At 52.0% G+C, this 283,275-nt stretch overlaps 5 protein-coding genes and 1 pseudogene across 8 annotated transcripts in view; 5 read left to right on the forward strand and 1 right to left on the reverse strand.

Moving 5' to 3' along the window:
- The first annotated feature begins 9,484 nt into the window (after nucleotides 1–9,484).
- Nucleotides 9,485–69,665, forward strand: LOC116627718 (sodium/glucose cotransporter 1-like). The gene is given in 15 exon segments (XM_032397602.1): nucleotides 9,485–9,645; nucleotides 13,922–13,993; nucleotides 19,165–19,269; nucleotides 20,551–20,610; nucleotides 28,895–28,999; nucleotides 30,637–30,742; nucleotides 31,777–31,857; nucleotides 42,757–42,977; nucleotides 49,158–49,293; nucleotides 51,767–51,874; nucleotides 53,349–53,499; nucleotides 61,114–61,282; nucleotides 64,115–64,330; nucleotides 66,840–66,939; nucleotides 69,292–69,665. Coding segments are annotated over 15 exon segments (2,112 nt in total). The 5' UTR covers nucleotides 9,485–9,537.
- Nucleotides 69,666–74,107: 4,442 nt separating this feature from the next.
- On the reverse strand, nucleotides 74,108–151,010 carry RSPH14 (radial spoke head 14 homolog). Its single transcript, XM_032397576.1, has 7 exons — nucleotides 150,980–151,010; nucleotides 149,136–149,393; nucleotides 147,972–148,074; nucleotides 144,954–145,072; nucleotides 77,694–77,919; nucleotides 75,736–75,872; nucleotides 74,108–74,346 (listed from the first exon to the last, which is right to left on the reverse strand). Exons 2-7 carry the CDS (start codon nucleotides 149,332–149,334, stop codon nucleotides 74,108–74,110), a joined length of 1,023 nt encoding a protein of 340 aa, XP_032253467.1. The 5' UTR covers nucleotides 149,335–149,393; nucleotides 150,980–151,010.
- Nucleotides 84,332–136,829, forward strand: GNAZ (G protein subunit alpha z). The gene is made up of 3 exons (XM_032397575.1): nucleotides 84,332–84,442; nucleotides 106,588–107,769; nucleotides 134,932–136,829. The coding sequence occupies exons 2-3, from the start codon at nucleotides 107,047–107,049 to the stop codon at nucleotides 135,274–135,276; spliced, it is 1,068 nt and encodes a 355-aa protein (XP_032253466.1). The 5' UTR covers nucleotides 84,332–84,442; nucleotides 106,588–107,046; the 3' UTR covers nucleotides 135,277–136,829.
- A 3,570-nt stretch (nucleotides 151,011–154,580) lies between the features above and the next one.
- RAB36 (RAB36, member RAS oncogene family) lies at nucleotides 154,581–170,614 on the forward strand. 4 transcript variants are annotated; one of them, XM_032397626.1, is made up of 11 exons: nucleotides 154,581–154,818; nucleotides 155,584–155,666; nucleotides 158,712–158,803; nucleotides 160,772–160,837; nucleotides 161,269–161,370; nucleotides 163,594–163,658; nucleotides 165,225–165,276; nucleotides 166,094–166,175; nucleotides 166,468–166,558; nucleotides 168,131–168,250; nucleotides 168,739–170,603. In XM_032397626.1, exons 2-11 carry the CDS (start codon nucleotides 155,598–155,600, stop codon nucleotides 168,801–168,803), a joined length of 804 nt encoding a protein of 267 aa, XP_032253517.1. In that variant the 5' UTR covers nucleotides 154,581–154,818; nucleotides 155,584–155,597; the 3' UTR covers nucleotides 168,804–170,603. The 4 variants fall into 4 exon arrangements, with proteins under 4 accessions (XP_032253517.1, XP_032253520.1, XP_032253518.1 ...); XM_032397629.1 differs by having other exon boundaries at nucleotides 154,679–154,818; nucleotides 168,131–168,228; nucleotides 168,739–170,606; XM_032397627.1 differs by lacking the exon at nucleotides 154,581–154,818 and having other exon boundaries at nucleotides 158,712–158,762; nucleotides 168,131–168,228; nucleotides 168,739–170,611.
- A 9,325-nt stretch (nucleotides 170,615–179,939) lies between these two features.
- The window catches only part of BCR (BCR activator of RhoGEF and GTPase), a 118,769-nt gene continuing 15,433 nt past the window's right edge, over nucleotides 179,940–283,275 (forward strand). The window contains exons 1-16 of the mRNA XM_032397547.1: nucleotides 179,940–181,331; nucleotides 242,617–242,798; nucleotides 246,925–247,029; nucleotides 247,361–247,546; nucleotides 252,606–252,713; nucleotides 256,083–256,143; nucleotides 257,371–257,423; nucleotides 259,424–259,564; nucleotides 268,966–269,087; nucleotides 270,105–270,273; nucleotides 270,829–270,948; nucleotides 271,915–271,990; nucleotides 273,415–273,519; nucleotides 274,172–274,246; nucleotides 277,540–277,637; nucleotides 279,514–279,645. Coding sequence (XP_032253438.1) covers nucleotides 180,020–181,331; nucleotides 242,617–242,798; nucleotides 246,925–247,029; nucleotides 247,361–247,546; nucleotides 252,606–252,713; nucleotides 256,083–256,143; nucleotides 257,371–257,423; nucleotides 259,424–259,564; nucleotides 268,966–269,087; nucleotides 270,105–270,273; nucleotides 270,829–270,948; nucleotides 271,915–271,990; nucleotides 273,415–273,519; nucleotides 274,172–274,246; nucleotides 277,540–277,637; nucleotides 279,514–279,645 — 3,045 coding nt within the window. The 5' untranslated portion in view covers nucleotides 179,940–180,019. The remainder of the gene's footprint in view (nucleotides 181,332–242,616; nucleotides 242,799–246,924; nucleotides 247,030–247,360; nucleotides 247,547–252,605; nucleotides 252,714–256,082; nucleotides 256,144–257,370; nucleotides 257,424–259,423; nucleotides 259,565–268,965; nucleotides 269,088–270,104; nucleotides 270,274–270,828; nucleotides 270,949–271,914; nucleotides 271,991–273,414; nucleotides 273,520–274,171; nucleotides 274,247–277,539; nucleotides 277,638–279,513; nucleotides 279,646–283,275) is intronic.
- On the forward strand, nucleotides 225,572–227,245 carry LOC116627680 (annotated as a pseudogene).

Consider the following 283,275-nt stretch of genomic DNA (forward strand, 5'->3'; position numbering starts at 1 on the left):
TCTCACCAGCGAGCAGGAAAAATCTCATAATTACAAAGCTTGGATGGAGTATTCAGAAGATTTGCCTGAGGAGTAGGGAAAATTAACCTTAACTTTAATGCTCCTGTGGTCTCACCTAAAAAAAATATCTCAAGAGCAAGTCTGGAATTGATTAAGCTATTTCCAAGTAATTTAACCACATACCAGAACAAAACTCAAGAATGTTTATAGGAATACAAAAATACCTAGCACCCAACAAGATAAAATTCACAATGTCTGGCATTCAACCACAAATGACCAGGCATGCAAAGAAGTAGGAAAACATGATCTGTAATAAGGAGAAAATCAACTAATCAAAACTGACCCAGATTGACACTGAAAATAAATGAATAAACAAGGACATTAGAGCAGTTGTTATAATGTTATTTCATATGTGCAAGAAGCTTGAGGAAAGATCAAATATGTTAGGTAAATACATGGAACTTTTTTTTTAAACAAACTTCAAGAACTACAATATCTGTGGTGAAAAATATACTAGATGAGGGGCGCCTGGGTGGCTCAGTCGTTACGTGTCTGCCTTCGGCTCAGGTCATGATTCCAGGTCCTGGGATCGAGCCCCGCATCGGGCTCCCTGCTCAGCGGGAAGCCTGCTTCTCCCTCTCCCACGCCCCCTGCTTGTATTCCCTCTCTCGCTGTGTCTCTCTCTGTCAAATAAATAAATAAAATCTTTAAAAAAAAGAAAAAAATACTAGATGAGATTGATTACAGATTAGAAATCGCAGAAGAAAAGAATTGAAATTTGTAATTGAATTGAATTTAGATTGAAAAATAAATAAACAGAACATCAGTAACCTGGGGGATAACTTCAAGTGATCTAATATGCACATATTTGGTATCTCTGAAAGAGGGGAGGGGGAGCATTTAAAAAAAAAAGGCAGAAAATTTTCTTAATTTGATAAAAATTATATACTAACACATGTAAGAAATTCAACAAACATAATCACAAAAACACGAAGAAAACCCTATCAAGGCACATCATAATCATCACATTTCTTAAACCAACTCATTTAAGAGAAAATCTTAAAAGTGACCAGAGGAAAAAATACATATTATGTACAGAGAAACAAAGATAAGGATGACAGCAAATTTCTCATCAGAATTAATAAATCTAGAAAACAGTGGGGCAAGATCTTAAACATATTGAAAGACAAAAGTGTCTTCCTGGAATTCACCTAGTAAAAATGTCTTTCAAAAAGAAAGCTAAGTAAAGATTTTTCAGACATATGAAAGCTTAAAGAATGTATCACCAGCAGACTGCACACAAGAAATGTTACAGGAAGTCACTCAAGCAGAAGAAAAATGACACAAGCTGGAAGTCTGGATCTACACAAAGGAATGAAGAGTGTGAGAAACGGTAACTTTGAGAGTAAAGATTTTTTAATTATTATTTAAATCTCTTCCAAGGATAATAAACTGTTTTTAAATGAAATAAGATGTATAAATTAAATTTTAAAATTTATAACAAATATAAAGTACAAAGTATGACAATATCACAAAGACTGGGGAGGAGAAATAGAAGCATACAATTATAAAGTTCTTATACCATATATGAAGTGAAATAATATCACTTCAAGGTAAACTGGGTTGAGTTAAAAATGTATATTATAAGCTCTGAAGCAACCACTGAAATAACACAACTAAGAGTTATAGCCAATAAACCAACAAAGGAGATAAGTGTGCACACGCACACACGCGCGCGCACACACACACACACATTAATCCAAAAGAAGAAGAGAAAAAAGAACATATGAGATCCAGGCGCCTGGGTGGCTCAGTCGGTTAAGTGTCTGCCTTCGGCTCAGGTCATGATCCCAGGGTCCTGGGATCGAGTCCCACGTCGGGCTCCCTGCTCCACAGGGAGTCTGCTTCTCCCTGTGCCCCTCCCCCAACTTGTTCTCTCAATCTCTCTCTCTCTCAAATAAAAAAAAAGAATATATGAGATAAATAGAAAACAAATAGCATGATGGTATATTTAAACACAACCACATCAATGTTCACATTAAATGTAAGTGGCTTAAACATGCTAAGTAAAAGTAGAAATTATCTGATTAAATAAAAAAGCAGGACCCAATATATACTAGCTATAAGAAATCCACTTTGGGGCACGTGGGTGGCTCAGCCATTAAGCATCTGCCTTTGGCTCAGGTCATGATCCCAGGGTCCTGGGATCGAGCCCCGCATGGGGCTCCCTGCTCAGCAGGAAGCCTGCTTCTCCCTCTCCCACTCCCCCTGCTTCTGTTCCCTCTCTCGCTATATCTCTCTGTCAAATAAATAAATAAAATCTTTTAAAAAAGAAAAGAAATCCACTTTAAATATAGACACAAATATACTAAAAGTAAAAATGATAGAAAAAGATATACCATGCTAACACTAATCAAAAGAACTTGAAGTGGTTATATTAACATAAAAATAGATTTCAGGGCAAATAATATTACCTGGCACAAAAGAGGTCATTGCATAACAACAAAGGGATCAATTCACCTCAAGGATATAATGTTTATGCATCATGCTATGGCAGAGCTATTTGTTGGGTATGTAAAAAATTTAAATAGAGTAAACAATATTAAGAGGAATTTTCAATAACTACACAGTGAATTTTATTTTTTTTAAAGTTTGCTTTCAATGGTTAAAACAAAAGTTATAACATTAGTTACCTGAAATCAGAAACAAATGTCCCAAAAAACTGCAATGGTTTTTAACAAACTTCGAGTTTGCAATTTTTGCCAACTTTGAAACAGCTTAGATTCTTGCCCTAGAAAGAAAAACATTTTAGATGGAAAGATGACAAAAGGAATTATTACTTTAGCTGTGGTAATTTGTTATAAAATTATGAAAAAAATGTTTTAAAAATATATATTACAAAAAGTGAAAGATTTTTAGGGCGCCTGGGTGGCTCAGTTGGTTAAGCAGCTGCCTTCGGCTCAGGTCATGATCCCAGGGTCCTGGGATCAAGCCCCACGTCGGGCTCCCCGCTCGGCGGGAAGCCTGCTTCTCTCTCTCCCTCTGACTGCCACTCTGCCTACTTGTGCTCTCTCTCTCTCTGTCAAATAAATAAAAACCTTTAAAAAAAAAAAAAGTGAAAGATTTTTCAATTAAGCCCTGAAACAATTGCCCATAGAAGGTCTTTCTAACAATGCCAAAAATGAATAGATTCAAATTCTGAAAATTTGCAAGTACCTTTCCTTAAGTCTAGTTGACCCATGTGATATGAGACCATGCTCAATTAATATTTTGCATTTTGGGGTTTTTGTTTTGTTTTGTTTTGTTTTTTAAGTAGGCTCCACACCCAGCATGGAGCCCAATGCAGGTCTTGAATTCATGACTCCAAGATCAAGACCTGAGCTGAAATCAAGAGTCAGACGCCTAACCAACTGAGCCACCAAGGCACCCCTCAATTAATATTTTGAATACATTCTGTCTCAAAGGATATCCAAACCTATAAGAAATGTTGCTGGTTCATGACCCAAAAGATCAAACTTGAGACATAGATATTTTTAACTTTTTACATTTATCAAAGAAGAATTTCAGCTAAATATGAAAAAAAAAGTTGTTATTGTAACAGACAGTGCTCCAGCTATGTTAGTTAGGTCAAAACTCCAGATTTAATGGGATTTTTAAACAAGAGATTGATGTTTCCCTTATTGCTTTATTTCACGCTATGATACATATTAAAAATACTTGTGCTTAGTTTTTATAGCAGACTCTGGAAAGTATTGTGGTTGGATACAGTTGTTAAAATCATTCAATTTATATGTGCAAATAATATGAATAATCATTTTATAGAACTGTTGGAAGAAATAGAAAGAAATGAATTTAATGATGTGCTTTTGCCAATGCTCATTGGTTGAGTCTTGGAAATTTTACAAGAATTACTGTAATGTCAACTATAATTCAAGATTTTCTTGAAACAAAAGGAATGCTTATAGTCAATATTCGGTAATCGAAGACCAAAAAAATGGCTATCTGAACTTATACTTTTCACTAATATGTACAATGCATGAATTAGCTAAATTTGAATACTCAAAGAAAGGAAAAGCTTATTTGTAACCTAGCTAGCCAAATATTAGAATTTATGTTGAAATAGGAACTTTATGATACAAATCAGTAATAATGATCTTGGGGTGCCTGGGTGGCTAAGTCAGTTGAGCATCCAACTCTTGGTTTTGGCTCAGGTCATGATCTTGGGGTTGTGAGATCGAGCCCTGTAGTGGGCTCCATGCTCAGCGGGGAGTCTGCTTGAGATTCTCTCTCCCTCTCCCTCTGCCCTCCCCCATCTAAAATAAATAAATCTTTAAAAATAATAATAATGATGATGATCTTAAGCATTCTCCTAACATGAGTCAATATGTCAAAGATTTTAATTGTAAATTGGCTATGTTATGTAATTGGCAGGCAAATCTACAAAAAATTTGAAGAATGCTTTGTGCTATTCATCAATTTAGAAATGTTTATCAAACTATGTAATGCCTCTTTGAATTCAATGTTAATAATACTGAGTTGACAACAGAGTTAGTGAATTACTTAACTTGGACAGATATAATTTTGAAAATGATATGCTTTTGCTTCCAAGTCAAATAAATTCTTCTAAAAAGATGAACCACTTTTGTCATTAACTTAAAGGAAAATGAAATTTTGTACTTTAATTCAGTTACTGTAAAAATTTTAAGTAGGTTTAGAACAACTTGTTACATGAATCTACTTTTTCAACTGTAAATTTTATTAAATCTAAATACAGATCAAGTACTTCTGGTGAAAAGTTAACGTGTGAACTGAGATGTGCTGTAAGTGTAAAATATATATCAGATGTTGAAGACTTAATGTGGAGAAAAAGAATATATAATATCTCAACAATTTTGACATTGATTACATATTGAAATGGTAATATTTTAGACATAATGGGTTAAACAAAATATATTATTTAAGTTAATTTCATCTGTTTACTTTTTTTAATGTGGCAAATGGAATATTTAAAATTATATCTGGGATACACAGCAAAGGAAACAACAAAATGAAAAAGCAGCCTACAGAACGGCAGAAAATATTTGCAAATCTTATACAGGCAGACCTCATTTTATTGCACTCCACTTTATTGCACTTCATAGACCCTGCATTTTTTGCATATTGAAGGTTTGTGGCAATCCTGAGTTGAACAGGTCTATCAACACCATTTTTCCAACAGTATTTGTGCACTTCATATCTCTCTGCCACATTTTGGTAATTCTCACAGTATTTCAAATTTTTTGTTATTATTATATTTGTTATGGTGATGTGTGATTAGTAATTACGTTTTTGAATCTGAAAACTCAGATGATGGTTAGCATTATTTAGCAATAAAATATGTTTCGATTAGGTTATTTGCATCTTTTTTAGATTTAATGCTATTGCACACTTAATAGACTATGGTATGTTGCAAACATAACTTTCATATGCACTGGGGAACCAAACAATTCATTTGATTTGCTTCATTGCAATTTTCACTTTATTGCAGTGGTCTGGGGCTAAACCCTCAGTACCTCCAAAGGTATGCCTATATCTGATAAGGGGTTAATATCCAAAATATATAAGGAATTCATCCAATTCAATATCACAAAAACAAATAACCCAATTAAATATTGGGCAAAGGCCCTGAATAGAGATTTTTCCAAAGAAGACGTACAAATGGCCAAGAGGCACATGAAAAGATGCTCAACATCACTAATCACCTAGGAAATATAAATCTTCTTCAATATTCCCTTGGCGATTTGGGGTCTTTTCTGGTTCCATACAAAGCTGGGGGCATCACGTTGCCTGACTTCATGCTATATTACAAAGCTGTGATCACCAAGACAGCATGGTATTGGCACAAAAACAGACACATAGATCAGTGGAACAGAATAGAGACTCCAGAAGTGGACCCTCAACTCTATGGTCAACTAATCTTTGACAAATCAGAAAAAAATATTGGAAAAAAAGACAGTCTCTTCAATAAATGGTGCTGGGAAAATTGGACAGCTACACACAGAAGAATGAAACTGGACCATTCTCTTACACCATACCCAAAGATAAACTTTAAATGGATGAAAGACCTCAGTGTCAGACAGGAATCCATCAAAATCCTAGCGGAGAACATAGGCAGTAACCTCTTTGACAGCAGCTTCTTTCAAGACACGTCTCCAAAGGCAAGGGAAACAAAAGCAAAAATGAACTTTTGGGACTTCATCAAGATAAAAAGCTTTTGCACAGCAAAGGAAACAGTCAACAAAACTAAGAGGCAACCCACTGAATGGGAGGAGATATTTGCAAATGACACTACAGATAAAGGGCTGGTATCCAAGATCTATAAAGAACTTCTCAAACTCAACCCCCAAAAAAAACAAATAATCCAGTCAAAAAATGGGCAGAAGACATGAACAGACACTTCTCCGAAGAAGACATACAAATGGCTAACAGACACATGAAAAATGTTCAACATCACTAGCCATCAGGGAAATTCAAATCAAAACCACAATGAGATACCACCTTACACCAGTTAGAATGGCAAAAATTAACAAGGCAGGAAACAACAAATGTTGGCGAGGATGTGGAGAAAGGGGAACCCTCTTACACTGTTGGTGGGAATGCAAGCTGGTACAGCCACTCTGGAAAACAGTATGGAGGTTCCTCAAAAAGTTAAAAACAGAGCTACCCTATGACCCACGAATTGCACTACTAGGTATCTACCCTAAAGATACAGATGTAGTGAAAAGAAGGGGCACATGCACCCCAATGTTCATAGCAGCAATGTCCACAATAGCCAAACTGTGGAAGGAGCCGAGATGCCCTTCAACAAATGAATGGATAAAGAAGATGTGATCCATATATACAATGGAATATTATTCAGCCATCAGAAAGGATGAATACCCACCATTCTCATTGACATGGATGGAACCGGAGGGGATCATGCTAAGTGAAATCAGTCAAGCAGAAAAAGGCAATTATCATATGGTTTCACTCATATATGGAACATAAGGAATAGCACAGAAGACCATAGGGGAAGGGAGAGAAAACTGAAGGGGGGAAATCAGTGAGGGAGACAAACCATGAGAGACTATGGACTCCAGGAAACAAACTGAGGGTTCCAGAGGGGAGGCGGTGGGGAGATGGGGTAGCTGGGTGATGGGTATTAAGGAGGGCACGTGTGTGAGCACTGGGTGTTATATGCAACTAATGAATCATTGAACACTACATTGAAAACTAATGATGTACTATATGGTGGCTAACTGAACATAATAAAAAATAACAATAATAAAATAAATAAAACAAATAAAATGTTAGAAGCTTAAAAAAAAGAATATAGATCCCAAAATAAAAAAATAAAATGAAATAAAATAAAATTAATGTAAACAAAAATACATAAAGTATATATGTAAAATAAAAATTAAAAATAATAAAAGATAAAAAGGAATTGGAAAATATAAGAAAATTAATGAAAAAATCATTAAAAATATAGAATAAAAGTGAAAAAAATAAAATGTCTTTTAAAAAAGGAAATATAAATCAAAACCACAATGAAATATTACTTCAAACTTGGTAGGATGGCTATTATCAAAAATACAGGAGATAACACGTATTGGCTAGGATGTAGAGAAAAGGGAAAACACTACTGGTGAGAATGTAAATTGGCACAGCCTCTGTGGAAAACAGCATAGAGATTTTTCAAAACGTTAAAAATAGAACAATTACCTGATCTAGCAATTCCACTTCTGGGTATATATCCAAAGGAAATAAAGTCACTATCTCAAAGAGAAATCTGCACTCCCATGTTCATTGCAGCATTATACAGTAGCCAAGATATGGAAGCAACCTAAGTGTCCATGGACAGATGCATGGATAAAGAAAATGTGGTATACATGTACACAATAGAAGATTATTCAGCCTTACAACAGAAGGAAACCCTGCTATTTGCAACAACATGGATAAACCTGGAGGACATCATGCTAAGTGAAAAATACCGGGCACAAAAAGACATTATATGATCTCACTTATATGTGAAATCTAAAAAAAAAAAAAGAGAGAGAGAGAGCGAGAGAAAGAAAAGGAAAAAAGTCAAACTCATAGTAACAGAAAGTAGAACAGAATGGTGATTACCAGATTACCAGAAGCTAGGGCAGGCCTGGGGGGGGGGGGGGGGGCGGCGGCGGGGAGGAGAGATATTGATCAAAAGGTACAAACTTTCAGTTATAAGATGAATAAATTCTAGAGACCTAGCATACAGCATGGTGGACTATAGTTCATTACAATGTACTGCATACTTGAAATTTACTAACAGAGTAGATCTCAAGTGTTCTTAATACACACACACAAAGTGGTAATGGTGATTAATATGTTAATTAGATCATGGTAATTACTTCAAATATATACATTTATCAAAATCATCTACACCTTAAGTATCACTTACATCTTAAATATGTACAATTTTTGTCAATCGTACCTCAATAAAGCTGGAATAAAATAAAATAACATCTGTGATTCGTAGTACATTTCTTTTGGATAGCACTGAACTTAAACTAGAACTATACACTATATACGCTGTGATCACAGACCTGTGACTGGCTACCGGTAGGTACAAGCCTCCCCCTCCTTGTGTTCATAAATTCAATGTACTAATTGCAAGAATCAAATGGGTTAACATGTGCAAAGTGCATAGAAGGGGGTATGGTACCTAGCAAGAACTATTAAGTTAGCTATTATTGTTACAAGCATTTTTTGGTGTTATTAGTATTATTAACCAAAATTTCTAAAAAAACAGTTTAGCAGAAAAACACCTTTCGCAGAGAAATCAAGTAGAGTAATGCTTGGCCCAGATTAAATAATGCTCACAGCACCAGTAAAAGATCAAATTGCAAAAGGCGGGGGCCCTCTGGAATCGGTCCAAGCAGGACCCTGACTAGGGTGAGGCGAGTGAGGCATTTCCCGTGGTGCAAAATTTAAGGGGGCACTGAAAAACTCAGGACTCAGGAGGAATAGTATTCCAATGTACTTGTTTTACTAAATCCAAATTAACACAGGTCCACAATGAACCAAATATGAAAATCGTAAATAAAGACAGAGGCAGGACCACTGGCTTCTCACTTTGCCCCAGGCTTCCAAGTGGCTCAGAGAGATACACTGTGAACTGATCCCGCCTCTGTAGCCTCACGCTTGGCCCCACCTCAGCCCAACTCACAGTCTCCGCATAAAGGGAGTGCAGTCCACACAGCGGGGGCGTTGTGCCTGGAACAGCAGTGACGAAAGGCTTTTCGTTTTCTCACTCAATAGACCAACCACTACGGAAGCATCCGCAGCCCGGGGGGATCTGGGCGCGTGCTGGGACCCCGGGGCCTGCCGGGAACTCCCAGGCTGCCCTGCAGCCCTTCCCGGCATGCTCTGCGGCGGCGGCGGAGGCCCAGCCAAAGCCAAGCCAAAGTCAAGGCGTTGCCAACTCCTCTGACAGCCCGCAGTGCGCGTCTGGCAGAAGCGCCACCATGGGCTTTTCGTGCAATGACAACATCTCAAGCTGGAGTGCCTTTGGGCTCCGGTGTCAGCAGCGCCCTAGACATCCTGGTGATGGTTTCGTACTTCCTGTTGGTCCTGGGCATCGGGCTGTGGGTACGTCGGGGCCGGGAGGGGAGGGCAGGGCCCTGGACACCAGGCTGGGTGTGACCCGCTCCGTGCCAGTCACCTGGTCCCCACCTCGCGTCCCGCCCCACCCCAGTACCCTCCCATCCCTGTCCTGGCCTGTGCATAGCCCACCGAGGACACCTCTCCCCGCTCCCTCTGCCCAGCTCCTCCCCTCCCTTCCAGCCAAGAGTAAATAAAGGCAGGTCCTCAGAAACGGAGCCATCCTCTACTAACCGCACGTTTCCTCACCACCTCCCGAATAAACAAGCAGGCCCAAATCCCCCTGTGCCTGCTGCCTGGAACCTAAGCGGTGTTTGGCAAGCAGTCACTGTTAGGGTGGTAATAATGACAGCTAATGCTGATTAGGCCCTTAAGTGCCAGGTCTGTCCTGAGTGCTTTAAGTTCATCGCATCCTCACAGCCGTGCTGTGAATAATATACTGTCATTCCCTCCAGTTTCACAGTTGAAGAATCTGAGGCTCAAAGAGGTTCAGGAGCAACCAAGGAATGATTGTGTTCAGGTTCAACCCTAGAGTTGCCTGATCTGACTCATGAGCTTAACCCCTTTGCCTTGCTAGCAAAATCTCAAAGGTCACATGTAACTTAGGGCTCTAAGCATTCCCTCTAAATTTGAATGAAAAGTTGTTGTTTTTTTTTTCCTCCTACAGGGTTCTCTTAAGAGGGCGGAGAGCATGTCTCCTTTACTGCCATATGCCCACTAGAACTTAGCATATAAGCACTCAGGTCTTTTAACCATACTACCCAGAGACAGGCCCTGCCTAGGAGGAGCCTGCCTGTGTTCCAGTTAAAGATTGGATGGATATGAAAGCTTTGGCTGGTGTCATGATGTCACCCCTCGGGTAAGCTGTTAACGGTCAGAAGCTTCTGCCTGGCCTGCTTCACCAAGCAGGAGTGTCTGGTGACTGCCACCATTCACTAACCAGTGGGAAAGTCCTCATTCTGGGTGGCCCCCACCCAGCTGAAGCTTTTCATGCCCATGTGACCTTCACTTTGAGACATTTCACCAGATCATGAACAGGATCTTACTGTGCGGAGTCTGGCCTTTCAAAGTGCAATCATTGGACCCTCCTTTTGAGGGCTTACAGTAAGTCATTATGCTGCTAGTAAGCAGATAGAGGAATGAAGGTCTCCATCCTATTAAGAGAATTTTATACCAGAAGAGAAAATATAGGCCCTTTATTCCAAACATAAAGGAGAAATCCGGGGTATTTATCCAGATCATTCGAACAAAAGATTTTTTAAAAATTGGCCTCAATTATGAGAAACATACTTCTAAGTGGCCTATGGACACAGGGGCTCTGAGTAATGAGTACTTGTTTTGGGATCCTTCCCCTAGTGCTCGTATTGAATGAGGAAGCCCCCACCCAGCTTTCTTCCAGGCCTAGTTGGGGCCTAAGTCTGGTCAAGGTCAGAGGACTAGTAAGCCATCTGGTCATTTCCAAAAGAAACCTGCTGTTCCTTCTGTTCTTCTGGGAGCCATAAAACATGCACAGTTATCCAGAATGCTTCAGTCTTTTTCCTTCTTTATATTAGTATCTTTCCATTTGTTCTTTTTGAAAATCATATATTGTTTTTAATTAGGAAAGTATTACATGCTTACGGTAAGACGTAAAAAGATGCATAAATAAGGAATGTTACTATTCTTCCCCCATCCATGCCCATCCTTCTGAGGTAACCATGGGTCGTGTGTCCTTCCTCCCCTTTCTTGGTGCGTATGCAAGCATGCGGATACATATGTAGAGTTTTTGTCTTTTGTCTTTACAGAAGATGTGATCATATCATACACATCACACTGCAGCTCACTTTTCTCCCCACTTACTATATATGGAGAGAGTCCTATAGGTCAACAGATAGAGATTCAGCTTATGTTTTTATTAGCTGCCTAGCAGTCCTACAATCATGTGTACTCTTCACCTCTTCCCTACTGAGACTTAGATTGTCGCCGGGTGTTGTTTCTGATGTATTGGTGCTTTTAATCTGTGTAGCGTGGGTTCCCAAAATTAGAACTGCTGGGTCAAAAGTATACGTTTACCTGAAATTTAGTAGATATTACTAAATGCCAACCCCCGAAGCTTATTGAGATTTACTTTACTTTTCTCACAAGCAGGATATGATCATGCTCTTTTCCCCAAGATTTGCTTGTTACTGCTTGTGTGTGTGTGTGTGTGTGTGTGTGTGTGTTGCCAGCCTGATGGGTGAATAGTGGTTTGTCGTTGTAGCTTTGATTTGCACTTCCTAGACTCCTGTTGAGGTTGAGCATCTTTTTATGAGTTTATTGTCCATGGATTTTCTTCTCCTGTGAGTAGCCAGTTTATTTGTCATTTTGTATTTGGGTTGTTTGACTTTGCTTTTATCAACTTCTCTGTCATTTGACTTGCTCATATGTTTTCCCCAAGCTATCATTTGTCTGGACCAGTGTCTACCACTGATATTTGGGACCAGATAATTCATTGTGGGCATCTGTCCTATATGTTACAGGATGCTTGGAAGTATCCTCGACCCCTACCCATTCGCAACCAAAAATGTCTCCAAACATTGCCAAACATTCCCTGGGTGGATGGGGCAAAAATCACCTCTGATTGAGAACAGTGGTCTGAACTGTTAATGGTGTCTTTCTGTCATTTGAGGTTTTGTTAACTTTGAGGAAGCCAACTATCTCTCTTTTCCTTTGTATCTTGTAGATTTCCTGCCCTGCCTAGGAAATTTTTCTCCCATTCCAAGGTCATACAAATATTATCCTAAATTTTCTTCTAATATTTTATAGTTTTTTCATATTTAAATCTCTGGGACATCTGAAATTTATTTTTATGTATGATGTGATGGATGAATCTAGCTTTCTTTTCTTCCAGTTATTAAACCACCCTTTTCTCACTGAACTGATTGCCCACATTCGCACAGATGGGACTCCTTTCTGAAAGCATTCATCAATTCCTGTCTGCTGAGGCCCCAGGGAACTGGGAAATCTTAGTCTTTGCTGCTGGTGCCTTGGCTCTTACAGGATGGTCAAGGGGGAAAAACTTACACTTTTTTTGGTTTGTTTTCTGTTTTATCAGTGTCAGCCCAGAGATCTTTGAGAAAGTGTTGGCAGTATCTTCTTCCCCACCAACCTGGCTACTGTGGTTATGTTATTTTTTTTTTAAGATTTTTATTTATTTATTTGACAGAGAGATAGAGAGAGAGCACAAGTAGGCAGAGTGGCAGGCAGAGGGAGAGGGAGAAGCAGGCTCTCCGCCGAGCAGGGAGCCGGACATGGGGCTCGATCCTAGGACCCTGGGATCATGACCTGAGCCAGAGGCAGCCGCTTAATCGACTGAGCCACCCAGGTGCCCCTGTGGTTGTGTTATTATTCCAGAAAGAGAGCACGGAGGAAGGAGGAGGCAGGGACAGATGCCTAAGCCACCTTCTTCCCAGGATCTCCTTTTCTTACTGTCTGGTCCTCTCTTTCCATAAAGAGAGGATGCTTTTATTCATGGAAACTCCTTTTAAAAGTTTTACTGCTGATACCTTCCTTAGAGAAGTTCAGCTCTGCACATAACAAGCCTTTGATAAATATTTAGTGAATAGATGAAGTGAGACTAACTTAAAGCGTCTGATTTGGAGAGTTGTTTCTGTGGCTTAAGGCTTTATGATGCAAGGGGACCCCACTATAACGCAGATACCTCAGATGGCAGTTTTTAAGTTCACTCTTCCCACGGAAACACTGTCAACTAGCTGTCATCCTTAGGTCGTGCTGGTTCTACCCAATCCAGGAAATCCGCAGGATTGTCTTTTGACCACATCGGAGTCTGGGAATCAGAGCTGGGAGCCTGAGTAAAGAGGACGTGGATGTGTTGGAAGGACACCGTAGTGATGGCGGAGTGACTCCTGTCCTGGGAGAAGCTAGGCACATGTTCAGATTTGCCATTCCTGACTGATCCAGACATTTGCTAACCACTTATCTCCCAGACTCTGCTGGAAACTATGGCACTGGTTAACTAGTTGGGAAAGACTAAAGCAATATTATTTTCCCAAGAGTGTAGAGAAATGGAAACGTCCATGCAATCAGACCTGAAAGAGACTGTAACCTCCAGCTAGGCAGCCATGAGCCTTCGTTTTAACTCAGTGGGTAGGGGCTTCTATTCCTAAAAAGGAAGAAGGGGAGAATGGATTTGGGGATCTCTGCTAAAGAGAAGTGAAAGTGATGGTTTGAGAGATCAGTGTCTTTGGAGCAGTTTGTTTCTTGTATTCCTTTGTTTGTTTTTAAGGCTATCCTGTCAAGCAATCACAGGACAGTAGAAAACTTCTTCCTGGCTGGCCGCAATCTAGCATGGTGGCCGGTGAGTAAGCCTCGAGTGTGGCAATCCACGTGGGGGGGCCGCACGTGAATTTGTCTGTTCCTTTAATGTAGATGTCTCATACCCAAAATAATTTGAAGTTGCTCAATCGGGAAAGTCATTCCATTAGAGTTTGCATAACTCTGAAGAAGTTTCTTACCAACCTGTTTCCATTCGATTCAGTTTAATTTACTAACCATTTATGAGGTACCTCATATGTACAAAGCATTGTTCTAGGTTCCAGGATACAGGTTGGAAATAGACAGTCTTGCCCTCTGGAAACAAACACTCTGGAATGGGAGTTGGGTGTGTATCCAGCAAATCATAGCAGGTTACAGTGCAGTACAGTGAGTCTGGTGGGAAGTGCGCAGGCCAGGTACGGATGACAGGTAAACTGAGGCTTGCTGGGCGGCAATGGTGCAAGACAGGAAAGGCCTCACAGAGGTCGGGTTGTTCGAGCAGGATGTGGAGGTGGAGTGGGTGTTTGGCAGGTAGAGTGTGAGGGTATTCCAGGCAGAGGGAACAGCATATGCCAAAGCTTGGAGGTGTGGAACTGCATGATGCTGGATGGAGGGACGTGGAGTAGAAACATTTTTTGTCTTTTATGTATTAAATAATGTATTCATTATTCTGAGTGATTCCATCCAAGAGGAGTGCCTCGGAACTCCCCCAGCAGCAGAGGCAGCTGCCTGTCCATGACCCTGTGCCCATGATGGAGTGGGTAGGGGTGCCCCAGGGAGGAGGAGGATGTGGGTAACTAGCCGGGCCCAGAGTTGAGGACCCTAGTCAAGCCTGAGCCAGGGCTGTTTTATAGCTTATTATGTAAAAAATGTGCATGCATTTCCTACACAGGAGTGTAAGCTACATTTAGAGCATTGTGTAAGAAGTGGGCCCTTACTCACTAATATTCTTTGCCCCCAAATGTTAACCAGTCTTATGGCAAAGATTTGGTTTTTCACACTGGGGTAATGCTTCAAAGAGAGAAGTCTTGTCTCAGGAGGAGAAGGTGCCTTTATTCAAAGGGACGAGGAAAGTACACTTATTAACTCTGATGGATCCAACAACCTAGCAGAAATGGCTTTGCCTCTTAGCTGGGAGATTTGGGGAAAAGTGGTTTCCTGGTGTCAACTCTCTGAATTATACTTGAATTTTCTTTTTATATATATAAACCTGGCTTAGAAAGAGATTGAATGCAGCAAAGAAATATTTGCAATGGGCCTCCTGCCTTAGTTTATTTTTCTGTGGAGGATTCTAGCAACACAGTCTCTTCCTGGGCTGTAAGGCCCCCAGTCTTTTGCCTGAGCCTCCCTTAGACCTGAAATCATGTTTTCTGTACCCAGAGAAACGGCAGTCTGCTTCCCACATTATCTTGTGTAACTGACGCTTGTAATGGTTTTCAGGAGACGCTAACATGCTTTGGCCTCCTGATGTTTATGTATGTTATGATTTATTAATTTCTTTGCTGTGGGTTCTCTTTTCATTGTGAGGATTATTGCTTAATGAGCAAAATATATGACGGTATTATTAAAGGAAATTGAATTAGAAGAATGATTTTTGCCACTCTGGCTTTCTTTTTTGTTTTATATTCTCCTTCAATTAGCAGGTATCTGATGGGTATCAATTGCTCTTGTCAAGGCCCGCCACATGACTTTTCTTTTCTTTCTTTCCTTTTTTTTTTTTTTCAACTGTACATGGCTTATTCTTGTGCCCAGTTCCCAGTCCTCATCTCAGCTGGTTTGGCAGTGGTGAAACTCTGAGACTCTCCGTCCTCCCTCCCTCCCTATTTTGTCGCCTTACTCTCCTCTTTTCCAGCTGCCTCCCCAGCTGCTCATGGTCAGTCTCCCTGGCTGGCTCTCCCCCATCTCTCTTGCTTCTTAACGCTGGAGGTCCCCAGGGTTCACGCCTGACCACTTCTCTCCAATTACACTCACACACTTAGCAACTCGTCTAGCTCATGGCATTGAATACCAGTTACATGCTAACAAATCCCAGGTCCCTCCCATGAACTCCAGACTTGCTTGTGACTCCTGCACTATTCAGGACCTGCACTCAAGAAGTCTATCAGGTATCCCAAACTGAACAAGCCCCAAAGGGAGCTTTGGACCTTCCTCCACAAATCTGCTCCTGCCACCATCTTCCCTGTCTCCTGAATAGCAAGTCCATCCTTCTGGTTGCTTGGGTTGACAAACATGGAGTCTTGTTAGACGCGTTAGTCTCTCTTATACCCGATATCCCATCCATCAGGAAATCCTATGACTCAGTCTAAAAGATAAATTTCAAATCTGACCACTTCCCATCAGCTCTGCCTCCAGGTCTGTGCTGCTATGGCCTCTCACCTGGATTCATTATAACAGCCTCTTGGACCCCCTCTTTCTACCTCGGCTCTTGTATATCCAATCTCAGCAGAGCAGCTAAAGGGAGCCCATTAAAACTCAAGCCAAACCATATCACTTCTCTGCTTAAAACCGTCTTGGGGCTCCCATGTCACCCAGAAAGAAAGCCCCACTGCTTACAATGGCACATAGGGCACAGATGATCTGCACCTCGTTAACTCTCTGAGCTTGCCTCTCAGGATGCCTGTCCCCAGCTCTATCCAGTGTCCTTGAACAACCCAGCTGTGCTTCTGCCTCAGGGCCTTTGCCCCTGCTGCTCTATTCAGCTGGTGCGCTCTCCCCAGAATCCCCATGGCTTGCTCCCCACCTCTTCTGATCTTCCTCAGCTCTTCTCTCAGACAGTCTACCCTGACCACCCAATTTCCCAGTACTTCCTATCCACTTCCCCACCTTTTTTTTTTTTTTTTTTAACTCTGTAGTACTTATCACTGTCTATCATGCTATAAAATAATCCTTGGAGTTCTTGGGTGGTTCATTCAGTTAAGTGTCCGATTCTTGGTTTCAGCTCAGGTCATGCATGATCTCAGGGTTCTGGGATTGAGCCCTAAGTTGGGCTCCGTACTCAGCGTGGAGTCTGCTTGAGATTCTTTTCTTTCCTCTCTCTCCTCTTCCCTCTCCCTTCCCCCTCTCCCTCCTCCTCTCCTCCTCCCCGCCCCCCACTCAGGTGCATGTGCATGCTCTCTCTCTAAAATAAATTAATAAATTAATTAATTAATAGCTTTAAAATAATCCTCTAATTTATTTTGTTTATTCTCTTTTTCCCAAAAGAATGTTAGCTTCATGAGGGCAGGGACGTTTTTTTAATTTTATTTATTTTTGAGAGAGAGAATGACAGAGAGAGAGAATGAGAGGGGTGAGGGTCAGAGGGAGAAGCAGACTCCCTGCTAAGCAGGGAGCCCGACGCGGTACTCGATCGCGGGACCCCAGGATCATGACCTGAGCCGAAGGCAGTCGCTTAACCAACTGAGCCACCCAGGTGCCCCGAGGGCAGGGATTTTTGTCTACTTTACTCACTAGTGTATCCCTAATATCTAGAAAAGTGCCTGGACATAGTTGGCAATGAACATTTATTAGTAGTTATTGAATTAATGAATGGTGCCTTTTAAACCTACCTTTTAATTTAATCATGTGCTAGTATCTTCCAACATCTATAAAGCATAGATAGGTGGATTTATTTTATATTTATATGCAGTGGCATAGTGTTACATCATATGAACATTCCATCATTTATACACTATCTTGTTGGGCAATTTAGATTGTATATAACTTTTCACTGTTATGGTAAACGTAGTGAACATTTTTTTTTTAGATTTTATTTATTTATTTGAGAGAGAGAGAGAGAGATAGCAAGAGAGAGCACAAGCAGGGCGAAGAGGGAGAAGCAGGCGCCCCGCTGAGCAGAGAGCCCAATGTGGGGCTCAATCCCAGGACCCCAGGATCATGACCCAAGCCGAAGGCAGATGCTTAACCAACTGAGCCATCCAGGCACCCCTGTAGTGAACATTCTTAATAACAAAATAACTAGTATTACTTGAGTACTTATATGTGCCACTTCTAAGACTTTTTTTTTCCTTACAATTGTCGCTGTTAAGGTATTTGGTGTCTGTATGTTCTCAACTATGTCTTATTAGTGCATTTTACCTTTTATAGTTATAAAAAAAAAAAACCCTCTTTGTCTGTTTAATGCTTTTGGTCTTGAATGTTACTTTTTCTTATATCAATATTGTCAATGCTGGGGTGTCTGTTTGTTTTTACCTAAAAGGTTTTGTTATTTGCAGCCTCTCTTGATAATTTGGTTTTAAATCTATCTCATGTCAACAGCATAATAGTTGGATTTTGGTTTTGAACAGAGTGGCTATCTCTACTCAACTAAAAAGCTGTTATTGTTTAGGAGAGATTTTGCTCATTTAAATACCTCTAGGATTTTTTCTTTTGAAAGTAACAGATGTTGATTGTAAAAAACCCAAAAGTTACAGTCTAAGTATAGAACTTGAAATTTTCTTCTCATTCCATCTCTATAACCATAATTCCAGAAATATTTTGTTATATGTCTATATATATATATATATAGCCAGAATCACTCCCATGCATATTTTGCACACGTGTAAGATGCACACATAAAATTTTAATGAGATTATATTATACATACTGCTTACCTTATTGTTTAATGAAAATTCCTTTATTCTTTCCATATGCTACATTGTATTTCTTTTTTTTTTTTTTAAGATTTTATTTATTTATTTGTCAGAGAGAGAGAGAGAGAGAGCACAAGCGGGGGGGTGGCAGGCAGAGGGAGAAGCAGGCTCCACACTGAGCAGGGAGCCCGATGCGGGACTCGATCCCAGGACCCTGGGATCATGACCTGAGCCAAGCCACCCAGGCATCCCGCTACATTGTATTTCATCATATTAATGTACCTTAGTATTTTAACCAGTCTCTTACAGCTAATCAGTTAAATTGTTGATATTTTTAAATTATTTGAAACAATGATGAAATCACACTCTGCTAATATTTCTGCAGTAGGGAACCGCAAGGAAGCCGTTGGGGCAGGTGAAGGGTGATTCCATAAGAATGGCCATCCTTCTCTTTTCACCTTCTCCCTCCTCACTGGGCTTCTAATTTATGGTTAGGGTTTGAGTAGAAGAAACACAAAGGGGAATTCTGCCCAGGGAATAGTCCCTCTTGAGAAAGTGGAAAATTCAGTTTGAGTTTACATTTGTGAAAATGATTTCTTGGAGTTGGACTGAGAGTTCTGATAGGTGATCGCCTTTTGATTTTCAGATAGGTGCTTCTCTTTTTGCCCTGAATATTGGCAGCAGCCACTTTATGGGCCTGGCTGGAATAGGAGCAACTTCAGGGATTGCTACTGGGGCCTTTGAGTGGAACGTAAGTAATACCTTGTACAGCCACTAACCTCCCTCTTTACCGTTGTCCAAATAAAACTCACATGCTTTCAACCTCCAGTAAATATTGAAGACTTCTGGAGAAGACATGGAAGAAAGGAACCAAGTCTTTGATTTCTCCAAAAGACTGTGTCAGTTTTTGTTCTTCTTAATTATTAAAGTTAATGAAGAGACAGAGAATGTTTACATTCCAAGGGTCATAGCAACACAGTGAACAAAGAGCTATTAGGAGACTAATCAAGTATGGAAAAGGAAAAGATCATATTAACATTTAAGTATATGTGTACATATACATTTGTGCTTAGATATACATACAGATATATATGTGTATATGTGTGTGGATCCAGACACAGCTCTATGTAATGTATGTGTGTATGCATATGCGTGTGTACATATATGTATGTATATATTTGCAGTATGTATTGAGAACAGGCTTAACTGAGCTCTTCGAGATATTCAACTAATTATGGCGAAACTCCTAACTGACCTCCTAAGAATACCAGGTTTCAACTATAAAACTTATGAATGGATTAGTTATTTAATCTGTGGGATATGTTTGTTGTAGGACATAGAATTTGTTCACTATATAAGTTCAATATAAGTGAATTTATAAGTCTTGGGCTTATTGATTTATCTCTATATAAGTCATCTGACTTTTCTGGATAAATCAGAAATTTCCCTACTTTCTGAGTCTCGTCTTTCTACAAAAATAAAGGATACTTCTAGCAGAGTCGATTTCAAACCTAGCAAGAAGCCCTGATTTTTACCACAATTTACCTCTCAGAATTTACTAGCATCTGCTTTATATATTCAGCTTACCTTACCCCTTCTTTGTAAGAAAGCCAGAGCCAAATTTATCACTTAATTTCAGTAACTTGTATGAAATTTTGGTAGAGCTTCTCCCCCATTTCTCTGAATGGTTTCTGATTTTTTTTCTTTTCTTTTTTTTTTTTTTAACTATCCTTATATATATAAGCCACCTTTAGTCCGATTTGGAAGTAGGCAAGCAATAAATTAAAAATAAATCCACTGAAAACTGGTTCAGTTAACCCCCCAAAATTAAGAATGCACTCTTTCATAGGCAAAGATCAAGTGCCTGTAAGTAGTTTGTTATACTGGAAGGTGTGCACTTCGGCTTTTGTTTGTAAGTTTCCCCAGTACTGATACATTTGTTAGTCTCAAAACAGATAGTCACTGAGATTGCATCTCATTTAAGAGCTTGGCCTAGATGAGACCCTGATGTAATTCTTCTTCTTGGTTTCAGGCTCCGTTTCTGCTCTGTGTTCTCGGTTGGGTATTTTCTCCTATTTACATTAAAGCTGGGGTAAGTGTCCATTATCAGTTAATCTGTTCTCTATAATATTTTTTCTTACAAATACTGCACGTGTACATAAAAACATCCTGGAGGACAAGTTAAATTTCTCAGTCTTTTGATCCTTGTACTGACTTCCCTAAATCCTGAGAAATGCCTGAAATAACATCATTCTGCCTTGGGTACACAGATACCAGTAATTGTCCACTGCTTCACTCCGGGCCTTATTCAAGGGTCCACTTTTTAGGGCTTTTATAGAAAACGTTTTAAAACTTTATCTAAAAATAAGACCCAAATAAATGAAGAGAACAAATATGTTAATGACTGGAAGACAATATCCTAAAAATGTTAGTTCTTTCCAAATTGGTCTGTACTTGGAATGAAATTCCAAACAAAATCCAAACAGAATTTTTTAGGAACTTGACATGATTCTAAAATGTATGTAGGAAATAAGGGGATAAAGACATGTCAGTGTCCAGCTGAGAGAGACAGAGACCATCTAGGCTGCACATCTGTGAAGACATGTGGACTGACATCATCAACATGGTGGAATAAGAGCTTTCTACTGTCTTCCCTCAAAGAACACCAATTTAGACAATCACCCATAGATAAGAGGGCCTTTGTAGAAGTCCAGAAGTCCACTGGAGAAGTTCTAGCACACTGCTGGAGAAAAAGAAAATCCAAGATTAGACGTATTAAAGAAAGTGAGAGGAACAATTTCAGTGTGCCTATGTCACCCCTCCCCCAAGGTGGCACAGCTTACTGCAAGAGAGACCTTCTCAGCCTGAGATTTCTCCCACAGGGGAAATTGAGAGCATGGGAGTAAATGTCCAGCTATCCAGTTGTGCAGGAGTCTGCCAAGAAGACCCACTTCTTTCTCACCCCATCCAGAATATAGAGGTGTGCTACACATCTGGGGGAGTAGAGTAGGGAGTGGCTGAGAGAACAGCAGCCAGGGCTCTCAGATGGCATCAGAGGAACACAGATCCTACTAACCACTTTGCAGACTTATCAGGAAGCCTGCCAGTAAGCTACTGGGGTCTCCTCACCTACAGATGCCCCCAGTTGGCCCAAGGGCACCCCGACATGCCACGCACCTCACCCACATACACCTCCATCCTGTGGCCAGCTCCTTTTGTGCACCCCTGATGGTGGAAAGAACAAGTCTTTTTTTGCAGAAAGTTAGCATTCACAGAAAACCAGACTGTGTGGAATTGGGAGAAAGCACACAAACTTGAGCATTCAGCATTGCCCTAGGGAAAGCAAGCAAAGGAGAGGCTGTCAGAACTTGGCCTGGCTTTGCAGGATCAAGAGAAGATATATAATCTTAAAAATTCCCCCACCCCCCACAAAAAAAGAAGCAAGAAGTGTGGAGCTGGTGTATCCATAGAAAAGGTCTGAGAAACCTTCAGAATTTCTAGCAAGGCTTACAGACGGTATTTCTCTCCAAAACCAGTCAGTAAAGACAAGGAGGTGACTGCTTCCTCAAATGCAAAGACAGTAATACAAAATTTGAGGAACATGAAAAATCAAGGAAACATGACACCACCAGAGGAATAGTTTTCCAGTAACCAACTCCAAAGAAACAGAGATCTGAAATCTGTTTGACAAATAATACAAAATAGTTGTTTGAAGGAAGCTTGGTGACTACAAGAAAACACAGAAAGACAATAAAATAAGGAAAACAATATGTGACGGAAATGAGTAGTTTAACAGAGAGATAGAAATCATGAAAATAAACAAATTCTGGGGTGGGAGAATACAATGGATAAAATGAAAAGTGCAATACAGAGCATAAGTAGCAGACTGGATCAAGCAGAAGAATCTATGAAGTAGAAGACAGGTCATTTGAAATTATTCAGTCAAGGGGACAATGAAAGAGTTATGAAAGCCTATGAGACTATGGGATACCATTAAGAGAAACAACCCACACATTATAGGGCTCCCAGAAGAAGAAGAGGAGAAAGGGACAGAAAGTTTATTTAAAGAAATAACTTCTAAAATCAGGGGAGAGATTTGGATATCCAAGATCATAAAGATCATAAGTCCCCCAATTTCAACCCAAAACTATATTCTCCAAAACACATGATAATAAAATTGTCTAAAATCAAAGAGAAAAAATTAAAAACAACAAGAGAAAAAAATCCTCACATACAAGGGAACCCCCCATAATGCTATTAGCAGATTTCTTAGCAGGAGCCTTGCAGACCAGGAGAGAGTGGGATGATATATTCAAAGTGATAAAAAAAAAAAAAAAACTACCAACCAGGTATACCTTATGTGATAAAGTTGTCCTTCAGAAATGAAGGAGAAATAAAGACCTTCCCAAACACACAGTAGCTGACGGAGTTCATCACCACTAAAGCTGTCTTACAAAAAGTGCTGAAAGGAGTTCTTCAAGCTGAAATGGAAGGGTGCTAATTAGTAACATGAAAATAAACCTGATACCTGATACATGAAAATACCCTGATAAAGGTAAGTATATAGTCAATTTCAGAGTAGTAAATATTATAAAATGATGGTATGTTAATCACTTAACTCCAGCTTAAAGGTTAAAATACAAAAGTATTAAAAATAACTATAGCTACAATTATTTGTTAATAGATACATAATATAAAAAGAAGTAAATGGTGACATCAAAAACATGAACTGTTGGGGCGGGGAGTAAAAGGGTACAGGTTTTGTATGTGATCAAAGTTATCACCTTAAAATAGACTGTTATATCTATGAGAAGTTTTATGTAAACCCCATGGTAACCAAAAAGCAAAAAGTTACAAAAGATAAATAGGAGGAAATGAAAGCATACTGCTAAGGAAAATCATCAGTTCACAAAGGAAAACAGCAAGAGAGGAAGAAAATAAGGGAATTACAAAACTACCAGAAAACAATAAGATGGCATTAGTAAGCCCTTATGTGTCAATAATTACTTTAAATATAAATGAATTAAATTCTTCAATCAAAAGTCACAGAGTGGCTAAATGGAACTGAAAATTAACATGGTGACTATCATTGACAATACTGTATTATATACTTAAAAGTTGCTAAGAGAGTAAATCTTGAAAGTTCTCAGTATTAAAAAAAAAAAAGATAATTACATGAGGTGTTGGATATATTAACTAACCTTACTGTGATAATCATTTCACGAGTATATGTATATCAAATCGTGTTGTACACCTTAAATTTACACAGTGTTATATGTCATTATATATCCATAAAGCTGGAAAAAAGAAATAAAATGTATGCAAAAGTGCAAAAGCATAAGAATAGCAAAGATACTCCTATCAAAGAAAAATAAGGATTGCCTTACCAAATATCAAGACTTACTATAAAGCTGTAGTAATTAAGACAGTATGATATTGATAAAAGGATAAAAACATTAACAAGTGAAAGAGGAAAATAACCCAGGAAGACTCATATATATGGACATTTGATTTATGATATCAGTGGTACTGCAGATCACTGAGGAAAGGAGGGTCAATTGACTATCATATGAAAAAGATCAAACTGGATGCCTATTCACACAAAAATAATTTTAGATTGATTAAAGACTTAAATAGGAAAGGTAAAAGATTTTAAACTTCATAAGGAACTATAGGATGTCTTTATGTCTTTGAGATAAAGAAAGATTTTAAAGTGAGATGGAAAAAGCTTAAATCTCTGGCTGACCACCAATGTATTCATGCATGCATGAGAACCCAGGGAACCAAAAAAGACAGAAACTAGAGGGAGCTCTACCCTGCAGAGACAGAGCTGCACCTGTGAGATCTGTGACTTTATAGTGCCTAGGACTGAGTACATTCCCCAGCCCACACAATGTAGGCAGTGAATAGCAGAAGTCTTGCTCATAACAGAGGACTGACAAAACAACATGAAATTTATGTGGGAGCTCTAAAAACAAAGGTACCAAAGAGAGGATTAACCTCCAAATCTGCATATAAATTCTGCACAAAACCCTGACTGACTGCCAGACTACTCAAGTGCAGGGAAAACCTCTAGACCAGGCTAAATTAGCAGCAGCTAAAAGCTTAAAAAAAAAAAAAAAAAACCAGAGACATCAGCTGCTACACACTGCAGGATGGGGGTGGGAGGTGGGATGGCATGAAAGATGTTGCAGTTTGAATCCAGGCGGATTAATTGCCTACAAAAACAAGAAACAGCAATCCTCAGAACAAAACAGATTCTAGAATGCAATATCATATGATTGATGATGGCCAGTCTGCAACCAAGAATAATTAGACATATAAAGAAATGGAATTATAAATGTGACCCAGATTTCAAGAGAAAAAGCAATAAATAGAAACTGACTCTGACCAGGCCCAGATGTTGATTTAACAGACTTCAAACCTACAATTATAAATACGTTCAAAGAAGTAAAAGAAAGTGTGATACCAATGAATAAGCAAATAGGGCCTCTCAACAGAGAAACTGAAACTATAGAAAAGAACCAAATGGAAATTCTAGAGTTGAAAAGCACAGTAGCTGAAATGAAAAATTCACAAGAGAAGCTCAACAGCACAAACAAGATGGCAAATGAGAGAAATCAGTGAACTTGAGGATAATAGGAATTACCCAGGAGAAAGAACAGAAGGGAAAATATTTAAAGAAAAAGGAAGAAAACCACAGAGACCGATGATAAAATATCAAACAGTCCAACATGCATGTACTTGGTATCCCAGGAAGAAAAGAGAGAAAGAGGCAGGAAAAAAATTTTTTGAAGAAATAATAACTGAAAATATTCCAAGTTTGGAATTTACTGATATAAAAAGCTTAACAAACACCAATAAACACACAAAAAGCTACACTTAGGTTTACATCATAGTCAAACTGCTAAAAGCAAAGATAAAGAAGAAATTTTGAAAGAAGTAAAAGAAAAAGAACACATTACATGCAGGGGAGAAATGGTACAGTTAATGGATAAGACATAGATGGAAGATATAATGGATATCAGGTATAATGGAAGCCAGGAAATATTTGAATGACATATTCAAATGCTGAAAGGAAGAAAAATCTGTCAACCAAGAATTCCATTTCCAGCAAAAGTACTCTTCAAAAATGTAGATGAAATGTATATAAATAGCAAATCATTATTTGTACACCTGAAACTAATATTTGTATGTCAATTTTACCTTAATTTTTAAAAACTTAGTGCAAAAAAAAAAAAGAGGGTGACTAAGTAGGGAAAGATTTCTCAACTAGGACACAAAAAGCATAAACCACACACAGAGGAAGAAATTGATGTGTAGGACTTCAAAATAAAATTTTAAACTTTAACTCTTTGAAAGATCTTTTTAAGAAAATGAAAAGTCAAGCTAGAGATTGGGGGGAAATATTTTTAGAACATATTTACAATAAAAGACTTACATCCACAATATGTATTTTGTCTATAAAAAAAAACTCTTAAAACTCAGTAAAAAAAAAAATTTTGAATAGCTGTTTCACCAAAGAAAATAGACAAATGGCAAATAATCACATGAAAAGATGCTCACTACAACTGATCATTAGGAAAACACTACATAAGATAAGATACCACTGTACCAGAATGGCTAACAGGAGAAAGACTGACACTAGCAAGAGCTGGAAAGGGTGTGGGGCAACTGGGACTCATACATTTCTCGAGGAAATGCAGAATGGCACAGCCACGTCTGGGAGGACAGTTTGGCAGTTTGCTCACAAATTAAACCTGACCATCCAGCCAATATTTCCCTAGATCTAGAGCTTTACATACCCCAGAGAAATGAAAACGCATGTCCACACACAAATTTGTACGTGAAGCTTCATAGCAGTCATGTTCCTACTAGCCAAATCTAGAAATAATCTAGAGCTGCAGGAGAGTGGACAAACAGCACACAACGTGGTATACCAAGCAACACTAGAAAGGCATTCTGCAACCATGTGGCTGAGTCTCAAGAACATCAGGCCAGTGAAAGAAGCAGGACATTAAAAAGTACATAGTATATGATTTTGTTTATTTAAAATTCTAGAAAAAGCAAATCAGTGGGGACAGCTGATACTGGTTGTCTGGGACCAAGGGTGGGGTGGAGGCCTTGATTGCAAATCCTAGGGGGCTCTGGGGGGGCTGTTAAGAATGCTTAATATTTCGAGTATGGTGGTGATTACATAACTGTGTACGTTTTCCCAAACGCATCAAACTTTACGCTTGAAATGGGAGAATTTTACTGAATAGAGCTATCCTGAGACCCAGCAATTGCACTACTAGGTATTTACCCAAAGGATACAAACATGATCTGAAGGGGCACCTACATCCCAATGTTTATAGCAGCAATGTTCACAATAGCCAAACTATGGAAAGAGCCCAGATGTCCATCGACAGATGAATGGATGAAGAAGATGTGGCATATATACACAAAGGAATATTACTCAGCCATCAAAAAGGATGAAGTCTTACCATTTACATCGACGTGGATGGAACTGGAGGGTATTACGCTGAGTGAAATAAGTTAATCAGAGAAAGACAATTATCATATGGTTTCATTCATATGTGGAATTTAAGGAACAAAACAGAGAATCATAGGGGAAGGGAGGAAAAAATAAAATAAGATGAAATCAGAGAGGGAAACAAACCATGGGAGACTCTTAACTATAAGAAACAAACTGAGGGTTGTTGGAGGGGAGAGGGGGGAAGGACGGGGATAATTGGGTCATGGGCATTAAGAAGGGCATGTGATGTAATGAGGACTGGGTGTTAAATGCAACTGATGAATTACTGAGCCCTACATCTGAAGCTAAAGATACACTAAAAGTTAACTAATTTAAATAAAATAAGTTAAAATAAGTTGAAAAAAAAATTTTTGTTAAAGATTTTATTTACTTATTTGAGAGAGAGAGAATGAGGGAGAGAAAGTGCACGAGAAGGGGTAGGGTCAGAGGGAGAAGCAGACTCCCCACTGAGCAGGGAGCCTGATGTGGGACTCGATCCTGGGACTCCAGGATCATGACCTGAGCCGAAGGCAGTTGCTTAACCAACTGAGCCACCCAGGCGCCCCAAGTTGAAAATTTTTAAATATTTGTAGAGAGGCATTAAAAATGTGGAAGGCTTACTTGCCCTACAGCCTAGCATCTGCAGTGGTGAAACCATAAGCCCAGGAAAATTACCTCAGATTGGGACTGCATATGGGGATAAGGTCTTTAAAGAAGTAATTAAGTTAAAATCAGATCATTAGGGTGGGCCCTAATCTAGTAAGACCTTATAAGAAGAGAAAATTTGGACAGAGACATATACAGAGGAAAGAGGGAAGGAAGACACAGGAGATGACAGCCATCAACAAGCCAAGGACAGAGGCCTGGAATGGCCCCTTCCCTCATGGGCCCCAGAAGGAAACAAGCCTGCTGACACCTTGAACTTCCAGCCTCCAGAACTGTGAGACAGTAACATTTCTATTGCTTAAGCCCTCGGTCTGTCACACTCTGGGACGGCAGCTCTAGCAAATGAATTCAAGCCGCAAGTGTAAAACAGCTTAGAACATCACTGAAAAAGAGCCATATTTGGCAGTATATGATTAAGAACCGAACAGAAGGTGAAAATATTAAAGTCCTAGGTGTTTAGGAGAGGACACGTGGTCCCTGTGAAGCCCACAGGTAAGTTTTCATAAAGCAGATGGAATTTGAGGTAGAACTTAAAATAGACACATGTGAGCAGGTGGATGTGAGGATACTCAGGACAGGCGGTGGAACAGTATACATTTAATTATTATTCATTCACCTACCACGAGCCAGGCACTGTACCTGGGTCCAGGAACCTAATGAACAAAGAGGCACACTCCCTGCCATGGGGTGCCCACAGCCCGAGACAATGGAAGTCAAAGTGAACAGGATTGTTGGGGACAGCTAGCACGTGCACGAGAGCATGGGCATAGAGGACCTGGTCCAAGAGCTGTTGAGTCAAGTTCTGTCTCTCCTGAGCACTTGTTACATTTGTAGTATGTGATAAGGCATTTGCTTTTGCTCTGCGGATTATTTCATAAAGGTGATTTGTCATCATTAGACCTGTTCAGTTAGCTGGATTTCCTTCTGCGTTCAGGAGATTACACAGAAAGCTAGATTCCAGGCTTCTTGAAGACAGTACTATTGCTTCTCCTTTCTTATTTCCCCCATCCTAACAAGTGCCATGCAGTGTGAAGCCAGAGTGGATGACCCTGCCCCATCTTCTATTCCTGGGCTGCTCCTACCATCAGCTGTGTCTCGGTGACGACCAGCATATTGTGAGCAAGGCACATCCTTGTGGGCCCGCCTCTTCTGGCACTCTGCCTGGTGGTGACTTCTCTTGGTGCTTGTACAGGTGATGACAATGCCAGAATATTTGAGGAAGAGGTTTGGTGGCTTTCGGATCCAGCTCCTCCTCGCTATTCTGTACTTATTCCTCTATATCTTCAATAAGATCTCGGTGAGTTGTGTAAAAGCCAGCCCAAGAAACGAAACAAAAGTAAACAAAAATTCAGTGGGCAGGACAGTACTAGATTGGTCTCAGCAGTTCACCCTGGGGCCCCATAAGTTACTTATGGCCTCTGCTGTGTAAGCAAGAGGAGAGAAAAAAAATAGCTTAATAATACTTGCAAAAAATAAAGGCAGAGGCGTCTTGTTTTGTCCCAAGCCTAGGTTATAGGTCCCTCCTTTGTATTTCTAGAGAACCTTGGGCTTACCTGTGTCATGTCATTAGGTGATGTCACTCCTCTGCTTAAAACAATCCAGGAGTTTTCCACCACCCTTACAAGAAAACCTAAACCCCTTGCTATGATCTGTAAAGATGTCCTGTTCTTGTCCCTGCTCTCGGCCTTGTCTCCTAGTCTCCTCCCTTGTTCTCACCAGGCTCTGGCCACACTGCCTGCCTTACTGTTTCTCAAACCCAGCAAGGTTATTCCCTTTTGAAGCCCTTAACACTTGCCCTACATTGTGTCTGGAATGTTCTTCTCCCAGATTTTTTAAATATCACTTCCTTGGAGAGGCCTTCCATGAGTGTGTCCAGTCAATCTCTACTCCATTACTGGGTTTTTATTTTCTTTGTAATACTTGTTACCATGTGAGAGTAATTTATCCATTTCCTTGCTTATTATCTGTCTCCTCCACTTCAGTGCAAGCTTCTCGAGGCCCAGGGCCTTGCCTGGCTTGTTCACTACATTACCCACTGTGCTGAGAAAATGATTAGCACTTAAGGTACTTGACACATGTTTTGGGGTTTTGTTTTGTTTTGTTTTGTTTGGTGACCGAATGAGTGTCACTTACCACACTCTGCATAGAAATTGCCTATTTAGTCTCTGTCACTAAATATAAGGTCCCTGAGGACAGCAGTTGAGTCTTAGTAACTCTTGTGTCTTCTGAACCCTATTGAGTATCTACTATGTTGGTGCTCAGTAAACATTTGGTGAATAAATGGATAGATGAATGTTGGAGGATCTCTGCCCATTATATCCCTAGTTTGTAGACCACAGTAGCAAAGTTAGAGATTAGCCAGTTAAATGATGTGCACATGCTTTAAAATCAGTGCCAGGTAAGCCAAGGATCAACAAATCTGTCCTGCAGGCCAATCAGCCTAGTGTTCTCCTTTGTACAGTCCTTGAGCTAAGAATGGTTTTTTACAGTTTTAAATGATTGTGGAAAACAGGGACAGTATGTGGCCTGCAAAGCCTACAGTATTTACCATCTGGTCTTTTAGAGAAAAAGCTTGCCAGCCCCTGATGCATGAGCTGTCCCCTTTGCCGTTTCCCAATGGCAGAACTGTAGGAACGGCTCTCTCTGGGCACACTCCCTGCTCCAAATCTCCAGGGACGAAGAGGCTAAGTTTCATCTGAACTGAATTAATTGGATTAACCCAAGCCCTAAAGGTGCTGACCTTGCTGAACTCATGGAGTACAAGCCTTTTTGCCCAACAGAACTTGGGTAGACCTCAGCCCATGTCCATTAGTGATGGAGTGGATGTGCTAACCATAGACCCCTTCCTGCAGATGGCTTCTAGGGTCTTTATGATATTGCTGTTGAATGAGCTGGAAATGAAAATGCAGCCTGTTGCCTTTGTACTCATTTCAGGTGGAGATCTGTACTGGTGCCATGTTCATGAGACTGGTTTTGGGGTTAGATGTCTACCTGGCCACCATAGTCTTGCTGACAATTACTGGCATTTATACCATCACAGGTGAGGTTACTGTAACCACACACATATTTATATTGACACAAAAGCTCTCCTTCTTATAGTGGACTGCTAGTAGACATTGAGGCAGGGGGTCTCCAGCTTTTGCATTTTCTCTAAGTCTGTAGATCACATTGCTAGGCCCCAGGGGGTGGAACAGTGAAAATAATTGTGGTGGGGTGCCTAAGTGGTATCCTACCTCTAGAAATCAGGTCAGGCCTGTGGGAGCTTTCCAAGAGCACTGGCAAGGATGGAAGTGATCATGTTTGGGGTGGGCCATGGCCTGACACTACAGGCTGCCAGGTAATGGAGTAGAAACAGAAAGGGAATGAGGGAGAGGCAGCAGCTAGAGGCCTCCTGGTAACCTGGTCAGGCCATCAGATGGGATCTTTTATGTAGGCGGTTCTGTCCCAGAGTCTCTGCCTAGGTTTTGAGAGTGGAGCTCTCATCAATTGTTTTTTCCAGCCACAATGCAAATCTTGGATGCTGGTGAGTGTCCCTGGTAGTTCACCACTGTCTGAGGGGGGAGAAACAGGATGGGGAATGGAATGCACTCAGTCAATGGCTGTCAGTGCACAGGGGAGTGGAAGCTGGGGGTCTCTTCCCAGGGGACATTTGGTAATGTCTGGAGACATTTTTAGTTTTCACAACTGGGGGGGGTTCTACTGGCATCTAGCAGGTAGAAGCCAGGGATGCTACTAACCGTGGCTTCCAAACGGAGATTTTATGATTAAAGATGTACTTTTTTCTTTAGGAAAACTACCAGCTTTTCATCCATCCAAAAAAGGGGAAGTAAAGGGAAATTGGGACATAGAAGGGCAAGATAAGAATCCAACAAAAGGTCGTGAGGGATATTAAAGAGAGAAAACAGGACGTACAAAGATTAAACATTGTATTGTAAGACCTATAGACTTAAAGGTACAAAAGGTGTGAATGGAGCAATCTGGGAGGAAGCAAGGATGTAGAATAGGGACACAGAAGTAACTTTCAGCAGAGAGTCTCAAATGTGGCTTTTGTTTCTTTTTCTCCTACCTATTCAGGTGGTTTTGCAGCTGTGGTTTATACTGATACCTTCCATGCTGTTGTTATGGTTCTGGGATCACTCTTGTTAATGGGCTTTGGTAAGTCAATCTTGGAAGACTGGGCACCATGAGTGGAACCTTTGAATCTGATTGTTGCTGAGGGCCACTCCAGCACCTTTGTCTCACAGATGACGAGGCTGAAGCCCTCAGAACCCAAGAGCATTGTCTCAGATCACCCAAAAAGTTGGGGATGGGCAGTGGGGGGGAACTTCTGCTCACTTCAGAAGACAGAAGAGTCGAGAAATAGGAGTGACAATGAAAAACTCTAGTGCTTTGGGACAGTGTCAAGTGGCCCACCCCACTCACCCCCACCTCTGTGCCTCTGTCCATGCTCTTCCTCTCTAGTTAGAAGCCCCTCTCCTCTTCATCCATGTGGTTAAATCCACCCATCAAGTCAACAGAAGATCCACCTCCCCCCCAAAGGTGTGATTCTATGATTATTCCATCTACATGTCTTTTTTCCTGTGGACTCACATCACTACCACATACCACTTAATATTTTTGTGATACATATCTTGATTGTTCATTGATTGTGTCACATAAGAAATTATACCTCCTAGCTCCAAAACTTCTTAAGAACCAAAACCATTGTATCCTGCACATAATGTGCAGTCTGAGGCACATGGTAGGTGCTTATTAAGTAGTAAGAATGAAAATTATAGGGGGGAAAGATGGCGGAGGAGTAGGGGACCCTATTTCAACTGGTCCCCGGAATTGAGCTGGATATCTACCAGACCACTCTGAGCACCCACGAAACCAGCCTGAGATGTAAGAAGATCTGGATCTCGACAAACAGAATATCGCAGGCGGTTGGTTTTGAGGTACGAAGCGGAGAGCCGTGATCCGGCGGGCAGATATCGGAGGATAAACGGCAGCGGGAGGGTGCCTGGACGTGGGGATCGTACACCGCCGGTGAGTGACAGCCTCGCGTGCTGCGGACGGGGCACAGACTCACAGACCAGTAGCGTCGGGAAAGGACTTTAGAGCAGCCCCCAGGGTGGAGGACCAAACCGGCGGGGTCGCGCACACGCGAACTGCAGCCCCCCGGACAGAAACCTGGAGCGACGGTCGCACACACACGAACTGCAGCCTCCGAGACAGAAACCCGGTGCACCGGGGTCCCGCCAGTGAACTGCAACCCCCGGGGTGGAAACCCCGAGCGGCGGAGTCGCGCACACGCAAACTGCAGTCCCTGGGACAGAACCCCAAGTGGCGGAGCCGGGGGCGCTCACGCGAACTGGGAGCAGCTGGTGGTTTTAGAAGCACAAAGGGCAGAGACGTGCCCCGACCTGGAGGCAGGACTGGGAGCGCTGCGGAGGGGCGCACAACCCAGGCCGCTGCAGTTTATAGCAGCACGGACAGAAACGGAGACAGTGTGGCCTGGAGAGCTCACTGAAGAACAGACTGCGGTCTCTCTGCTCTGAGGCAGAGGGTTGGAAACGGTCTCTTCTGCTCTGACTCGTGGAAGAGACGCGGAAAGCCACCAGGGAAAGGCGCCAGAGAACAAAAGCCCCAAAGACTGATTCCCACTGAGCCCATCCCCTGCTACAGGGGCGCAGGGCAACTCCGCCCAAACAGGGTTGTCTGACTAACAGCGGGGCAGGCCCCTCCCGCAGAAGACAGGCTGGGAAAACAAGAGGCCAGCAACCCTAAGGTCCCAAGAAAACAGGTGCATCATGCTTGGGTTCTGGTCAATAATTTCGACTCTATACATTCCCTCAAACACCCATCAACAGAATGACTAGGAGGAGGAGCCCCCAAAACAGAAAAGACTCAGAGATTATGACTTATGCTGCAGATTTACAAATGGATGCAGATATAACCAAGATGTCAGAGATGGAATTCAGGCTAGCAATTGTGAAGACAATGGCTAGAATGGAGAAATCAATTAATGGCAACATAGAGTCTCTAAGGGCAGAAATAAAAGATGAATTGGCAGAACTTAAAAATGCTATCAATGAGATCCAATCCAATCTAGATAATCTAACAGCTAGGGTAACTGAGACAGAAGAGAGAATAAGCGATCTGGAAGACAGTATAATAGATAAAAAGGAAAAAGAGGAGGCCAGGGAAAAACAACTCAGAGTCCATGAAAATAGAATCAGAGAAATAAGTGACACCATGAGGCGTTCCAATGTCAGAATCATTGGAATCCCAGAGGGAGTGGAGAGAGAGAGAGAGGGCTAGAAGATGTATTTGAGCAAATCGTAGCTGAGAACTTCCCTAATCTGGGGAATGAAACAAACATTCGAGTCCTAGAGGCAGAGAGGACCCCTCCTAAGATCAAGGAAAACAGGCCAACACCCCAGCATGTAATAGTAAAACTTACAAATCTTAGAACCAAGGAAACCATCTTAAGGGCAGTTAGGGGGAAGAGAGTCCTTACGTACAGAGGGAGGAACATCAGAATAACGTCAGACCTATCCACAGAGACCTGGCAAGCCAGAAAGGCCTGGCAAGACATATTCAGGGTACTAAATGAGAAGAACATGCAGCCAAGAATACTTTATCCGGCAAGGCTTTCATTTAGAATGGATGGAGAGATGCAGAGCTTCCACGACCAGCAGAAGTTGAAAGAATATGTGACCACTAAGCCGGCCCTGTAAGAAATATTAAGGGGGGTTCTATAAAAGGAGAAAGACCCCAAGAGTGATCTACAACAGAAATTTACAGGGACAATCTATAAAAACAATGTCTTCACAGGCAACATGATGACAATTAATTCATATCTTTCAATAATCACTCTCAACGTGAATGGCCTAAACGCTCCCATAAAATGGCACAGGGTTGCAGATTGGATAAAAAGACAGGACCCATCCATATGCTGTCTACAAGAGACTCATTTTGAACCTAAAGATACATCCAGACTGAAAGTGAAGGGATGGAGATCTATCTTCCATGCCAGCGGACCTCAAAAGAAAGCTGGGGTAGCAATTCTTATATCAGACAAATTAGATTTTAAACTGAAGTCTGTAATAAGAGACACAGAAGGACACTATATCATTCTTAAAGGGTCTATCCAACAAGAAGATCTAACAATTGTAAATATCTATGCCCCCAACATGGGAGCAGCCATCTACATAAGCCAACTGTTTACCAAAATAAAGAGTCATATTGATAACAATACGTTAATTGTAGGAGACCTCAATACTCCACTCGCAGCAATGGACAGATCATCTAAGCACAAAATCAACAAGGAAACAAGAGCTTTGAATGATACATTGGACCAAATGGACCTCATAGATATTTACAGAACATTCCACCCTAAAACAACAGAATACTCATTCTTCTTGAGCGCATATGGAACTTTCTCCAGAATAGACCATATACTGGGTCACAAATCAGGTCTCAACCGATACCAAATGATTGAGACTATTCCCTGCATATTCTCAGACCACAATGCTCTAAAGCTGGAACTCAATCACAAGAAAAAATTTGGAAGAAATTCAAACACTTGGAAGCTAAAGACCACTCTGCTCAAGAATGTTTGGGTCAACCAAGAAATCAAAGAAGAACTTAAACAATTCATGGAAATCAATGAGAACGAAAACACATCAGTCCAAAACCTATGGGATACTGCAAAGGCGGTCCTAAGGGGGAAATACATAGCCATCCAAGCCTCACTCAAAAAAATAGAAAAATCCCGAATTCACCAACTAACTCTACACCTTAAAGAACTAGAGAAAAAGCAACAAACGACGCCTAAGCCATGCATTAGAAGAGAAATAATTAAAATTAGAGCAGAAATCAATGAATTAGAAACCAGAAACACAGTAGATCAGATCAATGAAACTAGAAGCTGGTTCTTTGAAAGAATTAATAAGATCAATAAACCACTGGCCAGACTTATCCAAAAGAAGAGAGAGGACCCAAATTAATAAAATTGTGAATGAAAGAGGAGAGATCACGACTAACACCAAGGAAATAGAAACAATTATTAGAAGTTATTATCAACAACTATATGCCAATAAACTGAGCAATCTGGATGAAATGGGGGCCTTCCTGGAAACCTATAAGCTGCCAAGACTGAAACAGGAAGAAATTGACAACCTGAATAGGCCAATAACCAGTAACGAGATTGAAGCAGTGATCAAAAACCTCCCAAAAAACAAGAGTCCAGGGCCTGATGGATTCCCTGGGGAATTCTACCAAACATTCAAAGAAGAAATAATACCTATTCTACTGAAGCTGTTTCAAAAAATAGAAACAGAAGGAAAACTTCCAAACTCATTCTATGAGGCCAGCATTACCTTAATCCCCAAACGAGGCAAAGACCCTATCAAAAAGGAGAATTTCAGACCAATATCCCTGATGAACATGGATTCCAAAATCCTCAACAAAATCCTAGCTAATAGGATCCAACAATACATTAAAAGGATCATCCACCACGACCAAGTGGGATTTATCCCCGGGATGCAAGGGTGGTTCAACATTCGCAAATCAATCGATGTGATAGAACACATTAATAAGAGGAGGGAGAAGAACCATATGGTCCTCTCAGTTGATGCAGAAAAAGCATTTGACAAAATACAACATCCTTTCCTGATTAAAACTCTCCAGAGTATAGGGATAGAGGGAACATTCCTCAAGCTCATAAAATCCATCTATGAAAAACCCACAGCGAATATCATCCTCAATGGGGAAAAGCTGAGAGCCTTTCCCTTAAGATGAGGAACACGTCAAGGGTGCCCACTCTCACCACTGTTGTTCAACATAGTACTAGAAGTCCTAGCAACAGCAATCAGACAACAAAAAGAAATAAAAGGTATTCAAATTGGCAAAGAAGTCAAACTCTCTCTTTTCGCAGACAACATGATACTTTATGTGGAAAACCCAAAAGACTCCACGCCCAAATTACTAGCACTCATCCAGCAATTCAGTAATGTGGCAGGATACAAAATCAATGCACAGAAATCAGTTGCTTTCTTATACACTATAGAAGTTGCTTTCTTATACGCAACTGTAGAAAGAGATATTAAAGAAACGATTCCATTTACAATAGCACCAAAACCCATAAGATACCTCGGAATAAACCTAACCAAAGAGGTAAAGGATCTATACTCTAGGAACTACAAAACACTCATGAAAGAAATTGAAGAAGACACAAAAAGATGGAAAAATATTCCATGCTCATGGATCGGAAGAATAAACATTGTTAAAATGTCTATGCTACCCAGAGCAATCTATACCTTCAATGCCATCCCGATCAAAATTCCAATGACATTTTTCAAAGTGCTGGAACAAACAATCCTAAAATTTGTATGGAATCAGAAAAGACCCCGAATCGCCAAGGAGATGTTGAAAAAGAAAAACAAAGCTGGGGGCATCATGTTGCCTGATTTCAAGCTATATTACAAAGCAGTGATCACCAAGACAGCATGGTACTGGCACAAAAACAGACATACAGACCAATGGAACAGAATAGAGAACCCAGATATGGACCCTCAACTCTATGGTCAAATAATCTTTGACAAAGCAGGAAAAAACATGCAATGGAAAAAAGACAGTCTCTTCAATAAATGGTGCTGGGAAAATTGGACAGCCACATGCAGAAGAATGAAACTCGACCATTCTCTAACACCACTCACAAAGATAAACTCAAAGTGGATGAAAGACCTCAATGTGAGACAGGAATCCATCAAAATCCTAGAGGAGAACATAGGCAGTAACCTCTTTGACATCGGCCACAGCAACTTCTTTCAAGATACATCTCCAAAAGCTAGTGAACCAAAAGCAAAAATGAACTTTTGGGACTTCATCAAGATAAAAAGCTTCTGCACAGCAAAGGAAACAGTCAACAAAACAAAGAGGCAACCCACAGAATGGGAGAAGATATTTGCAAATGACACTACAGATAAAGGGCTGGTATCCAAAATCTATAAAGAACTTCTCAAACTCAACACCCAAAAAACAAATAATCAAGTCAAAAAGTGGGCAGAAGAGATGAACAGACACTTCTCCGAAGAAGACATACAAATGGCTAACAGACACATGAAAAAATGTTCATCGTCATTAGCCATCAGGGAAATCCAAATCAAAACCACACTGAGATACCACCTTACACCAGTTAGAATGGCCAAAATGGACAGGGAAAGAAACAACAAATGTTGGAGAGTTGTGGAGAAAGGGGAACCCTCTTACACTGTTGGTGGGAATGCAAGTTGGTACAGCCACTTTGGAAAACAGTGTGGAGGTTCCTCAAAAATTTAAAAATAGAGCTACCCTATGACCCAGCAATTGCACTACTGGGTATTTACCCCAAAGACACAGATGTAGTGAAAAGGAGGGCCATATGCACCCCAATGTTCATAGCAGCAATGTCCGCAATAGCCAAACTGTGGAAAGAGCCGAGATGCCCTTCAAGAGATGAATGGATAAAGAAGATGTGGTCCATATATACAATGGAATATTACTCAGCCATCAGAAAAGATGAATACCCAACTTTTACATCAACATGGATGGGACTGGAGGAGATTATGCTAAGTGAAATAAGTCAAGCAGAGAAAGTCAATTATCATATGGTTTCACTTATTTGTGGAACATAAGGAATAACATGGAGGACATTAGGAGAAGGAAGGGAAAAATGGGCGGGGGAAATTGGAGGGAGAGATGAACCATGAGAGACTATGGACCTGAGAAACAAACAGGGTTTTAGAGGAGAGGGGGGAGGGGGGATTGGTTAGCCCGGTGGTGGGTATTAAGGAGGGCACGTACTGCATGGAGCACTGGGTATTATACAAAAACAATGGATCGTGGATCACTACATCAAAAACTAATGATGTATTGTATGGTGACTAACATAACATAATAAAATTTAAAACTACCAAAAAAAAAAAATGAATGAAAATTATAGCTAATATGAATCAAGTATCAGGTACTACTAGATAGCCATTTATCCATATTGCCTCATTTAATCACCACAGCCACCATGATGCATAACTGCTATCGTTATCCCCATTTTACAGATGAGGAAACTAAGTTATTCAGTTAAGTAACTTGCTCATGAGACACACCAAGAGCAGAACTCATAGCTGGGTCTCTAAACACCAAAGCCCAGTATGTCAACTAATATATTACAGTATCTGTAATGGCAGGTGCACTTACCTTAAAATGGAAGTTTCCTTCCACTAGCTAAGATAATGACCTTAGTGAGGTTGGTGTTAGACACTGCTCCATGGGTCAGAGATTGGTCTTACATAAATCTAGAAGGAACAACTCTTGGCTCAGGTATTGAAAAATTATTGAAATGGTATGTGAATACAGTTGAAGGACTATGGCTCCATAGAGCATATTGTTGAACCCCATTAAATGAGAAATGATAGAATCAGAGTCTCATAATCCTCAGTTTAGTAAGCATTAGTGTGCAGTTACAGGGTAACTGGGGGGTTACTCAGGGGTACTCAATGCTTTATTGCTGGAACACAAAATACATGTCAGGCATGAGCCAAGGAATTTTTTAATAATCTGGGAAGCAACGACTAATTTGAGTGACAAAACTCTCTAAACTATAAAACACACTAAGCCATTGTGTTTAATTATGTACTATTATTAAATAGTAACATTTTTTAAACCTACCAAGTTCACCCCAATAGTTGAAAATGACATCCAATTAAACTTTAAGAGCAGGTGGAATATTCTATTTGATGTTAGCAATTATATCTCTAAATAATTATATATTCTTTACTGTTATAGACTGAATGTTTGTCTCCCCCCGCCAAAAATTCATATGTTGATATCCTAACTCTCAATTGTGATGGGAGGTGGGACCTTTGGGAAGTGATTAGGTCTTGAGGGCAGAGCACTCATGAATGGCATTAGTACTCTTATAAAAGAGGCCCCAGAGAACCCCTTCACTTTTTCCACCATTTGTGGACACATTAAGAAGATGGCCATCTGTGAGCAAAGAAGGAGATCCTCATTAGACACCCAATCAGCCAGCACTCGATCTCAGACTTCCTAGCCTCCAGAACTGTGGGAAGTAAATATTCATAGTTTATAAGTCATCCAATCTATGACATTTTGTTATAGCAGCCCAAACAGACTGACATTTTCTGAGAAATGTAATGGGATTTTTAAAATTGGGGCATTCATGTTAGTTCTTTTGGTAAGTAAGCAATTTTAAAGTAGTGGAATAATTGTTTTTCTTTTTAAAATATGTAAGAATTTATACATCCAAATGAGTGTTGTTCAAAATAGTCACCATAAAACTCCATGTATATACAATTGCAATTTTTAATTTTTAACTAATACACACAGAGGTAAACAAAACAAAAAGGTACCCGGTGAAATACTTGTTGCCCTCAGTTTCTCAGTTCAGCTCTCCAGAGACAACCAGTATTATAGTTTTGTGCATATCCTTCCAGAGATATCCTTCATATATACAATCATTGTTTTATCTATGAAATGGATACATAGGTAGAATCAAAACAAAATTTTGTGGCCTGCTTTTCCACCACTGGTACTATATCTGGGGCAAATTTCTATGTCTGTGAATAGAGATCTACTACATCTTTTTGGTTTTGTATTTGTAATAAACTTTATTGAAAAGAACCCAAGTCAAAGTTGTAGCTAGATGAAATATCACAAAGTGAACACACTCTGGTAACCAGCATCCAGGTCAAGAATTAACTTTTTGGTTCCTTGCTTTCCAAACTTAGTTTTTGTTTCTTTTTCTTGCCTTATTACACAGGCCTGTGTATTCAACACAGTGTTGAACAGAAGCAGAGACAACAGGCATCCTTGTCTCATTCCCAATTTAGAGGGAAAGCTTTGGATATTTTACCATTAAATAAATTATTTGCTGTCAATTTTTTGTAGATACTCTTTGCCAGACTAACAAGTTATCTTCTATTCCTAGTTTGCTACAATTGTTTATCATGAACAGGTTTTGAATTGTAGCAAGTGTTTTTTCCACTTCTACTGAGAAGATTATATTATTTTTCTCCTCTATTCTGTTAACACAGTGAATTGTTTTGAATGTTAACTCAATCTTGCATTCTTGGAATAAACCCAGCTTATTGAGGCATACCCCAAATTCCTCTCTAGAGTGGCTGTATTAACTTTTGTTCTCAGCAATATATGTGAGAATATGTGTTCCCTAGCCTTTCATGGTTGTTCATGGTGTTCAAGACTTTTTAAAAATTTGCCAAATAGGTGAAGAAGAAAAAGTATATCATTCTTGTTTTAATTGGAAGTTCCCAGATACTGGTGAGGTTGAACATCATTTCATATACTTAGTGGCCATTTGTAGTTCCTCTTTCATGAATTACCCATTCGTATTCTCTACCATATTTCTTCTGAGTAGTTTCCCTTGGCTGTCAGTGTATAGGAGTTCTTTATACATGACACAAATTTCTTCTTTAAGTCTAATTTTTAACTTGATTTCAGTCATATAAATTTTAAATTTTGAGGTCAAATTTATCAACCTTCCTTTTCTTTTTTGTATCTTGTCTAAGAATATACTCCCTAACTCATAAAGATACTCTGGTTTTTTTCTAATAACTTTGTACTTTTGTATTTTACCTTTTTTTAATCCACATGGAATTCATTTGTAGAAGTGCCATGAGGTATCTTATTGATTTTATGGTCAGTCAGTATTCTTTCATTGACTAGTTTTGACTCCAAATGATTCTGAACACATTTCAAAACTCAAGTTTGTATCAAAGGAGCATGGTTTAATATGCCAAAATAAAAGGGTTTTTTTAGTTAAGTAAATGGAATTATGGGTGTTTTTGTGCCTTTTAAAAAATATTTTTCTGGGCGCCTGGGTGGCTCAGACGGTTGAGCGTCTGCCTTCGGCTCAGGTCATGATCCCAGGGTCCTGGGATCGAGTCCCGCATCGGGCTCCCTGCTCCTTGGGAGCCTGCTTCTCCCTCTGCTTCTCTCTCTCTCTCTCTCTGTCTCTCATGAATAAATAAATAAACTCTTTAAAAAAAAATATTTTTCTTTAGGGCACCTGGGTGGCTCAGTCGGTTGAATGGCCAACTCTTGATTTCAGCTCAGGTCATGATCGCAGGGTCCTGGGATCGAGCCCTGTGTCAGGCTCTGGCACTCAGCAGGAAGTCTGCTTAAGGATTCTCTCTCTCCTTCTGACTCCCCCACTCACTCTTTCTCTCTCTCTCTAAAACAAGTAAATCTTTAAAAAAATTTTTTTTCTTTAATGTTAAGCTTGTATAACACTTAGGATATTGAGAGATAAATGCCATAGACTATGAAGAAATTTTCAAGTATGACATTTTATAAATATTTTGTTGGCATTGTAGGAAAGTGAATATTAATTTGTTTTAATCAAGATTCTTAAGAGAGCTTGTGATAGAACTTTAGTTCAAAACTAGTATAAGCAAATAAGTACCTTCATGGCTCATGTAAGTAAAAATTCCAGGGGCACACTACCTTCAGTGATGGCTAGATCCAGGGTTCTGAATGAACCAGGTAGACAAGAGAGCTTCAAACTGTTAAACTAGCTTAGAACCCTAAAGAACAGAAGCAGGCAATTCTGGTTCCTTAAGCAGAGGACTCCTGGGACAGATTCCAGTAAGCCCAGTTTGGGTCTCATATCTATTCCTGACACATCAGTTGTTGCCCATGGGACAGAAAGCATTGGCCAGGCCTGGGGTATGTGCCAGATTGGAATGGTGGACAGTTTGATGAGGCCCACCTAAGCCACACAGGATGGAATGCAACTGGGAAGAGGGGTTCTGCTACCAGAAGTGGGAGGTGGGGTGTGGGCACACAACCATGATTGTCCACTATACTCATTTCTCTTTGGAAGAGGTGATGTCTTTTCTTAGGCACATATAGTCTTGACTATTTTTCAGTCCATTGTGCTTTTTATACTAGGTACATTCAATGAAACTAGGTCTCACTTTGTAATCTTGGGTCTTCAAACATGCATTACTGTATAGTTTAAGGTACTGATAAATTTTATGGTGTTTTAAGCCTTTCAGAAAGTGGGAGGATACCAGGAGCTATTGCATAAATACCCAGACAGTAAGGCAAACCTAATCCATGAAGGAAATTGGACTGCCAAGCCGGAATGTTTTATTCCTCGCCTGGATTTTTTCCATATCTTCCGAGATCCCATCACTGGAGACCTCCCATGGCCTGGAATCGTCTTTGGTGTCTCCACCCTCTCCTTATACTACTGGTGCACTGATCAGGTAACTACACATGGTGCGGCTAAAGTGACTGCATTGGAGGCTGGTGGTCCTCAGTGCATTCCAGGCTTTCCCAGTCTCTACAACAGGCAACAGTTGGCCTGTCTGCACTCAGTGATCAGGGGTCCCTTCCAGTCTTTATTTATTGCCTAAAGAACTTGATAAGAAATTCTGTTTGAAAGGAATTTCACAGCCCCATCTATAACACATCAACTATTTTCATTTTTTTTTCTTCTTCACTATCATTATCTAAAAAGCACAGTCTTTTTGGAATGAAAAATATGTCAGTTCTCCCCAACTGCATCCATAAATTAAATGCAACCAATCAGTATTTCAGTTGGATTTTTTAAGGACTCAAACTTGTTCTAAAAAAAATATGGCTCACTATCAATGGTAGATCATTAAATATAATGTGAAATATTCATATAGTGCAAAGGCAATAAAGAAAGAAAAAGGAAGTACAGCTACACACAATAATATGGATGATCTTCAAGCTTGATGCCAAATAAAAGAAGCTAGACACAGATGCCTAGGCACTGCATGATTACATTTTTATAAAGTTTACCACAGGCAGTGCTAACTTATGTCATTTAGGAATACACAGTAAGTGGCAAAAAAAAATTATAAAGAAAAGCCAGGAAGAAATAAAGTCATGAAAGCAGTCATTTCTGGAGCAAGGGAAGGGGTTGAGATGAAAAAATAAGTCACATGTGGCAGCATTATTTATAATTACCACAAGGTGGGAAACAACCCAGATGTTCACTCATGAATGAATGAATAAATAGAATGTGTATCCATTCATTGGAATATTATTCAGCCATAAAAAGGAATGAAGTACTACACATGCTATAGCTTGAATGGATCTTGAAAACATTATTCTAAGTGGAAGAAGCCAGACACAAATGATCATCTATTGTATGATTCCCTTTATACAAAATGTCCAGAGTAGGCAAATCCATAGAGACAGAAATCCAATTAGTGTTTGCCAGGGGCTGGGAGAGGAGAAATGGAGGGGGGCAGCTTAATGAATATGGGTGTTCTTCCGAGGTGATGAAAAGTTTTGAAACTAGAGAGAAGTGGTGATTGCATAAGATTGGGAATGCAATGAAGGCTACTGAATTCTTTAAAATGGTGATTTATATAGTACATGAATTTCACCTCAATTTTTACAAAAAAAAAAAAAAGAACCACAGAAAGGCTTCTGGGGTACCTGCAATGTTCCATCTGAATGTGGATAGTTGTTATAGTATATGCTCTTAATGTGCTACAGTGTGCTTTCATGTGTTATATAATGATTTAAAAAAAAAGATTTAAACATTTTATGGAAGAAGAAAATGCCACAAATCGCTAGCTCAAGTTTGAAACTGAAGAACAAAGGGGGAGAACTTGCCAAACCAGATTTTAAACATCTACAAAGTAGCAGCAATAAAAACAGTTTGAAACATCCAAGAATAGACACACAGACTCGTGGAACAGAATAAAGAGGTCAGGCAGATTCTTGTACTTATAGGAATTTAATATGTATCCAAGGAGGCTTTAGAAATCAATGGGGAGATACATACTCTTTGATGTTGTTAGAAGACCTGACTGACTATTAGGAGTAACAACACTTCACCCCCACCTAACACTTAGTACAAAGGTGGACTTTGGGTGGGTTAAAGACTTAAATGTGGAAAGTAAAGCTAGATATTTAAGGGAGGATAACAGAATATTTTTGAGACAGAGTGGGGGGAGTACAAATCATATTGATTTGATCACATTACATATAAGTACTTTTTAATAAAGTACTATAGACAAAATTGACAGATGACAGATTAGAGAAGATTATTAGAAATGTTTATTATGAACAAGAGACTAATAGCAAATCCACAAAAAAAGGGAGCTCCAGTAGATATGTGGACAAAAGATAATGACAGGCAATTTATAAAAAAGGAAATCCAAACAAGCATAAAACAAGCATATAACCCAGTTATGAGGGAAGTGCAACTTAAAACCACAAGAAGACTGACAAAAATTAGAAAGATTGATAATGCCAAGTTTGGAGAGATTGTGGATGTTTAAGAACCCTCGTGTACTCCTGGTGGAAGTATAGACTGGTGCAATCTATTCTGGAAGGTAATCCAGCAGTATTTGATAAAAGTAAGTATATTGTATTCTAAGCTAGTAGTGGTGTTCCTTGGAAGCTACCTAAAATATCCTCATGCAAGTTCATGATGGACTATATATGAGGCATTGATCACAGTGTTGATTGTGCTTGTTACTCCAAAGTGGGTAGATAAAATGGTGGGGTCGGGGGGGCAGTAATACTGTGGAATACTATGCAGTCATAGGAGCAATGGACTAGATGATACATAGCAACACTGATAGGTCTTTAAAATGTAGTGAATGGATGGACAAGAAACAAGATGATATCCAGAGCAGTAGCTCTGGGTTTTTTTAATTTGTATTCCTGCCCATCTATTTATTATATGTTTAATGATGCTACTTTACCTAGAAGATAAGAAAAATTTTCTATATTTTTCTTTTCAATTTCTTCTACAACTTTAAAAGTTGCCCCTGGCCTTCCACATCTGACAGTGGGTAAACTAGATTTCCTGAACTACCTCCCAAAACAAAATTTTCTAGTTATACTGGGTAAAATGTAACAAACATCTTTTTATAGTCATAGCAAAGCTCATAAGAAATGAAGAAAATCTCCGGAGACTGAAAAAAACAAAGAACTGAACTCAAGAGAGTTAAGCTGGTGGGGACACTGATGGTGCCCTGACAGCATTTACCAAGCCGGGATTTCCAAAGCTTAGATTTAACTGGCCAGGTGAGAACAGGAGAAAGGCCTTGAGTTCATGAGTATTGAATAGTGAAGGCTGTAACCTCAGTGAAAAGATAGACCAGGAAAATATCTGCCCACTAGCAAGGAGAAACAAAATGCCCCAACCTGAGTCCCAGGAGGAGGAAAGAAGTCTCCCTTGAAGATTCACAAGGTCAGGTTGGCCTTCCTATACATTTGGGGTTTTAATTTAAAGTTTTAACTTAACTTAATTCCCTGTATGGTCAGGGAAACCCCATGGGAAGAAATGAACATAAACTCATCCAAAATTTTTATATACCAACCTGGCTAGAGTAATGGTGGAATTTCCCTGGAGGGATGCACCCTCAACCAAGGTCTTGCAGGATTCCCATAAATAAATGCCTGCTCAACATGAGCCTCTAAACCAAAATTAGAAAATATAGAAGAATCAAACCACCTTGAGCAAGAAACAGCTGAATTAGTACCCCCAAATTTCAGAAAATCAAGGTATTAGATACCAAAAACAAACAAACAAACAAAAAAGCATGTTTAAAGAAATAGAAGGAATGCCTTGGTGGCTCAGTCGGTGAAACATCTGCCTTTGGCTCAGGTCATGATCCCAGGGTCCTGGGATCAAGCCCCACATTGGGCTCCTTGCTCAGCGGGGATCCTCCTTCTCCCTCTGCCTGCTGTTCTCTCTCCCTCTCTCTCTGTCTCTCTCTATCTCTCTGAAAAATAAATAAATAAAATCTTTTTAAAAATAAAGAAATAAAAATGGAACTGAAAACCTTAACGCCATTCTATCAAAAACAGATATGAAAACTCAAACTTCTAAAAATGAAAACTATGCTCATTGAAATGTGAAACTTAGTAACTGTTAAAATAGCAGATTAAAGGGACGCCTGACTGGCTCGGTGGGAGGAGCACACGACTCTTGATCTCCATCATGAGTCTGAACCCCACATTGGGTGTAGAGATTACTTAAATAAATAAATAAACTTTTAAAAAATAACAGATTAAACACACTGAAGGGAAAAAATAGTCATCTGAAAGCAAGAACTGAAGAAATAGAAAGCACAAAACTGGAAAGTGTGAAAGAGAAACAAAGTGACATGGAAGAGAGAATCAGGATTAAAATACACCTCATTGGAGTTCCAGAAGAAAAGGAGAGAGAAGCAATATTTTAAGAGAAAGTGGCGGAGAATTTTTACAATTGCTGAAAGAGCAGGAAGCATCAGATTCCAGAATCACAGTGAATCAAGCAGAAATAATTTACAAATCCACACAAAGAAATGGAATGAAACCATAATGAAAGTTCAGAACATCAAAGACAAGGAGAAGACTTTGAAAGGCACCTGAGAGGAAAGATTACTGATAAAAAGAAGACAGTTATGCCAGCAATAAACTTCTCAGCTTCAACAATGTAACCCAAAGGTAGAGGAGTAAAATTTTCAAAGTCATTGAGGAAAATGTCACCTCTAAAGTACATGCCCAGCTGAGGTCTTATTCATGACCAAGGGCAAAATCAAGACACAACCTTCCCTAAAGAAGGACTGAAAGATGTAAATAAAGAAAAAGGTAATACTCATGAGCAAGAAAGAATAGTTAGCAAAAATATTAACAGGAACATGAGCAAATGGGCTGAAAAATAATAATTACAAATACAAGAAGTGAAAAACAGGACAAAACTAAAATATTGTACCACTGTTTGGAGTTAAATCTGTCTGTGGACTCTAAATTGTTCAGAAGGTGGGGATGTTGATTTACTTTAGACTCGAAATTGTATCTATGTGAAAATTTTAAGGATCATTATTAAAAACACAGAAGTAGTCGGGTGCCTGGGTGGCTCAGTCGGTTAAGCGTCCAACTCTTGATATCGGCTCAGGTCATGATGTCAGGGTCATGAGATCGAGGCCCGTGTTGAGCTCCACATTCAGCGTGGAGTCTGCTTGAGATTCTCTCTCTCCCTCCCCCCTCTGCCCTCCCCCACCTCAACTAAATAAATAAATAAATCTTTAAAAAAAAACACAGAAATGGAATATATAACTTCTAACTAGTACAGAAAATGACTTAAGAAAAATTGTTAATTAAAAGAGAGGCAAACAAACTAATGGAAGGAAAATTGTTAACTTTCCCCACTACCATTTTAAACAATAATCCTCTCCTTGCCCCACTTTGTAATATATGACAATATACAACAGTGCTTAGAGCTTTCTACATGGGATTTCTACATTGCCTTTATAATCACCCTTCCCTCAGAACAAGAGTCACATTTCTGCCCTTGCCCTACTCCTTCATCCCCTCCCTTGAGAGACCATCTCTTATGTGCATGGGACTAAACAAAGACCAGGAAGTGCAGCCTGGCTGCCCACCCCTACCTGCTCTGCAGAAGCCCAAGTACACTGAGCCATTAGCAACAGGATGCCAGTGGACCTCTCAAGAAGCAGTACCTAGTGCTTGAGGAGAACCACTTTGGGGTTCTTCCTCCTGATATTAAAATGATGCATTTGAAAAATAAAGAAAACCTAAAGAGGAAAATAACAGTCCTGCCTGTTAATTTCACCATGCCAGCGTGAATCCCTATTATGTCAGTTTATTCCTGTGCACTTTTTTCTCAGTGTAGAGTCTCGGTGTATATGCTGCTGTTGTATCCTGTATGCCTCTTAGTTACTATCACACTGTGAGCACTTTTCCCATTATCTAAATTTTCTTCAGAAACATACTTTTAGTACATATATAATATTGCATTGTTGTGATGCACTGGACCATGTCTTTATGCACTTTCTTAAATGCTTCTCCACCTGCCAGCTATACCGTTCTCTTCGGCCTGAGCGCACACTGCTTATGGTAGGAGCACCATGAAATGGGTTGTGAAACATCTCCTAGGAGATTTTGCATTTGAAATGTCTATGCTAGTTCATTTCAATTTAGATGAATGAAGTCAGTCCCAGTTCTAAAAACTCTTTATGGGCCAGGGACCCACCTTTGCTTTGATTGATGTCACAAGGACCCTCTTCCTTCTGCCTGGCAGGGGCAGTCTCTGGCCTCTAGGAGGGAGTCTTGTCCTTGCCAGGGGACAGCTTGTAAGCACTGTGCCTCCATAATTGGTGTGCAGTGCTAACGAGGCCAAGGTCACGCACGCCATTCCCGTCCCCTCAGGCAACTGTGCACTGAGCAAAACATGCTCATTGGTCACATGCGCCTCCCCTGGCCCTGGATGCCCTGGAGATGCCTGGATGATTGGGGTGAGCAGCTCAGCAAAAACCCACCAGAGGGCACATCCTGCTGCCGCGGCAGGTCACAACTGTCCTGTCGCTGTGCTGAGGTGGCCCAGGCTTGATGCACTCTGCTAGAGCCATCACCCCCTCCCTCACCCATCTGTGTTTCCTTGGCAGATTTTTGTCCAGCGATGCCTGGCAGGGAAGAACATGTCTCACGTGAAAGGCGGCTGTGTCCTTTGTGGGTGCCTGAAGCTGCTGCCCATGTTCAGCATAGTGATGCCGGGAATGATCAGCCATGTCTTGTTCCCGGGTAAATCCTTAATTCTGATGTGTTCACACTGATCAACTTCTCTTTTCTTAAGAGAGACCTTAGAGAGTATTTGGGGTCATCAGGCCTCCCACAGTATGGGGATTGAGATGCCCCAGATTGCTTTCAAGGGAGCTAAAGGGTTCAGATTAAGAGGGCAGCCAAACAGAAGTCTGGCAGAGACCATGGATGTAGGTGGCAAGAGAGAAATTCCATGAGAGAAGTTCAGATAGGGAAGAGCCGACCAATGTTCCATGCAGCCGGAGCCCAGTCTCTGCCAGGGCTTGGAGGCACGGTCTGCAGGAAGGTTACTTGCTCCCCTTGAATTGTGTGCATCAGCATGGCACACGTGCCAGGCACTGTGCTGGGGACCTGACAGATGCTGTCACTGCTCACTCAGACCTTGAGGTGGGCTTTTGTAGCCTCATTGAACAGATGAGGAATGTCAGAGGGGGAGCTCAAGGTAAACCCCCAAAGTGGGTCTGACTCAGGCCCATGTTCTTTCCATTAAATGCTAGCAAAATATCTGTTTCCCTTAATGAGCTATCATAACTCTGTGGATATATCTCATTCCCATTTCAACCTAGTTTTACTAGCTGTACTGTCTCTCAGGGTATCTGGTTTGTTTATTCATTAAACCTACATGGAGCACTTTTTCTGATAGGTGCAGCCACTGGGTCAAAGCAGGTGGCTTCCATGGGAGTCTTCTGCTGCTGAACTTTGACAAGGCCAAACAGAATGTAAAACACTGGTTACTGCTAAGTAATATGTGTAGGAGACATCTCTAAGCCTAATTCATCCTTCAGTCTGCCCCAAGACATGCCTCTTTTTTTTAATCCTAACTCCCTTCCAGCTTTAACAGAGAGAAAGGCTTTGTTTCAACATTCCCAGATTTGGTCTTTGGCTGCCAGGTGGCATTTTGGGATTTCATAGGTGGTACCTCCTCATAGGTTAGGAAATATGCTATTGTGCTCTCTAGGACCCCCAGAGTGCCCTGGGCTTTGCAGACCTGCCTCCCCACCCCACCCTACCGCACTCCACAGCACGGATCGCCCTACTCACTGAGGAAGGAGCCCCGACAGAATCACATGTATCTTGGACTCTAGAGAGGAAGCTGCTAAGGGAGGGGGGAAAGAAAGAGTGGGTTTCAAGAACCCAGACTCTCTCCAGCCTTCTGACCACGGGGTGAACAGAGTTGATGGAATGCACTGATGGGGAGCCCTTAGGGTGAGAAGAACCTGGAACCACTTGTCTCTAACCCTCAGAAATGGCCAGACTCACATATCCATTTGCACATGCCAGGTGTATAAAGCCAGAAAGCCATTTATCACGGAAGGTTGGCACCTGTCCATGTTCCTGGAAGAGTATGCTTTTCCAATAACCAAAATGCTCTTGGCCCTAGATTCTGGGTCTCTCCCCTGGCCAGAGCTGGGGGCCAGACACTGCCAACTGCCAACGTGTGATTCTCAAAATCTGGTTTTCCATGTAGGCCACTGTATTATTTGGGGTTCTTGGTTGAACATGATGTGTACCTTTTTAGCTCCTCTTCCTTCAGAGCTAGTGTTACCCTCAGGCCATCTGGTGGCAAGGTGGTTGCCAGCAGCACCAGGCCTCTATCCCACAAGCTCAACAACTCCCACCAAGTGTTTCCTTCCCCAGCTGTTCCAGCAAAAATCCCAGATGAGTCTTAGTGAACTCACTTGAGTGATAGGGACCGGTCATTGTGGCCAAGGAGAAGGAATTTCCAGAATGGCCAGGCCTGGTTCCTGGGCCCTTCTTACACTACCCCAAGTGTCACGGAGGTTCTGTTACCCAAAGTAGGAGGCAAGGAGAGTGGGCAGATGTAAATGGATGCAGCTGCCCCTGAGTTTTTAGTCTTCCTCAAAATGTTTGGTAACCAGTGCTTAAGCTGGAGAACTGTCCCCAGTCAAATAGCTTGCTCTACCCATAAACCAGGGCAATATCCTGCTTCTTCGTCATCTAGGTTGATTTGTCGTTTTGGGTTTTTTTTCTCAGATGGTAACTTTATATCCCTAATTTAAGCTCCTGAAGGACATATCACATTCACTCCCTTTACATCCCTTTGTCCAGAATTTCTTCCCAAATACTCTGAAGTAACACCCCTATGAAGGCTAAGCAAGTAAGGTTATGGGTTGCTCACACATTAATAGGGGATGAATAATCTGTCTGCTTTCCTGATACCCAGTGGCGGTCCCTGAAAGGCTTGTCTAGGTCACATTGACATGCTTGGGATCAAGCAGTAAATTGGTAGAAGCACTGATTCATCTGGCTCCTAGGCACCTAACTCCCAGCCCCAAGCTCTTGAGGAGTGTGTAGGATCATGAATTGGAGCAGTCACCAGTAGATCAAGAATCTGACATCCACACAGGATTGCCTACTTTGCTTTCCTTTCCCTCCACTCAGATTTTAGAGCTCTAAGGCTGACACATTGGTATGACTGTGATCTCTCTTACAGATAAAGTGGCATGTGTTGTACCTTCAATATGTGAGAAGTACTGTGGCATCAGAACTGGGTGCAGCTCCATCGCCTACCCAGTGCTAGTGGTAGAGCTGCTGCCTGAAGGTAAGAGATGGACCCCCCACGATCTGTGTCCCCATTGGAGCCTGTGCCCTCAGTCTTTAAGTGGATGGTTAGGAGCAAAGGAGCTGAGGGTGGCTTATCTACCAGGCAGCTCATCTTTCTGGGTAGAAATGTTGGCTGTGCAGTAGGGGGGATATCAGTGATGTAAAGGGAGTCTCGCTTGCCCTAAGGGAAGGAGCCGGGCCTCCTCCCTCTTCATTTCTCACACACTCACACAAGGTGCACATGCTCTCACACAGCCTGTGCCCACGATTTGCATTGTTCACTTCCCCGGCTTAGCTCGTGCCTTTGCGCATTCATTCCACAGGAGGGCTCCACTCTGTGCTAGACATGGTCCTAAGCCATGAGAATGCATTGATGAGCAAGACGTAGCCCCGCTCTCACAGAGCTCATGTCCAGTGGCGGCCTAGAGAGATGGGTAGCTCACCACCAGGGAGATGGCTTTCACTGCAGATCGACAGTGAGCCCATGCATTCATCTCAGCTGTTTCCCCAAATCCCAGAGAAAAGGCCAAACAAATAGTATCATTTTTTTTAATCCCGCATTAACTCTGAAGATCAATAGGAGCTCTAGAGATCAAAGTTGAGACATCTCCATAAAAATCCAGTAGAGATGGGAATCTGACCCAAGGAAATCCCCACGGTTCAGAAAGGAAGTTGTCCACGTTCTGCAGCTAAGCCTGTCCTCGAGCACCCTGGACTTTGAGTGAGGGTAGGCTGCAGGGCACCTGAAAGGAAGTAGATGCAAGGACACCAGCCTTTGCCTGGCCAAGTAGCCCACCAAATACAGTGGGGGGTCTTGCTGCTGTGGGCCTCCAGCTCGGGCCCCAGTTACCCTCTACCCTTAGGCTCAACCATCAATACATAGAAATCTCTCTGTGGAGCAAAGTCTCTGCAGTATGGCAGCCTTTCAGGTGAAAACACTAGATTGTTATGTTTATAGTTCACACTTCGCGAGTGCTTGCTCTCTGTTAAGCATTATGTTAACCCATCTGCTTAATTTATCTTAATCTTAATAACAGCCCTGTGTGGGAGGTACCTTTATGCCCACTTTACAGATGAGGACCTGAGGCACAAGGAGTCACATCCCTTGCCTCCATTCCAAACCTTCTCTGAACCTCTGACTTCTCGTGTGTACAAGTGGGGGCAGCAATGGTGCCCATCTCACAGGGCTGTAGGGAGGATCCTACAGGCTAATGCCTAAGGAAATAATCTGGCACAAAGTAACCACTCAAGAGATATCAGCTCTCCTTATTACATAAAGACACAGCAGGAAACTAGCAAGTCTCATCAAGAAGCAAGGACAAATGTAATGCTTTAATCTATCTTAGATGGAATGCCACTCCAAATAAAATATGAATGTTTTGTAGTATGTAGAAAAGTGCCTTAGGAGGCCTAAGGCATCTCCTGGCATAGCCAGAGAGCTGGAGGTCCAGAAAATGTCCCTTCTCTTCCAGACATACGAGGCTTGATGCTGTCCGCACTGTGGGCCTCTCTCACGTCCTCCTTGACTTCTATTTTCAACTGTGCCAGAGCCCTGTTCACAACGGACATCTATAACCAGATTTGGCCTATGGCCACTGAACAGGAGCTCATGGTAACAGGAAGGTGAAGGACTCCTCTAACCGCACTAGTTACTGCTGTCAATGAAAACAATGCCCACCAGAAGGGATTATGTGAAAAATTTAGGCTATCATACTGTATGTAGAATTATCTTGTTTAAATACGGTATGGTTGTACTTTTTTCCCACAGTTCTGCAATGAAGATGTGTTGTTTTTATAATCACAAAGAAACATGTTTCCATTTGGGAAAAAAATAAGTAATAATCACAATGATTTAAAAAATGCTAGCATTTTTTAATATACCCCCCAAAATAGTCCTGTGGGGAAATTTACATAATTATCTCATTGTCTCATTTAGTCCTCATGACAACCTTTAAAGGTAAGTTTCACTGTTCTTATTCTCATTGTACCAATGTGGGGGAAGTTGCTCAGAGGAGGAAATTGGTCTACCTGAGATCACATAGTAGAAGTAGGAGAACGTGTCCATGTCAGGGCCATGCTGTTAACCATGATGCCACATGGCACCATGCTAGCATGGAGTGGGGGTGTATATGTATAAAACATGGTTCCTGGCTTTATTCCGTAGGGTTTCACATTGGCTGCCCACAGACCACATCTGGCACACACACATTTAACTTGGCCTACATTATATCTGAGATACTTCTTTTATCTCACATCAGGGTGCATATTGTTCATTTATTTAATCTGTCTAACCCCTGCATTTGAGTTTGTTTTTACATGTGATTAGCACTCCATAGTTTAAAATCACTTTTCTGAGAAATTTTAAGAAACAGATACCAATTTTATTTAAATTGTTATAACATGGGGAGAAAAAAAGAAGACTTAAATTCATTTTATGAGACTCAAGAAATGTATGCAGGCAAGCCTAACAAAAATAGCACCAAAAATTACAACTAAAGATTAATCTCACTTTTATATACCAATGCAAAAATTGTAAATAAGATATTAGACACAGATCTAACAATAAATTAGAAGAATGTTAAAAGAATGATATCACATTACCAATTGGGACTTTCTTCCAGAAATACAAGATTGTTCAATATTAGGAAATGTAGTAATATAACTCACCATATTAATAATCAAAAGAGTAAAATCATGTGTATCTATTCCCAGATGATGAAAAAGTATTTGGTAAAATAGGTAACTTTCAACATGATAAAACATGTCTAGATCACCCTAAAACCCAATATCATGCCTAATGAAGGAACTAGAAAGGAAGAGGCAAGAATGCCCTCCCTTACCACTATGTTTATACTAATAATATGTATACGAAAATCAACAGGTGAAGTTAGCTGACTAAGACTTTAAAATAACCATGACTGGGTGCCTGGGTGGCTCAGTTGGTTAAGCGACTGCCTTCGGCTCAGGTCATGATCCCAGAATCCCGGGATTGAGTCCCACGTCAGGCTCCCTGCTCAGCAGGGAGTCTGCTTCTCCCTCTGACCCTACCCCCTCTTGGGCTCTCTCTCTCACTCTCTCTCTCTCTCAAATAAATAAATAAAATATTTTTAAAAAATAAATAAAAATAAATAAAATAACCATGACTAACATATACAAGAAAATAGAGGGGAAAGTGTACAAAACAGATGAAAAACTTGAGAATTTTGCCAGATAATTAAAATTTATAAAAATGAACAGGTTTTTCTAGAGTTGAAAAGTAAATAATCTGAAATTAAGAACTCAATGGATGGGTTAACAACTGATTGGATATAGCAGACGACATGATTAATGGATTGGCACTGGATCGAATGACAATATCAAAACCGAAACACACACACAGAAAGAAGATATATGTGGAATGCAATCAGAATAATAATATATACGACATTGGAATCACAGAAAGAGAGGAACAGTTTGGGTAGAAGCAATTTTGAAAAGATAATGGCCAAGAATTTTCCAAAACTGATGGATAGTTATTCAGAGATTCAACAAGTTCCACAAATTATGAGTAGGATAAGTAAAAAGGAAACCATACCTGAACTACATTATAGTGAAACTGCTGAAAATTGAAAATAAAGAGAAAATCTGTAGAGCAGTGAGAGGAAAATAAATCACACTACCTTCAAGAGAGCACTGAAGAGACTGATAGCAGAATTTCCAACAGAAACTATAAAAGCCAGAAGACAATGGAATGACACATTCAAGTGCTAGGGGGAAGAAAACCTGCCGATGTAGAATCCAATACCCATCAAAAATATTCTCCAAAATGAAAATGAAGTAATATATTTTCAGATAAACACAAGTTGTGAGAATTTATTACATTAGATTTTCAGTGTAAGAAATACCAAAGGGAGTTCTTCCAGCTGAAGGAAGATAATCCAGATAAAAGAATTGAACTTCAGAGAAAAATGAAGAGCACCAGAAAGAGTAAATATGTGGGAAATATAAATGCATATTAGCTGTTGAAAACATCAAAAGGAAAAAAAATGTCTATGGAATTTATAACATATGGAAGCAAAATGTAGTAATAAGAATAGCAGAGAAAATGAGCAGAGGCTAAATGGAACTTAAATATTCTCAGGTTCTAGAATTATTTGGGATGTGGTAAAAAATAAAACTTGTACCAGACTATGATATAACAAGGGTGCATGTAATCTAATCTCTAGACTGAGCAATAAAAGAATAGTTCAAAAATGTTTAACTGACAACTTGTTTAAAGAAAAATATGAAATAACTCATAAAATATTTGATTAGCCCTCAAGAAATCAAAAGGATTAAAAGAATAAAAGAACATAAAAGGTAGGTCAAATTAAAAAAAAACAAATAAGAAGATGGCATATATAAACCCAATTATATCAGTAATTTCATGAAAAGTAAGTAGACTAAACACCTGAGTTAAAATGTTGAGATTATCAGACTATTAAAAAAAAAAAAAAAACTATATCCTGCTTAGAAGAGACACCTTTTCTCCAGTTTTATTGAGATATAATTGACATATAATATTGTATTAAGTTTAAGCTGTATAACATAATACTTTGGTATATACATATATTGTGAAATGATCACCACAATACGTTTAGTTAATATGCATCACCACACATAGTTACAAACTTTTTTCTGGTGATGAGAATTTTTTAAATCCACCGTCTTAGCAACTTCCAAATATACAATATAGTGTTGCTAACTATAATCACCATTCTGTACATTACATCCCCAGAAGTTATTTTTCTTAAAATTGGAAGCTTGTACCTTTTAACCTCCTTTATCCATATCCTCTCCACCTCTGCAGTGTCCAATCTGCTGTCTGTTTCTAGGAGTTTGTTTTTTTTTTATTCCACATATAAGTGAGATCATACAGTATTTGTCTTCCTCTGTCTGATTGATTTTACTTAGCATAACGCCCTCAAGGTCCATCCACGTTTCTTTCTTTTTTGTGGTTGAATAATATTCCACTGTATATACATATCACAGTTTATTTATCCAGACATCCGCCAATGGACACTTAGATTGTTTCCATGGTTTGGCTATTGTAAATAATGCTGCAGTGAGCCTGGGGGTACAAATATCTTTTCATACCAGTGATTCTGTTTCCTTTGCATATATACCCAAAGGCAGTATTGCTATATTATATGGTAATTCTATTTGTAATTTTTTGAGGAACCTCCATACTGTTTGGCAGAATGACTGCAACAATTTACATTCCCACCAACAGTATATCCTGTTCCTCTACATTCTCATCAGTACTCAATATTTGTTATCTCTTGCCTTTTTGGTAATAGCTATCAAGTATGAGATGATAGCCCCCTGTGGTATTGATTTGCATTTCCCTGACGATTAGTGAGGTTGAGCACTGTTTCATGTACCTATGGGCCATTTGAATAACTTCTGTGGAAAAATGTCTATTCAAATCTTTGCCCAGTTTTTAATTGGATTATTTGGTATTTTGTTTTGTTTTGCTCTTAAGTTGTATATTAGTTCCTTATATATTTTGGATATAAACCCCTTATCAGACGTATGGTTTGCAAATGTTTTCTCCCATTCTGTGGTTGCCTTTTGATTTTGTTGTTTCTTTTGTTGCACAGAAGCTTTTTAGTTTGATGTAATCCCACTTGTTTATTTTTGCTTTTGTTGCTTGAGACTTTGGAGACATATCCAAAAACCCATTGCCAAGACCCACATCAAAGAGCTTATCCCCTATGTTTTCTTCTAAGAGTTTTATGGTTTCAGGTCTCGTATTTAAGTCTTTAATCCATTTTGAGTTAATTTTTGTGAGTGGTGTAAGATAGGAGTCTAGTTTCATTCTTTTGCATGTGAATATCCTATTTTCCCAGGACCGTTTATTGAAGAGACTGTCTTTTCTTCATTGAGTATTCTTGGCTCCTTTGTCTGATATTAGTTAACCATATATGCATAGGTTTATTTCTGGGCTTTAAATTCTGTTCTATTGGTTTATGCATCTGTTTTTATGCCAGTGCCAAACTGTTTTGATTACTATAGCTTTGTGATAGAGTTTGAAATCAAAAAATGTGATACCTCCAGCTTTGTTCTTCTTTCTTAGGACTGCTTTGGCTACTTAGGGTCTTTTGTCATTCCAAACAAATTTTAGGATTTTTTTTTTTAGATTTTATTTATTTATTTATTTATTTATTTATTTGAGAGAGAGAAACAGCATGAGAGGGGAGAGGGTCAGAGGGAGAAGCAGGCTCCCCGCTGAGCTGGGAGCCTGACATGGGACTCGATCCCAGGACTCTGGGATCATGACCTGAGCCGAAGGCAGCCGCTTAACCAACTGAGCCACCCAGGTGCCCTAGGATTATTTATTCTAAGTCTGAAAAATGCCATTGGAATCTTGATAAGGAGTGCATTGAATCCATAAATGGCTTTGGGTAGTATAGACATTTTCACAATATTGATTTGTCTAGTCCATGAACACAAGATATCCTTCTGTTTATTTGTGTCTTTTTCAATTTCTTTCATCAATGCCTTACAGTTTTCTGTGTAGAAATCTTTCACCTTCTTCCTTAAATTTATTCCTAAGTATTTTATTGTTTTTGATGCTATTGTAAATGGGATTATTTTCTTTATTTCTTTTTCAGGTAACTTACTGTTAGTGTATAGAAACACTACTGATTTTTTTCACTACTGTATGTTGATTTTGTATCCTGAAACTTCATTGAAGAGAGACATCTTTAAAATAAGATTGAGGAAAGCATAAAGAAAACATGGTAAAATACATACCATGCCAATAGAAACATAGATGCAGAAATTTTAAACAAAATATTAGCAGGTCCAGCAACATATAAAAAGAAAAATACACCTTGACCATCTGGGGCTTATTCCAGGAATGCAAGAATAGATTTTTTTTATTCAAAAGTCATCAATGTACTTGACTACATTAACTGAAAGCAGGAGAAAATCATATAGTCGTGCAATAGATGAATTTAGAATTTAGAATGTTTAATACCTATTTATTTTTTTAAATCTTAGAAAATTTAAAAGAATTTCTTTACACTGGCTTTTAAATATATATACATATTTAAAAACTTATAGCATGTGTCATACTTAATGTTTACATTTTCCCCTGAGATTGGGAACTAGACACATATGTCCACTATAAGTGCTTTTATTCAACATTGTGCTGGAGGTGCTATTCTGCACAAAAAGGTACAAAAAGGAGACAAATGGCATGAGGATAGAAATAAAATTATCATAAAAGACTTTATAGACAAATCATCAATATGATTGGAAATAGTTTTTAATATTCCATTTTAATTTCTTTTGGTTGCTCTAGGCATTATAATAGGCATGATTAACCTATCTTTGTCTACTTAGAGTTAATACTGTATCATTTTATGTAAAACATAAATACCTTAGAACAGTATTATTTTCCCCTTCCATCTTTTGTGTTATGGCTGTCATCTACTTTATACCTATGTGCGAATAAACCCCATAATACAGTGATAGCAATATAATTTTTGCTGTAAGAAGTCAATTGCCTTTATTTTATTTTTTTTTTTTAAGATTTTATTTATTTGACAGGGAGAGACACAGCGAGAGAGGGAACACAAGCAGGGGGAGTGGGAGAGGGAGAAGCAGGCTTCCCGCAGAGCAGGGAGCCTGATGTGGGGCTCGATCCCAGGACCCTGGGATCATGACCTGAGCTAAAGGCAGATGCTTAAAGACCAAGCCACCCAGGCGCCCCAGAAGTCAATTGCCCTTAAAATAAATTTATATATATATGTAGCATTTTATATTTACCCATATATTTTATTTTTTGGTGCTCATCATTCCAACTTTTAGGTTCGAGTTTCCAATATGTGTCATTTCCCCTCACTCTGAAGAATTTTCTTCAGCATGTCTTATAATGCAGGTCTGCTGGTGACAGATTCTCTCCGTTTTTGGTTATTGGAAAATGTTTTTATTTTGCCTTTATTTTTTTGAAGGATATTTTTGCTGGGTATAGAATTCTGGGTTGACAGTATTTTTTCCTACCATGTTAAAGATGCTCTTTCATTCTCTCTTCTGTCCTCTTATTTCTTTTTTTTTTTTTTAACTCAGTGAGATTCAAACTCCCAATTTCTGTCTCTCCCACTGTAGGCAGCCACTGAAGTCTTTGCTCAACTTTTTCTACCTTCCAACAGTTGCTTGTTGGTAGATTATTTGGAGATTTTCCCACACATGCATAGTTCAGGGATCAGCCAAGGGCATAAGGGAAGTTCATGTACAGATTGGATCTCCTTGCTCTGTGGCTCCCTCCTTTCTAGAATTTTTCCCCCAACATTTTCAACCACTCTGAATACTCAACCTCCATCTTCTGACACCTCAGCCTAGTAAGAGTGAGGCTCTCTGCCTAACTTCTAGTCACCCACATCATGCAGACGAGGGAGGGCCCTCAGAAGAAAAGCCGGGTAATGTAGATAGCACCCAGTATGATTTTATTCTTTTCAAGGATTAAAACCTCTCCTATTTCTGCCTGCTTTTGGCTCCCTTCAGTGTTGTTGCTTTATATTTGGCCCTCAATTTATCATTGTTATCTGTAGGAGGGTTAGTCCCTGGCAAAATATCCCATCATTACTAAGGTGGGAATTCACATCCTATGTTTTCTTTGACCATCAAGGAATAGTTTATAGCTTAGAGTCATTCACTCTACATAATAATTTTTAAGCCCTGTTGACACAGAACTAAGATTTATTCATCTTTGGGATGACATTTGATCCAGTGTAATTTTATATATGAACACATATTTTTAAATCTTTTACTGAGAAAAAGCAATGAACATTTGGAGCCTCTACTCAGTTTTGTAAAATTTTCAGCAAAATTTAAATAAGTTTCTGAACTTGTTGAAATCTTCAAAATCATGTGCTGTACTAATCGGTCTAAAAGTTCTTAAAATGTGTTACCCTCAAGAAATTAATATTTTTCCATGTAATTTTAAGCATGACTGCCCAAACACACCCTCCAAATGTGAAAATCTATCCATGATCCAGTAACATGCAAATGGACACTTGGTTTTATTTATTCAGAAGTTAAAGGATTTTTATCTGCAGCCCTATGTGGCTGTCTCCTCTGTCCAACTTATGAATGGGCATCTGAATTTAACCTAAGGAATAATTGAGCTAATAGCATGGCTTGTAATATTTTATTGGCGGGGGGGGGGGAGCTCATCAAATTTCTATTGACTATTGGTTTAATTTACAGGTTTTTTGTTATAATATTACTTGCTGTCATCATCATCTGGGTCCCTTTTATACAAACAGAATACAGTGAGCGACTGTTTGAATATACACATGCAGTTATGAGTTACCTGACCCCACCCATTGCTGCCATCTTCGGGCTTGCCGTATTTTGCAAGAGAGTCACTGAACAGGTAAGTAGGTGTTGGCATGCCCACTGCATGACACAGTGTGAGGGCTTGCCTTCACATCATAGTTGTCTTTGCAAGAGCTGCCCTAGAAGGGTCTCTTGTGCTTCAAGAGTTCACACCATTGTATCATTTGCTTTCTGCCCCTCCTGGGCAGATTTGGTCTGAGCTCCCTCATGCATGCGGGGAAAAGGCAAGCTCTGATTTGTTTTCCTCCCTTTGAAATGTAATCCACTCAACTATGCCATAGATGATGCAGTGTGCATGCTCTTCCCTCACACATATCTGGGTGTAAGAAAATATTATTCTGTTGCCTCTGTACGTGGATGTGTCATACTCAGAGATTTCATACTCACAAGGAGACGTACAGTCATGAATTCCTTTTGCCTTTCCTGCAGTGAAGACCATCTCTCCAACCACACTTAATACTAAAGATCCCAGAGCACCTGGGTGGCTCAGTCAGTTAAGCGTCTGCCTTTGGCTTGGGTCATGATCTCGGTTTCCTGGGATGGAGCCCCGTGTTGGGCTCCCTGCTCAGTGGGGAATCTGCTTGAGATTCTCTCTCTCCCTCTGCCCCTCCCACCCCACTCGTGCTTTCTGCTCTGTATGTCTCTCAAATAAATAAATGAATGAATAAATAAATATTTTTTAAAAACAAACTAAAGATCCCAATTAATGATTCAATCATTTTATCCATAAGACTTTTTTTTTTAGAGAGAGGGAGGTGTATGGGGAGGGGGCACAGAGAGAGGGAGAGAGAGAATCTTAATCAGGCTCCATACTCAGTGCAGTGGCCTACATGGGGTTCAGTCTCACAATCCTAAGATCATGACCTGAGCCGAAATCAAGAGTTGGACACTTAACCAACTGAGCCACCCAGGTGCCCCTCTCTGTAAGACTTTGAAAGCATAATTTGCCAGAATATTTTCATTTGTTATTTGAATCATATCTTAACTTGTTTCCCCAAACAGCACTGAGTAACTGGGCCTTGTACAAGTTCCTGAGCACAGTGTATGAGGTGCTGTGTGATTTGTCCCCTGCCTAACTCTTGGCCCTTGCCCTCTCCATGCACAGGCCCTGGGCCCCAGCCATTCCTAACCATTTGCAGTGTTAATTGCCTTACTGCCCTGTGCCTTCTCTGGCCTCCCTTCACTTGCATAGACTGTTCACTTTGCCAAGAATATCTTTTTCCCCTTCCACCTGGCTGGTGCTTCCTATAGGCCCATCTCAGGTATCCAGTCCTCTAGACCAACCTGCTAGTGCTGCCTGCTCTGCTCAGGTCACCAAGACTCAATTTAGCACCAAGAATGTGGGAGGAGGGTGGCTGGGCTCTGCAGATGCCAAAGCTGCTTCCCTCTGCTCTGCTGGGAAGGGCAGGGGCAAGAGAGGCAGGCTGTCATGAGACTCTGCTTCCCATCAATGATATCAACATTAAGGTATTGGAGCCTACTGCCAAGGAGACCTGGGGATCTGGTCAGTGATTCCCTGCTACCCCTGGTCCAAGGTTACAAGGACATTGCAGGTACCCTCTTTGACCTAGAGAGTTTCTCTAGGCCCTCTCTCCCACTCTGCTTCAGATTGCATGCTCATCTGGCTTCTGCTGCCCATCTGTTTCTAAATCTTCCCGTTCTGCACATCTCCTTCAATAAATGGTTCCTGTGGATCATCCACATGACTTTTGGTTTCAGGTCTTTCTCCAAGATGCTTGCCCATATACCATATCTTCTGTCTCCTCTGACATCCATCCACATCTAAGTCAGGCTCCAGACACAGCTCCAGAGCCAAGGTGAAGTTCTTACTCTTTAAGAGTGGACAGTCTGGTTGGAGGAGACAGATGATATCCAATAAGCAGATAAAGATTTCTGATAGTGATGCAGTGTTGTTTAAAAGGTAAAAAAGGGTTGTGGAGGGTGTCAAGGCAGGCTCTGGGGGCAGGTTATATACAAGGACCTTAGCCAAGGTAGTAGAAGACTTCTAAGAAAATGACCTTGAATCTGAACTCTGCAGGATGATCCAGAAGTACCAAGATCTAGGCAGAGACCCAAGCAGAGAGAAGGGCAAGCACAAAGGCCTGAGCCAAGAGAAAAATGGGCAGATTCAACATGCAGGAGGAAGGTTGCACACAGGCTGAAGTGGAATGACCAAGGAGAGAGTGGCAGAGCCAGATGAGGTCAACTGAGGGGCAGGATTGAGATTTGACTCTGATGGTGGGCCATGAGAAGCCATTGGAGAGTTTAAGCAGAGGCATGGCATTCTCTAATGCATGCTTTGAAGAGCTCACTCTGGCTTCTGTGGAGACAGTGGGCAAGCAGGAGGCCAGGTGGGAAGGCCACCTATGTGAGAGAAAATGGCGGTTCAGGTGGTAGCCATAGGGTAGTGGGATGCTGACACACATTGGAGGCAGAGCCAACAGGATTTGCTGATGGGTTGGTGGAAGGGCAAGATGGAAGGAAGGAGGGGAGGGATGACTCCTGGGGTTTCAACCTGAGCAATCAGGGAGATAGAGGTGTCACCCACAGCCATGGGGAAGACTGGGGTCCTTTTGGACATATGACATTTGAGATACCTATTTATTATCTTACATAAAAGTGTTTCTAATGTTTCTTAAGTTCTCTGATTGACCTAAGAGAGAGTGCAGGTGTCTCAGGTCTTTGTTCAGCACAAGAAGGTATGGCCTCCTCACTGGTGCTTACATTCTGCTTCCTTCCACAAGGTATTTAAAGCCTTTGTTGTGACGAGTTTAACTTCAGAACTCAACTAGTGGGGAGGTGAGGCTGAAGGTTTGTCTCACCGCCCATCTCCCTCCAGGTGACTCTCTTGGGGCTCCTCCTTTGGCAGGGTGCCTTCTGGGGGCTGACTGGAGGACTTCTGATTGGCTTCTCTTGAATGTTGTCTGAGTTTGCCTATGGACCCTGGAGCTGTGAGGCAAACAGCAAGTGCCCCCTGATCATCTGCAGCGTGCACTACCTCTACTTTGGGGTAATTCTCTTCATAATCAGTCTTTTCACCATCCTGGGGATCTCCCTATTCACAGACCCAATTCCGGATAAACATGTAAGTGCTGCCCTGAGGGTGTTCTGGGACCAACCTTCAGTCCTAGCATCCCGGGGAGCAGTAACTTGGCTCCGCTTGTTTTAGAGAGAGTGATTGAATTCCTGCATTCTTTTTGAAAGTGGGAGGGCTTGGGGCTGGGAGTGGGGGATGGGTCAGAAATAGGCAAATAACAGAGGAAGGGCCCTGCCTCAAAAACAAAACTAAACTGAAAAGCTTTTCAACAATCCACCATTTGGGTATTCACTTAGAATGAGAAGTTTGGCTTTTAAAATGCAAATTTTCCTTAGAAGTGTTAAGTTCCCTAACCTCAGTATGAATTAATGTAATCAGGGCAGTCCCAGCTGCCACCTACCCTCAGGGAATTAAGCCAGCAGGAGGGGGAGGGGACAGGAATATTGGCAGCTGTGGCCGGCTCAGGGCTGGGTGACTCTCAGCCTTCTCCTGGCGCGGCCATTCCCCCCTCCCAGGAGGCAGGGATCAGTCACCCCAGTTGGAATACAGGAAGTCTGGGCTCAGAGAAATTAAGTCACTTGTCCAAGGTACCAAGTGGCAGGCCTGGGCCCCAACCTGGCTCCACTACATCACCTCCATCAGCATGGCCAGCAGGCTTCGCACTACAGGGACTTGGCCAAGTCAGAAAGCCCCATAGCGTCCGAAGTTTAGGGGCAAGCTCAGAAGGGAGATGGGTCTGTGAGACCTACGTGCCTATCTTGCAGCTTTTCCTGGTGTCTAGGTAAAAGCCATAAACTTGGAAGACTGCCTCCAGATCCCCCCCCCCCCCCCACAACCTTGGGCTTTCCCTCTGGCGACGCTTCCTGCTCCGTAGTTGCTGTTTGATTCATTCCTCTCCTGTGCACAGAGCCCAGTTGGAAAAGGGATGGAGCACATGGGGAGGACAGCCAGGATTGTCTGGGATGTGCACGCCCACTGCATCAGTGACAGCAGGGAGACTTCCCTGCTCCCAGCACCTTGAGAAACTGGCAGTGGGTGGTGAACTTGATTTCCTGTTGCTTGGGGTCTTAATTGTTTAGCTTGTCTTCGTTCTTTTTCTGCTGTTCTCTTCCTCTCAACTTTTTGGTTGTGCCCACTTCTCAGGCAGCCAAGTACTTGTTGAGTGTTTCCCACCTGCCTCCCAGTATGCCAGGCGCTCTGGAGAACACAAAGCAGCTGCCAGTAGGAGAGGGAGAGATGAACAGGGAAATTGGAGCTTCTGGATCGGTGTCGGCGGGCCAGGCCCTCTGCTCACCACCTACCAGAGGAGGCAGAACAGCAGGGACAGCACACTAAGCCAGGCTCTTCCAGTGCACCCAGCACCTCTTCCATAGGGACCGATAGCGTTGTTGGGAAGGCAAATGCATACATATGGCATCATCAGGAAGCAATTAAAGGCTCTGTCATTAGCACAACAGAATTTTAGTTCTGACATTTTAGTCTGAGAGGTGGGGCTCCAGCAGGTCTTGAAGTGGGCTGGCTGGGGAGGGGCCAGCCCAGCCCATTCGCATCCCAGCCATATGTTGGGGGTGGGGGTGCTCGGATTCAACTATAATGAGGCTAGTATAATGGATCAAAATCTATTCCAGGATAGGTTTGGTGGAAATGTTCACTTGTTGACCCTTAAAAAACAAGCAACAACAGGGCGCCTGGGTGGCTCAGTTGGTTAAGCGACTGCCTTCGGCTCAGGTCATGATCCTGGAGTCCCTGGATTGAGTCCCGCGTCGGGCTCCCTGCTCGGCAGGGAGTCTGCTTCTCCCTCTGACCCTCCCCCCTCTCATGTGCTCTCTCTCATTCTCTCTCTCTCAAATAAATAAATAAAATCTTTAAAAAAAAAAAAAAGAAAAGAAACAAGCAACAACAATTGGCTGGATTTTGTTACTTCCCAAAGTTTCCATATGTGTTTTCAGAACGGGAACAAAATTACAGAGCAGAATGGAAGGGAGCTCCCTACTGCATCTGCAAATGCCTTGTTGAGTTTGAGCAACTCAGCTCAGTGGGGGGGCCGGGTAAACCAGGTAAAGCCTCTTCTGGCCTGGGTTAGTGCTCAACTCTGACAGCTAGGAGGGGATTCTGGAAGGAAAGCGGCTCCCCAGTCTGCCCTGTCCACTCCTCTGGTCAGAGGGCCTCCTCCTCCACCAGAAGAAGCAGACCAGGGGGGATGGGCAGCCGCTCCCACCCTGAAGGGCACGGTTCCTGGACACTCAGGACTGGAAGGCGCCCTGAGCACATTGCCTCCCACCCCTTACTATACGCTGAAGGACACTGAGGCCCAGGCAAGTTGCATCACCCTGTGCCAAAGCCACGCAAGCACATGGTACCAGAGCCAGAACTGAAATCCAGGGTTCCCAAGTGCCATGCTTTTCCCCACCCCACGTTCCTTCTGGCTCTTGTTGAAATTGAACCACCAGGACTGGTCTCCGTCCTTGGAGACCCTGGTGCCCAGCTGCTGGCCGTGGCTGGGTCCAGTCTGTGCGACAGGGCCCTGGGTGGTGATGTGCCCCTGCTCTTGCCACAGCTCCACTGGCTCTGTTGGAGTTTACGAGACAGCCAACAGGAAAGGGTAGATCTGGATGAAGAAATACAAGTGAAGAAACACACGACCCAAGAACAGCCAGGTGAGAAGGAAGATCCAAACCCTGCAGGGGATCCTGTTTAGAGTGTTCTAGGTGTGTGTGGCCTGTGCTGCCTCCCTGGCACCCCTGCCCCACAGTCTCCCCTCCCAGAAATGCTCTTCCAGGCAGAGGCCCCCTCTGGGGTGCCTGTGAGGTTGAGAGGTCTCTGGATATCTGTGTGCAGCCTTCTGGGCTGGGGAGAAGCAGCAGATGCAGTGAGACACCCTTAGAGGGGCAGGGTAGAGGGAGGAGACAAGGGGTCTGGCTTGGGGCTTGGGAACGGGCACAAAGTAAAAGGCACTCCAGGAGATGAGGAGGACCCAGCAGAGGGAAGACAAACACTGATGGGCAAAGAAAGATGAGGCCTTAGGACTGGCCACTGGATTAGCCACACAGAGATGATGCTGTACCTCAACAAGAGCAATCTGGGGGAGGAGAGGGAGAGAGGGCTCCGAGGAAAGAAGTCTGAGGACAGTAAGATTTGAGTCCCAACAAGCAGAGGGAGAATGTTCCTGGGAGGGGCTCCAGAAGGCCTAGAGGAAGGTTTTCAGCAGATGGGGTCAGAAAGGGAGTGTTGGGGCCACGGGGGTGGGGGGAGGGTGACCTGAGCTTCTTGCAACCCTGACGCAAACAGGGATAAAGGCCTAATGAGATTAGTCCTGAGTCTCAGGCAGAGAGTGCCTGGGGAGGCTGTGAGTTTAGGGGAGGAGGCAACAATCCAGGGACGCCCTCCACCCCTGCTAGGGAAGTTTAGAGCCCAAGGAGGCCCTGGGCTCCCTCCTGACATCTGCAGAGGAGGCCTTGGGCAGGTGCAGAGCAGGGGAGTAGCCTCTCCCAAGCATGGCAGCCCCACACCCCTGGCAGGTGCAGGGCTCCCTGGGAATTTCTCTTCTCTGAGTGGGGGAAACGAGCCCATGGGGGGCCCACAGTGTGCCAGGGGCTTGTTCTGGGTGCACCTCCCAGTTCATCTTCTCCCTCCACAGTCGTGGGGGGATGATGATGACGAAGATAATGACAGTGGCTAATATTTACTGCCCACCTGGGATGTGCCAGGCAGTGTCAAAATTATACCCCTGCGTGACAGGTACAATTAACATCCCCATTTAGAGATGGGAAAATTGAGGCACTGAACAGTTAACTAACTTGCCCCAGGCTCCACAGATAACCAGGTAGTGGTGGAGCTGGGACTTGAACACAGGCAAGTCTTAACTCTAAAATGTGTGCTCTTGGCCAACAGCCATCCCACCCCCCATCATACAGCCTGTGGGCTGTCGTCAAATCATCAGTTGCCTTTTACATACAGCAGCCTCTTTGGGTTTGGCAGCTGCATGATGATATAACATGGGTGTTCAGAGTGTGACATGCAGGACTTCTCAGCACTGGCAACAGAGATCTGTGTCCCTGGCTTTGGGGTCCTCTGGCTGCAGCCATCCCCCCCCCCCCCCCCCATGTAACAGAGGCTTCTCTGTCCCTGGCTGATGGGTTCCGTTATCGCTGGGGCCGCCTCAGCCTTGGGACACAGCTGGCATGGAGGCTGCCCAACAGAATGAGACAGAGAACAGGTCACAGCAAGCACTGCTGGGATGCCCGCTCTCGGACCGAAACTCGCTCATCTTATCAAGGAGGAAACTGTTCCCAGGCTGCGCGGGACCTACTTTGGTGTGCCGGAGCTGGCCGTGGTGCTGACCTGCGCCTGAGCGGGCCCAAGGAGCGGCCCACGGGAGCTGTACCGACGGACCCGGAGCAACATTTAAGCCCCAGAAGGCGTTTTCGCTAATTTGAATGGAAACATTCCTATAATTCCCAGACTTCCCTCCTTTGCCTCCTGGAAAACATCAGTGATTTCCCATTCAAGTGCCCAGAGTGTCTTATTTTGGGCCAGGCTGCTAGACTAATACCTGCCTGAGGGAGACATTCCCTGAGAACTTGCCGAGGACAGCAGTGTCTGATTCCAGAAATCAGGGGATTTCTTCCATCCTCTGGAGAGTAGTGACTGGGGAGGCAGATTCAGAGGAGCAGTCACTCGCTCTAGACATATCCAGCTGTGTTCGGCCATGTGCCTAAGAGAAGGGTGGTCACTCCAGGATCTGCACCCGGTTGAAGGCTCTGCCAGTGGAAGGCAAGCATGACCCCAGGTAGTTCCCACCCCCGCCCCCACTGCATTCCCTGAGCCCCTTATCCCACTCTCCCATGTCTCTGAGGATGGTGGTAGGTATTCTATAGCAGGGACTGAGGACTGATCTTCATTTCGGAGAGTCTTTTGGTCTTTCTGTGGGACTGACCGCTGAGATGCTACACCATAGAAGGTCCTCCTTCTTGTGTCCTCCTGATGTTTGCCTGTTCCCTCTGTTCCAGATGTATTCAAGGAGGCCCAGGGCTGCCTCTGGAAGGCCTGTGATGTGTTCTGTGGACTGGAGCCACAGCCGGGCCCCAAACTGGCCCCAGAAGGGGTAGCCAAGGAGAGTATGGGGCGTGCTGCCATATCTGAAAGGATAGAGTGCATGTTGGAAGGGACAAAGTGTCATGACATGTCTGAAGGGACAGAGCACAGTGCCACATTGGAAGAGACAGAGTGCCATGACACATCTAAAGGGACAGAGTGCAGTGACACCTGGGAATGGACAACGTATGCTGACATGTCAGAGATAACCTTCGGTAGAGAAATTGCCAATGCCAACGCGTTCCTCTTGATATTAACCATAGTCCTGTTGCACATCTACTACTACTAAGGCAGCTGGGGCCCAGGGGCGTCTGGGAAGAGCAGGCAAACCATAGCCTCTCCAGACTCCCTCATCATCCAGTGGAGAAAGTCTTTCCTACCAGGAGACCCATGGATATAGGACCAAGGATTACACTAATGTAAACACTCCCTCAATGTCACAAATCAAGTGCCACCAGCTGCAGGGCATGCGTGCTGAGGGGACAGGGTGAAGTCCATTTGCGACTCCAGAGACTATGCAAATGAGAACATCTGTTCCTTTACGAAATGAGTCATTTTCTCCAAATGGCTCTACTGCATAAACACTGACTTTCACTTTAAATTTAATTTTGGCTTTTTATTTCTAGATATATTTGGGATTTTTGCTTGTGTTTACTTCACTGTAACCATTTCTTCCCTATACCCTACCTCCATTTGCTTTGTTCTCTCCTCCTTTTTAAAGGTATGCCCTGCTGGTGAAGATGCCATGTAATGTAAGCCCCACCCCCACATGGGGTTCCCACCCACAGGTGCTGTGCCCACTGCTGATGACCTCACAGGCCAGCTGGAGCCAAGGCTGCCCATGGGTGGGACTTCAGCTCCTGCCTGGACCAGTGGTGGAGCTGAGGCAGTCTCTGCTCAGTGGAACAGGCCTCCCAACAATTCAGCACTGCCCAGCTACAGTCACACTGTACCCTTGAAGGGCAGGTGGAGAGGAAACCTTCCTCCTTCCTGAGCTCTTCCCAGTGCCTCCCAGTCTACCTGCAATTGGCGTGTTATTGGGCATTGGGCCCAGGAGCTAGACTCCCTTAGCTGTCAGGTATAGGCCACTCCCGGGCTGTATTTCTGCAAGGACTCCCTAAGCTGCTCCTTCCTCTTCCTTCTTCTCAAAAATAAATTGTGTCATTAGAAAAAGTTCCAGGTGCCTTGAAGTGATTTGGCAGAGGCCCATCCAGCATCACAAAAATCACACTCTGAAGGCACACTCACATGCAGGCTCTCCTCCCTAGTTTATCCTTTCAGCTGACATTTTTGAGTGCCCACTATGTGTCAGCCACAGCAAGGAAATAGCTGCTAACAGAGCATAGGCAGCAGACAGTGAAACACTAGCTGTGATGGCCAGCATTTAGTGCAGCCTGCTGTTTTGCTGCCTGGGGTAAGTGCATTATCACATTCAAGCCACAGAACCACCCTTTGTGGAAGTACTAGAGTTAATCACATTTCACAGGGAAGGAGACAGACTTAGCAAGGAAATTGAGTACACTAGGAATGGGCATAGGGCCTGGAACAGCCCTGCCTTACACCAAGGCCACACACTGGCCCACCACGTGGTGTGTATACAGCAGGGGGGCCCACCTAGTCTGAGTCAGGGAAGGCCTCCTATGACCAAGGAAGGAGGACAATTAGCTGGACAACAGAAGGGACAACATGCAGAAAGACATGAAGCAAGAGTGCAAAGCATGTTTGAGGATGCCAAGACATGGCTTATGCATAGGAGAACAGTGGGAGATGGGGAGGGCAAGGTGGGCAGGAGGCTGAATTGCCTTATATACTTTGGGATCCTAAGTCCCTGGGAGCTTCAGTGGGGAAGTGACAGGATCAGATTTGCTGGCTGCTGCTGGAACAATGAAAGGGAAGCAGGAACACCCACCAAGAGCGATCCAGGCAAGTTAGTGGCAGAGAGGAAAAGAGAAGGGAATGGCATCAAGAGAAACCAGTGATTAGAAGTAATAGAATTTGACTGATTAGACTTGTGGAAGGAGAGGCCAGAGTGACTCCCTGGGTTAAGCATGTGGGCAAAGTGTGCACCAGTTCTAAAGACAGGCCACCCTGGAAAAGGAACAGATGTGGGAGGAAAGTTGAGCACCACTTGGGACATGTTGAGTTTCAATTGCATGAAGATACTTACTGCCATCTTGACAATTGTACATCTTCTGATCCATGAATATGGTATGCCTTTCCATTTATTTAGATCTTCTTTCTTTCAACAATGTTTTGTTTTCAGTGCTCAAATTTTGTACTTCTTTTGTTAAATTTATTCCTAGGTATTTTATTCTTTTCAATGCTATTGTAAATGGAGTTGTTTTCTTTGTCAACTTTGCTAAACTTGTTGACTTGTTCTAATAGTTTTTAAGTGTATACCTTGGGATTTTCCATATATAAGATCACATCGTCTGCAAAAAGAGATAGCTTACTTTTTTCTTTCCAATCTGGGTGCCTTTTAGTTCATTTTCTTGCCTAATTGCTTTGGCTAGAACCTTCAGGACAATGTTGAATAGAAGTAGTGAGAGCAGACATTCTTGTCTCGTTCCTGATCTTCAGGGGAACACATCCAGTCTCTCACCATTGAGAATGATGTTAGCTATGACTTTTTGCAGATGTTCCCCTCTATTCCTAGTTTGGATTTTTTGGATTTTTTTTTTTTTAAAGAAATGGATATTGGATTTCATCAAATGCTTTTTCTGCATCTATTAAGATGATCATGTGATTTCTGTCCTTTATTGTATATATATGTTACATTGATTCATTTTCAAATGTTAGACTAACCTTGCATTCCTGGGATAAATTCCAGTTGGTCATGGTGTATAATGTTTTTTTTTTATGTGGCTAGATTTGGTTTGATGATATTTGGTTGAAATTTTATGTCTCTATTCATAAAGGATATTGGTCTATAGTTTTCTTATGATGTCTTTTTCTGGCTTGGGTATCAGCTAATTTGAGGTAAAATTAGCCTCAGAATGAGTTGGGAAGTGTCCCGACCCCTTCTATTTTTCAGAAGAGTTTGTGAAGGATTGGTATTAATTATTGCATGGAGACATTTAAGGGTAGATGTTAAATTGGATAGGAGGGTCCAGAACTCAGGAGAGAGGCTGGGGCTACAGACCCAGATTTGGGGGAGACAAAGCAGTGGGCAGGCCTAGCTAATAAAGGAACCTGGTAGAGGGGGACCCATAGCCAGGCAGGTGAGATTGTGTGGGAAAACAGGAGGAGAGAGGGCCTAGACAGAGCTGTGAGAAACACGAACACTACTGGTCATGTAGAGAAAGAGGGTTTTACAAAGGAGACCAAAGAGAGCACAGCCAGAACCTTGGAAGGAGGCCCAAGACAGCTGCTACAGGAAGGGAACATCCATACCTGGGCCATAGCATGGGTCAAGCACAAAGAGCACAGGGTCTTGGCAGCAAGATGGTCAGTAACCTTGGCCAGTGACCTTGGCCAGAGCCCTTTGGTGAGGCATTAGAGGTGGAACCAGCATGCTGTGGGTTGAGGTGAGATGGGGACATGAGGAAGTAGAGGTCTTCAAGCACCTGTTTTACTGAAGGAGAAAAGGTTTCCGCTTTGGGGGCCTGTTTTGAGAATGAGATTTACCCAAAATTCCAGCTGGACTCAACAGCCAGTCCCCTTGGGCTAATCCTCTAATTCCAGGGACACAAACTTCTCTGATTCTTCTAGAAAAGTGAAGGCCCCAGTCAATGAAAGAACTATAAGAAGGTGCTCACTTGAGGATTCTGGTTCTGCTGATGTTTATTCTGGAAGGACTGGGCATCCCATAAGCCTGGGAGGTTCTGTCCCATAGGAAATATGGCTGCTGGTTGGTGCTATAATGAGAAAAACCTTGTTTTAGGCAGGGAGCCTCAAAAAGCTCCCTTGAAGCTGAGCTCCTCTCCTGCAGCTTCTCCAACAGAAGTCAGAACTGGTTTAAGAACCATCATCCTGCCAGACCAGGCAGGGAAGGCTGGGGTGGTTAAAGGGTCCCAAGCCTCCTACCCTCCGCAGCCTGGCTTCTCCTCCAATGCCTTCAAGCTCTCCATCCTCCTTTGCTAGTTTCATTTGGGGGACGAGAGAAGCAGGTGGAAGCCCAGGTGGAAGGCTGGCCAGAGGGCTGCCCTGGGGCTGGGGTGTGGTTGGCCTCAGGCCAGCTGGGAGCTTACTCTTATGACTTCTTGGTTCTGGCGGGAAGATCCCTGTCCTGGGCACGCATCCCTAGGGGCCTCATACAACTCATACTCCTCCTGAAAGAGCCCACATGGGCTGGCATTTTGACCTTCCCTCCTGTGAGAGGGGGGGCAGAACTGGCTAAGAACAGTGCCCAGCCACACCCAAGGGCCAGGTCACTCAAGTGTCTAAAGCTTGGGTGGTGCTGGATCCAGTTGTGTTCCTTCTCCCAATATAACTCCTGGCCCCTCCTTGTACCTGGAAGGCCCAGCCCTGCTCTCCACCTTCTGAGGGGACTCTTGGCCCCAACAGAGAGCTGGGATGCCACCCTTCCCTCCCTGGGCCTTGGACTTAGCCCATGCTTCCTTGCCTGGCCACCTTGACCCAGTCCTTCAGGGCCAGGTGTTTCCCCTTTGTAGGAGAGAGGGGAGATGTGACCACACTCTAGGAGCATAAAGTGCCATTCAGACCCAAGATAAAGAGATTCAGCCCATTTATTTAGGCAAGCATTTTATCAGTTCTGGGCCAACAAGCAGCTCAGGGTTTCCATTCAATGACTTTGATGGCGATCTGGGCTGCCCGCCGCACTGCCTCACTGGGGTCTTCCTCGAGGGTGCGGAAGATGGGCACCTGAGACTGCAGAAACTTGCGGCCCTCAGGGGCCTCAGCCAGCATGGTGAGGGCCTTGGTGGCATTCAAGCGTGCCTTGGTCAAGGATGAGCACAGCAGGTTCAGGAGGGGGTGGATGGCTTCTATGTCCAGGGCAGCATACTTCCCTGTGGGTCACCAACACCAGGTGTTCCTCAGGGGGCCATCCTGTTCCACCTTCTCTCACCCCAGCCCAACCCTGGCCTCCGGCCTGTGCAGCCTCAGGGGAGGTGCCTCCCCTCTCTCCCGTGCAGGCCCTGGCACCTTCCTCTGCCTCCAGCCTTGGCCTCCTCATTCCTGCCCCTCCAGCCCCTCAGCTGGCTTCTCCCCACCCACCCTGACGCCTGTCCTGCAATCCAGTTCTCTCAAGGCAACAAAAATTAAAATCTAATTGTTCATTTATGTGGCAAGTATTTCTTGAGCACCTACTCTGTGCCAGGCACAAAAACTCACAGAGCTCTTTCCCTCCCAGTACTTATAGTCTAGTGGGGGACACAGACATTAATCTGTAAAGGAGACGCCCCTCCTTAACCTTCAGCACCTTCCTGCTGTCCTGGCCTGCTGAAAGGCCAGGTGGTTGTCCCCTGCCCCCCAGCTTCCTGCCATGCTCAATGAACTCTTCTCTGTGTGCTGGAAGCTGTGCAGTTACCCTCGGCCCTGCTGACTCCCATTGTCCCTTGGGTCAATACCTACGCCCCTCCCAGAGGAGGCTTGGCCCCTGCCCTCTGCCCACTGCATGACATGCTTCTCCTCTAGGTCATCAACCCTCTGCCACTCCCGCCAAACTCTGAGAATCAGAGACCCAGTCAGTCCTCCGTGGAACATCAAGAAAGCACAGGGCACGGGGCTGGTGCAGGCAATTGTGGGCATGTGCAAAGACAGAGAGCTTTCAGAGGTCGTGTGGGATGGCCAACCCCGGCCTCCAGGTGGGGAAACCAACCCGTCGCTCCTATGGCCCGGACTGGATGACTAAGCTGGAAGCCCGACTGGCTAGGGGGGTCCCCAGGTAGGAGAGGTAATCTCATGCTCTTATTTGCTCCCCATACCCACCCCCTGAAAAAAAAAGTAATTTCGATCAAAAAACAACATGGAAGCAAGGGCTCCAGTGTTTGTTTAGGCGTTAGGATAACCAAATCAAGGATGGCAAACTACATAATTCATCCCAGAATCGAGGCTTACAAGGGGCCTCGGTTGGAGACAGGAACTCCAGGCCCAGGGAATAGCCTGGCAGGAAGGGACAGAGGTCCTAATGGGAGTGACCAGGGAGGGCCACAGGTAGGTGACCCACTGTGGCCAGGAAGAGGAGGGAGGGTGGAGCCTTGGCCCAAACTTGAAAGGACTCCAACAACAGGCCAGGGAAAGTATTTTGGTAGGACAGGGAGGGGGCAGTGCTGGGATGCTGAGCACAGAATGAAAGTTCTGGAAAACAGCATGCCGGAGGCTGCAGTGACCCCCCCACACTGCCCAGTAAACTACCACCTGCGCAGGGGATGCAGGTGGCCAGCAGGCTGCCTCACCTTGGGTGGTGACCGCAGCATACATGAGGGCCCCGGCGGCGTTGGCCTGCACCTCCTCCACCTTGTCCTTGAGCAGGTGCACCAGGATGGGGATGACGTCATGCTGCCACACCTGGTTCTTGCCCTCCAGAGGGATGCTGGGCCAGAGAGGGGACAGCTGTGTGGCTTCGCTTGGCAAAGAGGACGGGGGCAGGGCCTAGGACCACCCCAGGGCACACCAGAAGGACTTGTGTTGGGACCCCCTGGTGGTTCGGGCCTGGCCAGGGGGTACCAGGGTGCAAGGGAGTGCTGGTGTAAGGTTTGGGTCTCACCCCCATGCTGGGACAACCTGGGAGCACAGCTGGGACCACTGAAGGCCAAACCACAGCGGAGCCAGGGGGTGATGGAGCCTGGCCCTAAGGTATCACATGAAGAAGAAACCAGACATGTTCCCCAGGCCCCAAAATGGGGAGCAGCAGGACCCAGGGACACTCATTTTGACTCCATGCAGGAGCCAGAGCTGCCAAAGATGGGCTAAGCCATGGGAGCGGGCGAGCTGCCAGGGAGATACCCGTGCAGAGCCACCCTCAGGGGAGAGGACACTGTAAGTCACTTCTAATCCTGGCACTGTATGAAGCTGTGAAAAGGAACGTGATGGACTCCCCACAAGCTCCCTTTGGGAACTTGATCAAAGATGCAGAGTCTTGGACCCCGCCTGCAGGGATTCCGTGCATTCGTTCATTCCCACGGCCGGGGCTGACTGAGCACCTTGGCGGGTCCTGGTCTGGACGCTGAGGCAAGAGCATGACTGGCCGTGGGGCTGGATGATTCTTTGTGGTGGCAGCTGTCCCATGTGTTGGCCCCTCGAGGGCTTCCCCCCCTTGAGGCCAGGAGCGCCCTTCTCCCTCAAGTTGGAACAATGAGAAATGTCTCCAGACAGTGCTGCCTGTCTCCCAGGGGACCAAAGCTCCCCCTGTTTTGAAGCCCTACTCTCAAGCAGCAAGCAGAGCAAAGCCCTGTCCTCAGGAACTCCCCTTGGGGGTGACACAAAAAAAGGAGGGCACGGTGAAAGGCACAGGCAGGCCTGGTGGAGGTCGCCATTTTCTAGAGCGGGCAGCGTCCTCAGAGGCTTCACTGGAAGGGGACCTCTGAGCAAAGACCAGAAGGTGATCGGTCTGAGGTAGGGCCCCGGAATCTCCACGTTCACAAGCTCCCCAGGGTCTGGATCGGGGGCCACACTCGCAGAAATGCTGGCCCAGGTCTCTAGAGAGAATCCCAGCTAGAGGGACAGCCAGAGCTAGGGGAGGCAAGAGGTGCCAGGATGTAGGCAGGTGGCCATATCTAAGGCATGGACTTGGGGGCACGAGGGACCACCGGTCCTTGGGAAGCGTCTCTGTCTGGGATCACACACCGCTTCCCTCCCTCCCTCCCTCCCTCCCTGCCCTGCGGCCTTGTGCTCCCTCAGGTTCCAGGCCAGGATTTAGACTGGAATTCCGTGTGACCCTGGGTCACCAGTGACTGGACACGTGTGCCCTCCGTTTCCTTACCTATAAAAGGTAATCGCCTTCCTTGGAGGAGTGCCACTTGTAGATAATACCCAGCACCCACGGAGCACTTAGTACTCAGTGACTGCCAGCTGCGCCACACTGTGTGCTTGCCTTCCTCACGGGGAGGGGGGACCAACCATCTCGTTTTGCCCAGGACTGGGGGCTTCCTGGGACACAGGACTGTGAGGGCTGAGCTCTCAGACCACTAGGACAGTGCCCCCCCCCAGGGGACAGGGTCCTCCTCCCCCAGGGCACAAGCAGTTGGGGGGGGGGTGCGGAAAGCAGGCCCTGAGGTGGATTCCCTGGAGCTCTGGGGCAGGCTGGCTTGCTGCGGGGCCGGGGGCAGCTCAGGTGCCTTCTCTGAGCCTCAGCAGAAGCCTCCAGGCTGGCCGCCCCTGCCCTCCCCGCTCTGTCCACGTGGGCCAGGCTCACCTGACCGCAATGAGCGTGCGGGCAGCTTTGCTGCGAATGTCATCGTCGGTGCTGAGGAGCTTCTGCTTTAGGAAGGGCACCACGCGGGTACTCAGCGCCTCAGTGGCATCCTCCATCAGGCAGGCCGCCAGCGTGTCCAGGAGGAGCCCTTGGATCTCTTCCTCCTCCCTCTGCAGCTTCCATACCAGGGAGGGGATCAGGCCGCTGTTGACAATGCCCTGGGCTCCTGCGGGACAGGAAAGGGCCCTGAGCGTGGGCCAGTCACCCCTACCCATTCTGGGCGGCACGTGGGGCGAGGCGAGGACTGCACAGCTGGTGGGGGAGGAGAGGTTTGCAAATGCCCCTGGCTGCCAGACCCCTGAGCAGCTAGCAGGAGGCTGGGGATGACACGCTAGGGTGGGAACCACACGGCCCTGGAGGACCCCCAAAGGGGCCAGCCTTTGGTCACCTGTAACTGGGGCGGGGGGGGCATAAGCCTTCAACAGGTGCCCAGGGGCCTGAGAAGCAGCACCTGCCCCTTGGAGAGCACAACAGCCACTCTGCAGGGCCCAGCGCAGAAGGAACTTCCCTCCTTTCCCCACCCTACACCAGAAGGAAGGTGGGGGGACCAGCCAACCCCCTCCTTCCCACCCACAACATCTTTAAGCCACTAGAAACCCCACACTAGTCTGGCCAGCCGTTGGGGAAAGGAAAAAGCTTGGAATCAAGGCTGAGGCAGAAGTGAGCAGGCCAGCATCTTATATCCAAAAAAGAGTTGTGCCTCCAACCAAAGGTGACAGGAAATCCATGGACTCTGGCCAAGGGGGTCTAAAAAACCCACAGGAATGGGGGCTCCACATGGCAGGGCGGCTGGGGCACCAGGGCTGGGAGAAGGCGGAGAGGTGAGCCCCCCAAGAATGGGTTCCACTTCCCTCCTTCCAGCCCCTTCATCCCTCCTGAGGGATGTCTGGGGGGAACCCAGAACCAGCCCAGGCAGCACTCCTGAGGGGCCCAGCTCCCCTGTGTCCAGAGCAGCCGTCACTGGGAAGTGAGCAGGGCGATGCTGCGGAGGGCAGCCCCCCTCTTCCCAGCCCTCCTCCCGACCCTCTTCCTGGCCTCCCCAGTGGCCCACACCACCCACCGAGAGGCCATATAGATAGCCCCCCTGGAGGGGGCCAGCAGCAACACCTCTCTCTTCCGCCTCCCCAGCTAAACCCTCTAATTTACTCCAGAGACAAATAAACAGGTTAATTAGCCTAAAGGTCTCTAAGTGCCAATTAGCACCAGGGATTTCCTCTTTGAAGACATCACCCCAGTCTTCCTCCCGCACTTCCTGAGCACATCAAATGGCAGGTGCCCCGGGATGAGGGAGGTGGAGAGGGACAGGCGCATGTCCAGTGGCTCCCTAGGCCCCTGGCCAGCTTCTCATTGGGGTATCATTGCCAAGCAACTAGCTCTGCCCCATTTGTTCTCAGGGCACTCGCGACACAGGGAGAGCAGTGGCCCGTTGCTTTAAGAGTACTGCACTTTTTAATGAAGGGGGCGAATCGGAGCGGGAGACGACCGTGAGAGGCGATGGACTCTGAAAAACTGAGAGTTCTAGAGGGGAGGGGGGTGGGAGGATGGGTTAGCCCGGTGATGGGTATTAAAGAGGACACGTTCTGCATGGAGCACTGGGTGTTATGCACAAACAATGAATCATGGAACACTACATCAAAAACTAATGATGTAATGTATGGTGATTAACATAATAAAAAAAATTCTCAAAAACAAAAAAGAGTACTGCACTTTTTAAAATTTAATACACACAGATTTCAAAAAATGCCTAGCTTGGACTTCTAAATGTATCCAGTTGTGTGATCTTTGACAAGTTACCTAACCTTTTCGAGCCCGGTTTCCTCATTATGGAAACCAGCCTAGGTGGCAGGGAGTTGTGCAATGCCAATGGGTAGTGGTTGGGTGGGAGCACGCTCTCTGGAAGGGACTCTCACATAGCCCAGAATGTCTGGACCTAGAATCATAAGGAATTCCGCCAACACTGAGACCCAGCTACAAGCAGTGGCCTGTGGGGGGAGGGGGGCGGCGAGAGGCGAGGAGTGGGATACAAAGAGAAAAGCTGCACAGTCCCTGCCCTGCAGGAACACAGCCCCTCTCTCCCCTTCAGCCTCAGCCTCCCCATCAGGCCACGGCCAGACCACACACCTGGCCTTCTGCTCTGGCTCCACCGCCCACTCAGGCACCTGCCCATGGGCTCCCTACCTGCCCCAGCCATGGGTCCAACTCAGCCACAACCTGACCCAGACAGCCCCTCCCAAGCTCACTGTAGGGAGGTGACAGTTGGACTTTCCAAGGATTTTGCTGACTGGAAAGATTTTGCATAGAGGGAGAAGGTTCCTAGCTGGGGGACACCTGAGCAAAGGCCTGGGGATGAGGAATTTGAGCATCATCAAATTGGGGCTTGATTGTGGCCTCACTTGCACCTGGGTCTGGGCTTTCCAGGGCCCCCCTCCTCCCAAAGGTGTTGCTGGGCACAGGCTGGGGGGGGGGGGCGGGGCAGAGGAAGAGAGTTGAAGTCAAACTGCTGGAGGTGATCACCTCCACTGCTCCCTCCTTAGGTGAGGAAACCAAGGCCCAGAGAGGCAATTCAAGTGCCTGAGGTCACACAGCAGACAGGGGCAAAGCCAGGGCCCTGGGCTACTTGGGTTTTGTTTCTCAGGCATTTGTCTTGGGCCTCTACTCCTAGAAATGCTGAGCGCCAGGACCTGGGTTCATTCTGAGACAGAGGGAGAAGATTAAAAATAAAACGCGTGCCGGGTGTGCCTCTCTGCTCGTTCACTTTGCTTTTCAGCTAAAAGGAGAGTTGCAGGCCTGGCTATTTATAACTAACCCAGATCTGCAATGGCTTGTTCAAGTTGGGGTTGGGGGGGTTGCACAGACCCCAAGGAAACAAACTGGAGAAACCCACTCAGCCCCGCTGTAGCCGGAGAATCGGCCGGCGGGGCTTGGGAGAGCAGGTCAAGCTGGGAGAAGAGCCAGACAGGACGGTGCTATGGCCAGCATCCAGAGACTAGCCATCCTTGGGTAGTGGGGACACCAGTGGCAGTCAGCCAGGACCCGTCATGACAACACAGGTTCATACTCAAGTAGAATTCCAGGGTTCTAGGGACTCTGAACATGCAGGAAGGGAGGCCCGGGGGCGCTGGGCCTCATGGGGCAGCAGGGCAAAGGCATGAGGCATGGGTGGTACTTGGGGAGGGCCCCGGGTCTGGCACGGCTGGTGTGCCAAGACAGATTCAGTGGTTGATGAGCCAGAAAGCTCCACCAATCCCTCCGGGATTGAGGGACATGATGCCCATGGCACGGAATGCCCTGTGGTTGAGGTTTGGTCATTTCCTGGAGGATGGCCTGATACCACCTACAGAGGCCACTCCTCAGCCATCTGTCCCTGCTGGATTGGTGAAGTACGAGGCTCAACCACCAGAGCCTTCCTCTTTCCATCACAGGGCCCCAGCTGTTGTCTCCTGGTCCTGTTTTCCTGGCTAGTAAGGACTGAGGACGGAGCGCCAGCCCCAGCCCCGGGCATCCGCACCTCATCAGAACCCACCTGTCCAGTGTTAGCCTAGTGCGGCCCCCATGCCCTGAACTGCTGGCATGCTGATCCCCCTCCCTGTGCCTGCCTATGTCGTGGGGACACATCCCTGTCCTTAGCTTACATGGCCTCTCTTAGCATAGATGTGGCTGACCCCGTCTTACCTCTCAAGATACTTTCTTCCCAAGGAGCCAGGACACTCTACTCCCTGGTTTCCCGGCCACCTCTCCTACTGGTCCTCCATCTGCTAGCAAGCACCGTCCTTCCTCCAGCATCTCCTATCATGTGGACCTCCCCCTTGTCCCCCCCCCCCCCCCCCCCTCCCCCCCCCTCTATCCTTCTGTCTTGGCTACAGCCACCACATGGCCCTCTCCTGACACTCTGTCGCTCAATGATCCTGCAGCCCTACGCTGAACTCAACTTCATGGAGAATCTCTGCTTTCTTATTTTCTGAGGGCTGACTAGCTGACATTTTTGTTATTTGATTCTGCCTATTAGGACAACATACATTAATGGGACCACACGTACTGCAAACAAATATGAAACAAAAACTTGCAATCCTCCTTCTCGAATTTAAAAAGCTAACCCTCAAACCCTCCAGTGCTTCTTAGGCTGACGTCCCCAATCTCACAGAAGGGCCACTAGCCCAGTGCAACTGTCCCCAGTCCAGCCTTGTTTTCTGGCACCCACACCTGCTTGCTGGCTCCAGCCACAGCCTGTCTTCCACGGGTTCCTGCAGGCATCATGGTTCCTTGATGCCCAGCACGTTCCCCACCTTGAAACATACTTCTCTCCTGCCCCAGGCCACCGGCTGCCTCTAGCCTGCTGTCTCCCAGTGCCCAGTTCTCCCCCTGCCACATGTCCCCAGGGCCCTGGTGGGTCTCCTCCGTGAGGCCTCACACAACTATAATGGTGGATTTTTGCCCCACAGACAGGAAGGTCTACCAGGCAGGGCAGGCCTGTCTAAATCCCAGAACTGTGTCTGTGCCAAGGAGGTCAGCAGTAAATGATTGCTGTCTGAAGAATTACGATCATTGGTGGCCACCAGGGTCAGGGGAGGGAGGCAGCAGGCAGCCCCTTGGGGCTTCTTCATGGGCTAGCTGCTGATCTCACCCTGGACTGTGGTAGCGGGTCACCCTACACTGACATCTAGGTTTGCCCCTGCAAACAGCTCCATTCTGACCCCGATCCTACAACAGAAACTGCCCTCACCCATCTCTAAACATGTGTCCACGTGCATTTCCCCTCAGAGTCACTCTCCAAGGACAGTCTACTAGTGTCCCCCTTGACAGAGAAGGACACTGAGGTTCATCCAGGTGAAATAACCTCCCCTCCCCCCAAGGGTGTATAGGCACAGAGCTGGGTCTGGCTTCCCTCCCACCCCCTCTCACCTCTGATCCACACCAGGGCAGGACCTGTGCCTGCCATCTTCCTGGTATCACCGCCATTGGCCTCTGAGTGGTCCTGTGGGCAGAGGCCCATCCTGACCCAGCCCAGGGGTTTGAAGGCATGCACCCAGAGGAGCCCCTCCATTGTTGGCCACCTCCCTTTGGTTCTCACTGGCCACCTCCAGCAAGCACTATGCCAGGTCTAGGTTCGCCTCAGGATGCCCATCACCAGCATCTGTCCTGTCCCTGACAGTTTAGGTAACTTCTTCACAAGTGGTCACGTCACGTCACAGGGTATGCAGTGCAACAGTCTCCGTCTCACAGCAGAGGAAACATTCCCAGAGAGGTTATGGAATAATGTTGCAATGCCACAGTGCCCAGCCTGCAGAACCAGACCCCCACCCCCGCCTTCTGACCACAACCCTGGACTGGGATGACCACCCAATCCACCGCTGTCAATGGCCAATTCCAGTGCTTCTGCCCAGTATGGGGTGATCCTTATAATGTGACCAAGAGGGTGTAAAGTGGTAAGGAAGGTGTTAACTGGGAGAATCTGCATTTTTACCAGGGATGCTCTGGAATACACAAAGATTCAAGTTACAATGATGGAAAAGACAGAGGCATTAATATCTTGGCTCTCTGGCCAAAGTCTTTTAAGCACAGGAGTGAGGGGCTCTCCTGTCTCTGAGGCCCACAGATGGGCTCCCCCTGAAATTGAAAGCAGAATTTGGCAGACTGGTTCAGGTGTATTTTGCTGAGCATCGGATGCCTTCTACCTTCTACCAGCTTCTCCAAGGCAGCGATGGGGGATCCTGGCCTTAACTGAGCTGGCTGCCTCCCGCCTCTCTGATCTGGGGGACAGATCCTGGGCCCTTCTTCCTCTCCTCCTTTTCAAGCAACCTTTGTAGCCAGGATTGCCAGGGACCCTGAAGAGCCCCTACACGCTGAGGGAGCGTGCAGCAAAGATGATTAATGTCCCTCCCATCGCTGCACCAACCTCACGGGTGTATACTTTAAGGGTTTGCATAGCCTTTTACATGTTCTAGCGGATTGTCGCGACAATTCAAGGAACCAGGTGCCACTAGCCCCACTTTGCAAAACAGGCTCAGAGAGGTCAGTTGGTTGCCCAAGGTCGCGGAGCTCAGAAAGTGCCCAGCTGGGTTCGAATTCAAACCGAGGGAGACGAGCCGGGCGGGGGGGGGGGGGGGGGGGCGGGGGGGGCGGCGGGGAGATGAGCCATCCGCCACTCTCAGGATCAGTCTCCGACTCTGCGAGAAGCGGTTCACTAGGTCGGCTCCGCGGCTTCGGCGCAGCCGGGTCCCGGAGACGCCGGTGCGGGCAGCGCGTGCGGGACTGCGGCGCGCGCGGAGCCGCGACCCCGCCCCTACCCGTTGCCATTGGACCGCACATTAATCCGTCAGCCGCTCCTGTCCAATGAGAAGAGAGCCGGCGCTCGTGGCGGGGCGGTGGCGCCCAGCGCGTGGTCACCCGCGGGTGCGCGGCACCCCCGCCCGCGGTTGGCCTGGCAACGCGCTGCGCTCGCGGCTCCGCCCCCTGCCGGCGGCAGCGCGGCGCGGGGCGGGCGGACCCGCGGGCGGGCGGCGGGCGGCGCGGGAGAGCTGGCGGAGGGAGCCAAGCCGGCCGGAGGGTGTGCGCCGCCCGCGGTCCGGTCACGTCCCCGCGCGGGTGCCGCCGCCCGCGTAGTGCGGAACGAGGGCGCCGCGGCCCGCGCTCGCCGCCCCGCCCCGCCCCACCCGGAGCAGCTCGCTGATGCACCGTGCGGCGGCCCGGAGGTGAGTGAGCGGACCCGCGGCCGGGGCGCGCGGCAGAACCTCGGGGGGCTGGGGGAGCGGCTGGGGCGTCCACCCCACCCCCACCCGGGGCCCCGCCCGGGCCTTTGTGCTAGGGATCCGCCCGGGCGGGGGGCGCCGGGGAGCAGCGAAAGGGATGCCCGGCCGGGGTGGGGGCGACCGGGGCGGAGATGCCCGCGAGGTGGGCAGGGGGCGACCGCGGGCCCGGCAGGTGCTGGGAAGGGGCGCCACTCGGCAGAGGAGCCGGCGGGAGGGGGCGGCTGCGGGCCCGGGAGGTAGGCAGGGGCTGCTGGGGATGCCGCGTCTGGGGGCCCCCAGAACAGCCGGCGGTGCGGAGCGAGGGCCAGACAACCTGCAGGAGAGGCGCTGAGGCGGGGTCTCCCTCCCAAGGGAGCGGGGAGGAGGCGACCCCGGGCGGCTGGAGCGCCGACGCGTGGCCTTGGCTGAAACGGAGGAGAGGGCCCCGGAGGCCTGGGCCCGGGGCCGAGTGGCTCGCAGTTTTCCGTCATCGGTCTTGCAGAGAACAGGTTCCTTGGACGCATTTAGAGCAAGAGATGAGTATCGACCTACTGCGATTGTGATATGTTCCTGGCTCAATATTTTTTTCCCTTAAAAGGCGGTGGGGGTGTTAGGGGGGTGTTGGGGGGGAGGGGTGTAAGGGCCTCGGGGCTGGGGCTCCGTATCCTACAGGAGATCCAAGGGGGCTCTGCCTGCAGGGCGGTGCTGAGCCTGTCTGGGTGGTGATGGCAGGAATCCGCCTAGGCCGAGAATTGGGGTTCTCTGTCACAAGAGAGAAGAGGGTGGGAAGGCAGTGCCGAGACCAGGGTTCCCTGGAGTCCCTTTCTCAGGATGAAAGGACCCGCCTGGTAGGCGAGGTCTGCCTGTTTTGGTGAGGCAGCCCAGTCCCTGATGGGCTCCCTTCTGCCCAAGTGATTTCCCTGCCCTGGGGACTGAGTCCTGCTGCCTTGGGTTCTGTCTGGAGGAGGCTCCTTGGCCAAATTCAATTAAACAAATATTTACTGAGCATTTGCTCCCCCAGAGCCTGGCGCTGAGGTGGGAGTGGACTGGGCCTGCCCTCCTGGGACTGACTCACCACCCAACAGGGGAGAAATGTCTCTGCTCAGATAACCCAACCCTGAGTGTGGGTGCCGGGGCCTCTGGAGGGACCTCAGAGATGACTTGGGCTGAGGTTAGATGGGCTTGTGGGCAAAGTGACATTTGAACTGGAGCTTGAAGGACGTGAACACAGCCGGGGTGGGCATTGTGGACAGAGAGGAGAAAATGGACCAAAGCACAGAGAGGGTACTCAGGCAGTTGGGTCCAGCCGGAGCATAGGATGTGCTTGGGAAAGCATAGGTGGTATGGCGGGAAGGGGGGTGGGGGGCGCACAGGGGCTGATGGAGCCGGGGAAACGGAACACCCCATTGCTTGTTAGCTGTGACTGTTCGATGGAGGCCACAGTTTCTTCATCTGTGACCTAGGAGCTGGGGTGGGCCTGGGGAAGAGCTTGAGAGACACCAGGGGGCTCCTTGCGGCCTAGCACTCCCCTTCCAGGCACCTTGTCTCGTGGGCAAGGCCAGGGTACTGGGTAACCGACAGCCCGCTTCCTAGCCAGGATGGAGAATATTTAGCTGGTGACTCTGCCCCTTTGGGGCGTGGACGTTTGTGAACCGTAATCAAGGAGGCTTGGGAGCCTCCATTTAGGGGCTGATCGCATGGGATGCTCAGATGAAGTGGTGTGCCTTCAGCATTCCTCATGCTCCGGGGACAAGACACTGGCATTTGGTTTAAAACTCCTGTGTGTTCCTCTAACAGACGTTGATTTTCTGCGACAGGAGGTGAATAAGACATAGTCCCTCCCCCTCGCAAGGCCAGTGTCACTTTCTGCCCTAGATCTGCTTGCTTGCTCGCTCCGAGGGATGTTTTCACTCTCCCTCTGAAGGGGCTGTTTGTTACTCCTCTGTGTAGCATACCCCCCCAACCCCCAAACACACACCCACTTTCGGCTTTTGGCCAAGGCCCATGGTGCTGCTGGGGGGCACAGACTATGCCAAGAGGGACAGAGCTGCTTCACTCTTGTGCCTGTCACCAGGCCACATTCTGGGGGCCTGCTGTGGGACTCTAGATTTGGGACATGGAGTGAATCCCTCCCTCTGCCCCCAACTTCTCAGCTCTTGTGTTTCCTGGAGTCTCAGGAGCTTCTAGGTGATTCCAGGAACTTCTGGGTAACCAGGTAGACTTGGCAAGGCTGCCCAGAGCCCCTGTAGGAGGCAGATAGGATGGAGAACTGCATGGTGGGAAGGCTGGCCTGACATTCAGGGTGTGGCCTCAGCAGCCTCAACCTGGCTGTGTGGTTTTCTCACGTGTACACGTGCCTTCCTTCCCTGGATGTGAGGATGAGGCAGCCCTGTACCGTCCCTTGCTGGCCCTCAGCAGACCTAAAATGCCGTGTGGCTCTAGGGCGTTTCGCTGCTGTTGGCCATGGCTGGGCTTGCAGGAACTCTGGAAGAGGTAGATTAGCACACTGCTCTCCCACAACCCCAGGAAGGAAACCTGGGGTAACTGAGCCTCCAGGCTCAGGCCAGTGGGTGCTGTGGTTGGCAGGAAAGAAGACGAAAGGAAATGGATAGGAGGCATCAGGGCAGATGCTGAGGACCAGCCCCAGAGTGGTGGCCTGACACAGCTTAGGCAGACCGGGGATTGACATGGGAAGGCCCAGACTCCCCCACGCAGGGTGGGGCGGGCCTCTCGTCGAGGCCTCCAAAGACCTGGGTCAGGCCCTGGCCCTGTCACCCCCAGCCCAGCCCCATCCTGACTGAGCTTCTTTGTCTTCATTCATAAACACAGCCAAGAGTTCCCTGCCCCGTCCCTGCACCAGTCCCTGCATGGGTCCTCCCTATGCATTTGGCCCCTTTACACATGTCCACACTGGCAGGGGAGACGCTTCACAGGAATGAACTGACAAGGACTAACCACAGGGACTGTCTGATGGCTCCGGGAGCACACAGGAGACACGGGAGATGTCAGCCCTCCGTACAGAGCCCGAGGAGATGGAAATGGTCCACGCATTCATTCATTCCTTTGGCTAATATTTACCAGCACCTGCCGGGTGCTGGGTGCTGTGCCAGCCACAGGGGTATATGGCAAGGAGCGGGACAGACGCGGTGTCTGCCCTCCTGGTGCTCCCAGCAGACCCGGGGCGGCTGGCACAACACCTGTGTGACTGACTGCCAGGTAAGGTAGGTGCCGTGAAGAGAACTAAAGAGAGTGCAGAGAGGGAGGGTCAGGGGGCCGCTCTGTGTGGAGGGGCCATTGGCACAGTGCCACGGAGAGCAATGGGTGAGTTGTGACTGATGGGGAAAAGCAGCCGGAGAGGGGGTGGCAGGTGCAAAGGCACTGAAGCTGCTGGGGGCCCCACCAGAAAGCCAGGTAGCCAGAGCCCCATAGGGTGGGGTGGTTTACAGAGTGGGTCAGGTCGGACTCTGCGGGCCGGGGGGAGGCGCAAAGCCGTGGGAAGGTTTGGAGCAGAGGAGAGACTCGAACTAATTCCACTGTGAAAAGACCTGTGCGGCTGATGGGCATGGGGGCAAGAGCAGAGGACTGTGAGGGGCCATTACAGCAGGGGAGGAGGCCGCTGACCGAGCCCAGTGGGAGCAGTAGGGGTCATGACGAGCGGTTGGTTGGGGATTTATTTTAAAGAGGACCTGCTGATGGAGAAGAGGCAAGGACGGCTCTGGAGAAACGGCGGTGGCACTGGTGGAGAAGGAAGACGCGGACTCCTTCATGAGAGGCGGGAAATTGGGAGTTGGCTTAGGCCCTGGTAGACATGGCCGTTATGTGGCGGTCAGAGGGGAGAGCGAGGCTGGAGGTAGAAACCTGGAGTCCTTGGCATCAGGTGTGTGGGAAGCCAGGGACTGGCCATGGTCACTTGAGGATCAAGGGTAGGTGGGTCCAGAGGGGCTGGGTCAGGCCTCAGGGCCCTCACCCTTCAGAGCATGAGCTGAGAAGGAGCTTCCAGAAAGAAGAGATTGAGAAGGATGGATGAGCAAGTGATGTGGGAGCACAATCATGATGGCAACATGGCAGGGGACTGGGGGGTGCGGGGGGACACTGTGGAAGAGGGTGTTCCCAAGAGGGCGGGTCTCCAGAGGCAAACATCGAGGTACGCATGGGGTGCATGCGGACTAAGCAAATGGGTAGGTCCTGCTACATAATTTGCAGGGCCCTTGTTAAGTTTTTAAAGCTTTCAAGACAACAGAGCATTCAACCAGGCCTGGGGCCCTGTTGGACTGCCCACGTGCTTGCCCCTGAAGCCCGGTTGTGGCACGGGGAGGGCAGTGCCATGGACCTGCCACCCAGGCTCCCCTTCACTTGCATCCCTTGGGCAGGTGGGCAGGTGGGCTGTGTTTGGCACTTGGGGCCACTGGGGTCAGTCAGAGCCAGCCTGCGAGCCTCACCTTGACCTCCTGTGAGTGTTACTTCCTCCCCCTCTGTCCCTTGACCCCCAGTGGCCTTAGGTAGGAGGCACAACTCGAGGGCCGAGGGCTGGGCAGTCCGTTGGCGGGACCCGGGTGAGCATGGCAGGTGGCTTCACACAACAATGGCTTCCTTGAGTTCATCTCTTTTCCAAAGGAACCTGCTACATCACAGAGTTTTGAGTTATTTGCTTCTAAATTAAGGTATAACTCTCTTTTAGAGACATCCCTGGAGAATCCAACAAAAAGTGCTAAGAAGCGAGACTGTTAAAAAACCACGGTGCAGGGAGAGGCCTTCCAACAGTGCCAAGCCCCGCGTTCCTTCCAGCAGCCGGTAACCAGAAGCACAGCCGTCCCTGAGGGCTTGTGCGGGCCGGCCATGGTCAGAGCAGACCTTTCAGAAAGAGCCCCTGCCCCCACTGGATGGCCCTCCCCAACCCCTGGGATGGGGAGTGTTGCGGACAGGGTTCCGGGACCTGAGCCCTGACACCCTCAGCAAGGCCCTGTGCCCCTGTGAGTCATGGAGGTCAAGGTTGTGGTATCGGAGCAGAGGACAGTGGGCTCAGTTGTGCACATCTCCCCGAGAGCGCAGACACAGGATTTCACTGGGACAGCGGTGGGATCCGCTCTGGGTTACAGCGGGCAGGTGCCTTCTGGGGCAGAGGCTCACTTTATCCTTCCACTACCAGCTCCTCCAAGAAGGGGCTGAATTTTACCTCAGTTTTGTCCTCACAGTTGAGGAGACGGAGACGTGGGGAGATGACTTTCCCAAGCGCGTGATTGCCTCTCTCTTTCCCTTTAGCACTCATCACGACATAACCTACTACCTGTTTTATTTATTTGTGTTTGTTTACCATCTCTCCTGGATCTGAATGTAAGCTCTGTAAGGTCAAGACCTTTGTCTGCTGTTTGCCACTGACAGTCCAGTCCCCAGAGCCTGGCCTGGCCCCAGTAGGGTCTCAGCACATCACTGTTGGAGGGGGAAATGGATATTGGCAAGTAGACGGGCCTAACATGAGCTTTTGAGCCACTTTCATGCAGAGGGCTGGGCCTCCTGCTGGCTCTAGCCCTCACACTGAACCACTGCTCTGCTCCCGGGACGCTGTGCTTTTGGGTCCCCAGAGGTGTGTCTTTGGCCTTTAGGTTTGGCGGACAAACACAAACTGCCTACAGGTGGGCGCCGCTGGCTGGCGCCCGTGAGGCCCGACTGTGGTTCACTCCCAAACCAAGGCAGGTAGCTGCCTGGCTCCTCATACCGCCATCACAGTCACCAGTCCCTGCCACTGGGAATCAGAGGCCTCGGGCTGACAGCTGGCCCCGCGGCGATGGGGTGTGCCTGGGTGACGCCTTGGTCACACATGGGGGTTTCACATGGTCGTGACATGAGGCATGTCCACAGGAAACTGTCGTAAGAGAGCAAGACAAGATCCCGGCGGTAGGAAAGGAGCACAGTGTCGGCAGTGACCATGTGATGGCTGGGTGGCCTTTCCAGATAACCCCCGTGCCCCCAAGATTAGCCCAGCAGAGCAGCTGGGTGCAGAGGAAAAAGTCCTGGGTGGGACATCAGGAGGCCTGGGTTCTAGGCCTGGCTCTGCCTGTAAAGCAGACGCTGGTAAATTCCCTGCACTCGCTGGGCCTCGGTGTCCTCACCTTACATTGGCCTTGGTCAAGGGTACAGATAGTTCTCCTCTCTTGTACCAACTCTGGTTGCTGCCCAAAGCACACAGTGTTGAGAAGGATCCCAAGGCTGTTACGGCTCGGAGGGCAAGTGGTCATGGTTAATGAGTGATGTCAACCATGGGTACCGGGGGAGGATTTAGACTTAGCTGTCTTCACCAGGGACTGGCTGACCCCGCCCCCCACACCCTCACTCTCGCCTAGAAGCTGCAGCCCAATCTTCTATCTCTCTTTATGTGCCCCTTCTTCCAGTCACCGACTCTGACCCCCAGATTAGGTGAGGACTCGCCTCCTCTTCGGTGCTTCCCCAGCCAACATTCTGAGTCTAACAGGCAGCTCAGGTCACTGTGGACCTCTTCTCATGGCAGCTTCTTTCTGTACCCCGAAGGAAGGAATGAGCAAGTGAATGAGCCTCAAGCTGTGCTCCAAGAAGGCTGCCTGGAATTAGAAGCCCAGGTGACCACAGAAACCATGTTGTAGCAGTGAGGACAGTGCAGACAGAGGGAGTGAGTGACAAGGGAGGGCTATGGGACCAGCCCGTGGGGCCCAGTGGTCCTGTCTGACCTCAGCCATGGAGCGGCTCACCAGGGTTCACCAGGGCAGACGTGCGAATTTGCTCCAAATGGCCCAGAGGGACTTCTGAAGACCCTCCTTGACCGAGGGTTGGAGGACTTGACACCGCCAGCCTTCCCCCTGGCTCCATCAGGTCCTGATGACCTGAGCTCGTAATGCCCCACCCCACGCCCGCTGGCCTCCATGGCAGCAGGCACCCCTACCCACCCCATCTCCTATGACCCAGGCCACCCCAGCTGTGTGCGGCCTCTGGCCTGCACCACGTGTCCCCCCTCGCTTCCTGTGGCCCTGTGAGCAACCACCAGGACCCCAACTGGCCAGCCCGCTGGCCTGCCCCCATCCGCACATGTGAGGTGCAATGGCCCTGGCTCCAAGCTGGGCTTCCCGCCAGCGTGGTCACCCTCCCTCACCCACTCCGTTACCTCTGATATGCTGTGCAAACATATTTCTCGATAAAATGCTGGGAAGAAAAATAATTAGAGTGTTGCTTCCATTATCCAATTTTTGATTAATCAAACTCTTTGTCCTCGGCCAAAATCTATTCATTTCCCTTAAACACTGGGCCAGTGCCAGGCATCGATTTCCTCTATGATAACACCACGCACGTACGCATGCACATCCCCAGCCCTGCCCCACCTCATGGCAGGAGGAGGGCGCGGAAGCACTGACAGGGCTGTCTGGTGCCCCAACACCGCCTGCCTACTCCAGGAAGCCCCACAGCCACGCTGCACCCATCATCCCTGCCCCAGCCCCTCGAGCTCCTCAACGGGGCTCAGCCCCTATGTGGCCTGGGTCCTTGGGTGTGTTAGTCCTATCTTGCCAGCTGTTCTGGGGCTCTCCTGGGGCAGCGAGGAATGGAGGACCCGTGTGGGTGGAGGGAGTGTGGGGGGCATGGCCGCTGTGGCTGCTGAGGACTGGGGCAGAGGGTGAGCTGCAGCCCCAGGCTGTCTCATCACTGGCACAGCAAGGCTGCGGCTGGGTGAGGAGGCCAAGTCTGAGGACCAGGGCTTGTGAGGGAACCTCAGGGCCTTGAGGTTGGGGTAGAGTCGGGATGGGGGCAAGCTTTCAGTGGCAGCAACGGAAGCCCAGTCCCGATGGGCTGACCAGATGAAGGGACGTCCTGGGCCAAGCGCTCAGAGGCAGAGCAGTGTCAGAGTTGGCCAAGGCTGGACGGGAGGCGGCCACACATCTGCGGTGTCCATCTGGGAGAAGGCCAAGGGCCTTTCTAGAAAACTTCCCAGAAGCCCCCCGCTGTCCCCTCCCTGTGATGAGTTGGCCCCTCCCTCATGCAGCACAAAGGGCTGAGATGGATTTATCAGCACCTGCTTCCTGTCAGGTACTTCGGGCCTGTGGGACACATTAGTGGCAGACCAACAGCCCCTGCCCTGTGAAGCTGGTGTTCTGTAAGCATATGGGAGGGGGCAGTAAACACGATAAGGGAGTTATGCACCCACCATGTTAGAAAACACAGCGAGACATTTGGGGAGTCATAGATAGGATGGGCAGGGTGGCCTCTCAAGGAGGGGACCTCTGAGCCATTTGGGGAAAGGATGGATTGGCTCTCCGGACAAAGAGTGTTCCGGCTGGAGGGAACAGCCAGTGCAGAGGTCCTGAATTGAGAGTGTGTTTGACACTTGAGAGGCAGCAGGGTGGAGAGTGGAGGGAGCACAGCAGGGGAGGGCAGGGGCACAGCACCCTGGGGCCCCAGACTCTGGCTCAGAACTGAGATGGCCAGCCTTGGGAAGGTTTTGAGCACAGGAGAGATGCTCTGCCTTATAATACGACAAGGACCCCCCTGGCTGCTGGGGGAGCAGGGTGCAGGGGCCGGGAGAGAGGAAGGGTGCCTGAGAGGTCACTGTAGCAGTCCCCACTGAGAGGCTGGGGGCTGGGAGGTAGGTGGCTGGATTGCAGACACAGCGCTCCCCTGAGGCCAGCCAGGCCTAGCCCTGACCTGAGGCGCTGGGTTCTGTCAGAAAGGAAGGGGGTGGTGGGCAGAGGGAAGGCGAGCGTGCAGTAGACGCCGCAGGTGCCCCCAGATCCCCTTTCCTGCCGGCACACTGTCTCCCACCACATCAGTGTTACCTGCTCACAGCTGCACCCCTTGCTGGAGAACTGCCCTGGGGCCTCGCAGGCCCTGTCCTATCCCTCGAGGTGGGGCAGCCTTGATTTCATTCAGGCTCCAGAACACCTGGGGATCAGGCCACAGCAAAAAGGCACCTGAAACCACACCTCCGCCTGGTTCCCTCCCTGGCCCTGTCCTGCCTCCCTCGCTCCTGAACTTGCTCCCTCGTCCAGTCATGTGCCCAAGAATCCCCATCTCAGGCTCTGCTTCTCGAGAACCCCATCAACAGGTCAGAGGCCGCTGCTGGCTTGGAGACTCCTAGGGGTGGCCCGGCATAGACAGGAGGGCAGGGGCCCCAGATTCGCAGCCTGCAGGCCCGCGTGACTTCAGGAGGCTGGGGAAGCAGGCAATGGGGCAGGGCCAGGTGAAAAAGGGAATAGATGGGAGGTGGTGCTCACCTTCCTGGTGGGAAAGACAAGAAGGGAGCTGCAGGGAGGCAGGAGGGGCTCAGGGAAGGAGCCGTGCACTTGCCTGGCCCATGGTGTCCTCAGAGGACTGGTCTGGACTGGGGGTAGCCAAGGTGGGGGATGGGATCTTGGGCCACCACACTCAGAGGCGGGAAAATGCAGGGCAAGAGACCCAGTGAGGTTAAATCAGAGTCTCCAGCCAGGTCCTTCGGGGCCTGACTAAAAGTCAGCAGTTACCTTCGCTACGGAAACGGGGAGCCAGGCCCCACCCCAGGCAGCAACCCCTTCCACTCGGCTTTTAGTAAAGGCCACGTGTCTTCCCTGCGCATCTGGGTCTTCTTCCCCCTTGTATGTGGAACCTTTCTGGTGTTTTTTTTTTTTATGTATTTACTCCTGGCTCAGAGAAATCTCTGGCCTGATTTCCTCCTGAGTCAGTGTTCCTCAGGCCATGCTGTCACATCTCGTCTGGTCAGCCTCCGCGCTGCGGGTCTCCCGAGCCACGGGACCGTCCGGGGCAGCAGGGGAGGGCCTCGCTGCTCATCTTCGGCAGCACCCTGAAGCCGAGAGGCTGCCCGGCTGGGGTAGAGCCATTGGTCAGCGCCTCTCTGCAGCTGGGGACACTGTGCACCCAACCTTGGTCCTTCTCCCGTCCGCCCGGCCTCTGGCTCTGAAATAAGCAGGGAGCTAGGAAGGGGCCAAGAAAGGGGGGCTGCTTTTAAGGGGAGCCCTGCTGTGGGTCTGCTGGTGCCAGGCCAGTCGGGCTGGCTGGGGGGGACGTGGATAAGCTACCCCAGTGGCCGGGGCCCTGGTGGCTGTGGGGTGGTGGCAGAGAGCCCGTCCGCACAGAGCCGTGTTTCCCCAGCTCCGAAGCATCTCGCGTGTGCATGTGCTCCCGTTTTTTCAAAGAAACTGTTGTGATAGATGAAATGCAGTGTCGTTTACGAACTTTATAGAAAGCTTGGTGCTCAGAAACCCTCTTACCCCTGTCACCAGCACTCACTGGATGAACGGGCGTGCTCTGTTCTCTCAGGAGAGCGTGCCCTGCACTTCGGCACCCACCCCTTGGAGTCAGTGGTGTCTGGCCCAAACCTGTGTGTGCCAGCCGTACTTGTCATGGTGACTGTGTCCTTGAGTGCCGCATAAGCTGATGAAATGCGACTATAAGGAGGACTGCTGTGGAAACTCAGTGGATGCTTTGGAAAGCCTCAGTAAAAGCTGTGGTTGGGTTCGGTGTGGGCAAGACAATGGTAAGGTGGGGACAGAGAGCCATGACAACCTAGGATTCGGGTCCCGGTGACTTTGCCATCACACGCCGCATGGAGAAAGTCAACCGGATATCACACGTAGTGTGCTGTGGTTTGAGAAGGAACAGTGACAGCAACTCCAGTAAGTGAGCCTGTCCTCTGAGAGAAGATGGCCCGCCCCCAAAACTGGTGAAGGAGTGTATGGTTATCTGTTTTAAGTTCAAATGTTTAAAGTTCATATTATCATTTCTCATGACTTCCTGCTTTACGTCATGTTTCAATATGCCAGCCAGCCAGCAGTCCCACCTTTGGTGGCAACCTCTGGTCATTAACAGATCTTAAATGTACCTGTAATAATGGTAGAATCTATAGGGTTGGTTTTGTTGTTGTTGCTGTTGTTGTTGTTTTAACAGAACAGGAAGGGATAGGTTCCTCTACTTGGAAAGGTTGTAAAGCGTGGGTCTGTGACAGACAAAGGGTGGGGAAGGGGCTGCTTGACCACACAGGGGAGCTCCCTCCTGGACAGGCCGGCGTGGAAGCCCCTTCCTCAGGACCACCCCAGGGGAGAGGCCAGGAGCAACTTGCAGGGAAGCGTGGGGTTTCTGAGCCTGAGGGGGACCAGGAGATGGCGGTACACAGGGCAGGAGGGTCAGGGTGCAGAGATGCACTGTCTCCCCCCACTCCCTTCCCCGGCTCCTGTCTTATTTTCAGCAGGATGAGAAATGACCAGGATAGGGTTTTGGGTGGGGCCCAAGCTGGCTGGGGCAGGAAGGGGCAGGGTGAATTGCCAAGGGTGGTAGGACGGAGAGGCAGGAGGGCTCAGGAGGATCTTGCCCACAGCTTGGGGAGGGGTGGGTAAGATGCCCTAGGGCATTTGGGGGAGGGTGGGCACAGGAAGAGGGGCCCAAGAAGTCCCCTGCTGGAGTCCTAGAGGCCCAGTGTGGACAGCAGTAGACCCTCCACGCAGGCCCCCAGGCGAGGTCATGTGAGGTAACGCACTCAGAAGGGAGTTCTGGGAAGCTTTGGAGCTGTGAACCAGTAATTTTTGGTGTTCGTCCATCTACCCATCCATCTGTTCTATACATCTTTACAGAGCTGGCGACGGAGAGGGAGAGGGAGGGTAAGGTGGGCCTCGAGCAGGAGGCCGGACCAACCCGAGGGCGTGGTGGGTGTGCTCAGGGCAGGTGCCTGCAGGGCAGCCAGCGGCCCAGAGGCCGAGGAAGGGCCAGTCGTGGGCGTCCCTGCTGGACTCTCCCTGGGTGAAGTCCAGCCCAGTGCTGAGCCGTGGCACAGACACTGAGCTCAAGATCTCACAGCGCCAGGCGGCGAGTCACCCCCGAGCCCTTCAGGCCCTAAGGGGGCTGCCCGGTGCTGCAGCTCAGGGTCCCCTCACAGGGAAGGAGGCTCTTGCTTGGCCTCAGAGGGGGACGTTTGCAGTGGGATGGGCTGGGGCAGCGCACTGTGGTGTGGGGAGTGGGAGACCCAGCCGGGGAGGCGGGAGCCGGGCTTCTGGCAGGGTCACAGGAAGAAAGAGGTGGGGTGGGGAGGCCGGCTTTCCCCAGGGGGCAGGAAGTGTTGCTGGCATCAAGGCAAGCAGGGGCTTTTATCTCCTCGGGAAGATACGGCTTTTTAGTCCACAAGTATGTGCTGTTCTGTCAAAAACCATCGAAGCATTTGGAATGGGCCGACCCAGATTCTGCTGTATGTGATGTCGGTCAGGCCCATGAGCTCTAATGTGTGAGGGAGAGATGGTGCATTCAGCCTCACTCCCTGGCCCTGCTTTGCCAGCCTTTCGGGGGAACCCACACATCCAGCATCCCACATAGGGGGTGGCAGCAGACTGCCCACAGGTCCTGGGTGTGGGTTGATGCACCCTCCATGCCCCACCAAAGGCACTTCCATGGGAGAAATAGGGTCTCAACTGGGACAGTTTCTGCCTTCTGGCCCCTGGGGGGTTGGTCCCTGCCATGGGCAGCCGTCACTGAGCCACTTCCCAGGGAACCGTGGGAAGGACATTGCTTGGGTGGGCCAGCTCTGAGCTGGGCCTAGGCCGGGCAGGGTCTTCTGCTGCCCAACCCAGCACTTGGGGCAATGTCCCCTCAGGTGTCCCCATCCTGCCTGCCTCCTGCTCTGGCCCCCCTCCCTCGCATGACAGCGGCGGCTTATAATTGTGTCTTTTCCAATGTCACGTCCCTGGACCTTCTGCCACATGCCTCCACACCCTCTCCTCCACAGTGCTGTCCTTTTATCAGAAATGGCCTCGCAGACTTAACGTGCTCACAGTCTCCCCGGCCAGAACACGGGCTCCTCGATGCAGACTCAGTGTCGTCCACCCCTCCCCCACCCATGTCGCCAAGTCCAGAGCAGAGCCTCCACACAACCAGGCTTGATTGCCAGAGGGCACGGCGATGCTCGTTTGGGGCCCAGTGGTTAATTGATTGACTGCCCGTTCAGATCTGAGCGTAGAGGGCCTTGGGCCTGGGCGCAGATGCCCACTGCGCCTCGTGCTGGGTCATTTAGTGACAGGAGGAACAGCAGAGGGTGCCCTGATGAATGGGCAAATGGAACCGAGCAGAAGGGGGGGCGGCAGGTCGGGATGGTGCCCCTTTCTGAGACGAGAGACAGCCTCTGAGCTGGGACAGAGGGTGCAGGGCTGACACGCCAGGCCCACTGCCCCCGCCCCACGGGTCCCAGCTAGAGGACCTCTGGGCTCAGGTTCCTTCATCCTTAGGTCGTACAAGGTGGCCTGAGGCCACAGCTGTGAGCGGCACCCAGCCTCCCCGGGAGGAGGGTAATCCTTTTTCATTTCTCTCTCAATCCCTTTGCTTCAAGGAGAAGATCTCCGTTTGGTGCCAGCATGACTGTCACACCCTCCGGTGCGCTAATCCCGGTTGTTTAACAAACAGCGAGCCCTCCGCTGGCCCTTCCGCGGGCAGCGTCCCGGACCCCAAGCAGCAGCGACACCAGCTCATAGTTTAGGTTACTTCTGCCTGTGGTGACTTCAGCTTTCCGTTTAAGTAGGAACATGAGTCCTTTCTAAAGTACATCCGTTTAAGTAAATAGTGCAAGTTAATTTAAAGAGCAATGTTGAGTAAGTCGCGGCAGGTGAGCAGGCTGTGCTGTGGGGACAGGGGTCGGAGGGCCCCGTGGAAGCTGAGCCCCGCAGGCTCCGTTCCCCCTCTCCTCACACCCTCGTTCCTCCCTCTGCATGGTCATGCCCATCTCCCGGGTACGCTATGAGGCCCACTCAACAGGACCCGTGTGTGTGAGGACAGGTAGGCATCCAGGGGGGCCGACCCACGCGTGACAGAGGTGCCAGCTGCGTCCCCCACCGTGGCTGTGGCGGCACCTTCTCCTGGTGGCCCCAGCAGCCCAAGGAAGCACAGCGTGGACTTGGAAAGTGAAGCCAAGCCCTGGCCCTGACCCCATTACACCCAGCTTCCCTGGGACAGACCTTCCCCGGCCTGCAGCTGTCCCTGGTGGTCCAAGGACACAAGGAAACGGCGCCATGAAGATTCTGTGGGGCGCTGGCGACCAGAGCATTAGGGTGATGCGTACGGACGGGGCCAGTGACACCGTAGGCTGCTGGCGGGTGGGTACCGCGGTGCTGGAAAGGCAGACGCACCAGCTCGGGCCTCACCGAGTTCAGACTGGGAAGAGGCAAGGAGCTGGAAGGGAAGGGAAGTCCGAAGCAGCAGAAGAACCGGGCGGGGAAGGACACTGGCTTATCCGAGACCACAGAGGAGCCACTAGGAAGACCCCTGCAGGTCCAGGTTGGGCTCTGAGAAGACCTAAAGAGGGGTGCCGACAAGGAACCTGGTGCACAACACTCAGGCAGGAAAGAGGGAGCACAAATGTCAACTGACAAGTAGAACACCAGATTCCAGGACTCCAGGCATGAAAGGGCAGTGGGAAACGCTTCCTTACTAAGAGGGGAGGGAAACCGATAATCAGTGACCGTGCAGGCAGAGGCTTTTCCGGACCTCATGTTTCTAAAATAGAGCCACGGTAGGAGCTGACGCAGGGACGGCGGTTCCGGAGGGCAAGGAGGGGGGTCCATTCTCTAGAAGAAGAAGATGGAAATGACATGGGTGGGTTTGGCCCCAGGAAGCCATGGGAACCCCTTCTGACCTGCCAGCCGAGGCCAGCCCAAGGCCAGCAGCAAAGGAGTGTGGACCCCAACATGCCTCTCCTGCCCGTGCCTGCAGACCCCGAGACATGGGCCTACTGGAACTTGGGAGCAGGGTCTTCCCTGCTCTGCCCAGAGGCCCCTACGTGAGGCAGGGCCTAAGGTCACAGACACCAGGGCTGGGCCTCCAGCCCCCTCCCGCGCCGGGTCACACAGAGCAGCTGCTGGGTGCCAAGGTACAGTTGGCAGGCGGGAGAGCCGCTGCTGCCAGAGCGGAAGGTGTCTGCGCAAGCTGGGGCAGGGTGTGGGGCCAGGGGACAGTAGTGCTGAGTCATAGCCCTGCCCAGGCAGGCTGACGCTTGGTCTCCATGGGGGGCGACGGGCAGGCAGCTCTGGGGGCGTGGAAGGGCCAGGACCGCAGACTGATGATCCTCACACTGAGGGGGGCTGAGCACTCTCTAGGGCGCATCAGGCTGGGGGCATGTGTGCGGGAAGACTCGGGACCCGCTGGTGCCCTGGGTATGTGGTCTCACCCTGCCTGCTGGCCCTGAAACCTGGGCTGCCCTCTGCCTCTGGGATTCTCCCTGTGCCCCCTCCGCCCCCGCCCCACAGCTGGCCGAACATGCCCATGCCCCTCTATCGGTTCAGTCTAGGTGTGGGCCTGCCTCCTCAGTGGGGCCACACTCTCCTCCCTGGCTCACCCCTTTCTGATGGTCCGGGACTCAGCATGGAGTGGGCTTTCCTTGGGGAGGGAGGAGTCCACAGAGTGAGGGGCTTGGCTTCTCATTTCCACCTCCGTCCAGGGAAGTGGGTGCCTGGTGATGAGCGAGCCCCGCCCGCCGAGGCCAGGCCTTCTCCAGCCCTGTAAGCTGATAAGCCGTCTGCTCTCCCTGGAGACCCTCTGGCTTAGCCCGGCTTGGGCAGCAACACCTTGGTGACCTTGGCTCCGGGCTCTCGTCCTCTGGGGGAGGGGCCCAGAAGGGGCTGGTGTCGCACAGCCTGGCTCTGCCCTGCTCTGCCCTGGCCCTTAGCTCCACCATGAGCGAGGACAGGAGTGGACGTGAGTGTTACATCGCTGGAGCTCCGTGCCAGGCCATGTGGGGCGTGCCTGGGGAGAGCCGTGGCCTGGCGGGGTGGGCATCCAGGGTCCAGAGCGCCAGAGTGTGGAAAGGCCGCAGAGAGGTGGCAGCACTGCACTCCCCACCCCCTGGCTCAGGGCTGTCACCCGGCATCTGTGACATGAATGGAGACTTGAGAGGGTCATGTCTGGGGGAAGGGGGCAGCTAGACGTGAGGACGGGCTGGACCTGTCAGACGGTGAGCAGGGACCAGGGTCGGGGGGGCTGGGGGCAGGGCAGGCAAGGGCTTCAAGGGAATACGTGGTGTGTGTGCTCAAGTATCTGGCTTGAGGCTGTGGGCGGGGGAGCAGCTTCAAGTCAAGGGGTCCCTGAATAGGCTCTGTGTTTGGGGATCACATCCTGCCAGCCTTTAGGTACCCAGGCAAGTGGGTAGGTGAGTCAGGGAGACCCATGAGGGGCCGTGATGGAGCAGAGCCCACCACGGCACACCTGCCACTTCCTCCCAGCGTCCCCTCTCCCAGCCTGCTGGCCGACCCTGGGGTGCCCTGACCCCTACCGCAGCGCTGTCGCCAGGCACTGTCCATCGCACAGCCCATGTGTCCCCCGCCCCTAGCCCTCGCCCACACTGCTGCCCTGTCACCTGCATGGCCGCGCACAGGCGCCCATCCCGCTCTGTTCACACATAGGGCACCCCTCGCTCAAGCCCTGGCTGGCATCCAGCTCTCTCAGAGGAAAAGCCGGAGCTCTTACGGTGACCCCTACTGCCGGCCCCTCACGTTCGACGCCATCTACCCACCTTCCTGCCTGTCCCTCAGACTGGCCAAGCACACTGGCAGTTCCAGTCCCCTCACCACCTGCTCTGTCACCCGTCAGGAAGCAGGCCCTGCCCACTTCATGGACCCGCAGCCTTTACCGCAGCACCCCTGACCCTACTCATGGGCAGCTTGGCAACCTTCTCCATCACAGATCATTTGCTGCCTTTGATCTGATGCTCACCTCCCTCCACCTGTGTGAACTCAGGCGTGGGTCTTTGCTTCATTCAGCAGTGCCTGCCCCCCACCCAGGTGCCAGGCTCAAAGCCCCAGCTCCGCTATGTGGTAGGGAACCCCTGACTCCTGCCCTTGGCCCTCTCACGCACCTCAGCCCGGCTCCACACAGTGCGCATACCTCCTGTTCCCCCCAGCACACCACAGGTAGCCACACGCAGGCGTGTGCACGCACTTGCACATTCCCACACACGTCCCCTGACCTGCACACAGGCGCACGTCTAGGCCGGTGCATGCACACATACACAGTCCTGCACACAGACACATACACATCTGCATGTGTGCAACCCCAGACACACACGCACACACTCAACCGCATGGTCACAACTATGCACCCACACAGTGGGGCGCCCCTGATCGACCCTGCCTCCTCTTCTCACCTGTGACTCTCTCCTATCTTTCTGTCCAGTCCCTCTGACCTTCCTTCAGCTCCCCATTCGCACCATGGTTCGTCTCTCCCCTCGCCCACAGGGCCTTTGCACATGCCCTTCCTCTGCCTGGTACAGTCTTTCCCTCACCCATTCCTCAGTAATTTCCTGCCAGACCCAGCAGCGCTGTGGTGGGGGGGATTGTGGGTATCAGGGCCTGGGGACCCGTGAGCAGTTACTGAACCAGGGAACAATGTAGTCATCCAACCCTTAGTCCTTTGTCTCTGGGCCGACTGGGGAGTCCTAGGAGGCCCAGTAAAGCCCAGATTAGACTGAGAGAGAGGTAGGACTGGTAGGAACCTCACATAAAGGCAAAGAAGCCGAGCCTCAGAATGGGACTGTGCTGAGGTCCCATTTGGACCTTGGCAAAAAGTCTTGTTCACAGGACTCCCCTCACTGTATCCATGCACAGCCCAGTCTCCACCACCAGTTCCAAGGCACTGAACACTGATACGCCCTGGGCCATGGCTGAGCCCTGCAGAGCTGCAGGGAGAATTCTGAGTGGGCCTTCTGCTTGTTTGGTTCTGGTGACCTGAAAGAAGAGGGTGCCTCTAAGGGAGGGACCCACCTCGGATGTGACTGTTTGTGGCGGCCCCATGCAGATGGCAGAAGCCTCCAGACTTGGCCCGATGCACACCATCGCCTCCTGGCTGTGTTTCCTTCCCCTTTACTCCCACATTGCCTTGTGGCTGCACTGGTCAAGGACCACATGGCCAGCCCCAGGCTGCCGGCCCACTTCCCCCCAACTGCTCTCCTGATTCTCAGAAGCCCAGCCCTCAGCCTTGGGGTCGTGGTGCACGTACTTCCCAAAACACAAGTCACACCTCCTTGGACAGGGCGGCTTTGGGCTGAAGGCTGGGTGGGCAAATCTTGGTACCAGCTGGGGGCCGTTAGTCAGGCGTTCCAATCCACAGAATGGATGATGGGGGCCCCAAGTGGCCCTCTGCTGGTGGGGGAAGCCAGGACCGGGCAGGGGGCCTGCCTCTTTCTCTGGTACCACGTGGCCTCCTCGCTATTTTTATTTTTGGGGTAGCTCACCCACAAGACATTTTTTTTTTGGTGTTAAAATAGACATGACATAAAACTTACTATTTTAACCATTTTTAAGTTTACAGTTCAGTGGTTTTAAATACATTAATAATGCTGTGCAACCATCTGTCTCTATGAATTTGACGACTCTAAGGACCTCATTTACGTGGAATCACATAGTATTTGTCCTTTTGTGACTGGCTTCTTTCACTGAGTGTAAAGTCCTCAAGGTTCATCCCTGTTGTAGCAGGTGTCCTTCCTTTTTAAGGCTGAATAATATTCCTGTGTGTGTGTATTTGACTTATCCATTCATCTGCCAGCGGATGCCGGGGTTGCTCACCTCTTCGCTATTGTGGATATAAGTGCTGTTCTGAACACGGGTGTACAAAAATCTCTCCAAGACCCTGATTTCCATTCTTTTGGGTGTCTACCCGAAGTGGAATTGCTGGTAATTCTATTTTTAATTTTTTGAGGAAGAACCACCCTACTGTTTTCCATAGCAGCTGTACCACTTTATATTTCTACCAACAGTGCACAAGGGAGCCAATTTCTGCTCATTCTTTTCTTGTTGTTTTTTTAAAACTATAGTACTCATCCTTCTCGGTGTGAGGTGGTGTCCTACTGGGGTTTTGACCTGCATTGCCCTCACGGTCAGTGACGTCAGTGACGTCGAGCATATTTTCATGTGCTTATTGGCCATGTGTTTACCTTCTTCGGAGAAATGTGCGTTCAAGTCCTTCACCCAATTTCCAGTCAGGTTGTTTGTTTTGCTGCTGAGGTTTACTTCTCTGTGTATTCCAGATATTAACCCCTTATCCAATATGTGGTTTGCAAGTATTTGTTTCCCACCTGTAGGTTGCCTTTTTACCTGTTGATAGTGCCTTTTTATGCACAAAATTGTGCAGTTTTTATGCAATCCAGTTTGTCTCTTTTTTTCTTTGGTTGCCTGTAGCCTTGGGTGTCACATCCAAGAGATCGTCATCGAATCCAGTGTCACTCAGCTCTTGACCTATGCTTTCTCCTAAGAGTGCTATAGTTTTAGGTCTTACATTTAAGGCTTTGATCCATTTTAAGTTAATTTTTGCGTTTGGTGTTTGGTAAGGGCATTGCCGTTTTTCTAAGAGAAGCCCAGCCTGGCAGGAGAGACTAGAGAAGGGAAGGACGCAGTGGAGAGAGGCGCAGGCCACAGGTGGGGACAGGGCGCCCCACTGGCAGGGAGGCAGCCACGCATGAGCTGGCCTGTGAAGGCCAGGCAGAGTTCCGGTACGGGAGCGAGGCGAGGGGCCACCGACGGGCAGCAGCCCCGGGTGACCGAGCCAGCCCTCCAGGGGACAGCCCTGTGCTCAGCTTGGCAGGCTCCCCAGGCCCAAGCTGCAAGGGGAGGGATTTGGGTTTGAGAAGGACCTGGCCGCAGGGCCATCACACGTGGCACTGAGAGGACATGGCCGATGTCTTGGTCCGTTTGGGTACAGCTCTGCACGGAGGCAGGCGACTGGCCTGCACGACCCCAGGCCGTGTCACCTCTCTGGGCTAGACCATGTCCCAAGAGTGGGGTCACTGCAGGGTGCTCGAGGCATGGAGACTTGGTGCCTGCTTGCTGCCTGTCCGGGTGGCAGTGAACGGTGGTGGGAACCTGCCATTCGGGTGATCTTTGTCCCTCTCACTGACCAGCCAAGGGAGAACTGGTCACTTGGGGCCTGAGTGTACCTCAGATTCTCAAACACAAGTTAAGGAAAACAATAATGACAACGTGGGGCACCGCTGGCGTGGCTGGCCTTGGCTTTAGGAGGGAGGGCACTGGCAGGGAGGGCCCCAGGTGCCCTGGGCGGCTGCTGGGGACCTTGGACTCCTTTCTACACCTGAGGGTCCGCCGGATCATCAGCAGGGCCCAGGGAGCAGCCACACGCTCACAGTCCAGGGTGGGGAGAGGCAAGCCTGGGTGGCACGAGAGACAGGGCCTTGTTAATGCCCTGACACTTGTTTACAAACCTCTCTTAAAACAAAAGTTCATTCAAGAAGGTACAGGAAATATGGTAAAATGCGAAGAAGGATAAAAAAACAAAACCTTGTTAATCCCACAACCTAGAACTCACTGCTGCTTGAATTCCTTCCCTGACCTCTGCTTGCACAGTGGGTACACGGCCTGTGTGTCCCCGACCCGTGGTCCAATGGGACTGTGGGGAAATGGCAAAGTTCCTCAGCCTCTTCATGCCCGAGTCTTTCCCTTCCTCTCTCCCACCAGCGCTCACTGAGTGCCCGTGGTGTGCAGGGTACAGCGCGGCTCCCAGGCCCCGAGGGACCGGGGCTTAGCACACAGGACGTGCTTGGCTCTAAGGGACACTCACAGGTGACAAGGACACTGGGGTACTGGCTGCCCCTGGCGGGCTTCCAGGCCCTGCACCGAACGCTCTACCTCTAACAGATGCTTGCGACCGGTGAGGGACAGGCTCTGTGACGTGGAGTCAAGTGCCCAGGCCACACAGCTGGGATGGGACTCATCATCCTGGAAGCACTGGGGGCACATGAAGGTTCAACCGAGGGGGAGAGGTGGCAGGAGAGGAGCTTGCAGGGCCCCTGGCTGCGGAGGCAGGTGGGTGCAGGGAGAGAACAGGCCTCAGGGCCTGCTCCAGAGCAGAACTGCTGGGCCTCGCAGGCACAGAGGCCAGGTGGGAGCATGGCTGGGGGGGGAGACGAGATGAGGCCCCTGGCTCCCGGGGTCTGTTGGCCTTGGGTCCTTCCCATCCAGGGCCTGCCATGAGGGGAGTGGGGGCATTAGAGGGGTGAACGCTGGCCGTAGCAGAATGAGGAGGCTGCCGGGGACGGCCAGGACAGAGGTTGGAGGAAGGAGGGCAAGAGTTGTGTGGGGCAGGCTGCCAGGTGGGGGCAGAGCCTGAGCTCTGGGTCTGCCCTCGTAGGGAGGGCCCTGGCTCAGCTGCTCATAGGTCATTGGGGGAGGCCTGGGAAGAGCTTGCAGGCATCCTGGGTCAGCAGGTGGCTGGCTGAGAGCTGGGCGCTGAGGTGCTGATGCCCTGCCCAGGGTGTGAGCACAGCTGTTCCTTACTGACCATCAAGGTGGGAGCAGGGCATGAAAGACATGGCCTGGGACCCCAGAGCCTGTGGACTGCCCCTTGCTTGCCTTGCCTTGGACTCAGCGACTCCCAGTGCCCTCAGATATACTCTGGCCTGGCTTGCCTCCCACACCTGGCTGCTGGCCTGCACCCCCCAGCCCCTGCTCCCCCAACTCAGCCCGCCCAGCCCGAGGCCCCCCCGCCCCCCGCCACCTCCCTTACCAGGAGCCAGGTTGCTGTCCACCCTGTGGTGCTCCAGCCTGAGGCCTCTGCCTTGCTCTGCTCCCTGCTTATCTGCTTACTGCCAGGCCTGGCCAGCCTCCTCCTGGTGAATGTCCTGCCCTGAGAGAGAGCAGGAGTGACCGAGTGCCCATGAGAGGTGGTGAGGGGGGATCACCCAGTTACCCTGGCATGGGACCCCACCGTAAACCAAGGAGGAGCCAAGCCCCCATTGATGCTGTGGCAGCTACAAGAGAGAGTGATGGAGGTGGGGGGAGGACATCACAGCAGGATCGTCGTATTGAATCCTAATGACCACCAGACCCAGAGACAGAGGCTCTGGGAGGGTGAGGTTGGCCGGGTCCAGTGGGCAGGGAGGGGCGGCAGGGCCCCGGGCTCACTCCCTCGCTCTGAAGTCCTAGTGTGGCTCTGGGCACCCTTTCCTCAAGCACCAGGCTTCAGGCACACTGGCTCGCAGGAGGGGTGGATTTGGGCACAATTCCGCAGGGTTCCGAGGAAGGGAGGGGGTTTGATTCCCTGTTCCCCAGGCTGCTTCCCAACGAGGTCCGAGGTCTCCCTTTCCCACCCGGCCTGCAGTGGGAGGAGGCTCACCCTCTTCTCTGTGTTGGCAGGTGAAGGGCGGATGCCCAAGGCAGGGGGGCCGCAGGGAGCGCCCGCGGCCCCGGGGGCTGGCCTTCCCGCCGCACTTAGCAGCACCACCCCGGCAACCGGCAGCCAGACGGCAGCGGCCTAGGCAGACGCTAGAGTGCAGCTGCCCACCGTCGGGAGGACAGGGGATGACTGCGGCATACCGGGCCCCACGGTGGCCTGCGCAGGTGGAGTGTCACTAGAGGGAGGGCCTGGCCACCTCCTCGCAACAGGCGATCGCCATGCCAGCTGGAGAAGAGGTGCTGGGGCAGGGGCTGCAGCGTGGCATGGCCTCGCCCCCGCACCCGCGCTGAGCGCTTCGAGGGCAGCAGGGCTCCTTCTGCCGGGCGCACCCGGCCCGCGTCTCAGTGTCCCCTGCTCGGTGGCGACAGGGAGAGGCGCCCCGTCCCGTGCTCTGCATCTGGGCCCGCCGCTGCCGGACCATGGGATGTCGGCAAAGCTCAGAGGAGAAAGAGGCGGCGCGGCGGTCCCGGAGAATTGACCGCCATCTGCGCTCAGAGAGCCAGCGGCAGCGCCGCGAGATCAAGCTGCTCCTGCTGGGCACCAGCAACTCAGGCAAGAGCACCATCGTGAAGCAGATGAAGATCATCCACAGCGGGGGCTTCAACCTGGAGGCCTGCAAGGAGTACAAGCCCCTCATCATCTACAACGCCATCGACTCGCTGACCCGCATCATCCGCGCTCTGGCCGCCCTCAAGATCGACTTCCACAACCCGGACCGCGCCTACGACGCCGTCCAGCTCTTCGCGCTCACGGGCCCTGCGGAGAGCAAGGGCGAGATCACACCCGAGCTGCTGGGCGTCATGCGGCGGCTGTGGGCCGACCCCGGGGCGCAGGCCTGCTTCGGCCGCTCCAGTGAGTACCACCTGGAGGACAACGCCGCCTACTACCTGAACGACCTGGAGCGCATCGCCGCGCCCGACTACATCCCCACCGTCGAGGACATTCTGCGCTCCCGGGACATGACCACGGGCATCGTGGAGAACAAGTTCACCTTCAAGGAGCTCACCTTCAAGATGGTGGATGTGGGCGGGCAGAGGTCAGAGCGCAAAAAATGGATCCACTGTTTCGAGGGCGTCACAGCCATCATCTTCTGTGTGGAGCTTAGTGGCTACGACCTGAAACTCTACGAGGACAACCAGACGGTGAGTGTGCCGGGCTTTTCCTCTGCTTGTTCCTGCCCCCGCTGGCTCCTTGGGAAGTGGGTGGGCTTGAGGGTATGGGCCGCCCAGGGCAGGAGAGGCTGTAGTCAGGAGGGGAGCCATGGTGGCTTCGGCGAGGTGCTGTCCTGGGAGCGCAGTGCGGACGGTGCTAGGTATCACGGGCACTCTAGGACCTTGGGGTAGCACCTGCTGTCAGCTCTCTCGGTGGCCACCCTAGCATGGACAGGTCCCACTCTGACCTCGGTGCCCTGACAGGCCCTCAGGGCTCTGAATACCCTCTGAGGAACCACCACACCCTCGGGCTCCACCAGGTAAGGGTGCCCTCACCCAGCTGCGACAAGGTGCTCTGAGACCCCAAGGTACCCAGGTGGCCCCCGCCTCAGTCCCATGAGCAGCCCACGCCCCGTGCCTGAAATACTCAGGGCACAGAGGGCCATCCCTCTGCTGTGTGGGGCCTGCTCCTCAGCCCCAAGAGCATGTTGCTTGGAGCCCAGGGGAGGGGCTTGGACACCTGGGTGTCAAGGAAGGCTCACTGAGGAGGAAGAAGGGGAAGCTGGGCCCTGTGAGGGGCTTTGTTTCAGGTGAGGTTGGGGTGCAGTCACGTGCATTGGGGAGTAACCTTGGAGGCTGGGAGGGAGGTTGACAGCTCTGCAGGACAAGAGTGGGGACAAGGCCCAGGCCAGGCATCCAGTTGTTGGTCTATGTAGCAATTTAGTAAATACACAAAACTTCTACCAATCCCAGGCACTGTGCTAGGTCCTGGGAACTGCAGCCACAGCCCCCCAGCCCAGGGATCTGGATCCTGGGAGTCTGGCAGCCACAGGGTTAAGAACTGTTTCTGAGGTTTAATCCCCAGGGGTTGGGTGGGTATGGGGATTCTTTCAGGCCCTCAGCCTTGGCTAAGAACCCGCTGTGTGGAGAAGGGGGCTCAAAGGCAGGTGGTGGGTGCAGGCCCCCGAGAGTGGATGCAGTGCGGGGAGGTGCCAAGGGGCAGCCAGGGTTGGTGCTGAGCCAGGGAGGGCTCCAGGAGGAGCTGCTGGGCAGGAAAGGGAGCCAGACCCCTGGCAAGGGGGGGGGGGGGCAACACGATGCAGGCTCAGCCAAGGCAAAAGGCCCAGGGCTCAAGGCACCGCAGAGTCCTTGGGTGCCCAGGAGTGGTGGTGGAGGCTGAGCAGCCAGACAGGGTGGGGGTGGCCCGGGCTGCCCCACCTGGGCTGTCCTGCAGAGGAGGTTTTGTGCCAGGCAGGAGCACTGAGCAGAGACCTGGAATCTGCCCTTAAGAGGTCTTTGATCCTAGGGGTGGGGGGCTTGGGGGCAAACAGGGGTACATAAGTAGCTGTAAGTGGTATGGGCCTGTGGGTGTCAGCGGCTTGGGGAGGCAGTGGGCTGGCAGGGGAGGGGGTGATGATGGCCAGGGGGGGGACCCACCATGCTGGGAAATGGGGGGGTCAGCCTCCAGGGTCCAAGGGACCAGGGCAATGGCAAGGAAGGGGCTTTGTCCTTCACTCAGTCTTTTTTAATGCAGGTGGTGGCTTTATTCTTTGGGTTCAGCTGGGAGTCTTAATTGAGCCTGCGGCCCCAAGAAAGGCTGTGGATGGCTGCAGGCTGTGGCCACCATGCTGGATGCCTGAGCGTTTTTCTGGATAGAGAGAGGGTCTGTGGCTTTCATCAGGTTTTCAAGGAAGTCCAGCCTCTTGGAGGAGGAGAAAGAAACAGCTGCAGGTGGTCATGGAGACAGGAAGCAGGGCTCCCCTCATCTGCCCTGTGTGCATCCAGGGGTCCCTCCAGAGCTGGGCCTGGGCTGAGGATGCTGCATGCACAGGGCAGGACAAGCCTGCAGCTCCCTGCGGGCAGGGCCTGCCTTGCTCCCAACACTGTGTGGTTTCTAGGGGTTCTAGCTCCTCTTATTCTTCTGCCTGTACCCACTTCAGTGCCATGTGTGGTTCTGGGCAGAGGGAACATCCCAGCCGACGGGCAAGGTCAGGCTCCTTGAAGAGGCATTGTTCCGAGCAGAGGGCTTGGGGCTGACCAGGCCATGATGCAAGGCCAGGGTCAGGTGTCCAGCTGAGGCCCCAGGACAGTGCCAGAGCAGATCCACCAGCCACACGGTGCTCCCGTGCTCAGCTCTCCGGGCTTCTGCCTGTTTGTCCGAAGGCTGGTGATAGCCTGGGCTCTGGGGCTTTCCTGGGGCCTAGATCGCAGGGCTGCTTCGTCTGTCATGTCCAGGGCAAGCATGGCAAGTTCCTTGAGCCCGGGGCCGGGCTCCCAGACCATCTGTTGGCAGGCTCTGCCGGCCAAGCCTGTGCCCACAGGTGCGGCAGGACGTGGGAGCGGGGGGCCCTGGGCCCTGGGATGGCCCCGTGTCTCATGGAGGGATTTGGCTATCATTTCTGCTCTCTGAACCTGTCAGCTAGGAGGCGGCCCAAGTGTCCTCAAAGATGGGCCCAAGGCCAGGCCTTCCGCCCGTGGCCCCACCGGCTCCGCCTGGCCCATCCCCCGCCTCCTCGCTGCCTCTCTCCTCTCTGCTCTGGCCTTCGTGGGCTTGTTTCACTCACACGCTCTGCTGTCTCTGGCCTTAAATGCGTGACTACCCTGTCTCTGCCTGTCCCTGTCCTTCAGGTCTCATCTCAGGTGTCCCCTCCTTGAAAGGCCTTCCCCGACCCAGCGCCAGCACACCCCTCCACTGCAGCCTGTCTGGACAGATGGGTCCCCACTCGTGTGCTAGTGAATGGCTGCCCAGGTGGGCTGGGTGGACAGACGGCTGGGCAGGCAGCCCCACGCAGGCCCTCACATCTCTAGCCTACTCCCGGCCCTGTCCCTGGGGGGGCACACAGCTGGCAGCCCTGGGCAGGGATGGCAACCCCTGGCCTGGCTGGGGTGGGGTGGGGTGGTTTCTGGAAGGCCTGTATTTGCCCCCTTGGAGGCAGCCAGGCTCTGGAGCTGCTCCGGGCATTTTCTAAAAGGAGGGGCTAGCAGCCAGGCCTGCACCCACCGCTGCCGCCACCCTGGACTCTGCAGGCCTGGGGAGGTGGTTGTTCCCCAGAAAAGGAAATTCTTCATGAGAAACTCAAGCGAGGCTGGAAATTCACTGGATTCCAAATAGTTGTGACCTTTCATGCTCTACCAGCAATATCTCAGGCTGGAAAACAAACAGGCTGCTGAGGAAAGACAATAGCCCCCGTGGTTCCTCCAGCCGGCTGGCCGCCGCGGTGGGCTGGCCGCCCAGGGGAGAGCCGGGCCAGGCGGAGAGCAGAGCCTGCCTCTGCTGGAGCCTGTAGGCTGCTCCCGCTGCCGCCGCCGCTGCCGGCCCGGCTCTTCTGTGCCCCTGCCCTCCTCCCGCCCGGCCAAGGCGAACGCACCCGTCGGGGACAGGACAGGGCTGCCCCCCATGCCTTCTTTTCAAGGGCCCTCCACTGTCCCTGGGTCCCAGCAGAGGCAAGACAGCCAAGACCCAGCCATGCTGATTTTTGCAGCAGCCAGGGGAGCCTGGGGGCCTGCCCGGTGCCGGGCTCTGGACGTGGCTCCTCAGAGCTCTTCTCTCCTGTTCGGCTCTTGAGGCCTCATCTTCTCTCTGACAGCGACTGGCTGAGCCCCCCCCCCGCCCCCCTGCCCGGCCAACAAGCCACAGCCACCACCCCCACCCCCCCCCCCCCCCCCGCCCGCTGGCATCTGCGTCAGCACGTTGCCAAGGGTAACGTCAGGATCTCTAGGCTCCTGGGCGTGGAGGGCTGTGGAGGGCTGTGGAGGGCTGTGGAGGGCTGCAGCGAGCGCAGGGCAGCACCTGGGCAGGGGGAGGCAGATTCCGGGGCGTCCGTGGGCCATGGCAACGAGCAGACGCGAGGAGCCACGCCCAGCCTTCATACTGATTCCCCGCCCTGATCCTGGAAGGATTGAATGGGTCCTCGGGCCTGCCTGGGGCCCCGTCCCCCTACACAGCCCTGGCAGGCACATGGGGGCTCCAGAGTCTGGTGGGGCCTCTACTGTCCCCGCATGGGGCCCCCTCAGAGAGCACAGGAGGCTAGAGCACAGCTCAGGGACGTGTCACCTGACCGATCCTGTGGGGCAGCGGCGGCAGCTGTGCCTGTTGTCCCAGTCATGGGTGGGGGGACAGGTGGGGGTGCCCAGGCTTAGGACAAGTCATGGTCCCTCCCTGAGCCACACCTGCTGCCTGGGGCCAAGCCAGGGCTCCCTGCCTCTGGCCCGCCTTTTGTGGGAGCGCCACTTCCTGGCAGCTCTGCCTTCCTTCTGGGCCTGTCCCGTGGCCTCTTCCAGGAGTAAAGAAAGATAGGGCTTTAAACTCAGAGACTCGGCCGCGGCCCCACTCAGGCACAGAGGCCGTGCTGGCTGGCCACCCGTCCCACCATGACAGCCCCGAGAGGCTGTGTGCCCAAGGCCCTGCCGCGGGTTCCTCGCTCAGCCGCCATCACAGGGGCTCTGCCCCCTCCCCTTTAGCGCCCCACCAGGTGGGTCCCCAACACCCTGCTGGGAACCCCCGGAAGGCACAGGGGGTGGACACTTGCCCCCCCCCCAACCTCTGCCCCCTGCAGATCTGCTAATGGATTCTGCGGCTGCTTAAGTGTAGAAGGATTCTTCAGAAAAGACATGAAAAGGCCCAGGTATAAAGCGTCAGTGTTCTCCGCGAAAACCCACAGGGAGCTCACCAGTTGCCCGTTTTCCGGCGGAGCCGTTGTGTTCCCGGCCCCGTAGAGGGCCTGTTGTGCCCCTGCTGGGTGCGTGCTCTGTGCCTGCGCTGCAGAGGCCGGATGCTGAGGTGAACCCAGCTTTCCCGACGACACAAGGAGCTCTTTGGGGGGGGGGCACACACCCAGCACGGTTGCGGTGTCATTTCTACAAACCTCATGCTGCCTGGGGACACCTGCCCCCTCCTTCAGAACCTGGCAGGGAGCAGTTCCCAGAGGTGTCCCCTGCTTTGCTTTCATGCAGGACAACTGTGGCCACAGCAAGGTGTGGTCTGGACCACAGCAAGGCTCACTGGGGGAGGCCTGGCGTCCCTGCTGCTTACCCAACAGATACCTGGCTGACATGTGTTGAGGAGCGTCCCTGGGATGATGGGTAGGACACGAGGACATGCCCTTTAGGGGGTCAAGTTCTGCAGGTGGCGGGTGCTACATAACCAGACTCCAGACTGGTTGTCACCTCTGCCCAGCCCTGGCCAGTGGCCCCTCCTCATCCTGGGAGCCTCAGCCTCCAGGGGAGCTGACCTCTGGACAGCTCCCACCACACCATGAGGCCAGGCCCAAAGCCCCGTCATCCACCCAGTCTCTATGGCATGTGCTGTGGGCACAGGACTGGCACACGGTGGTGCTTAGCAGACTAGACTGGGTGGGAAGCATGCAGGCTGGGGAAGAGCCAGAGGTCAGGGCCCTGTCTTCTGGGTGCACAGCCGCTGGGACACTCAACCCTTCTGGGGAGCCCCTGAAAGTACCAGGCCCTAAGCGGGGGGGGGCATGTGCAGTGTGCCCCAGAGGGAGGGGGCTGCTCAAAAGTGTCTTACAAACTGTGTACCCACATCCTAGCACTGCTTTGTCATTCAGCCCTAAAGGGAGCTTGCTATTTAGTGCTTTAAAAATGGCGTGGTGTCATGAAATGGCCTGTTGAAGGTGATGCATTGGATTCAGTAAGACAGGCTTTTACCTATGGTTAGCAGAGCTGGTGATCACAGAGCTGGGCCAAAGGAGGTGATCAGAACGGGCAATTGCCAGATGTGGGTGATACCCCAGCTTAGATTTGGAAGGGATCTCACATGTCCTTTAGTGTCCTAACCAGCCAGCTTTGCAAATGGGGACACTGGGGCCTAGAGATCATGTATCACGTGTCCCAGGGCTGAGTCTGGCTCTCAGGGGATGGGGAGCTGGGATCCTCCCTCGGGATTCCAGAGCATCCTGTAGGTACAGGGGTGCTCCAGGGACAGCCTTGGGGCGTGAACTGCTTTACCCCCTTGGGCTCAGGAGACGTGGGAGGCTGTCAGGGCTGGCACTGTCGGCCCTCACCCCATCAGTGGCAGGACCCCAGGCAGCCTGAGCAGAGCACCGCCCCACTCTGCCTCCTGCTTCTGACCTGGACGAGGACATAGATGCAGGAATTATGCCATCGGGACTTGGGACGGTGCGGAAAGGCGTGCCATCGACCTGGATGGAGGCCCCCGGCCTTCCCCACCCCCACCCCCACCCCCACCCCAGCACGGGTCTCCCTGAGCCTCTCCTTCCGATCTCATGATGTGCCAGGGCCACATCCAATTTGTTGCAACCTCCGCAAATCGTGGATGACCCTGAGACATCAGAGACACCCTGGACCAGAGCCAGGAGGCAGGGCCTGGCTGGCAGAGGGGCCTGGGTTCCTTGGAGCGGACAGTCCCAGGCACAGATCTGAGCTGCTCTGTAGAGGCGAAGGCACTAAGAGGGCCAGGCCATGACGTGCCTCCTGCAGCAGGTACAGCGGGCACAGGGCTCAGCTGGCCACACGCTCTCCCCAGCGGCATCCCCTTGACAGCTTAGACCAGCTCTTTCCCTCTGTGGTTGGCTGCAAGGGGGACGGTCGCACATGCACTCACAACTGGATTGCTGTCGGCCCAGACGTGCTGTCGGCACTGGTGAACGGTCCCCCCCACCACCACCTCCATATGGGCTCCAAGGTCCCTCGCTCTGTGGCCCAGCCCTTGTCCTAGCCCTAACAGGGCAAAGGCCACCTGGTCCCTACCTCAGCGGACCCTGGCCGTGAGCCCATGGCCACCACTCAGTGAGTGGCCAGTGGCGATGGGTATTCGCTCCCCCAGGGCCCTGGGCTTCATGTGAGTCCCCACGGGGTGTCTGCTCCGGTGGGTGATGGGCAAGGGCAGAGTGGAGGGAGGGTAGAGAAGGCAGCGGCCATCAGCCGTCACGCCCCCACAGCACAGCCTGATGCCTGTGTGTGGCCCCTGGCACTTGCCAACTGATACTTCAGTTCCTTGGGCTGAGACCTCCTTCCCTCTGTTCCCAGGGAGACATGCAGCCACTGAGATCATTGTCATAGCGCTTTCTTCCGTTCTGCCTTCTCTGTTGCTCTGGAAGCTTCCAAGGGCTCCCATTTCCTGTCTACCTCTGTGCTTCACTCCTTGCCCTGAGTAAGTCCTCCATCAGATGTCTGCCAAACAGAAGGACGAGGCTGGGCCCTGGCCTCGGGCCCACCTGCTGCTCAGTATGACCAGCTCCTCCGTCCCAGCTCCACACTGCATTCGGGATCCTAATTCTGCCTTTTCATTTATCCCCACCTCCTCATCCTTGTGGACCTAGCGCTGCATTGAGCACCTCAGCCACCCTTCCGTGGTGGTCACCTCCTGCTGTTTCACTAGAGGCCCCTTCCCCCCGCCCCCAGGCGCAGGCTGTCACTAAGCCCAGCTGGGACACCATCCCCATCCCTCGCCTCTTCCCCCATGACAGACTTTGCCATGTGCTTTGGCAGAATCTGCATGGGGACGTCCACAGTGTTCCTCGGATCTCTGAGCCTGGTGGTCAACCAGCTTGGGCTCAACCAGGAGGTCAACCAGCTTGGGCTCAACCAGGAGGTCAACCAGCTTGGGCTCCGGTGTGGGCCTTCCTCAGAGACAAGTTGGGGTCAGCCTCTTGCCTTAGTGCTGACAAGCCTTGAGGGAGAGGAGCAAGCAGGCACTCTCTGCACCATGCTGGCAGAGCTGGCCCCCCACCTGCCTCAGGGGGAGCCCAAAGCCAGGTGAGCCTCCCTCTCTGCACACCAGCCCGCTGGAGGGCTAGAGCTGGCTGGGACCAGCTCACAGGTGCCAGTTTTTCCATTTTTAGGAACTTTGTGAGCTGTTTGACATCATGTTGGCAGCTTAAAATCATCCAGGAGAGAGTATTCACACCGCAGAAATTGGCAGATGCTACAAATCAGCCCCCCTCCCCGCCAGCGGTTAAACAGTCAGCAACCTACTGCAGCCAGTGACCCCAAACCCTAGCCAGGAGGGCCTGCGCCAGGGCAGGCTCACTGAGAGGGGAATTACACGATTCGCCGTCTGCATCTTTTTGAAGAGCTGGGCAGTGTCCCTCTTTCTCAGACTCAGCAATTCCCCACTCTGGCCCTATGACTGCAGGTGTTATTTCTGTTCACGTTCATCCCGTTTGAGAACAGTAATTTGCCAGAGTGGCTCCACGCTCGTCCCGGGTCCCCCCCTCCCACTCTCCCCAGGCAGATTTACGAGAAGCCTTTCGGCGCAGAGAAGCCAACTCGGAGCTGGGTAGTTTTGCTTTCTCTCTGTCAGCACGTTAGCAGACTAACATGAGACCATCTGCTCAAGCTCGGGCCCGTCCTGTGTTCTTCTCCACCTGAGAGCCCTTGGGATACTCATTCAGGAAGCATTTCTTACACCCCTCCTGTGTGCAGCGAGCTCACCGTCTAGGCACAGAAATGATCATGCCCCTTCCTCCCGTGTGGTCAGATGAGATGGGCATCACGAAGCCCCTGAAGGGCTGGGGAGGCCGCGCCAGCACCCACTTGCACTGTGGCCGGCTTCAGGGCACCCCTGGGAAGCAGCTGTCGGGGTTTAGAGAAGCCGGGAGGGCCTGCTCTGCCCCAGAGACGAGCTTGCAGGAGAGAAGGGGGGCCCAGGCATCAGGGGCCTGGGTGGATTAGGGTGAAGGTGGGAGTAATGATCTGTACTCAACGTGACCTTGCAGAATCCAGCCTGGCTGGGGGGGCTGTGGGAGCAGCCAGCAAAGGCAGGACCGAGGGGCTCTTGGGGGGTGGGGTGTGAAGAGCTAGGGCCCTGGCTGCCCTACAGAAGGGGCAAGGCTCGGGGTACTGCATCCTGTCCTCAGCAGTCTGAGGTGGACATCGATGCCTGCACACCCTGGGGTGGTGGAACCGGGGTTCGCTGGGGCAGCTGCGTCTCCTGCCCTCTATGCGCTTCCCCCTGTGCCACCTGATCTGCTCTAGAGGATGCCCCTTCCGCTGACTCAGAACATCTCCATTCTGTGCTTACCAGGAGCTTCACGGTAGAACTTGCCAGCCTGCATCCCACTCGGCCACCCAGCCAGTGGGATAATTCATTTCCCCAGCACATTAGTTCTGTTCCTTGAGCACACATCAGAACAGCTCTGGGTTTTAAGACACGGATTATTATTTTAAGGGATTTCTATAATCCGGGAACTGAAAAACAACTTGTCCACTGACCAAGAACAGACTGCAGGGAGGAGACTAAGAGCAGTGGGGGCCAAGCTGACTTGGGGACCCTCAGTAACTGGCATAGATGGGGACGTTGGAGGTCTACCATCCAGGGGAGTCCCACAACGGCCCTGAACAACACCAGAAATGCTTCTGTGCTAACAGGTTGCGGGTGGGACGGCGCCTGAGAGCCCACTGGCTCTGACGGTCTAGAGTTTTTAGGGAGATTGGAGTAACAGCTGAGGGGAGGGACAGGGCTGTGGGCATCTGAGGGGGACACTGAGGATGAAGCGAAAGGCACCCCTACTCCCTGTGCATGGCTCCCGACTGGACACGTGTCCTCAGACCCAGAGAACAAGCTCTGGCTGGCCCGAGAGCCTGGGCTACAGCGCCGCCCCCCCAGTCCTGCCTTCCTCACCCCCAGTTGGCATCTCCCTGGCTCATGCACTTTCTCTAATTTCATTAATAAAACCACAGTCAGCCAAAGGCCCTGGGCTGACTGAGGCAACCTTTAGTTCTTGGATGGCTTCCCACCCCTGGGCCAGCAGGAAAGCACTGAGGGGAGCCTTCTCCTCCGTGGCTCTTTATTCAGTATTCAGTCGGGCTCCCAGGCACGCCCCCTGTGGCTCCTCTCTTAGCCTTGTCTGCCCAAGGACAGGACCCCAGGAGGCGAGAGGGAGCAGTACCTGGCCACATGTGGCCCCTGGTCCTGCGCAGCCTCCGCTTGGATGATCGGATCCAGTCTTGGCTTCCTCATCTGTAAAGTGGGACAGTCCCTCCGCTCAAGGACAAGACATAGTTTTGATGATCTCTGCCTTTACCTGTGCCTGTGCTTGGCACCCACAGGGCCTGGAACTGTGGGGCTCGTGTTCTGATGGAAGAGAGTACAGGTGTTAGGAGTTCAGCCCCGGGGCAGCTCAGCAGGACCGTGAACCTCTCCCAGCCCCCTTGGCCTCACCTATGACCCTGCCTGCTGTGGGTGACAGGGAAGGCGGTATGGGAATCAGCACAGGCCTGTAAGGAACATGGTACTCTCCTGCCATTTCATTTTCCTCTCATAAGAGATAGCCATGAGCTCCCCCTGGACTAGCACGTGGGCTGAGCCTGCACACAGCTGAGGTCCCCCAAGGCCAAGGTCAGCCCACCACAGAGCAGGCTGGGCCCCGGGGAGCTTACTGATAGCCATCCTGCCCACCTCCCCGCTTAGTCCCACACATGCCTCCCAGAGCCAGGCTGCAAGTGCCCCCCAGGATATGATATGACATCACAGAAGCATCAGGATGAGGGCGGTGCTGGACGGGCCTTTCATGGTCTGCTCTGACACTCAGACACTCTGGCTTTTTATAGCCCGGCTGACCAGGGGACCTGGCATAGGGCTCTCAGAGCAAAGGCACTGGGGCACTGCCAGGCCCGGGCCAGGACATGTTCCTCCCGGGGGCATCCCAGTCCCCCAGCTACAGTGGTACGGGGAAGGCAGGACGTCTCTTCTGGTGAGCAAGGAGCCGGTGGCGGGTGGAGGCCTGATGATCCCTCAGGGCTGTCCCACTGTGTGCGAGTCCAGCCTCTGGCACGCCCTTCTCCCAGATCTTGTCCCTGCTCCCGCCTGACACTCTGTCTGCAGGCAGAGCTCCTGGGGCTCTGTAGCCCCACAACCCAGACTGTCCTGCCTACCTGTGGCCTGGCCTGGGCATCACCCTGAGCCACCCCAAGCTCTGCCCCAACGCTGCCTATCTGGGACGATGCGCTGGCACGGGCCTACTGAAGCAGGTGCGGACAGGTAGAGGTGGTCACGGTGTTTGGGGGCCCTCGCAGGAGGCAGTGACTCCTGAGCTGCACGTCCTGAAGACCAAGGCTGTCTCCCAAGTAAAGACGAGGGCTTGAGGCCAGAAATGGGGCCCTTCCCACTTTGTCTCACCTCCCTGCCTTGCCTGTGAACAGGCTGAGAGGCTGGGGCAGAGCTGGCCAGGGCGAGCCCCAGGAGAGCACTGTCTGCTGCTGAGAACCTAGCAAGGTGTGGGGTGTGTCGATGACAGTAACCGCATCCCGGGCAGGATGAAGCCAGCCGCCACCGCCTTGGGCAAATGCAGTGACGGGCACTGGGCCAGCAACAGTCATTCCCAGGCTTGGAGATCCCTGTCCTGGCAGTGCCCGGGATCCATGGGGGTCCCACGGTCGGCAGAATTCCCTAAATCCCATCCCGACTGTGTGGCTGCACCAGCATACACGTGGGCAGTCCTTCTTGGGAGAGCCTCTGCTACGGATCAGAGTCTCCCAGGGCTGACACCCCAGAAGATTGCACTAGCCCTAGCCCCCTTCACCCCCCTGCAGATGGAGAAGCCAGGGTCAGAGCAGTAATAACCCACAGACAAAGGTTCCCCATGAAGATATCTGTTCCCCCCACCCCCGCCGCTGCCCTGTCCCCAGCTTCCCATGTCCCTGCAGGAACTGGCTGCCAGTGCTTTCAGCGGCCTTTGCTCCTGGAGGTGTGGCCCGGAGCTATGCCCAGGAGTACAGAAGCATGCTCCTTGCTGAACAGGGTCAGGCAAGGGTGTTAGGCTAGTGGGTTCCAGGGGGTCCCCCGGAGCTGAAAATACGGAGAGTTTTTTGCACTGCAGTTTCCTCCCTCGGTGACAGGGATGGTCTGCAAGCGCCGGGCCAGGCCTGTAATCTGTGTTGCCAGCTTCCAGTCTGCACGCACCTGCGTCCTGCTGTTTGCTAATTTCCCGTCAGTGACTGACAGCAGGGGGACTTGGATCAAGCTGACAAGATTTAACACAAAAACAAATAGGAAACAGTTCTCATTTCAGCCGAAGCAAAAATGGATTGAAAGAAGCCTTCCTCCCTGAGGCGGTGGGGGGAGGAGGCGGGCAGGGCCACAGCCTAGACTCCATCCAACACGGCCAGTGGCCTGCTGGGTGGCCCAGGGACCCCTGCCCTCTCTGGGCCTGCGCATGAGGCAGGGGAGCAGAACATGGGAGCTCTGGGCCCTTTCAGAGCAGATGCTTCCCACGTTGTCCTGAGAATTTGCTGCCCCGAACTAAGAGTCATTTCTCATACCTAAGCTAACTCCTCAAGTGACAGGACGCTCCCCACCCATGTCTCACTAACCCCGAGGCTCTGCTTCCCTAGGGCTGTGCCGATACTTGTGGGAGTGGGATCATTGATTCTGAGGTTCAGTGAGAGCAGAAAGCAAACCAAGCGATGTGTGTATTTGGGGTGCGGGTGTCCTGGTTGGCCCACTCAGAAACCCAGGGGGCAGCTCAGTCAGCTGGGGCCCCAGGGGTGTTGTGTGGCCTGGGCTGCCCAGGTCCAAGCCCCTTGTCCCTTGCACAGCTCCTGAGGAGTCCAGGCAGTCCACGGGGCTGGGGCACAGCATTGGCCCAGAGCTCGGATGGCTGTGTGGGCTGTGGTTGGCCACAGAAGAAATGGAAGGAGGTGAGCTGGAGTGACCACACTTGTATTGAGGTGCCCTGGTTCTCAGCCCTGTGCAAGGCACCGTGGGAGAGTCAGTGGTACGCAGGCCTCAGCCCTTCCTCCCCAGGGGTTGACATCCAGGTGGGAAGACGAGGGCAGAGGACAGAGACTAGACCCCCAGATGCAGTCATGGGGCGCTGCATGCAAACCTCTAAGCCCACGCAAACCTGAGACACCCACCACACAGACGAGGGAACTCAGGTTCTAAGAACAGGTTCCCCAGGTGGCCCAGCTCGTCCCTCTGTCACCTTCTAAGGAGGATCCTTGGCTCTCCCCTGCCGTGGGGGGGAGGGGGGTTGAGATGCTCCCACCCTTGCTATTACTTCGGGTCCCCCTAGTCCCCCTCCCTGTACACATGGGGAAGCCAGGGACCAGCAAACAGAATGGCCCACGGAGGGTGTGTGCCAAGCTGGGTGGAAGGCATCAGAGGCAGGTGGTCCAAAGCTAAACTGCTGGGTGAGGCAGGAAGTAGCTCTTCCCTGTTTCTGGCAGGTTCGGAGGGGTTTAGGCTGTTAGGACCCGAGTTTCAGCTTTACCAGCAGCCTGTTATCTTGTTTAAACAGACTTTGCTGTTTAAAGTGGCAGGCCTAGCCGGTGCTGTTACTACGAGCATTGCAATTGTCACTGGATTGGGGGGCAAGGGGATAGGCAAGCAGTGACTGACTTCTGCACAGGTTGGAACACACTCCCACCCCAGAGAAGCCCCATCTGTTGCTGGCCCAAGGCCTGCAGGGCTGAGCACTTTAAAATGGGCCTCTCCTGACCCTCCTGTCCCCTTCCCTCCTTGCCTAGGCGTGCAGCAAGCAGGACCCTGGGGCAGGAGGGACCTGGGAAAGAAAAGGAGAGGAGAAGGTGGTGGGAAGGTCAGAGGCCCCATGAAAACCCGGGACTGTCCAAGGGCACTCATGAGGTGTGCCGCCCTGAGTTGCTAATCTTTCTGTGCCACATGCTAATCTCCACTCTAGCAGGGAGTCCTGTGGCCTCAGGGCTGTTCGTCTGCAGGTGGCCCCAGAGGCTGGGGGTGGTAGAAGCAGGAACCAGGCAGGCCCACCCCACATGGCGTGGACAGGAACACACCCGTGGAGTCGGGGCCTGGGGCCTCTACACAAAACCCCCCGGGGGCTGGCCACGGGGGACGGAAATAGGAAAATAAAACCCGAGATTGCATCCACCAAGACACAGGATCAGGTAGTTCCTGATCGTTTTAAAGCCGGAAGAGCTCCCACTTATCAAACGCCTTTTCAGCTCGTTTTGCCAGATTGATCCACTGAGCGACGGAGCTGAAGTGAGAAAGGACACAGGCCAACTGTCAGCGAAAGACCAAGGAGGGAGGCCTGGTCCTGCTCTCCTCGATGGCCCCTGCTGGGAGCAGTGTGAGGCCCGCAGGCCATCTGTGGGCCAGGCCCAGGGCAGTGCACCTGTGCGGGAGGGCGGGGCAGGGGCCCTGGGCACCCGTGGCTCCTCCCACCCCACCCTGGCCCCGCACACACGGCTGCCACACCGAACGATCGCCCACAGCGTGCGCCATCTGGCCCTGCTGCCATCACCCCGCGATCGGCAGACCGCCGTGGCTGGGTGCTGGAGAGACCTGTGCCCCTGACAGACGGGGCACTGTGCTCACGGCAGATGATGAGCAATGGCAAGAACCGGGTCCGATGGTGCTTGAAGCTGTGTGGCAAATTAACAGACGGTTGAGGTCGTGCTTCAGGTGGGGGGTCAGGGAAGGCGTTGGAGAGCTGACCCTCTCTGTGGGGACCCCAGGGAAGGAACAGCACAGCGGTGGCCGCGGCCCTCAGGCAGGGAGGGGAAGGATGAGTCAGGGAGCTGGGGGAAAGCGCGGTATCATCTTCTGTGATAGAAATGACTGGAAAGGTTAGGTTTTGTTGTGGTTGGGTCTTGGGGAGAGAGCCCCAGAGCAGAAAGCCGGGAGATGGTCTGGCAAGAGATGAAGGGGGGAGCACTAGGAAGGAGAGGTGTGGACAGATTCCGGGTGCGTCTGGAGGTACCATCAATGGGACGGGATGCAGGCAGAGCCCACAGCCTGACACGGGGCCCTCTGCACGCCAGAGCCACCCGCCCCCCCAGCCTCAGCTAGGCTTGTGCCCACAGCCTGGGGCGCCTCTTCCTCTGGTGGCAGAAGTCAGCTCATTCATCAGTGCCCAGCCCAGACGTGGCCCCTCCCTCCGTGCCGCCTGCTCTCCAGCTTGGACAGTTAGTGGCATATGTGTCCTTCCCCTAGGGGGACTCCGTTCTCATAAGCCAGGACTGCTCCTTGCTCTTCTTTGTCTGTCCCTCGAGGCAGGAGTGCACACTACACTCAGTAGGAGCTTAAGATGTAGTCAAGTGACCAACTGGGGTCCAGAGAAAAGGGACTAGAAGGGCAGCCAAAGCAGCGGGCAGAGGTTGGGCCTGAATCTCAGTGCTGCACCCAGTGGTGCTCAGTGAGTGGGATGCTGGGCCTCCAGCTTCCTCACGTTATTGCCTATTGACCACATTTCTATTGTGACTCATTGCATGGTAGCCGAAAATAACTGCTGTCTCCTGGCTCGCAGGACCCGAGGCTGTCCAGTAAAGTTCAAGGGGAACCAAGGCAGCCCTCCCTGGGCCTGGCCGCACGGTGGGTGGGCAGCCCTGCTGGAGCAGATGGAGTCTGAGGGCTCCCCACCCAGGCCCCCACCCTATAGGGTTGCTTGCTGCATTGCTAAGGGATCAGCCACTGACACTTCCAGACTGTCCCACACATGCCACCCAGGGAGCCCTAAAGCCGAAAGGAGCCAGAGAGAAAAGGGGGTCAGATGCTGATCTGAGTGGACATCTGACCAAGGGTCAGAGAGCAAGGGTAGCCAGGGCCTACACCGGGGAGGCCACGAGAACAGAGTGGGATAGGAAAGCATGGAGTGGGAGGGTGGGGGTGCTGAGGAGAGGAAGCCCCTGGTGGCTGTGACCGATCGAGGGGAGGGAGGGGCATGAGCTGCTGTCCCTGTGTGTGGACAGGGCTGTGTCCATCTGTCTCGGCCTGGGCATCCTGAGGGCTTACGCACAGCTACAGGGCCAGCGCAGCTCCGTGGCCTCGAGGGCCTAGGTTTGGGGGATGGGCAGCTGACCTGGGCCTGGGCAGCAGAGGGCAGCAGGGGCTGTCCTGAGGGAGAATGCTGCTCGCCCCAGAGGCCCTGAATGCCCGGGAGGAGGGGAGGGTGAGCGACAGTGCTTTCTGGCTCACCCGTGTTGCTCTGGTGGCTCTCCTCTCTGTGCTGTCCCTGCAGATTGGCTCCAGGGACAGTCAGGGGCTCATCGATTCATTAGCCTCATTAATCCAGTTCTCCAGTGTGACAAGGCAGCGTTTAGGTTTGCGGGAGGAAGAAGTGGGAAATGCTAACCAGATTGGTCTGGACCCCGGTCATCCAGCTCTGTCCCCAGATGTGTCCCCCTTTCCTGAGGCCAATAGCTGGGGAGGGGGGGATGACCAGGCCTGGATGGCTGTGATTGTCTGGGGCTCTCCTTGGGGGGGGGGGGGGGGTTAGGCCTGGCAGCCGGGCCTAGGCAGGCCAGGCAAACCCTCTGAGCCCATTTCTACATCTGTAAAATGGGAATGTTGGGAGGATCCCCTTACAGCCTCTTTCCTGAGATGAACAGAGCTGGACATGCGGGCATCATGGTAGCCTCCACACGAGGGAAGAAGCAAGGCGCAGAGCCACCAGGGGCAGCTGTAGGGGCGAACACTGCCAGCACCTAACCTCCTCTCCCATCGGGAGGCCCCCTCCACCCAGGGGTGCTTCAGCCAGGAGCGGGTCACTGGAAGGACCTCCCCTCTTCCCTGCCCACTACCCTGTCCCGCAGGAAGAGTGGGGTCCCCTCAACTCCCAGAGACCCTCCCCTGCCTCCCGCCAACACGTAGGTAGCTATGGACAACGTTTCTCAGGCCAGCCAGCCAGGGCCAGGCCTGTGTGCCCCTGTGAAGGGACACCTGGCCCAGCTCAAGATCAGCAGCCTCCTCCTGCCATCGGTCTGTGTTGCTGTGTGAGGCTCTGAGGGTGGAGGCTTTCTCCTCAGTTGCCATGGCAACAACAGTGAGTCAGCTGAGCATCTGAGTACTCAGCTCAACAGAGGGAGGGGAGCAGCCACCCTGGGTCGCAGCTGCGATGACAAACTCAGCAGCTCAGCATTTGGGAGGACCCGAGGGGCTGCCATGCTCCTCAGCCCGGTGAGCACAGAGAGCAACTCAGAGCCCTCCTTGCCCGCTGTCTCCCTGTGGGCGGTTGGGCCATAACCACATCGGCCCTCTCGTGCGCACAGGATCACAGTGATTTCCATCCAGGCCTGGGTGAGCTGAGCACACAGGTCCTGCCCTGCAGGAGACACTCCCAATGAGGGGACACATACCGTGAGGCAGGGGAAGGGGGTGGAGAAACATGAATTCCAGCAGGCGACAGCCTTGAGCTGGGGCTGCCCGGGGAGCCCCAAGCATCCTGTCCCCGTCCCTGCAGGCGTGAGCCGACAGGCCTCCTCCACCTGCTCCCGCACTGGGCCTCTGCTGAGGAGCAGCAATGCTGCCTCTCTGTGTGGTTTTTGTCTGTGTGCCCATCCCTTTCCTCTACCATCGCCTCCCAAATGCGTCCCAAGCTCCTCGAGTTCAGGGGAGTGTGTACAGTGGCCTCCCCCTCCGGCTCAAAAGGGGAGTGGCAGAGCCTGGGAGAGCCTGCCCTGGAACACAGCCATCTGTCCCCGGGTCAGGGGCGCAGCCAGAAATCTCTAGGCTCCAACCAGGCAAGGCAAGGTGAGCTCAGCCCAGCAGCCAACGGAGACCCCAGAAAGCCCAGGCACTGCCTGCCGTCTGCGTGGGGTGTGGTGGGGTGTGGGGACAGGCAGCAGGCTGGCAGGAGATGCTTCTCCGCAGAGGTGAATGGCGAAGGGTGTCCTGGAGCCCAAGAAGGCTGCTTGACCACAGGTCCTCACTGTTGGCCATAGCTCCTCTGAAAGGAGAGCTGAGTATCCTAACGTTGACCCAAGAGCATCTCTGTGACGACAGCACAAGGCCTGTGCCCAGATGAGGCTCTGCTGGTCCTAGCATCCTTCTCGTGCCAGGACCCCACCCTGTCTCCTGCTCCTCACAGTCCCTGTCCCTCCTCCACTACCCCTAGGGATAGCCCCCAAGGCACAGTGGGAGGGGGCCTCCAGCCCAGTCTGGGGCTCTTGCTCTGCTTCTTGCCACCACCACCCTGTTCCCATGGGAGCCCTCCTGTCTTCACTCCTCCACCTGCGGGTGGACACAGGCCAGGGTCTTGTGGCTCTGAGCTCCCCTTGGACAAGCTGGAGCCCAAAAGAGAATTGAACCCTGGAAGGATGAGGACCCTCAGTGGACTGGCTGGGGAAGCAAAGGGCTTTGGGCCACCGGGCAGCCTGCAGTCTGGGCCCAGCCTAGCCTCTTGCTCCCAGAGCCTTGGGCTGGGGCACCCCATGATCAGCCTCCAGCGGCTTCCCGCAGCCACCCAGCAGGGCCACCTGAGCACCCCCAGGCCATCCTAGACTTCTCTGCAGCTTCACATGAAGAGAAACACACACATACTCCTCTCTCACCCCCAGAGACCTGCCCCCCCGCCCCCCACTTCTTTGGAGACAAAGAATCAGCTGTTTTCCTGAGTGACTGACACCACCCTTGGAGTGATTTTACTCTGCAGGCACAACCCTGTCTTTACACCAGTCCACAGCTGCAAACGCGTCTAACACAGGTCCCGCCCACCCCGTGCTTCTTCCTGCCAGGAACTCAGGGCATAGGTCTGAGGGTGGGGCGCACTCGCCCTCTTCCCGCTGGGGAAGTCTGGGGACACCAAAGCCAACTTTGCCTTAGTAGGGCTCAGGATGGGCCAGGGAAGTCTTGGAGGCTCCTCCCACCTACCAGGCCCAGAGCACAGGATCCTGTGGGGGGGAGGGGCAGTTGGCACCGCACTGAGGGTGGGCACCAGACTGCCCACTGGGACATGCCACTCACTGGGTCAGCACTCCCCCACCCCTCAGACCACACCCTGCCAGCTGACAGGCAGCCCCCAACCTTGGTGCCCCCAAGCTTCCACCATAGAGGGAGTCCATGGGGGCCGGAGGCTTGGCTGTTGGGTGAAGGGTGCCAGTTTTGATGTCCAGCCCCAAATGAAACCTCCCCTTTGGCCCATCCAGCCATGGTGCTGCCAGGCAGCCTCATTGCCCTGGTCCCGCTCTCAGCGCCCTTGGAACCTGGCACTCTGCTGCCCAAGGCCAGGCCCAGTGTCTCAGCTACGGGGTGGGCCGCATCGGGGCCGGCTCCATCCATGGTGAATGGAACTCATTCATGTGCATAGCCCAGCCTTCCAGCCCTACTTCCAGTGTGAAAAGCTGAATTCACAGTTCCCGTGAACAAACACTCCAGGCTTTTCTACAATGGACAGACTTGAGCTTTCCAGGTTATAACAAAACTGAGACCTCATCCTAGAGATGAGGAAACTGAGTCCCAGGACAGGACAGAGCCTCCCAGGGCTCTGGAGCCCCAGCTGAGCCAGTGCCAGCCCCTGGCCCCCCACTGCATCCCCTCCACCACCCCTACCAGCTTGCCTACACTGCAGCTCTGTGCCTTTGCTGATCTTTACTCCAGTGCCTTTCCCTGCCCGACCCCCCATAAGGCCCAGTAGAGATGCCCCCTCCTCCAGGAAGCCTCCCCTTTTATCTCAGTCATACCCATGATGGCCGCTCGCAGCCACGGTGCCTGGGCATGGGGACTGAGCTTTCCCTGAATGTCATGCTTTAGTCCTCAGCCACCCTGTGAGGAGACACACTAACAGACTTCATTTTACAGGTGGGGAAACTGAGGCTCGGGACAGCTAAGAGCTGGTGGCTGGCAGATCAAGGGTTCTGACCCTCGTTGGCCACTCCACAGCCACCACACCACCTCATTCATTTCATCCTACCCAGGACTGGCTCATTGAGAACAGGGCTGTTGGCTCATCTCTCCATCTCCCTTATGCTTAGAACAGCATCTCACGCAGAAGGGCCCCTGGAGAGGGTCTACCAGGAAGCTAGGGAAGCAAGGAAGGGGTGTTGAAGTGTTGGCAGGCTGGAGTTCCAAGTCACCTGGACCCCAGGGTTCAGGCTGGTGCTGGGAAGAGTTGAAACCTTGATGTCACCTGCATTTTATGTGAGGTCTAAGGCTGGAGACCCCTGTGGACTCCTGGTTGGGCCAGCTAGCCTTGCTGTGTGCTGTGACCACAGTGAGCCCTGCACCAGACCCTGGGGGGTGGGAACCTGGGGGAGAGGGAGCAGACAGGGAGATAGGATGGGTCAGTACAGAGCCTTCCCCAGCCATGCAACATATCACATGCTACCACCTCCTGGCATATCTCCCACTCAGTGAAATATACCCATCAGTACAGGGCAGGCCCCCAGTTGGCCTCCTCTGTGTTCCAAGGGTCTGGCTGATGGCATGTTCAGCATGAGTTGACATTTGCATATGGCTGCCCAAGACCTTGGAGGGTAGGCAGGTACAGGTCCCATCACCCCTGGGATGTGTGTCCACACAAGAGAAGAGGGTGTTGGGAACAGGATGGACTGGACCAGTGTCCTAGGAGGACTACAGAGCTGGGAGCTGGTATGGAAACCAAGGCAACTGGGAGTGTGCTCAGGCCTCCTGGGGGCCCCAAGGGGAGCAAGGAGCAGCATCCGCACAGCCTGCCCCTTCCTAGAACAGGACAGTGGGAGACCCATGTGATGGCAACAGGGCAGCAAGGTTGGCTGAGCACCTGCTTTGGGCCAGGCACACCTGGACAGGTGCCACGCAGCATGCCTGTGGCTCCACCCACCCTACAGCCAGATGGGGACCCAAGGCCCAAGAGGTAGGTAGAGGACCCAGGGCCCCGCAACCAATGACGAAAACAGCGAGTATGAGTCTTTGTAGGCATTTTCTCCATTTAAAGCCACCCCGCTTTGTGAGGCTGGTATCCCTGCCTCACAGATAAGGGGCCGGGGCACCGAGAAGCAAGCCTCTTGCCCAGAGTGATACAGGCTAGTGGCAGTCTGTGCAAGGCACCTCGGAGCAGGTGAGGGCCAGGAACAGGGAGTCACATGGAGGTGGGGGCTGGGGAGAAAGATGAGAACACCCAGATCATGAAGGGCCAGTGTGCCCCCCCAGGGGTGTCCAGACTTTGCCCCAAGAGCTCAGTCAAGAAATTTGGGGATGGAGAGGGTTTCAGAGCATGCCCATGCCCCTTCCCCATAGCTTGGTGGTCAGTCCAGGGGTGGTCAGTGAGTCACGACAAACAGGACCTGGGTCCTAACAACACCTGTGGTGGCCTGTGAGGAGAGAACAGGAAAGACCCTGCCCTCTGGGCACCCTGAGCTACAGGTGTCCGTCAGGAGGGGTGCAATGGATGGAGGTCTTTGTCTTGCCCGCCTGCCCACAGTTTGGTGCTGCTGGAAAGTGAGGTGTACATTACTCTGTGGGTTAGTTAGGCTACAGTAAAGAGACGCTGAAGGATCCCCAGCTCCAAAAGCAGGCCACCACCCCAAAAGCCTATTAAGTTGCAGATATGCTGCATACAAGACCCCACACTCAAAAGTTGTGGAAGCAAGCTGCGTGACCCTCGAGAAGCTGGCGCAGGCTTCGGGAGAGAGGTAGGATGGCCCATGAGGAAGGAGGGCTGGAAACTGAAATTAGAGCCCCCAAGACGGACAGTTTAGAAAGACCCAAAGCAGCCTGGTAGTCATTAGCCAGCTCCCTTACCCGTTCCCCTACCTTTCTCTAGAAACTACAGTGCCTTGGGAGGGCTGAACATTCCCCAACCCCCAGGCATGAGCAGGGGGCGGGGGGGGGGGGAGCCAGAATTCACTCAGAGAGGGACCCAAGAACCACAGCCTGGAGGACACCTGCTGGCCTCTCTCCCTCAGGCAGGCCAGTGAACTCTCAAATCAGTGGGAGTCAGACGTGCTAGAAGATGCCATGCCGGAAACGTCCAGACAGACCCCTTTGCCTGTTGTGGGGCCCATTCTGCTCATTTGCAAAGTGCAGGGACTGTCCTTGAGTGCCCATGCTTGGGTTCAAGGCTGAGTCTCTGGGAACCAGCCCTCTCCCACCCAGCCAGCACGCAAGGAAACCAAAGGCAGCCCTGCCGTGCCATAGCTCCCGGGCTTGACCATCAAATTGGGGAAACAGTGGTCACGAGGTGCTCCGCCTGGCACTCGGGGCTGTCCTGTGCGCCCCTGAAAAGCTAAGGGTGCCTCCTGTGAGGAGGCAAGCCTCACACCGCTGAGGGCAGGGCCCAGTGGCCATCGCATCTCCAGGCTGAGCAGTCACAGGAGGTGCCCTGAGGAGCCAAGTGGCCCCAGAACCTGTGGTCGGCACAGAGGTGCTGCCGGCCCCAGGAACCTGTCAGGTGCTGACTGGCTGAGCCCAGGTCTGCAGTCAGGCCTGTCTCCCTCCAGCCCATGGAGCTGCTCCTGCCCTGGGACCATGGCGTCCCACAGCAGCTCTGTGCTGGGGGTGCAGGGAGGGGGCCCCGCCACTGAGAGCTGAGAGGAGACAACAGACACCCCTGTGCCAGGGCAAGGGGCAATGAGTGGCATGGGAGAGTGCCCACTGGGCAGCAGCAGCCACAGGACAAGGCCCAACAGACCCAGGTTCTTCTCACACCAGCACCTTCATTGCTCCTTGCAGTGGTCCTGGCATTGAATGCCATGACCATCCCATTTTACAGATGAGGAAACTGAGGCCCAGAGAGGAGAAATAACTTGTCCAAGGCACATCAAAAATTGATGGAGACAGCGAATGCCAGGCCTCTGGCCCCGACCCTGTGATTGTAACCAGGGACAGGGACAGCCCTTCTGTGACCAGGAGAGCCTTCCTAGAGAATCAGAACCAAGGGGCAACATTCCCCTCACCATATGCAGGCTCCCCTTCGCACCCCAGCTCACCCTGGCTGTGGGCCTCAAAATGAAGCTGGTCCAGTCCAGGCCACCAGGGGTGCTGGCACATGGTAGCCATGTGCCTGGTGAAGGCCTCTGCTGCCAAGTTCAGCATTGAGCAAAGACCCCAGACTCACAGGCCAGCCAGCTCCTTAGGAACAGGTCATTAGGGGCACCTGGGTGGCTTGGTTGAGCGTATGCCTTTGGCCCAGGTTGTGATCCTGGGGTCCTGGGATCGAGCCCCATGTCAGGCTCCCTGCTCAGCGTGGAGTTTATTTCTCCCTCTCCCTCTGACCTCCCCCTGCCTGTGCTTGCGCTCTCTCTCTCAAATAAATAAAACCTTAAAAAAAGAAAAGGAACAGGTCATTACATTAGGTCCAGCCTGGTGACATCCACAGGCCACCTGGGGAAAAGTCTACTCAGTGGCATTGAGTATATTTAGACCTGTCTGAGTAGGAGCTTTTTTTTTTTTTTTTTTTTTGCAAATGGCCAAGAAATGACTTCTTTACCACCCCGGGGACTACATCCAGCCCCCCAGCTGCCTCCCGCTGTCTGACATGCTTTGTTACAAATCACTGATTTCTCACCATTGGGCAGTATGATTCCCACCATTGCCCACGCTTCTGATGGGAATTGTCTGTTCCACATTATTTATATAAATGAATGTGCAAACAAACCCCAGACTCCTAGAAAGGGCATCTTGCTGGTGAGCAGGCCCTGGAGAGAGCTGGCTGGGCATCAGAGCCCCAGGCTGGCACTGCTGGGGGCTACTGGTGGGTGTGCTTCCTCCTGGGTGAAGCACCCGTGACCACTGCTCCGTTGGCAGCTAGAGCGGTAAAGGCAAGGAGGGCTTCTTGCTGGAAGAGAACATGTGGCTGGTGGAGACAGAGGGCTCTTAGGCGAGCCCTGGGAGTCGGCCTGTCCCAGCCTCTGTCTCCCCATGTGTGAAATGGGTAGCACCCCTGCTTGCAGCACAGACATGACTTGCAGGCTTCTCGGATTCCGCGTCTACGAAGATGTTTGTATCGGGCTAACGGAAGTTTCACAGGACAAGGGGGTGATGTGTTAGCAATGATTCCAAAGCTGCCCCTGGCTTCATTTGCCCTAGGGGCCCAGCAGCCCAGTTGGACTGCACAAGGATGGTGCCCAACCCTGGCTTACCACCTTTGGGGCCCTCAGCAGCAGCTCTGACCCATAACACCAAGTGGGCAAAGTCACAAGGGAACTGGGTGGCAGGGGGGACCCCACCCAGGCCAGGGAGGAGAAGAATGGGGCCACAGCTGGTGTCCAGGCCATGTACACCCACCGGGGGGGGGGGGGGCAGGGGAGGCCCTAAAGGCCAGACTGAGGGGCTGGGACTTTATCCTGGTGCAGGGTGCATAGCCAGACATATGCTGCAGGAAGGTGAACAGGGTATGGGGGTGGGAGAAGTCAGGGGAGCTTCCAGGAAGAAGGGGCCTTCAGCGAGGCTGCAGAGGGTGAGCAGAACATGGAGAGAGGAGGAGGGAGGCCCTAGAGGCTGGGCGGGGACCCATGGCACTCATTCCTCCCATACTCACACTCGTGCAGTTTCCAGAGTTACCGCCCAAAATAGCACGTTCCTTTTTCAATGATCTGTGCTTTGAGGTGTCAGGACACTTCTCTGCCCACTTGGGAGGCAGAAGGGCACGTGCCACGGTGACAGCACCATGGGCGCCCAGTCCCCCCTGTAGCACCAGGGCCCCACCCTGCCCACACGGCACCTCCTGGGTTTGGCTCCTCAGCAGAGGGGCCTGGCACGGCAGCACCCCATTTGGGCCACGAGCACCCCGGGAGCAGCAGGGGATGGCAGGTGGAGTATAGCATCTAGGCCAGTGCTTCTCGAGCTCTGAAGCTCGTGTGTGTTTCTTTAAGCTGGTACCCGGTCGGTGCGTCCCCCAGGCTGTGCTGAATCCTGCCTGGCAGCACCCACACAGCCAGGGTGTCTACACAGTTCGAGGTTTTGTGGTTATTCTTTGATGCCCACCATCTCCCAGGTGTGTAAATAATGGCCAGTGTGGTTGCCCATGGCTTGTCCCAAGGAAGAGAGAGAAGCAGGAAACCTGAGCCCCCAAAAGCCAGGAAAGCAAGAGGAGCCCCAGGAGTGGGCAAGGGCCCCACGATGAGGGAGACCCCTGTTCTGTGGCCTTAGGCAGTAGCGATCCTTTGAGTATTTGCAAGATGCTGCCAAGCGCATGGCTGCCCTGTAAGGAAAGTGCCCGAGCTCCCAGATTTCCAAGTAAGGAACTTAAGGCTCAGAAAGATGTCTAGGGTCCAGAAAGCCTGCCAAGAGCTGTCTGTGGGGCAGGGGTTCACATGGGACAGGAAGGTCAGTTGGGGCTGAAGTCGGGAACCTGGGGTGTGTGCTGAGCAGGAAGGGCAGCCGAGCTGGCCGTGACGTGGGAGGGGAAATGTGGCCTATTGACCGCTCCAGTGCCACACAGGGCCTGCCCTCAAGGGGCCGACCGGCAGAGGCCTCAGTGCTGGCCAGCACACGTGCCCATGCACTGTTCCAGCATGTTGGGGATGCCCTCCTGCCCCTCCGCTTCCCAGACCCCACAGCCTGCCCAGAGCTGCTGGGCTTGGGCCGGGTATAAGAGCTCCCCTGGCTTTCCCCCCAAGTGACCCAGCAGATACCCATTCTAGGACCCTGGCCATGTCCTGGCTCCCACTCCGCGAACCGCAGCTCTGTACTCAGGGCCCAGCCCTGGGCACTGGCCTGCTAGGTCCGACCTGCTGGTGGCCAGCCGACCTGCTGGTGCTCTGAGTCCTGGGCCCCTGTCTGGGCTCTGTCACCTGGCATGAGAGCTGGGGCCTGTCACTGGCCCTTAGGGCATGCTCAGCAAGTATTTGCTCAATGGATTAATGTGTGCATGCAAATGACCACATCTGTTATTTATCTGATGTGAAATTTGGGGTCAGAAGCACAGCCCCTGATTATGACATCATTCTGAAGAGAATTGATAGCTCTGTTAGGCTTTACAGTGTGGCTTCCAGGAATCCATTAGCGCTAATTACTCTCCAATAGAATGTGACATTCCTAGACCACCACTTATCTCACATTTGGGAACATGGTGTGGCTCTTCCAGGCTCTACTGGGGCTGGGGATCCTGCATCTTGTTTCTGCAGAAAGGTCACCACCCCCCCGCCTTTTCCCAAAACCTGAAACCACTCACTTTCCAGAGTTTCTGGTATTCCTGAGCTCATTCTAAACAAGGCACAAGATCGGTTTTGGAAAACACAATCTCCAAGGTGTATATGGAATCTCAGGGCAGCTTCTCTGAGGTCGGAGAATAATGACAAGTACCTCTGAGCATCCTCTCCCCACTCAACCTGGTTCCTTCTCAGCACTGATGCTCTTAGACTGTGTACCTCAGGCGATTCAGGATCCCCAGGAGAGCAGGGTTTCACTGAGGCATCCTCCTGGACACCCCCATCTGGGGTGACCTCACTTAGGCCAACAGTGCTGCCCATCCATGCTGCAGTGAGCCTGAGCTCCTGGCTGTGGAACTTGGAGCACATTTCCCACCTCCTCAAGCCTCAGTTTCATCATCTGTAAAATGGGAATAGGAAGGTGCAAGCCATGGCCACACCGTCAACACCAGCTGCGGCTTCCTTCATCATTACCACACGACTGGTGATATAATATGGTCAGAAAGTCCTTAAATCCAACGCCTCAGATCTAAACTAAACTAGTTGCAGGCTTTGTTCGGACATTTGGCTTGTTCGTTTTATTTTAAAATGAGGGGCAGCTTTCACCATAGTAACTCACCAGCAGTCCTTTTGGAAGCTAGAATTATCAGTTGTGTGTGGAAACGGTGGGCTTGGGAGTCAGACAGATGCTTTATGTTCCTTAAAAACTCAGTCACTACAACCCATTTGAGGTCCTCAGAAAGAAGGGGGTAAGTAAAGGCCAGTGCCACTGGGGTCACCGAGCCTCCTGGGCCACTGTCCTCACATGAGCCCAATGTCCTAGCCGGGGCAGAGGGGCCTGAGCCTTCCCCAACTCTCTGGACTGGAGCCTTTGGTTTTGGAAGCACAGGCTCTCCGCTCACAGATCTGGCTGAGGACTGACGGTACCAGGTGACAGGACCGAGGCTTGGAGGACGGGCCAGAGCTGCCAGCCGGGCAGGAGGCTGGCCATGCTCACCTTGAGGGAGACGTGATGGCAGCTCGGGGGCCGTGAGCTAGCACAGGACAACAGGAGATGGGGCCCTCGGCTGTGAGTACCTAGTTGCCCGGGTCCCTGCGGCTGAGGGAGGTTGGGCAGCAGGCCCAAGCCACAGAGGAGGGTCCGATGAAGCAGGACAGCCCCTTACAAAGAGGTGTCAGGGTGCCGAGGGCCGTGCCAGCCACTTCCCAGAGCCCGTGGGAGGCAGGTGAAGACAGACTCGGCTGACAGAGGAAGGACTTCCCAACAGAAGGGTGACATTTGCAGGGCCAGTGCCAGGCTGGGAGACCCTGCCGCGGGGTGGGAGGGCTTCCTCCTGGAAGGGCTGCAGGCCTCAGGCCTTTCCACGCTGCGTGCCCTGATTAACACCAGCATTTTCCTGCCTGCAGAGTCGAATGGCAGAGAGCCTGCGCCTTTTTGACTCCATCTGTAACAACAACTGGTTCATCAACACCTCACTCATCCTCTTCCTGAACAAGAAGGACCTGCTGGCGGAGAAGATCCGGCGCATCCCGCTCACCATCTGCTTCCCTGAATACAAGGGCCAGAACACCTACGAGGAGGCCGCCGTCTACATCCAGCGGCAGTTCGAGGACCTGAACCGCAACAAGGAGACCAAGGAGATCTACTCCCACTTCACCTGTGCCACCGACACCAGTAACATCCAGTTTGTTTTTGATGCGGTGACAGACGTCATCATACAGAACAATCTCAAGTACATAGGCCTTTGCTGAGGAGCCGGGCTGGCCGGTTTGCCTGTGGTGAAACCCCGGGGTGTCACACCCCCACTCGTGCTAGGGAGACCCAGCCCAGGGGCAGAAAACGGGGGGCCTGATGAATGTCCCCCCCGCCCCTGCACCTCCTTGGCCCCCACGTTTCCGCAAACATAAATATATACAGATAGATTGCTAGGTAGGTAGACACACACACATGCACACACACAGTCTGGAAATGGCCAAGTTCCCTGAAGCGTTGGAGCCTCTTGAAGACTTAAGCAGCTGTCACCAAGTTCACTACAAGCCCTTCCTGCCCCCTCACCTTGCCTTCCCAAGTTGGCCCTGCTCTGCATGGGGTTCCCCATGGGACTATGAGAGGCGGCTGGGTCATCTGGAGGAAGCCAGCTCTGCCCAAGCCTCGGACTGGGGACCTTGCTGCTGACCAGGAGGGAGGACCAGAGCAGGGTCCGTGCGCCTTCCCTGCTGGCCACGCCTACCGCTGGCCTACTCTGTACCACATTTGTTCTGGAACCAGGGTGCGAGGCCAGATGACAGCACTAACCAGACCTCCAGCCACTCACAGCTCTTTTTAAAACAGCTTCAAAATATGCAGCAAAAATCCACACAATAACATGAGTGGCACGATTTGTTTCAAACTAGGCCAGCTGGGTTCCAGCTTTTCTTCTACTAGTCTGATGTTTTATAAATCAAACCCTGGTTTTTCTTCTCTGACTTTTTTTTTTTTTTTTTTTTTTTGGCCAAATCTTGTGGTGTTTCGCAGAAATACGGAAACTTTCAAATGCAGTTGAGTATTCTTTTTTAAAATGCAGATTTTCAAAACATATTTTTTTTTTCAGGTGGTCCTTTTTGTGTCTGGCTTGCTGAGTGTAAAAGTTGTTATCTGGATGAATCTGTCCCTCTGCTCCCGAGCGACACTGGGGCAGACGGTCGCCCTACGGCAGCCTCGCGGGGCCGCGTTGTACATAAGCCCGTGCAGCGTCCTCCTGTTACCGGTGCGGTTTCTGCTTCGTTTTTATTTCAGAAAATAAATGTGATGTATTTAAAGAAGGTTCTTCACCTAGGAGCGAATGAACAATAGCTAAATGTCTTGGTATTTAAAGAGTAAATTATTCGTGGCTTTGCAAGTGGAGGAAGGGGAAGCGAGAGATGGGGCCCCGGCCCCTGCACGTTCTGTACCTGAGACCGGCTGAGAGCCACTACAACTCCTGTGAAGGCTCAGCCAGCCTTGTAGCCTGAGGGAGTCCCCGCCGGGACCTTGCACTCTGGCCCTGCCTGGCCCAGGGCCTGTGGCACCCGCCACCACGGGAGGACCTTGGCCCAGGGCCGCATGTAAATATGAAACCCCCGCCATCAAGAGGGAAGGCACCGCCGGAGCCCTTGCCAAATCTCCTTTCCTCTCAGCCTCTGTTCGGTACCTGTATGTCCAAGGTCAGCGTGTGGAATCACAGCCAAGGACTTTAAGAGATGTACAGAGGGAAAGAGGAGCTGGTGATTGTATGAAAGGTAAAGATTGTCTACTTTAAGAAAATAAAATAACCTGAATGAGCTGAGCCTTGTCCTGCCGTGCTGTGACTGGCGGGAGGGGGCCCCGAGCCACCATCCGTGCCCACCTCGCCTTTTTCTCTCCCCTGATCCACACATCCAGGCACAATCACTTTGAAATGAATGTCAAGAATAAACAACCTCGGGCGCCTGGGTGGCTCAGTTGGTTAAGCGACTGCCTTCGGCTCAGGTCATGATCCTGGAGTCCCGGGATCGAGTCCCGCATCGGGCTCCCTGCTCAGCGAGGAGCCTGCTTCTCCCTCTGACCCTCCCCCCTCTCATGTACTCTCTCTCATTCTCGCTCTCTCAAATAAATAAATAAATCTTTAAAAAAAAAAAAAAAGAATAAACATCCTCAAGCGAGGAAAGAAACTGCAAGGGGCGGGGTGTGGCGCTGCCAGGCCCATGTGTCTGGAGGGGCTGAGGTTTGGGGGAAATGATGGCTCCAAGACCCCCGCCCAGCACTAGCCCAGGCCGCACCATCACCCAGACCCCTCACAGCCTAAAGACACCTCTGCCAGAGTGCAAGAGGTGGACAGCCTGGAGGGTGTCGACAGTGCCCAACAGTGAGGGTGGGATCCTTGCAGGGTGTGGGGAGGAGGGGTCCCCCACCGTCCCGCTGTCTGCTGACTCTGGCTTGTGTGGTTAGGGGCATCTCCATGTGGTGGAAGGCACTAATTAGGAGCCAGGCAAGTTTGTTCACCCTGCACCAGGCACCTTACAGATTATTTTAACACCTCTACGGTGGCAGGTTGTCAGCTGTGACCCGTTTTACAGATGAGGAAAGGTGCTCAAGGTCAAGGTCAGGGACTGCAGCAGAGAGGCAAGTGTTTCCCCAAGCCGGGGGTTCTTGCCTGGCTCTGCTCTTGATCACTTTGCACCCAGACACGATCCCACAGGGAGCACAGAGCCACCCTTGAGCCTCCTCCTCAAATCCAGGACCTACACAAAGCTCTGAGTGAGGACCAGCAGTTGGAGACACACGCATGCGCACACGCGGATACACATTACAGAGACACACATACAGATCGGGCTCTCTCCCTCCCCCACCCCTGAGCCCTCGTGGGGATTCCTTTCACGCCTTCCCACATCACCAAACAGCAAAAACCCAAGGGGACTTTTAAGAAGAAATAGCATGTGACTTGAAATCTTTGAGACTTATTCTACGCTTTTAATGCCAACTGTGAAAAGAGCAGTAATTTCACCATGAGCATCCTTCACCTAAAAATACACAGCTAGAGGGAAAATAGGAGGATTCTGCCTTCCCTCCTGATGTGCTCAGGGATGGGAGGTGGCTTCCCTGGGCCAGTGCTCCCAGTTCCCAGAGCCCAGTCAGCCGACTCTCCCAGGGCCCCGCTCTCCACCGCAATCTGTCTGCACTGCTTTTTTTCCTTTTAAACTTCCTCTGTGATCCGCTACACGAGCTGCCCCTCCCTGCCTCATTTCACTGACACCTCTGACAAGTATGTTTCCTATACTCTCCTCTTCCGCAACATTTCAGAGACTGTGCATTCAGTGCATTTTATTTTTCATTTTGTACGTTGCCTATTTTTATTGAAGTATAATTGGCATTCCATCCTATTAGTTTCAGGTATTCCACATAGTGATTCAGTACTTTTATATACGTTATGAAATGATCCCCATGATAAGTCTAGTCACCCCACCCTCGGTCTGTGCTGGTTCTTCTTCTTGTGGGCCTGCTACATCCCCCTTTTGCTCTGCTCATCATGCTGACGTGCCTTCCCCTGTGCTCGCAGTCCAAGATGGTCTATCCCTCGGGGCCCAGCCTGCTGGGTGTTGGAGGTCCCTGCCCTCCCACACTCCACTGCATAAAGCACCCATGCCAGGGTGAGGTGGGAAGGGGACCTGGCCCAGTCTGACCCACCTTCTTCCTCCACTGTGCCCAAACATTGCCCAGTGTGGAGAAGGCACCTGCTAAGCTAAAGGTCCAGGAAAGGTCCACTGATGGTGGCATCAGCCAGACGGAAATGAGCTCCGGGACCAGCAGCAGAGGGACCGGTGGGAGGAGGCCAGAGTTGGCAGGAGGGCAATCCTAAGGGGAGAGGCTCTACCCTGTGCAGGAAGGGCTGGCCCAGCCTCGCCCTCTGCAGGTGACTAACCACAGCCCAGGTCCCACGAAGTGGCCAAAGACTCCCTCTCCTAGGGCACACCACCATGTGGGCTCTGGGTATCGCCATCTGCTGCTATAGTTCTCGTGGTCACCTGAGATGGAGCCATGGGCCACTGACAATAATCCCAGCTCCCCTTGGTGACTGCTCACCGCATGGCCCTGCTGAACCTGGTACACACTCGTCTGATTCCATCCTCCGCAACTCCTGGGAAGCCAAGATTACTGGTTCTGCTTTATAGAGGGCGAAAGTAGAGACCCAGAGGGGAGATGACTTCCCAGTATCACACAGTGTAACAAGTGATCCGACCAGGCCTGGGTCCCCAGGGCCAGTGCTCCCTCTGTCCACCCTCCCTGGAGCCCACGCAAGGCCCTGGCCATCTAGGACAAATGGGGGTGGGGTGCGGGTCTGCTGCCTCAGGGGCAAGTGCTGGGGAGGGCCACAGTCCCCCATGAGGACAAGGGGGCCCCACCAAGGCTGGACGGCACCCTGGGTGCTCTCTTCACTAAAAGATGAGCCAGGTGAGGGGCTTCAGTGCTGAGGTAGGTCCAAGGCCAGGGGCCAGCTGCTTCTGCCCAGCGCATGCACTGGAAGGACTTGACCCTGTAATGAGCTGTCCCAAACCGCCTGGGAATATTATGAAAACCTTGTGGAGAGAGCTCAGAAAGACCGCCCGGTCCAAGAGAGCCCACGAGGATAGCTGTTGGGATGGTGACCTGCCTTGACTGGGCTGGACAGGGAAAGGCTCTCCGGCCTGGAGAAGGCCAGTGGATGGGGAGGGTGAGCGGAGAGGAGGCTTCAAGCAGGTGTACCAGGCTGGGAACCAGGTGGGCAGGGTCACCGTTGGTGGGCATCATCCTTTGCTAAGTCTGGGAAGGGGGCAGCTGCCCACATAGACTGTCAGGCTGAGGACATGCCTAGGGCCTGCTGCACCCTGTCCTGAAGGCAGGTGAGAAAGGAAAGGCCCACCCCTCCGAGGCAGCCAGCCCCATCCCTGCACTCTGCGGTGTCAGAGCCAGGAGGAGCCAGGGCTGCTCTGGGCCACTTCCCCAGGCAGCCCAGGAGGAGGGAAAGGGGTGCAGCAGCTTGCTTGCCCGAGACTGCCTGGCTGAGGCACACTGCAGAAGGGGGAGAACACCCTGTTTTGCTTCTCCAGCAGAGCCTCTCCCTAGGCTTCTGCTACTCCCACCCCTTCAGCTCTGATGTCGCCACGCACCTCAAAATTCCCAGGATCAGGGGCACCTGGGTGGCTCAGTCCTTAAGCGTCTGCCTTCGGCTCAGGTCATGATCCCAGGGTCCTGGGATCGAGCCCCACATCGGGCTCCCAGCTCGGCGGGAGGCCTGCTTCTCCCTCTCCCACTCCCCCTGCTTGTGTTCCCTCTCTCGCTGTGTCTCTGTCTGTCAAATAAATAAATAAAATCTTAAAAAAAAAATTCCCAGGATCAGAACTGCATCTGACATAAAGCCTGGTAAGCCCTGGCCCTCCCCAGGCCCGTGCTGCTCCTGTCTGAGGCTGAGGAGCCAGACTGCACAGGAAAGGACTGGGCAAAGCCTCTCCGCCTCCCTCACCCCTCCCTGGCTGGTGCTCGCCTCTGGGCAGGGAGGGGCACCTGTTTTGAGCCCCACAGCCCCACCCAAGCCAGGCTGCACACAGTGTGTCAGAGAGAGAGCAGTCCCAGCACCGTGATGCTGCCGCAGCTGGGCCAGCAGCTCAGAGCTCCGTCCACACTCACAGGTGCACCCAGTCACCCTGTTCCAGGCCACCGTCAGAGGGTCCAAGGGGCCTGGGCCATGGCCAATGGGGCCGGTAGGGAGACACTTCCAGGGCCCCAGTGCTATTCAGCTGCCTCCCAAAATCCAGTTACAGAAGAATCTTCAGTTTGGGCATCAGAGTTCTCTCCGGCCGGCCACAAAATAAGACCTGTTTCTGTGTGGGGTTGGCAGAAACGAGGGAGCAGACAGAGATTCCCCCAGAATCCCCAGCGGTCACTCAGGGCCCAGCTGACAGGGAACCTGGGCTGGAGGCTTCTGTGTGGCATCTGCTTCTACAATCCTGGTTTCTCTTCACCTGACTTGCAGCACCCCCGGGGCCTGAGATGAGAGCCAGGCCCCGTCAGGCAGTCATCGGTCCTGTGGCACCCCCTGCTGGTTACCACGGGAAACCACACAGCAGGCCTGGGCCCACCAGGCCCAACCACTCAAGAGGGGAGACCTCCGTTTCCCTACAGATACCACACACTACAGACGAAGCGATTGAGGCACAGTGGCTGGAACAGATCAAGGACCCAACACAGTTGTTGAATTAATGAAGGAGGGAGGGAGTGAACTGCCACAAATAAATAACAAATGATCCTTTAAAATATGGCATAAAATCTGCGAACACCAATATTTGTTGAGCGCCGGGCACTCGGCCTGGGGCAGAGGGTGCCTTGTGGCATGGCAGTGGATAGAAAACCCGTACTAATGACCACCAGTAGGAGAGCCAGCTGAGTCCAGACTATGCCAGGCCCACAGGCACACAGACTCCCATGCTCTGGGATAAAGCCGACGCTCTCCGACAGGCTGTGCTACTGCCCAAGGTCACATGCTGCTTAAAAGTGCAGCCATGAAGGAGATGTACCCACCCCACCCCGAGGCCCAGCAAGGACACCACCTGGGACACAGCCACACTGGCCACCCCAGAAGCCACAGTGCTCAGAGTCCCCCCAGGAGGACTTCTTGGGGTGCCTGCCATACCCCATGTCTCCCTTTCTCCCTCCAGCTATTCCCCCCCTACCCACCCAGTGCTGCACATCCCTCACCAGAGCGTCCCGGGCACGTCACAATGGGCAGCACCCAAGAAAGCCTGTGAGAGAGGGTGCGGCTCACTCCCAGGGCCCCGGGTGAGGCTTGTCAGAACCATGGCCCCACTACTCCTTGTGATGCACCCAGTGCTTGTGGATTCCAGAACAATTTTGCAGGCAGGAGATAGAAGCAGGGGCCTCCCCACCAGAACACAGATTACCGTAGAGCTTTTGTAACTAAGACCGTGTCAGATTGGCAAGGGCTAAACAAGAAGACCTACAAATAAACAAACAAACAAAAATCCAGGCCAGGTACCTTCACCAGCTAAATGTGAAAAGCAAAACTCCTACACGGTTAGAACAAAACAGGGCAGAATATCTTCATGAGCTCTTAAGCAGCACCAAACACACACACACACACACACACACACACACACACACACACACAGGGAAAGATGGATGAAACTGACTACATTCAAATGAAAAACTGCTGGGCTAATGAATAAGCAAATAAACAGTGAAAAGCCATGCAACAACCCAGGAAATGGTATTTGCAATGTGTGTAGCCAACGAAGGGTTGGAATCCAGGATGAATGAAACACTCCCTCAGATCAGTAAGAAATAGAAAAACAACTCAACAGAACGCTCAGGTTCCGGGGAGGCACTGGGCAGGAGAGGAGATGCGGGTGGTGCCAGGCAGAGGAAAGACGCCCCCTCTCCCAGACACGGGATGGCAAAGCCACGTGCAACAGCACGGCACGCCATCAGGTTGCTGGTGAGGACGTGCAACGGGCTCTCTCCTGGCTGGAGGAGGGCAGTCTGGGAAGCAATTGCAGTATCTGGCCAAGCTGAAGGCCATGCATTCTCCCGCCTCCACAAGGATGCTCTCCTCCAGCAGAGGCCTTGGAGGGACTCCAGGAAAATCTGAGCGGGAACACTCGGGATCAGAAACAACCAGCCTGCCCTGTGAGCCAAGCAGGGAGGGGTAAGTGTATTGAATGTCAGTGTTACATTCAAACACCAGAAGGGTATGCCATGGTTAAGATAGTCAAACAGAGCCTGTGACACAACATGGATAAATTTCAAAATTATAATTAGGTTAAGTGGCAAGGGGATACATTCAGCAAGATCCATTGGCATCGAGTTTTAAAACATGCTAGGCAAGATCTCTATATAACTACATTCATGGTAACATATAAAGATGTGCGCTAGGGATATAGTCAGAAATTACTGGGGGCTCCAGGGAGGGCAGGAGAAAGGGTAAGGGTGCTGGGTGGGGAGGTTCACAGGGTGCTCGGACTGTTATTACTTTTTTTAAACAAAAATCTCAAGCAAATGGGAACTATGGTAGAATATTAAGACTTAGCAAAGCTGTGATGGCAATTGATGTTTACTATCATTGTCTCTGTATTTCTCTGAATGCTTCAACAGGTCGCAATAATTTAAGAAAGCTGGCTGGGAGCTCCACACCCCAAGAAGGAACATTCCTGTGTGGTGAGCACAGGGCATTCATTTAGCTCAGCCCTGAGCACTGGTGCTTCACAAACACCCCACTATCCCAGTGGCCCTCAATCATGGCCTCAAAGGAGAATCAGCCAAGGTGTGTTTGAGAAAGATATGTGCGCCCACTCCCAGAGAGAGATCTTGTTGGCCTGGGATAGGGCCAGGGATAAAAGTGTGTCCTTTTAAAAGACCACCAGAGGTTCTGTTGTCTGGCCTAGCATGCTCCCCAACACCCAGCCCGGCCCAGGTAGCAGGTGCGCCTCCCAGATGGGCAGCAATCCCAGGCCCCCAAGGACTCCAGTCCGTTTGGCCTGCCTCTCTGTACCTGATCCCATAGTCATCTCTTTCTGGGCCCTCAGCTCAGGGAGTACTCTCACGTGGAGTTGAGTGTTTATGGCGTGTTTCATGCAGGGTGATGCGCTACACGCTTGGCGAGCGTCTTCTCACTTGCCCTCACTTCAGGCCTCTGAGGCAGGTAGTATCGGCCTCACTTTAGAAATGAGGAAATAACCCAACCAGGGGCATGCAAGGAACCAGTGGAAGGGCAGAGGGAACCCAGGGCTGTCTCACTCCTGGGTTGCCACACCTTTTTGCCCACCTTTAACTTAAGGCGCCCCCTTTAAGGCCTTGATATCACGCCTCTTGGAATGAGCCCCCTGTTTAAAAATGTTCATTGCACCACATGACAGGGCGGACATGAAACTGACACAAATCTCAGCCCTCTAGCTGTAGTGGGTGGGTGGCCGTCACCCTGGACTCCGCCTCTAATCAGCAGGAGCACTCAACTGAAGGGGACCTCAAGCCTGGGGGGCAGGCTTTCTTTATTCCTTAAACGTGCTATGGCACATTTCACAAATGAGGGCTATAATCATCAGGGAAACACAGATTAAAACCAAAATGAGACACTACCACACACCCACCCACCAAAATAGCTAAAATAAAGAGCCAGGAAAGATCAAGTGTGGGTGAGGATCGAGAGCATGTGGAACTCTAAGACACTGCTGGTGGGAGCGTAAATTGGTATAACTATTTTAGAAAACCATTGGCGGTACCTTCTAAAGCTGAACATAAACTTGTCCTATCCCCAGCAATTCCCCTCCCAGGTATGTCTCAAAAGAAATGCATCTATTCGTCCATCAAAAGGCACTCACAAGAATGTTTATAGACACTCTATTCTTGGTAGCCATACACTAGAAACAATTCAAATGTCCGTTGGCAACAAAGTGGATAAAGAAACTGTAGTATACTCATATAATGTGAATACCACACTCTAGCGCAAATCAGCAAAAACCATACATGGATCTCAGAGACAAAACGTTGAGTCACAAGAAAGCTAGAAACAAGATGTCACAGACTGTATGTTTCCACTCACGTAGAGTTTAAGAAAAGACATAAAACAATCTATGGTTTCATAAATAGAAGATACTGTTTCCCTTTGGGTGAGGGGTAGTAACTGGTCTGGGGCATGTGGGAAGTTTTTAGAGTGGCGGCGATACTCTAGAAGTTTCTCAATCTGGGTAGTGGTTCCATGGCATGTTCACTTAGTACAATTTAATAAAACGTTCATGTATGATTTGTGACTTTTTGATATGTACCATCAGTAAAAGCATAACTTTAAAAAAAAAAAAAATGTGCTCTAGACCACGATCTGCAGCATGGCGCGTGAGTGACCTGGAGTGGAGACCGGGGGCCACCTGAGTGCCCACGGAGAGCCTACCTGAGGGGAGCTGGGCCACGTGCTTCAACGCCAGGTGCAAGTTCTCTCGACAGGCTGGCTGAGGGTCGTTCAGCAGGTAGGACAAGGCAAGGATGACATCGTGCTTTAAAAAGCCCTCTCTGGGGAAAAGAATTCAGATTTAGACACAATTAAGACCATGCCCAGAGAGGATCCAGTTAAGAGCAAGGAGGAAGGTGCCCACCCACAGCAGGCCACATTCCTCCAGCTTCCAAGGAGAAGAAAAAGGCCAGAGGTGGACAATCTATTACAGCATCTCTAGAGGCCATGAGAGCAGTGTGGCTTGTGTGTGAGTGGAAGGAACCACATGTTGGAATCACATAGCTCTGCCCCTTCCTTAGCTAGGACTCCGATGCTCTTTGTGCCCCCAGATGCTTCCTTTTATTCTTGTGAGTGTCAGTCCTATTATCTGTAAAATGAGGATGGGCAGCCGAACCTCACAACTGACCCACCCTGAACTTCGGGGATCCACCCACCAGGGCACACACCCACTGATGCTCCAGGCTCTGCAAACTGCCCCTTGAAGCCCCTGCCTCTTCCCCCAGCTTGCCAACATCCAGATGCTTACCTCCAAACCTATGTAGCCTGTTATGCTGCTTGTTATAATTATATAAGTTAATTAACTATTAGGTAAGCCAATTAGATGTGAGAAGAGTTGTTTTTTTTTTTAATTTCCTTATGAAAACAAAGTTGATTGCTTTGGGAAGACTCAAAAGTGAGTCTCAAAAAAAAAAAATGAGATGACTGTAAAAGATTCTAGAAGGTTTTTACATGCAGATTACTCCATTAATGTCTTTGAGTTCTCGCTCTATTGGAAAGAAACCAAAGTTGCAAATTAGATGATGTTATAGGTGTGGTTTAAGCAAAAAAGATGATGGGAAACACCAACCAGTGGGCCCACACCCAAGAAGAGGCCCTGGGTGGCACACAGGGATTGGTGAATGCCTAATTATTTGTGCCTGGGGTTAAAATGAACAGTTTAAAGGGAATGTACAATTTCTTCAATTGCTGGCTTTGTAACCATTTCTTTTGATTAACTGCTGGGCCTGAGCACATCTGGCGTGAGGGCTTCTGAGGTCACATCTCTCGGGGCTGGGGTCAGTGAGAACTCAGTGTGATGCCTTTGCCCAGGGCCTGACACACAGGAAGTGCCCAACCAATCATGCTCGTGCCGTGTCGGCCAGGATTTAACCTACGGTGAGTTCTGAGTCATTCCGGGACAAGAAAATCCTAGCAGGGCACCCCGGTTGCAGGAGACTTCCCTGACGGCCCGTCATGAGGTGTCTGGGCCTCTTCAGTCAGTGCCTAGTCGCCCACTCCCTGTCACTCCTGCGTTGTAAGGCCGCCGTATTTGCCCTGAGGGCATCTGCCCCCCTCACCAGCAGGTGAGCCGGGGGAGCTAGACCTCCTGGAAGGCTCTCCCATTTGTGGGCTGTCATACCAACAGACTCCTCAAGGCGACAAGACGTCAAGCCCCAGGCTTCTACCCTCATCCCCTCTTCCTGTTGCTACCTGTGTGGGTACAAGGGGCACAGAAGTTTCCACATGAGCAGTTACTTAGAGCTCGACAGGCTCCACAGGCTACTGGCTTTAAGTTATAAGATCCCCACTGAACTGGGGACAACTTCAGAAATTGGCCTCCGTTACTTTTGGCCCTTTGCATTCTTCATCTACTGTGGTGTGGTGGAGCGAGACAGAGTTTGGGAATCCCGGCCCCTGGTCTCTTGGTTCTCCCCCTGACACCCGGAGGTGGCAGCGTGCGGGATGGCAGACACTGAAGGAGTGTGCGGGCCAGGCCATAGCAGGTCCCTGGTCAGTGATCCTTGCTTCACTGCGTGTCCCCCCCCCCCCCCCCCCTGCTCCCGTGGCCATATCCCCCAACCTCCTTCTGCCACTAAACAAACCAACAGGCACCCCCACTAGGCTCACAATTTCCTTGTACTTGGCCAAGCTCCAAGCACTTCTCCCCACAGTGTCTGTCAGCCCTTGTTGGGGGGCTACCACTTAATGTCCACATCGGGTCCAGAGAGAGAAAAAAGGAACAGGAAAAATGAGAGGCGCTTCAGTCCTCTATGCTCCTAAGTATTAAAGCACTTTCCCTGGGTCTGTCTCAGATAAGCACAGCGAGACTCCACCAAGGTCACATCAGGAAAGGTTGGGGTCCCCAGACACCAGGGCTCCTGCTCCCCACCACTCCTCTGCCCTGCTTGGTGCAAAGCATGTGAATTAGGGATCTCACTGTGTAGCACCACCTCCCCATATGCACCCCGTTCATTCATAGCGACCCATCGGGCCGGGGCTATACACGGTTCAGGCTAACCACGTCCCCTTCTGGGGACCTGAAATTAGAACCCAGAGAGGAGTCAGGGAGTGGGGAGGTCAGGGGGACTGAGGGACCGACGCCCCCATCTGGAGATGGCCCTGAGCAAGCGGAGTGCCAGTTCACAAAGACTATCTGCAGGGAGAAGGCGGCAGCGGTCCCCAGAGAGAGGAGCACCCAGTGGCCACCCAGGCCAACGTGAGGCCAACGTTTCGGGGCTGAGCACTTCACATGCGCCAACCTATTGAACTCCCTGCCCCCACGAGCAGGTGCAGACGAGGACACTGAGGCACAGAGAGCTTGAGGAGAGGCGGGCCTGAGCAACCTTACATTTCGTGAGATGCCCTGACACTCCTGAAAGGACAAGCCGGAAGACAGTGAGCATCCTGCCCCTCTATTCCTTCTTTCTGGGCATGTGCACACTGGGCAGCAGTCCCTGGGCAGGGGCTCCAGGGCTGTGTGTGGTTCTCGGTTCTGTTTTCAATACCAAGTAAAACTAGTGATCCCAGGTCAAGAGCGTGAACTGAACAGATATGGGAATGCATCCCCACCCTCCCTTTGACACACACACAAACTGACAGACAAAAATTCAGAGTATTCAAGGTCATCCAAGGGCCTGCCACCCAGGGGAGGGGTGTGGCTCCAAAGCATGACATTGGTTTCCAGAGACAGCTGCCCACCTGCCCACGTTATGGGTCGCCATGATGTAGAGCACCTCGGTGGTCTTTATCCGCACCATGTCATTGCTATCCTTCAGCAAAGCTTTCAGGCTCTCCAGGCAGCCTGCAAGGCACAAAAACCTTTGAACATCTACCAGTCTAAGAAATCAACTCACCTAGAAGTCGACGGGTGAGCCAATGTCGGGCAATAAGAAACTACCAGAAGCTCTGCTGCTTTGGGGCCTGGGGGGAATCGTGTCAGTTGCAAAGGAGTTCCGATTCACTGAAGGGGTCTCTGTGGGCTAGAAAGGCTCACACAGGGGACTGTGTTATCTAACCCCCTGCACACTTCCGACTGATGCCTTGTCTCTCCGTCCACTACAGGATTAAGAAAATGGCCTTTGCATTTGGAGAGACTGAGGGGTCAAATTCTCACCCCTGTCCCCAATTAGTCCTGTACCCTTGAATAGGTTACACCTAGGGATGCCAGGTTGAGCAAATAAAAATCCTGCTTTATTTATTTATCTGGCAACCCTAGCCTCGTACCCCTCCTCTGAACCTCCAGTTTTCTTATCTGTCAGTTTTCTTATCTTCCCTCCCAAGGCAGGTGCTATGAGAATTCAGATAACACAGGCAGTGTGCTGGGGTGGTGCTGCCCAGAGTCAGGCTTATGAAACAGCAACTCTTATTACTGAAGCTCCAACCCGGTATCCTAGGCCCTGGTTCTGGGAACCACAGCCAAATCCGGAATTAACTAGCCTTTTGCTAGGGCTGGAGAAAGAAGCAGCAATTCGTCCATCATGCGCCTGATCTGGGAAACGTGTGACCATGTCATGAAAATCACCTCAAGCCTTATTTTGATAATTAGCAGAGTGGGACACAAGGGACATAGCTCCCAGATACATGTGTGGTTTAGTAAGGCGTGTGCCTATCTTTTGTGACAGTCTCATGGATGAGATAGATAAACAGCTCTGTTTGGTGGATTTGTGGCCACCTAGTTGAGCCATAGCAGAGGCGACTGATTCGTGTCTCTGTGGGACGCTGGTGGTGTATGAGCAAGGACTGACTGGCCAGCCGGGAGGGACGCAGTGAAGGGACCAGGTCGCCTCAGTCCCTCCCACTTTGAGCCACTGTGTCTGTCCATCCAGACCCCAGTCATGGTCACCTGGGCTGTGACACTCTCACCTATGTCAATGGCCACGTAGACATGCTCAGGGTCGTGCATGAGGTCGCACAAAGCCATGAGGGCTTTCTGCCTCGTCAGGAGGTCCTCCGACTGCAGCTCCTCGTTCAGCTTCGGCAGGGCCCGACAGCCATAGGCAATGGCGGCCTGGGCGGGGTTGATGTCGGGGGGCAGGTACATGGAGATCCGGGCATGGGCCATCTTTCCACGCCTGCAGAGGGCAACTCTCTAGCTTTCAAAACAAAGCTCTGCAGAAACCACTGATTAAGAGAACCCAAAAAGTTATCGTTATTACCCCTGGGATTTAGAAGCTACTTCTCATTTGATCCTCAAAACTGTAAGGGCAGTCAGGTAGGTATCTTTACTTCCGATTTGTGGCTGAGCAAACTGAGGCTGAGAGCAATGAAGGAATCTGCTCAAAGTCACAATAAAGGTCAATAGCAGCCCAAATTGCAAACTCCAGAGTCCTCCCATGCTTAACAACAGAGGAAATCACCAATACTTTACAGGCTGGGCCTTGGGTCAAAGGCACCAAAGAGACAAAGCAGACCAAATGAGCAAACACAAATATGGTCACGACGGGGAGGACTTATCTTACGCCAGCAACACCTAGTATTTAACTCAACTACTCCAGAAGGAGAGGACTTGCGTTATCCCAATTTTACAAAGGAAGTAGTTGAGGTCTAAGGATAGGAGTTGGCTTCAGGTCATGGAACTGATAAGGCCAGGAGCCAACATTCAAATCCAGGTCTAGTTCATTCATCCATCAGGGACCCTATTCAGATGCTGCTGCTTCTTTTTTTTTTTTTTTAGGTTTTTTTTTTTTATATTCAGTTAGCCACTGTATAGTATTCAGATGCTTCTGACATATCTACAAAAAAAGGAATTAAGGTTAAAGTGTGATTTATTTTTTTTACACACATACACTCTTGGAGCAACTATAGGCAGTGTGGTTCAGTATAGCTGACGCTTGAACAACACAGGTGTGAAATGCACAGTCCACTTACACGTGGATTTTTTATAAAACAGTACTTTTTTTTACATAACACACTTTTTGCATAAATATTTTTTACATAAATACTGAATGTATTCTCTCCCTTATACTTTTATTAATAACATTTTCTTTCCTCTAGCTTCCTTTATTGTGAGAATATAGTATACAATAAATATGACATCACATACATGTTAATCGACTGTTTATGTTATCGGTAAGGCTCTGGTCAACAGTAGGCTTACTAATAGTGAAGGAGGGAGTCAAAGGTTATAAGTGGATTTTCGACTGTGGGGGAAGGGTAGTATTGGCACTCCTAAGCCTATGTTGTTCAAGGGTCAACTGTAGTTAAGAACGGGCTCCAGACCTAGGCCATGGGTGGTCCTTGACAAGTTCCTTCTTCTATCTGTGTCTTTCTACAGCTGCAAAAGGGAGGTGATAATAGCACCTCCTTCCCTCCCTGCCAGAGTGATCATATGAACTGCTACTCATGAGCCTGGCGCACCAGGCTCTGGATATGTCATGTCCTCTGTGGCTACTATTATGGGGGTGGTGGTTCCTGCGATTAGTCCCAGTGACAACCCCAGCCCTGTAGGAATGATCAACTTCAGTAAAGGAGGTGAGCCAGACTCTGATTCTGGGCACCAAATGACGGGGACAAGAGGGGAGGGGGCCTAGCTGGGAGGGACGTGGCCATTTCTGGGCTCCCCGGGCAAGGAACAGTGGGTGCTGGGGACAGGGGCCTCCCCTCTTCTAAGGAGCATGGGTTAGGGAGGTAAGAGGACGCGAGCCCAGTGTGAACCGGGCTGGGTGGATCTGGGGACCCCCTGTTCCCTCTGGCGGCCGCCGGCTCACCTGCCTCAGCCCGCGGTCCCGGGAAGCGCCGTTGCCAGGCGACCGGGTTGCCAGGCTACCCCTCGGCGTCCGCAACGCCCGCCGCGCAGGCGCGAACGGCCCCGGAGCCGGGACCAGCTGTAAAGTAGGGACAATGATGCTTTACAGGGTTACTGTGTGGAACAAAGACGGCTCAGCTTTGTTCATGGTACAAAAGGGAAGCGAAGTGATTGTACTTTTTCTCTGAATTGAACACTGCATGCCTTTAATCCTCAGAGTAAACTCGGGAAGTGATAATGTCCAGTTTACAGACAAACTTCAGAAAGGTTCAGTAGCTTCCCCCAAGTTACACTGGCCTGATCCCTGGACCGTCTAGCCCTGGCCCATGCTCCTTCATCTACAATCTGATTACCTGCTAATGACATAGATCGCCCCTGCAGTGGAGCAAACACACTGCTGGCTGGAGCAATTGTTCTTAAAAGCAAGCCAGACCCAGGCATCACCTACATAAAACTCTCCCATGGCTTCCCACTGGTCTCAGGACAGAGTCCAAACTCCTAGCCTGCTACTCAAGGCCCTGAGTCATGGCCTCCTTCAGCCATGCTGGATTCTTTTAATTTCCCAAATGGTCAACTCTTTCTTGCAGCCTGAGCTCCTTGTAACACTAACCACTTCTTTGTCCTTCAAGACACAGCTTGGTGTACACTTCCTCCATGAATCCTATCCTCTCCCCAACTCCAAATTAGTAAATGATCCCATAGCTTAATTATCCCATTGGCACACTTCCTCCTTTAATTCTCTATTTATTTCTGTTTCCCCCAGCAGACTCCAACTTCCCTGAGGGTGGAGGCCTTGTCAGTCCTGTTTACTTGCCTTTCCAGTGCCAGGAATATACTAGAAGTTTCAGTCAATATAGAATAAATGAATGGTTAATGGACTTGAATCAAGAATTATAATCTACAAATCACTTTCACCACCTCGTGTGATCCTCACAAAGAACCCTTGAAGTTGATAGTCACATCCATTTTATAGCTGAGTAAACTGAGGCTCAGGAAGAGGTAGAGCAACTCACATAAGTCCACCCCCTAAGCCTGAGCCCTTAGCACTGAAACTTAACTAACAAAGGCACCAAGCATTAGCCTCCAGCACAATTAGCTTTAACATGAAGATAACTTAGATCGGTGTGCCCAGGATCCCATATTGTGATGTGGAGATCTGCCCCCTACTGTGGTTCTTCAAAGGACCTAGTCACAAAGGATCTCTAACCCAGAGCCTCCTAGCTTTTTTAGGAAGGCGGTGTGGAGAGCACTGGACTAGGAGTCAGGAAATCTGGTTTCCAATTCTAGTTCTAACTCACCGGGCAAATTCTTTTGATTTTGTGAGCCTTAGGTTCCTTGTCTGTGAAATCAGGGAGCTGAATCAAGTAGATTCTCAAAGCTGGGAACCCTGGGCCTTTCAGAATCTGGTAATAGAGTCTTTTTTTTTTTTTTTAATTATCCTTCAGTTTTATTATTTTTCTTTTTTTTTTTTTTAAAGATTTTATTTATTTATTTGAGAGAGAGAATGAGAGACAGAGAGCATGAGAGGGAGGAGGGTCAGAGGGAGAAGCAGACTCCCTGCCGAGCAGGGAGCCCGATGCGGGACTCGATCCCGGGACTCCAGGATCATGACCTGAGCCGAAGGCAGTCGCTTAACCAACTGAGCCACCCAGGCGCCCAGTTTTATTAGTTTTCAATCTCCATTTTGTTATCTTTTAAAGATACACACGATATTATATTAGTATATATGTTAATTATGAAACATATAAATATAATAATTACATGTGAATTCACCACCAGAACATTATCAATGCCTGCATCCTTTTCCCATATCTCATACCCCATCTTCCTCTCCAAAGCTAACTACTCTCTCATTTTGTGATTACACAGTCTTACAAATGTCTCTGGAGGCCATCTAGCCCACATGCCTCACTCTTCAAACAGAAACTAGCTTATAGGAGCTCAGTGAATCAGGTCAGCTTTTAAACAGCCATTAATTATAGAAATTAACTTTATAATATGAGCTCTAGAAGCCAGGCATATGATATTCAGGCTTCATTAGATTCAGAACTATGCAGATTAAGGTCAATGAATAGTAGGCCGCTGCAGGGGGCTCACTGCAATCGAAGGCCAATGCTACAGCAAAAGTTCTTATGCCATGATTGCCAAGAGGAGGAGGTGTCTGCGGGAAAGACTTGATGGAGGGAAGCACACCAAAATACATCAAGACCTGGCAAGGCCAGAGATGGGGGGATGTTGTTTATCATCTGTGTTCCAAATTGTTTATTTTCATTTGAGTTATTTATTGAATAGGCAATATATGCACATAGAGGAAAATCTAGAAAGTATGAAAGTAAGATGTCTCCCTCCCTTCTCAGTCCCCAGCCATCAGGTTGTCCTTACTAGCAACCACTGCTATCTTTCCAGAGCTAAGCTAAACTTACACAAGTAAATATGATTCATTTACTTTTTATTGTGGCAGCATACTTCAAACAGTGTTCTCTACCTTCTTTTTTAAATTTTAATATTTATTCATTCACTTAACATTCACTAAATGTCTGCTATGCCCAGGCACTGTTTAGTCCATGTGATACATGGATGAAATAAACACAAACACCCCTGCTCTCCGAGGAGCCAGTGAAGGGAGATAGACAATCAACAAAAACAATAAGTTATATAATATGTTAGAAAATAGTAGGTGCCTGGGAGAAACAGAGCCAAATAAGGGGTTGGGAGGATGCTACAATTGTAAATAGGCTGCTTTGGGGAGGCCTCATCTAGTGGTGTTATCTGAGCAAACTTGAAGAAGGGGAAGGAGGGGAGCAATGTGAATATCTGGGGAAAAAGCATTCCAGGCTTAGGGAACAACCAGTGCAAACACCCTGGTGCCTGGTGTGTTGCAGGAACAGGAAGGAGGCCAGGGGAGCCTGTGTGGGATGGGGGGGATGGGGAGAAAGCGGTAGAAGATGAGAGGAAATAAGGCCAGAGCAAATTACGTGAAGCCTCTTGGGCCACTGTAAAGATTTTACTAATCTGAGAGAGATGAGGAGGCACTGGACGGTTTGGAGCCAAAGATTGCCATGATCTGCTTTGTTTTAACAGGAGGATCCCTGAGTCACCCAACTGGGAATAGGATAAGGGCAAGGGTAAAGGCAAGGCGACCAGTTGGAGAGAAGATGCTGGCTTGGACAAAGTGGAAGGGGCGGGCGGTAAGAGGATATTGGACAAATTTTCAGGGTAGAACCTACTGGATTTACTGATAAATCAGATACGGGTTGTGAGAAAAAGGAGTCAAGGGATCTTGGAGATCCCTCCATAGTAATATATAAAGAAAAACACGAAATATTTAGATAACCAGAAAAAAATCGTATTTAATATTATGAAAATAAATATTTAAACACTTCACATAATCCCTACCCGTTCCTTTAAACTACTACCTTTCCCACGGAAGCTGGGTGCGCGAGTCTCTCCACCCCGCCCCGCCCCTGGGGCCTCGGCCCCGCCTCCTGGCCGCCCTGTCCCCGCCCACCGCCTGCCTGCCGGATCCCGCCCTCGTTACCATGGTGATCGCCGGCGTTCGCGCGGTGTCTCGGAAGCGTCTGCTGCTCCCCCCAAGAGGCTCCGGTTGCTACGGTGACCGCCCTTGCGAACCGCGTGTGGGACTCTTTCCGCTGTGAGCCCCGCCCAGACCCCGTCCCCGACGCCCGGGATTCGTTAGACGCCGGCGGGTCGCGCGTGGCGCTGGTTGCTATGGTGATCGCGGCCCCACGGGCCCAGCCAGACCAGACCGCGCGGCTTCTGGAGCTTTTGCAACCTCCGCGGGTGAGTCCGCCGCCCCTTCTGTCCCACCCTAGTCCGCTCCCGGTGCAGGCACGTCCAGGAGGCCCTGGTTGGGAGGGCGCCGCTTGCGCGCCCACCTCCCACAGCCCTAACCCGAACGCCGCGGCCTGCAGCCCCGGGGCCTCCTCATTACCTGAGCGCCTGCCCTGGGCCAGGCCCGTGTTGGTCCTGAAGGAGAGCCGGGTCAGATCCGGGAGGACGATAGGCCCGGTTAAGGACTTGGCCAAGGCCACCCTAGTGGGAAGAGGAGGAGGACAGGAGACGCAGGGCTGCTGAATAGGTGTGAAGGGCCAGGCGCTGGGCGCGGTGAAGGCATCCGGGGAAATGCCTGTGGGCTGAAACCTAAGGCTCCTGACCCACCCAGAGCCTTCATCCCTTGGAGACCACCCCAATTCTGCTTCCTCCCCCTGGGCTGTGATGATGTACAGCTTGGCGTTTGCGCCATGCCCCACTCACACCCCAGTGATGAGTTCAGAGAGGGGCCACTCCTGGTTAGACACCTGGCAGGAGGAGACCCAGGTCTTCCTGACTCCCAGGCAGGGCCAGGAAAGCCTGGTCCCCTCCACCCCCACCCCAGCCAAACTGCCTGCGGATGGAAAGAGATGACCTCTGGCCAGTTTCCCTGACAGAGAAGGAGGTGTGTGGATCAATGTTTAAAGCTACTGAGAGGTTAAACATAAACTTGAGGATGAGTCCCCAGGGATTGCCACAGCTCCCTAACTCTCTTTCCCCTGGTTGGGTCCACAGGACACTCTGGAAGGATGAGGTCCTCGCTGACGCCTTTGGGGCCTCCCGTGAGCCGGGACCGTATCATCACCAGCTTCCCGAAGGTAGAGAGTCATTAGGCAGCCCTTTCTGTGTACCCTGCTCTCCCAACACCATGTCCACACCCACATTTCCCCACCTGCATCCCCCACCGGAAACAAAGCAGGAGAATCGGGGAGGTCAGTCCCTCTCTAACAGACCCTGGGAACTTACTAGACTTCTTCAGAAACAGGGAGACTTGGCACTGACTTGCCCAAGGTGGACCAGCAAGTTAAGGGGGTCAGCAGGAGACAATGTGGCATGAAGGTTAAAGGTACAGACTTTGTAGTCCAAAGGTCCTGAGTGTGGATCCTGACTCTGTCATTAAAAGTATGTGACTGTGGGCAAATTACTCAGCCTCTCAGAGCTGCTGATACATAAGGCTAATTCCTCACATTGGGTGCCTGGCTGTTGGTAAACGGGAGTTCCCTTACCTGAGTCATGGTCACTGCTGTTCTCGTTGTTATTATTACTATTATCAAAATAGCACTCTGGTTTCCTGACACCAAATCCAGGGTCCTCCCACCTTACCATTCTGCCTTCAGTTCCTGCTGAAAGCACGGCCCTCTTCCATGTGTATTAAAATCCAGTATTAATTGCATCAGGCAATACAAATCAGTCCAACCCCTAGAGGGGCAGTGGGACAGTATTTCCCACCATTTCGATGCCCCTGCCTTCTGATCCAGCCATTCAAGGCCAGACATTGGAGCAGTTTGTAAAGCGGAAGGTCAGACAAAACGTAAATGTCCTCCAGGGGGCGCTGCTTCAACAGCAAAATGCTCCTACCTGACACAGACAGGAGGAAGAATGAGGCTTCCCTCCAGGACTGGATGTGAAGTAAGGTCCAAAGTCAATTAAGTAAAAATGCAAGGAATGGAGCAGTGTGTCTAGCGTACTTCCACGGGTGGCAAAAGGAGAGGACAGAAAACAAATGTATATGTTTGTTTATACATGCCAAAAATATCTCTGGAAGGACACAAGATCCTGTTCTCAGTGGTTGCCTCCATGTGACTTGGGACAGGCATGGAGGGAAAAATCCTCTCCATGGAGTGCCCCTCTGTCTGTTGAATTCTGTGCCCAGGCTGGTAAGGAGGAAGGAGGTGACTGCAGACTTTGGGTAATTTGGGCCGACAGTCATACCTTCTCACCTTTTCTGCTTCTACAGACCCACAGAGAAGGCTGTGGTGCCTCGGACCTGTGGACAATTCCCCCAGAATTTTCCATTTCAACAGAGGCCCAGACAACTGCTTCCCTAGAGAGCTTGAACGTGGTCACCAGGGATGATGGACACTGATGTTTAGTGAGCCAAAAGGAAGGGAAGTGTGATCGGCACAAAACAGTTCAGGTCTCACGGGACAGAAGACTCCCATTTCCAGAATAGATCAGCAAGGCTCAGAGAAGTAGGGAGGGCTGCCTGGCATCACACAGTTGGGCATGGCAGAGCCAGGACTTGACCTGGGTCTGACTCCAGGGCTCCAACCTTCCCTTACCCTGAGACGCAGCCTGGGGCATCCATCATGTCTTCACTGAGGGCGAGATTCTCCCGGCTCCTGTCTGTGGCAGTTCATCCTGTATCCCAGGGTCACACACTTGAGTCCTGAGAAATTCGTGGTCCAGGTGGGGCAAGCCCCTCCCGTTACTCTGTGCCTCAGTTTCCCTGTTTCTAAAATCAGCTCACACTTCCTGCCCAGTCTTCCTTACTACATTTCTTCAGTGTATCCAAAATGGTGGGGGATTCCTCTAGTGACCACCACCATGGCCAGGCTGACCCCCCGTTTGAAGCTGACATGAAAGTCGACAGGAAAAAGCATCCAGCTTTCTCATGAGGTAGCTGACACTGTTCCACATGAACGTGGGCTGCAAGGCTAAGCTGTTCATCTACATCACCCCCGTTTGATCCTCCAACGACCACATGAAGAGCTGCTGTCATGAGTGCTTTACAGATGAGGAAACGGGCTCACTGAGGTGTTGTGACTTGCCCTTTTGTACAGCTCCTTCCACTGTCCCTGCTGCCTCCATCATGCCTGGAGCTGAGGGGGCAGATGGGCCAGGGCAGAGCCCATCTCAGTGCCTGGGAATTCAGAAGAAACGCTACGGCTAGGGGTGGGGGTGGAGTCCTTGTCACAGGGGAGCTGTGGGTCGAAGCAGTGCCCCGAAGGACAGAGCGGGTGGCCCGGGGGACTGCTGCCATATCACAGCAGGGCACACCAATAGCTTCCAACGGTGCCCTTCTCCCCACGCTCCATCCTCAGCCTCCACCAATCTGAGAGCAAAACATAGCAGTCACCTTCAGTTGCTTTAATGTCATCTTTCCCAATTATAAAACAAACGTGTGTTCAACATGTGTCGTGACATCTTAATAGCCGTGAACGTTTGTTGAGCACTTAGTGTATGCCAGGCTGGGTCTGCCCTGATGGCTTTGCAAGTATTATTTCATTTTATGCCCCCAGGCTTTCGAAGTCTTATAGTTGGGGAAATTGAAGTTCAGAGACATTAGACAGCTGCCTGGGATCACACAGCAGCTAGAGGGAGACACAGGTCCTCCTACCCTGCGGTTATGTTCTTCAACCATAGCCCAGATTTGCCTTCCAAGAACTGTGGAAGGCCCAAAGAGCCCTCCAGGACATTTTCCAAACACATAGATAGATATTTTTAAAGCAAAAAATGCCATCCAAGATCCATAGAAGGCATGGAAGGGTCTTGGAGTTAAAAGGGCCCTTACAGCCCACCCCTCTTCTCACTCAGGTCCAGAGAGGACAGAGACCTGCCACATGCCCACAGCAAGGGCACAGCTGCCCCAGGCGAGACCCCGCTCTCCGAGTTGCCACCTGGGCCCTTTGGCCCGGCCCCCACTGCTGCTCCTCAGGACTCACAAGAGCTTGGAGTCTCAGGGCCACTGAGGGGATAGAGGACGGCTATGGCAGAGGGGTCAGGGAAAGCTAACGAGCCTGGAGCTTCAAGGCTCAGGAGGGAGGGAATGCTGGGAGGCAAGCCACCACCTCGCTGCCCTGCTTGGTGATGAAGCTGCAGCTTTGCAGGATGAAATGCCCGTCTGTCTGTGTTTTTTCCAGTGGTACACGCCTGATGCCTGCCTGCAGCTCAAGGAGCACTTCCATCGGCAGGTCAGCACGACCTGCCAGCGCAGGGACATGGGGACTGTGGGGTGAGTGACCCCACGACCCAGGGGGCACAGGATGTGGGGCGAGGCAGCGGGCAGGAATGAATGCATGGATGAATGTATGAACAAAGAAATGGAACACTGACACAGACCACACCCGTACAGCCCAGTGTGGGCCTGGAGCCGATGGGGATTTTTATCTGGCTTTGCTGCCATAGAGAACGGCTTTCCCTTTTCTCAGTAAGTCACGCTTATGACTTTTCAGCCCAAGGTCTCGGCATATGTCTGCTTCCTCTGTCTGGAATGTCTTTCCTACCCTTCAGCTCACAATATAGTGGCAGGGGAGTCCCGCACTACCCCCCCTCCCCAGCCTGGGCTGGCCGGGGTGCCCCTCCTGGGTCCCAAGCACTTATCTCACAGAATTACGAGTTTGCTTCTCTGGATTCCCCACTAGACGTAGCCTGTGAGGGCAAGGGCTGTGTCTGTCCTGTTCCTGCCTCGGCAGCACCTGGAACCACCTAGCCCTGCCAGCACAGGGAGCTCACCCCAGTTACCCCTTCTCTTTGTTTTTTTTAAAGTTTTTATTTATTTATTTGACAGACAGAGAGAGAGAGAGAGAGCAAGCACAAGCAGGGGGAGCAGCAGGAGAGGGAGAGGGAGAAGCAGGCTTCCCGGCAAGCAGGGAGCCCGATGCGGGGCTCGAACCCAGGACCCTGGGATCGTGACCTGAGCCGAAGGCAGATGCTTAACTGACTGAGCCACCCAGGCGCCCCAGTTACTCCTTCTCTTAACACACAGGTACCGGGGCCTGCTTTGCCTCTCCTCCTGAGGAGCTCCCAGGTGTCCCACAGGTGTGGTGAGCTTGCAGTGGAAGCCCCCGTCCCCTAGGTTCCCTAGGTGGTGCAGAGTGAGGCCAGGCTCAGGTCCGAACGCTCATGGGATGAGAGCAATGGCCACCAGTTAGGGAGGGCCGTTCCATACAACTATCTCTCTGACTCTTCGCAATGGCTCTGGGAGGTGAGAACCTGAGGCCCAGTGGGTGCTTCCGTAATACCTCGGCAGTACCTTTACTCCGTCATCTGGGAAGTGGAGTCAGGTCCACCCTGCCCTAGGACCAGAGGCCACCTGGGAGCAGAGAAGACACAGCCTCTGGGCCCCCAGACATGGCCAGGGGAGCTGGACCAGGTCACCAGGTGACACGGGTGTCTGCAGGCAGAGGAAGTACCGGTCAGATGTTTGCCCATTGCACTCCTTTGGCCTGAGCTGCAGAAACTTCCACCCACAGTGCCAGGCATGCTGCTGCAGGGAGTGCAGGACACACACAGGGTGGGGGGGTGGCTGCTCTCAGTGAGCAGGGTCCTCCAAGAACCCAAGAACCTCACAGCCAGTTTACCTCAAGCTATAGCCCAGAGCTGAGTCCTGGCCTGAGTCCTGGCCACTGCTCACCCCTTGGGGCCTGTGTGGCCCTGGCAGACACCTCCAAGGCAGGCGGTGATGGTGGTGTCCCAGTCAGGGAGTACCTGCTTGCACAAAGCAGGAGCCCGTGCAGCCCCGGGCGTGGGTCGGAGGGAGCAGGGGCTCTGCCCCCATGCCTATATCCCCTGCACGCTGACACTGCGTCGGCACCCTAAGCTCGCTCCAGGCTCCCTGCTGCGTGTGCCCCCAGCTTGGACATAGCCCCACCTGGGCCTCCTCCCTCTACTCCATCAGCCCAAGACCCAGCCTCCCATCGTGCCCAATTCTAATTCTCACAACAGGGCTTGGGCCCAGTGGGGTCAAGAGCACATAGCCCCAGAGACAGCAGAGTCCCCAGAACAGATGCAGGCCCTCCTGCCCTCCCCTCTGAGTGCCAGGCATGGGGACAGACATCCCAGAGTGTCTCAGCAGGTGCCCCGTCCCCCGTCAAGGACTGAGACGTGGCTCATGAGTGGGGAGCTCAGGGAAGGAAGGGCCTGTACGTGTGAAGATGCTCCATGACTCTGCTTGCGAGCGACACAACCGTATCCCTCACAGGCTGCGACTCTCCAAGGTGGTTGTCGTTGGTGATCTCTACGTGGGCAAGACCAGCCTCATCCACAGGTGCGCCCGCTTGGCCACACCTCCCGGCACCGGTTGTCATGCCTTTCCCTGGGAGGCCCAGATAACGTTGTCATAGTCAAAACTGTGGCTGCTGGGAACCACACCTCGGAGGGGGTACAAGGCATTAGGGAGTGGTGGGGGGTGCGGGGGGGTGCAGCGTCCTGGGACCCTGACGTTCATGACACCATCCCCCAGGACCATGGGCTCACACCTCACTGGCCCTGACCTGCAGCAATTTGCCTTCTGGCTGTAGCAGATTCTCTTCCCCAACACAGTTCTCGTCGGCGCCTCCGTCTGTCTACTGTCTATCTCCGTGGACCATCATCTCCTTATATTCTCTGTGGGTGGACTTTTTGTTGCCTGCAGACTTTGACTGTCGTGAGCGAAGCTTCCACACACAGCCTCTCTGATGCCTTCCTCGACTCCCACAGGTTTTGCAAGAATGTCTTTGACCGTGACTACAAGGCCACCATCGGGGTGGACTTTGAAATCGAGCGCTTCGAGATCGCTGGGATTCCCTACAGCCTGCAGATGTAAGTCACCATCGTGTCACACCATGTCCTGTGTGGCTCATGGGTAGGCTTTGTGGAGGGAGACCCATGGGAAAAGCCTTGGTGAGCTCCTTCTGGACTGTGCCCTGTGGTGTTCGGTGAGGACCTATCTGGACAAACAGGAATGGTATGACACTGGGCTTTTCCAGTTCCCTGAAGCCCTGTATACTCCGTCACTCCCCATGGGTGTCTCACATTGGTCATCAGACCTGGGAAAGTCCTCACAGCCAATGTGCCCACCCACCCTCGTCCTCCCCTGATACCCGCCCCTCGAGTTCTGGCTCTGGGTCCCCGCCCCTAGCCTGCCTGGCCCTCGGTGATCCTACTCACCAGGCCAGCAGGGTGGCCTCTGGCAAGTCACTTCAGACCTCTGAGCATCTGTTCTCGTCTGGAAAGTGGAGCCCACAGTGGTCCCTGAGTGCTGGGGCCTGGTGGAGGCCACCTAGTCCACGTGCCTTCCTCAGGCTTGATGCACCCCCCTCCTCCTCACCCCTCTGCCCTCACTCCACTCCCCCTGTCTCTCTCCCTCTGTCTGCTTCCCTGCCAGACCCCATGTCTCTGCCTCTCAGTGGCCCACTGGCTTCAGCCCCTCCCCTGTAATTTCCCTTAGAACAGCCCAGAGTCTCTCCCCCAGGCTCACACTTTCGCACTAGAGCTCTGGACCTTGCCGTCCCTCTCCTCCGGCACCTGGATGATTGTGCAGGTCTATCTGTGTCACCAGCCCTACCCTCTCCTGTGTGACTTCTTGCCCTTCCAGGCTCTCCTGTGTGGCCCCCTCCCTTTTCTAGGCTCTCCGCCCAGCTGCCCCTACCCACCCCCCTTGCCTGCTGCCTCTGTCCTAGTCCTCTTCTCCTTTCTCTCTCCCTGGGGGTCACACCTGATCCTCTGGTTTCATTCCTCAATCCTCTAAGCCGTGCCTGGGCTTAGCCTGGGGATCTGTGGTCATCAGGATGGAGCTCACCTTCTCATGGACCTCAGCTCCTTACCCTGTCATGATAATGCCCACTTCTCTGAGGACAGCCCCAGTGCGGTCCTAGAGCCAGGTGGCAGCACCGAATCTTGCCCGAGGGAGAGTACAGGGCCAGACCAGAGCAGAAGAGACTGTGAAAATGCAAGGCTGAGGCCTGAGGGGCTCTGGAGCCAGGAGAGCTGAGGAGCACAGAGCTGATGGGATGGCCTAGGTGGAGCCAGGCTGAGAGCAGGCCATCAGCCTTATCTAACTACAACAGAGACGCTGTCCTGGCTTGCCTTCTCATTGTCCCTACATTGAGGCCACTGCCAGCTACCCACTGGCCCCACCTCCAAGCCACCCTCCCAGCTTCCCACCCAGCGTCATCTTCAGAAAGACAATATGAATGAATTCATGACAGAATAGGGCCAAAAAGTTCTGCATCAATGCTGAATCGCTTAAAAAGATTTCAGACCGTTGAGATCTTATTCATGGCTTGTCTGCTTTTCCATTTATGGAAGAAAGTTAAATTTTGATCTGTTAATTTGAAAAAAGGGATGGATTTTCAGACTCAGCTCTGCATATTGACCACCTGCCTGGTTCTAAACCAGAGCAAGTAGATCTCAGTATGTGTGTCCCCCTGTCCTATCCTGGGCCGATCGCAGACATCATTAATCGATTGTTGCATTCTTTTCCATAGAGCCGGGGCTCCACTTCTCCAGAGGGCCAGAGCTAACTGGTCAGAGTCACCCAGGAGATACAAACCACGTCCCTGTTAGACACTCCCACCCCCCACTCAGGGACTGAGCCTCCCCTCTGCTGCAGTGCGGAACATGGAGCCATGGCCCAGCCACACATGAGCAAGTAGCAGAACCATAGCCGGGAGGGCCAGTCCCATTCATGGGGCCTCGTCTACAGGTGGACTTCCACATCTTCAGAGCAAGCACATCAGGGAGCGTATTCTCCTTTTTAATGGCACGGTCCAAAGGGGCGGAGCTACAACTCCACTCATCCAGGCAGTGGAACTAGGGCATGCCCTTCCCCCACAGGCATGGTGAATCCAGCCAGGGAATTCCCCCACGGGGCACCTTAGGAAGGAAATCCCGAGGAATTGCGGGGCGGGGACCTCTGGCCGGTAGTTGGCACAGGCCCCAGGGCCTGCCTGCCCACAGCCCCGCCAGCCTGCTGGCTCAGACCACTGCAGTTGCTTAATCTGCCACCTCTCTTTTTCCCTTTCTGTCTCTGCCACCACACAGCTGGGACACAGCAGGGCAGGAGAAGTTCAAGTGCATTGCATCTGCCTACTACCGGGGTGCCCAGGGTGAGCATCCGGGTGATAGCAATGGTGGGACCCTCAGCCATGTATGGCAGGACGCTCCCACTGGGCTCATAACAGGAAGTCCAGGTCCTCTGCACAGGCACCAAATCTGCTCTCCAAGTACCACTGAGAAAATCCCCAGCCAGTCCTCAGGGATGAGGAGACTGCCTTCCAGCCAGCCGGGCCTGGGGTTGGCCTCAGCAGTCACATCCTTCAGGGACCCTGTGCTGGCGGGTGCTCCCTGGGGGTCTCAACCACAGTTTCAGCTCAGAAGGATGCTCAGAGGGGGAGGTGCATGTCCAGAGACCCCAGGAAAGAAGAGCAGAGTCGACTCCTGGAGGAGGTGTGAGGAGGCAAGGCTGGAGGGGAGGAGCGGAGGGACCACAGGAGGACTGCACCTGCCAGTGGGGGGCAGTGGGGGTGGCCCAGGCACTGGGCAGGCCTCCCAGTCAGCAGGTGGCAGCACAGGCTCCCCACTCCAACTCCAGCTTCCCAGGGGTTTCAGTGGGACACATGAGAACCGTTCACAGGATCCAAAACCAGGCTCAAGTTATGAGGCCCAGTTGTGTCTACTGGATACTGGTAAAGAGAAATCATAACATTGCCATTTGAGATTTGAAAAAAAGCTAAACCAGGAAATAAGCTGTGAGCACCTTGGCCTTGGGTTGGAGTTCCAGCTCTGGCCCGTCTTCTGAGGGGGATGACACCCCCTGAGGATGAGGTGTTAAGCGCCTGGCACAACCCTGGGAACTGCAGCCGGGCCCGCCACTATCACCATCCTCAATATCCTCCTTTGCTTCATTCCCCTCTGCCTCAGGGGGCCTCCTACAGCCTTAAGACAAGCTGCAGGGGAAGGGTCTGCCTGGCCCTGCTCACATCCCCAGGCCCAGTTCAGAGGCAGCCTTTCTAGAATGTCCTCCACATGGGACTCCCCTCAGGACTCCAGCGGGGTCCTGGACACCCTGGACACCACACAACCTGGGCAGGGCTGGTGATGAGAACCACCCTGCTCCTCAGAAATTGTTCCCCCAAAGCTGGTTGTTGCTAATTGTCCTCATAGCCATCGCTGCCATTGGTCAAAAGTCCTGTGTCAGCCCCTAGACCAAAGCTTGTAAAACTAGCTGTTCTTGCTTAAACCTCACAGCACCCCTGAGAGCCTGAGGTACCACTCTTACCATTTCACAGATGGGGAAACTGAGGCACTCAGCAGTTAAGGCCCTCACCTGAGTTCCCTTGGCTGTAAGTGGCAGAGGGGAGGTTTGAACACAGAAGCCCATGAGCTCATCTTGCCTCCCTGGAGACCCCCTGGGGCTGGGCCTCTGGGTATGGGTTGGAGAGGGTGGTGGGTGGGTAGGTCCCAAGAGGCAGTCATGGGGTGTCTCCTTCCCAGCCTCCATAGTGGGGACCAGGGTGATTGTCTGGGGGCCACCCCGGAAGTTCTGTGGGAGCCAGGCTCCTCTCTGGCTTTCTCCTGGGGAACAGGGAGCTGCCTGAGGGGAGCCCCTCCTTGTACACCATGTTTGTGTCACCTGTTGCTGACCGGCTCTTGGCTTCTCCCTGTGTGTCCAGTGATCATCACAGCCTTTGACCTCACTGACGTGCAGACTCTGGGGCATACCAGGCAAGTCTGGGACTCTGCTGCCCTATGGTCCCCTTGGGTTTGGGATCGCCCATGAGCTGGGCCCCCCCGTGGGAGGTGCAAGGGACCAGACTCGCTTGTCAGAATTGACTGCCCACAGGCCACTTACTGTCCAATTGCCATATTATCCCTTAAGATCTGCACCCATCCGCTGAAGGCGGAATCAGCTCAGGGTACACAGCCAGCCCGGTCATACAGGGGCCGGCACTCAGGAGGACTTTAAAGCTATGCTGTCACCATCTCGAAAACTTTAATCATTGCTGAATGAGGGACCTCACATTTTCACTTTGCCCTGGGTCCTACAAATTACATATATCCAGTCCTGTCTGAAGGGATAGCCCTTGCTCTCTGGGGCAGAGACCTGATCAAGAGAGCTGGTAACGTGACCAATTCTGGGAGGTCATCTGCTTCTGCTGGGAATCATCCAGTTAATGGATGAAAGTCCTCTTCACCTCTCTTTGGTTTAAGGCATTCATATCCCGCTTCTCCCAAGCCCTGTGAGGGTGGTTGGGGTGATCGTTCAAGTTGATGAAAGGGCAGGATTCCCCCAAGGTAACACAGGGTGAAGGCAAACCAGGGCAGGGTCCTCACCTCCCCTGACCAGTGCTTTTGTGTCCCCACCCACCTACAGTCCACCCGGGGCCCAGATGGGGTCTGGGTGCCCTCCCTGCAACTCGAGGCTCAGTGCTCCCAGCCCTGGGGCGGACCCGGGTCTGCACCGCCATCCCCTAGTCTTCCTCAGACCTCTCTAGGTGGATGAATGCCATCTCTCAGCCTGTCTCCCCTCTGTGCATTCCAGGCAGTGGCTGGAGGATGCATTAAGGGAGAATGAGCCGGGCTCCTGCTTCGTGTTCCTCGTGGGAACCAAGAAGGACCTTCTGGTGAGCCCACCAGAGCTAGAGGCTTGGGATGGCCCTCGGGAAAATGCAGCCGCTTTCAGCCGGAGCTTGGGGAATGGAGGGTGGTGCTGATGTGCCCAGATGGGAATTGGAAGACCCAGAGCTGAAAGTTGGGGGTACCTGTGCTTCATCTCGTCGGAGAGGGATCACTGGGATCTCACCCCTGCGGAAGGTGTACCCCCGTGCATGCACTGAAGCCGCCCATCCCAGGGTGAGGTGGGGAGGGAGGAGGCACGGGGGGAGCACCCCCCCACAGGAGGGCTGCTTCTCCCAGTCAGGGGCTGCATGTGAGCAGGCAGAAGTGGAGGCTGTGCGTCTGGCCAACGAGATGCAGGCCGAGTACTGGTCGGTGTCCGCTAAAACAGGTGAGTGGGTGCGGGGTGTTGCCCCAGCGGGTGCGGGGAGTTTCCTTCGGTGGCTCTATGGCATGCTTGAGTCACAGCCACCTGTGCTGGTGACCATGCAGGGCCTTCCACTGCCTGAGAGGAGTCTCCTCATCTCTGGAGGGAGAGCGGGAGCCGTCCCCCATGGACAACAGGAATAGTGACACCTGGCCCTGGCCCGTGTTCTCTAGTACATCCCCCCTCCCTCCTTGAGGCAGATCCATTTTATCCCTGCGAGCTCACTTCCAGGGTCACAGGGAGGAAGCGGCAGGGCTGGGGTTGGAATACAGCCCTCACCTGTAACCACTACCATCCTGCCCCCCCATCCTAAGGTAGCTGGGTAAGAGGCACCTCCTGGCTGGCACATAGAAGGGCCCAGTAACTGGGGGCTCCCATCCCTTCCCTGGGTGTCATCGTGGAAGACACTGCAACATTGCTCATGGCCCCCTGACCCTCATCCACACCCCACCAGTCTGTCCTCCAGCCACACGGGGCCCCCCGCCACCACACTGAGCCCCCAGCCCCTGAGCTGCCCTCACCCACGGGCCACTGCTTACTCCAGCCCTGGCAAGATGCCTAACATCTCAGCCTCAGTGTCCTCATCTGGGAAATGGGGTGACCCTGCCCATCTCATTTCATTTTTACTGTGAAAAGGTGTTTTAAATTACAAAAGCCATATGTATTCAGTGAGGGAAAACTAGAAAATGCAGAAAAGCAAAAGACACACTTAAAACACACAGGTTGTTGGTGGGAGGGGGGTGTGAAATGAAGTAACATGCAGTGCCTGGCTCATAGAAGCCCCCAGCGGCTCTGAGGACTCTGGAATTACGCATTGTGGTCCTTGCCCCGGGTAAGGGGCCACAGTCGACGTCTGGCCAAGGACTGGGGGAGGCAAGGATGGGAGTATTAAGGGTAGGCACCACAGCCTCCAGCCCAACACAGATCAAAGTGTGGCAGTGCCCATACCCAGTTCCCTCTGCTTCCTGACAGCATCCCCCGTGCCCCAATGGGGACCCCCCCCCCCTTAGAGTAACAGAAGATTCACTGGGAACTCCCTATGGGCCAAGCAGGGTTGCCCTGTGCAGTTGTATAAGTTGTTGGCTGCACAAGGGCAGTGCACATGTCGGGGGCTGGAACCTAGCCCTGTGCCCGGATGGGTGGCCTTCTCCCCCTGAGGGAGGAGGCACAAAGGCTCTATGTGGGAGTTGACAGCAGCTGCCCACTGGACAGGTGCTCAAAAGTGACAGGAAAGCAGACACCCTTCTGATCTCCACTCATCCCGGCGCCAGGCCCACAGGAGATGCTCAGTGGTGATTAATTGGAAGAGTAGATGCTGGCAAACCAAGGCTCGGAGATTTGAGGGAGCTTCCAGGGCAGGGTGCTGTGGAGCCCCCGGAGGTGGGAAGCCAGGCCAGCCAGCCCCATCCCTTGCCCTCTGCTGCCCCAGACAGCCCCACAGGTGGGCCGCCCTGGCTCCCACACCCGCTGGCTCCCAAATTCGTCTGCGCGTAAGGGCCGAGGCGATGGGGTCAGGGCTGTCTCTTGGGCCCCCAGGGGAGAACGTGAAGGCGTTCTTCAGCCGCATAGCCGCCCTGGCATTCGAGCAGTCGGTTCTACAGGACTTGGAGAGGAGGAGCGGCGCCCAGCTCCAGGTCGGCGATGGAGACCTCATCCGTGCGTACAGACCGCAGGGCCGGGGCTGGGGAGCAGGCTTGCAGCCCAAAACCCACATCCACCAGCCTCCCGTCCCAAGAGGCCACTCCCTTAACTTGTCCTCCTGTGCTGTCCTCTCTGGGGTACCCTTTTTGTCACTACTCTGACGTCAGGCCCTCAGCCTCCCTGACCCTGCCTGCCAGCTCAGACTCGCTCCCTGGCTGTCTTTGCCCTCCCGGCAGCTTCCTCATGAGCCAGGCTGGGCATCCCTGGCTGCGTGCCTGTGTCCTGGCTTTGGCTCTCCCGGTCTGTGTCTTTCCCCACGCTGTTCCACCATCTGGAATACATCCTAGGCCTCTCAGTCACCAAGGCCTTGATAGAGAGGCCTGGAAGGTCAAGCTCAGCTCTGACCAGCAGTCACCAGAAGGTGCCAGTGGCAGGGGAGGGAGGCTGCCCCGTGTCAGCTGCACGTGCTTAGTTGATGCCACGTGACTTCTCCCTCCTTACAGGAATGGAGGGGAGTCAATCCGAGACCCAGGAGAGCACGACATCCTCCAGCCTGGGTTGCTGTTAGCTGGGGCCTGCGCCAGAAGCATGGGCAGTGCCTTCCGTGACCGTGGAGGGGTGACCTGAAGCCATCCGTGTCTGCCCACCCGCCACGCTGAGCCCCAGAGCTCAGCCACTTCTCTTTAGTGGGTTGGGAGCCAGGAAAGGCCCGCACTGGCTGCCCAGGAGCCCCCCGCTGCCCCACTGGTGGGTGCACTGCGGTGATCATCTGGGAGGCCAGTGCCACCTACAGAGTCACCAGACATTCCCCCCTGGCTCGGAACTGCAGACACGAGACACTGGTGCCCCACGGCCCACCTCTCTCGCCCTCAGCACACATTAGCTGCCCACGTAGGCACCCTGCCAACCTTCCTGGGTCGGCCTCAGGAGCCTTCTCCTCTCAGTGGTCCAGGCAAGCAGGACTTGTCAAAGCCAGCAAATGAGGAAACACCCCACCTGTCATCCCTGCTTGGGACTTTTCTGTAATCAACAGGACTTGCAGCTGACTGTCCACTGTCCCTTGGCCACAGACTTGTGGGATCCCTGGGCAGCCTTGCTCCTCTGGAGGAGGAAGGACAAGAGGGTCTCTCAGGCCCCTTCTGGCCAAGGGGTCGTCTTTGGCTCCTCCTCCCCACCTGCCCCACACCCCGCAGCCCTGGGTGGGTGCCCACTCATCCCCGCCCACCCCGTGCCACAAGCAGGGCATATCTGGGCATATCCTACCTGCTTCTCCGAGATGGTGAGCATTTTGCAAACAGCTGTTCTGGTCAGTCCCCGAAGAGTGCCCCACACAGTGCCCGGCACACTGTGGGCGCCCAGTGCATGTTGGGTAGCTGACAGCAGTTGCCAAATGCTGGTTGGGGAAGAACACCTGCATCTTTTTCTGTTCAGTCTCCCTTCACCACATTTTAGCTTTAATTTTTTACAGATCTAAAACACTTCTTTATATAAATCACTCTTAAAGGAATTCTGTACATGCTTATTGTAAACCCAAACAAGACACTCCAAGGCTTTGTATGCAGGGTGAAAGCCCCCCTCCTGTCCTTGGAAGTAGGAGCCCTTCCAGACTAGTCCTCTGCGGCACAGCCAGGTGTCTTGTCACGTTTGCTGTTTGACCAGAGTGACCTTTGGCCACACGTGCTGCCTGGCAGCCTGCATTCTGGTTGACCTGCAGGAGCCCTCTGTCCACACGGAGCTGACTTGTTCCGTTGGCGGCTGCCAGTTTTCCTTCGGGTGGTGGGCCAGAGTGTCCAGGCGCCCTGCCCCCTGACTGGGACACGAGGTTTGTGTCCAGCTCCTAGCTTTTACCAAAGGTACTGCAGTGACCATGCTTGTAGTTGTGGTTTTGTACACTCAGGATTCCCGAAGAGAACTTGCTGGCCCTTCTGAGGACTGGTGGCCCAGCTTGGTCCACTAGACACAATCTTGGCTGGGGGGTGGGGGCTGGGGGACAGGGGGCAGGCTGCGTTAGGATCAGGTTTGTGACACACAGTAGAAAGTGTCATGGGGAAGGAGGAGCCCGGCCACAGTGGGTTGGCACTCTCCAACGGCTCCCTCCCCTCACCCCTTCAGGCCCCAGGATTGAGGGGGCAATAATGGTGACCTGTTAATGAGCTAGAACCACAGTGTCTCATGCACACCCACTCTCTGTAAGTAGTCCTTTATTAAACTCTCCCCCGTGTTGTCCACTGTGCATGCTTATCTGTTTCCCACCAGCTGATACAGAGTCTCCTCTGTCAGAATCGATGAGTCAACAAAGACATTCTCTTCAAACGCCTCAAAATGTGGCTGTCATTTCTGGGGCAGACACCCAGGACCAGATGCAAATGGTTCAGAAGAGACCTGTCCCTCAGATGTATGTCCCTGCCAAGCAGCCTCACCCATGGGACACTGTGTCCCTTATATGTCTATCCCCCAGTCAGGTGGTCCCAGTGCCCTGTCACCCAGGGTTGTGACCCCAAAAAGAGGTTTATTCGCATGGCTCCAGCCACACCCAGCGCTCCTCAGGGTCCTCAGCAGAACCAGGAAATGAGCTTATCAATCCCTTCCTCTGTCACCCCTTCCTGCCTGAACCCCCACGGTTTTAGTAGGCTCCAGCCCTGCAGCCATATGACCTGTGATGAAGACCCCAGTGACCCAGAGCAGGGCACTTGCTCCCAGCCTCCTTAATCTTGTGCCCTGGGCACCAACTTGCCTCCCCATGCCCCTAGCCCCTCTTTGGGCCCCTAGATTGGGGGGGAGGCCTAGGATCCATTCGACTCTGACTTCAGCGGGGCAGGGGGTAAGATGGGAGCCACCCCCAGATGAACTTCACACTCCAGAAAGACCCAGGGCTTCTTAAGCAGGGAGACCCAAGTTTACCTAAGCTCTAGGTAACTGGAACAGAGAGATGGACAGAGGATCACTTACATTCACACAGATGAGAATTAGTGTACCTGGGAAAGGCCCAGGATCACAAGCGGTTCCCAGCCTGCAGGGGGGACATGGCAAAAGCAGAGGCCCAGAGCAGGGACCGAGAGAAGGCATGGGATGAGGGGAGCCTTCAGAAGGAGCAGCACACAGCTCAGGGAGGGCCCTCCTCTTCTGAGGGAGAAGGGGCTCCTGAAGACTGGGGGGCCCTGGGTCCACTGTTGCCCAAGAAGCCCAGGACTTCAGGCGCTGCCCCAACGTGAGACACCCTCCCAGTAGCTCCTGGGCTCCTCTGCCATCTGCTGTGGCCTCCCCATGTCACCTCCCATATGTCGGGCCTTCCCCTGAGGGAAGTTGATCGGCAGACGGGAAATGTGGCTGTCACACCGCCACCGCCTCCGCCTCTTTCCAGGCAGCCCAGATCCTTCGCAGCCTCCACCCCCACACACAGACGCCTCCCCAGCATTCAGGACCACCGGCCACCTGTCTGAGCCTGCCCCCCAGCCTGCTGTCTACAGGCCCTTCGCTCTGCTTGCTCCCCACCCTGTCTTCAGGGACACATGGTGGGTGTTCTGGGAAGCAAAGCAGCCCCAGGGCTCTCTTTTGCCCCACAGGTGGGTGGTACCCCCTGGCCTGAGGGTGCTCTGGGCCTCTGACCACTGGAAGCCACAGCCTGGACCGTCTAACAGGCCATGCTTTCGGGAACAAGCTCATCTTGTCCCCGCCCCTTCATTCTCTATGAAGGCTGGAAATGGCAGCCAGGACCCTCCCCCCTCCACCCGCCCCCCCCACACTGGGATTCCCTGGCTATAGGGGCCTCATCAATAATTGATGCTGCAGAAGGTAGGTGGGGTTACAGCTGAGGGGGCCCTGGGAGAAAAGGCCCACACACTCATTTGGAACCCTTGGCCAAGGACGTCCCACAGAGATCCCTGCTCCCCTCTCTGGGGCTGGCGGCCTGGAGGAGGTGCCCAGCCAGGCACCGTGCAGCACAACACAAGCAAGCAGACTGAAGAAAGCTGTATTGATCGCCCTACTTTTCTGATCCTGCCGGTAGCTTCCTGGGGCTGACAGAGGACAGATCATGGATGGCAGATGACAGATGGGGGTCACATGGCCACATCCTGCTTGAAGGGAGCCCTCTTCGGACCTCCAGGCCCCAAAGTGGGTGGGGATGAGGGTACAGCCAGGGGAAGGAAAGAACAAGCAAAGGCCCAGATATTCAAGTTGGTCTTAGGTAGGTCTTCAAGCAGAAAGCCCTGCTGACTTTTTTTTTTTTTTTAAGATTTTATTTATTTAACAGAGAGAGAGAGCACAAGTAGGCAGAGAGGCAGGCACAGGGAGCAGGAGAAGCAGGCTTCCCACCAAGCAGAGAGCCCGATGCGGGGCTCGATCCTAGGACCCTGGGATCATGACCTGAGCTGAAGGCAGACGCTTAACTGACTGAGCCACCCAGGCGCGCCCCCCTGCTGACTTTATAATGCTCCATCTGACAATCCCTCCTGATGGCACAGTGGTCAGGAACACAGTGGTCAGACTGGGATCAAGTCTGCAACCCCTCCCACTTACTGCTGTGCGACTAAGGGGTCACTGTCCCTCTCTCAGCCCTTTTCTCTGCCTCCTGCCAGGATGATAGCTGTGAGGGGGGAAGCAAGTCACATCAATGGAGGCCCTAGCCCCAGGCTGGGCAGCTGGCAAGGGCTGGGGGGATGGAAGACCATGCAACTCTCATGGGCAATGCCACTGAGCCCACTCACACAGTGCCTCTGTGTTAATTAGAAAAAGGTACCCATGCACTTCCTTAAAAGAGTTAAACATAGAGGGGCGCCTGAGTGGCTCAGTTGGTTAAGCGACTGCCTTTGGCTCAAGTCATGATCCCGGAGTCCTGGGATCGAGTCCTACATCGGGCTCCCGGCTTAGCGGGGAGCCTGCTTCTCCTTCTGACCCTCTTCCCTCTCACGCTGTTTCTCTCTCTCTCTCTCTCAAATAAATAAAATCTTTAAAAAAAAAAACTAGAAAAAAAAAGTTGAACATAGAATTGCCATATGATCCAGAAATCCCATTCCTAAGAGTATTTGCCAAAGAATTGAAAACAAGGACTCAAGTCTGTGTACACACATGTTCAGAGCAGCATTATTCATACGAGCCAAAATGTCCACCAACAGATGAATGGGTAAACAGAATGTGGTCTATCCATACAATGGAATATCATTCGGTCTTAAAAAGGAACGAAATACTGACACATACTACAACGTGGTTGAACCTTGAAAACCCTATGCTAGATGAAAGAAGCCAAACACAAAAGGCCACCTATTATTTGAATCCATTAATATGAAACATCCAGAATAGGTAAATCTATACAGACAGAAAGGAAATTAGTGGTTGTCAGGGGCTGGAAGGAGAGAGAAATGGGGAGCCATTGCTTAATGGGTGTGGCATTTCCTTTTGGGTTTTGTGGTGATAAAAAAAAAATATATATATATATTTGTATATATATGTATATATATATATTGGTGAGGGGCAGAGGGAGAGGGAGAGAGAGAATCCCAACCAGGCTCCATGCCCAGCTTGGAGCCTGACATGGGGCTTGATCCCACACCCTGAGATCACGACCTGAGCTGAAATCAAGAGTCAGACGCTCAACCGAGCCACCCAGGCGCCCGGTTATGAAAATATTTTTGAACTAGATACAAGCTGTATGGTTGCACAACACTGTGAATATACTAAATCTCTCTGAACTGTTCACTTTAAAATGGTTAATTTTGTTATGTGAATTTCACCTCAATTTAAAAATAGCCCTTCTTGCTCATGGCATTTGATATCCATATGTTAGAAAACTGCTGTTGTAAACTGATTTTGTGAGAAAAGACACCTTTTTACAATTGCTGTCACCACCAATGTATCTACCAGGTCTAAGCAGGGAACCACGCCCCCTTTGATGTGTGCTCTTGTACAGTGCACATCCTGTCTAACCTTAGCTGGCAGACCTGCTCAGGAAGTCACCAAGGGAAGGGGTGGCCAGTCCATTTTACAATGAACAAATGGAAATTTCCTGGTTTCACACTAGTGGGGCCTTCGGACTTCAGAATGACACAAAGAACATAGGCTATGGAGCTGGAAGATGGTCTCAAACCTGCCCACAGCTGAAGGGCTGGGTGACGTGCAAACATGTCTTCATCTGTGGAGTGGGGATGAATCCCTGGGCTCATGTGAGCATTCAAAGAGATGCTAGAAAAATATTCCTCCTTACCCCTCAGTGAGGAGGACCAGGGCCTGCTTCCACCCAGGCTGGGGACCCAAGGGCTGGCTTAACTTATCTTCCACAATTTTTGTTTTTTAATAGAACGGCTTTATTAAGATATAATTTACATACCATACAATTTACCCATTTCAAGTGTATAATGGAATAGTTTTTAGTATATTCACTAAGTTGTGCAAAACCTAGAACCACTATCTAGTTCTAGGACATTTCTAAAAAGAAACTCAATGACCTTTAACAGTCATTCCCCATTCCTCCCACCCCCTTATCCCCAGCAACCACCAACCTACGTTCTATTTCTATAGATAAGTCCATTCTGGACATTTCATATAAATGGAATCATACAATACGTGGTCTTTTATGACACGCTTCTTTCACTTAGCAGAAGTTTTTCAAGGTTCATCCATGCTGTGGTATCAGTACTGCATTCCTTTTTGTGGCCAAATAATACTCCATTGTATGGATGTACCACATTCTGAGTAACAATTCATTTGTTGATGGACATTGGGTTGTTTCCACCACCAGTTTTAATGCATTGAAAGTTCTGCATTCTGTCCAGCAGAGGGGGCTATGGGGTCCCAGCCTCTTCTTCCAGCAAAGGAAAAGGGCGGCCTTGGGGAAGGGTTTGCCAGCATCTCTCTCTGGGCTCAGGGATGGCTGAGGGTGCCTGAGGGTGTGTGTGTTTGTGTGTTTGATTTTTTTTTTAACACGATAAATGTTTTGTGTGTGTTTGATTTCTAAGTAAACTGCAGAGCCACATAACCACATCCCAGAAAATGAAGGAGATTGAGGGGAGACATCACCATTAATCCTATTTCTCTGTCCCACTTTAGTTCTTAGATGAAAAACAACAACAACAACAACATCTATTGGGAGTGCTGGAAATGTCTGTTATTTGATTGTGGTGATGGTTTCACAGGTGTGTTACAGATGTCAAAACTCATCAAATTGCACACTTCAAATATGTGCAGTTTATTGCACATCAATTATACCTCAATAAAGCTGTAAAAAACAAAAAATAGTATCTATTTTTTTTCATTACAAAAGATAGGCCTTTTCATTATGAAGAATTCAGAAAAGCAGAGTGATGAAGAAAATAAATGCCACCTGCTCCTCAGGGCTTGTGGAGCCCCTGGTGAAGTCCCCTCCACCCGCTGAACCCCTTGGAAAGCTCTGTGGGGCCAGCATCAGCTTCCAGCTTGTGCGGTCAGGCTCTGGGGCCCACCTTAGCTCTGCAGGCCTCATGGTGCCAGACCCGGTGTCCTTCCGCCTGAGGACTTGGCTGTCATTCACAGGAGCCCTGCCCTTCTCACCCAGTCTGCATCCCTCGGGACTCTTGGGTCCCTGTCATTTCTCTGGCCAGTGCCTCTCAGTCTCTCTGCCTCTACTTCCCTCCTAGCGCAGCCCTTAACCCTTCCTCACCCAGTCCCCTGGGGAGCCAGGGAGGATCTCCAGCCCTATGGCCATAAACACTAGCTATTCACTAACAATGCTCCCATTTCTGTCTCTGGTCTTGACGGCTCCTTGGTACCCCAAATCCACTCTCTCTCCACCTGACTCCTCTCTGTGGATTGGCTGTGGGCACCTGAAGCCTCCTTACATGGGCACCCCAGTTTCCCCATCACACTCAATGACCCACTGTCCACATCATAGCTGGTCCTTCCTCCCTCGATCTGATCCATCAATTAGTCCAGAACAAACCTGGAACCCGACCGCCTCTCTCTATTGCTTCGCTTCCACCCTAGTCTGGTTCTGGGTCACCAGCGTCCCTCATCTGGACCAGTGGCACAACCCCTGTCCACTTACCCTGCTCCCACCCCCTACCTCCCACCTGTCCACAAAACAAATCTGAGCAAGTCACCCCCCTGCTTATGGCAGATACTGTGGCTATTTGAATTTAAATTCATTAAAGTTAAAGCAAACTAAAACTTATTTATTTAATGTTAAAAGATTTTCTTTTTAAGTAATCTCTACACCCAACATGGAGCTCAATCTCACAACCCCAAGACCAAGAGTCACATGTTCCACTGACTGAGCCAGCCAGGCGCCCCAAACCAAATTTTAAGTCAAACTAGATTTTTCCGGTTCTTCAGTTGCCGCCGCCACGTTGTGCCCAGGAGTCGCAGGAGGAAGCTAGGGGCTGCTGTTTGTTCAGTGCAGGGTGTAGAACATGTCCTTCATGGCAGAGAGTTCTATCAGACAGTGCAAGCTCAGAACCTTCCAGAGGCTTTTCCTTGCATTTAGAATAAAAGCTAAACTTCTTACAGGCCTCCTTACAAGGCCCTGCCTTGCCTCTGATGTCATCTCCTGCCACCCACACAAGCCTCGTCTCCTAACCCAACTGCGCCTGAAACACACCTAGAACTTTGATGTCTCCCTGTCTTTGCCTTTCTGTTCCTCATCCTTAGGAACAGCTCAGAGGTCACCTCTCCTGGCAGGCCTTCCCCAGACCTCTGCCCCCTCCTGGATCCCTGCACAGCACACACAGGCCTGGCTCTGCCTGCCTAATCCTTTCCTCCCCCACTCATGTCCATCTTTCTCTCTGGGTTGTGTGCTCCTCCAGCCACACACACGTCAGATTCTCCTTTCAGCCAGCGCTGGCTGAGCATCTACTATGTGCTGAGCACTGGGGAGTCAGTGGGGAACAACACAAACAGATCTCCATCCTTGGGAGTTTAGATCTAGCTGGGGACAGACAACTAATGGGGGATTAAGAGTGTTATGTATCTGGGCCCCATATTCCTCTTCATTCCTTCTTCCCTGGGGGAGGGATAGATGATAAGAAAGCCCTGCAGGAAAAGACCAGAGACCCAAGGCGGGAATGTTTTTAGGAAAGGACCAAAGATGAGAGGAGTCGAGGATGAGAGGAGTGTCCTTGGGGCCAGAAGAAGCTATCTCACAGGGGAGATTGCCACTATCTTCTGGTTTCTGAAATAAGTTTGCTTATGTATACAATGTTTGAGGTGGGGCTAAACTGGAAACCAGAGAAAGGGACACCTCTCTGACAGATGAAGCCTCCCTCCCAAAGTATCCTTTTCTTTCCCAGGTGATTAATGATAATGTCCCAGATGAGCCCATGATTCCCTGCCCTGGAAGTGGAGGGGTTCCATCAGCAAGGGAAAAAAAGCAGTATGTGCTTTTGGAATTCTCTCTGGAGACAACCAGACAATGGGATTCTGGAAGCCTGCCTGATCCAACCCACTGGGTGACCTGAGTAGGTCATCTGAGGAAGGCAGCTAATATTGATCGCAAGCCGCTATGTGCCACACCCTGTGGGGTCAGGACTTACACCCACTTTATTTAATTTTTTAATTTTTTATTTATTCATTTGAGAGAGAGAGAGAGAGAGCATGAGCAGGGGGAGGGGCAGAGGGAGAAGCAGGCTCCCCGCCAAGCCAGGAGCCCGACGCGGGGCCCGATCCCAGGACCCCGGGACCATGACCCGAGCCGAAGGCAGACGCCTAACCATCTGAGCCACCCAGGTGCCCTTACACCCATTTTAAAGAAAAGGTCGCTGAGGATGTGCGAATTGCTGAGATCCCAGCCTCACCTGTCCAGCCCCAAAGTCAGGGCATCAACTCATTCTGTTTCTTCGCCTGCCAAACAGGCTTTGTGGGGGGGGGGGTGCTTGCCTTTGGAGGGGGTCTGCAACATAAAGGAGCTGGGGCCTCAGGAGGAGAGAGAGCAGGAGGGTGGAGAGGCCTGCAGAGGGCGGCAGTGAGCTGTGCCTGGAAGTGTCTGGACTCTGGGGCCTGAGTTTTCCCATGACCCTCCCAGGGCACCTCCCAGAACACCAACCTTAACAAGCAGTCAAGGGTGGAGCATCACATGCCATTTATCACAATGTGTTTCATGTCTGCCCCAACTGGGTGCTTTACACATGGTGCTTACATTTTACATTACAAGGGTAAAGCTGAGGCTCAGAGAAGGAAGGGAACTGTCCAGGTCACAAAACCTGGAGTGGGGAAGACCTGAACCATAGCCAGGCTGGCCTGGCTGATAGCCCTGGGTTCTGTTCCTTCTAGATTAGATGCTGGGGCATCTGTTCTGGGTGGCACTGGACGCGGGGAGGGGGGGCAAGATAACCCCTCACATCCATGCAGGGACAACAGCCCTTGGAGACAGGTATCCTTGTTCTCATTTCAGTGTCAAAGGAAACTGAGGCACAGAGGCAGAGGTGGTCCAGACTCAGGCCCAGTTCTTTGGTTGACAAATCCTGTTTCCTGTTCCCTCACCCCGCTGGCCTGGCCGGTTTGGGTATTTTCATTTGGTGCCCATCAGACTCCCTGAAGTGTGCTCTCTGCTGTGTGTCTATCATCTCTGGGCTTCGCTGGGGTAGGAGAGATGATTTTGTTTCACTGCCGGCCCTGGGCGATCCTGCCTTCCACCCAGTCCTGAGGGTTATGGTGGAGACTGGCCACCCCCTTAGGGGGAGACTAAACACCTAAATTCTGAGTCACGCAATCCGGGAAAAACTAGGCTGGCCCTCTGAAGCTCAGGTGAGGCCCCGGAAAGACATACAGCTCAGGACCACAGGGAGGGCGATGTGGGTGTTGAGTGACCTGGGGGAGAAATTCCTGCCAATTACCTCTGCGACAATGCCCTGCGGCAGCTGTGGCATTACCCACTCCAAGACCACAGCGCTGGGGGCCGTTGGCACTCAGGCGCTCCTGGCTTTGGTGGCCCAGCCTGGCCCTCCCCGCCTCCCTGGATGACCCGCCCCTCCCGGCTCGAGCGTGCCGAGGGGCCCGGTGGGTGGCCCCTAGAGCGCTCAGCCCTGACGCTGGAGAGTGGCTGCCGGGCTGCGGAGACGTGAAGATCCAGGTGTTCCTGTTCCAGGAGTGCAGAATTCGCCAGGGCCGTCGGAGGGCCGGGTTCGCCGCCGCCGGGGACTGAGTTTCCCTAAGGCGCGGAGACTGAGAGAGGGCTGCGGCCGGGTGGGGGCGCGGCCTCCCGGCGGCCCCTCCCCCCTCCCCCATTTCCCCCCCCAACCCGGAGCCCTCTGCACGGCCCCTTTAAGAGGCCCGCCCGGCTCCGTCAGCCGCGCCGCGGCCACCGCCCCCCGGCCCTCCCCTTCCTGCGGCGCCGATTGCGGGCCGGGCGGGAGTGCGGCGAGAGCGGGCCGGGCCGAGCACATTGCCCGGGAGGCGGCGGCGGCCGGGACGAGGCGCGGCGCGGGAGCGAGAGCAGAGGAGCGCGCGGGCGGCGGCCATGGGCTAGCGGCGCCGGGCCGAGCGGAGGGCAGCGCCCGCGCCGCGCGGAGAAGCCCCGCACACAATAGCGGCGCGCGCAGCCCCGCGCCCTTCCCCCGCCCTCGCGCGCGCCCGCCCCCCTCGCGCGCGCCCTCCCCCGCGCCCCGCGCCCCGCGCCGCCCGGGGGGAGCCGAGCCCGCCGCCTCACCTGCCGCCCGGGAGGGGGCGGGCATTGTTCGTCCGCTGCCGCGGCCGCCACCACCACCGCCGCGCGAGGCCATGGGGGCCGCCGGGCGCCCCGGGCCGGGCCTGGAGAGGTCGCCGCTCCGCCGCTGAGGCGGGCCCCGCGCTCAGCCGGGCGGCGCAGGTGAGGCCGGCCGCGCCATGGTGGACCCGGTGGGCTTCGCCGAGGCGTGGAAGGCGCAGTTCCCGGACTCCGAGCCGCCGCGCATGGAGCTGCGCTCGGTGGGCGACATCGAGCAGGAACTGGAGCGCTGCAAGGCCTCCATTCGTCGCCTGGAGCAGGAGGTGAACCAGGAGCGCTTCCGCATGATCTACCTGCAGACGCTGCTGGCCAAGGAGAAGAAGAGCTACGACCGGCAACGCTGGGGCTTCCGACGCGCCGCGCAGACCCCCGACGGCGCCGCCGAGCCCCGCGCGTCCGCGCAGCGCCCGCCGCCCGCGCCCGCCGACGGCGCCGACCCGCCGCCCGCCGAGGAGCCCGAGGCCCGGCCCGACGGAGAGGGCTCCCCGAGCAAGGCCAGGCCCGCGGCCGCCCGCAGGCCAGGAGCCTCCGCGACCGCGGACCGGGAAGACCGGGGCCCCCCCACCAGCGTGGCGGCGCTCAGGTCCAACTTTGAGAGGATCCGCAAGGGCCACGGCCAGCCCGGGGCGGTGGACACCGAGAAGCCCTTCTACGTGAACGTCGAGTTTCACCACGAGCGCGGCTTGGTGAAGGTCAACGACAAAGAGGTGTCGGACCGGATCAGCTCCCTGGGCAGTCAGGCGATGCAGATGGAACGTAAGAAGTCCCAGCACGGCACCGGGCCGAGCCTGGGGGACGCGCCCAGACCCTCTTACCGGGGCCGCTCCTCTGAGAGCAGCTGCGGCCTCGACGGCGACTACGAGGACGCGGAGCTGAACCCCCGCTTCCTGAAGGACAACCTGATCAACGCCAATGGCGGCAGCAGGCCCCCTTGGCCGCCTCTGGAGTACCAGCCCTACCAGAGCATCTACGTCGGGGGCATGATGATGGAAGGGGAGGGCAAGGGCCCGCTCCTGCGCAGCCAGAGCACCTCGGAGCAGGAGAAGCGCCTTACCTGGCCCCGCAGGTCCTACTCGCCTCGGAGCTTTGAGGACAGCGGAGGCGGCTACACCCCGGACTGCAGCTCCAATGAGAACCTCACCTCGAGCGAGGAGGACTTCTCCTCGGGCCAGTCCAGCCGCGTGTCCCCCAGCCCCACCACCTACCGCATGTTTCGGGACAAGAGCCGCTCACCCTCGCAGAACTCACAGCAGTCCTTTGACAGCAGCAGCCCCCCGACGCCCCAGTGCCAGAAGCGGCACCGGCAGGGCCAGGTCATCGTGTCGGAGGCCACCATCGTGGGCGTCCGCAAGACGGGGCAGATCTGGCCCAGCGATGGGGACAGCTTGTCGGGCAGGCTGCCTCAGGATGGCACCTTCCATGGAGATGCAGGTGGGTACCTCCACCACCTTGGGGGGGCACACCTGCACCCTGGCTGGAAACCATTGAAAAGAAAAGGGGTCGTTGACCAGGGGAGGAACCCTGTTGGGCTTTTCTGGACTGTCCACATGCTATCGTGGACAGGAAGGATTCCTGCTGATCCTTACACCTGAACAAATGCCATCCCCCACTTCCTCCTGAATGCAGATTCCCAGTGTTTGGACTGGGATTGGGTTGGGACGGGCAGTATGCGGGGATGGTAGGTGGCTGTTCCTTTGGTTCTGGAGTGGTGTGCCTCTTGTGAGGCTCTGTGGGTTGAGACCAGGGTGCCCTGGGCAGTAATCTCCTTGCCCTGTGATCACTCTATCTAGGCAGTGGGGGTGGTATTAAGAGGGGGCCATCTCTGCCTTCTAGATCGGGTACTTTTAGGGGGGATTGATTTGTGTCTCGGAAATTCACTGCCACCCCAACTGTTCCTGTCCTGGAAGAGTTACAAGACACTAATGGGGAACCCAAGATGTGCTAGCTGCTCCCAAGCCGTAGAAGTGTCAGGTTCGCTTGCTAACCAGCAGCCCGAATGCAAGTCAGAGCAGGTGAAAATAGAAATTAAGAGGAAGTGAGGTGACAGGCAGTTCTGACTCAGTGGGCCACTGAAAATCAACGGGGGTGAAGATTTTATCCAGGGCTGAAGCCGAGCCACACCTGTTCTGATTTGCCTGGCTTTGATGGGAGGCATCGCCCATCATTACTCACCCGGAGGCTCCTGTGTGCATCTTACCCCAGCTCCCTTTTGTGATCCTTCCGTGCACTCTTGCCTCCTTGTCTTCCCAGGGATGAGTGTACAGTGGTGCTCATTTTGGTCTCCTAATCCATGATCTGACCCTTGGTCCTAAGATTAAAACCTGGGGGGTTGTGTATGTAACTTCTGGGGCGATGGGCTTTGAGATCCAGGCACAGTCTGTAAGATTGGAGTAAGAAGAGGATGGGTGGGTGTGGGGCTCCGGTGGGCTGGGGGTTGGGAGCCTGTGGGGAATCTCTTGTTGGAGTCCTGGTCCCTGTTGGGCTGATCCTGTTTTCAGCTCCATTGATTTTTCTTTTTCTGCTGATGGAGTTGTATGTGCTTCCATCGTCAGAATCCTCTTGAAACAAGTAAGGCTATTTTTGGCTCTTTCAAGTGGCCTTTTTTGTGATCAGTGCTCTGTCTTGTTTGTTTTAGGTACATCCAGTTGCTGATCTCCCATTTGTAGCTGGGGGTGGCTGTGGCTTGCTGCTCGGACCTGTGGTCTGACCCAGCTGCATCCCTTAGGTCCCTCGCTGGGGGGGTGGAACGCTGCAGTATTTAGAAGCCTGCTTTGCAGGCACATCAGCTCCCCTGGGGGCTGGAGGATTGCCCTGTGGTCACTGGGCACCAGCCTTGTCTGGCCAGCTGTCGACTGAGTGAGCCAGCTTGAACTGGCCCTCAGCGCCAGGATGCGGGAGAACATTGTTAATAAACAAAATGAGAGGTTTTCATGGAGACCTGTGATCTGAAATGGTATTCTCTTGCTGATGGTAGAATTCTGAGCTTCCAGAAAGTGGGGGCCGGTCGGACCGAATGTGTTTCCGTAGGTCGCCCTTCGGTTCCTCTTCCCCTTCTCATCAACGCCTCCATCCAGGCTCTCATACAGCTGCTGCAGGCCTGGGACCCCGGCTCTGTGTGTAACCCAGGGCAGGTTCTCAGGAAATGGCCGAGGGGTTCATTTTTACGACTTGGACCCCACTCTTAGGATTTTCTGGATCTTTCTCTGAATGCCCTCAAGGTTCTCTGTCCTGTTAGGTTTTAAAACTGGTTTTCAGCTCTGGGAGCCTTCAGCTCTGTACTCAGCACTCTTCTGAGCATTGTGGCTGGAGGGAAAGGAGGGAGCCTGTGCTGGCAAAGCCATCTGTCTCTTTCTGGACTGTTTCCTGATGTTCTTTAGAGGGCCGTGGGGCCTGCTGGCCAGGGCTGTGCCCTACAGGGAGACAGTGAGGAAAATCCCGGTGTGGGAGGGAGTGGAAGCACCCTAATTTTTCACAGCAGCAGCAACAGACATGGAAGCCCAGCTCTCATGGCTTCAGAAGCCCTTTGGATGAGTGCGCTCTCGTATTTTTTGAGTTGCGGGCCCTGGTGTTAGAGGGAAGAAGCTGAAATGACCCCTCTGCCAGGCCTGGTGACAGTGTCTTCCCTCGCAGGCTCTTGCATCTTCACAGGGTGGGTCTGCCCAACCATAGGTTTAAGGACGAAACCAGGAAGGAGCAGAGCTGGGATTCCCGGGGTTCCGGGTCCCTGTGGGAATGCAGATCTGTTCCTTCCCGAATATGGCCACCTTAGGGTATTCTTTGAATTGCCCCGCACTGCACCTGAAAATCCTGGGTTGGTCCAGGGGTCCCTTCCCCTCCACACACTCAGGGTCCATCAGCTGTTAGCCCTGCTGTGTGTGAGCCCTTCCCTTCCTACCTTGCGGGCTACATAGGAGGAGAGTATAGTCCTTGCCGTCTGCAAGCTTACATGTTCACGGAAGACAGGAACACACACAGCATTTATGTGTTCAGAGGGAGTGAGACCAGGGAAGCTTCTGGAGGCGGCAGCACTAGAGAGAGGCCTCGCCTGTCAGCACATGTCTAGTGGCAGAGGGCAGGGGAAGCTGGCTGCCCTGAGAGCAGTGGGAGCAAAGGCTTGGGGGGCACCCATGTCAGCCCCCTGTGACTCTGAACTGCTTTTTTTTTTTTTTTTTTACTGCAATAAAATATATGTAACAAAATTTACCATCTTAACCCATTTGAGCCATTCTTAAGTGTCCAGTTCGGTGGCATTAAGCATATTCACATTGCTGTGCACCCATCACCACCATCCATCTCCAGAACTCTTTTCCTCTTCTTCAACTGAAACTGTCTCCACCAAACGACAGCTCCCCATTTCCTCTCCTTGAGCTCCTGACAACCACCACTGTGCTTTCTGTTTCTATGATTTGACTACTCTTTTTTTTTTTTTTTAATTTTTTATTTATTTATTTGAGAGAGAGAGAATGAGAGAGAGCAAGCACATGAGAGCGGGGAGGGTCAGAGGGAGAAGCAGACTCCCTGCCGAGCAGGGAGCCCGATGCGGGACTCGATCCAGGGACTCCAGGATCATGACCTGAGCCGAAGGCAGTCGCTTAACCAACTGAGCCACCCAGGCGCCCTGATTTGACTACTCTTAGTACCGCATATAAACAGAGTCATACAGGATCTGTTCCTCTGTGTCTGGCTTAGTTCACTTAGCAGCATCTCCTCGAGGTTTATCCACATGGTAGCACAGGCTGTGTATGTTTTGAAGGCAGGGATCCCTGGTTCATTTCCGGGTCTCCCAGGGAGCCTGGCTCAGAGCTGTGTACCTAGCATGTACTGGAAGATCCCTTCCTCCTTTTCACAGCTGTGGGCTTGGGTTGGGGAGTTGAGAGGCTGGGAAGGTGTGCCAGTCATTGGGAAGCATCTTACCTGCTGTACCTGTCTCCAACTCCATCCCTGTCCTTGAACTTCCCTTTCCAAGAGCTTGGGTGAGCCCTTTCAGGGGAGACACCAGACAGCCCAAGATCCTTTACTCTTTTAGGTCTGAGGAATTCTTTTTTTTTTTTTTTTTTTTTAACTGATCTCTGCACCCGGCATGGGGCTCAAACTTACAGCCCTGAAATCAAGAGTCGCATGCTCCACCGACTGAGCCAGCCAGGTGCCCCACAGGTCTGAGGAATTCCTGATCTGAATGCTCAGTCCCAGGTGTCCCTCCGCCCCTTTCCAAATATCAGTCATGAGACCTGACCCCAGATCTTGTGTTTCTTTATGGGCTCTCATACAAGTTGCTGCCCTGTGTTTTCATATCTCTATTAAGCAGTTTAATTTGCTCTTTGGATTCTGGCAATGTGTTGTCACCAGAATGATCAGTGCTTTGTTTTTCCCTTGGGTGATTGAATGGACCAGCCACCAGTTAGATTGAGTAATTCTGGGCCAGGAAAAGGTCACTCGGGCCTTGCATTGACTTGATCATCATCTCTTTAAATCAGACCCTGTGGTCACCTTTGAACTGAGTACAGCCTCCTCTCCGTGAACAGACGCAGGGTGGACAGAACCAAGCAGGTGGAGTCTGAGACCATTAAATCAACAGGGTGAAAACGGAGTCTAGTTTACATTTTACAAGGGTTTTCTGACTCCAGAATGGATGGTTTCCTTGTTCTGGGAACAGAATGAAATATTCTGGAACCTTTCACTAAGGAAGGAGCTAGCTGGGAGTGCTGTTGATTTGTGTGGGTCCGGGGCAATGTGCCTTCCCCATTCCTCCCTTTTACCTCATTTGTTGCTTCTGGCTTCAGTAGCCCCCTCCCCTCCTCGGCTGGGAGGCCTGTGGCCCTCACTAGGACAAAGCATCCAGGTGAGCCATATGCTCGGTCCAGCTGGGAGATGACATGGCTATGCTTGAGGCCCAGGCTGCAGCTCACCGCTGTGGTTCGAGGGGCTTCCTCACTCACAGTGAATGGATGGGCATTTTCAAGTGCACTCAGGTTGTCAAACAATAGGCCTGAGTTTCGACTGCGGCTGCCTTTTTTTTTTTTTTAAGATCAATTTATTTATTTTGGAGAGAGAGCGCAGGTGCACGAGTGGGGGGAGGGGCAGAGGGAGAGAGAATCTCAAGCAGACTCCCCGCTGAGCGCGGAGCCTGACACAGAGCCACAGGGCTCGATCCCACGACCCTGAGATCATGACCCGAGCCAAAACCAAGAGTCGGATGCTTAACTGACTGAGCCACACAGGCGCCTCCCCGGCTGCCTTTTAGATCAAGGTTCAGGAGGTGGTGGTAGTGGGTTTAATTAATTATGAATCCCACTAGGGTCCCTCACCCTGACTACAATACAGTCATGTAGGGTTTTGTTTTGGGTTTTTTGTTTTGTTTTGTTTTTTTGCTTTGAAAGCAATGGAATAAGTTAAGTTAAAATGTTACTTATGTAACGTAATAGGTTTGTGTTTTTTTTGTTGCGGTACAACATACATAACCAGATGTGTCATTTGAACCATTGTTAAGTTTGTAATTCAGTGTCATTAAGTACATTCACGTTGTTATGCAACTATCACCACTGTCCATGTTCGGAACTTTTTCATCTTGCAAAACTGAAGCTCTGTCCGCCGCTCAGCACTAACTCACTAACTCATCTTCCCTCCACCTCAGCCCCTGGCAACCACCATCTCCTCTCTGCCCCTGCGCGTCGGCTTATCTCATGTCATTGCAGGCACGTAATAGCCGTCTTTCTGTGTCTCGTTTATTTCACTCAAGTAGGGTTTTGAAGTTGCCGGGAGCAGTATTCTCATCCTTAATTCCCATTTCTGGTTCTTAATAGGTATGTTTAGGAAAACACCTGTTAGTCATGGTGATTTCCTTGGCTTTCACACCCACGTTTTGAAGTGGCCCGGGGTATTAGTTTGCTAGGGCTGCTATGACAAAACACATACTGGGGGTGGCTTAAATAACAGGAATTTATTTTCTCTGTATTTCTAGAGGCAAGTAGTCCAAGATCAGGGTGCTGGCAGGGTTGGTCTCCTCGGAGGCCTCTCTCCTTGACTTGCCTTGCAGATGCCTCCCTGCTTGTGTCCCCCCCCCCCGCCTCATTCCATGGTCGTCCCTCTGTGCCCCTGCACGCCTAGTGTCCCTCTGTCCACAGTGTCCTCAATAAGGACACAAGGCATATTGAGTTAGGGCCTACCGTAACGACCCCATTTTAACTTAATCACCTCTTTAAAGACCCCCATCTCCAAATACAGTCAACATTTTGAGGTACTGGCGGTCAGGGCTTCAGCATATGAATTTGGGGGGATACAGTTCAGCCCACAACGCTCGGTGAGTCCCTCATTGGGCAGTAGAGGAAAGGCCGCCATGGCAGAGAAAGATGGTGCTTGTGCTGGCCTCACCAGCCATGTTTTAGGAAGAATTTGAGTGATGCGTTGTTTGGTGCTACGGCAGCCTTGTGGAGCCAAGAAGACACAGCCTGGCGTTAGGAGCGCGGTGTCCTCCCACTTCACCGGTTACCACACCTCGCTCCTTGCCGAAGAAGTTAGTGGTTGGACCCCGTCATTGCTAAGATGCTTTTCTTCAGTGGTTTGATTTTTTTTTTTTCCTTTAAAATTCTAGGTTAGGAACACAATGCTTCCCGTCTTTCTTCTTTACCTACTTTTCTGTTAGCAAGGTAACCACCTCTCCCCATTCAGTCACTCAAAAGTGTTTATTGAGTATCTGCTGCGTGCCAGGCATCGTCTTCATGGAAATTGTCTCTTGGCTTTTTTCATGGATTTGTGGAGAGGCTAATCTCCAAGGGCCTTGTCTTTAAAAACTAACACACACGGGGCACCTGGGTGGCTCAGTTGGTTAAGCGACTGCCTTCGGCTCAGGTCACGATCCTGGAGTCCCGGGATCGAGTCCCACATCGGGCTCCCTGCTCGGCAGGGGGTCTGCTTCTCCCTCTGCCCTCTTCCCTCTCGTGCTGTCTCTCATTCTTTCTCTCTCAAATAAATAAATAAAATCTTTAAAAAAAAATAAATAAATAAAAATAAAAAAAAAAATAAAAACTAACACACACGTACCAAAAAAAAAATAATTTTTTTTTAAATTAAAAAGTAAAATAAAAATGAACACACAAAAACAAAACCTTTGTGATGTCCTGGCGTCTTCCCTAACTGTATATCTTCCTTTCACCGTATGTTTGCTGTGATTTCCTGTTAATCCTGTGTCTGGCTGGCTTCCTTCTCCTTCCTTCTTAAGACAAGATCCTACTTATCTCAGTGTCCTAGGATGGGCCTCACTGTAGGCTCTTAACCATGTTTGAGGAGTGGTGTCCTGAGCGCACGTGGATCTGTCTGTGTCTTGGGTGTTGTGGATGTTTGTGGGTCAGAGACAGAATGAGACGCCATTTCTGGGGTCTCTGTTTGCTCAGACCCTTCCCTGTTCTTTTTAATCCTGCTTCCCCCCATCACATAAGCGACATTGGATTTTCAGGGGCCCAGTGATATAGGTGCCCCAGGAAGGAAACTTGTTCGCTTTGGAAATTATCTGGAGATTATTTTTTCCTTCTTTGCTGAGCCTTGGTCTTCCCCTGCTCAACCTTAGAGAGCTCCCTGAGTCCTCAGACGGGAGCCTGCTAATTAGCTGTCTTGGCTTCTAGCGCTTGCTACGGCGACCTTGCAAAATGACTGTGGACAGGGATGGCGTCTGGTGCCCAAGGGAGACACGACTGGCGGGTTCTAAGATGCGCCTGCTGAGGTCTGGTGAAGGAAGATTGTGAGACCCCACTTGTGTAGTAACTACAGCTTTGGTGGGGGCTGTTTCATGTGCCCTCGAAACATTCTTGTGACGTGGCTGGAGCAAGATTATTAACTTAATTATATGCCATCAGCTGACTGGGTCTGAGGGGGTGTGAGACAAACACACCTGCCCAGGGTCAGGCAGTCGGTGGAGGGGCTGGTGCTGGCCTCTCTCCTCAGACCATAGAGTGATGCCAATCACAGGAGTGTGGGCACAGAGTGACCTCCTTCCCCTCCCCTAGTAGGTGGAGGGGATGTTCAGCAAACACGTTTCAGACAGGAATGGTGCTGAGTGTCAGGAGACAGGCTTCCCAGCAGGTCATTTTCAGTCTGCTGGGGAGACAGCCTCATAAACCTAAGACAAGCATCATCTGGTCCCAGCCTTTGGACAGGTCCATGAGGGTATCAGCCACCCAAGAATGTTGTTTCTTTTTTTTTTTTTTTTAAGATTTTATTTATTTATTTGACAGAGACAGCGAGAGAGGGAACACAAGCAGGGGGAGTGAGAGAGGGAGAAGCAGGCTTCCCGCCAAGCAGGGAGCCTGATGTGGGACTCGATCCCAGGACCCTGAGATCATGACCTGAGCCAAAGGCAGATGCTTAACTGACTGAGCCACCCAGGCGCCCCAAGAATGTTGTTTCTTTCCTTTATTTTGCATAGCTCTCAGAAAATTTCCTCACTCTCCCTATGTCCTCCTGGGGCACTTTGCTAAAGATTCCTCCAGCAAATTATGTGGCAAGGGGACCAAGAGGACAAATATGTTGGAGGACACTGCTCATCTGTCTGCCTCTTCCACCCAATGGTCAAGAGCTGAGGGTGGGGGTTGGTGGATGCTGACCATGCTCTGCTGTGAGCGGGTCCCAGGAGGTACAGAGGGACAAGGCCTGGCTGGGAGGATGTGACAGGGATGGCTGGCCACATGCACAGAGGGTCAGTACATGACCCAGGGAGCATTAGGAAGGAACTGGCTCTGGCTGGCCAGGAGACTCAAGGGGACACTGGAAGGAGAGGGAGAAAGACTTGCTGCTCCAGCCACCGCCAAGCCAGGAATGGAGCGGCCCGAGGGGATCCTTCACTCAAGTGCCTCTGTTGGTTTAAGAAGAGCCTTTGAAGATTCACTTCATTTTAAAGGGCTGACATGTTCCTTTTAACATATGCTGCCGGGGTCAGTTGGAATGCCAGTAGAGCAGGAAGGGCAGATATGCACGTATCCTTGCAAGTGACAAGGTGGATATTCTAGAAGCAACCTAGAGGCAACATATGTCACCCTAGTTCGGGGAAAGAATGCAGACTGTAAAGGTAGATCTGGGGTGTGGTCCTGTGCAGGGCGTTGATTCTGCGGGCTGAAGACCATGACCCCCTCCTTGGGAGGCTTTGAGGGAACTGGAGTGCACAGAGTGGGTGGTCCCTAGGGGCTTGGCCCCCTGTCTGAGTCGCCCCCTCAGGCATCTAATGCCCGTTGATTGCACGCCACTTAGCAAGAGATTTTAAAGGAGAAATGCATAATTCAAGAGGAGTAGGCCATTTTACCCACTTGGCTCAGCAAAAGTCCCCAGTATGAGCTCCAGGGGGACCCAGGGGTCTGCCGTGGCCATGGCCCCCCTCTGTTACCTCTCATAGTGTGTTCACTGAGGTTGAGTGGAGTTATTGCATCTTAAATGTGCAGCATATATTTTTCTGCCTCATGACCCCAGATGTGAAGTTCCATCAGCCCAGAGAACTTGGGGCTACACACCGATGTTGCCGAGCCCTCCATCCTGGGCCACATCGCGCCGCCCCATGGTGGATAGAATGAGGTCCTCTTGCAGTGTTCCCGATTGCAAGGCCTTGTGGTTTTTGGCGGCCTCAAAGCTAGAGGCTGGAGGAAGAGAGAGACCTCTCGATTTTTCTCATAAAGCCCCCTCCCCCTCAAGTTTGTGGAGGGAAGGCTCGGAACCACTTTGTTCTCACTTTCAGTGATTGTAAGCCCTCAAGAGAGGAAATAAAAACCACAGACTTTCTTATTTTAATAGGAGAAAACGGAGGAAGATGGGAAGCTCTGAAAATTACTGATGCTTTGGCATGTACGGACCATGTCTGCAGATTGCCTGAGGCTTTCCAGACCAGAGGGCCTTGCCTTGTGTATAGCCGGGGAGGATACTGGAGAGCTGGGCAGCGCCGTATCAGGGGCGCCCCTGAGGGGCAGGTGGGGGGTGAGGAGCCAGCCCCCATTGTGAGTGGTGGGGCGTGGGGAAGAGCTGAGTGATGTTTCCCCAGAGCGTCAGGGGAATCGGGGTGGCCCACGCTGACCACCGCCATCTGCTGTTCCCCAGCCACACCTCACCCCCTCCCTGAGAGGCTGGGGCAGCTGGACCTGCAGCACGACTGGGGCACACGCTCTTTTTGAGAGTTCCAGAAAGTCTTTTGATTGGAGACTTAGGGGCAAATGCAGTTTCCATCCCATCTGGTGCCTGGGATGATGGGCAGGCGATTGTTTGGTTTCCCTCACTTACACCCTGTAAATGAGGAGCTATATTCCTGCCTGGTGGTGGTGGTTTTTAAATGACTGAGGTAGAGGGGCGCCTGGGTGGCTCAGTTGGTTAAGCATCCAACTCCTGATTTTGGCTCGGGTCATGGTCTCAGGGTCGTGAGATCAAGCCCTGCGTGGGGCTCTGCACTCAGCATGGAGTCTGCTTGGGATTCTCTCCCTCTGCCCCTCCCCACGCTCATGCGTGCTCACATACTCTCTCTCTCAAATAAATAAATCTTTTTAAAAAAATGGCTGAGGTAGACTTCACACCACAGAATTCACTTATTTAAAGTGTACGGTTTAGTGTTTTTTTAGTATGTTCACAGAGTTATGCAAGCATCACCTCTGTCTAATTTTAGAAAAATTTTTCATCACCTCAAAAGGAAATTGCTCCCTTTAGCCACCATGACCCCCTCTCTCCTACAGCCCCTGGCATGCACCACTCTACTCTCTGTAGATTTGCCTTTTTTTTTTTTTTAAGATTTTATTTATTTATTTTTAGAGAGAGAGGGAAAGAGAGCGCATATAGGGAGAAGGAGAGAGAGAATCTCAAGCAGACTCCCTGCTGAGTACAGAGCCGGACTCGGGGCTCAATCTCATGACCCTGAGATCATGACCTGAGCTGATACCACGAGTCAGACGCTTAACCAACTGAGCCACCCAGACGTCCCTAGATTTGCCTTTTCTGGACAGTTCACATGAATTGTGTAACGTGGCCTTTTGTATCTGGCTTCTTTCACTTAGAATAAGGTATCAGGGTTCATCCCTGTTGTAGCATGCATCAACACTTCATTCCTTTTGGTAGCTGAATAATGTTCCAGAGGGTGTTGGGCCACACGGGTGGCTGGGCACTGGCTACCGCCTGGGCATACTTTGCTGGCTTATGGGGGTCCCGATCAGACCTTGAGGCCTGAGAGGCCTGTGTGTGGAGGTTCTGGAGGGACCGATGGAGCCTCCTTTTCCTTGGGGGAGGACCCCAGGGGAATGGGATGCTGGGAGTTTGCTAGCCTCACCAGGGCTTGATCCAGCCTCCAGCCTGAGGCTCTACCTCACAGGTCTGTCTATCAGGAACTTGCTTGTTCAGAGGCAGCCTTTTCCATCCACACACCTTGAGGACTGTGTTCTTCTCCAAGGTGCCCCCCCCCCCGCTTTTATTGTGAAATATTAGAACATACAGTGTATCATTTAAACCATTAAGTGTCCAGTTCATTGGCATTGAGCATTCACACTATTGTGCAACCATCACCACCATCCATCTCCAGAACTTTTTCATCGTCTCAGACCGAAACTGTCCCCATTAAACAACAACTTCCCATCCCCCCCAGCCCCTGGCACCCACCATTCTACTTTCTGCTCTAGGAACATCACATATGTGGACTCATAGAGCATTTGTCTTTTTGTGTCTGGCTTGTTAAATTTACTTAGCACAATGTTTTCAGTTTCTTCCTTAAGCATTTCGGTGCCGGGCCTGGGTGATGGCTGGACAGACAGCAAGCCCCCCAGAGGCTGAGCTCACCGAGGCCTCTGCTCAAGAGAGATGAGCAGCCAGTGCTTTGGGCAGCATGCTGCATTTGCAGAGTTCTGCATTTTTCTCTCATAGGGGCCCCCCTGGATGAGCAGCAGGGACCCCCAAAGCTGAGTCATCCAAGGTTTTAGGTGAAAGACTCAAGGCCATCCGCTTGTTTGGACTTCTTCCATACTTGAATAGATAGGGTGATCTTAGTCTCGTGACCCTCCCTAGTGTCACAGAACGGCTGTGATGTGAGGCAGGGGATGCACAGGCTGGACCAGTGATGCAAGTGCGCACCTATCCTGTCCTCCAAGGTGCAGGGGTCGCCGGGGTGGGCTCGGCCATCCTCCGGTTGGCTGGAAGTCCCAGTGGCCTGACTTGTGAATTATCTTAGGTGGATGCTCAGCACAGCATATTCACTCTCTGGGGGTGTGTGCAAGCCGGTGTGTGCAAAAACAGTATTTATTTTTGTCTAAATCTCAGACCTTAGACCAGAAAATGTTCGTTCATGAATGTTGATTTCTGAAAGCTTTCCACTTTCCTGTAGGAACGTGGGTGAACATGTCTGCATTCATATTTGCAGGCATGGGATTATTACCGGAAATGTATTTTATAAGTGCTTTTTTTTTTCTTACAGTTGCTTTCTTAATTTAGAAAACATTGCCATTTACAAACCCCCATGAAGGAAGAAAGACAGGACACTAAGCCCCCCTGCTATTCAGCCACTTTCAGCAGCACCAGGATCCGGCTGGGCCTGTCTCACCTTCTCTCCCTCATATTCAGTGTTGTTGTTGTTGTTTAATTGTGGAAAAAAATGATACATAATATAAAATGTACCATCTTGACCACTACGTACAGAGTTCAGTAGTGGTAAGTATTCAGTTTTTTAAGGGGCAAAGGTGATGGGAAAACACTGTTCTTTCTTTTTTTTTTAAGATTTTTATTTATTTGAGAGAGAGAGAGAATAAGCAGGAGAAGTAGCAGAGGTGGGGGGAGAAGCAGGCTCCCCACTGAGCAAGGAGCCCAATGTGGGGCTCGATCCCAGGACCCCGGGATCGACTCAGGACCCCTGAGCCGAAGGCAGACGCTTAACTGACTGAGCCACCCAGACGCCCCGGAAAACACTGTTCTTCAGGAAGCTTTGTTCCTCTCCCTATCCTAGGAAATGATTGGTTCAGACTCAGCCCTTAGCTGGGGTGCGAGGAGCCTGCGGACCAGGGTGGGAGCGGGGACGAGCAGGCACTTGAAATACCGTGATGTGAGAAAGGTCTCAGGGTTCTGTGGAGAGAGTGGTGCTGTGGAGCACATGGGCGGGGAGGCCTCCTGTCCTTTGTCCCGTGTCCTTGGGGAAGAGGGCTGAGGGGACTGTTCTAGGTGGAGAGTAGAGTGGCAAGAACCCAGAAGCTGGAAGGTAGTCACAGTGCTAGGAAATAGCAGAGCCTGTTTGGTTGGAGAATTAGTGTAAAATGTGGGCAACAGGGGAGGTGAGGGTGGATATAGGAGGGTTGAGGTCATGCTGGGCAGGACCGGGAAGCTAGGCTGAGGACGTCGTGCTTTCTCGAAGGGTGATGGGGCAGGTGGAAGGTTGTTGAGAGGGGAAGGTTGCTTTTGGAGCTCTGCCCCAGGAAAGGCATTTGGCAGGAGTGTACAAGATGGTCTGGTGGGAGTGGGGGCCCCTGGAGTTGTTGTCTTGGGAGTAAGTGGGTCTGGGGGGAAGATGGAGAGGACAAGAGCGAGCAGACAGTGGGAGGGGGTGACAGAAGAGAAAGGAGGCCAGCCCGGTAGAGTCTGGGGGTTGGGAGGGCTGTGCTGGAGGCCTCAGGGTCGGGGGTGGGGGCAGCAGTCTGCAGACCTTTAGGAGGAAGGCCAGGCAAGGCAAGACCAGGAAGGCTGGATCAGGTCTGGGCTTTGCATATTTGGGGGCCTCACAGGAGAGAGAGGAGTCTGAGATGAGAGGGAAGTGTGGTGGGGGAGTTTATGTTGCAGAAAGGCAAAGGGGTCAGGGGTTTAGGATCAGAGTTTTTGAGAGCTCCCCGAGTGTGTACCCATGGGCTTGCTTGGTCCCAGGGTCCAAGTAGGAGCTCCAAGGAAGTGATCAAGTGTGTGTGGGGTCAGTGGGGAGGTTAGTGGTCCCAGCAGAGGAGTGATCAAGTTACTGCTGAACGGTGACCAGGAGTGACGTGGCTTTCAGGCATCCAGGCCTCGTGTGCATGTGGCGGTGCTTCAAAGACATTGGCTTGGCTCACCAGGGGATCCAGGAGGGTAGGGGGCTGCGTGAGGGTGAGAAGACCCGGAGGGGAGAGAGATCAAGGTGGCTGTGAGGCAGAAAGCTGGTTTGGGAGAGCCGGGTTTGGGGCCCTTTAGCAGGTCTGAGAGGGGACAGGGAGGTCCACTGTGTGGCTGGCACAGAGGGGAATGGAACAGTGGCCACGTGGGTCGTGTCCCTGTGGCTGGTGGCCGAGCGTGGTTGGAGAGGAATGCAGCGATGAGCCCTGTGCTAATGGAGTGTCAGATGCGGAGCATGTGGCTTAGGGGCCCCAGTGAGTCATGGTAATGGTCTGGGATCTGAGACCCACATGTGCATGAGTGCCCAGTAGGGAGGCCCTTGTTGGAACAGTGTCTTGTCATGGAGCAGTCAGATGGGTCCACCCTCGCTCCCAAAGCAGCTGGTGAACCACTGTTAGAATTTGGCCCTTAGAAATCTGGGTTGTGATTATTAACATAAGTCTGGTTTCCTCTCCTGTGGTATTTCTTCAGTGGCCAGATGGTATGAGTTGCTGCAGCAGATTCTTCTCCGTGGAAGAGTAGGCAAGGCTCCAGAAGGACTGTTTGAGGTGTGTGTAGGGGGGTGCTCTAGAAAGGGATGTGCGTCTCCAGAAAAGTAGACCCGTGTGACTCTAGAAAAGAATGCCCACAGCTCCAGAAAGGGGTGTGTGAGGAAGCATCAGAGACTTGGTCCCAAACATTCCTTTGTCATCCTCCGGCTTCTCCAGTCCCATGAGCCCTGTGGTTGCTTATTTATCCCTGCTTAGTCTGCAGTCTCAGGTTCCAGAAACTCTGGCAAGGAAGTCCGGGAAGGTTAATGGGCTGAGGCCCAGCCTGCTGGCTCTCTGGGGGAGGCACTTTGTTCCAACCGCTCAGGAAATGTCTGCTGTGTTGGACTGGGCAGCTGGGCCCCCAGGAAGCCAGCAAGGGGCCTACTTCCTAATACTGCAGGTGCAGAATTGGCATGGTTGTTGGCTACTGGGGAGCGACAAGCAGGTGTGTGGCCCGGGAGCGCGGGAGGGTACATCTGAGAGAACAGAACGTGAATGTTTCCTTCTCATTTCTTTCTCCTTTCTCCCTGGCTCCCTCAAGTATGTGAATTAATGGGAGCCGTGCCTAAGGAGAGGAGGGTCACTTTGTGTTTACTGAATTCTGAGTTGGGCATGACTAGACAGGAGCATAAATACGACCTTGGACATCAAAGGCCAAGGCGGGACCTGCAGGCATCGCGGCGTGTGCTGAGACACCGAGACACCCCAGCCGGCCTGACTTTCAGGCTCCAGGGTACACAGACCAGGCAGGAGCAGAGGTCCGGATCCACGTACTGTCCTTGGCTGTTGTCCTTTCAGAGCTGTTTTGTTTTGAAGGTTCAGAGGGATTTTTGAAAAGCTGGGCTGGCCTGTGGTTTGCTTGGAAAAGGTCTGGGGGTTTTCATTTGCCTGGGACCTTTCAGGGGTCAGCAGGCTAGCACATGATGTTTAGGAGTCCAGGTTTTGCCTGGTATTCGTGGAAGCGTGCAGACCTTGGAATACCATAGTGGTACTCTGCTCGGTGCGGCTAAGCCTAAAGGCTGTCAGCAGAGTGGTTACGGGAAATGGGGATGTTTGGCCTGGCAGAGAATGAAAGAAATAGGTCTCCACCCTAGCTGCCCACATAGACTGCCTCTGCTGTAGTTAAAACAGTCACACACACATCTCCACGGCGGGTCACTCCCGGAGGTGGTTCTTAGTTTTGTTTTGAAAACTCACACTGTCTATGGGTCAGCAGTCGGGGCATGGCTTAGCTGCGTCCTCTGCTCAGGGTCTCCCCAGGTTGCAATCAAAGTGTTGCCCAGGGCCCGGGCTCCTGTCATTCCCATCTGGGGGCTCCGTGTCTCCTCCATTCTTAGGTTGTTGGCAAAAATCCAGGTCCTGGTGGTTGTGGGACTGAGGTCCCATTTTCTTGCTGGCTGTCGGCTGTTCTCAGCTCCCAGAGGCCACCCCCATTCATAAGCACTTCACACATGGCTGTTTGATTTCTTCCTCTAAACCGGCTTGGGTTTCTGGAACAGCTCTGTGGGTCATTCCCTCTGCAGCCAGGGTTGAGAACCATCCTCCTCCGGGAATCTATGAGTGCTAGCTCTATGTTTTAAATGGTTGACAGGTGGAAGAGGCCATGGATTGCTTTTAGGTCATAGCTGGAAGGCTGACCTGTTCAGGGAGACAGGTTTCTGCTCAGTGTTAATGGAGATTTTCTTTTCTTCCTGACTTTATTATAAAGTCATATCTATAATTTTATGTAGCTGAGATCCTGCTGCATTACTTGGGTGTCTTCCCATTGTCGGGTAAGGAGAGCCTTTTCTTGTTTTACTAAATATTCTGTAAACATTTTGAAGGACCATATTGTTACTTTGTGATAGAGTTACAGTTAAATGATTTAATTTTGATTAATTTTGTTGGACATTTAAAGTATTTACTGAGGGGAGCCTGGGTGGCTCAGTCAGTTAAGTGTCTGACTCTTAGTTTTGGCTTGGGTCATGATCTCAGGGTTGGGAGATTGAGCCTGGTTTCGTGGGCGTGGAGCCTGCTTAAGATTCTCTCCCTCTGCCCTCCCCCCCCCAGCTTTCGCACACTCTCTCTCAACAAAGCAAAATAAAAAAGTATTATTTACTGAATGTAGCTGGTAACTGCAATATTTCAGTGAGCATCTTCAAAAAAATTTTAAGTACTCTATACCCAGTGTGGGGCTTGAACCCACGACCCTGAAATCAAGAGCTGTATGTTGCACTGACTGAGCCAGCCAGGTGCCCCAGTGAGCATCTTTTTTTTTTTTTTTTAAGAACGTTTTTATTGAGACATAGTTCACATACCTTACAATTCACCCATTTAAAGTGTACTTTTCGGGGTGCCTGGCTGGCTTAGTCAGAAGAGCATGCGACTCTTTATCTTGAGGTCGTGAGTTCAAGCCCCACAGTGGGGGGAGAGATTACTTAAATAAAGAAATATCTTAAAAAAAAATAAAGTGTACAGTTCAATGGTTTTTGGCATATTGCATTAATTTTTTTAAATTGCGGTAAAATATACATAACATAAAATTTACCATTTTAAGCATTTCTTAGTGCCCAGGTTAGTGGCATTAAGTACATTCAAATTATTGTGCAGCCCCCAGCACCATCCATCTCCAGAACTCTTTTCATCCTGCGAACCTGAAACTCTGTCCCATGAAGCAGTAACCCCCCAGCCTTCCCTCCCCCGGCCCCTAGCAGCCCCCATTCTACTTCCCATCTCTATGAATCTGACTCTTCTAGGGACCTCCTGTAAGTGGACTCATACAGTATCACTGCTTATTTCTTTGAGCATAAAGCCTCCTCCATGTTGTAGCATGTGTCAGAATTTCCTTCTTTTCTAAGGCTGAATAATGTCCCAATGTTTGTGTATACCACATTTTAAGTATACAGTTCAGTGGCATTCATTACAGTCAATGAGCATTTTCTTATGTGGGTTTCCATTTGCATTTCTGCCTCTTTCCTTGAGGGTGGGCCTCTGTCAGGGGATTTACCAAGTCAGAGGTGTGGATGGTTTGAAGACCCTTGAAGTCTTCTGCCCAGTTACCTTCCAGAAATGTTCCAGTTTACCCTTGGTTTTATAGGGTAAACTTTGCTCTCTTTGGACCTCTTTCTTGCCCCGTTCCTTTTGCAGGACTTTACGGAAGTGGTTCCATCAGGAGATAGAAAGGGCAGGCTTCCCCTGAGGGAAGGGGACAGGAACGGAAGGGGGAGCAGGGGGAGGGGGAGCACGGGGCAGGGGGAGGCTTGGCGGAGACTTGCCTCCCCAAAATCCAAAATTGTGATCTGGGGTTTTTGTCTAGAGAAGCGGGATCTGAGGTTAAGGTTTGCTTTAGGAGGCATCTGTCCTAAACTGGGTCCCATCATAACTCCCAGTTCCTTGATGTTCCCCAGAAATAACAGGTCCCATGGGCTCTGAATCAGGAGAGGCCCTGAGCAGGGGCCACATCCGTCCAGTGTCTCATTTGGGAAACTTCCCGAGGTCACGGCTATGTGACACCTAGTTCTTTGTCAGCTCCGTGGTTCTTGGTAAGGAAAGAACTCCCTGTCCCCTTGTTTATCATGAAACTTGCTAGTTTATTGCTGCCCTGGGCTGCTTGTAACTGAACCGGAAAAGCACTTCGGCTTCTCTTCCATGTATCCTGGCCATGGATTAGGCCTGCTAAATAGCATTGTCCAGTTAATTCTGGCCTCCCATGGAGTTCCTGCCTGGCTTTAATGTAAGCTCCAAGGAAGCTGAATGCCAGGGTAGAAAAGGGATTTTATGGGAGGGAGAGAACTTGCGTGGCCACACTCGGCAGCAGCAAGGCCATGTTTGGAGGGAGGGCAGTGTGGTATAATGGACTTGGGGAGGAAGGGGGATAGGCGTTGCTCTGGCGCCGGTGAGTTGTCTGAGCACGCTGCGGCGGCGTCCACCTTGTGGTTTTCGTCCGCCTGAGCGTTCCAGCCGTCCTGGCTCCTGGACTACAGAGCTGGGCCCCGCGCTTGCTCCTTCTGCTCTGTGTTGCTCGTTTTGGCTGCCACTCTGATACTTGGTAAATCGCTTTAAATTCCGTGGGCCTCTGAGTTCCCACGTGTAAGTGAAGAAGCCCCACGGTAGCATCTTTAAGATCCCTTTAGTTCTGAGGTTCCAAATAAAATTAAGTCATGTTGCTCTGAGTTTCCCAGCACGTGACTTGGGAAGCCTTTTTGGCGGGGCTCCCGAAGCAGTCTTTCTGTAAGGCCCCGTTGGGTCTGGCTGCCTGCAGTGACTGGGGTCCAGGGAACCTGTGGAGAGCCAGGGGGTGGATTTGGCTGCGCGTGCAAGTTTAAATGGGAACCGTGATGCTTTTTTGCCAGTTGATTTGTCATTTTTTCTCGCCGCGCATTGGCCAGCCCTTGGGCTGGGAGCAGGGGCTCGGGGGCTGTGCAGGTGTCACCTGGGCAACGTGCTGAAATGCAGAGCAAGGCCAGATTGAAGTGGGAGGGGCTGAGGGCAGTGTCTGGAGGGTGTCTGCCCGGGCGGAGGTGATGGTATCCAGGCAGGTGGTTGGCAGGGGGAGGCCTGGTCGTGCCAGCTGGTGTCTTGCCCGCCGGAGCACAGCCCTGCGTAGTCAGGAATGCTTGTGCTAAGGCCGGCACTGAAATGAGCAGGGCTCACATGTGTGGCTATTGCCTCCATGCATCTCCACACTGTGGTGTGGGGACATTGGGTACCTTGGGGCCATTGTTCTCCTTCGTCACAGATGACCGGTCCTCCAGCAGCCTGCTGCCTGGTGTGGGAGTCCAAGGCTTGCTGCCTGCCCGGGAAGCTCTCTTTCTGGTCCCTGTTATACTTTGCTGAGCATTCTCCTTGCCAGTGGGGCAGGGACTGTTGTGTCGGAGCTAGCCAGCTCCGGGGTTGGGTCCGTCAGTCTGGAGGGCTCAAGGACAGGAAGGAGACTCTGTTGACTGTCTGCACTCCAGTGGGGCGTGGATGCCTCAGTGGAAATCTGTACTTTCCTAAGAACTTTCCGTTTGGCAGGCTCAGCTCTCTCTGCACTTTGACTGCCAGGGACCCCCAGAGTGTGCCGGTGTTCCCTCTTTGGCAGTCTTGCAGGAGAGAGAGCACTCCCGTCTCTACTGGAACTTTGCATTTGGGTGTGGCTTTGCTCTTTGTAATGGGATCCCATGTGCCTTCCAGGATCTGAGCCTCACACCACCCTGCAGGGAGCTAGGTGGTGCCTGCCATATTGATGCTCAGACAGCAGGAGCTTAAGAAGGGTAAGAAGCTTCCAAGGCAGAGCCTGGATTTGAACCACAGGTGGTTATTTGAGCCTCTGCTCTTTGCTCTGTCTGCAGTATTAGGGTTGGCAGACTTTTTCTTAAAGAGCCAGGTAGTAACTAATTTAGGCTTTGTGGCTGAGGAGAAATGGAGGCTATTAAGTAGGTACTTATATAGCCATTTAAAGTGTCATTTAAAAATACGAAAACCCTTCTCAGATCCCAGGTCACACAAAAACAGGTAACGATGGGCTGGATTTGGCCCCTGGGCCGGAGTTTGCTGACCCCTGTCCTACAGTGAGCTGCCTCCTCATTCCTGGTGGTTGTGAAATAAGACGACAGAGCCCTGTGTGAGTGTCTCACATGTTCAGGAGCCCTCGTTAACATTCCTCATGGAACCTGGGAGGCAGGCAGGGTCGCTCTGCTATCCCCACAAGGGCTCTTTCCTCCAGGAAGTCGCCAGAGGGGGCGGAGCGGGAATGGGAGATGGTTGCCTGGTTAACAGCTCCCAGCTGCTTCCCAGCCTGGGGTGTTCATCCCCCGAAACAAGGCTGAAGCCGGGTGATGGGACATGGCCTTCGTAGTACCATGCTCTCCGTTTTTGTATGTGTTTGAAAATTTCCGTAACAAAAAGTTTTCAGAAAATAGCCACTTACTGATCAAAGCTGTAAACAAACCCTCTGCCTTGCGGGAACGGGGTGTTGGAATCCTGAATCTTCCTCAAGCCCCAGATATGTGTGAGTAGACTCTTGCTCATCTGTTTCGTAGTAGCAGATGTTCCAGAGAAAGCGGTAGCCGTGCCTAAGCCACCCCATCCTTCGTCCCTTCGTCAATCCATCATCAATCCATCCAGCCATCTGCCTTAGTCCATTTGGGCTGCTCTACCAGAGTGCCATAGACTGGGTGGTTTATAAACAATAGAAATCTGTTTTTCACAGTTCTGGAGGCTGAAAATCCAAGATCTCGGCACCCCCAGATTCAGTGTCTTGTGAGGGCCCTCTCCCTGGTTCACAGAGGGCTGTCTTCTCGCCATGTCCTCACATGGTGTAAGGGGTGAGGGAGCTCCCTGGGATCTCTTTTATAAGGGTGCTAATCCCATTCATGAGTGTTCATTGGAACATTCAGCCCTCGTGACCATATCACCTTCCGAAGGCCCCACTTTGTAATACCATCACACCGGGGATTAAGTTGCAACATACGGGTTTTAGGAGGACACAGACATTCACCATCCAACATCCATTTATCATCTGCCCGTCCAAACATCCATCTGTCTATCATCTGTCCATCCACCCATCACCCATCCATCCATCATCCAACCATCCCTCTGTCCATGTGTTCATCTGAAGTTTATGTAGCACCTGCTGGGGTCCAAGCTCTGTGCGTAGGTCTTGACATAGTCCTTGGCTCCAAGAAACCCATAGATGGGTGATGTGATGGAGGTCAGTACCAACTGGGCACCAAGAAGGGACTAATAACTCTGCTGGGTTAGCTCAAGGAAGGCATCTTGGAGAAGGGGGCCCATTAGTCGGGTCTTGAATGGACCCAAATGGAAAGGAGTGTGTTAGGCTCTTGTGGGGGTGGGGGAGAAGGAAGGCATTCCAGGCAGAAGCAGACCTGTGCAGAGAGGTGGGGAGGAGTGGAACGGCACAGCTTGCCGCAGGGACGGCTGGAGCCTGGCACTGGGACAGGGGACTGAATGGTCATGAGGTAGGGCAGTCTGGTGTGCTGCCTCGGGCCAGAGAAAGCCCCTGGTGGCACTTACCTGGAAAAGGGGTGAGTATGAGCTGGCCTTGCTCAGTTTCCACCCTCTGTGTGCTCAGGCCGCTGTGGGTTTCTGGGTACTTTGTGGACCGAACTCCTCCCCAGGCTGGGCAGGTGGCGGCCGTGCTCTGGCCGAGGCAGGTGCGCCTGCCTGCGCTCATCTTTGGTTGTGGCTTCTTGGCTCCGCAGTCTCCTGTTGGGGAGCAGCAGTCCAGACAGTGTGGTATTTTGTGTCTGTGTGCAAAACAGACACGCTCGCGCTTCAGTGTTTGTGGAATTCTACGCTTCAGTTGGCTCCTCGCAAGGACGGTGTGGGGCGGCTGTCCAGAAACCTCCAGGAGGCCCTTTCGGCAGTCGTGAGAACCTCAGGCTGGAACCCACTGGCTGGACAAGCAGAGAGAAGCCACGCTTGCTCCTTTAGCGCCCTTCCTCCCGAGCCTGTGCCCGTGGCTGGTTGAAGGCTGTGGGGCCAGGGCTGCAGTGTTAGGGCCTCGCCAGGCCCAGAGCGAGCATGCTTACTTACAACGTAGGAAAGAGTCCTTGCGATTTGTTTGTCTGTTGGCTTAATTGTGGTAAACACCCAATAACGTAAAATTTACCATCTTAACCTTTTCTGTATTGAAGTGTGTAGACGCACAAGGTTCCGTCAGTTTCAGGCGTCATCTTAACCATTTTGAAACGCCCAGGACAGTGGCATTAAGTCATTCACATTGTTCCATAAGCACCACCACCATCCATCTCTACACCTGTTTTCATCTTCCCAAGCTAAAACTCTATCCCCGTTAAACACTAACTTCCCACTCTGTCCCCCTCCCAGCACCTGGCCACCACCCTGTTCGACTTTCTGTCTCTGTGAGCTTGACCACTCGAGGTACTGCAGGTGAGTGGAGCCATGCAGCACTTGTCCCGCTGTGCCTGGCTTATTGCACTTAGCAGAATGTTTTCAGGGCTCATTCACATTAGGGCATGTGTCAGAATTTCCTTCCTGTTGAGGGCTGAGCAGTATTCCGTTGTAGGGATGTACGACATTCCTTTATGCATTCGTCCGTGGGGAACGCTCCGGTTGCCTTCACCACGAGCTGTTGTATATTATGCTGCTGTGAACCTGGGTCTGCGGATTCGGCAGGTCTTTTTTCAACAGTTATTTTTTGTATTTTTTTGCTTCCCTTTTAGCTGTTTGGTTTATTTATGTATGTATTTTTCCTGAGGTGTAATTGGCACGTGACACTGTATTAGTTTCAGGTCCGTAGCATACCGATTTGATGTATGTATACATTGTGAAATGATGATGGCAGCAAGTTACCATCCGTCACCAGACAGAGTTACGGATTTTTCTCTTCAGCTAATTGCTTTTCAGTCAATTCCCTTTCCTCTTCTAACAGATTTCCAATTACAGGAATTTTTGTCCATGTTAGGAAAACCGAAATTTGGAGTCGAGGCTAAGAAAAAAAACACGTTATCTTGTAAATTATCGGTTCTTTTTTTTTAAATACCAGAGATTCAAAAAGTGCTATGAAGCCAGTTGAGGTTTGTGTGCATGTGTGTGTTGAAATGCAATGTATAGACAGTGAATGTCATTCTTTTTGTTGCGATCTTCTGTGAGTGATGACAGAGTTGTGTGACCACCACTACTATCAAGATACACAAATCCATCGCTCCAGAAAGTTCTGTCACTCCAAAAAGTGCTGTCACCCCAGAAAGGTCTGTTACCCTAGAACGTTCATCACCCATGTCCGTTGGAGGCATCTCTTCTACCTGCAGCCCCCGGCAGCCACCGATGGGCTTTCTTTCCCTGCTGTTTTGTCTTTTCCCAAGTGTCATATAAATGGAATCCTACAGAATGTAGCCTTTTGGGTCTGACTTCTTTCACTTAGTGCAGTTGAGATTCATCCAAGTTATGTGTATTGATAGCTCATTCCTTTTTATTAACATGGAGTATTCTGTCACCTGGGCAGGTCAACACAGTCCTTTTCCTTTCTGTTCTATTCGAACAGCATTATTGAGATAGAACTTACATACCATATAGTATGTTCATGGGGTTGAGTGATGCAACCACCATCTCTGTCTGGTTGCGGAATGTTTTTGTCCCCCCCCCCCCCGCCGCAAAAGAAACCTTATACCCAGTGGTCTCTCGTCATCCTTCTCCCCTTAGTCCAGGACATCTTACTCTGTATGCTGTCTCTGGATTTGCCTTTTCTCAACATTTCATGCAAATGAGCTTATACAGCATATGGCTTTTGGTGGACGCTGTCCTTTTTTTATGGTTTCTTTGGAAGGCTCGTCTTCCAGGTCATATTGTATCCTGAGGGGGTGGGTGGGAAGTGAGGAACTGCTCCCTTCCCTATGTTCCTGGCTCCTCCCCCAGCGTGGCCTTTCTGTCCAGGTTTGGCGCTGCTCCCCTCAGGGTACCAGGGAACAAACCCCTGTCTAGGCTTCTGGCTCCCCTTTCTATAACCTAGGGTTCCACCTCTCTTGCCCTCAGCCTCCTCCAAGGGCTCAGATCCCAGAGATGGCACGTGGATGGGAGGTTGGAACCTTCAGCCTCCAAGAAGGGCCTGCAGCTTTCCTGTGTGCCTCTCCCCTTGCTGTGAGTCCAGCTGCTGAGTTCCCCTTTGTCATGTGTGCTGCCAAATTGGCCAGGCCCCGGGAAGGGGGCTGGGGGCAGGAGAACAGTTGCCATGGCATATGGCCATGATGGTCACCCATAGCCTGGAATCCAAGCTGTGGACTGAGGACAGACTTCGGTTAGAATTGGCAGATGCACTGGTTCTGTGCAGGGCAGGCTGTGTGACCACAGTGGGATCCCTTCACCACCCATAGCCCTTGGACCTGTAACTTCTGACACATGTCCCTGGGAACCTCTGTGATATTTGGAGTCTACAGGGACACCCATTGCCCAGGACCCCAGGGCCTTAGCAAGCAGTACACCGGGTTCTGGAACTTTCCAGAGCTGTTGCTGCATAGGTACGCAAAACCCACAGGGCTGCCAGGGCCTGAAATGGGCCCCCTGGAGCTCTGTGGGGGCAGGGCTGTCAGCAGGGGCAGAGTTACTGTTCTGGGAATGCAAGGGGCTTCTGGAGCTGGATGGCACAGGAGACTTACACCATGGAGTGTGCCCACTTGTGGGCGTTGCTCTGCGTCTCCCAACACACACGATATCCTACAGGGGCCGTCCATTCGGAATCTGACGGACAGGGTGTTTATAACTTCACACTTTGGCGTGTTTCCTCATTTGAAGAGGAAAACAGATGCACCTGCACTCTGGCCAAGAGACATGGCAGGTGCAAACTGCACGCCCAGTTCCGAGTATTATCTGGACCGAGGAATGAGTTATTTGGTCATAAATCAGGGTCTCGTCTGCAGAAGACTTGGCAGTGTGGGGAACTGTCTGTCTCCATTGCTGGAAGGGTGGGGCATTTCATTCACTCGGACACTCCCTTGGTGAGGCGTTACCATTAGCTGATGTGCCCCTAAGAAGGAAGGCAACACTTCCACTCACTGTAAGAGGCAGAGACGATTGTATGATCCCACTTTGAAACTTCTGGAAAATGCATGTCTGAGAATTGATGAAGGATGGTTACGTTTCTTCATCTGTAAAATAGGAATCCGAGGCATCAGCCTGCTCAGGGACTTGCCGTGAAGATTTGGTGAGGTGATGCGTGCAAGAAAAGCACTTAGCCCAGCTCCCGGCATGCCTCAAGTGCTTAATAACACTGGTTATTCTCATTGTATTGTTGTGGTCGTTGTTGCTGTATGACGGATAGCAGGAGAGGATGTTGGCTGCTTCATCGGCTGGCTGGAGGTTTGGGCTTGGGTGGTTGTTTTTTCTTTTTTTTTTTAAGGGCCCAAAGTGGAAGATGAGAAGCTGCCTTTTTTTTCATCAGAGTTGGAAAAGCCCAGAGTGTGCATTTCCAAGCGGTGGTTTTTCAAATGGTTTGGTTTTAAGAACAGAGCCCTTCTTTTGAAATGACATTTTAGACCTCAGGACAGGGAAGAGACGAGGAAAGAGCCACAGTAGCCGAGCCTGGCCCAGCTCAGCGTCCCTGCCAGGCCCTACCCCACCCCTGCCTCCATGTGGACCCCAGTCACCCTGGCTTGTGGCTGATTCTTTCATTCTGTGTGTGCTCTCCTGGGGGCAGCAGCTGGGGATCTGTGGGGAGACTCTTCCTGGAGATCTGTGTCCTGGGTCTTCTCCAAGTGGTGTTGGCCGGCCAGGGAGCCTGGCACAACTTCCCTCCCCGAGTAGAGAAACAGAGCTGGTCCCTAGAACGACCTGCTCCTTTTGGCGGTGATGTGGGTTGAGGCGAGGGGGCTCGGCAGCTGCAAGCCCATGTGTGTGAGTGTGTGTGGTCCAACCTTGCATTTGCGAAGGGGTGCAGGCAGGGTTTTCTGCCAGTCACAGAACTTTGCTTTTAGTCTTTTTCTTTTTAAATTGTGATACAGTTTTTAAGCATGAAGTCCAGTGGCATTAAGCACATTCGGGCTGTTGTGTAACCATCACCATCGTCCATCTCCAGAACTTTTTCATCTTCCCCAGCTGAAACTCTGTCTTCATTAAACTGCCCATCCTCCCTCCCGCAGCCGCTGGCAGCCACCTTTGTCCTTTCTGTCTCTATGAGCCTGAGGACTCTAGGGACCTCATATATGTGAAGTCATACAGTATTTGTCCTTTGGTGGCTGGCTTATTTCACTGAGCATAATGGGAGGTTCATCCATGTTGTAGTGTGTGTCAGGATTTCCTTCCTTTTTAACACTAAATAATATTCCTTTGTACGGACAGACCACATTTTGTTTACCCCTTCCATCTATGGACATTTGGTTTATTTCTACCTTTTGGCTATTGTGAGTGATGCTGCTGTGAGCATGGGTATACATGCTCTTACTCCTGACCCTTTGCAAAAGGTCCCTCCTGCATGAGCACCCAGGGCCCCACTCAGCCACCGTTAGTGGGAGATGGGAGAAGGGAACCGTTCTCTTGCAGTGACTGCCAGGAGCCCACAGCCCTCTGGAATGTAGCAGGTTGCTGATAAAAAGGGCTGGAGTTCTTGGAAAGGGGCGTTCCTGGCTGCAAGTCCTACCTCCGTTTCCAGCCACCTTCTCTGCCAGGGGAATTTGAGTCAGCCACTCTTGGGAAGTGGTGAGCCTCTGATGAGCTGAGGGGAGATGGGGGAGTGTTTCTGTGTGATTCCAGCTGCCCCTGGGCAAGTCAGTGACAAAACCAGAGTGGAGTGGGACAGGGATCTGCTTAATTCGACATTTTGCTTCCTATGTGGAACAGAGTGGGCAGGTTGGGGCCTTCCTCCAGGCAGTGTTGGGCCCAGCCCTGGGGTGAGACTATGGTTCTGCACCCCGATCAGCAGTGCAGGAATTAGGGTTGGAGCCTGCCTTCAGGAGACAGGGACATTTAAGAGGGATATGGGATCAGTGAGTCAAGGAAGGAGTCAGATGGTGACTGAGACTCCAGGAATTACACCATTCCTGAAAACCTGGGTCATTTTCTAGAATAACCGGATTCCTGGGGTGCCTAGGTGGCTCAGTCACTTAACCGGCCAACTCTTGATTTGGGCTCAGGTCATGATCCCAGGGTCCTGGAATCGAGCCCCACGTTGGGCTCTGCACTGAGCAGGGAGTCTGCTTGACATTCTCTCTCTCCCTCTTCCCCTCCACCCGCTCATGCTCTCTCTCTCTCTCTCTCAAACAAATCTTTAAAAAAATAGAGTAACCAGATTCCCATGGATTTTGCCATGTTCAGGAAATCTGGCAGAGCTGGTAATTACAAAGTCTAACTGAGAAACGTCTTAAACATAACCTTCTGTTTCCCTTGAGTATTTGGGAGGAAGCTGTGGGTGCATTTTACGGGTAGGTGTTCCAAGTTCTTTCCTCTTTGGTTGGGACAGGGGGCCTTGATAAGTGTCAACAGTCCCACTTTTTTTTTTTTTTTTTTTTAAGATTTATTTATTTGAGAGAGAAAGCTCGAGAGCAAGCATGAGCAGGGGGAGGAGGAGGGAGAGGAAGAAGGCAGGCTCCCTGCTGCGCAGGGAGCCCAACGCGGGGCTCTATCCCAGGACCCTGGGATCATGACCTGAGCCAAAGCAGATGCTTAACTGATTGAGCCACCCAGGGCCCCACCCCCACCCCCCGCCAGCCCCACTTCAATCTGTGTGGGGCTTTCTGCAGAAAGCAAAGCCTGACGTTACTCCTAGCCCCTTTTTCATCATGCTTCAAGGGCATCTTTCTCTTTGAATTATAGTGTCTACATTATTGAAAAGTCATTAACATGTTTATAAGCTCAGACCCAGTCATCCCACCCGAGGGTATTTTCCTAAGGACATAGGACATTCCCCCCCTCCCCTTTTTCCTTTTTGGTATTATTACATGAAGCTATTCATTGTATTCACAACAGTGGAAAACTGAAAACAAAATAAACGCCCTGCAGTAGAAATGGGGTTACAATAACTTGGTGGACTATTATGTCATCATCAAATGATAAGGATGAAAATCGTGTAGCAGCGTGGACCTTGTTCATACTGAGAGTGACGCCTAGTACTGTGTGTGTCAGGATTTGTGTCTGTCACCTCTTGGTGTAACAAAGCAAGGAGATGAAGTTGTATGGGGTTTCTTCCTTTCAATTTTGGCTTCTACCATGTCTCATAATAGGTTTTAAATGAAAATTCTGCACATGCTATTCATTGGGTGCCTAGCCAGAGGATGATGGGTTTGGGGGGGTGAGGTGGGGGTGACTATTGGGTCTCCTAGGCTTGCAAGCTTGACCTCTGCAGCCTGGACCTCGGGAAGAAGACGTCTGGAGACAGTGACAAGCACTGTGGGACATGTTTTAGCTCCATGGTGCTCTCTCTTCCTGTCACCTGGACAGAGGGTGGATGGGTCTCGATAGCAACGCAGATGGACCCGTGGCATTGGAGGTGTTGGTTGCTCACCTCCGTAACCCAGCCAGCACAAGCTGACCATCCTGATATAGGAAGAGAGGATATCATGGGGACCCTCGTGTCCAAGGACACTGCTGTCTGATTGATTTGAGTTGGGGTCACAGGTATATTTGTCTATCCCCCCAAGTTCCTTTTTGCAGGTTATTGCTGTTCCCCTAAACCAATGGTTCTTTGTAATCTCCTTGCAAGATTTTGTGAGTTTGAAAGTGCTTCAGAATAAAAATTTAAATAAATACCCGGGGAAACCATGCTCTGCCTATGCATGGGACAGGGTGGGCACTGGAGGAAGGACACTCCCATGCAGGCTTTGGGGCCCTGGGCTGTGCCGGTGGGCGCTGGGCCTAAGTTACAGCTGCCTACCCAGCCGTGAGTGGGGCAACTGCTGGGACAGGAGGGGCCTCGACACCCACACATCCTGCTGGAGGGAGAGCTGTGGCCCAGGTTATTGAATCCTGCCTCATGGAAGAAAGTTGGGTCTTGCATGACTGTGGCCAGAATATCAGGGAAGGGGTTTGAACCTGCCCCGAGCAAATAAATGGGCCTTGTTCCAGGGGAAGCGTGGGCTGTGGAATAACCCTCCTCTGATGAGAGAAATTCCTTTCCTACTGCATGGGGACCTGCCTCCTCTCCGCGTTCCTACTCTCATTCTTTTATTCCTCCTGAACTCCCAAGCCTTTAAGATGCTGTTGGCTGCTCCCTCTGGCCCCCTCTGCCTGGGGTTTGTGCTCTGACCTGATCTTCGGCTCCCCAGGTGGGTCAGAAGCAGTGGGAAGCCCTCGGAGCTGGGTGAGCATCCATGTCTGCTCCTGCTGCTGGTCAGCCCCAGAACTTCTGTCCCCTCATCCCCCTCGCATCCCCCGAGGCCGTGTAAGGATTCCATGAGGTGACTCAGGACAGGGCCTCGTGCCCAGCGAACATGAATCGCTCAGAAACTGAGTTCCCCTCCCTGAGTTTCAACCTTTCCTTTAACAGCTGCAGAACTCTGATTAGCCAGAATTTGTGGGACCTTCAGTATCTAAGGCAGATGAAGCTGGTTGATGCTCCCTTCTTCCCCACCTCGTCCCAGTGCTGCCTCAGGCCTTGGTCTCAGGTGACAGCAAGGAGAGACGGGTCTGGTCCTGGGTGGGGCCGGGTGACTAATGACAGCCTGGTAGCCTAGCCCGGGGCTGGCTTCAGCATGGGCAGTGGTGGCTGGAAACCAGCCTGACGGCGTGCTGGCCTTCACTCACCACTCAGGCCACAAGTGACTGGTCAGATGTGGAGGATTTTGGTCCTCCTCGTGAAGACCCTTCACTTCCAGCCCCGGGCAATGGGGCCATGGTCCAGGTCCCACTGCTGGGGGAGGAGAAGGGAGGAGAGGCGGACGAGGCCCACCATAAAGGGCTGCTTTTTCTGTCCTGGAGTGAGCCAGCTCCGAGGGTGAGTGGCTGTCAGCAGCTAGGATGAATCGCCTATTTACTTGTTTCATTAAGAGGCTCCTTGCCCGTGGGAGAGGTTGCAGCCTTGCCCGCCCTTCGCGGGGAGGACGTGGTGTTTACAGAGCGGCCAGCTGGTGCAGGGTGCGGAGGTGGCTAATCCCTCATTAGGGAGCCAGGAGGGCCTGCAGCGTGCCAGCCCGTTCCTGCCCTGCTACTGCCCTAATGGCCGTGACAGTGGGTGGATGGACAGAAGGCTGGGCCAGCCAGGCAGTGGAAACAGGAAACCTAATCTTTTCAAAATAATCCAGGAGGAGGGGAGAAAGTGAAGAAGCGAAGAGCAGAAATGGACAGATGGCCCCTGTGGGGGAGGTGTCTTCCAGTGGCTGGGGCTTCTCAGAGCTGGAAATTGCAGTGAGTCAGCAAAAAGTTGAGGGTGCTTTCATCTCCCAGGTCTGTCCCTGACGTTGGATGGTATTTTAGCAGGAAGCCTCCTACCCCAGCCTCCCACCATGCCTCGAAAAACCATCCTCCGTTGCCTTGACTGTGACCCTGCCCTGCTCTTGGGCATGGCCCCTGGCCCCCCTCCTCAGGTCGGCCAGGGGATGCACCAGATGTGTCTTCGCAGGGCCCAAGCCGCCCTTGGCCTGGGGTCTGAGGCCACGCTTTCCAGGAAATCAGGCCTTCAGGACCACCCACACTGTGCTTTCTCAACCTTCTTGGGCTCTGCCCTGGTGGCACAACAGCTCCCTGCTCCCCACTAGTTCTAAGTTCTTCCTCCCTTGTGCTTTCTGCCTGGCATTCTTCACCTGGAATGCCCCTCCACGTGTCTCCACCTGCCCAGATCCATGTATCCTCCAGGGTCCGGCTCCTGTGCCACCTTCTTCATGAGCTTCCTTTGTCCCACCCCGTATCCTTCTCTCGCCCTTGACTTGCCTCCCTCTTCTGACCTCTCCAAGCGGCCCTCATCCATGCCTCCTTCATGTGCTCTCCAGGCTCCTTTGGTCCTTGTGTGTGCACCCCACCTGGCCTGCTGGAGCAGAGAGCTATCCTTGTCACTCCTTTCCCTGGGAGGACTCAGCCCTCTGGGCTGGACACTGCCGTGTGTATTTGGGTGGGGGGGTGATGCACAGAGGAGTGAGCTCACCTGCCACCCACTCCTTGAGACGGGGCACAGGCTCCCTTGTGAGCTCCAGGTCCAGCAGAGCTCACAGGGGCTCTGCTGTCCCCCACCCTTCTGGGTCCATGAAGCACTTCCATCCCCCAAGTGGGAACCATGGGGTCCCTCCCTTCCTCTGTCCAATGTGCTTCTGGAAAGGAGGAGGGTTGCCTTGAGGTTTTGCCTACGGTGAAGTGAGAGCCATGTGTCAGGTTCGGGTGGGCTGTGCTGGGGGAATAACACCCTTGGAGAAGTGGGGTGCAGACAGCACCGGGGGAGGGGGTGGGAGAGTGCCTTTGGTTTCTGCCAGCCCCGGACGCCCGCTCTACGTGGGTTTTTTTGGCTCAGTGGCTCCAGCTGTCTTTGAGGCAGCATCTGCTTCCCGGCCTGAAGTGCTGAGAGCCTGGGGATCTCGGAGCCTGAGGCCCTGGGAGGCCTGTGGCATCCTGAGGAGTGCTTTCCTTCCCAGGCCCTTGTAAAGCTTGACTCAACCCGGGGAGTCAGTGTGAGTGTGAGTGTGTGTGAGCGTGTGTGTGTGTGTGTGCACATGCACCTGCGCCGGGCAGCCCACGCGTGGGGAGAGGAGCACTGGCTCTCGGCTGGGCGTTGGGCTGCCCCGCGTTTTCTTGGTGTCTCTGAGCCTTGTCTCTCAGATGAGGATGCTCACCTGCTCCTCGTGTACCTCTAAGAAGAGGAAATGAGAGCCTTGCGCTCTCCCATATGTGGTGGCGCGTCGCAGACGGGCCCTCGATACAGGCACAGTGGCTCCCTTTCCACCCCGCTCCAGACCGTCAGCCTTCCTGACTTGCTGGGCCTCGCTGGGCTCAAGGAGAAGCTAGGTGATCAGGATCTTCAAACCCCCGGACTCCAGCTGGCAGGGGGCCTGGCAAGTTCTCCATCCTTCCAGGGCACAGTGGGGCTGTCATTAGCCTGGAGAGTTCGGGTTTGTTTCTAGGCCCCAATTCTAGGTGTTTCCACCCAGTTGCCCACACAGCAGTGACCAGGGGCACTGATCCCCTTCTTCCCCGCCGCTGCCGCCGGGCACTGTGCTCACCTCCTCCTCGTTCCCTCTTCCCCAGGGAGCCCCGAGCCAGGCCCTGCCTCTTCCTGCCTTTCCCGCAGGCAGAGGCCCTGGTGCCTGGGACCCGCTGCCGCTCAAGGGCAGTGACAGGAGCACGCTAGCCCTTATCTCGGCCGCCAGCCTGGAGGCCCAGTTTATCTCTCCTGTCCACACAGTTAAAGGAAGCTGGTGCTGAAACGGCAAACGCTGGCCTGACTCCACAACAGGAAGACGGGCGTGGGCGCCCCCCCCCTCCCCCGGCATCGGCCACGGCTGCCACACAGCAGTTGCTCCTGCTGGTCCCCGGGGCTCTTTTGTCCCGTGGCTGCCTCAGACGTGGTTTTTCAGACTGGCACCTATACTTTTGACTGGATTACGTTTTCCCAGAGCTCTTTGTAGACTGTGCAATGGGATGTTGGGGTGACCTGCCCGTGGCACCATGGATGTGATGGAGGTGTTTGCTGCCCCCTCCCACGCCGCCTGGGCAGGGCACAGGGTGGACATTTTTCTCCTAAGGCTCATTTCCCACGTCCACCTCCGGGAAGATCAGATATCTTCTCAATCCGAGCTATCTTGTGAATGAGCCACATTCTCCCAGGGGAGGGCAGAGGCCAGAAGGAGAGCCTACTTTCCACCTTCCCATCCACTGTGATGCCATCAGTCTGCCTCGAAGAGGAGAGACTCCCTCCCAAACCTGGACAGAGCAGCCTTTGACGAGCCCAGGGCTGCTGCTGGGGGCTGGAGCCAGGCGTTCTCATCGATTTCTCTGATCCTCTTGGCCACAGGCATGGGGGCAGCCTCAGAGACCTTGCAGGCAGTCTGGGCCTCAGGGTCAGCTGGCTGGGCTGCCCCAGGAAGGGCGTGCCCAAGCAGGAGGTGGCCGAGCCTGCCCGGAGCTGTACTGAGGTCAGCTCCCCTCTGAGACATGTGGGTCCTGCTTAATGAAAGAAACAGTCTGGTGTCGTGCCTTTTCTGTGCCTGGATCCCGCTCTTCCCTTTAAATACAGAGGAGGACACCTGACCCTGACCCTAGGCGTCATTCGAGCCCAGAGTAGCATGCATTGTGATTATTTTGGGACTTCCTCTCTGTGCACCTCTGGGCTCACTCACTTGGTGGACCCCACCCTGCTTCTCAGACCCTGCCCGGGGCAGGCTGGCCAGGTCGGGTGGAGGGTGTGGGCTCTGCCAAAGCCAGGGCTGCCAGGCAGAGCCCGAACTGCAGGGCCCGGGCTCCCAGCTGTCACACCTGAGACTTGGACGGCATGGCCTGAGCGCCCTCCCACCCAGTCTGTCCTGGCAGCTGTTCAGGACTTTGTTTTGGAGGAAATCCCTATGGATCTGGAGGAGGCTGAGATGACCCCGGGCCTTACCTCTTGAGTGTATCCCACTGACGCCACTGTCTATTGGCAGTATGTCCAGCAGCTTGGGCGATGGGTAGGATCGCAGACCTGGGAGTCTGCAGTAAGGCATTCCAGGTGCCCTCGTGCCTTCCTGTATCCTAGCTTTTCCATCCGTGGGCAGCACTTTTCCAAGACTTGCCTCCTTTTCCAGCCTTTGCTATCTGGAAGCTTGGGGGCCAAATTCAGCTCATTTGACATGGTTAACACATCCCAGAGACCTAAAACCTTCTTTGGGCCTTTTGGTTTTCTTCCCGGTGGTCTTATTTTCACACTGTTTAATTTCTTAAGGCTGCCTCAGATCCTTTTGGAAATAGATGGGTAGAAACCTACACAAACAAACTCCCCACCCAGCCTGGCATGCTCCCTTGCCCACATCCTGCTCTCCTTCTCTGGGACCTGGAGGCCTGCTGAAGTGGGGCCCCTCCTCGATTGGGGCAGGGCGGGGTGTGGTGTCGCCTTAGAAACTGTGCAGACCTCCTCCTTGGGCTCCCAAATGATTCATTTCCTTCAAATGTCCTATGCTGTTTTCCAGTAGAATCTCTGTTATGTGTGAATCAAGATCCTGGCTCATATTTTCTGCCATGACTGATGTGATCTTTCCCTTTAGAAATATTCTTCCTGCAGGGCGCAAAGTCATTCTTTTATACTTGTTGGTACTTAGAGTGAGTGAATGTGTGTGAGTGTGTGTGTGTGCGCGCGCGCGTGCATGCCCTATTGTCAGGTGCTGCACATGAAGCGAGCTAGGGAAGACATGCTTTTGTCTCATGGCATGTTTCCTGTGCTAGTGGGTTCTTAGCAGCATTTAAATGTCTGGGCAAAGATGAGGAGAAAAGTTCCTAATCTTCATAACAAATTTCTAGGTCCACAGTGATGGCAAGAAACAGCCAAGTTCTGAAACTGAGGAGAGGAAAGTGGTTAGGGCCTCTCCTTGTCATTTAGGCCAAGGAATAGCTCAGTCTGGCCTACCACTTGCTTTTATGAATAAAGTTTTATCGGAACACAGTACATGCATTAGTCCGTGCATGATATACGGCTGCTTTCACGCTGTAATGGCAAGGTTGAGTAGTAGTGGTAAATACTACATGGCTTGCAAAGCTGAAAATATTAACTAGCTGGCTGTTTGCAGGAAAAGTTTGCTGACCCCTGGTTTAGGATAGAACACAGAAGTGGAAGACCCCAGAATAGCATTCCTACATAAGAGTCTTTTTCTCTCCAGCAGCTTTGTCTTTTTAATTAGATTTAATATGGTTAGTCTCCTTAACACCACCTGAGGGGGGCCAGAAGGAGCAGGGTCCTGGAATTTGGGTTCGCGGAGTACAAACAGCTATCCCCTTGCCAGCAGAGGTTCCAGGGCTGTGTCTCCTGCATGTTACCACTCAGCCTAGAAACAGGGAGGGAACTGTCAGCCGTCCTGTGGTCCAGCCCTCAGAGAGAGAACAGGGAATTAGCATCTGAGCTGCCCTGTGGGACAGAAGGAAGAACATCTTGACTGTAAGCATGGTTAAACACTAGGATAAGCTGTCAGGGGAGTGTGAGAAATTCCCATCTGAAGAGAGCTTTGTAAAGGATAAATCATTTTCAAGTGTGTTTTCAGCTGCTTGGTCTACTGCTCCATTGGCCTCAATGGAATGGTCCCTGGAAGACAATGTTTTGACCTTTCTGATTTAGCAGTTCACCACCACCCATCCACCCCCACCACCCTGCCTTAGAGTAAACCCTTTGCTGGTCAGATCACAACACCACCAAGCCCCTTCAGAAAGACTTCCAAGGCCCTGAGTTATTGAAGATTTGGTTTCTGGAGTGGTTCTTGCACCAAAGAAATCTTCTAGAAGGCTGGACCACCTCGTGAGGTCCTCGTGTCTATGTGCTGAACCTCTGTCTGTCTCAGGTTACCATCAGCCTCAGGGCTTCTTTTCCCACAACTTTTGTCAGCCTTGTCACACAAATGGTTGGGGGCACAGTGGTCAGGGTGGGTGGTTCCCAGCAGGTTCCAGTGAGAGAAAATCAGACTGAGAAGTTGTAGGAAGTTTCCAGGAGAGAGTGAATGAATGGAATGGGGCTTCCTTTTCCTCCAGGGCAGATGCCATTTACAGTCCTGGTAGACTGAGGAACATCCACCTGGGTTTGTCTGAGGCACCTTCTGGAGGCAGACTTGGAACCCCAACAGAGGCCAGTGGGAAGGTAGTAGGGTGGAGGTAGGGCAGAGTTGGCTTTGGCGAGAGCAGACTTCACCAGTCTCCTGGCATCACAACCAGGAGCCCTCCCCTTGAACTGTGTGTGTAGGTCTAAGTGGGTCCTCCAGCCACACACTTGCAAAGGAGTTTACTCTTGGCATGAATTCGAATCAGAAAGAGCCTCCCTGAGAAACAAGCAAATGGCTCAGTAAGCATCAACTGTATTTCTTATCTTCTGCCTTGACTGCACAAGGAGCTGCTAGAAGCCACAGTGATAGCCAGTACTGACTGGATGGGCATCTGTGGAGTCAATGCTTTTTCTGCACCTATCGATACGATTGTGTGGGTTTTCTTAAGTCTGTTAGGAATTTTGAGTGATTTTTGAGTGTTGAACCAGCCTTGCATCCCAGGGGATAAACTCTTATTTGGTTGTGATATATTACTGTGTGTGTGTGTGTGTGTGTGTGTGTGTGTGTGTGTGTGTGTGTTTGCTGCCTTTCATTTACTAGTATTTTGTTGAGCATTTTTGTATCCAAGGTTCATGACAGATACTGCTCTGTAGTTTTTTCTTGTACTGTCTTTGGTTTCTTTTTTTTTTAAAGATTTTATTTATTTATTGACAGAGAGAGACACAGCGAGAGAGGGAACACAAGCAGGGGGAGTGGGAGAGGGAGAAGCAGGCTTCCCGCGGAGCAGGGAGCCCGATGCGGGGCTCGATCCCAGGACCTTGGGATCATGACCTGAGCCGAAGGCAGACGCTTAACGACTGAGCCACCCAGGCGCCCCTGTCTTTGGTTTCAATATGAGACTAATACTGACCTCATAAAATGAGTTTAGAAGTAATCTTTCTATTTCCTGGAAGAGCTTGTAAAGACTATTATTTCTTTTTATTTTTATGTTTTTATTTTTGGGGGGTATTATTTCTTTTTAAATGTTTGGGAGTGAAACTGTCTGGACCTAGGGGGTTTTGTTTGTTTTTGTAGTTTTTCAACAGCAAATTTGATGTCTTTAGTAGACATAGGACTATTCAAGTTATCTATATCCTTTAATTTAATTTATTTTTTCAAGTTTTTTTTTTTTAAGATTTATTGTTTATTTGAGAGAGAGTGTGGGGATAGGGGCAGGGGGAGAAGAAGAGAGAGAATATCAAGCAGACTCCCCGCTGAGCTCAATCCCACAACCCTGAGATCATGACCTGAACTGAAATCAAGAGTCAGATACTTGGGGCGCCTGGGTGGCTCAGTCGTTAAGCGTCTGCCTTCGGCTCAGGTCATGATCCCGGAGTCCTGGGATCGAGTCCCGCATCGGGCTCCCTGCTCTGCGGAAGCCTGCTTCTCCCTCTCCCACTCCCCCTGCTTGTGTTCCTGTTCTCGCTATGTCTCTCTCTGTCAAAAAAATAAATAAATTCTTTAAAAAAAAAAAAAAAAAAAAGAGTCAGATACTTAACCAACTGAGTCACCCAGGCATCCCTCAAGTTATCTGCTTCTTGAGTGAGTTCTGGTTATTTTTGTCTTTCAAGGAATCAGCCCGTTTCATCTATGTTGTCAAATTTATGTGCAGGAAGTTGTTTGTAAGATTTCCTTTTTTTTTTATTAAAGATTTTTATTTATTTATTGAGAGAGAGAGAGAAGGATAGAGAGAGAGCATGAGAGGGAGGAGGGTCAGAGGGAGAAGCAGACTCCCTGCTGAGCAAGGAGCCCGATGCGGGACTCGATCCTGGGACTCCAGGATCATGACCTGAGCCAAAGGCAGTCGCTTAACCAACTGAGCCACCCAGGCACCCTGTAAGATTTCCTTTTGATGTCTGTGGGATCCGTAGCTATATTTCCTCTTTTATTCCTGATTTTACTAATTTGTGTGTCCTTTAGTTTTTTCTTGGTCAATCTGGCTTTATCAGTTTTATTGATCCCTCCCTACCACAAAAATCAGCTTTTGTTTTCAATTATTTTTCTGGGTTTTTTGTTTTCAGTTTTATTGTTTTCTGCCTTTATTATTTCTTTCTTATAGGTTTATTTTGCTCTTTTCATCTTTAAAGATGGAAACTTAAATTATTGACTTGAGCCCTTTTTGTTTTTTAAGATTTTATTTATTTATTTGAGAGAGTGCGAGAGAGAGAGCATGAGCAGGGCAGACTCCCCGCTGAGCAGGGAGACCAACCTGGGGCTCAATCCTAGGACCCTGGGATCATGACTTGAGCTGAAAGCAGATGCTTAACCGACTGAGCCACCCAGGTGCCTGAGACCTTTCTTTTCTAATATAAGCATTTGATACTATAAATTTTCCTCTGGGCATTACTTTAGCTACATGCTACATATTTTCATATGTTGTATTTTTATCTTAATGTCCTTTAAACCATTTACCAGTTTCCCTCGGGACTGCCTCTTTGACCTGTGGATCATTTAGTAGTGTCTTGTTTAATTTCCAATATTTGGGATTTTTCGAGATGTCATTCTGTTACTGATTTTTAATTTCGTTATGGTCAAAGCCACATGAATTAGTTTCCTATTGCTGCCGTAATAAATTTCCATAAACTTAAGTGGCTTAAAAACAACGCAGATTTTTTTTTTAAGATTTTATTCATTTATTTGAGAGAGAGAGCACAAGCAGGGGGAGGGGTAGAGGGAGAGGGAGAAGCAGATTCCCCACTGAGCAGGGAGCCTGACGTGGGGCTCAGTTGCAGGACCCTGGGACCATGACCTGAGCTGAAGGCAGACGCTTAACCAACTGAGCCACCCAGGTGCCCCACAACACAGATTTATTATTTTACAGTTCTGAAGGTCACAAATTCAAAATGTGTCCTATAGGCTAAGTCTTAGTTTTCTTTCATCTGAGGTAGTTTTTATTTTGCCTTCATTCTTGAAGGATATTTCCACTGGGTATAGCATTCTGGGTTGGCGGGTTTTTTTTTTTAATCCATTTTCCTTTTTTTTTTTATTTGAGAGAGAGAGAGAGCACATGCACGAGCAGGAGAAGGGGCAGAGGAAGAAGCAGACTCTCCACTGAGCAGGGAGCCCGACATGGGGCTCCATCCCAGGGCTCTGGGATCATGACCTGAGCTGAAGGCAGACACTTAACCGACTGAACCACTCAGGTGCCCGTGACAGTTCTTTTTATGTAGCACTTTATTACCATTATTATTATTATTATTATACTCTCCTCTGACCTCTGTAATGGCAGGTGAGACACCTATAATCATTTGAATCTTTGTTTCCCTATATGTAATATGTTGGTTTTTTTCTGGCTTCTTTCAAGATTTTTTATCTTTGGTTTTTAGCACTTTGATTTTGATGTGTCTGGTAGTGGTTTTCGTTGTTTGGGGTTCACTGTATTTCTTGGATTTGTACATTTATGACCTTCACCTAATTTGGGAATTAGTCAGCTATGATTTCTGCAAATATTTTTTTTGTTCCAGTCTCTTTTTTGGGACTCTTGTGACATGAACATTAGATGTTTTGACGTCGGACAGATCCTTGAGTTTCTGCTCCAATTTTTTCTTAGTCTGTTTTCTTTCTGTTGTTTAGATGGCTAATTTCTATTGATCTGTGTTTAAGTTCACTGACTCTGCTGTCATCTCCATTCTGATATTGAATTCCTCTCCAAGAAATTTCTTATAGGTGTTATTTTTTGTTCTAAAATTTCTGTTCGGTTATTTTGTTATAGCTTCTGTTTCTTTGCTGAGGACTCCTTTTCTTTCCATTTGCTTCAAGAGTCTTTGCCCTTACTTCTTGGAGCATGATTCTAATGTTACTCTGATTATTCCAACATTTGGGTCATCTGGGGGTTGATGTTTGTTGGTTGCCTTTTCCTTTAACAACTTCGGTTTCCGAGTTCTGTGTTGAGTAATTTTGGATTGTATCCTGGACAGTTTGAATGTTATGTTACGAGACTCTGGAGATGTTGATGGAGTTGTTTAAACAGCCAGTCAACCCAGTTGGATTCAGACCACACATCCTAGCCCACTTTTTGTGGCCTCTGGTTCCACCGCCCACTCTGCTGTGCACCAGCTGGGGGTCAGTCTGCAAGCTGGGCGGTAGTAGCAGTTCTCACCCCTGTAGTTCAGGTCCCAAACCTGTGCTGGGCTGAATGCAAGTGGTTTCACACATAGGCAGCTTGGGGGTGAGCCAAGGGCTTCACACACAGATTTGAAGGATCCTTTCTCCAGCTCCTTCCTCTCCCCAATCTGTCCCACACTCTCTGCTTCCCCAGGTCCTGACTAGAAAGCTGGGCTCCACCCTCTCCATGCTGTCACCATACCGGTGGCAACAGGGACTCTGCTTCTTTGATGGCACTCGCCTAGTATAGAGTGGAGAGGGCACAGGACTCCACCCCAGGGGTCCCTGCTGCTGTGTCTGTGGGAAGGGGAAGGGGTGCCTCACTTTTGATGGTGTTCATCTGGAGCACAGTAGGTGAGATTAAAAGAGTTTAATTCACTGGATCCCTCCTTCAGGGTCCTTTGTGCAGAGAAAGGAGGCTTTTCTGTTGTTTGGGGTTTTTTTTTTCTTTCTGTCTGTGCCTGTTGACACTTTTGGGCTACTCTAGTGCCCAAGCTGGGATAGATCGGACGCAGAGACTCCCAACTCTTCCGTGTGATACTACAGTGGTTTGTCCAAACCCATGCACTCCACAACACCAAGAGCAAACCCCAACACAAACTACGGGCTTCGGGGGATGATGGCGTATCCATGCAGCTTCATCAGCTGTGACAGATGCACCCCTCTGGTGGGGAATGTTAATAATGGGCGAAGCTGGGCATGAGTAGGGCAGGGGGCCTGTGGAAAATCTGTAGCTTCCTTTCAGTTTTGCTAGGAACCTGAAACTGCTCTAAAAGAAGTAAAGGTTATAAAACAAACAGAAAACCCGAGAAGGCCCTTCTGGGGTGTACCTCCAGTTCCAAAATGCCCACCCGGTGCCCCTGCTCTTAGCTGCCTTTCTGAGTCCCGTGATGGCTATTTCCTATGTTTGGTCCAGAATTTGTAGTTGTGGTGAGTGGGAAAACATGGAGTGCACTTGCTCCGTCTCACCTGGAACTGGAAGTTCAAGCTTCTGCCTTTGAATTTCCTTCTTTCTGTGTGTGGTGGTGTTCCCTGGGGTTGGCCCCTATCCTTAGACATCATTTAGAGGGGTGCAGCCTGTGCTGGTCACCTCTGCCTTCCGCGGTAACTTGCCCCCAAGCCCGACCCCACGGACACTTGTACTGCAGATCAGGCCCGGACCTTCTGGTGGTGTCCCCCACCAGCCCTAGCAGCTTCCAATTTGTGATGCCCAGAAGCACCTCTTTGCTTCTTGTCGGTTTACTCAGCAGTTTCCGACCCTGGTTTGCTCAGTCCCTGCTCTGCTTCAAGCCCTTCTGTTGATTTCTGTGGCCCCACTCAGAGGTTCTTACAGGGTAGGTATAGCTGCCTGCATTTCTAGAAAGAGAAAGGCTTCCAGCTATAAATGCATGGAAATCTTTGGCAAGATCGGGAATTCCTGGCCAGAGGATCCCAGAAATTGCCTCCCCACTCCCGCCTGTCCTGCATGCCAAGACCTGCCTTCCCACCAGCCTGCTCCCCAGCCCTGCATCCAGCTGTCATTCCCTAGAGCACCCACCCTGTGCAGTTGTCATGGACACATAGCATTCCTTCGGGGAATGTGCTCCATCATGGTGTGGGGTTCCAGCTTCTCTGTAGGGGGAGCCACAGGTGGAGTGGGGAGCACAGCATCCAGAACCATCTGACAGGACAGATGGCATCAGGCAAGCTATTGTTTTCCCATTTGTCAAATGGGAGTGACCCTAGGAACTTAGAGCGCTGTGTTGGGATTAGCAGTGAAGTCTGTAACAGCCTGGCACACTGTGGGTGCCCGGGAATGGGGAAGGAGGGGTTTTGTTTCTGAGATGATTTCCCTGCTCCTCTTCCGTATAGGAACCAACAGCACATGCTGGGTGGAGCTGTGGTATGGAGGGGTGCTGTGGACTCAGGCTGCCTCGTGTGGAGGCTGCACTGGCTGTGTTCTCCCCACCCCCTTCCCGCCGCGGGAGTGGAATCCAGCAGGAATGCACGTTGCGTTCTTCCCTGGATACTTGGGCCACCTGCACCATCTGGTGGGGCTCATGGAGCATGGGGCCTGCGAGTTATGTCCCCACCCACGCCTGCTCCCACATTTATGCCCCATTTTCAGAGGGAGAATCTGACCCCTGGCTAGAGCTGCAGGTGGGGGAAGGAAGCCCAGGCAAGTTTGTAAGTCTTTGAGGGTGTTCCTGTCCTCTTTCTCGACCCTTCCTGCTTTCCTCTGTGGCCCTGCCGTGCCTGCCTGCTCCCTAGGGCACGCTTGGTCTGTCTGAAGGCCACCATCCTTTAGTTGCTGAACCACCTTGTCCCAGGACGTGCTGTCAACTTAGTAACTCCGACCTTAGGTCTATTCCCTAATTTTATGTTGCTTTTTCGGCTCCCCAGCAGTTGACAGCCTCAAGACCCAGTGCTCAGCCAAGGACAGGGCCTGCTGATGTCAAAGCCTCAGGCCCAGCTTGGGTGATAGAAACCAGGACCCCCAGTGCCCCTGGGCAGGCGCCATCCTGGAGGCTGCAGTGTGCCAAACACGGTGCCTGGCACCTTCTCAGGGTTTGCCGGCCAGCTGAATCCTTTTTATTGGTGAGAAGCCTGGGTCCTAGAGAGATGCAGTAACTTGCCAAGGTCACCCAGCGGGGCAGTGGTAGGACTGCGTTTGAGCCAAGATCCATGCCGCCCTGCACAGGAGTTCTGCGTCAGGGCAGCAGCTCAGGTGCAACCAGCCTGGGGGTGGCAGCCCTTGTCACCTGGGGGCAGGTGGGGGCCTAACCGGGATTGAGGTTCCAGCCCCGCTCAGCCACTCATCAGCTCTCTGTCCCTGTGGCTGGTCACCCGCAAGCCCACCTGATGCACCTGGCAGCACTCGTGGCCCTGCCCTGCCCCAGCCTCAAGGTGAGACGGCCGATGGGAGGGATTGTGAGTGCTGCTGGGTCACCGGATAGAGGGAGGGCTTATTAACGAGGACCATGTGGTGGGGTCTGGCCGACGGGCCGCTGTCCTGTGGCAGTTTGGCAAAGACAGGAGCTGCCAGCCTGAGAAGCTGGGTTAGGCTCCCTTCGGTGGATGCACACACCTCATACCTGTGCACACGCCTGCAGCTACGTGCTACATGCATACACCCGTGCCACACTTATGTAGATGTGCACTCATGCTACACACACACAGACACAGGAGGAAAATGTTGAGGGACAGAAATCAGCTCAGATGATACCAGCCTGCACTTGGGTCCGGAACCTTGGAGAGAACAATCTTTCCAGACTTTTGGGATCTGGTGGAAAAATCTCCCCTCTGGGGCTCCTCTGCTCCTGCTTTTGTCTTCTGGGACCCCTTGAGGTCTGCGGCAGGGCCCCGACCAGAGCACAGTCTCTGTGTTAGAGCCTCCAGAGGGCCCGCGTGCCCGCCTGAGGCAGCGTCTCCCCACTTGGATGCTCAGTTCTTGAAATGTGCTTCCCAGCAGCCTGTGTAGGCTCCGGGCTCCGGCAGCATCTCCACGCTGTTCCCACCGGCCCTTCTCCTGGCGGAGGCAGCCTGCAGCAGTTCTCCACCCGGTGGTGACAGGCTGTTCTTGTTTGGAAACAGAAGACCCCATCGCTGCTTTTTTTCCCCCCCTTTCCTAAAACACGAGGCTCAAGTTCAATGATGCCCGTGAAGTGCCGGCTCTGTGTGTGCACGTAGTGGGCACCTGGGCCCTTAGCGCCCCGGTCCCCTCTCTGTCAGCCTCTTTCTTCCTGGTCCTCAGAAGAGCACAGCAGCCCTGCCTGCTCCAGGAGCTGTGCCAGCCAGGGGTCCTTGGAAAATCAGTCGTTAGGCCATGGGCACGTGGGGTCAGTGGGCAGACATTGGAGGCTTTCCCGGTTGTCAGTGACCCAAAAAATCACTTTCGGTTTTTGTGACTCAGAAATGAGCTCAACCCACACACCCTTTAGATGTTCTGAAACTCAGGGCCGAGTCCTCCGGATGGCTGTCAGCTGTGGGATTTTCTAAGTGAGCGTTTTTATAGAGACCCATGCACAGCTGGACTCTCTGGAGGTAGTGAATGGAAATTTTACTATGTATCTTACCAGCTTAAAAAGAAGGGGGCTTGCCTTTAATCTCATGTTTCCCAGCACCCCGCATGTTGGTGGTTATGTGTATGGGTGGTTGTCTGTTTATTTTGATCTACACCCTGGGAGGTGGGGTGATCCATGAGCTAAAATAAGTCGAGCGGGGGACGGTCCCTTTTCAAATGGTTCCTGGGTGGTCAGGGGCCTTAGGACATGGGCTGTCCTAAGGAGCTTGAGTTGTTTAGGAGGCACTAGATGTGGGTTGTAAAGTAGGTGAGAAGCCAGGTAAGCTCTTACACGCAGTGATTGGGAAAAAGAACCTGGGAGAGCATCCCATAAGAGGGGCGGGAGGTGACTATCAGGTTAAGTCACATTTGGGAAGGGTTTGTCGGGGCAGCAGGCCCTGAAGAACTGGTAGAATTCGGAGGCCCAGGGAGTCCGTCTGGATGGAGAGGGTGTGAGCCGAGGCCCAGAATGGAGCATTGGGCTGGGCCGGGGGGGGGCCCTCACCACTCAGGGGGGCAGGCTGGCGAAGGTCAGCAGTGGCCTTCCGGGCTCTGCAGCCTGTTGCGCCTGATACTCCTCTCAGCCGCGGTAAGGATAGAAACCAGAGTGGGCTTGAGGACAGAGGCTCGGTTCCCGTTTCACTTCACAGGTCTTCCGGCTCTGAATTCCCTGAAAGCAGCTCTGCCACCAGCCTGCTTTCTGGGTTCGATTATCGGGTTATAGCCTGGGTGTGTGTTTCTCCAATTAAGGGAACCCTCCGCACAGGGTATAGAGGGCGTAAATGTCCAGGCCCATGTCTTCAAAGGCATTCCAGGGGGGGCTGCCGAAAGGAAGGGATGTGTTATGTCACCAGTGAGTCGTGGGTCTTTCTGGAAACTTGGAGTGTGGCATGTGCGCGTGTATGCCTGAGTGTGTCACCTTGTTACCCCAGCTCTCAGGCCTTCCACGTGCCACCATTCTGGGCACAGCTGTCTAGGTTCTGACATCCCCTAGAGAAAAGCGGGTCTCGTGGTGGTGGCAGCAGGCACGCCCTCGACGTGCAGAACGACACCGGCGAGTTCGTGGACCTGTATGTGCCAGCAACCGCATCATTGGCACCAAGGACCACGCGTCCATCCAGATGAACGTGGCCGAGGTTGATAAGGTGACGGGCAGGTTCAACGGCCAGTTCAGAACCTACGCTATCTGTGGGGCCATTCGCAGGCTGGGTGAGTCTGATGACTCCATCCTCCGACTGGCCAAGGCCGATGGCATCATTTCAAAGAACTTCTGACTGGAGGAGATCACGGATGTGGGATATTTGTCATAAATAAATAGTAAAACTCCCCCCCCGCCAAAAAAAGAGAAAAGCGGGTTTCTCCACATAGGTTCCTTGGGCTCCTGCTGTCCCGTGGGCTCTGAGCACCCCATGGCTGTGACCTCCGCCTTGTCCTGGAGCCTCTTTGGAAGGCTGGGTTCTCAGAAAGCTGGTGGCTCTGAGGTGGTCAGGGTCCCGCCGTGCAAACAGACCAGCCCGACCTTCCGATTGCCCCCGGCTCTTAGCGGCATTTCCCACCCTCCGGGCCAAGAGCAGAGCAGGGCTCAGGCTGGATTAAGGCAAGACCAGGGAAACATACCTGCACCGCCGAGATTGGTTTTAAGAAGACAGAACATGCCTCCTACCGGGGAAGATCCAGGTGCGCACAGCAAAGAGCCCTGGGCGTAAGCTGTCGGAGGTCCTTTCACAAGGGCTGAGGGGGGGTGCACACCTATTAGATGCCTGCCGTGTGGCACGTGCTGTTGCGAGCGTGTGATCTGACTGGGTCTCCGCTGCTCACCTCTAAAGGGGGGAAGGCGGTGCCCACTCTGGAGGTGAAGGGATGCCAGGACAGCTACCTCAGGTAGTGGGCTAGAGTCAAGATCGTGAAGAGCAGGAATCGGCCTCGTTCTCTTCAGGTCTGTCTGGGAGGTCTGAGCTCAAATTCTGTGCCCTCGAAAGTACCTGAGTGAGGTGCCAGCCTGATAGTGTGATTGCTGGGCAGAGTGACCCAGTTGAACCAAGCTGTTATTTCTACCATGTGCGGTATTTCTGGGAGAAGCGCCAGGCTCACAGCTGGTGTCGGATACCTCTGGGAGCCTTTCCAGATGCCTTGTTTCCCCTGGGACCCCAGGATTCCTGAGGGAAGGGCCTCTTCCCAGAATGTGTACCCCTGATGGGCCCAGGGCTTTCTGTGGTGCAGTGGTCCACTCTGCCCCGTCTGTGGCTTGAGTCTCTCTCTAGAGGACTTGCTTTTCCTAAAAGGTGCTTTCAGAACTGAGCGTACTGCAGACCCTCATCGGGACCTGCCGGGTCTGCCGGCTGGGCTGGCCGGTGACAGAGATAGAGGCCTGAGTGGGCAACTGGCAGCTCTGCCATTGGGGGTGTCTCGGGTGTGTGGATCCTGTCTCCTCCCACGGTGCCAGTGCCGGGGAAAGCAAGAGGGGAGCTGGGCCTGGTTCCCAAGCCTGGCTGACTGAGGGGTGAGCATGGAGCCCGGACCAGGCTGTCACTCTGTGATGACAACTGGGATTATCACCGTAGGTGGTAATTCCCACATGACAGTTTCAAGTTTCAGGTCAAGAGCCGAAGCTAGTCCTCTGTCGCCTCTTTCATCTGGACAGAGATCCTTGCTGGCTTGCTTTCTGGCTCGTTCCTCAGCTGTTCTCAAGGCCTTGTGCTCCACAGAGAGCCTGTGGCCTGCTGACTCTGAGCCCCAGGGGAATGGGGAAAGCTCTGCTCCCGCTGATCCTGGCTGCAGGAGAGACCTGTGGGATGGAGGAAGGGTTTGGGAAGGAGGAGGGCCACAGCCTCCCTGGTAGACCAGCAATGGGCTGCTGAGAAGGGCGGAGTGGGGCTGCCATTTGGAGCCCTGGCGGGCTTTGCAGCAGGCCAGATGGATGGGATCACCCTGCCAGGGTCACCCTCTGACCCATGGCAGCCTGAGGCCCAGTGGGTGCCACGGATTCTGCTGACACATGGTTTGCGGCCCAGAGAAGAATCTTCCCAGTAGCCCCAAGCACATGAGCTCCTGCTCTCCACCACCATCCCCCGCCCCCACCCCACGACCTTTCCCAAAGTGGAGCCTTCAGCCTCACAAGGAAGTACAAGGTAATGCTGAGTACCCTAGGAGAAGTCAGGCAAGAGGTAATATGAAGTTTTTTGGAAAGGAGCTTCACAGGTTGGACCACATGAATAGCCGAGGCTTCTGATAATTATGATAAATGAAGCTTATGCTTCTGGATGCTTCTTCCCTCTGGCAGGGGAAAGGTGGCCTGCTTGTCACCCCCTCAGGGTGTGAGGGTGGAGTGTCATTATCCCCATTTCACTGGTGGGAACATCAAGAGATGAAACGAGCCTCTGAGTGGCCGCGGTAATCCCAGTTTGTTTGTTGTCTTCTTTCCGGCATGATGGAAGAAGGCCCTGGAGGTTGGATTGGGGGGGGGAGGGGGGAGTCTGGAAACAGAGGAATTATATTTCCTTTTCCAAAGGTGTAGGTCAAGGATGGTAGAGTTCCTGGCCACTTGATTCAAGTGCACAGAAGGTTTTCCAGGAGAAAATCCATTCTGTCCTAGACTTCGAGACCCTGCTGCCTCCTGGTCTGTTCTTTGGCTTTTGACATTGGGTACATCTCAAGTTCTGGTGCAGAATATAAAATATTCCCCCTCACCCCTGCCGCCTCAGCTTACCTCCGGTTCATCCCCAGGATGCCTGAAGTCAGGGATCGAGCTCAGGGTGGGGCTAAACCCTCAGAACCTCCAGGAGGTGGCCTTGGCCAAGCACACCTGCCTGGCTGGATCCCTGCCTTTCAACTCAACTCATTAGCCGTGGGGCTCAGGGAATGTTGCTTCCAATCGCAGACCTTCAACTTTTCATCTGTGAGACAAGGTATCAGCTCCCTTGCAGAGGTGTGAGGACTTGAGGCCGAGCACCTGGACAGTGTCTGTTGCCGTGACTGTGTATTGCCCCCACAGGGGTCTCAGAGCCCCTGACTCAGGCCAGCATCCCAGGTGCCTTCCCCTCTTTGCATCTAGAAGCCAGCGAACCTCTCAGGAGTGCCGTAGATTGGGGTGACCCAGGACTAGAGCAGAGGGGAGATTTGCAGACTAGCCCCCAGAACTGATCCAGAGCCATGCCTCTCCGGGGCAGGAATGTGGGCAAGCAGGGGGTTCCCTTGTCTGGTGGGGAGTCTGTGACTCCCAGTGGAAATCCACTGAGCATGGAACAGGGCTGCAGTAATAAAACCCCAGAGACTGGGTGGCTTAAACAACAGACACTGGTTTGTCATTGTTCCAGAAGCTGGGAAGTCCCAGATCAGTGTGCTGGCCAAATCAGTTCTTGGTGGAGACCTTCTTCCCGACTTGAAGACATCTGCCTTCTTGCTGTGTCCTCACATATCAGAGAGAGAGAAAGAGCACTGGTGTCTCTTCCTCTTAGAAGGACACTAATCCCATCATGGGGCCCTACTCTCTCAAAACCTTTCGTGAGGTTAGATTCTCATCCAAATCTAATTACCTCCCAAAGGCCCCACCTCCAAATACCATCATATTGGAGTTTAGGGATTCAATATGTGAATTGCGGGGGGGACACAGACATTCAGCACATAACAGCTTCACAGGCATATGGTCAGTCTATCCCCAGTGTTGGTCTCTGACTTGTGGGTGCTGTGAGCTTGTCATTTTAATACTTTCAGTTTCCTTATGTGCGCATAAAGCCCCCTTTCTGAGCAGGATGAAGGGAGCAAAATGAGCTCCCCTTGTCAGGTCCTGAGGTCAGGAAGGAAGAAGGTGCTGGGGTTTCACTCAGGTCTCCCACCCTTCCTGTTCTGCCCTTAAGGGAGGGGCAGTTGGCGGACTATTGTGTGTGAGGGGTCCAGAATGCTTGGTTTCTAGAATTTCTGATTTGTACAGTTGCAAAATATCCTGGTAGTTCTGGTCTGTTCTTGAGTAGCACAGTCTGGGGCAAATCTGCAATAGCTTAGCTTCTGAGGGAGAGCGGCACTGGTTAAGAAGAGCCCAGGAGGGCGGGAATGTGTTGGGTGGCTGCAGGGTGTGAGGCTCAGGGCTGGCCTGTTGCCCTCTGACCTCGTGAGGCACAGTGGCTGCTCTTTTCTTCTCTCTCTGCTGTCTTGAGTCCGAGCTGGAATGTGGAGGGCTGTGGGAGCGCTGCTGAGCGTGGATAGCCCCCGGGTGGCTGCGGCTGGCTGGACAGAGTCCCATTTCCATGAGTGGGGTCATTGACCGTGAAGACACTGGGTGGGAAGCAGCTTCTCAGGGCCAGTACCTGATCGCCACAATTACTCTATGTATTGGTTTCCTACGGCTGCGTAACAAGGAACCACACACTGGGTGGTTCCCACAAGAGACATTTATTGTCTCACAGTTATGGAAGCTGGAAGTCTGAGATTGAGGCGTTGGCAGGGTTCGTTCCTTCTGAGGGCTGTAAAGGAGAATCTGTCCCAGGCCTCTGGTTTTTGGGTTTTTTGTTGGTTTTGTTTTGTTTTGTTTTGTTTTTTTGGTTTGTAGATGACTGCCTTCATGTTCACGTGACATTCTTTCTATCTGCTGGTCTGTCTTTAAATTTCCCTTTTCTGGGGCATCTGGGTGGCTCAGTCGGTTAAGTGTCTGCCTTCGGTTTAGGTCATGATCCCAGAGTCCTGGGATCGAGCCCCACATCTGGCTCCCTGCTCCACGGGAAGCCTGCTTCTCCCTCTCCCACTCCCCCTGCTTGTGTTCCCTCTCTCGCTGTGTCTCTGTCAAATAAAGAATTAAAAAAAAAAAAAAAAAGCCTCCGACTCTTGGTTTCGGCTCAGGTCATGATCTTGGGGTTGTGAGATCGAGCCCCACATTGGGTTCTGTGCTCAGCACAGAGTCTGCTTAAGATTCTCTCTCTCCCTCTGCCCCTCCCCCTCCTTGTGCTCTTTCTCTCTCTCTCTAAATAAGTAAATAAAATCTTTTTTTTTTTAAGATTTTATTTATTTATTTGAGAAAGAGAGTGAGAGAGAACATGAGAGGGGAGAGGGTCAGAGGGAGAAGCAGACTCCCCACTGAGCAGGGAGCCCGATGTGGGACTCGATCCCAGGACTCCAGGATCATAACCTGAGCTGAAGGCAGTTGAGCCACCCAGGCGCCCCAAGTAAATAAAATCTTAAAAAATAAAATAAAATAAATTTCCCTTTTCTATAAGGAAACAATTGTATTGGATTTGGGCCCAACCTAATGATCTCATTTGAACTTGGCAAAAAGACCATGTCTCCAAATAAGGTCACATTTGGATGTATTGGGGGTTGGGACTTCAATATGTAAATTTGGGCGGTGGGGAGACACAGTTCAGCCCATAACACTGTACTACTTTCTTCTTTTTTCAACATTTCTAAACCTGGCTGATCTTTAGTTTTTTGTTTAGGGTTTGTTTGGGGGGTGGTTAACATAAAGTTTACCATCTTCACTATCTTTAAGCGTGTAATTCCGTACTGTTAGACATGTTCACGTTGTCGTGCAGCCATCACCACCACTTACCTCCAGAACTTTTTCTTCATCCCGAACAGAAACTCTACACCCTGCCCTTACCTCCCAGCCGCTGACAACCCCCAGTCTATTTTCTGTCTCTATGAATGTGCCTATTCTAGGTAACACGTATATCATGGACTATTTGTGTCCCCCCGCCCAGATTCATATGTTGATTCCCTAACTTGCAACATGATATTTGTAGGTGGGGCCTTTGGGAGATAGATCATGAGGGCAGCCCTCATGATGGGATTAGTGCCCTTATAAGAAGAGACCCAGAGAGAGCTAGCACCCTCTTTCTTTCTACCCACCAAGACAAGGCCACATGAGCACACAGCAAGAATGCATCTGTCTCCAAGCCAGGAAGAGAGCTCTTACCAGAACCCAGCCCTGCTGGCACCTTGATTGGCGACTTCCAGCTTCCAGGACTGTGAGAAAATAAATTTCTGTGGTTTCATGGACTCAGTCTATGGTATTTTGTTAAGGCAGCCCCAGCAAACTAATACATTCGTATCAATGGAATCATGGGGTGTTTGTCTTTTTGTGACTGTCTTATTTCACTTGGCATAATCTCCTCAAGGTTTACTATGTGGTAGCATGTTGCAGGACTCCCTTCTTTTTTTAAGGCTGAGTAATACTCCATTGTACGTGTCCATTGCATTTTGTTATTCATCTATCTGCCGTTGGACACTTGGGTTGCTTCTGCCTTTCCGCCATTGGAAATGATGCTGCTGTGAATGTGGGTGTACATGTACCTCCTTTCCTAACTCTCCCCAGGCTTCCCAAGGTGGAGGTGGGGCAAATGGGTGTTCCCCCTGCCCTCCTAAGCTCACCCCCAGTGAGCGCCTGCCCGTGGCCCAGCCCTGGCCTGGGCTCTGTACGCTGACCACCAGAGCGGGGAAGCCCTTCCTTCCCACCATCTTTTCTCTCTTGCTCTCCGCGTTTCCTCTTCGAAGTGGGAATAGAATGGGAGGGGGGTGCCCGCAGCCATGTAGTGACCACGTGCCTCATTTCCCACTTTGCTCCCAGACCACGGTCCTGCCCTCAGTGCCATCCTCTCTTGAAGGGTTCTACTCACCTCTACTGCCTTGTGCTCCCTACCTGCCATGACTCCTCTGGCCAGTTGCCTGCAGCCAGGTCTTGGCCTTGGGTGCTAGAAACTCAGTGTCCCCTTTGCTCTTCTTCCTGTCTCCGTGTGAGTCCGCTCAGCCTGGGCCTGTTCGTGGCATTTGTGATGTCGTGGTGTCCATTCCTCCTGAAACCAGGCCCTCGACCCATTCACCCGGAGTGACCATCACAGAAGCCTCCAGCTGGGTCCCTCCAGCTGGGTCCCACCTGCAGTGCCACACCAGATGTGCTGCCAGAGTGTCACCTGCCCGTGTTCCCTGGGGCCCCTCTTGGTCCAGGCCTCCGTGACCCTTGATACTTCCTAAATCATGCCTCAGGTCCTTGGCCCAAAGCCCAAGGCTTTTCTCAGAATTACTGCTTCCCACTGCTCCTGACTCATTCCCAGCTTATCACCTTTCCCAGCCCTTCCTTGTTCGTGAGCTCCCAGAAGCCCCTGCATGGGACACCTCTGCAGCCCCTCTGCTGGTTGAAGGCCCAGTGGTTCTTCCATCCCACACAGACCTCACCTCTGTGAAGCCCTTCTGGCCTCTCCCGGAGCCGGCCGTCTCTTCTCTGACCCCATGGCAGCACTTTCACGCCACGGGCAGCACCTGTATTAGTCACCTGGGGCTGCCATTAACAAATGGCCATAGACTCATGGCTTAAAACTAGTATGTGTTCTTCCGCAGTTCTGGAGGCAGAAGTCCAAATCAAGGTGTATAGCAGGGCCATACTCTCTCTGGAGGCTCTAGGGGAGAATCCTTCGTTGCCATTTCCAGTTCCTGGTGGCCCCGTGCATTCCTTGGCTTGTGACCACGTCATTTTAATCTCTGCCTCCAGCTTCACACAGCCTTCTCCTCTTCTGTCTTTCATAAGGACACTTGTCATTAGATTTAGGGTCCATTGGATAATCCTGGGTGATCTCATTTCAGAGTCCTGAACTTAGTTACATCTGTAAGGACTCTTTTACCAAAATAAGGTCCCTTCATGCATTCCAGGTGTTAGGATGTGGATGTATCTTTTGGGGGCCACCATTCGACCCACTGTAGTGTCCTTCCCACCTTCATGTTCTGGGGGGAGCCAGCATCTGCCTCTCTCACTTCATTAGGTCTTGGAGTAGTTACTTCTTGGGGAGATGGCCTCTGCTGCCCTGCCTGAGGGTCTGAGTGCCCCCCGTGGGTGGCTTTGCCATGATGCACATGTCATGTGACTCCTGGGATTCTGCTGGCTCCTGGAGGCCGGGGCTGGGGCTCTGGTGCCTGGCGTCACGTACCCAGCACAGTGCCCAGCAGAAAATAGACGTGTCATACACCTTGGCTGAATGTTGGGTACTCGCTAAATACACCAGCTTGATTGTCTGAGGCCAAACTGCCTCCAGGAAATCTTTCTGAACCTTGTTGAAGAATCTAGCTGGTGCTAAAGAAGAATAATCACATCATGCAGTGGCGGATGGCTCCAGCTTCCCAGCTGGTGTTCCCGCCTCTGCCTGTCCCACCCTGGCGGCATCTGGTTCCAGCCCCAGGCCCAGAACACAAGCGATCTTTCCCTACTCAAGGATCGAAGAGCTCTAGGCACAGGTGGATCCTTGAAGACAGAAGAAAATCTTTTAACAGCTCTCTCAATGCTGATTGGGGAGTCCTTGTCTACCCACACTGGGGGCATGCAGTCTTTATTGCTAAAAGTCACCCGCAACGTTGACCTTGTGGTGATTCAGTCTCCAACCAGCTGGAACCCAAACCCCGGGTGGAAGAGCTATTGTGTTAGTCGGCCTGTCTCCTCCAAGAGAGCTCAGCCTTGTTCAGGGCATCTAGAGCTGCCTGGAGCTAAGGCATCAGGCCATGAGCCGGGCAGGCTCAGGCCCTTCCCAACTGGCATTTTCTTGCCTGTCGGGGAGACTTGATTAGCCCCAGGGCCTTCTGTGTGCCTCACTCTGGTCTGGACCGTGACCTCCCACTACCCGGGCAGCCAGGGCTTTCCACACTAGCCTGGTGATGTCATTGTTGGATGGCAGCATAGATAGAGGCTGAAAGCCCCCAGGATCCTAGGGCTCTTCTCCCCCAGAACCAGGGGCTCTGACAGCAGGCCTCTCGCCAGGGTACAGCGTCCAACTGGATGGGGGGCGTCTTGTTTATAAAGAATTTTGACCCCCCCTTGGTGTAGATGCAAGAAGGGACAGCCGCCAGTGTGAGGGTAGAGAAGAAAGCAGAAAAACCACCCAAACCAACCAGATATCTTAGAAAGTAAAGCAGCCTGTGTCTGCCTGCGGGTGGCCTGGAGTTACGGTGCCAGGCAGTACTGACGTCTGTCCGGAATGATGTTCTTGGTCTTCAGGAAACAGCTGGATGATGTTTCGGGTTCCCTGTTTTAACAGAGGAAAACATCTTTTTTTTTTTTTTTTTTGAGGTGAAATGACATAACATAAAACTAAACATTTCAAAGCAAACAACTCATCATTTAGTGTATTCAGTGTTGTGCAACCACCACTTCTGGTTAGTTCCCAGACACCTCCGTCACCCCAGAAGGGAACCCCATACCCATTAAGTATATACTTTCTGTCTCTATGGATTTGTCTCTTCTGGACATCTCATATAAATGGAATCGGACAATCTGTGGTCTTTTACGATTGCCTTCACTCAGCATCCTGTCTTCGAGGCTCATCCATGGGATCCCCTGTATCGGTACTTCCTTCCTTTTGAAGACCGAATGATATCCCATTGTAGAGATGCACCACAACTTATTTGTCCACTCGTCAGTTGATGGACATTTGGGTGGTTTTACCTTTTGGCTATTGTGAATAATGCTGCTTGAACATAGATTGAATTATCCCGGTACGAGTTTGGCTTTGAACACCTGTTCTCACTCCTTTGAGTTATAGGTCTCAGAGAGGAATCGGTGTGTCATATGGTTACCAGGCTCGGCCTTTTAGAAATGTCTTCCGAAAGTGCCCAGATAAGTCACACAGGTGGACCCAGGCATAGTTGGGCTCCACCTCTTCCTCTCTCAGAGACTCCTTTTCTTGTCTGAAAAATGAGCATTTAGAAGTTCCTGTCCAGTAAGGGGTCAAGGTGGATTCAAGGAGATCGGTGTTGTGCCTCGCCCAGAGGAAGTGCCCAGCAAAAGGGTAGCAGGTAATTTGCAAAAATACCCGCTTGCTCTGGCACATTTGAGGCTTTTCTACTGTTTGGGAAACTCGCTTCCCTGAAGCGCCACAGATATTCTGTGACTGCGCCCGGGATTCTGCCACATAATAAAGAAGCCAGCGGAGCCTCAGGACCCGCGGCCAATCGTGCAGATAGAATCTGCTCCCAGCGGACAGGGTGGTGGGAGGAAGGCTCGAGGCTGTGCATGAACGTGGCGTCCAGAGCCAGCTTGGACCTGTGGAACCTGTGTGCCCTTCGGTGAGACCTGGCTCTTTCTGTCCCAGCCAGGGTTTTCTGAGCCTCTCCCAGAGGCGCGATGCCTAGCTGGCCGGACACCCCCAAGGACGTGAGCTGCTGTCTGGAATTCACCAGCCCCGTGGCACCGTTAGCACTATGCTGGATGCCTGCGACCCAGGAGAGGTGCAGGGCCCAGAGAGGGGGGCCGGAGCGGGAATAGCAGGGCTTCTGCAGATATGATGAGGTGGGGGGCCCAGTGCCTGCCTCTGCAGAAACCTGCCCACGGCAGCTGGCCAGCCACCAGAAGGAAGACGGTGTTTGAGCCTCCTTTACCTCGGTAAATAAATACGCCCCAGCCCTTTCCTGACAGTTTAAACAGGGATAGGAGACCACCCTGCCTCGGTCTTAATGCGTGATTGAGTTCCTCCCACCCCTACCCAAGTTCCCGGGGTCCCTTCTTCTGTTCTTTCAACCCTGGTATGTGTTTGTCAGGATCCCTCCCCTGGCCCTTTCCAGCTGTTTCCATGTCTATTCTGGGAGGGGAGGGCTGGGAACATAACCTTTCTTCCTCCTGAGGATTTGCTCCAGACTCTCATCTTGGGGTGCAGTTGGTCAGAGGGTGGGACAGGAGCTGGGATCTGGACTCCGCACCTGTGGCAGCAGCTAGGCCACAGAAGCAAGATCTGAGGACCCTCCAGGTAATATTGGGTCCAGCAGGGCCTCCTCTGCTTGGCTACAGCCAGGAGACCTGTGGCCAGTGGTCTGAGCTTGGTTCTACACACATCTCCCGGGAACTCTTGCAGCAGAGACCTCAGCAGGGCCTGGCAGAGGCCTTGTCGTGAGACGTATGCTTCCTGGCTCACAGATACGAAAATGGGGAAGGAGTGTCGGAAGTTACTGGAGCTGTTTGATCCAAGGCTGGGCTAAGGGAAAGACAGGCTATGGGGAGCGGCTGGGGGCCCCTTGAGAGGCTGACAGGACTGCGGCTGGGCTAAGTGCATTTGGTGCTTTGAGGGCGGATACGCTGTGGCCCTCTGAGGACAGGGAGGATGGCCACTACAGGGCTGTGGGCGCGTGTGGTGCTGTTCTCCTGAGGGGTCCTGTTCCGGCCCTGGGTGTGACCTGTGATTACCAGAGTCTTCCGGGCTGGCAGGGATCTCATCCGGCCTGGGTCAGGAAGACGCGGGTGGACAGGGAAGTGGCCTGGAAAAGGTGATGTGTAAACTCAGAGTAGCGGGATAGCTGCTGAGAACAGTGGCTGTGACAGACACCCGGGCTCCTTTGAAGGCTGCATTTACGGAGTGTGAGCAAGGCCTTCCTTTCTTGTCCACGGAAGACTATAGTGAAGCCCGGGGACCCACCACCCAGCCCGCTCTCATCAGCTCAGGGAGCACACTGCTTGCAAGTTTTGATTCTATGCGTATCTTAGATGTGGTTGCCAGGGGCCGTTGGCGATGAAGGGGATGAAGGGGAGGAAAGGAAGCTCCCCTGGGCTCTCCTAGCTCAGCTACCCACGCATTGCCCCTGTCCGGGAGGGACCTTAGGGATGTGTGCATGTGGTTTGTACTTGTTACATAACGTAAAATGGAACATTTTCATCACTCGGAAGCATACTGTTCAGTGGCATTAAGCACATTCACACGGTGGTGCAGCCGTCAACACCATCCCTCCCCAGCACTTTTTCATCTTCCCAGACTACAACTCTGTCACCACAAAACAACAACTCCCCATTGCCTCCACCCCAGGCCCTGGCAGCCACCATTCTCCTCCCCGTCTCCATGAATCGACTATTCCAGGTCCCTCCTATAAGTGGACTCACACAGCAAATTTGTCATTTTGTGACGGGCTTATTTCCCTTAGCGTAATATCCTCAAGGCTCATCCGTGTGATGGCATGTGTCAGAATTGCCTTGCATTTTAAGGCTAAGTAATATTCCATTGTATATCCATACCACATTTTGCTTTTCCATTCATCCGTCAGTGGATACTTGAGTTGTTTCCATAGTTTGGCTATTGTGAATGATGTTGCTAGGAACATGGGTGTGCAAGTATCTGTTTGAGTCCCTGCTTTGAGTTCTTTTAAGTGTATATCCAGACGTGGAATTACTTGATCATACATTACTTCTACATTTAATTTTTTAAGGGACTTTTTAAAAAGATTGTATTTATTTACTTGAGAAAGAGAGAGAATGCAAGTGGGTGAGCATGAGCAGGGGGAGGGGCAGAGAGAGAGAGGGAGAAGCAGGCTCCCCACTGAGCAGGGAGCCCAATGCAGGACTCGATCCCAGGATCCTGGGACCATGACCCGAGCCAAAGGCAGACGCCCAACCAACTGAGCCACCCAGGCGCCCCGAGGAATTTTTTTTTTTTTTAAAGATTTTATTTATCAGGGAGAGAGACAGAGGCAGGCAGAGGGAGAAGCAGGCTCCTTGCTGAGCAAGGAGCCTGATGTCGGACTCGATCCCAGGACCCTGGGATCATGACCCGAGCCGAAGGCAGAGGCTTAACTGACTGAGCCACCCAGGCGTCCCTGAATTTTTTTTTAACAGGTGTTGTCCTTGAGGTGTGAGAAGTGGATGTGATCTGGGCTGACGGGGACTTTTTCATCCCACTTGGCAGGGATGGGGGTGGCTCCCTTTTTTCCTTGCATCAAAGACTAGATTTTAGATTCGCAGAGTGCTGGGATTGTAGCTGCTAAGCCGACTGGCATGGAGAGGAGGAGGTTTTGGATTTCACTGTGCACGTCCCTTTTCCACGATAAGCCAGCCGCTGTCTGCCAGCTCTGGATGGGCCTCGTTCCCCCCGCCCTCCTCCCTGCTGGTTAGCTGCTCTGTAGATGAGCCCTCATTCCCTGAGCCTCTTGTAGCTGTGGGATCGCAGGCCCACCCCCTCTGAAACCAGTATTTGCTTTCAGCTTTGGGTAGAACTTTGCAGGAAGCACCAGGCTTAACTCGGCCACCAGAAGGCCCAGTCCTTCGAGGCAATGAGACCCAAAGAGGTTTTCCCACTGGATATTCCTGATAGAAGAGGGGAGAGCAAGGCCCCTCTCCCACTTTGCTCTGGTTCTGGGGAAATGGCAGCTCCCAAAGCCCCCCCAGGAATATAACTGATGCTTGAGGAGGTATGGGGACCCCAGGAGGGAAAAACTGCAGTGTGAGAGAAAGGTCCCGTGTGCCGCTTAGGAAAGGAGGCTTTCCTCCTTGCCTGTCACATTTGCATTGGAGCAGGCTGGGGGTTCTCGATTAGCTGGGACAATGGGCTGAAGCCCCCCGTGGAATGTAGCCCAGCAGTGACCAGCCATCCGGAACCCAGACTTAAAAGCGTCAATTCCTCGGACATCGGTTTGGGGAGATGTGTCAGAGTGGGAAACGGCTGGGTTCTGAGTTGTCTTGATCCTCATAGTTACCCCGTTGGGTCCGGCTGTGGAATCTGGTTTCTCAGTCTCACCTGGTGGAGGTAAAGTGTCCACATCACAGTCAGTGGCCCCACACAACCCTGGCCGGCAAACCTGCACCAGGCAGTTGGTTTTGCATGGGGTTTTAATCAGGATGTTACTAAGCTAGCACTTCGTTTTGCCAATGTGGACTCTTGCAGTATTTGGAGTGAGCCCTGGGCTCCCGAGTCTGACCCTAAAGTTCTTACTTGGGCATCACTTGGTATTAATTTGACCTGGGACACGAGCTCAGTGTAGTCATAGGCATGAATAGTTTAAAGTTTCTTAGGGAAGCTGTGTGGGCAGTGAAAATTCTGAGCTAAGGTAAAAGCCAGGTCCAGAGGAGAAGTGGGAAGCAGAGGAAGGAAGCTGTTGAAGGAGGTGAGGTCAGGAGGTAGGCAGGGCTTGGCTGGCTGACCCTCACAATGACATAATGGAGCCAGCCTCCATCCATTTAGTTTAGTCCACACACCTGTTTATAAAGTCAGGAAAACGGAGACACGGACACCTTAAGTGACCTGCACTAATTCTCACAGGTCTGTAGCAACCTGGACAGGACCAGAGCCTCACTTCTGGGAAATTCACACCACAGCTTGTAGAACTGGCCCACCTGCCCCCCGCCGCCCCGCCCTGCCGAGGACGTGTCCTGGGTTGCCGAAATAAGAGTAACGACCCCCGTGGCTCAGGGGGATCATTCAGACTACCTGTGAGGAAGGCATCTGGCAGCCAAAGTCTTCTGTCCAGGGCCCGGACTGCCCTTGGAAGCAGCTCCCGTGAAGGGCAAGTTTTCAGTAGGGGCTGCTATGATATAAGGTTCATATCATGGATGTTGAGTGAACAGGAAGTCCTCTGTGTTCACTTTGGTTTAAAAAAAAAAAAATCTGGGGCGCCTGGGTGGCTCAGTCGTTAAGCGTCTGCCTTCGGCTCAGGTCATGGTCCCAGGGTCCTGGGATCGAGCCCCGCATCCGGCTCCCTGCTCAGCGGGAAGTCTGTTTCTCCCTCTCCCACTACCCCTGCTTGTGTTGCCTCTCTCGCTGTGTCTCTCTCTGTCAAGTAAATAAATAAAAAATCTTAAAAAAAAAAAAATCTGTGATTCCCCCAAAAGGAAGTGGACGCTGAAGTCAGACCTGTTTTGGGGATGGAGTCTGGGGCTAGAGTTCTGTATGAACAGGGTTTGTGCTTTTTAATACATTTAAACCCTCCCCATCTGTCCTCAGGGATGCTGGGCAAGAGCTAGTTGAATGCCTTTACAGATGCCTAGGAGAAGAGACAGAACTTGGCCTTGGCTTCTGACTGTCCTGGTAGGACAGTGCAAACCCCAGCAGGGCTGAGCATTGATAGCCCACATGGTGATGGTACCAGGAGCCCCCAAGGTAGCCCATGGATTAGGGAGATCAGGGGACCTCAGTACAGCTTGTTAGGGGACAGGGTAGGAGCCCCCCCCCAGCTCTGAGGGTCCCCCAGCCTGTCTGCTAGCCTCTGCTGGGGCCCTCCTGTGGACACACACAGCAGCAGAACGCGGCCGAGCCTGTACGGGGACAGCAGGGACGCAGTGGGGGTCAGCAGGACAGCACAGTGCCAGGCGTCAGCTCCTGCTAGTGCAGCAGGCTCAGCCCTGCTTCCTGCCGGAACCCCTGGGAAGCCTTTGCGGCCACCAGGGCCCAGACCTCCCTGAGTGTCTCATTCCGTGGGTCTCTCTCGTTTTTGAAGCTCCCCAGGTGGCACTAACATGTAGCCAGGGCTAAGGACACCTGTGAGAGGGCATGTGACCTGCTGGCCTCCGGACGTGGAGGATGTGGGAGAGGCAGAGGTGTGAGGAAGCTGGGGTGTGGGTGGATGAGCCGCACCGGGCATGGCAGCCCTCAGAGCCGGCTGTGGTGAGCACCTGCTCACTGCAGCCACGGCACCTCTCGGCTGCCGCGTGGAAAGAACTGGAAACAGTCCCCCTCTAGAATTGCTGGGTCGCCTCTGGAAGCCTGTGCCTGCCTGGCCCAGGTGGTACGGGGGCCACCAGCACCTGGAGCTTGAGCCCCAGACTGGGTATGCTTGTCGGAAAGCGGTACATAAACACTGCAGAGGCCACCTGTGGTGGTGACGTTTGGACAAGGCTGGTTGCTGGTGAGTCGTGGTGAAGGTGACGTAACCCCATCAAGATGACCTCTCGGAAATCCCATGGGCTGTGAAGGCGCCCTTTGGAAGCAGTTAAGAAGTGACCCTCACACGAGGCTTGGAGCAGACTGGGCCCTTGTGGGTTAATGTCTTGGTGAGGATCCACTGAATTAGAACAGTTCTGAAAACAGAGCTACAGAAAGGCAGATGAGGGACGTCTGCGTGGCTCAGTCAGTTAAGCGTCCGCCTTCGGCTCAGGTCATGATCCCAGGGTCTTGGGATTGAATCCCAGATCAGGTTCCTCCCACTGCCGCTCATGCTCTCTCTCTCTCTCTATCTCAAATAAATATATTTTAAAAAAATAAAAAAGAAAGTAAAGAAAGGCAGGCGAAGGGGTATGGGCTTTGTGATTTAACCAGGGAGGAAGGGCAATTGTCTTCAGGTGCCTTTAGGATGGAGGGGTTCTTCTCTATAATAGATTGCCCCGAACAGCAGGGAGCTGGCTATAGGGTAGGCCACTCTGTCCTCACAGGGATACTCAGACTGGAGTAAAGGTGGTCTAGGATCTTTTTTTTTTAAAGATTGTATTTATTTTTTTGACAGAGAGAGACACAGCGAGAGGGAACACAAGCAGGGGGAGTGGGAGAGGGAGAAGCAGGCTTCCCGCCAAGCAGGGAGCCCGATGCGGGGCTTGATCCCAGGACTCTGGGATCATGACCTGAGCCAAAGGCAGACGCTTAACGACTGAGCCACCCAGGCGCCCCTGTGGTCTGGGATTTTGCCAGACCAGATGGGAAGTGGGCTGAGAGTCAGCCAAGGGACCAGGGTGGAGTGAGAGGAAGGGGCTACAGTGCCCTTTCCCTGGGTTGGGCCTGGCAGGCCTGGGGCACTGCTCACGGTGGCCGGGGCTTACACTTGAACTGGCATCATCTGTGCTCTTCGCCCCATCAGATCCCCATGGACAGGTGCACAAGGACCATCCCTGATAGCAAGATGCTAGCTAGCATTTGGGGTCCATCTTTCTGTAGCGGCTCAGGCCCACCCCCAGGGCAAGCACAGATGTGCCCCAGACAGTGTCCTTGCAAGCCTAGTCTCATCGTCTGGGGAGTGTGCCACTCTTTTGGCCCTCCCTTGCCTTTGGTCTTTGCTCAGCTGGTTGTGAAGGTGAGAACCAGGTGAGGTCAGCCTACCTGAGGTCCTTGTTCAACACCTTTGGGTGACAGACATCATCAGCCGAGTGCCTGCTGGGACAGGTGGGGTGTGGACCTCCCAGGCGGCTGGCCCTCCAGCCCCCTCTCCCTGTCTCTAACACAGCTGCTTGTCCACACACACAGATGCGTCGTTTGGAACGCCACCTGGGTACAGCTGTGCTGCGGACCGGGCTGAGGAGCAGCGCCGGCACCAGGACGGGCTGCCCTACATCGATGACTCGCCCTCTTCCTCACCCCACCTTGGCAGCAAGGGCCGGGGCAGCCGGGACGCGCTGGCCTCGGGAACCCTGGAGTCCACCAAAGTGGTGAGTCCCAGGGTGGTAGGGCCAGGTGTGAAAGGGGGCTTGGGCTTGGCTCCGGCCTGCTGTCCCTTTCCTGAAGGCTCCCTGAAGCACATCCACTCTCTCAGGGGTAAGTAGCAAGTAGGTGATACCAGGAGCAACCAGTGGTTGAAGTCACCAAAACGCCTTCGTCATTCCCCCATGTGGTGTGCACCTGCTGGTCTGGAGACAGCCTTCTAGGTGCTTGGAGCAGGGAAATGATGGAACTGGCCGCTGAGCGTGGAGGAGGCAGGTAGCACATGCTGAGGCTGAGAATGCCACCACCAGCCTACCAGCTGGACATGGTGGCGGCCCCCGCAGTGGTGCTGAGGGGCGGAGGAGGGGGCAGTGTCTGGGCTTCTGTCTCTGCACTGCACGCAATGCACTTGCTCCTTCATGGCAGAAGGGGTGCTCCTGATGACTCCATCCCTTTGACCAGGGTCTTCCCCTTGGAGTCTCATTGTCATTAACAATCCTGCTGTCACCTCCACTTTGGAGCATAACAGATACCTTCCCTCTTTTGCTTGTTTCTGGTGATGTTCCCTCCAGGTTTAAAACAAGAGAGGTATCTGCTTTTCTCCATTGTTGGTAGGAAGTGCGGGAAGCATATCTTTTCGCTGCGGTTTCTTCTCTGCTGGGCTGGTGCCTTCGCTGCGGGATTGCTTCTTATTTATGCTTTTGTGATTTCTGAAGACCCTGGTGCTGGGCAGGCTTCTTGTTCTGAAATGTGAGGTTGGGAGGGAAGCCTGTGTGTAACACATACACATACCTGCCTCATGCAACTTTTTTTTTTTTAAGATTTTATTTATTTATTTGAGAGCTAGAAACAGAGAGCACAAGTGGTGGGAGGGGCAGAGGGAGAGCGAGAAGCAGACTCCCTGCTGAGAGGGGAGCCCAATCCCGGGACCCTGAGATCATGACCTGAGCCCAAGGCAGACGCTTAACCGACTGAGCCACCTAGGCGTCCCCCTTGTGCAGCTTTTTTTCCGACATCTGGTTTTGCTGTTTTGCAGATTAGGAAACAGGTTCAGAGAGGTGAAGTTACTTGCTCAAAGCCACACAGCTACCAGATTTGAAGCCTTCCTGAGTCCTCAGATGGCACTCTTTTAACTACCTTGCCTTTCTCGGTGCACTCCCTTGCTTCCTGCTTCACAAGCATGATCTGGTACAGATGGGGATCTTTCTGATCCTGAATAAGTAGGCTGAGGCCTGAACTTGGGGCAGGTCTGCTCCAGGAGGCTGATCCGTCCTCCCTGTGCAGGAGCCCCCCAGCTTGGGTCCTTATGCAGAGGCCAGCCCCTGGCCCTCTGCTGGCTGGGCTCCAGGATGATGGCCAGCCCTGTTGCCAGTGAAGGCATGGCCCCTGCCCAGAGAGAAAAACAGCGTCCTTTGTCCAGCAAACTGGCTGCCAGCTCCCAGCTGGGAGCAGCCCACCCCTTCACAGCCGGGCTTTTATACTCTGGTCACCCTGGTTCCCCCAGGTTGGGGCTGGAGGTAAAATGCATTCCCTGCCATCCATAGTCCTGCCACTCGGTTCCAGCTCCCGCCCTCGTGGGCCTGGTGGTGGTTCTGTTCCCCTGGGTCCCTCTGTCAGCCTTTACCCCCTTGTCAGGCCCAGTTTGTTTTTATCCGCTCTTTCGGCCTCAGGTCTGTGTGGCTTGTTCCCTTCACTACCACCTGCCCCCTCCGCAGCAGAGGCAGGAGGCCTGCCTTCCGGCTGGCTGCCTCCTTTTTCCAGTTGCCCTTCTCCTCTGGCTTCCTCTCCACCAAGATCTCCCTACCACCATGGCCCTGACTGGATTCACGTGCCCTTTCCAGAACTGGCATGTGCGCAAAGCAGGGTTATAAATAGCCCTGGCCCCAGCCCCGCCCTTTGTTCCCTCATCTTCTGCGTCTCTTTCCCACCCTCTCCTTTAAGATGCAGTTGGCTGCTTCTGAGCCGACCCTGTCAGCCCCCAGCCCAGCACATTCCCCGGGCCAGACGATCCCCGGAGCTGGCCGCGCCCTTCGGAACAGGGAGGGCTGGAGTTGGCGCCGTCCTGCCTGCACTCTTTTTCCTCCCAGCTTTCCAGATTGTGTGGGTGGGAATGAGCCGCACCGCCACCCACGTGAGCACCGGCATCTCGTGCTGGGTGGGGCTCTGCCGTGTCCCGGCGCTCACAGTAGCGGGATTGTTCCTCAGGACACAGCAGGGCTGGGTGGGTGGCTGCACCTCCCCGGGGAGCCTGCTGTGTCCTTCACCTTCACATCTTCCCTCGCTTGGGGCACAAATGGCCCCTGGACACGGCGATGGGAAGCACATTCAGGGTCAGCTGAGAGCTTCTCCAGCACGCGGCCACCATTCCTGGTGTGACCTCAGTGGGCTGAGAGGAGAGGAGGCGTCAGGGTCCCCTACCCTGCATGTCTGTGCGCCACGTGCCGTAGACTTGCTGACCGTGGTAGCACCCCAGGCCCTGGCACAGGCCAAGCTCACGGTTCTGGATCCTGGCACCAGCTTGTCACACAGACAGGGTTTCCAGAAGGAGCGCTCAGAGCTTTGCAAAGACACAGCCAAAAGTAGGGCCCAGCCAGGGGTTCTAGATGTATTCGTTGGTTGGTTGGTTCATTGTGTCTTCACGGAGCACCTGTGTTCCAGGCACTACGCTGGCACAGGAAGTTTCGAGCTCAGGCACAGCATGACCTGGAGCTTTCTGCCTGTGGAGCCGCTGCCCACTGTGCCCTGGGGGAGAGGGGGTTCTATGTGGGGTGGGACCTGAGTGTTCTTTCCCTGGAGTGATGCTTAGCCATCATCGTGGTGGCCGCTCCCTACACACGCATGAGTACACATACACACCTGGGCGTGCACACATGTACACACATACGCATGCACCTAGCTCATGCACACTAAGAGATTCCCAGAGCAAAGTGGTGGTTCAGGAAGACTTTTTGGATGGTCCCAGTGGGCAGTGAGGATGTGGTACAAGCCCCAGGGACCCAGAAAGCAGAAGCAGATGGGACATGGGGATCGGGCCTTCCTTCCCCAGTTTACACTCAGGCAGCTGATGCTCAGAGCAGGAGGGCAGTTGCCTAAGACCGTGGCACTCACCGGGCAGGCCTGGCTCCGTGGCCCTGTCCCCCAACTCCTGGCCCTGGGTGCTTCCCGCCAGACCAGCAATCTATACCATAAAGTGCCTCCGTTCTGCCAGTCCAGGGAAGTGAAAAGGGCAGCAGGGTCAGGGGCACACAGAGGGGCCATGCTGGGGGGTCCTGATTCTAGGCTTTGTAGAGACACCATGAGGCCTGAGCTGGCTTTAGGTCCTTTCTGGAACCCGGTGGTTCTCATGTAGGGGTGACTTGGCTCCAGAGGACATGTAGCAACATCTGCAGACATTTGTGGCTGTCCCAGCCAGGGGTAGGAGGGGGTGTTGCTCCTGGCATCTGTTGGGTGGAGACCAGAAATGCTGCTCAAGGCCTCCAGCATCCAAAAGAGAATCCTCCAGCCCTAGATGTCAGCAGTGCCGAGGGCCAGGAGCCTGCCGCAGATCAGTGATCTCCCCTGAGAGTGGTTCAGCGAAGTGGACCACAGGGATAGCCCTCTGGTTCTACACCCCAGGGCTGCCACAGTGTGGTTGCTCATGTTCACCCACAGGTGGGAAACCAGTGGCAGAATGGGCAGGGGTGTTACACCACTTTCCTCCGTGGACTACAGTGGGGCCCATTGGCACATGGGCGGGCCATGGGCACAGCCCATCTCTGATACCGATTCCCTCGCTGGTGGCCAGGGAGTCACACCGCAGATTTCATTGCCCTTGTCATCAGCATTCGTGTTAGTTTACGGGGCAGCTGTAACCACAGACCAGGGGGCGGCCTTGCCCTGACTGCTCAGCTTCACACTGTCCGTTTCCCATTGTCAGACCAAGGGTGGCCCTCGGCTTTGCTAGATGACCCCCCAGAATTTACAGTGGCTATGAGCAAGTAGTTTACTTGGCGAGGCTCCTGTGCCCCCCTTTATTTCCACACGGAGCCTTCCCCAGAGGCTTGACCTCAGGTTGCTAATAAGCAGGCCTTCCTCTCAGAGGGGCCACCTCAAGTGTCATCCCCCGGGTCCGACCTTTGTCTGTTTCTCCTGCAGAGTGAGCTGGACTTGGAAAAGGGCTTGGAGATGAGGAAGTGGGTCCTGTCTGGAATCCTGGCGAGCGAGGAGACTTACCTGAGCCACCTGGAGGCACTACTGCTGGTGAGGAGGGGGTAGGGGCTGAGCCGGGCAGGGGCACTCTGCTCCCGGGTGGGGGGGTCCCAGGTCCCAGGGCAGCAGTCCGAAGGCAGCCCACCCTCCCTGGAGAGTCATTCCACCTCTGTAGAAGCTGGACCTCCCCATGGGGTGGTGGACACGAGCATAAGATGGGTGCCAAACCAAGCTGGCTTAAAATTTTTATTTTTATTGGAATTTTAAAAGAAAAGCACGTATGTCACGTGACCGTGATTTTCTGTGGTCGGGCCATGCACCTGAAAAATGGCGAGCCCTCTCATCCGTGCCACTCTCACCTGTCGCCTGTGCCCTCTTCCAGCCCATGAAGCCTTTGAAGGCTGCGGCCACCACCTCTCAGCCAGTGCTGACAAGCCAGCAGATCGAGACCATTTTCTTCAAGGTGCCCGAGCTCTACGAGATACACAAGGACTTCTATGACGGGCTCTTCCCCCGCGTACAGCAGTGGAGTCACCAGCAGCGAGTGGGGGATCTCTTCCAGAAGCTGGTGAGTGACTCGGAACAGGTGCATGGCAGCCTCCCAGGAGTTTGCGGCTCTGCAGGGGTCAGGCCTCTCCCTTGACCTGCCGGCGTGTGTCACCAAGGGCTCTGGGACACGGAGCCCTTATTTTAAGTAGGCTCCACACCCAGCGTGGGGCTTGAACTCATGACCCCAAGATCAAGAGTCGCATGCTGTACCGACTGAGCCAGCCAGGTGCCCCTGGAGAATTTTTTTTTTTTTTTTAAGTGGCGTGGGGAGGAGAGACATGGTCAGTAAAAGGTAGTGGGAAAAGTGCCCCTGGAGCCCGAAGGACAGCCCTGGCAGGGGGACGAGCCATTGTGTGGCCCTTGGCTCCTTCCAGCAGCTGTTTTCAGAACCTGGAGGCATATTTAATGCTGACTTTGACAGTGACGCCCTCATGCCTTATAGGAATCAAGACTGGTTCTTACGGGCAGGTGGTTTGTGACTGCAGAGTGCGGACCCAGGCACAGCCTCGCAATGAGAGGCGGTCTGGCTCCCAAGTGGTGGGGCGCAAGGGGGCCCCAGGTGCCCATCTCACCTGAGCTGAGGCACCGTATAAGGCAGGTCTTGTCCTCACCACCGTGGGGGTGAGAAGATTGAGGCGCTGTGGGTCACTTGCTGGGACTGTAATCTTGGCTTATCTCTAAAAAGAGTGCTTTTCCTGCTGCCTTCAGGGGCCATAAAACTGAAGGGCACAGGTGATGCTGGCTGGATGACAGGATAAGAATTTCTGAAAGGCCTTATTGAGCCCGTACTGACCAGGAATCTTTTTGGCAGAGGTGGCTGTGGGTCCCGGTTCAGGTGCCAGAGGCGGAATCGCCCTCTCTGGACAGAAGGGGCCCACTGTGAAGGCAGGTGAGGGGCCTCTGTGGCCCTTTGCTGACCACAGGACCCAAGAGGAGCCAAGGATATGGCTTTTAAAAAGTCAGTGGTACCAATAAAACCTAGCAATCAGATGAAAGAGGTTGGCAGGCCCCTGGGCACTGGCCAGGCCACATCTGGGACAGGGATTGGCTCTTTAAAGCGCTTCTTTAACCAAGATGTGGGTCAGTTAAAACTTGTCCAACAGGAGGAAACATTTAAGGCACCCGCAGGAGGAAGGAGAAAACTCAGAAGAGAGCTGTCCGATCGACGTCTGTCTTCCAACATGTGTGGAAAGGAGCCCCTGCCTCCTTTGCAGGTCTAAAGTGTGGAGCCGGTCAGTCTCTCCAAGTGGAGGTTGTGGGAGAGGGGCGTCTGGGTAGGAGAGCCCAGGAGCTGTCCTGGGAGTGTCACTGAAGGCAGGTGCCAGGCAAGCCCCTGTGACAGAGGTTCTACCTCTGAGGATCCCTAACCTGTGTCCAGGGGGTCCGGGCCCCCTGGACACATGCTTTTGCCCTGGAGCCTGCCCTCTCCCAAGGGAAACCAGCCTCCAGGGGTAGAGGTGACCCAGGGTCGCAGGCCCCTTCCGAATACGCAGAGCACAGCCCCCTGGGCTGCCCAGACTTCCAGCTGGCCCAGACCCAGTCCTTGCCTTGGCTCACACCTGGGTTTGAGCGTTCCACTCCAAGGTGTGGCCTTCCTCTTGGCGATCCCCTCTCTCCACTGCCCTGGGCTGCAGACACCTTGGACTCCAGGCTGGAGCGAAGATCCAAGAAACACATGAAACTTTTCACTTTTTTTATTCAGATTCCCAAGTGAGAAGTAGGAGGCTATGTTGGTACAGACCCCTCATCTTTGAAGTGCCCCTTCCCCTGTTTCTTCCTGTGTGAAGTGTCAGCAGGTTTAAACCTAGTAGATTTGGCTCAACTTGCAGCCCTCCTGAGAATTGGAGAATCGTGTTGTTGAGAAGAAACTGCACCCAGCGCTCTTCCCCAAATAACATTCTGACATCACTCAGAAACTTCGCTTTCAAATTTTCATAGTCTGATGAACACCAGAATTTGGGAAGTTTCCTCTGGTTTCCCCGGTGTCCTTGAGCTACCTTTGTGGGTCAGACGCTGCAGCAGGACTAGGGAGAGAGGTGGGGCCGCCTCGGGAAGTCGCGCCCCGGAACCATGTGGAGAGTGTTCATGTGCGCCGCCCAGCTGGGTGCTGGGGCTCCCCCGTCCCTTTCTGATAGCACAGCGAGGTCGACCCAGAGTCACCCCAGCCGTCGCACCTCCCTTTCCCCCAGGGTTTGTGAGCTGCGTCTGGTAGCTTGCCTCCCCTTCTTGCGGGAATGTACCGGTTACGTGCCGCTTCTGGGGGTCTGTTCCTGGCTGAAATTTTGTCAGGCTGCTCTTTTGTTTTTCTAAATATTTCAGACTTCCAGAGAGGTGCACAAATAGTTCAAGAACTGCCATGTGACAGAGCCACCACTTGTAACATTTTGCCAAATTTGTTTTATCTTTTCCTCTCTCATTTTTATATATGCGTGTGCATGCATGCACACATATGTGCACTGAGTAGTTTGAAAATAACTTGCAGATAGATCTGCCCTTTTACCGCAAATACTTCATTGTGTATTTGCTAAAAACAAAGGCAAGCTCTTCCATAATCTCATCGTACAATGATCACATTCAGGAACTTTCACAGTGGTGAGGCACCGTTACCTTATACGCAGTCCATACGCAAACTTCTCCCAAGTTAGCCATCGGGACATTGAATATAACCAAAGAATATTCTTTTATTTTTTTTTTAAGATTTATTTATTTATTTAAGAGAGAGAGCATGAGTGGGAGGGGCAGAGGGAGAGAGAATCTCAAGCAGACTCCACACTTGAGCGCAGAGCCCGACACGGGGCTCAATCTCACGACCCTGAGATCGTGACCTGAGCCGAAGTCAAGAGTCAGACGCTTAACAGACTGAGCCACCCAGGCATCCCCATCACGTTCTTTATAGCCACCTTCATTGTCTGATTCAGGATCCAATCCGAGGTCACAAGATGGACTCAGTTTTCACATCTCTTTAATCTTTTTCAGTCTGTACCAGTTCCTTGGCCTTTGCTTGTCTTCCACGGCCTTGACATTGTTTTGAGGGGTACTGGCCAGTTTGGGCTTGTCTGATGTTTCCTCAGGAGTAGATTCAGGTTCTGCGTTTCTGGTGAAAACAGAACAAACCATAGCAGTGATGCTGTGTCCTCAGTGCCTCATATCAGGAGGCGCGTGATCTCCACTGATCCATTATTGGTCCGGCTCTGTTTCGGATTGGCTAAAAATGTGAGATTAGATTGCTTGGCACCTCGCAAAAGCCACGTGGAAGATGCGAGCTCCTTGGGGAAAGGGAGAAGAAGTAATGGAAGGGGTTCTCCTCTCTTGGACCTCGTATCAGTTTGCTGGGGCTGCTAGTCTGCACAGCTTGAACAACAGAAATCTATTTCCTCACAGTTCTGGAGACTGGAAGTCCGAGATCAAGGTGCCGGCAGGGTTGGTCTCTCCTGAGGCCTCTCTCCTCGCAGGGGGCTGCAGTCTCCCTGTGTCTTCACGTGGGTCCCTCTGTGGGTCTGTGTCCTTATCTCTTACAAGTGCACTAGTCATGCTGGATTAGGACCCACCCTAACAACTTCATTTTAGCTTCATCACCTCTTATGCCCTATCTCTAAATATAGTCGCATTCTAAGGTGCCAGGAGTTAGGGTTTCACCATGGGAATTTCGAGGTGATGCATGTCAACAGTAATGTCCCCTCAGGGCTCCTGACCACGTTATGTGAAGCAGCACCATAGCTTTTACCCCTGCTCTGTTCTCAGACGTCTGCTGTGTGACGTGTTTGTTGACTTATTTATTGTATCTCTCCTGCTCCTGGCCCCACTGTGTCTGAGGGATCTGCAGCTATGCTGACGGTGCCTAAAGCAGGTCTTCATTGTGGGGGTAGCCGCCCAATGAGCAGCAGAGGAGGGCGAGGAGGAAGTGGTCTAGGTCTGACCGTTGTCCGGATTGGTGTGTGCGGATGCAGTGACTTGTCAGGGTGATCGGTGCAGTAGGGGCCAGGCGGGGCATCCATGCAGCCCCCACAGGGAGCGGAGCCAGAGACCAGACCGTGCCAAGGGCGCCTGGCTTACCCAGCATCTGGGATTGTCATCTGAAGAAACAAAATTCAATATAAATGCAAATGCATATAGAAATAAAATTCAGATTCAGCACAGAACAAACACCAGGATCAGCTAAAGCTTTAGGCTTCCAGCCCCTGGTCAGCTGCAATGGGAAATCCTGGCTAGTGGGTCGCCGGGGTCCTCCATTGCCCTCCCCAGGCCTGGCTCTGCTGGTACAAGATGAAGGCTGGTTTCCCCTTGGCTGCCTCTGAAGGTGACCTGGGGCCCAGAGGTGGTGGTGGCTGTGTGGCCCCCCCCACACACACACACACACATCCATGGAAGTTGTCACTCAGTTGGGTATCTGATCAGGAGGTTATGTGAAGACCATCTATTAATACCTTTGGTTTGACAAAAGACAAAATGCCTCTCGCCTTGCATCTGGCAGCCAACAGGTCTCCCACACGCCAGGTGTGAAGTGTGATAGCTGGACCCCCTTGCCAGGTTTGGGCTGGGCTCATGCCTAGACAGTGGGAGCCCCTCTGCTCCAAGGGCAGCTAGATTGCATGGTCCTCATGTGTCTGAAGGGATCGGGCAAGAGCGGAGCACTGTGGCCGTCCTAGGCCGGGGGCCGACCTCCCTGTCCACTATAGTCTCCTGCGGCCAGAATGAGAGGGCGCCACTCCATCCCACCCATGTCGACTCTTGTCTGCGTTCGCGGACAGCCTTGGATTTTAGCCACTGCTGGTGGCACTGTGTATATGAATAGGGCGGGAGGAATCAGCAGCTGTGCAAGGGAGTCGTTACCTGCCGGGGGCTGTGAGTCACTTCTCAACGCGTCACTTGGAAGAGGGAAGCATGCTCAGTGCGTGGGGAGGGGAAGCAGGTGGGAGGTGACCGACCGCAAGGAAGAGCGGAGGTGATTGCAGCCCTGTGCTGTCTGCTGCACCTGCGGTTTCTCCCGGAGCTGGGCACAGAAGCCCATTTCTCGGAAAGACAGGGAGCAACGGCACCTGTCCTGCACCTGTCCCACACTCTCTCCCTTCCTCCTGCAGGCCAGCCAGCTGGGTGTGTACCGAGCCTTTGTAGACAACTACGGAGTTGCCATGGAAACGGCTGAGAAGTGCTGTCAGGCCAACGCTCAGTTTGCAGAAATCTCTGAGGTACTCGTGACACTGTTGAGACAGGTGCACCCCTCCACCACCCCCGGGTGGGACGTGGGCCGGTCGTTGGTACGTCATGACCCGGGAGAACAAGGTGCACCAAACCAAGTTCTGGTTGAAAATCTCCGCTCTGTTTCCAGATGCTTCTGGGTGGGGTCTGTCAGCCCTGTGCAGGGGACACAGGAGGAGCAGTCCCACAGCGACCTCCCCGAGGGCCAGGGCCCAATTCTGGGGCTCCGCCGAGTGCCCCAGACAGACACTCTCTTGCGCCATCTGTGTGCCGAAATGAGTGTCCGTAGTTCTGTCTCGTTAGCGGAGGCCTGGACGTGAGAGTGCTGAGGCTCACTAGGCACCCGGTCGCTGGAAAGCAGCCGGGGAGGTGTGCTCGGGACCTCTCTTGCCGGGGAAGCTGAGCAGCTAGTACAGGGGCGTGGAACTGAAGCAAGCCCCAGGCTGGAGCTCCATGAGGGCTGAAACCTCAAGCCCCAGAGTGCTAGCATGAGGGGCCTCTAAAGAGCACCTCGGATACAGAGAGGACAAGCAGGCCACCCCTGGACCAGAACCTGCAGCGCCCACCCCTGGCAGGGGTTTCCCCAGCCTTCCACATCCTGTTTCTGCCCTGAGCAGTTGGGTGACATTTTCCTCTTTCGGGGCCTATCATCACTTGTGATGCCTCCAGCTTCTCAGTGCTCTGACTTGCCTTCCCTCCACCAAACAAGGATTCTGGGTCGAAAGATTCCATGAGAGAAATTAGCATACGAAAGATAACTGGAAACTAGACATAGGAAGTGAGTGGGGTCTCCCTTGCTGAGAGACGGTCATACCCTGACTGTCATACCTGGCTTTGTTCCGGGGGCTTTGTGCCATTTTGTAATTTGTCATAAGAGGTGGGGTGTCGTGGGTGCTGATTGTCTCTCGTGGTGGTAATGGGTGCCATGCTGCTCCGCCAGAGCCCGTGGGGGCATGCACTCCCTGCCTGGTGCTGCTGGTAACAGGCTATATGCACCCAGGGTTCTAGGCTGGCTCCAGACGTCCCTCCCTGTCTGCTCTGGCTTGCCTGGAGCAGTGGGCCATACCTCTTTTTAGCTCACTCACTTTAACAAGCCCCCCCACCCCTAACAGCTGGGATTTTGGTGCAGAATCCAGAGTCACCTTGACAGAGTAGAGACCTAATCCTTTAAGAGCAGGCTACAGTTAAAGGGGGCCAAGTTCAAGTCCACCCGGACAGGTTTCTATAGAGGAGGGAGGAAGCAATGGTGAGACACCACCCAGGGGTCCCGTGGTCCCTTGGGAATCTGAGCTGAGGCAGGGATGCTGGGAGGGAGACAGCTTTCAGCTGGCCCTCCGTGAAGCTTGTACCTGGAGGCGGCATCCACTTTGGTTCTCCACCCGTGTTTTTAAAGGAGACCCAAAAGATTGAAGCCACCTAGACAGAGCAAAATGAAACCGAAGGAAACGGAAGCAGCAGGCCGTGAGAGGTTGCACTCTGGGGGTCAGAGCTCAGGCATGGGGACTGGATGGTCACCTCCAGGACAGGGAGCAGTGGAGGGGTGGCCCTTCATCTGCTCCCAGTGCTGAAAATGAGCCAGGGCAGCGAGCGTCCAGTTAGACCAGAGTTGCCCAAGCTGGTTTCCGTGGAATGCCAGCTCCCACACAATAGACACTGAGAGTTCTGGCAAAAGGGCCTCGGGGGCCAAGTTGTTTGAGAACTGAAGGATTAAGCCAAATTCATAAGTCTCCTGGAGGCAGGACTGCTGGACCTACATCTGCACGCTTGTGTGCGTGGCGCTGCCCAGGGGCACGTGGTAGGAGGGCTGCCTCCCAGGCTCACGGGAGCATGGAACCTGATTTTTGCCGAGACTCGTGTTCAGCTCTCACGCCCCCTCACACCCCCCACGCCCCTTGGGAACCGCTGAGGCAGATGTACAGAGGAATAATCACTGTGAGGAGCATTAAACTCTCAAGAGAGGCACCAAAGTGCATTGTGGAGTTTGGCCCCAGTGAGCTCTACACACCATCGTTTTTAGTCGTGAGAGGTTTACTGCAGCACGAGAGGTTGGGAAAGCCATCTCTGAGCCCCTTCCCATCCCCGTGCTGTTTGTTGGTGTTCAGCAGCCTGGTAGTGGGATTAACCATAGCTTCTTCCTGGAAATGATTTCAGGTACACAGGGATCTTACATCCTGGTTTCTCTTGGTACCTTGGACCCAGTCAATGATGCCTTTGAGGCAGTTGTGTGAAAACAGGACCTACCCACTAAGAAGCTCTGCTCTCCTCCTGGGGATCATAGCACCTGTCTGTAGTTAGAAACTATAGGCCTACCTTGCTTTATTGCGCTTGCGGATACTGCATTTTTTTACAGACTGAAGGTTTGTGGCAACCGTGTGTTGAGCGAGTCTGTCGGTGCCATTTTTCCAACAGCATTTGCTCTCTCTGTCACATTTTGGTAATTCTTGCAACATTTCAAACTTTTGCATTATTATTATATTCCTGGAGATCTGTGGTGATTATGACTTGCTGAAAGCTCAGATGATAGCATTCTTTGGCAATAAAATATTTTTTAATGAAGGTAGGTACACTGTTTTCAGACGTATCGCTATTGAACACTTAAGAGACTATAGTATACTGTAAACATAATTTTTATAGGCACTAGGAAACCAAAAAAATGCATTGGTCTCGCTTTATTGCGATACTCGCTTCATTGCGGTGGCCCAGAAGCAAACCCACAATATCTCCGAGGTGGGCCTGTACATTTGCGAAAAGTCAGGAGCGGGTGGGGTAGAGGGCGGATCCAGCGTGGGTCTCAGGGGTGGGGGGCCCGCCCAGGCCATTTCCAGAGGTGAGGGCTCTTCCAACCCACCAGCTCCCTTGCACACTGTTTAACTTCTCTGAGAAAGCAGTTCTATGCATTTAGGAAGGACACGGTGGTTTGCCTTATTTTCATAGGATTCTGTATGTCAGAGGCTCTCGAGCGGGGGTGATTTGGTCCCCAGCAGACAGCCTAGTAATGCCTGGGGATTTTTGATTGTCACGACAGCAGGGGGGTGCGCTGCTGCACCCGTAGGTAGAGGCCAGGAGTGCTGCTCGGTGTCCTGTGGCGTACAGGACAGGCCCTCACGGTAAGCGAAGTTCTGGCCCTGAATGTCAACAGTCCCAGGTGAACCACGGCACCCAGGGCAGGCCTTGTGTTCCGTCCACCCTGTATTCCACGCTTTGGTCCAGGACGCCCCCTTAGACTTGTTGCCTCCTCTAAGGTTTTGTTGAGTGAGAGAAGGATGAGTTTTCTGCAGAAGGTGTCTGGCCACGGAACTTGCTCCCACATCAGCGCTGCCTCAGCTGTCCCATGTGAAAACGTGCTTTTCTCTTTGCAGAACCTGAGAGCCAGAAGCAACAAGGATGCCAAGGACCAGACGACCAAGAACTCTTTGGAAAGTGAGTTCTCTGTGCCGAGGCCTCTTCATGCTGCCTGTGGGCGCGGCTGCTGTGAGCCGATGGGGCATTTGCTGGAAGAGCAAACACGGCACCCGGTTGGGTCACCCTCTGGTGCCTTTGCTGCTCCAGACTTCTAATAGTGAGAGCGGGGACAGGGAAAAAGCGGCACTGGGCGTGGTGGGGTGGGGAAGGACGTGGTCGGGACCAGCCTGCCACCAACAGTAGCAACCAGGAAGGATGGCAGGGGTTTGCGAACACCCACAACCAGGCACTGCTGGCCATTTAAAATGTCATCACATTGTCCCCAACGGCCCCGTAGGGAGGATTTTATTTTCCCTTTTTTCGGGTGACAAAACAGATTGGGAATGAAAGTAACTGAGCTGGAACACAGGTCCTAAGTGGCGAGGCAGGGGGAAAGTCAGAGTTGTCAGGCTCCCAGGCCCGTGTGTCCAGCCCCTTCAGTCTGGGCGGACTGAGAGGTCACTTCTCAGTTGCAGTTGTTAGGGTGGTGCGAAGAGTTACAGAGATGGCAGGGCTTCACCGTGCTCTGAGTCTCGGCTTCTCATCTGTAAAATTGGGATAACAATGCATGTCTTACAGTAGTTGTGGGAGTCCCGTGAGGAAATGCACCTGGTGTATGTCAGGACACATCTGAGTGCCTGTGCCCGTGATGTGCTGGGCTCACCATCCTCATGGAGGAGCGGGGGCTGCCCAGGCTGGCCAGGGCTCCCATGCTGCTGGAGGCCAGGTGTCTGAAAACACTCAAAAAGCCAGGACCTCTGTGGGCCCGAGTTAGTTTCTGCCATCCTCAGAGTCGGGCCTCCCAACTGCACAGGGATGGACATCGTGAGTGATGTGCTGGTCTGCTCCCGGGAGACCCTTCAGGCCAGAGAGCAGGTCTCCTGCCACGGTTGGGACCCTTGCCAGCCCATGTGCACCAGGGTGCTGCTGGGCTCCCCAGCTCCAGGGGGAGGGGCGTCAACTTGGGTTCTGACCAGTAGCTCTGTACTCAGCATTTAATGTCACGGACCAAAAGCTCAAAGCCATGTGCCCGGCCTTCTAGGTGCTCAGAGTTTGCCCTTGTCCCTGGGTATGGACATTCCCAGAGGACGTGGCGGTTGGGCCGCTCCCCCTGCCCGAGCACTTGCCGAGAGGACAGGCAGGCGGGTGGTCTGGGGCTGCTTTCTCCATGCGTGGCTACCTCTCACCCTGTCCATCTCTCTGCAGCCCTGCTCTACAAGCCTGTGGACCGGGTGACACGCAGCACACTGGTCCTGCATGTGAGTCACCTACCTGGGACCTTCTCACCCTGGGGTTCTTGGCTTCTGATGTTCGTCAGTGTTGCCTGCCCCTTTCCCCCTGTTCCTGCCACACACCTTTATTGAAGATGCAGAAATGAGAGGCTCACACAGGGGTGAGGGGAGAGCAAAGCAGGTTCTCGAGGTGTCCTGGGTGCTCTTGGAGGGGGAGGTACCGGGAGGGAGCGTCCTGTCCCACCTAAGAAGGGCCTCCAAGGTAGACGGAGTGGGGGCACAGAGAGCAGGTGCCTTCCATGGCTTTGAGGATGACCACTGCCTCCCAGCCTGGGGAGAGGGAGCGTGGGGAGGGCCCGCCTCAGTGGGGCTGCTCCTGAAGGCAGCAGGGAAAACGAAACTGGCCCCTAGTCCTACTGCCCATGTGACCCTATTCACTTACATTTAGAGCAAGTTGTAAATGCATTTTTTTTTTTTAATTTACAACCAAGTCGCAGAAGTGTGTGGTTTCCATTTCCTTCCCTGCTTCCTCCCCACCACCACCACCACAAGTATTCTTTTATGCACACGCCAACATACGTGAGAGTCTTTTTTGATTACGCAGAAGGCGTCATGCTATATGTATCATTCCACACTTTGCGTTTTTTCCCCTTAATATGATGCAGTGGAGATTGTCCCACTTCAGCCCAAACAACTCTGCCCAATAGTATTTAAGCTGTGTAGTATTCTGTCGAGTGCACGTTTCTTAAATTTTTTTTTTTTTTTTAAAGATTTTATTTATTTGACACAGAGAGACACAGCGAGAGAGGGAACACAAGCAGGGGGAGTGGGAGAGGGAGAAGCAGGCTTCCCGCCGAGCAGGTAGCCTGATGCGGGGCTTGATCCCAGGACCCTGGGATCATGACCTGAGCCGAAGGCAGACGCTTAACGACTGAGCCACCCAGGCGCCCCTCGAGTGCACATTTCATAATTCCTCACTACCCTCTGATAAAGAGGGAGATGAGAGGCATGGTTTAGAAGGCTCTGGCTGGGGACACCTGGGTGGCTCCGTTGGTTAAGTGTCTGCCTTCAGCTCAGGTCATGATCCCAGGGTCCTGGGATCGAGCCCCGCATCGGGCTCCCTGCTCGGCGGGAAGCTTGCTTCTCCTTCTCCACTCCCCTTGCTTGTGTTCCCTCTCTCTGTCAAATAAATGAATAAAATCTTTAAAAAAAAAAAAAAAAAGAAGGCGGCTCTGGCTGGTGGCCCATCGGACGGAGTCTCAGAGACCTTTATCCTGTCCCCTCTCTGAGCGTCCTGACAGGGAGAAGCCAGAGCCGCCCAGGGGTGGCGGGGGGGTCCTGGGACCATGGGCACCAGAGCTTTCCTCCAGGCTTATTTCATCTCTGCACGTTCTCTGCAGGGGAGATTTGAAAGCTAAGGGGAGTTCGTTTTTCTGAACCAACGAGCTATTGACCTTGAGCACGAATTACATGCATTCCTAGTGGAGAAGGAGTCAGCGTTTCCATCTGTATTCTAAAGAGGTCTAGTCTCTTCTCTAAAGCAGGAGGAGCGGGGAAGGCCAGGTGCATTCTCCTGAGCTTGCACAGACCAGTGGTCCTGGACGAGGCCAGTTCTGCCCCCTAGGGGACATGCAGCAATGTTGGAGACTTCGTTTCTTGTCACAACTGCAAAGGAGTGCCAGCACCTAGTGGGTAGAGGCCAGGGGTGGGGGGCTGACGGCCTACAGTGCACAGGACGGCCCCCACCACAAGGAATGATCCAGCCCAGAATGTCACTGGGGCCCAGGTGGACAAACCCTGCCCTAGACCCCGAGAGTGGGAGCCCCTGTGCACACAGCACGGACTCGTGGGAGCACCGTCTAGGTTTAGGACCTGCTTCTGGGATGGTGCTCACACAAGCACTGCGCGCCTAGCCCCGGCCTGTCCAAGAGGTGTCCTGAGTTTGCCTGGCGTGTGTCTGCAGTTTGCACACCGTGGTGGCGCCAGGGCTGTGCTCTTTCTGACTTGAGCCCTCTCGCCTGACATAGGACTTGCTGAAGCACACGCCCTCCAGCCACCCCGACCACCCTCTGCTGCAGGACGCCCTCCGTATCTCACAGAACTTCCTGTCCAGCATCAACGAGGAGATCACGCCCCGCCGGCAGTCCATGACTGTGAAGAAGGGAGAGGTGAGCGAGGCTGGGGATGGTCTGGGTTTGCCAGCCTGCGCCACCGGGCAGGGGGACGTCGGAGCCCCTTTCTGGTCCTCAACCAACTGTGCCTGCCGTTCAGCCTAACACAGGAAACATGGTACCTTTTAGGGTCTTTGACCCTGAAACCCGATCCCCTGTGCAGGGTGTCAGGGTGGAGTTGCAGGGCTGCTCGCCTTGCTTGGCCACCTCTTTTTCCAGTGTGGCCAGTTGTGTCCAGGGCACCCCTTCTCTTCCCTACACCCTTGCCAGCTCGGGGTCCCCAGCTGAGGAGACCGGTGAGAAGGAGGATGTCATTTTGTCTGCCTGGAAAGACCTAGTTCCTCCTGAGTGTTCTTTCATTTAAAAACAGTTCCAGGGCGCCTGGGTGGGTCAGTTGGTTAAGCGACTGCCTTCGGCTCAGGTCATGATCCTGGAGTCCCGGGATCGAGTCCCACATCGGGCTCCCTGCTCAGCGGGGAGTCTGCTTCTCCCTCTGACCCTCCTCCCTCTCATGCTCTCTGTCTCTCATTCTCTCTCTCGCAAATAAATAAAATCTTAAAAAAAAAAAAAATCAGTTCCAGGTTTCCCTTGATACCTGAAGGTAGAACATTCCTATGAAATCTTTTTTAAGCTGAAATGGTGTAAAATTAAGAAGCCTTCACCATTTGTAAAAGCGAAAAATCTTCAGATCTATTTTGGTTACTGAAACAAGTACTAATGTTTGGCAAAAGCAAACTTTCAGATAGTGTGGGAAACCCATATGACCAGATTTAAGGATTTAAAAAGGAGGAAGAGGGGGGTACGGGCAGTTTGTGGGCTTGCTTGTCTTCTCCTTGGGTTCTCCTTGGGTTCTCCTTCCTCCTCCCTCCCTCACTGACAGCCACCCCTGGCCTTTATCTCCCTGCTCATCATCGATAAGAGGGTAGAGAACAGAGGGGCTAAGAATGCATGACCCAGCCCGACCGCCCCGGTGGCCTCTTGCTGCCTCTGACCCTGCTGGGAGGGGCCCAGTGAGGCGCTGGGCCGGTGCCGTCCCGGCGGGCAGCACTTGGTCAGAGAGCAGAGTTGCGTAAATCAGGGAGGCCGGCGTCCAGCAGCAGTGTGAGCAGCACCAAGGCGAGGGAGGCTGACCTGCTGCCGCTGGGCTCTTGTGCAGGCACGGGAGCTCTATGGCCCCGGCGGGACACGGCCGGCAGTGAGCCTGACAGTAGCTGCCCCTGGAAGCCACTTCCTCCTCTTTCTTCTGGTTCACGTGCCAGATGCCCGGCACTGAGGGCTCAGCCTCCCGCAGTCGGGGTTTCTTTTCTTCCTCCGCCTGGGCTGGCAGGCAGGCCCCTCAGATCTGTCCTCCCTACTCCTCTTTGGGAAGTAGTACCTGAGTGCTGAGCAGAAAGCTCCCATGTGCCCAGAGTCTCATCAGGCTTGACCATGAGCGAGGGGCTTGGTCAGATTTCTCCTGGTGGGCCAGGGCCACGGGGGAGGGAGGTGTCCCCTCCAGTCCACGCTCTGGGCTGGCCCAGACCCTGGAGCCAGGCCGACATAGAGATCCAGTGCCAACATTGGCGTGAACTCACCCACCACATGGCTTGGACTGTGCTTGCTCCTCCCCGCTGGACCTGGCCCCCCTTTTTACGACAGGGTGGGAACGAGGGCCACCCTGGCTGGGTGCCGGCACACCCAAAGCGCACGACTTGTGGCTAGAGTCCGGCCGGCGGGCAAACAGAAGCAGTCTGTGAGCTTGAGGAAGCCAGGAGTGGGTCCCTGGCACCTCCCAGGGTCCCCACACCCAGCTGTCCGGTGTCTGGAGCCTGGGAGTGGTGGGGCTCAGATCTCCTTTCCTGCAGCAGCAGCGGCACCCTGCCCCCGGTTCAGCCCCTCACCCGGCTCAGGGACTGAAGGAGTGCAAAGCTTTGGCCTCCCTAACCAGATGCAGGATTTGCTCCTGCCCAGACTCCTTCTGGGTTTGTGCCCAGCTCACCCTTCCCTACTAGGACACCCGCTCTTTTTCCTCTGCCAACTGTTCTCTTATGAGAGCATTGCCCTCCTGGGAAGCAAATGTGTGAGTCCTTTTCCTCTCAGCTTTTCATACAGTGCTGAGTCTGCCCTCAGCACCCCCACCCTGCCATCAGATACCTGGCGAGAAATACCTTCTTGCTCCTCAGATCGTTGGAGGCGGCTATCCTAGGGAAGTGAGGAAAATCAGATGTTGCCTGGGAGTTGGCAGCCCAGCCCTTTTGTTATCATAGGCTTCCTTCCGTGCTGACCCACAGTCAGGGTCTTGGGGCGACCAAACAGGGAGTATGTAGGGGCTGGCCGCTTCATGAAGAGGAGGGCTTTTATCTGCACCCACCCTCTCCCCCACCAGCATCTGGCCCTGTTGGCCTCAGTGATACCTGCTCAGTGAGAGGGATCACTCGGGTACCTCAGCTGTAAGAGGAGGAGAAAGAAGCTAATGCCTTCTGAGAGGTTGTGAGTCTGACTCGCACGCACCTTCTCTCCATCCCATGCGTGGGAAAGGGGGGTGGTGGCCAGCCCAGTATGACAGACAGGTGCCCACGCTCATGCTCCCCGCCCCCACCATTCCAGGAGCAGACATCACTAATCAATCAGGTGCTCAAACTCTGAGCTGATTGCAGCCTGAGCATCCTCCTCAGTGTATCCTCAGGCTGCCCAACCCAGTCTACAATCCCCAATGTGGAAGAAAAGATGCTAGAAGGGCGGTCCCCCAACCTGGTTCAATCCTGCCCTCCACTTACCAGTGGCTTTGATGTGGGAAGCCCTTATTTCTTTGCCAAGTATCCATCATCTGAGGACAGTGTCTCAGGATCTGTGGCCCCTCCACCATGTCGTTGTGAGACAGAAAGGGTCTCATGACCTCTGAGGGTCTGTATGAGAGCAGGGGTGCTGATTTGCCCACATGGGCACCATGCATGTTGGAGGTGGTGGGAAAGCGCCCTCTACATCACCAGTCAGGAGAGAATCTGCAGGTCCTGGGAGGGGTGGGGAGCTGCAGGCTGCTTCCTTTTAGAATTTGCAGCTGGGGAGGGTCTGAGATTTGGAAGTACCTATTTTTTTTCCTGTGTTCTTATCTCTAATTTGGTATATCACATTGAATATCAGGCTTCTAAAGGGAGAAAGAAAATGGGCTTCTGAGTTCCCGTAATGACTCTGTGAGGTTAGAGGTATTTTCCAGGCGAGGACACTACGGCTCAGAAAGGTTAAATGACTTGCCCACAGTCACACAGCCACTAAGTAGCTAAGCCAGGATGTGAGGCCAGGTGTGCCCTGGCACCTGTGTGCACTGCAGGTGCGTTATGATTTATGATAGCCCCTCCCACACTCCCCCCACACCCTTGTGAACCAGTAGGATTGTCCACCCTTCCCTGGTCTCTGTATAAAGAGCTACCCTGACGTAGGTGGTCATAAGGAGAAGATGTGCCCCTTTGGTTGAGGAAGAGGGACTTTGGGCAGCTTTACAGGTGCCTCCCTGACACTGAACTGTGGCTGGCAGATGCTCTCACCAGCCGGTATCCTGGCCCTGGCACCCCAGGGGCTGTGAGCGGCAGGCACTTCCCAGGAGGACACCCTCAGCCTCCCAGGAGCTGGTCAGGACCAGGAGGTCCTGCTGGCACATTTTCTTCCCAGGCCTGGGTCCTGTGGGCTGGTGGGTGGGTGCTCCTTCATTTCGCTGAATTAACTTTATGCTGCTGGCTGATTTCCCCAGGCGGCTGCCCGTCTGTCTGTTCTTAGCGCCGCGCCGTGTGCTGCCCGACATCCCCAGCTCAGGCTGGGAGGCAAATGGGATGATCCCGTGTGGGTGTCTTGTTTCCCAAGAGCCAGCCTTGTCTTGGAGCCGTTCTCTACCCAGGTTCCCAGGTGGCCCTCACAGAAGGCAGGTGGACAGGCCGAACAGGAGCCGCTGGGGAAATGTCGCCGGTGTAGGCCAAGGCCAAGGGGTGGTGAGGCTCAGGCAGAGAAGAAGGGAGGCCTCTTGCTTGAGGATTAAAGAATTGGAAACGCCAGACCCTGTGGTAGTTTACAAGGGGTGCTGCGGAAAGGGGGTGGGCATGAAGACAGCAGAAGGGTTGGGGTTCCCAGCACCACCAGACACCGCGTGTGACCTCAGCAGTAACACTCATCTCTGAGCACCAGCTTGCTCAGCTGTGGGATGGGGCTGAGCCTAGACCCCGTGCCATCCACAGTTTCAAAGGATGTCTGTGACGTGGGGGCCCCATGAGGGCAAGGCCAGTGCTCCACGTCTAGGCCTTTTCTCAACCCTTCATAAACACTTGCAGATGGAGCTTGGGTTCTCGACCTGTCTGGACCCAGGTTCTGATTCTTCCAGGAACTTGGGCGTGTTACTTAACTCCGAGCCTTTGCTTCTCCAAGAAGTGGTGGGGCTGAACTTGCTACCAGGGACAGTTCTGCCAAGTGTGACATGTTTCATGAAGCACTCTCTGCACAGAGCCCAGCACCCAGCAGGTGCTCGGTGAACATTCCTGCTGTGCATCAGCCGTGTGCTTCCCGGGCTCACCCTGCCCTCCACCCAGCAGGCTCCTGTCCCTTCCGGGCCATGTCATGCTCTGACTTCATTCCCCCGATCGGTTGTCTTACGATGCACAAGGCTTTCTCAGGGATCAGGGAGTGGAGGTGTGCTCCGCAGGGAGGCCAAGTAGCGAGGAGCCGAGAGCCCTAGGACAGGTGTGAGAGCAGGAGGGTCAGGCGGGACCCTCGGCACACACTCGGCCACGGGCGCGTTGCTCTGGGGATACTCCTTCCACCTGCTGAACCTCCGGATCCCACCTTTGCAGGCTCACCTAAACCTAATCACCCACAAAGGCCCTGCCTGTGGATACTGTCACATTAGGGGTTAGGGCTTCAACATACGAATTTTGGGGTGGACACAAATATCAATCCATAACAGTGCTCTTCTTCCAGATGCATCTTCCCTGGATGGGCTCTGTCTGTGGTCAGGGGCAGTGTTACCCAGATGACAGCTGGAGGAGGCCAGCCAGCCTAGGGGAAAACCCCTGGGGAAGGAGACGCCCCTCTTCAGAAGACTGTGGGCACATAATGTAGCCTCACTGGCCTCAGTTTCCTTGTCTGTAGAAATGGGGGTGATGGTACCCCCCCCAGTCATCATGAAGTGTGAGAGGCCCAATGACAGCACAACTCTCAACACAGGGCCGGTACCCACAGAGGACTTGGCTTACGGTAGCCGATAGCCCCATGTGGGCGCATTTAATCCTCTAAAAAATGCCACCAGGCAGGTGTTTGCATCCTATCTTATCTTTAAGGCAATTGAGGCTCAGAGAAACGAAGTGGCTGAGCCAGCATTATCACTGCAGAGAGAAGCGAGGGGGTGGGCCGCAGGCAGTGGGGGTCACAGCGGCTCCAGTCACCTCACTCCCTGGCAGCGTGAGCTTACCGGTTTTTCAAGGAGGCAGGTGGTGTCCCTTCTAAGCAGGTGTTCCCCACGTGGGATGTGGGGGTAGGGGTACCATCACTGCCCCACCCCACAACACACAAAGACACGCACACACTGCGATATGCGCAGGGACACAAACACACGTACATACGGAGGGACATGGGGACACATACCCGTGGACACACAGGGACATGGAAACATCTAGAACAACATACAGAAACACAGGAACATGACCCACACATGAGGACACAGAGACACAGAGATACATATACACAGGGGACACACAGAGATCAGGATCCATACACTGACAGGGATACACACACACAGACATGCCTGCCTACATGGGGACACACACAGAGAGACACAGAGACGCATGGATTCTCTTTCGCACAAACACACTCCTTTGGCCCCAAGGGGCTGGCTCTTCTGAGTCACTGTCCCCTAGACCTCGAGAAGTATGGTGCTACCCTATCCTGGGGTCCAGCGGGTTCTGGGTCTCTCCTACAGCTCTACCCAGGGCTGTTTGCTCTGCACAAGATGCTGAGGCAAAGGAACAGTCCTTTCCAGCCACCCGACTTCGCGCCATCTTTAGACCACAGCCCACAATGCCATGGGGCCGTGAACCGGTGCAGCCAAGCTGTGGCCCAGCCTGTGTCCCCTGGAGGACCTGACTGGCGGGCCGCACTGGATGTTGGTGCTGAGGACTGGGCTGGTGAGCATTTCCGAGAGGGATGTCTCCTGGGCAGGCATTGGCCTCCCGGCTCTACACTGGTCCCATGTGGGCTGGCAGGGCGTCTCTGCAGAAGCCAGGGATCTGAAGGAGGCCCAAGTGATGGCCGCGGGGTCCGGCAGCCCTTCAGATGCCTCAGTCAAAGGGCAGAGCAGCCCCTCACAAACTCGCTGTTGGGCCTGCAGCTTCTTCATCCCTCCTTCGTGTTTGTCCTCCTCCCCGATCATCTGCCCTTGGCCTTTCTCTTTCCTGAAATGGTATCTGTGCCAATAGGAATTTGTTGTTTCTTCACGGGCCTGTTTTAGCAGCAGGATCCCTCCTCACCTGGGGCTTTGGGCTGGGCTCCGAGCAACAGAAAGCATCTACCCAGGGGTCAGGGCCCTAGACTGTGCATCGGGGTGGGACCACCAGCCTTAAGAGTCTGTGCCTCAGGACTACCTCTGGGCCTGGGGAAATAATAGACAGTGGGATGCCCGCCGCCGCCCCCCCCACTCCCCTCACCTACTGCCCTGCCGCTCCCCTGACTCCGTCCCTCTGCCGGGGTCCAGGCTGCCTTTGTGGATTTGCTGGTGTTGTAGTTGGGGGCCTGTTTTCCTGAGGCTGGGAGACCCCTCCCACCCATTTGCTGGTTTTATTCTGTTCTGGCATGCTGGAAGACCCCAAGGTGGCCTGGGGTTCAGAAGCAAGGCCCAGTGCTTCCTCCAGAGAGAGGGCAACTGTGACGTGACAGGGAAAACTCACAGTGAAAGAGCCTTACTCTGAACGTAGCCACTGTTGTCCACCACCCGCACTCCGCAAGGGTCTGGCAGGGGACATGCACGACTCATGCTCTGGACGGCCCTTGGAGACAGAGCGTGGCACAGAGCAGGGCTTGGACTGGGATGCTTTGGGGGCAGTGGGCTGGCTGGGAAGTGTTGGGGCACCCTTGGCTTTGGGGCTTCTCTCAGATGAGGGTTTGCATAGGCAAGAGTTCACGGGGAGGGGCCTGGCGACTGTCATAGTATCAAAATAGAGTCTGCCTCTCAGAGTCTCCCAGGGCTGCAGTCTGAGCCCCAGGTGGGGGGGCCATGTGCTCCTCCCGGTCAGCCTTGTGTCCCCTCCACACAGCAGGGCAGGTGTGTGGGCTGCCCCAAGCACCAGGGTAACACTCAGTAATCTTGTGGAGGATGAATGCGGCGCTTCAGCTGAATGTGTGAGCAGCAGGACCTTGCAGGGAGAGAGGGTGGGCCAGCTGAGGGGTGGAGAGGGTGGTCGCTGCTGGGACTCTGGGCATTTCTGACCTGCTGGCAGAGCGGATGAGCCCACTTCTGAGCTGGACGTAGGGGCCCTCTGCTGGTGGTGGCCAGAAGCTCAGCCCCTTTGTATGGAGAGAAGATCCATGTTCCCTCACGGAGAGTCCCTTGGTCCCTGCCTCCTGGGCTGGAAGACCCTCTGTCATATCCCTGCTGCGGAGACGTCTGTCCGTTCGTTCCTCTGGGACTTCAGGGTCCCAGGAGCCTTCGCAGACCTGCTCCCTGACCAGGACCCAGCTGTCAGGTTTGCCCTAGGCTTTGCCCCAGGATCTCCAGCTCTGTGTGGACATTTCTCCAGGTGCACACACATTCTTGCTTCCTGTGGGCTCCAGTGCCAGGTGGGCTGTCTGCCCCTGGCAGGCAGGGAGAGGGTGAGTGACCATGAGTCATGGCCTTGGCACACAGGCCGTCCTCCAGCCTTTCCAAAACTTAATGCTCTCCCGTTTAAATCATTCGCTCCCTGGAGCCAGGGGCCAGCTGGCCATTGTGAGCCGAGCTGAATGTGACAGGGACATGTGGCCTTTGCACCTGGGAGTGTTGGGGCCCAGCCCAGGCTACACTTGCTTCTGGGTGGCTCTGCTGGCTCCAGCTCTTACAGAGAGTCTGGGAGAGTTCAGGGAGGCCCAGGCTCCCCAGGAGGGCTCTGAGGCTACAGGTGGCCGTGGAACCAGGCATGGGCCTGCCAAGCATATGGGGGGCTAGGGGTTGGGGAGATGCTCTGGGTCTTTGCCCACTCCGATGTACGTACCTGACCCTCCAGACCCTTCCCTGGCCATCACAATGAGGAGCGGGGAGTCCCCCTCTCTAGAGGGCCTTCCCAGAAGCCAGGGTGGCTGGGTTCCTGCTAAGCATCTGGTCTCTCTCCTATGTGCTTTTGAGTTCCCAAGACAGAGACCGCCAAGCGTCTCCGCTTGCTCACTCACTGTGCTGTCTGGAACAGGTGGTAAACCTCTCCGAGGCTCCCATTTCTCATCTGTGAAATGGGCATAAGGACCTGCCCACAGGGTGTTGTGGGGATCACATCCGATGATGAGGCCATGTGCTCGCACCGCATACCTGGAATGTGCATGGGGAAGGCTCGCCATGTCAGCCTCTCATCCTGTTTTTGAGTCCTTGGCACGGCATGGCGTTGACCCTCATGAGGTGCTGGGTACTCTTTTTCGGATGAATTGCCAACTTACCTTGGTGTGCCATTCAGCAGCCCCTGGAGCTGTGAGCCAGTGGGAGTGTTCTCGTCTGTCACGTGAAGCACGCAGGTGCCGAGGCACCTGGCTTGCTGGCAGGCCATGCCTCCTGTCCTCCTGCCTGGGCTAGGTCCCCTCAGACTCAGGCTGCAGGTATCCAGGCATCCTATGTGGGCTTCTGCCCATCAGTGGGCACTGACCCTAGGAAACCCAGGGCATGGGGTCCCAACTGTGGGCCCCCTGCTTGGCCTCCTGCTGCCCTCAGAAGTAAGCTCGGCCTCTCCCATGACTGTCAGGCTGTCCCCTTCTTGGAGCGCTCCGGGCCCCCACCTCCTCCCCGCTCACCAGGCTGCCCCACCCGTGATCTTCTCGCTGTGGGCCTGTGCTATGATAGCCCTTCTGCGAGACTGTCCCTCCCATGGCTGGCCTCTTGCCCATTCTGGGTCTCCACTCGCTGCCCCACAGAGGCAGGGACCACCCTGCTCACACCCTGCTCACATCGTTTTCCTTGCAGACCACTGACATAGCTGTGATGTCCCCCTCCCCAGCCTCCAAGCCAACAGCTGGTACCCTGTCCACTCACCCTCCTCCACAGGCCGAGCACCCAAGGAAACTTGCTGCAAAGAGGAAAGCGTAGAGTGTGTGTTCGCCGAGACGGGGAGCGCTGGAGACTGGGTCTGAGAGTGGGAGGCTAAGGCAGTGAAGCCCCCCCAGCCCCCCCACTGGCCCGCTGCCCTAACTCAAGCCCCCACTCCACCCCACAGCACCGGCAGCTGCTAAAGGACAGCTTCATGGTGGAGCTGGTGGAGGGGGCCCGCAAGCTGCGTCACGTCTTCCTGTTCACCGACCTGCTCCTCTGCACCAAGCTCAAGAAGCAGAGTGGAGGGTGAGTGCCCACATGGCCCCCATCCCGCGGGCCGGCCGGGACTGGTTTCATAGATGAAAGAAACCTAGCTTTTTTTTTTTCTCTCGTATAGTGAGCCTAAAGAGTTCAGTAACTATGTGGCCAGGCCACTTTCTTTAGGTTACATTGTTTCCAGCCGGCCACAATACCAGGCTCAGGGTGAAAGGCCACCATTAACAAGGTGGGGACAGTCTAGGTCAGGATCAGTGACCAGCCTGTTATCTCCTACAGTGGAAGGGGAACCTACCTGTGAGGTACTACTGGGGGACTGTCCCGTCATGACCCAGGAAGAGTTAAGTGACAGGTCAGGGAGCTGCAAGATCTGGTGCAGACAGGCAGGTGACGGAGTGGAGCAGGGCGGGCATCACTAGACCATCCCTGTACTTTGTCTCCCCAGACCTGGTGAGAGCTTCTAAATTATTCTCAGCCTAGGCTACAAACCGCCCCCCCAACATACCCCTCCCGGGGATCAGACCACCCAGGTTGCACCAGCTGGAATGGAAAAAAGAGGTCATATTGAGAAAGACCAGAACTGGGCTCTTTCCCTCATTCTGCCACTACCGTACTGAGAGCTTTAAATCAGTCATCTCGGAGGACAGCCTCAGTTTCCCCTTCTGTCATGGCAGGGGATTACCCCCGGTAGATCTGTAGCTCCTCAAACTCGACGTCTCTGGGGGCGTCTGCAGTCCTGTCCTGTAGGGCAGTGGATGCCCCTGATGTGCTCCCACGTCAGGGAGCCCGTGAGCCGCCACCATCAACCCAGGATAAAGTGGATCAGGCCTAAGTCACACATGCAGAGTGCCCATTGCTAGGGGTCACCAGGGCTGGGTCACCAGTGTTGGCCGATGGCCTTATGCCAGCCTGTCGCATGGACCACAAGGTGGGTTTAAGGTCTTATAAACTATGCAAGCCTCAAACTTAGGCTTTCTTGGCTCTTGAGAACAGTGACATTAGCAAAGAAAAGCAGTCCGCGTGTTAACGTGCTGTTTCCTCACCCAGCAAAACCCAGCAGTATGACTGCAAGTGGTACATCCCACTCACGGATCTCAGCTTCCAGACGGTGGACGAGTCGGAGGCAGCTCCCAGCATCCCTCTGGTGCTGGACGAGGAGCTGGATGCCATGAAGATCAAGATATCCCAGATCAAGAATGATATCCAGAGAGAGAAGGTGAGACCAGTTGGGAAGGAGCAAGGGTAGGCCCTGCAGCTGGAGCGGCAGCAACCCCTCGAGCACAGGTATCTGGGTATCTGACCTACTTCTGGCCTCGGGGACGTGCTGGGACCCCTGCGGGCCCACCGTCAGGCTTGGAGCCATCCAGCGTGTGGGGTGGGGGAGGTGCCCAGCTGCACCGATGGGGAGAGAGTCCCAGATAGGGGGATCAGCCCCTCTAGGTGTTCTGGACTGCCCCAGGCAGGCCCCTGATTGTTTCTGGAGAGGGAACGGTGAGGATGAGGCATTTGCATAGAGGGTTACCCCGACCAGAGCCGGCACCATGCGGTGGCCACAGACAAGGTGGGTCCCCAGAAGGTTGAGCTTCGGTTCAGGGATGCCTGGCTGAGGTGGGCTCAGCAGGACAGGGGTCTTCCTCACCCCTCCCCCACCTGCTGGCCTACCATACCGCAAACCCTGTAGGCTGAGGAAGGCTCTGGGAGCAGTGGGGACGGGACCGGGTGGCACTGGGCCCCCGGAATGGAAACGTGACTGTGTGGCCTCTCCCCACAGAGGGCAAACAAGGGCAGCAAGGCCATCGAGAGGCTGAAGAAGAAGCTGTCAGAGCAGGAGTCGCTGCTCCTACTCATGTCCCCCAGCATGGCCTTCAGGGTCCACAACCGCAACGGCAAGGTGAGCGCCCGCCGCGGTCTCGCTCAGCCAGCCGGGGCCTCCCGCTGCTAGCCCAGGCAGACCCTCCTGGCCCCCGGCTCCCATCTAGCTGGAACCTCGCTGGGCTGTGGCCGAGACCCAGCACCCGGCCGCGTCGCAGCTGGGTTCCCTGGCTCCCTTGTGGCCTGTACAACAGCAGCCCTTTTCCTCTGGAGGGCGTTCCCACACCAAGAGGGGCTTATTCGGTATGGCTCCCCCAGACCCGTGTGTCCCTCTGCCTGGTGCTTTGGGCCGAAGCCCCCAGATTGACAGGCAGCTGGCTCAGCCCTCACAGCTGGGAGGTAGTGGGGTCTCCAGGAAGTCTGAATAGGGCAGGGGGTTCGCAGGTTTGTGCAGACTTGGCCCTCAGGACAGGGATTCTGTCTGGGGACCTTGTGGGCCTGAGGGGGGACCTTCTCTCCTGAGTCTGACTCCTAGTGTCATCTGGAGCCCGGGCCTCTCCCTCTCTGGGCATCGCTCATAGCTGTCAGCACGCAGCCTCGGGGGAGGCAGCTGGGGGCTTTGTGAGAGCCTCGTCTCTGGGTCACCGCTCAGGGCTTGTGTGCTGGACGCAGGTGGTCAGGGTGGCATCGGCCCTCACCTCTGCAGATCCCACCTGGTGACCTTCTCTGTGGCCCTAAGCCACAACATGCCGTGCCGTGGCCCAGGCAGTCCGGGCAGGGGACCGGTGCCAGAGGAAGAGCTGCACGGGCTGCACGGGCCACGGGAGCTGGGGCCTGAAGCCCGGCTGGCAGGAAGGGTAGAGAGTGCCAGAAGCACGAGCCAAGCTGTGAGCACACTCAGCCACCAGGCTCCAGCCAGCCTCTGGCAGCCAGGTCCCTGTGCCTTGGAGGGGTGCACTGCCGGACTCCGTATGGACAGCGGCAGGGAGCGGCGCCTGAGCGGGAGCAGAGGTAACCAGGGTGTATTCTCCTTCTCGCCCCCCAGAGTTACACGTTCCTGATCTCCTCTGACTATGAGCGTGCTGAGTGGAGGGAGAACATCCGAGAGCAGCAGAAGAAGTGTAAGTGGCATCTGCAAGGAGAAACTTGGAACCTCAGGGCTGGATATTCATCTCCTCCTGTGGTTTCAAGCCTTTTCTTGCTTCCCGAGGGGCTGGGCAGTGGTGCTCTTACCCAAGTGAGATGCTACGTGAGCTCTGATTCAGAAAATAAATTGGACAGGAGCTCCTGCTAGGGCCCTGCCCTCTGTGCCCGCTTTCCTAGGCCTCCCCCGCATTCCCTATACATCACCCCCACCTGCTTTCTGACCTTCCCTGTGAACTCTCCCTCTCCCCCAGTGCCTTCCCTAAATTCCCCGCCTACCTCCTGAACCTCCCTACTCTGATGCCTACCTGCCCCCTGTGGCCCCTCTGCACCCTTGCCTGTCCCACCCCCAGGCCTCCCTCACCCTCTAGCAGGTTCTGATGCCAAAGGGGCCCTTGGCTGGACCCGCCTGGGCAGCCACGGTGTGCTGGCCCCACTCCCTGTCCAAGGGGCCAGCACTTGATCACTCTTAGGATAGGGTGCTCACTCTCTCTGGGATGGTCCCTTCCCTGGGTGCTTCCCTTTCTTAGGAGTTCTCTCCTCCTCCTGAGCTCAGAGCTGGCCCTGGGCCTATCTGGCAGTCTTCAGGGATGGGAAGGCAGACCCTGCCGTAGGTCCTGGGGCTGCAGCTGCTTGGGTCCTTCCCCTGCACCCCAGCTGTATGGTTCGGGACTCCTGAGCTGTCCTTGCTGAGAGGTTCCCAGGTGTGCTGCGGGTGGCACTGTTCTGAGAGTGCCTGCAGAGAGAGCCGGGGCTGAGCACTGTGTCCCGGGTGGGCTGGGAGCTCCACACGCCTCTGCCCTGTCCTGAGCTCCCATCCCTCTGGGCTTATCATCCTTGCCTGTGCTGAGCCATTTCCCCCTGCAGTGCCCCTGCATCCTGGGGGATGAGGCACTCCTGGTGCCTGCTGCCCTGCCCCAGCTCATGTCCTGGGTTTGCTTTTATAACCAGGGAACCCCAACCATTTGCAGCATGGCAGCGTTTATTCCCTGCTCAGCGCTGCAACAGAAATGAGCCCCTTTTCCTAACCTGGTGGAGACAGGGGCCCTCATTGGCGCAGGGCGGGGATATGCTGGGTGTCTGTGTGGGAAGATACTCCCGGTCATCCTCTCCCAGTTGCCTTGTGGCTGTGCTTAGGTGCAGGCCAGCTCTTGTGTTTGCAAGTCTTATGCTAATTCCTCCTGCCCTCTGAGCCCAGCCTTGGCCAAGGCCACGCCTTGCTTGGCCACTTACCAGCTCCTCTCTTGGGAGCAGGTCGCCCCCTCCTGGCCACCACAGCTCATCACCAGGGTGTGGTGAAGGTCCAGCGCAGGGACATCAGAGAACACCCTCTGGGTGTCCCGGCAGTCTGAGAAGCCATGCACACTGGCTGGTTGTGATGCACTGGGTTCTACCCTCTCAGGTTTCAAAAGCTTCTCCCTGACGTCCGTGGAGCTGCAGATGCTGACCAATTCGTGTGTCAAACTTCAGACCGTCCACAGCATTCCACTGACCATCAACAAAGAAGGTGGGCTGTCCTCCCAAGGGCTGCTGTCCCTTTCTGCTGTCAGCACTGTCTTTGGGACTGTGGGTTTCTCGAAGGAATGCGTGTGCTGCTTAGGGCCTGTCGGCCTCTCCCAGGAGTGGATGGGACGGGTCGGGTGGTCTGTCTCCAGCTGCTGGGTGGTTGAGGAGACCCGTGACTTTATTCCTGGTCACACGACACATCTCAGACCCTCTGTGCTCTGGGTCTGGTCCCGCTGCCCTGTCCTCCCAGCCAGGCGCTTCCTGTCCACACCTTTGGTCATGCTGCATTTTGCGTTCACTCGTGCACACACTTGCATCCACTCATTCCCACTCACAGGTATATGCTTGTGCACATGCATGTACATGCACAACATCCATGTCACATGCCACCCCTCCACTTTCCTGTCCTGGGAACCTTATTATGTTTCACCTCAGTCACCGGTCTGCCGTGTTGCGAACCCAACTCAGATCCTAAGGTCCCTGAGACAGAGGCTACAATGGATATGTTTCTGGCTCGTGACATCACCTGGCCTCATGCTGAGCAAATGGCAGTCACATGGTGCTCCCCTTGAGGGTTGATTTTGAAGCAGAGCCTGTCACTCGCCTCCCTCTCTCAGGAGAATGGATGCTCACCTCTTCGCTCTCTTGTACAGATGATGAATCTCCAGGGCTGTACGGGTTCCTGAATGTCATCGTCCACTCCGCCACCGGCTTTAAGCAGAGCTCAAGTAAGTGGTTAGTTTGGGGAGGAAGACGGCAGGACACTGAGCTGGAGGCTGTGAGGAACCAGGGTCGTGACTCAGATTATCATCAGATGCCTTGGATCCTTAACCCTGTGAGGTCCCGTGCGGGTTGACACCTGGAGTGGATTATTGCGGGTCTCTGGTCTCTAGTCTCTAGACCAGACGTAGGAGCTGCTGAGCTGCTCCCCCTGCAGGCGGGTCTTGTCATTGCAGGCAGTGGAGTCTGCTACAGACAGGAAAATACAGGCAGGGTTCCAAGCTGTGGGCAGCAGCGCCTTCACCCAGCCAGCAGAGTAGATTTGGCTGCTGACAGCTAAACGAATTCCCTTTTCCTCCCACCCCTCCGAGGTGGGGAGCGCCTCGCAGGTGCTCAAGCTGTCGGAGCAGCGGGGCTGGTTGCATTTCAGTCCAGGGCAGCACACTCTGCACCCCTCAGCATGCCACCTCCACACGAGCCCTCGGGGCCCCTTGTAGGAGGACGCAGGACAGGCACTGTGCTGCTGACCTTTCCCACTGACGCCGCAAAGCTGACCGAGAAATCGCCGATGAGCTACAGCCTAGAAGACAGTATTTACAAACCATATGTATATGTGTGTGTGTGTGTGTGTGTGTACACATGATATGGGACTTATATTCAGAGCATATAGAGAACTTTCAGAAACTCCGTGCAAAGGAGACAACCCAGTTTTTAAAAATGAGGAAAAGATTTGAATACACTTCACCAAAGAAATACAGGTAGCTAATTAGCACGTGAAAAGATGCTCATGGTTGTAGGGAGATGTAAATTAAAACCACAGTGAGGTCCCACTTCATACGCACCGGATGGTGATAATCAAAAAGGTGCACAGTGACAAATGTCGGTGAGGATTTGGAGAAATTGGAACCCTCAGACACTCCGCTGGTGGGGCTGTGAAATGGCTCAGCCACCCTGGAAGACAGTTTCACAGTTTCTTAAAAGTTAAAACACACATGTGCCGTGTGACCCAGCAACCCTGCTTTTAGGTATTTCCTCTAGAGAGATGAGGGCGTGTTCGCATAAAACACGCCGCATTCATCCACACGACGGAGCAGCACTCAGCAGTAGAAGGGTACAGAGGACTGATACAGGCAGCCACAGGGGTGCATCGAAAGAGGATTATTCCCAACAAGACACCTGATTCAAAAGACTAGATGTCGTGTCATTCCACGTGTCAGAAATTTCTAGAAAAGGCACAATTTGGAGACAGCCTGGCAGGGGTTTCCTGGGGCTCAGGGTGAGAGGAAGATTGGACTGCAGTTGAACCCAAGGGGCCTTCTTGTGGGGAGAGGGCAGTGTCCTAAAACAGTGGCAGGGCTGTTTGCACAAGTGTTTAAATTTACTAAAAATCCCCAAACTTAAAACAGATGGGTTATGCAGTATGCAGATTATACCCCCGTAAAGTCGTATGGGGACTTCATGTAAAAAGTTTTTGTAATTGTTATGTAATTGTTCCCCTGGGCGCACCTGCCCCACGCCCCCCTCACATAAATGCTGGTGTTTTCCAGGGTTCCATCTGGGCCTTCACTGCGTATACTCCCTTCTTCCTACGCCCAGGGACCTTTCTTTCCATCGACAGCGCAGATGATGCCTGGCACCTGCCTCTCCATCCCCACTTGGCTCTCCTGGGCCCCCTCTGTTACCTTTCCATCTGTGTCCTCAGCATCCCACGTTCTAAACTCTGCATCCCCAAACTGAACCTATCACTTGGGCCCCTAAACTTGTTCCTCTTCTTTTTTGTCCTGCCCCAGTGAGAAGTGCCACCCTCCACCCCATGGCCGGGCCAGAAACCACCATCTGGTTTACTGGTCATATCAGTAAGATGACATTCTCCATCAATGGAGTTTCCTCATCACCGCTGGCCACCTGCCCCACCCTTCATCCAGACCCCGGCAGTGGCCTCCTCCCTGGTCCTTACCTCCACTCCCCCCATACCCCACAATTCTCCCAGCATGGAGCTGTTTTCAGTGCCCTGCCCTGGCCTGCAGCACCCTTTGCCCCAATTAAGTTGGTAAACTCAAACTGCGCAGGTGGTAGGCACTTTGCCCAGCCCCAGCCTTCTCTATGCATCGTCCTTCTTGTGGTAATGGCACGTTCATCTCTGCCCAGGTCACCAGCCATGGGGCTCTGCTCACATAGAGGCTTTAGTCAGGGTTTGTCAAGGGACCAAGTGAACACATGTTCTGAGAGGTGCTGGTTCAATTGCACCACGGGGTGGAATCATTGCATGAGGTGCTGGGGCTTGTGCTAGCCGCTGGTGTGTTGTTTTATTTTAAAAAGAAAATTAAGGGGCCCCTGAGTGGCTCAGTTGGTTGGGCATCTGCCTTCAGTTCACGTCATGATTCCGGAGTCACAGGATCGAGCCCTGCGTCAGGCTCCCTGCAGCAGGGAGTCTGCTTCTCCCTCTCCCTCTGCTTCTCCCCTCCCCCACTCATGCTCTCTCCCTCTCACTCACTCTCTCTCTCTCAAATAAATAAAATCTTAAAAAAAGAAGAAAATTAAGGCCACTTTTTTTCTGATTTTGAAAATGTCAGGGAACAAGAATTCCTGTGCCCCTCAAGGGTCCTTTCAGCTGGACTAAGAATCAAATTCACATGAGACCAACTAACAGGAGAAAATTCAGTTTAATAGCGTACACACAGGAAATCCACACGAAGATGGAAATTATAGAGCTAGTCAGGCAAAACGAGGCATATGTGTCATTCTGAACTAAGGAGAAGGGGGTAGGGGTCGGGGAGTTGAGAGGAAAGGAATGCATATCACAGGGCAATAAGAACAGATGTTTGGGGATGCCCAGGTGGCTCAGTTGGTTAAGTATCTGCCAGGGTCCTGGGATCGAGTCCCGCATAGGGCTCCTTGCTCAGCGGGGAGCCTGCTTCTCCCTCTCCCTCTGCTGCTCCCCCTGCTTGTGCTCTTGCGCGCTCTCTCTCTCTCTCACAGATAAATAAAATCTTTAAGTAAAGTAAAAAAAAAGAAAAAGAACAGATGTTTGCCCTGCCGTACCAATGGCTCACTCAGATAAAATTTATTTTTGCTCATAACCCTTATTTTGAGAAAGGACCCCCCCCCCCCCATCTAGATTCTTCTATGTAGTTAAGGCAAGGGCAAAAGTTTCTCTTCAGCTCAGAATAATCTCCATGTCACAGTGGCCCATCTTGGGGCAGCCTGCCCTTGGCCCCCTACAAAAATAACCCCTGCTCTCATAGAAAATGCGGGTATTGTGGAAAAGCGCGGTCACCTTCCCTGTGTCGCCCTTGCACAGATCTGTACTGCACCCTGGAGGTGGACTCCTTTGGTTATTTTGTGAATAAAGCCAAGACACGCGTTTATAGAGACACAGCGGAGCCCAACTGGAACGAGGTGAGGTACTACTGGGCATGTCTTGCATGCTGGCCCTGGCAGGCAGGCCAGGATCTTGTCCTTGGGGAGAGTCTGAAACACCCGCCCCGCGCCTAGGGCTCCCTGATGGCTTCCCCCCTCCGTGCCCATCCCCCCAACCCCAACCCCCCCCCCCCCCCCCACCACCACAGGCGCCCCCACCAGCTTTCCCCAGCATGCCAGGAATCTCCTGGGGGGAGGGGGGGGACCAGTTCAAGAGTTTTTATCTCTGTGTTCCTGAGAACCCAACCCCCCCCCCCCCCCATTACAAAGAAACAGCCTATTTTGCTGGAGAAGCTTTTGGAAAACGAACTGAAAAGGGTTTTTCTGCTGCCTTTGTTATTGCTTAGTGTTTACTTGGTAAGTTTCCATAGCGTTTTTCCTTGGAAGTTGGAATGAGCCCTGTGATCCTCTTGGTTTCTGGAAGCCTGGGGCTCTGCCAGCTGTGGCTGGGGTAGGGACCTGATTTGCCTGTCCCCGGGTGTTGGGTTTGTATAGTTTGCTGCTCTGTTCTCCTTCACCTTGGGGAGCTGTTAACTCGCTTACTATCTTGCCTTGAGCCTTTGGGAGTACGGGAATGATTACAGAGTGGCCAATACTGATGAAGTCGCCACATCCGTGAGAATGCCATTTCCCAGTCTCTGGAGCAGCTGTGGCCCTCAAAGGCCTCATGCTTGAAGATATGGGTGGGGGCATACCTCCCACCCCCCTGCAGAAGCAGCAGCTAAGTCCCACCTGGCTGCCTGGTACACCTCGGGTCATGTGGCTCGTGAGCCCCCAGCTCTCCTTTCTTGGTGTGCCCTACTCTGATCATCAGACTCGATGCCTTAGTAGGACTGGGGCACGGGGAGCCCATAGGATTGCCCGGGCATGATAGCCCTGGGCGTCCCTGCAGAAAGGGTGGGGGCTGCCACGGCAAGGGAGCAGCACAGCCAGATGGAGCCACCAAAGGCTTTGCAGGGAGCAAGAGGGCCGTGACTGACAGGGGCAGTGAGGGAGGGGTCCTGGACACAGCACAAAGGGTTCAGGTAAGAGCCGGCAGTGGAGGCTCAAGGAACCAAGGCATGGAGGGTTCCAGACCAGCGGGTCACCTGGTGGCCGGCCTGCGTGTGCATCTGGATCGTCCAGGAGTGTTGCATGTTCCTGGCATACGCGCCCTCCCCACCCCGATGCGGGCTCAGAAATCTCTCCTTTTTTCTTTTCCGTCACCCTCTTCGCATTTCCCCACCACAAACCTGTGCCTGCGACAGCACTGGTGTGAAATGCAGAATTTACCGAAGATATCCTGGGGCGATGGGGGAGAAAGTTATCACCGCACGTCCCACAGTAGGCGACTTGGAAGCCTGCAAGAGCGGTTCTTTCCTCTCTCCTGTATCACATCCCTGGGTCGGTTTTTTTTTCCCCTTTCAAATAGACTGACTTTTTAGAGCAGCTTTAGGTCCACAGCTTTAGGTCCAGAGCAGAAAGGACAGAGATGTCCCACATACCCACTGTCCCCAGACATGCACAGCCTCCCCCACTAATTGGTGATCCTGCACTGACACATCATTATCACCCGAAGTCCATAGAACATCTGCACTTGTAACCAGCACCCCTGAGCTTCTGATGTAGGTGGTGTGGGGACTGTCCTTTGACATTCTGGCTTAGGGAATTTGGATTAGGTGTTAGAGGCATTCAGAGCTTCCAGAAGCATTCAGACTGGGCCACAGTGGGGTGCTCACAGGGAAGTAACTTCTGAGGGTCTTTGTCGCAGGACTAAAGCGGAGAGGGTCTCGAGGCATGGGTCCTCCTGGGGCAGCAAGGAAGCCATTGGACCTGTCTGCTAGTGAGAGACTTTCCTTCTTTCTTGGGACTTCAGGAATTTGAGATCGAGCTGGAAGGCTCCCAGACCTTGAGGATACTGTGCTATGAAAAGTGTTACAACAAAACGAAGATCACCAAGGAGGATGGCGAGAGCACAGACAGGATCATGGGAAAGGGCCAGGTCCAGGTAAGGCCACCACCCTCCTCTGCCCCCTGTAGAGCCCCTCTGTCCCCCCTCATATACCTGCCCCTGGACCTGCCCACACCCCTCCTCCGGATGTTCCCAGTTCTTTCCCCAGTTGACCTTCTGGGACACGGAGATGGCCTGGCTCCAGGGATTGGGGGCAGGTGCCCCTGGACTTGCAAAGGGACCCTCACAGGTCCTTTCCTGCCCCTCTCTGTGTTTGAGTGTCTGTTATACCCATCTTGTTCCCAAAAGAAGTTCAGTTCGGCTTGTTCTCACAGCAGGGGACTCAGTTCCTCCATGGACTTGTGTTTCCTATGGCTCACCTGTGCAGTTCCGTGCCCCATTGGGGGGAAGCCCTGATATCCATGTTCCTTACGGGCCTCTTACCAGACCCAGCCGAGCAGGTTCCTCCCTGCCCTGCCCTGGGGGTGGGCACTGACTGCTCCCACTCCTCTCCGACCCTTGGACCCTCTGGTAAAGCCCCCAGCAGGAGTGGGCTGGGCATTCCAGGTATCCGTGGGAGAAGGGGACTCTCCATGAAGCCCCACTTCCCTTCTCTGAGGGCAGGAAGTAAAATCCTTTTGTGCTGAAATACTGAGCAGCAGGGATGAAGGAGAGGGAGGGTGACTCACCCCTGAGTAATTTCGTCTTCTGGTGGGGGGGCGGGCACATGCTCATCCTTCAGAGGAGCAAGTCCTCACTTAGCGGGGGCTCCAGACCCCCTCTCTGTTTCACCAGGTTCTCAGGTTCTGGTTCCCCAGGTTTTCATGGCTGCCTAATTTCCCACCCTGGAAGCTTATTAGGGAATTCAGTGGCTCAGGGCCTCCAGGGACCTCCTCCCACCCTGTACCTTGAGACCTGGTCTAAAAGCAAAAATGCTCCTCTGACTGCCTTATACCTGCCCTCCCCGACCTGCCTTCCAGCAGACACCACCCCATACCCCGCACCTTCCCAGGAGAGCAGGCCCAGGGCCTCAGCCGCCCCCACAGACAGGACCTGGGGCTGGACTCTAGTGAAGTCAGGGGTAGGACCGGCCTGGGGCAACACTCCAGTGAGTCCACTAAGGTTTGGGATGCACATTGGGGATCAGTGGGGCAGCCTTATCTGACATAGGGAAAGCAGGATTATTGGCCCCTCTCTCAGATGGTATAACTGGGGTGCAGGGGGGTCCCAAACAGACTTCAGCTACTCACCGCTGATAAAATCTGAAGGCAGAGAGACGAGAGATGGTGAGAAAAGAAAGGGATTTACTTCAGCGAGGCCACCACCAGGAAGACAGCAGGCTAGCGTCTCAAAGACGGTCTCCAAAGTGCTAAAAATACTTGCAGGTTTATAGAAGGAAAGTGTGGGACAAAGGTTGGTGGGTGCCGGCAGGTGGGCAGTGAAGGTCGGGTGGAGCATTGTCTTGGGGTCAGTCACGTGGGGTCTTGCCGAATTCCCCGTAGTCCTTACTGCTTGAGGGGATAGCTTCGGTTCTCATCACAGGTTGCTTTGCCCGCAGGGTGTTTTGCCTGAGTTAAGAGATAAGCTGGAAAGAAGAACGTAGTCAATGAGGAAGTGCGGACTGAGGTCGAAATGAAGGTGGTTGAAATCCTCTGTCAATGGGCATGGTCTTCTTTGAGGGCCAGCTGCTGGTCCAGGGCCACCCGGTAGATGTCCTGGACCTGGGTCCTACCTGTGGCTTAGATGCTGAGGGAGAAGGGGATGGTTCCTCCTTGCTCCCCATCAGCCTGGTACACCATTGAGCCAGTTGTAGGGGTCTTGGTAGCAAAGGGCTTCTGGATAGAAGAAACAGAAATGCAAGCCAGTGCTTTTCAGCTATTCCACTTTTGGGGTCCTATCCAGGGATCTTTGACAAGCCAGGTCCCTTCCCCAGCCATGAGCTGGGCATGGGCCCCACCTTGACAGATGCGTGTGCCCACTGCGAAGTTGGGGTGGCGTCTGGGGGTGGCTTGCATGCTCAGTGCGGACACTCACCACTCTGCAGCTCATGTGCGTTGACGCCCCAGTGTCCTTGAGATCCAACCCCATATGTCCACATAGATTCCGTTCACTTTCTTGGCTTGATAGAGAATCCCATGGATTGCGTCAGCCATATCAAGGGGCTCTTCTGCTCTTGATGGACACTAAGGGGTTTCCCAGCTTTTGCTGTTCTGTGAGCAGCTGGTGCTGGACATCTTTGAGGACTGACGTTTTGGCACCTAGTGGGCAACAGTCACAGCTTGGGCCCTTTGAGTTTTCAGGCTCTGCTCTGCTGCTCAACAACTAATGTGTTCCCCTTGCTCCCCCCGCTCCACGTTTGCATCTGTCCCCAGCCCCAGCGTCCCTCCCGCACACCCATGCCCTGACCCCCCCCCCCCCCCTTGCAGAGAGCCCCAAGGCAAGCTAAGGATGCACACGGACTGGGTGTCCGGCTCCTTTTTTCAGTCCATCGCACAAGACTAAGGGAGGCTCAGATTCCACCGACCTTTGACTCGATTCATCCAAATCCTCCAATGCTAGAGTTCCAGGGGTGGTAAGATTTGAACCAGGACCTCTGAGCACTGTCACTGGATAACTGGGCGTCTCAGTGGAAAAGAGAAAAGAAAGGATACTCATCCTCTTCTTTCATTCTATCGAGCCTTCTCTGGAAACCCTTTGCCACGATACTACTGGATATGAGCAAAATATTCCTTTATGAGCACAGCCTGTGCTCTTAGACACACCGAGGGTGCCAGGTGAGCACCCTGCCCTGTCCCGGGGAAGAGGAGAGCAGTGGGGTCGTGGGGGCTGGCTTGGGGCATCTCTGAGCTTCAGCTGTTCTCTGCCCCTTTCTGCCCTCTGACCCCAGTCTGCATTTCCCCATGCAGGCGCTCTGAGGGGTGCTCCTCAGCAAACACTCTCCCTTCCTGTTCCTTCCAGTAGGACAAGATAGGACAGGAGTGGAGGACATGGACTCCATTAAAAAAAAAAAGAAATTGTACGTGACCTTGTTAGAACATCAAGGTTGACTATATTCAGCTGGATACATATAGGGACCACTGCAGTGGGGTTTTGCAGCAGGGGAGAGAGATGGAGCCCAACTCTGAATATGACAATGAGAGAGGGAATTTATAGCCAAGGAGCGGGGTGTGGGGGGTCAACAGTTGGAAGTTACTAAAGGGAAACATCAGGGGTAAAGGGGGATTCTGGCTAAACCAACCTAATGGGTTCCTTGCTGAAAGCAGGCTGGGGCAATCAGACATCACCCAAGGGTGGTGGGGAGCGAGGAGTCTGGTCACTTGTCAAAGGTAATCAGCTATCAAAGATATCGGGGTGGTTCTTGCTAAAATTGGGTGCTTGGGGACATTCCCAAGAACGAGGTTTGGTTGGAAAACAACTCAGAGGAGCCTGACTGGTGTGGCCCAAGGGAGACCCTCTGTCCACTCCCTCAGCCCCAGTGTACCTCCTGTGAGTTGGGGCAAGTCGTCACTGCCCGGATAAACGTATTTCCTCACGTGTAAACTGGGGCCAGGGGCCATGGAGCCGGGCGCGGGGGTCTTCAGTGGCCACTGCTGCTATATTACTCGGTATCGTTACTATTGGTGGAGAAGGCGGACTCTGGTTCCACCCCGTCGTCTGGGTCTGCTTCCATGGAAGAGCTAAGTGAGT

This window comes from Phoca vitulina, unplaced genomic scaffold (assembly GCF_004348235.1).
Source record: "Phoca vitulina isolate PV1807 unplaced genomic scaffold, GSC_HSeal_1.0 scaffold100, whole genome shotgun sequence".
Taxonomy (NCBI): domain Eukaryota; kingdom Metazoa; phylum Chordata; class Mammalia; order Carnivora; family Phocidae; genus Phoca; species Phoca vitulina.

Coding starts and splice junctions, on each gene's coding strand:
- GNAZ (XM_032397575.1), top strand. CDS start 107,047: ATGGGATGTCGGCAAAGCTCAGAGGAGAAAGAGGCGGCGCGGCGGTCC. Junction 107,770..134,931: donor TCTACGAGGACAACCAGACG/GTGAGTGTGCCG, acceptor TCCTGCCTGCAG/AGTCGAATGGCAGAGAGCCT.
- RSPH14 (XM_032397576.1), bottom strand. CDS start 149,334: ATGGCCCATGCCCGGATCTCCATGTACCTGCCCCCCGACATCAACCCC. Junction 148,075..149,135: donor CTACGTGGCCATTGACATAG/GTGAGAGTGTCA, acceptor TGTGCCTTGCAG/GCTGCCTGGAGAGCCTGAAA. Junction 74,347..75,735: donor TGCTGCGGTCACCACCCAAG/GTGAGGCAGCCT, acceptor GGTGACCCACAG/GGAAGTATGCTGCCCTGGAC.
- RAB36 (XM_032397629.1), top strand. CDS start 155,598: ATGAGGTCCTCGCTGACGCCTTTGGGGCCTCCCGTGAGCCGGGACCGT. Junction 165,277..166,093: donor CAGACTCTGGGGCATACCAG/GCAAGTCTGGGA, acceptor TGTGCATTCCAG/GCAGTGGCTGGAGGATGCAT. Junction 166,559..168,130: donor GTCGGTGTCCGCTAAAACAG/GTGAGTGGGTGC, acceptor TTGGGCCCCCAG/GGGAGAACGTGAAGGCGTTC.